Raw genomic sequence first — 288,358 nt, 5'->3', positions numbered from 1 at the left:
GGGAGGGAGCAGCGCCCGTGGGTCACATATGATTAGTTCCCCAGCTTGTGGGGCGGGGGTGGGGTGGGGGGGGGGGTATACCGTTAAATACAGTGGAACCGCCATAACTCACAAAAATACTGTGATATGCATTTTTGGTCATACCGCCCAGCACTAGCCATAATCAACTTTTATTGCCGCGACTAAAGGGTTAATACCAGATATCAGCCCGATCGGCGATGTCTGGTTTTAACCGGGACCCCACAGATACGAAGCGCGCTCAGCTTCTGAGTGCGCTTCACAGATCGGGAGCCGGCCACAGATGTAAATATACGTCCGTGGTCGTTAAGGGATTAAAAAACCAATCAATACTACAATGGTACAGATTAAAACTATTGATCAGGCGCAAAAAAATAGCCTTCTTAGAACCCGGTAACCAAAAAAATAAATAAGTTATAGTGGTCAGAAAATGGCACATAAAAATAAAAAATTTCTAAAAAGTTTAGAATTTTTTTAAAATTAGTTAAACATAAGGCAAAAAATACAAATTGGGTATTGTTTTCATGGTGCTGACCTAAAGTATCAAGATTACATGTTAGTTTGACCGCACGGTTAATGTCGTAAAAAAGAAAAAAATGTGCTTTTTTTCCAATTTAACCTCACAAATAGTTTTTCTTTCCGTTTAGGAGAACATTTTATGGAAAAAATGAATGAAGACATCACAAAGTACAATTGGTCTTGCAAAAAATAAGCCCTTATATGGGTGTGTAGATGAAAAAATAAGAGTTATGGCTATTAAAGGGCAAGGAGGAAAAAATGAAAGTGCAACAATGAAATTGGCCTGGTACTTAAGAGGTTAATAGTTTGGACATTTCTGCATGTCGCGATACCACTTGTTTATATTTTTGTTTACATTATTTTATTTAAAAATAGGAAAAGGGGGGTGATTCAAACTTTTATTCTGGAAGGGGCTTATTCACATTTATTCGCTATTTTTTAGCCCCAACATTACATGTGATCTTTTGATTGCAAACACTGAACAATGCTCTGCCATAGCACAATATTGATCAGTTATTGGCAGTGCTCTGCTTCTTCAGTTCCTGTGATGCAGCTTCCCCAAATAAACTACAACTCCCAGCATGTTGCACTATATAGTAGTATAGGTTATGGTGCAGCATGCTTGGAGTTGTAGTTTTGGGCTTGCTGCAGAGCCATAGGCTGTGTCAATGGATGCTGAGAGTTGTAGTTACTGACTACAACACACAACATGCCCTGATACAGCCTATGGCTCTGCAGCAAGCCCAGCATGTTCCACCATAACCGATACTACTATATAGTGGAACATGTTGGGAGTTGTAGGTTTGGTCCAGCTGCAAAACCAAAGGCTGTGTCAAGGAATACTGGGAGTTGAAGTTATTAACTACAACACCCAGCATGTCTGGATACAGCCTATGGCTCTGCAGCTGACCAAACTAAAACTAAAACTACAACTACCAACATGTTGCACCAGTATAGTAAAGGTAAAGGTGCAACATGATGAGAGTTGTAGTTTTTAGGTCAGCTGCAGAGGTATAGTCTGTATGAGGGCATGCTAGGTGTTGTAGTTAGTAACTGCAACTCCCAGCATGCCCTGACAACCTATGGCTCTGCAGCTGACCCAAAACTACAACTCCCAGCATGTTGCACCATAACCTATACTATACCATTATATAGTGCAATCTGCTGGGACTTGTAGTTTTGGGTCAGCTGAAGAGCCATAGGCTTTGTCAGGGCATGCTAGGAGTTGCAGTTACTAACTATAACTCCCAGCATGCCCTGAATACATCCTATGGCTCTGCAGCTGACTAAAAATGTTCCCGCACGTCTGCTTCCAGGAGCACATGAAGAGCCCCAGGGCATCTGTTCAAGGGCTTTGTCAGCATATGCGAGTAAGTGACCTGGCCGGGGGGATGGGGGTTTTAGGGGGTTATAGGGCTGTTGGGGGTTCGGGAGGGGGAAGTTGTTGGAGAGGCCCCTGTGAGTCTGCCCCTGTTCCATTTACTGCTCCTCCAGTCCGTGACCTATGGGCAATAGCAGAAGGTCCCTGGACTTAAATGGGCACTGGCAAATACATAAACTTGTGATATGTTGTAAAGCATGCAAAACCAATAGCTTTTTCAATTGCTTTCATTAGAAAATTTTCAGTATTTCATACTGAAAAAGCCAAACAACTGCCCCCCCCTGCCTGCTAATGCTAGGGGAGATGTTACCAGACAGTATACTGAGGGAGGGGGCGGAGTCCTGCACAGTGAGGCCACCCCCCCTCCCTTTGGGATGAATTCAGACTAGTGAGCTAAATTAAAAGTGTAATAAAAAAAAAAAATAAAGGTGCTAGACACATACAAATTAGATGTACATGGTCAGGATTAGGTACTTAGTGATATATTTAAAAAAAAAAATGTTGTTGGATCTGACGGGTACGCTTTAAGGAGCAGTGGTCGGAGCACTGAAGGCAGCGTGCTGTGCCAGACCCGGTATAATTACCTGCTAAGCCTCAGCTGCCCGTCTTCTTCCTTCACTGTGCTCCTCTGCTCCTAAGGTCCGGTCTCAGGCACGTCAGTGATGTGCCTGCATGCGCCGCCTCCCTCCAGCAGACATGTGTGTCTGCGCAGGGCACGTGACACCTGCTCCCAGAAGCCAGTGGAGCTGTTAGCCAAGGTAAATGGAAGGTGGGGTGTCGGGTCACAGTAGCGCCGCCGCCCAGTACACACAGGAGTGGGGATTCATGTCCCCCCCCCCTGTACAGTACTGGTGGTGCAATGTACATGTGCATCTCCATTCACTTGATCTTCCGGGCTGGGGGTGGATTTTTCCACTGCTGGGGGCCCCTACCTAGACGGTCACAATCCCCCCCCCCCTCGCACTGTGGGGGCCTCCGCTGTGCCACTGCTGAGGGCCCGCAAAAGCACACTTTTTACCCTGGCCCTTTTGTTTACACAGGGTCTAAAACAGATATGACAGATGCAAAGTATCCAATTGCCGGACTAGTCGTAATCCATTTTCTCCAATTAATTTATAATGTACTGCCACATTGCCAGAATCTTTTATTCACTGGTAACTGAATAGAATTGCATAGATTGCATAGCATGTTGGGCTGTGTTGACCATTAAAAAGAAAATATTTCTAAGTGTTTAAACAGGGTGTAACGCATGCACCACCACTTCACAGCTTGTTATAGAGACAAGTACTGGTTGCAGGCAGTTGTCATATCATCACCTATTGACTTATGATTCATCTCCTATATCTATCTATCTATCTATCTATCTATATATATATATATATATATATATATATATATATAAAATGTCAATTCTTTCAGACAAAATCTTTAGACTTTTAGGCCTTCTAGAGACATTCTGTAAGTGCCACAATTTAATATAAATGCTGGCACCACTTTGTCGGGCATATTCAAAAAAAGCATTCACAGTTTTATTACCAGGTCCATATTATTTAAATGAATTGCTCATTCAAGGTCACAATCATTAAATATCGCGTATGAGAGTCTACATCATGCAAAGCAATGATATATTCCAGCTGATTCTCATTAATGGTCGATTGTGGCTTTTTCTGGGCCCTGACAGGTGTCCCTGTGGAGTGATATGCTTTCACATATATTACATACCGTAGCTGCAGAAGTACACATTTTAATAAAAAGCACACAAAGCCTTAATATATTCAGCTGCAAGCTTTTACCCTGGTCCACAAAAGCAAAAAAGATTTATAAGAAGTTACATTTTTTCGTTTTATAGTGGTAAACTTAAATTTATGAGACTTCAACTTTAATAAGAACAATGTTTTAAAATCACATTGTAAATCTAGAAACACCGCAAACAAATATGAGAAAACGTATTTGGAGTGACAATTTTTTTTTTTTAAATCAACTGGTACCAGAAAGTTAAACAGATTTGTAAATGACTTCTATTAAAAATTCTTAATCCTTTCAGTACTTGTTAACGGCTGTATACTACAAAGGAAATTCTTTTCTTTTGGGATTTCTTTTCTGTCACGACCACACTGCTCTCTGCTGACACCTCTGTCCATCTTAAGAACTGTTCAGAGCAGCATATGTTTGCTATGGGGATTTTCTCCTGCTCTGGACAGTTCCTGAAATGGACAGAGGTGTCAGCAGAGAGCACTGTGGTCATGAGTCGTGACAGAAAAGAAATCCCAAAAGAAAAGAATGTCCTCTGTAGTAGACAGCTGATAATAAGTACTGGAAGGATTAAGATTTTTTTTAATAGAAGTAATTTACAAATCTGTTTATTTAAGTTGATAAAAAAAAAAAGTTTTTCACCGGAGTACCCCTTTAAGTAAACCCTTGCCAGTGTACCATCGTGCCACATTTATCATGAAGCACACGCTGAAGGAGGCACATTCCTTTTCAGAAAAGTGGAGTTGGCAGTGTAAAAAGAAAACACATACTTTTGAACAAAACGTGGCTTGCACAATGCCAGGCAACTGGCATACAGCCTACAGCCTTCATAAATTCCCCTTCAACTTTATTGGTTCACCATGTAGCCTAATAACCCAATGATCTTATTCTGTGGGTCAGAAACATTATAATGACACAGGATTTCCCTTCTATTGCATGACAAAAACCCTTGAAAACTAGTTTGTTTTTACATCTCCATATTACATTTTTGGGAAGTGAAATGAGCAAGAAAAGGAATTTTGAAATTGTACATTTCCTTTAATTACGGCATTCTTCTGAGATACAAATATAGACCCTGAGTGGAAACAGGGAAAGGTGTGGGGGGGGGGGGGTTTACTGGGGAAACCTACCAACCTAATGGAGGAAAATGCCTACCTGCTGGGAGAACCTGTTTACCTACTGGGTAGACTTTTCTACCTAATGGTGGAACCTTCCTATTGGGGAAACCAGCCTACGTACAGGGGGACCTACCTTTATGGGTGAAAGTACCTATGTAATTTGAAAAACTACCTACATAATGTACATACTGGGGGTCCTGTCTACCATCTGGGGGTGCCTACTTTTTTGGGGGACTTGTCTACTTATTTAGGGGACCTACCTACCTAACATGGAAACTACTTACCTACTAGAAGAAGAAACCTACATAATAAGTAAAATTACCTACCTAATTAGGATCATCATCTCTGGTGCATATTAGGATATTCCAACACAACACATTCTTGTGTTTGGTTAGCTTGTTAAAAAAAAACAATGGCTATAATTATTGGTTCTGGGGGAACCTATTGGAGAGGACCTACGAATTAGGTCCCTGTCATACTGCCCTTGTGACCCAGCAGTGCAGCGGGCATTATGAAATGAAGGGAGAATAGCAGGAGAAAAATTATTGCATGTGCCGTCTTTTTCTCCCACTACTCCCGCTAAAAAACAACGGCGCCCGATGGACCCCTTTATAGTCAATGGGATCCATCGGGACCCATTGTTGCCCATTGTGCCCTGTCCTGATAACGTCTGTCAAAGGCATAAAAAAAAAAAAAATGAACAGCAGTGTGAATGAAGCCTTGAAGAGGTTGGCCACATCTTGGGTCTTTTGATGATAGGTATACAGTAGTAGTAATACATGACTTACATACTGTCACTTCACTTGTGCCCTGTTGCAGGATTTTGAAGCTCCTTCCCCTCGATCTCTCATCCTCCTTTGCCATCCAGATGTCTGCTTATTAAGGAGCATGTGACCAATGTCCCTCTGTAAGATAGGAGATAACAAGTTGATCAATGGGATCAACCTAACCTGCGAATGGAGGAAAATTGTCCCCAGAAAAAAATGGGACACAATGCGGCCAGTATTTATTCTCTAAGGGGCTTTCAAAGATTTGCAGAAGCCCCACAAAGAATAAATGGATTACATGTACATGCACACATGCTGCACTCCATATATTTGGGGGAGGGGGGGTTATGTTTTCTGGGTTAGTGGGGATCCCTGGTGGTTGAACCCCCACTGATTATTTCAATAGGCCTGTGCCTGCAGTACAAGGCAAAGCTGCTACAAAATGTACAGAGCTGCGTCTGGTAAACAATGAAGAGAAACAGTAGTCACCTGGGCACCATGGCCCCTTCAATCAGATCATGCCAAAAGCCTACCACCAACCTGACATTTAATATTAAGGTCCAGGAAACCCCCTATATTTTTTATCTACCAGTCTACAAAATGTTCCATAATGCTGAATCATCAAATATCCCTACTCTCATCTCTGTTATCCGACCCACATGTGCTGTTTGCTTAGCCAATAATTTTCATCCTTCCTGCTTACATCCCCTCACATTTACGGGACTTTTCCCATGCTGTTCCCATTCTGTGGAACTCACTGCCCCAGATCATTAGGCTTGCTCTTAACATTCCCATTCTGAGTACCATAAGTATGCCTTGAAAAGGTACTTCTTTAAAGGGGTACTTCAGTGGAAATTTTTTTTTTTTTCAAATCAACTGGTACCAGAAACTTATACAGATTTTTAAATTACTTCTATTAAAAAATCTTAATCTTTCCTGCTCTATGCGCCACAGGAAGTTATTTTCTCATTAAATTTATTTTCTGTCTGACCACAGTGCTCTCTGATGACACCACTGTAGGTGTCAAGAACGGTCCAGAGCAGGAACAAATCCCCACAGCAAACCTATCCTGATCTGGACAGTTCCTGACATGGACAGAGGTGTCAGCAGAGAGCACTGTGGTCAGACAGAAAATAAATTCAAAAAGAAAACAACTTCCTGTGGAGCATACAGCAGCTGATATTTACTGGAAGGGTTAAGATTTTTTTTAAATTGAAATAATTTACAAATATGCTTAAATGGGCACTGTCACCAACCTTTTTTTAATATGTTGTAGTACTTATGTACTACAACATATCTCTAATATATATCCATTATTTTAAATTTTTTTTAAAAATATTTAATTTTACAATTGAAAACTGGCCACTAGGGGTCTCCCTATTAGTGGCCGTCTGTAGTCTGACGTGACATCACGACTGAATTAGGGCCTATGCCGGCAGGGCAATCGGTCCTAATTCAGTCAGCCTGCACTCGCTCTCTGCCTGTCAATCAGACAGGCGGGAGCGAGTGCTGTGAACGCTGGGGCTGCAGGCATTAGCTCACTGGCCTCACGTGCAGCCCGTCCCTGCCCCCGGCAGGGATATCTTGCATGGCAGGTCGGCGATGCTCCTATACTTCTCCTCTTTGGGTAGCACATGATCTGCAAAACAGGGAGGAGGAGACCCCGGAGCAGCCTGCCGTGCTATTGGCCGCTCATCTATGCACGCTCCAGACAGGAGCACAGCATAGATTAGGTGAGGGCGGAAGTCATCACCTAGCAGGTGTCAGTGATGTTGCGCCTGCTGGGGAAGTCAGCTTTCGGCAGAGCAAGAGCAAAACAGCAGAAGAGAAGAACTTTATAAGGCAGGAAACAATTTTTAAAAGGCAGGGAGGGGGTTAGGGATAGATTAGCAATAGGTAGGGATAGAAAAAAAAATTAAGATGGTGGGAGCTACTCTTTAACTTTCTGGAGCAAGTTGGTATGAAAAAAATTGTTTTCCCCCGGAGTACCCCTTTAAGGAGGCCTATGTCGCATAACCATAGTCCACGACCCACACGCTACCTAACCTGATCAAAGATGAGAGTTATTGGTTCCTGCAGCTTTATTTTTCTCTCATGTAAATATAAGGGGGTGATTCCTCTTGACAAAAATAGCAATATATACTTGTTGTGTTTTAATATATGCATACTAGCCAATGGTGATCCTTTGATTTTGTATCGACAGCATTACATTTTTTGGAATTTCTTTTATTTCTAGTGAGACAAATACAGTGGGGCAAAAAAATATTTACCGTATTTATCGGGGTATACCACGCACCGGCCTATAACACGCACCCTCATTTTACCAAGGATATTTGGGTAAAAAAAGTTTTTTACCCAAATATCCATGGTAAAATGAGGGTGCGTGTATACCCCGATATACCCCCAGGAAAGGTAGGGTGAGAGAGGCCGTCGCTGCCCGCTTCTCTCCCCCTGCCTTTCCTGGGGTCTAGAGCCCTGCTGCCGGCCCTTTCACCCCCTGGTTATCAGCGCCGCTGCCCGTTCTGTCCCCCTGACTATCGGTACTGGCGCCCCATTGCCGGCGCCGATAGCCAGGGGGAGAAAAGCGGCGCCTACAGCCAGGGGGAGAGAAGAGGCAGCGGCACCCATTGCCGGCGCCGCTGCCCCGTTGCCTCCCCCCATCCCCGGTGGCATAATTACCTGGGTCGGGTCCGCGCTGCTCCAGGCCTCCGGCGTGCGTCCCCTGCGTCGTTGCTATGCACGGCGCGGCGCACTGACGTCATGCGCCGCGCCGTGCAGCGCATAGCAACGACGAAGGGGACGCACGCCGGAGGCCTACAGCAGCGCGGACCCGACCCAGGTAATTATGCCACCGGGGATGGGGGGAGGCAACGGGGCAGCGGCGCCGGCAATGGGTGCCGCTGCCCCTTCTCTCCCCCTGGCTATCGGCGCCGGTACCGATAGTCAGGGGGACAGAACGGGCAGCGGCGCCGATAACCAGGGGGTGAGAAGGGCCGGCAGCAGGGCTCTAGACCCCAGGGAAGGCAGGGGGAGAGAAGCGGGCAGCGACGGCCTCTCTCCCCCTGCCTTTCCTGGGGAGGTATCGGCGTATAACACGCACATAGACTTTAGGCTAAAAAATTTAGCCTAAAAAGTGCGTGTTATACGCCGATAAATACGGTAGTCAGTCACCAATTGTGCAAGTTCTCCCACTTTAAAAGATGAGAGAGGCCTGTAATTTTCATCATAGGTATACCTCAACTATGAGAGACATAATGAGAAAAAAAAACATAAAATCACAATGTCTAATTTTTAAATATTTTTTTTTTACAAATGGTGGAAAATAAGTATTTGGTCACCTACAAACAAGCAAGATTTCTAGCTCTCACTTACCTGTAACTTCTTCTTGAAGAGTCTCCTCTGCCCTCCACTCCTTACCTGTATTAATGGAACCTGTTTGAACTGATCAGTATAAAAGACACCTGTCCACAACCTCAAACAGTCACACTCTAAATTACACTATGACCAAGACCAAAGAGCAGTCGAAGGACACCGGAAACAAAATTGTAGACCTGCACGCAGCTTGGTGTGAAGTAATCAACTGTGGGATCAATTATTAGAAAATGGAAGAATACAAGACCACTGATAATCTCCCTCGATCTGGGGCTCCATGCAAGATCTCACCCCGTGATGTTAAAATGATCACAAGGACAGTGAGCAAAAATACCACAACCCCACAAGGGGACCTAGTGAATGACCTAGAGAGCTGGGACCAAAGTAACAAAGGCTACCATAAGTAACACACTACACCACCAGGGACTCAAATCATGCAGAGCCAGACGTGTCCCCCTGCTTAAGCCAGTACATGTCCGGGCCCGTCGGAAGTTTGCTAGAGAACATTTGGATGATCTAAAAGAGTATTGTGAGAATGTCATATGGTCAGATGAAATCAAAGTATAACATTTTGGTAAAAACTCAACTTGTCATGTTTGGAGGAGAAAGAATTCCGAGTTGCCACCAAAGAACACCATTCCTACTGTGAAGCATGGGGGTGGAAACATCATGCTTTGGGGATGTTTTGCTGCTAAGAGACCAGGGCAACTGATATGTGTAAGGTAAAGAATGAATAGGACTATGTACTGTGTTATTATGAATGAAAACCTCCTTTTATCAGAAAGGGCATTGAAGATGAAAGGTGGCTGGGTCTTTCAGCATGACAATGATCCCAAACACACCGCCCCAGGCAACAAAGGAGTGGCTTCGTAAGAAGCATTTCAAGCTCCTGGTGTGGCCTAGCCAGTTTCCAGATTTCAACCCCATTGGAGGCAGTTGAAAATTCGTGTTGCCCAGTCCTAAAACATCACTGCTCTAGAGGAGATCTGCAGGGAGGAATGGGCCAAAATTCCAGCAACAGTGAGTGAAAACATTGCGAAGACTTACAGAAAACATTTGACCTCTGTCATTGCCAACAAAGAGTATATAACAAAGTATTAAGATGAACTTTTGTTATTGACCAAATACTTATTTTCCACCATAATTTGAAAAAATAATTCTTTAAAAATCAGATAATGTGACTTTATGGATTTTTTTTCTCATTCTGTCTCTCATAGTTGAGGTATACCTATGATGAAAATTACAGGCCTCTCATCTTTTTAAGTGGAAGAACTTGCACAATTGGTGGCTGACTAAATACTTTCTTGCCTCACTGTATATTGTAGCTGCTTGAATAGTGTAACACATTCTTACCGATTTTTCTATAATTTCAGTACTAAACTAGTGCCTTCTTTTTTTTTTTTTTTATTATGGAAAGAAAGATCTAGCAGCTATTAGACAATGGAAAATTGTGCCTTAACATAAAATCTTTTTTTTTTCTGCAACAGGAAAAGCTAATATCCATGCATCCATGGAGATAACAGTCATCTCCTAGCACGTCATGCTGATAATACTATGTAGGGAGCATAGACTCTAGACACCTATTCAATCCAAGCTATTTCTTCCATTAATAACCGCTGTCTTGTTACAAATAAAAGCTTCCACGGTGTTAGGAAATGTATCTTATTCCTGAGAGACATGTCAAAGGCATTGCTGGACCACCAATAAAGCTCTCAACCTTAAGTAAATTAGAAGAAACCATACATTGAAATGTTCTGGGACTTTTATGGCCATCTGGAAATGTTTTTATTAAAAAGTATGTGTCAGCCTGGTGGGTGGTGGTGTGTTTTTATCTGCTGACCTTGGCCTGGAACTTTGTACAGATGCATCTGAACTCTTCCCTCAAGTTTTAGTTCTGTAAAGTTACTCTAAATGCATATTTTGTTGGTAACTATTTTCTGTGTTGAAAGATGGTTTATTGTATACCTTTGCCTTTCCCAACTTACAAATTCTCCTATGCCTGAAGATGGGAATTCACTTGATCTGGTCTTCTGGCTTTTCTCATTTTCTGAATTGATTACATATACCCTCCCACTCTCTCACCATAACCTTCTTACTTTTTCTGTCGAAAATATTTGCCCTACTTTATTTGTTTGTTGTTTCTCTAATTGCACAATCCTAAATAATATTTTGCTGCTATATAAATAAATAAATATTAATATTAGAATTAGTTCATATTATTATTAGAATTATTATTAGATTAATTGAGCAGTACACACACAGTCATGGCCGTAAATGTTGGCACCCCTGAAATTTTTCAAGAAAATGAAGTATTTCTCACCGAAAAGGATTGCAGTAACACATGTCCTGCTATACACATGTTTATTCCCTTGGACATAATGTCACACCAAACTCCAAAAATGGTCTGGACAAAATTATTGGCACCCTTTCAAAATTGTGGAAAAATAAGATTGTTTCAAGCATGTGTTCGAGCTTTTTTGTAAAAGCACATTATTTTACTGTTTACTGAAAACGGAATGAGGCCTACAAAGAAAAGAACACAGTACCTACAGGGAAATATGGTGGAGGTTCAATGATGTTTTGGGGTTGTTTTGCATCATGAAATCTGAGGATTACCAACGGAAAGCTGAGTTTGCATTCAAGATCTTGGGTCTTCCAGCAGGACAATCACCCCAAACATACGGCAAAAATCACCCAGAAATGGATGGCAACAAAGCGCTGGAGAGTTCTGAAGTGACCAGCAATGCGTCTAGATCTAAATCCCATTGAACACCTGTGGAGAGATCTTAAAATTGCTGTTGGGAAAAGGCGCCTTCCAATAAGAGAGACCTGGAGCAGTTTGCAAAGGAAGAGTGGTCCAACATTCCGGCTGAGAGGTGTAAGAAGCTTATTGATGGTTATAGGAAGCAACTGATTTCAGTTATTTTTTCCAAAAGGTGTGCAACCAAATATTAAGTTAAGGGTGCCAATAATTTTGTCCAGCCCATTTTTGGAGTTTGGTGTGACATTATGTTCAATTAGTTTTTTTCCCTCCCTTTTTTGGTTTAGTTCCAATACACACAAAGGGAATAAATGTGTGTATAGCAAAACATGTGTTACTGCAATCCTTTTCTGTGAGAAATACTTCATTTTCATTTTCAAATTTCAGAGGTGCCAACATTTTCGGACTACTGAAGAAAGGGTCAGAGATGACTAAGCACCCTGAAACGCATCTAGTTTTATATTTATTTATGCTATCTATGCCACTCATTGCTTAAAGAACTTTTACTGCCAAGACTCTGGACAGCCGTACTCTGAATAATATCTGTAGCTCTGAATGAGCAATCCACCTCCAGGACTTACCTGCATATCAGTTTCAGCTTCCATAGTCCGCATGAACTCTGACATCAGACGCTGAAAACACGAGGCTCTGCAGTCACTTCCTCGATTCCACCGGGCGGAATCATCTGCGCCCTGCACTGTCAGGACCAGCCACCACGAGGCTCTGCATCCATCTCCTCGATTTCATCGGGCGGTATCACCCGGGCCCTGCGCCGTCAGGACCAGCTGCCATTTGTGCATGCCAGCACATATTCCTGCAAGCATATCTGCAGCTCAGCGAGTAATTGCCGACTATACAGAACTGGTAATAGATCACCATTTATTATAACATCTGTTACAACTTAACCAGAGACATTATAATAACATTATAGCAATTATTGCTACAATACAAAGGACAGTTACATTTAATAGATATCTTGGTGTCCATGAATTTAACTCTGCAAATAATATAGCAATTGAGTGACATATTGATTATATTGTTTTTTATTTGTATTTTAAATATATTTCTTCTCCCACAAGGGCCCTGTGAGAGTAGAATTTAAATATATATGATACATTTTAATAAAATATTAGAATAATTGAAGCACGGTCTTATTGCAATATCTTTATAATTATTACAAACACGAACCTTGAGGTGGGGGAAACCATTTTTCTTCTTTATTGATATTTCAAACACACCGTGGTATAGGTGTGTACCCCAGTTCACCTCGGTAAGTGTATAGTTGTGAGCTGCACCTACAATTTCCCTTTTTCCTGTAGATTTGTAAATTACTTTTATTTAAAAATCTTAATCGTTCCAGTACTTAGCAACTGCTGTATACTACAGAGGAAGTTATTTTCTTTTTGAATTTCCTTTCTGTCTGACCACAGTGCTCTCTGCTGACATCTCTGTCCATTTTAGGAACTGTCCATAGTAGTAGCAAATCCCATAGCAAACCTATCCTGCTCTGGACAGTTCCTAAAATGGACAGAGGTGTCAGCAGAAAGCACTATGCTCAGACAGAAAGGAAATTCAAAAAGAAAATAACTTCATCTATAGTATACAGCAGCTGATAAGTACTGGAAGGATTAAGATTTTTTAATAGAAGTAATTTACAAATCTGTTTAACTTTCTGGCACCAGTTTATTTAATGAAACATTTTTTTAACAGGGGTTACTCTGGTGGAAAAAAAAAATTCTAATCAATTGGTATTTGTAAAGTACTTCTATCTAAAAATCTTATAGTGGTTCTCCACTCTCTGGCGACAGTTGATTTGAAAACATTTGTTTTCCACCGGAGGGGGCATGATTTTCCACCGGAGGGGGCCCTCCCGTAGGCTTGCATTGCGGGGCGGAGGCGTGACGTCACATGCAGCCAGCCTGGTGACCGCCGTAATCAGACCCGGAACGAACACGCTCCGGGGACTGATAACAAACGGGGTGCCGCGTGCATGACCACGGGCGTCCCCAGCGGCGGGACTACCACGATCAGGCATCTTATCCCCTATCCTTTGGATAGGGGATAAGATGTGTAAGCACCGGAGAACCCCTTTAAATGGAGTCTTGCTCTAGAGTGATGATGATTCTTTTCATAACTAAAAGACAGACGTCTGCAATGAATCTCTCCTAGGAAGACAATATGGTTAATTTAACCTGATTTAATAGCTTTATGGAGTATAAATGTTACTAGTAGACTTAATCACTTAGAGATGGACACTATTAATAAATAGGTCCAGAAATATTCTCGCACTTAGGAAGATTACACCCCAAATCAAATCCATATGTGGCTAAAACGCATTTGAGGACAGATCAATACCAATTGATAATTTTAACTTATTCTGACTCTACTCCTGTAGGTGAAAATAACCTAAAATAAAATAAATTGAGGATTTATCTAAAATATTGTAGATTTGTCCTTTTTGTCATGAGAACACCATCGTAGCTGATGACCCTGAGTTATCTATGAATATAGATACAAGACAAAAGTTACAAGAACCTTTGAAAGAAAAACATTTGGCTCCTTCCAGTTTACGCATGTCTTCTTTAAATTCTTCATCTAGTTTAGAACCCTTTTCGGAATACAGCCCTAGAGCTAAATTTCAACTAGCAAAGGTTCTTAATACACACTATATTAAACAAACTTCTTGTTTATGTCTTGTGCTTACCTATTTTAGCTGATGTGTAAGGCACTGGTTTTCAACCACACTAATTTAAAAAAAAAAAGATTTATTTTATTGCTGCTTCATTTCCCACAAAGCCTCTGGTTTTGCAGAGAGAGGAAGTGAATCTCCAGGACTGGACCACCAATCGGGTGAGTTATACCTCTTTTTATTCAGACTCATCCACACTATAACCCTGTTTATTGTGTTTAGTGCTGGTGAACAAGGTATCAGTTTCCCTTTAAAGAAAAAAATATTTTATATTGCCAAAATTGCAGCCTGTTAAAGGGGTACTACGGATAACTAAAACGTATCCCCTATTCATATGAACAGGCCCGGGACTTACTCGTACTCGGAGCAGAGCGGCTCCCACCCGCAGAGATCTGCAGGAGTGACAACCTGCTCAGCCAGTCACCAGCTGAGATGGAGGTCCAATCACAGTAGTGATTGGCTGAGCAGGCCATTTCTCCTGCCCATCTCTGAGGATGGGGACAAGGATAGGTAAGTAGCTGGGCCCAGTTCCAGAGATTCCGGGATCAAACACTTATTTCCTATCTTGTGGATCGGGAATAAGTTTCAGCTATCCAGAGTAACCTTTTTAAACAACAGTCAAATAACACAATTTTCAACTTCTGTGAACAACAACGCTTTGATCCAGAAACCCATGTACTTAAATAAGATGTAAAGCACTTTTCACAGAAACTTGTTTTAAGATGAAAGCCAATGTATTCGGTGGCTGGGAGGATACACAGAAGCTTTTCTTTCAAGCTTTTCACATTGTTACATGGTAATTAAAGTGTTTTTTTCTGCAGAAGCGTATGCATCACTTTATCAGTTATGGTTTCTTTCTGTTTTCATTCCGAGGATAACCAGCAATTTTCCACCACTTGAATATTCTCCATGCCCAGTAATACAACTTGGCTGCTTCTTTCTTATGACTCACTGTTTGGCTTAAATGAACAATATGTCTCACTTTAACTAAAAAGTCATGTTGTTTTATAGATATTGAGTTGATATTGGAAAGAATACATTCAAGTTTGACTTGTCGCTCAAGAAAAGATAAAAAGACGTTGTTTGTATTTTAGATATGTTCTTGTCAGCGGATGTGCTCTGTGTCATCGTCACCATGAAGTAACAAATAACAATGGCTCTGCTTAAATAGGAAAATGCAAGGGTATTAGGATCATAAGGTGCATGTATATGCCGATCAGCCATAACATTACAGCCATTAGTAGATTAAGTGAATAATATTAATTATCTCATTACAATACAGTGATCCCACATAAAAGCTTCCATTGAACAAACAGCTAACACAATTAATGCTGGACACCTTTAGAGGACTTGTGGAGTCTAGGCCTTGGTAGGTTGGAGCTGTTTAAGTGGCATGAGTAGGGCACCAGCTTGACACATTCCTACACAAAAAGACAACTGTGTGCCAAGTTTATATTAGATGATTACACAACATGATGAACAGGTAAATTGTTTGGATGATGTGGATTCATGGGATGTTTCAACAGTCTGGATGTGCACATGCTGTGATGCCAGCCATTTACCCTCTTAGATGCTGTGGTCAGTATTACCAAACATGGTCACAGGGTGCCCCTTGGTTGCTTTTTATGCTCTGCTAGGGGCAATACTGACAGGTAGACAATAATACGGTAACACTCATATTTCAGAAGACAGGAAAACCAGTGGATGTGGATCCGCTGGACCTGTGTGGCAGATGACTCAGACCGTACCAGGGAGTGGAGTCTAAGGTGCCGCTGGTTTTCACCAGAGTCTGCCGCAAAGTGGGATGGACTTGCTACGGCAAGTGGCACCCAGGTCACTACCCCTGGCACGGCATAACCACACAGGTGGCTGAGGAGATGCGAGGCACAGTTGGGATAAGGCAGCACGTAGTCAGGATAGCAGAAGGTCAGGGCAGGTGGCATAGTAGAGTAATCAGGATGTAGCAAGAGGTCAGTAGGCAGGCGGCAGAGGAGCAAGGTCAGGTCACAGAGCAAAGGATCAGATACACGGCAAGGCAACTCTCAGGAATCCTTTCTCTCAGGGACAAGGCAACAAAGATCCGGCAGGGAAGTGTGGGAGGAGGAGGAATTCATCAATGAGCCACCGGTGTACTACACTAATGGGCGCACTGGCCCTTTAAATCTTAAAGCTCCGGCACGCACGCCCTAGGGGACGGGGACACACACGCCAGAGCAGAGAGGCAGAGGCGGGGGTAGGAGAAGCACCCAGTGAGTGACGGACTGGGATTCGCATGCAGGCGCATCCCGCAATGCGAATCCCAGCCCTGCCAGAAGCAGCAGGTAACAGGACCATGCGCTCACGGCCAGAGCACATAACGTAACAAATACACTGTGCTACATAAGTAGATCAGTGTATCATGTAAGCAACCACAGAATCATACATTCAACTGCAAATGTGGGGTAATAAATATAGTAAAAAAATTTAAAAAATTGTGTAAAAAAGCATAAAAATCGCTGTTTGACTAATAACATGGTTACAAAAAAAATACATAAATTGAAGTCAATGTGTCTGTACTATAAGACTAACACATTTTTTTTAGAGGGGTATTCCGGGCAAAAACATCTTATCCCCTATCGAAAGGATAGGGGATAAAATGTATGATCGCGGTGGGCCCGCCACTGGGACCCCCCGCGATCTCCCTGCAGCAGCCCCCATTCTATGCGTAGCTGCATCTGCAGTTTCGGAAACTGCTGGGCTTCTGAGACGGGGACATGACGTCACGTCACGCCCCCTCCATTCATGTCTATAGGAGGGGGCGTAACGGCCGCAACGCCCCCTCCCATAGACATGAATGGAGTGGCCGTGGTGTGACGTCATGTCCCCGTCTCGGCAGCCCGGCGGTTTCCGAAACTGCAGACGCAGCTATGCATAGAATGCGGGCTGCTGCAGGGAGATCGCGCGGGGTCCCAGCGGCGGGGCCCCCGCGATCAGACAACTTATCCCCTTTCCTTTCCATAGGGGATAAGATGTTTTTGCCCGGAATACCCCTTTAAATCCCACACAGCAAATGCTATGGAAAGCATAAAAAAATAATGTCAGAATCCCACCTCAAAAAAAATGTAATCTAAAGACAGAAAAGTCATTTCCCTAAACTGAAACTATTGAAGACTACAGCTTGTCCCGCACAGCTCTGTCAGTGAAAGTAAGTATAGTAAGTATAGTTCTCAGAATATGGCAACATAACTTTTAACTGATTATATTGTCCGAATGTAGTGGAAAATAATAAAAAGTTCTCAATTTGGAATTGCCTCAATCAATCACCAGAATATATAATAAAAATAGAGAAAAAACCCAGCCACACATCCACAATTTGTATTTTTATCTACTTGCTTCTCAGCATATATTCAAACTCTAAAGGTTGTTAGTATACATTTTGATCAAAAAATATAAGCCCACTCGCCACATCAAGGTCACCTATTTAGAGTGGGTCCCTAATCCAATATTACCGTAGCGCCGGGCGGTGGCCACCATCACCGCAGCACCATGCCCACAGGGGGAACGACCCAGTGGCCAGGCAGCCCCACTGCTGCCTGACCAAGCCCCGACCGGTCACTGTTGCTGTGATGCTTTGTCTGTGGGGTGGTGTCAGGCAGCAATGGGGCTGCCTGGCCACTGGGTCGCTCCCCCTGTGGGCATGGTGTTGCGGTGGTGGTGGCCGCCGCCCCGAACCACGCTAATGTTGGATTAGGGACCCACTCTAAATAGGTGGCCTTGACGTGGCAAGTGGGCTTGTACTTTTTGATCAAAATGTATACTAACAACCTGTTAGTATTTGAATTTTTGCTGAGAAGCAAATAGATCAAAATGCAAATTATGGATGTGCGGCTGGGTTTCTTTTTCTCTATTTTTGTTTTACAATCACCAAAATATATTTAGGGTATGTTCACACGTCCAGGATCTGCTGCATATTTTTGTTGCATATTTTGTGCAGCTGATTTTGCTTGCCATTACAGTTAATGGGTAGCAAAAATCCGATGCACAAAATATGCAGCAAAGATATGCAGCTGATCCTGTACGTGTGAACGTACCCTTAGTTAATGTGGATTTTCAAACACAATGAATGCTATAAAATCAAATTTAAAGCCTTAATAATAAAAATGGAATAAAGAATGATCCAAAACGTTGTATATATACAAAAATGATAACTACTACAGCTTGTTCCCACAAAAAAAAAAACATTTATACAACAAAAATAAAAAAAGAGGGTGCCTAAGCCGGGTTCCGTGAAGATGATTTTAGGGGACCCCAGTGGTAGGACCCAAAGCTGTCAGATAGGGGATAGAGGATAAGTTTTATTTTCCCGAAGTACCCCTTTAAAATGTATAAAAACAATGGTAGAAGTGTTTATTTTTTTCCTCCATTGCTTTACAGTGAGACTTAAAGATTACCTGTCATCAAACCATATTTTCTAATCTAACTCAGATTATATTCCCTAACTACTCCTTAAAAAAAATTCAGAGCTTTAAAAAGCTCTGTATCATACCTTTTGCCTTGCTCACATTGTATGTGCTCGCGGCAGAAGAAAGTGGGCGTTCCCCAGCAGGCATGACATCACTGATGCCTGTGAGAGCTGTGCCTCGCCATGCCCTGCACACACTTCCAAAGTTTGGCCTCCTGCCAGGCTGGGAGGAGACCAAACTAACTGTTTCAATAAACAAATCTCCCGGAAGGTCCCAGGGTACTAAACTATCAAAAATAAACCTAAGGGGAACCCCCTTAGGGATAGCCCCAAACTAAAGACCCCCCCATAAAAACAATAGTATTTATTGAAATAGATGTATGCTACTCAATAGAAAATTAAAATCACAGAGTGACTCTAATATTGTGCTTAAAACACTATTGTGCACCATAAAATTTTACAGATCTCACTTCCACAAAGTGGTATATTTACTGTGCCAATGCACTATATCTTGGGGCTACCACTTTGTGGTTGTTTGCTACAATAGTGTTAGAGTGCACTGCTGCTGAGTAAAAGACGCACTATAGTCTCCCCGACATTTCGCCAATGAATCGGCTTTGTCAAGGGCTCAGAGGCTAATGCCGATAGTGGCGTGTTCTCTCTCTTCTATAACTTTGGTCTAACATCATATCCTGCTCCTCTTCTGTCCAATAAGGGTCCTTCTACTATTCATTCAAAGTCCCGTGTAATCCCGTGCATGCCTTAGGACTTAGAGCACATTCAGGAGTTTCCCGTCAGCTGCGTATGTCATCATACTTACCCGCTGACCGGGTTCTGTCTATAGCGCATGTCACAGTATTATGTGCGCCTGCACTGTTCACTGCGCATGACATTTAACTTAGTCTCAGGAGCTTGACCCCCGTACTTAATACGCATGTCCCAACATTTAGGTTTGTATTGAAGAAATGTTCACAGGCCAATTCTGCATAAATATATATATATACTTAACACCCGATTGGAATATTTACAACATAGTTGTTATCTATTTTTTGTGAATAAAGATATTTTATAATCTATACTTGTCTCTTGTTTGTAACTATTTATTTTACTGATTTAGTGATGTATCTATTTATAAGGAGAAATAGGGATGGTTATATATTTATAGTTAAACATATTATCACCTTGTGAATAATTGTTGGCTAAATATGGTTAAGTACATCCTATCACATTGTATGTATAATATCTCCCATCATGTTACCAGCCATATATGATGACAATTGGCTGGATTTACCTAACATATAATTAATGTATGTACCAACATATTCCCAAATGTTATCATGGTGGGCCCTTTGTCAATATAGATTGTAAAATATCTTTACCAAGTGGGTGTTAAGCATATATATTTATGCATAATTATCATGTGAACATTTCTTCAATACAAACCTAAATGTTGGGACATGCGTAACAAGTACAGGATCCTGAGACTAAGTTAAATGTCATGTGCAGTAAACAGTGCAGGCGCACGTAATACTGTGACATGCGCTACAGACCGAACCCGGTCAGTGGGTAAGTATTATGACATGCGCAGCTAACAGGAAAATCCCGAATGCGGTCTAAATCCTAAGGCATGCACGGAATTACATGGGACCTATGAATAGTAGAAGGACCCTTATTGGACAGAAGAGGAGCAGGATATGACGTTATACCAAAGTTATAGAAGAGAGAACACGCCACTATCGGCATTAGCCTCTGAGCCCTTGACAAAGCAGATTCATCAGCAAAACATCAGGGAGGCTATAGTGCGTCTTTTAATCAGCAGCAGTGCACTCTAACACTACTGCAGCAAACAACCACAAAGTGGTAGCCCGAGAGGGAGCTTTCCTAAATGGTCACACATATAGTGCATTGGCACAGTAAATATACTACTTTGCTTTGTAGAAGTGAGATCTGCTCAATTGTATGGTGCCCAATAGTGCTTGAAGCACAATATTAGAGTCACGCTGTGATTTCAATTTTCTATTGGGTAGCATACACTCTACGAAGTCCAATAAATACTATTGTTTTTAGGGGAGGTCTTTAGTTTGGGGTTATCTTTAAAGGAGTAGTCCAGTGGTGATTCAGCGGTGAGCAACTTATCCCCTATCCTAAGGATAGGGGATAAGTTGCAGATCGCGGGGGGTCCGACCGCTGGGGCCCCCTGCGATCTCCTGTACGGAGCCCCGACAGCCCGCGGGAAGGGGGCGTGTCGACCTCCGCACGAGGCGGCGGCCGACACGCCCCCTCAATACAACTCTATGGCAGAGCCGAAGCGCTGCCTTCGGCAATCTCCGGCTCTGCCATAGAGATGTATTGAGGGGGCGTGTCGGCCGCCGCCTCGTGCGGGGGTCGACACCCGCTACCTCGGCGGAGAGCCGGGGCCCCCGTACAGAGAGATCGCAGGGGGCCCCAGCGGTCGGACCCCCCGCGATCTCAAACTTATCCCCTATCCTTAGGATAGGGGATAAGTTTTTCACCGCTGGACTACCCCTTTAAGGAGGTTCTCCTTAGGTTTGTTTTTGACAAACTAACTGTTTGACTTACATAGGGAACAGAACAGAGCCACCTAGTGGCCGTTTTCTCAATCACAATAAAAAAAACATAAAACTTTGAGAATATTAACAGCAAGTAAATAGCAAAGTGTCTTATAATTACATAAGGAACAATACATTAAAAGTTTAGTTTGGTGACAGGTACTCTTTAACCTCTTCAGGACACAGGGCGTATGGATACGCCCTGCATTCCGAGTCCTTAAGGACGCAGGGTGTATCCATACGCCCATGGGAAATCCGGTCCCCACCGCTAGCCGGTTGGGGACCGGAGCCGGATGCCTGCTGAAATCGTTCAGCAGGCATTGCGGCATATAGCCCAGGGGGGTCATTATGTCCCCCCATGTCGGCGATGGCCGCAGATCGCTGGACAATTCAGCCCAGCAATCTGCGGCGGATTCCGGGTCAATCGGGTCTCCAGTGACTCGGTGACCCGGAATTACAGGCTGTTCGGGGCCGTCTCTGACGGCCCCGAACAGCCATAGCAATCAGGGATGAGGTGGCACTGGTGCCACCTCACGATCGCCCTGATTCGTCGGCCGGTTTACCGGCCAACCAATCAGGGCACCTGCTGCGGGTGTCACTCCCGCAACCCGCTCCGCCCCTCTTCCGGAGGACGTGAGCAGGTCCGAGACGCGGACCCAGGCAGCTGGGGTCCCCGATCCCCGGCATCAATGTTGGGATCGGGGCCCCAGGAGCGGCGGCGGCGAGGGACTGACATGTATCTGGCGGCTTGCAGCAGTTGGAGATTAGTGACAGCCTCCTGCTGTTGCTTAGCAACAGCTCCCAGCATGCAAAAAGGGCATGCTGGGAGCTGTAGTTATGCAACAGCAGGAGGCAGACCACCACAATTCCAAGCATTCCCTTATGGGCATGCTGGGACTTATTGTTTTGCAACAGCTGGAGGCACATTTTTTGTATGGAAAAGTGTACCTTCAGCTGTAGTGGTGCATCTGCTGGTTGCATAACTACAACTCCCGGCATGCCCGTTGGCTGTCGGTGACTGCTGAGAGTTGTAGTTTTGCAACAGCTGAAGGCACACTGGTTGTGAAAAACACTGAGTTTTTTTTTTACCTAACTCAGTGTTTCACAACCGGCGTGCCTCCAGCTGTTGCAAACTACAACTCCCAGCATGCACCATACATGCTGATAATTGTAGTTTTGCAACAGCTGGAGGCACACTGGTTGTGAAACACTGAGTTAGGTCACAAACTCAGTGATACACAACCAGTGTGCCTACAGCTGTTGCAAAACTAAAACTCTCAGCATGTACAGTCTGTCAGCGCATGCTGGGAGTTGTAGTTTTGCAACAGCTGGATGTTCCCCCCTCCCCAATGTGAATGTACAGGGTACACTCACATGGGCGGAGGTTTACAGTAAGTATCTGGCTGCAAGTTTGAGCTGCGCCAAATTTTCTGCCGCAGCTCAAACTGCCAGCGAGAAACTACTGTGAACCCCCGCCCGTGCGACTGTACCCTAAAAACACTACACTACACTAACACACAATAAAATAAAAAGTAAAAAACACTACATATACACATACCCCTACACAGCCTCCCTCCCCTCCCCAATAAAAATAAAAAACATGTGATATGCCACTGTTTCCAAAACAGAGCCTACAGCTGTTGCAAAACAACTACTCCCAGTATTACCAGACAGCCACTGACTGTCCAGGCATGCTGGGAGTTTTACAACAGCTGGAGGCACCCTGTTTGGGAATCACTGGCGTAGAATACCCCTATGTCCACCCCTATGCAAGTCCCTAATTTAGGCCTCAAATGCGCATGGCGCTCTCTCTTTGGAGCCCTGTCGTATTTCAAGGCAACAGTTTAGGGTCACATATGGGGTATCGCCGTACTCGGGAGAAATTGTGTTACAAATTTTTGGGGGTATTTTCTGCTTTACCCTTTTTAAAAATGTAAAATTTTTGAGAAAACAAGCATTTTAGGTAAAAAAAAATATTTTTTTTTACATATGCAAAAGTCGCGAAACACCTGTGGGGTATAAAGGTTCAATTAACCCCTTGTTATGTTCCCCGAGGGGTCTAGTTTCCAAAATAGTATGCCATGTGGATTTTTTTTTTTGCTGTCCTGGCACCATCGGAGCTTCCTAAATGCGGCATGCCCCCAGAGCAAAATTTGCTTCCAAAAAGCCAAACGTGACTACCCCTCTTCCGAGACCTGTAGTGCGCCAGCAGAGCACTTTTCACCCCCATATGGGGTGTTTTCTGAATCGGGAGAAATTGGGCTTCAAATTTTGGGGGGTATTTTCTGCTATTACCCTTTTTTAAATGTAACATTTTTGGGAAAACAAGCATTTTAGGTCAAATTATTATTATTTTTTTACATTTGCAAAAGTCATGAAACATCTGTGGGGTATTAGGGCTCACTTTATCCCATGTTACATTCCCCGAGGGGTCTAGTTTCCAAAATGGTTTGCCATGTGTTTTTTTTTTTTTTTGCTGTTTTGACACCCTAGGGGCTTCCTAAAGGTGACATGCCCCCCAAAAACCATTTCAGAAAAATGTTCTCTCCAAAATCCCCTTGTCGCTCCTTCCCTTCTGAGCCCTCTACTGCGCCCGCCGAACACTTTACATAGACATATGATCTACAAGAACATGTGAGTGTAAAAAATTAAGATTTTTAATTTTCTCCTTCACTTTGCTGCTATTCCTGTGAAACACCTAAAGGGTTAAAACACTGCCTGAATGTCATTTTGAATACTTTGGGGGGTGTAGTTTTTATAATGGGGTCATTTGTGGGGTATTTCTAATATCAAGACCCTTCAAATCAACTTCAAAACTGAACTGGTCCCTGAAAAATATCGAGTTTGAAAATTTTGTGAAAAATTTGAAAATTGCTGCTGAACTTTGAAGCCCTCTGATGTCTTCCAAAAGTAAAAACTCATCAATTTTATGATGCAAACATAAAGTAGACATATTGTATATGTGAATAAAAAAATATATATATTTGTAATATACATTTTCCTTACAAGCAGAAAGCTTCAAAGTTAAAAAAAAAAAAAAAAAAGAATAAATAAATGTTCATATTTCTACCTTAAAAAAGTAAAGTTATGGCACTCAGAAGGCAGAGATGAAAAAAAATGTGTGTGCACATACAGGTGAAAGCAGAACTCGCCTGCCTGGAGACCTAGTGTAAGTTTACTGATCCCCATTAATGAGCGAGTCTGAGCCAGACCCAGGCTACTGGTGCAAGTCCTGCAGCTTTAGCCTTTTTAGCCCCCCAACAAACCAACCCCCCCTTTCCTGTCTGGTGGTGCTTTGCAATGGAGGAGTTGTTAGTTTCTGCTTCTTCCAAGATATAGAGATGAAATGCTGTGGAGCCACACTGGATGTTACTTGGCTTAAAGAGAAGCGAAAGAAGAAGTGATCAGATGACAAGACTAAACCTAAAGAAAACTAACTGGGTAATGCTTATGACATAAGGCTATGATAATGATCACTGGTTGATGGGTTCTCTATTTCTTTTAATGACCTTATATTAAAGTATATTTACATAATTTACCCTACAATCAAGGCCAATCATAAAGGCAATATTATTGCTGTAACCCTAGCCCAGAACACTAGTGAGGTGTAGACCAGTCCCGTTCACTGTTATTATACCATTGTGAATTTGGAAGAAGAGATCAAAGATGTTAACAAAATCAGTGGTGCCAGAAACTTATAGAGTTTTTTTTTTTTTAAATAGAAGTAATTAAAAAATTTGTATAACTTTCTGACACCTGTTGATTTGCAAACAATCAAGAGTACCCCTTTAACGTATTGAAAGATACACAATGGACAAAAAAGCAAAGGCAGCGCTAATCCAAATAAATCAAGTTTATAGAAGGAAAAAAATGTGGTTCAGACTCACCTGGTGCAAGTTAAGGGTTTACCGGATTAAACCGGCACCACTCCACTAACTCCCCAGAGCCAAAATAGCGTATCCAATAGAGAATATTCACTCCAGATGATCTACACCCTAGGACCACTAGAGAGCGCAGTCCAAAGCCCCAGATCTTCTTCTCAGTACATCTAGGCATGAAATATAATATACTGTACACAAAATGCAAAAAAAGACCATTGGTCAGAATGCAATAAAAACAATGAAGAATGAATGCAACACTTAAAGAGGATGGTAACTCAATCCACAGTGTGTGTGTGTGTGGGGGGGGGGGGGGGTGCTCAACTGTATACTCCAGCACCCCCCTCCAAGTCGGCATCCATACAATCACTCTCGTGTCTTCCAATCATGAAAGGAGCATTCCCAAAGCATGTAGAAACAGGATTTATTACTTAAAAAACAATAAAATGCCAGTAGCAACACATTTCTGGGGATGTGGTGCAGTTCCTCTTCTTCAGGCTGAGATATCAGTAACAAAGCAGCACATAAATAGACTTATAATATATCCATGCTCCGCCCATCCATCGAGAATGGTGACTTCCGGGGACACCAGAGTATCAAAATTTGCATCCTTCCGGAATATCGCATCCGGTTTGCTGCTGATGCGATACCTTCCTGTGTTCTCAGGCGCTCACACTTCCGGTTCAGAGATGTCAAAGAGGGTTCTTCCGGTCTAAAGGAGTAACAGGTTATACCTTCCTTCCTAAAACCATGGCACTCATGGTGCGACTCACCGACTGGAAGTTCAAATAATAACAGGAAGTATAGCTGCAGAGAACAGGAGGAGACAATTTGAAAGTGCACAAACTTCTGTAACTTAGTTGGAATGCAACATGTGTTCCAGACAACAATTTAAATGGCATATGATCTAAAAAATATTACTATTAAAAAGTATATATATAAAAATAAATAAATAAAAAAACAAAAATAGTAATCAATATATGGGCTGGAATATGGACTATATTATATAATCCATAATAACAATATAAAAAAAAAATCCACTAAAAACTGACTCTAAACATTCATTAAGGCCATGGGGGATCAGTGTGTTAAAACAGAAGATCCAATACATCTCCCTATGGCACAACCGAATGTGGTTAACCACAGGCACTACGTCTAGGGGAAACACCATCAACCCGCTGGGGTCTCCATTAACATATTAGCTATCAATTAATAGGTTGGTATAAAAACCCCAAATTATTTCTCTCATGCTTCATACTTACTTGAACAGGAATGTGTGTCGTGTACCAGTGAATTCACTGGAAAGGGTCATTGATTTCTGGCAGGCTCTTTCCAAAGGAGCTGGAAGTAGGATAAATCAGATTTAAAATGATATTACAAGATTTAAATAAAACATTAACACTAATCTGTAGAATTGGATGCTATATAAGAAGCTGACTTTAGTACTGTTAATACCAGGGGTATTTTAAAATTATTTGTTGCAAAATATTGCAAAGATAAATTGTGCAATACTTTGAACCCTGACCATCATAAAGTGGGAAAACACAGGTATAGACTTTTTGCATAGAAAGAGCCTCAACAGGCACAGTTTTTCATGTCTGGGGCACCTCCACTTCTACCATAGTGTAAACTACTGGTAACACTCCATGCAATAAATTATAAGTTATATAAATCATATAATGTACTGACCTTTTTAAAGGGGTACTTCGGTGCTAAGACATCTTATCCCCTATCCAAAGGATAAGATGCCTGATCGCGGGAGTCCCGCCGCTGGGGACCCCCGTGATCTTGCACGCAGCACCCCGTTAGAGCATTGTGATGTCACAGCCCCGCCCCTGTGTGATGACATGCTCCGCCCCCTCAATGCAAGCCTATGTGAGGGGGCACAAAGGAGACTGCTATAACAACCTAAAGGGGCTCACTAAGGGCACTGCTATTATCACCTTAAAGGGGGGCACAAAGGAGACTGCTATTACTACCTAAAGGAGGTCCCTAAGGGGACTGCTATTACTACCTAAAGGGGGTTTACTAAGGTGACTGCTATTACTACCTAAAGGGAGTCACTGAAGGGACTGCTATTACTACCTAAAGTGGGTCACTAAGGGGACTGCTATTACTACCTAAAGGGGTTATAAAAGGGGACTGCTATTACTAACTTGAGGAAGTTATTAATAGTACCTGTCATCAAACCATATGTTCTAAACTAACTACTCTAACACCCTCCCTTAAATTTTATTTTCTGAGCTTTAAAAAGCTCTATCATACCTTTCCCCTTGCTTACATTGTGTGAGCTCCTGGCAGAAGAAAGTGGGCATTCCCCAGCAGGTGCAACATTACTGAAGCCTGCTAGAGCTGTGCCTTGCCATGCCCTGCCTGCACTTCCTGAGTTTGGTCTCCTGCCAGGCCGGGAGAAGACCAAACTAACTGTTTGACTCGTGCAAGGAACAGAGCCATGTAGTAGCCGTTTTTTTCAATCCCATTGAAAACATATATGTGTTAAGAAGTATAACAGCAAGTAAATAGCAAAAGTGTTTTATAATTACATAAGGAACAATATGTTAAAAGTTTAGTTTGTTGACAGGTACTCTTTAAAGGTAGCTGATATTACTACTTAAAAGGAGTTACTACTACTACCTAAAGGTGGCTGCTGCTGCTAGTGCCTAAATGGGGGCTGCTACTAAAATATGTGGTGGGCTGGAACCATATACAGGGAACTGCAAATTTATACAGAGGGCAACTATGTACAAGTGTGCCTACGTACAGGAAGTAACCCCTACTTATAGGAGGCTGCTACTACCTACAGGGGGCAGCTATCTACAGAGAATAACTACCTACAAGTGGCACCTGTGTAATGGGGGAAACAATGTGAAAGGACCTGTCTATCTACTGAAGCTACCTAACTACCTAATGAGGGGGGGGGGGGGCCAACCTACTTTTCCCCAACCAACTTATCTACCCACTTTACTGTGTGTGTGACACTAAGGGGATTATTATTATTATTACTGTTTGGAACACTATAGATGCTGGAAAAATGCAGAGTCTAAAATGTTTGTCTGTCAGGTTCTGTGGAGACGAGTTGTGGCTGGAAGATATTGTCATGATGGTCTGGGCCGGATAGAGAACAAAAAGTAAAGTGAACGACTCCGATCAGAGAAGATGTCACCTGTGAGTCACTGTATGTCTGCAGAGCCTGTGTAGGGCCGGGGTCACTACTGTCTGTGTACAGTGGTGTTATCCAGTCACTATATAGTGGTAATGTGTAGTCATTGTGTGATGCAATTATTTATCCCTTGTATAGTGGTGTTATTGGTGATACTGGTCTGTGTATAGTAGTTTTATTTAGTACCAACATGGTGGTATTATACATTCACTATATAGTGGTAATGTGTAATCATTGTGTGGCGGAATTATTTGTCCATTGTATAGTGATGTTATTGGCTATACTGGACTGTGTATAGTGATTTTATTAAGTATCATTATGGTAATGGTGTGGTAAAATTATTTGTCCCTAATATAGTGGTGTTTTTCTTCCTTCTGGCAATGTATTGTTTGTGCCAAAGGGCTGTGTCACTAAAGTCTGATAGTGCTCAATTATTGTTGACAATATCAGACTTTTTAAGGATACATCCTATAGACAAGGGAAATGGTAACATCCCCAATTGTCAATCGGGCCTTGGCTAATGCTGATGGGGGCCAAAAGCACTCCCCCTGCTTTTTCCATTGATCATTTATTCTTAATTAACTTAAAAATACAAAGAAGTCTATGTAAAGGAGAGGGAGAGGAGAAGGAGTGAGCAGCTGGAGAGAGGCAGAAGAAGACCCAGAGACATGGCTGCACTGTATGGTAAGTCTTCTATTTCACCGCACAGCTGGATCCATAGATACACTGCTCATTGGTCCTCTATGATGGTCTCCATGTACCTGCTTCTGTGTGTGCTGCAAAGAGGTAGGGAAGCCAAATCTTATATTTTCAGTACGCTGTCAATAGTAGACACCATAGCACCTATCCTTGAGCCACATTAGAACAAAGCTCAAGGATAATTGACCAGAAAACTGGTGACAAATACCAGATAGAAGTCATATAATGTCAAGAAATACTGTTATTGCTCATGTAGACTTATCTGAAAGTGCAGGTATGCTTTAAATGGGCACTGTCACTATAAAATAAAACTTTTGACATGTTGTAGTGCAGTGTTTTTCAACCAATGTGCCTCCATGCACGTCTCTCCCCACTCGTTCTCAGACCCTGACCCTGAACTCAGACCCTGCTCTATCAAAACTTTTTACATGTCTCTAGGAAATAAAGTCACATGTTTTTTCAAGTGACAATTACACTTTAACCAAAGGACGCAGCCGTTTTTTCTGACCACTGTCACTTTAACCTGTTGGGGACGGAGGGCATACCTGTACGCCCTCCACCTACTCCCTGTCTATAACGTGGGGCCATGCTGTGTGTCGGGCTCGGCACCTAGAAATGGCCGGGGTCCGTGGCTAATAGCGCGCGGCACTGATCTGCACTGCACTATTAACCCTTTAGACGCGACGTTTACAGTTGAATGCCGTGTCTAAAGTGAAAGTAAAACGCTGCCGGTTAGCTCAGGGGGCTGTTCGGGATAGCTACGGCGAAATGGCGTCATCCCAAACAGCTCTAGGACAGCAGGAGTGTCCATTACCTTGCCTCCTGTTGTCCGATCGCCGAATGACGGCTCAGTGCCTGAGATCCAGGCATGAGCAGTCAAGTGGCAGAATCATTGATCAATGGTTCCCTATGAGAAACCATTGATCAATGTAAAAGATCAGTGTGTGCAATGGTATAGCACCCTATTGGAGCTATAACACTGCAACAAAAAAAAGTGAAAAAAAGTGAATAAAGAAAGTTTGAATCACCCCCCTTTTCCAAAAAAAAAAGGGTAAATAAAAATAAACATATGTGGTATCGCCGCGTATGGGAATGTCAGAATTATAAAAATATATCTTTAATTAAACCACACGGTCAATGGAGTACGCACAAAAAAATTCCAAAGTTCAAAATAGCTTATTTTTGTTCACTTTTTATATCATGAAAAAATGAATAAAAAGCAATCAAAAAGTCCAATCAATACAAAAATGGCACAAAAAATTAGCCCTCAAACCGCCCAGTACATGGAAAAATAAACAAGTTATAGGGGTCAGAAGATGACAATTTTAAAAGTATAAATTTTCCTGCATGTAGTTATGACCAAAATCAAACCTATATAAGTAGGGTATCATTTTAATCGTATGGACCTACAGAATAAAGATAAGGTGTTTCCAAAATGTACTGCGTAGAGACGGAAGCCCCCAAAAGTTACAAAATGGCGTTTTTTCTTAAATTTTGTCTCACAATGATTTTTTTTCCCCGTTTTCCTGTAGATTTTTGGGTAAAATGACTGATGTCATTACAAAGTAGAATTGGTGGCACAAAAAATAAGCCATCATATTAATTTTTAGGTGCAAAATTGAAAGGGTTATGATTTTTAAAAGGTAAGGAGGAAAAAACGAAAGTGCAAAAACGGAAAAACCCTCTGTCCCGAAGGGGTTAAGCATTAATAACTCTGGTATGCTTTAACTTATGAATTTGATTCCGAGATAGTTTTTTCGTGACATATTCTACTTTATGTTATTGGTACATTTTCCTTGATACTGCTCTGTGGGTGCACTAGAGGGCTCAGAAGGGAAGAAGCGACGATAAGATTTTGGAGAGTGAATTTTGGGGGGCATGTCTCATTTAGAAAGCCCCCATGGTGCCAGAACAAAAAAAAAAAAAAAAAACACATGGCATACTATTTGGAAACTATACCCCTCAAGGAATGTAACAAGGGGTACAGTGAGCCTGAACACCCCACAGGTGTTTGACAAATTTTCACCAAAGGTGAACGTGAAAATAAAAAATTAGATTTTTCATTTTTACATGGGGTAATTGGAGAAAAAGCCCCCCAAAATTTGTAACACTATTTCTTCGGAGTATGGAAATACCCCATATGTGGATGTAAAGTGCTCTGCGGGCTAACTACAATGCTCAGAAGAGAGGGAGCGCCATTGGGCTTTTGGAGAGAGAATTTGGTTGGAATGGAAGTCGGGGGCCATGTGCGTTTACAAAGTCCCCATGCTACCAGAACAGTGGACCCTCCCACATGTGACACCATTTTGGAAACTACACCCCTCACAGAATTGAATAAGGGGTGCAGTGAGCATTTACACCCCACTGGCTTTTGACAGTTCTTTGGAACAGTGGGCTGTGCAAATGAAAATTTACATTTTTCATTTTCACGGACCACTGTTCAAAAAAACATTCAGACACCTGTGAGGTGTAAATGCTCACTGCATCCCTTGTTACATTCCGTAAGGGGTGTAGTTTCCAAAAATGAGGTTACATGTGGGAGGGGTTCTACTGTTCTTGCACTGTTCTGGGGCTTTGTAAACGCACATGGCTTTCAATTCCAGCCAAATTCTCTCTCCTAAAGTCTCCTAAATTTTCTCTCCAATGGCGCTCCTTCTCTTCCTAGCATTGTAGTTCGCCCGCAGAGCACTTTACATCCACAAATGGGGTATTTCCGTACTCAGCAGAAATTGTGTTTCAAATTTTGGGGGGCTTTTTTTCCTTTTACCTCTTATGAAAACAAAAAGTATGGGGAAACAACAGCATGTTAGTGTAAAAAAAAAAAAAAAAAATTTACACTAACTTGCTGGTGTAGACCCCAACTTTACCTTTTCATAAGGGGTAAAAGGAGAAAAAGCCCCCCCCCAAATGTGTTGCGCAATTTCTCCCGAGTACGGAAATACCCCATATGTGGCCCTAAGCTGTTACCTTGAAATTAACAGGGCTCCGGAGTGAGAGAGCGCCATGCGCGTTTGAGGCCTAAATTAGGGATTTGCATAGGGGTGAACCTGGATGCAAGCATGGCACTTGCCTCTGCTGCCAAAATACCCTACAGCAGTGTTCCCCAAACAGGGTGCCTCCAGCATGTCTGGACAGTCAATGGCTGTCCGGCAATACTGGGAGTACTTTTGCAACAGCTGGAGCCTCCATTTTGGAAACAGTGCCGTACAAGAAGTTTTTTATTTTTATTGGGGGGGGGGGGGGGAGTAACTGTGTAGGGGTATATGTATATGTAGTGTTTTACTCTTTATTATGTGTTAGTGTAGTGTTTTTTGTGTAGAGTCACACGAGTGGGGGTTTACAGCAAGTTTCCCTCTAGGAGTTTGAGCTGCGGCGATAAAATTGCCACAGCTCGAACTTAAAGCGGGAAACTCGCTGTAAACCCCTGCCCGTGTGAATGTACCCTGTACATTCACATTGTGGGGGGGGGGGGGGGGGGGGGGCTAACCTCCACCTCCTCCTATCCCTTGCAATTGGCTGATCAGGACTGACCGGCCAATGGCAGTTGGGGGCGGGGGGGGGGGGGTTAAAGTTGAGATCCTTGCTCGACCACCCCTGGAAGTCCTGGCAGAGCGGGGTAAAGATGGTTACCGGCGGCAAACAGCGGGGGGACAGCGGCAGAAAGCGGGGGGCCAGCGACGGGGAAGACCGGCGGCAGGAGAATGCAGGGACAGAAGCAACAGTGAAGATCTGGTAAGTTATCTTCACTGATGCCTTGTAGTTTCACAACTACAACTCCCAGCATGCCCAGACAGCCAAAGGCTGTTTGGGCATGCTGGGAGTTGTAGTTTTATAACATCTGGAGGGCTACAGTGTGGAATAGTTGCAAAACTACAACTCAGCATGCCCAGACAGCCCAGCCATGCTGAGTGTTGTAGTTCGGCAACATCTGAAGGGCCAGATGTTGCAAAACTACCACTCCCAGCATGCCCTTCGGCTGCCCGGGCATGCTGAAGGCACACAACTCGAGGCACACTGGTTGGGAAACACTGTCTGCTTCCTAACTCAGTGTTTCCCAACCCGTGTGCCTCCAGCTGTTGCAAAACTACAACTTCCAACAGCTGACGGACCGTGCATGCTGGGAGTTGTAGTTATGCAACAGCTGAGGCACACTGGTTAGGAAACACTAAGTTAGGTAACAGACTATCGCAGTGTTTCTGTACCATTGTACCTCCAGCTTGTGCAAACCTACAACTCCCAGCATGCATGATCATGCTGGGAGTTATAGTTTTGCAACAGCTGGAGGCACATGGGTTGGGAAACACTGAGTCAGGAAACAGACAGTGTTTCCAAACCAGTATGCCTCCAGTTGTTGCAAAAGTACAACTCCCAGCATGCCCGGACAGATGAAGGGCATGCTGGGAGTTGTAGTTTTGCAACATCTGGCCCTTCAGATGTTGCCGAACTACAGCACTCAGCATGCCTGGACTGTCTGGGCATGTTGAGAGTTGTAGTTTTGCAACATCTGGAAGTGCAGTTTAGAGACCACTATACTGTGGTCTCCAAACTGTACACCTTCAGATGTTGCAAAACTACAACGGGCATGCTGGGAGTTGTAGTTGTGAAACTACAAGGCAACAGTGAAGATAACTTACCAGATCTTCACTGTTGCCTCTGTCTCTGCCACCGCCTGCATCTCCCTGCCGCTGGTCCCCCGCTGTCTGCCGCCGGCTCCCCGCTGTCTGCCGCCGGTAACCATCTTTACCCCGCTCTGCCCGGAGTTCCAGGGGTGGGCAGAGCAGGGATCTAATCTTTAACCCCCCCCCCCCTCCGAACCCAACTGCCATTGGCCTGTCGGTCCTGATCGGCCAATCGCAGGGGATAGGAGGAGGTGGCACCCCAGCTCCGATCATCCCTATTTTCCAGGCGATCGGGTCACCAAAGACCCGATCAGTCCGGGAAATCCGTGATTCACCAGTCAGAATTAACTGGCGATTCACGGCGATTGCCGACAAGGGGTGGGTGGGTTTCTCGGGACCCCCCCCAGGCGATGTCCTGAGATGGTTGCTGATAGATATCAGTGAGGTGTCCCGTTACCCAGGCCCGTCACTACAGGACAGGCAAACCAAGCAATTGCTTGGGGCCCCGAGCTGGCTGGGGGCCCCCGAGCACACCCAGTGCTTCCCCGTCCTGTAGTGATTAACAATCCTGCTCTTGGAGTTTGTGCTCCGGGCCCCAGGCACCCAAACAAGAGGGGCCCCGAATGTCTGACAATTTTTAAAATAAACTAATTTGCAGCTTTGGTGTTCTTCTCACCACAATCACGCTCCCCCCACCCCTGCTGCACTTGGTATCATCCCTCAGCCCGGACTCTTCTCTCAGCGTTCAGCCGTCTGAGCAGGAGGAGGGGGAGGAGGGAGGAGAGAGAGGAGAGAACTGTGAGGAAAGGAGACCGCAGAGGCTGTTCAACATGGGGCCTAACTACAGTAGGTGTCCCTGCATGTATTTGTGTATAAGCGTGTGTGTGTGGATATATATATGTGTGTACATATGTGTATGTCTGTGTACTGTGCCTGTGTGTGTTACTACTGTGGATGACTATATGTAAACTATACCAGTGTTTCCCAACCAGGGTGCCTCCAGTTGTTGCAAAACTACAACTCCCAGCATTCCCAGATAGCCAAAGGCTGTCTGGGCATGCTGGGAGTTGTAGTTTTGCAACCTCTGTAGGTATCCTGGTTGGGAAACACTGATCTATTCTATCTGTGTGTGTATGAAGCATGGACAGTATGTAATGTGTACAGTGTGTGTGTGTGTGTGTGTGTGTATGATGCATGTACAGTATGTAATGTGTATAGTGTGTGTGTATGATGCATGTACAGTATGTAATGTGTACAGTGTGAGTGTATGATGCATGTACAGTATGTAATGTGTACAGTATGTGTGTGTATGAAGCATGTATAGTATGTAATGTGTGCAGTGTGTGTATGATGCATGTACAGTATGTAATGTGTACAGTATGTGTGTGTATGATGCATGTATAGTATGTAATGTGTACAGTGTGTGTGTGTATGATGCATGTACAGTATGTAATGTGTACAGTATGTGTGTGTATGATGCATGTACAGTATGTAATGTGTACAGGATGTGTGTGTATGAAGCATGTACAGTATGTAATGTGTACAGTGTGTGTGTATGATGCATGTACAGTATGTAATGTGTATAGTGTGTGTGTATGATGCATGTATAGTATGTAATGTGTACAGTGTGTGTGTGTGTGGATGATGCATGTACAGCATGTAATGTGTACAGTGTGTGTGTATGATGCATTTACAGTATGTAATGTGTACAGTGTGTGTGTGTATGATGCATGTACAGTATGTAATGTGTACAGTGTGTGTGTGTGTGTGTGTGTGTATGATGCATGTACAGTATGGAATGTGTACAGTGTGTGTATGATGCATGTACAGTATGTTATGTGTACAGTGTGTGTACATGATGCATGTACAGTATGTAATGTGTACAGTGTGTGTGTATGATGCATGTACAGTATGTAATGTGTACAGTGTGTGTGTATGATGCATGTACAGTATGTAATGTGTACAGTCTGTGCGTACGATGCATGTACAGTATGTAATGTGTACAGTGTGTGTGTGTATGATGCATGTACAGTATGTAATGTGTGCAGTGTGTTGTGTGTGTATGAAGCATGCATGTACAGTATGTAATGTGTACAGTGTGTTGTGTTTGTATGAAGCATGCACATGTACAGTATGTAATGTGTACAGTGTGTTGTGTGTGCATGAAGCATGCATGTACAGTATGTACTGTGTACAGTATCTGTGTGTGTATGAAGCATGCATGTACAGTATGTAATGTATACAGTGTGTTGTGTGTGTATATAATGCATGCAGTGGCAGATCCAGGGGGGGGCATTGGAAAGCAATGTGGAGGAGCGGAGCAGCGAACAGGACATGCGCTGGCCAGCATGGTAAGTGACCAGCGGCACATCAGCTTCAGTGCTCCGACCACCTCTCCTCCAGTCCCGGGACCTACTGCTATGGTGGCCGGACAAAAGAAGCAGTGGTCAGAACACTGAAGTAGGGCAGTAAACAGGCATACAGACTGTATGTCTGTGGGGGAACATACTACACCCAATGTGGGGGGACTATACTGCACCTCATGTGGGGTAAGCTATACTGCCAACCTAATGTGGAGAACTATAGTGCACCTAATGTGGAGAACTATACTGCACATAATATGGGGTAAACTATACTGCCAACCTAATGTGGAGAACTATACTGCACCTAATGTGGGGTAAACTATACTGCCAACCTAATGTGGAGAACTATACTGCACCTAATGTGGAGAACTATACTGCACCTAATGTGGAGAACTATACTGCACCTAATGTGGGGAACTATACTGCACCTAATGTGGGGGACTATACTGCACCTAATGTGGGGAACTATACTGCACCTAATGTGGGGGACCATACTAATGTGGAGAACTATACTGCACCTAATGTGGGGAACTATACTGCACCTAATGTGGGGAACTATACTGCACCTAATGTGGGGAACTATACTGCACCTAATGTGGAGAACTATACTGCACCTAATGTGGAGAACTATACTGCACTTAATGTGGGGAACTATACTGCCTAATGTGGGGTAACTATACTGCACCTAATGTGGGGAACTATACTGCACCTAATGTGGGGAACTATACTGCACCTAATGTGGGGAACTATACTGCCTAATGTGGGGGAACTATACTGCACCTAATGTGGGGAACTATACTGCACCTAATGTGGGGAACTATACTGCACCTAAGGTGGGGAACTATACTGCCTAATGTGGGGGAACTATACTGCACCTAATGTGGGGAACTATACTGCACCTAATGTGGGGAACTATACTGCACCTAATGTGGGGAACTATACTGCCTAATGTGGGGGAACTATACTGCACCTAATGTGGGGAACTATACTGCACCTAATGTGGGGAACTATACTGCACCTAATGTGGGGGAACACTGCTAGCCTAATGTGGGGGAAACTCTGCTGCACCTAATGTGGGGGAACTCTGCTGCACCTAATGTGGGGGGAACTCTGCCGCACCTAATGTGCGGGGAACTGTGCCGCACCTAACGTGGGGGGGGGGGGGGGGGGACTGTGCCGCACCTAACGTGGGGGGGGGGGGGTAACTGTGCCGCACCTAATGTGGGGGCCTTGTATAGACGTTCGCTCACGTCGCGCTCCCAGCATTCAAGGGCCGGCGTTACTACGTCCTGACGCTGGCCCTAGAGCATGACGTGCATGAACATCAAGGGGGGGGGGGGCTCCATGTCCATTTTGCTTGGGGCCCCCAAATTCCTTCAAACAGCCCTGCCGGTACCCTATTGCATACCGTACCTAGTGTAGAGGACCCCAAAGTCAGAGTAACTACGTGCAGGTAGGGTTCCTCAGGTGGGACAGCCCCTAGTCGCCTCTCCTCAAGTCTAATTCCCTAATGATAATATATGTATATATTTAATAATAGTATATATTTTATGATAATGTATAGTGCTTACCTTGTTTAACGTTGAAGGACCTTCGGTCATGTGACCATTCTGATAACCTCTATGGTATGTTGGAGGAGCTTTGGAGGTTCTTGGGTCATGTGTTACCCACAAGTCTTTGTAATGGTGATTGACATCAGTATGGACCAATTAGCATTAGTCCAGCACCTGCCCATATAAGGGAGCTGCGTCCAATTATCGCTCTCTTGGGTTGCTGCTCTCATGGATGCCGGATTAACAGGACGGTTCTGCGCAACTTTCAAAGACACGCTAGGGCTGAAAAACCTGCCGGCCTCAGCTGAACCAAAACCGTGAGTTCAAATCTAAATCCCCGCTAATGCTAGCATGACTACTGGACCACAACTAAACCCCTAAATCCAGTGGAACAGCGCACAATACTAAAAGACTCCAAATGATAAAGTCCCAACCTTTGTCAATCTCCAAGGAAAGCAGTTGTTATGCTTAGAGACTGTTCTGTTATTGAAGCTTGCAGAAATTCTTCAGTAAAAGTTAATCCTGTTTCAGAAAACTCTCCGGTTGTGGACAATTATTTTATACCTCTCTATCGCTCTTGGGAAGGGTGGCGGTAGGAGGAGCGTTATCGAGGAGCCCTAAACCTGGCGTCACGAATAGCAAGGGTTAATAAACACTCTTTAATTACAGCACAGCTACGCTCCCCATACCATACATCCCCCAGGCTATCACATCAGCAGTCATCCCGTTCCGATCACCACGTCCAGAGTCGATCAAGGAACGCAGTGCTGTAAATGTACGGTCCTGTGCGCAAAGTGACACTTCACAGCGCCGTACATTTACGGTGCTCGTGGTTAAGGGGGTACTCCATTGGAAAACAATGTTTTTCATATATACTGGCTCTAGAAAGTAAATTACTTCTATTAAAAAATCTTCTAGTACTGACACCTCTCTCCATGTCAGGAATTGTCCAGAGCAGGAGCAAATCCCCATAGCAAACCTCTCCTGCTCTGGACAGTTCCTGACATGGAGAGAGGTGTCAGCAGAGAGCACTGTGGTCAGACAGAAAAGAGCAGCTTAACTTCCTCCATAGTATACAACAGCTGATAAGTACTGTAAGGATTAAGATTTTTTAATAGAAGTAATTTACAAATCTGTTTAACTTTCTGGCACCAATTGATTTAAAAAAATGTTTTTCCACCGGAAAACCCCTTTAAGGATTGATATCTATTTCTTACAAGTATCTGAGTGTCTCTACTGTTTTTTAACATGTATGTAAATATTGAAATGCTTAAATGAAAAATCTTAACTTGAACTGCTGCTGCAGATGTTTTACATATGCTTGTATAATTTTAAGGACAAATTGAGAACCTGAGAAGTATCCAACATTCTTAGTAACATAGTAATGGGATGTCCCGGTACGGGATTTGCATCCCACAGTCCTGTCAGCTTGAGTCCCTGCAGGTCCCCAGGGCTCTACTGAAGTGTACCCCCATAATGTAATTTGTTGTACATTGAATGTAAAGAACCTTTGATATGGTCACATGGTTATTAGTCACATGATAATGGTTGGCACATGTTAAGGTCACATGTTTTGTTACCCAGAGAGCACCAGGTGACAAGATGGCCCGCAGCTAGCCTATGGGCTCCTTGCTCAGCCCCCTTTATAAGAGGGGGAGGTACTATAATCTCACACTTTGATCATTCATTGTTCTTAGATCCTGAGGTCAAGTCCAGTCCAGATGTCTCAGAGCCAGTGTCCAGCACATCTGGAGGCCTCAAGCCTAAATTGCAGCCACATGTCAGTAAGTCAAGTCATCTCTGTCTGCTGTAACTATCTTCAGTCAAGTCAAGTCTATTATAGTCAGCATGGCTGTCCTAAAGTCTGTCAAAGTCACTGCAAGTCCCAGCAAGCTGCGAGGTCCCCTGTGTTACTGGTCATCTCTCTGGGATCCTGGTCTAGCTGTAAAGACTGTACCATCTGTCTACCACGGTAAAGCTACCATTATCCCTGACCTGGCCCTGAACTCTTATTTTCCCTTCCTAACTAGGACTTGCGGTGCTACCGTTTGGGTGGTTCTCGGTTAAAACCACGCCCTGGCGTCATGAACATTTAGGGGTTACCACCATCTGCCCCTGGGCTACAACATCTGCCCCATACACTTACTGAAAAAAGACATGAGTCCACCAAGTTCAACCTATATCCCTAATGAGTCCCTACTGAGTTGATCCCTAGGAAGGCAAAAAAAAACTCATACTAGACGTAAAAATTCCTTCCCGACTCCAAATATGGCAGTCAGAATAAATCCCTGGATCAACGTTCTGTCCCTATAAATCTAGTATACATAACCAGCAATGTTATTATTCTCCAAAAATGCATCCAGGCCCCATTTTGAACTCTTTTACAGAGTTCACCATGACCATCTCCTCTGGCAGAGAGTTCCACAGTCTCACTGCTCTTACAGTAAAGAACCCCGGTCTGTACTGGTGTAGAAACCTTCTTTCCTCTAGACGTAGAGGATGCCCCCTTGTTATAGATACAGTCCTGGGTATAAATATATAATGGGAGAGATCTCTGTACGATCCACTGACATATTTATACATAGTTATTAGGTCAACCCTAAGCCTTCTTTTTTCTAAACTAAATAACCCCAATTTTGATAATCTTTCTGGGTACTGTAGTCCTCCTAGTCCTCGTATTACCCTGTTTGCCCCTCTTTGAACCCTCTCCAGCTCCACTATATCTTTCTTGTACACTGGTGCCCAGTATTGTACACAGTATTCTATGTGTGGTCTGACTAGTGATTTGTACAGAAGTAGAATTATTTCCTTGTCGTGGGCATCTATGCCCCCAATGATGCACCCCATGATTTTATTTGCCTTGGCAGCAGCTGCCCGACACTGGTCTCTACAGCTAAATTTACTATTAACTAAGACTCCCAGGACCTTTTTCATGTCAGTTGTCCCAAGTGTGCTCCCTTTTAATACATAATCCCAGCCCGAATTTTTTCTCCCCATGTGCATTACCTTACATTTATCAGTGTTGAACCTTATCTGCCACTTCCCAGCCCAAACCTCTAACCTATCCAGATCCATTTGTAACAGTGCACTGTCCTCTATTGTGTTGACCACTTTACAGAGTTTAGTATCATCTGCAAAGATTGCTACTTTACTATTCAACCCTTCTACAAGGTCATTAATGAATATATTAAATAGAACAGGACCCAAGACGGACCCCTGTGGTACCCCACTAGTAACAGTCACCCAATCAGAATAAGTACCATTAATAACCACCCTCTGTTTCCTATCACTGAGCCAATTACTTACACACATTCTCCCCCAGCCCAATCCTTCTCATTTTATGTACCAGTCTTTTATGTGGGGTTATACATTTATTTTACTCCAAAATAGCATCTTTTAGAAAACCCTCAAACAATTTACATACAATGGAAGTTAAACTAACTATAATTCCGGGGGTAATCTTTTGACCCCTTTTTAAATATTGGCACCAAATTTGCTATGCGCCAGTCCTGGGCAACCTTCCCTGTCACTATAGAGTCCTTGAATATTAAAAATAGGGGTCTGTCCATTACATTACTTAATTCCTTTAGAACATGGGGGTGAATGCCATCTGGAACTGGTGATTTGTCTATTTAGATTTTTTGTATGCGGCACTGTACTTCTTCCTGGGTTAGACAGGTGACCTGTATTGGGAAGTTAACTTTTTCTCGCTGTATTTCACCTGGCATTTCCTTTTCCTCGGTGAATACAGTGGAGAAGAATTTTTTAATATATTTGCTTTTTCCTGATCTCTGTCTATACCGTATTTCTCGGGGTGTAACACGCACCGGCCTATAACTCGCACCCTCATTTTACCAAGAATATTTGGGTGAAAAAAGTTTTTTACCCAAACATCCTTGGTAAAATGAGGGTGCGTGGGTGTGCATGTGTATACCCCGATACACTGTTTCTGACCCCGCAGAAACCCCCAGGAAAGGCAGGGGGAGAGAGGCCATCCCTGCCCGCTTCTCTCCCCCTGCCTTACCTGCGGTTTAGAGCCCGGCTGCCACCGCTTCTCTCCCGCTAGCTGTCTGCGCCGCTGCCCGTTCTCTCCCCCTGACTATCGGTGCCGGCACCCCATTGCCGGAGCCGATAGCCAGGGGGAGAGAAGCGGCGCCGGCAATGGGGTAGCGGCGCCGATAGCCAGGGGAAGAGAAGCGCCGGCAATGGGTGCCGCTGCCCAGTTGCCTCCCCCATCCCCGGTTGTATAATTACCTGTTGCCAGGGTTAGGACCGCGCTGCTTCAGGCCTCCGGTGTGTGTCCCCTGCGTCGTTGCTATGCACTGCACAGCGCATTGACGAGTGACGTCATTGCATCTTGCAGCGCATAGTAACGACGCAGGGGACGCACACCGGAGGCCTGAAGCAGCGCAGATCCGACCCCGGCAACAGGTAATTATACAACCGGGGATGGGGGAGGCAACAGGGCAGCAGCGCCGGCAATGGGTGCCGCTGCCCGTTCTCTCCCCCTGTCTGTTGGCGCCGCTGCCCCATTGCCGGCGCCGCTTCTCTCCCTCTGGCTATCAGCGCCGATAATGGGGCAGCGGCACCGATAGCCAGGGGGAGAGAATGGGCAGCGGCACCGATAGCCAGAGGGAGAGAACGGGCAGCGGCACCAATAGCCAGGGGGAGAGAAGGGCCGGCAGCAGGGCTCTAGACCCCAGGACAGGCAGAGGCAGAGAAGCCGGCAGCGGTGGCGGGCTCTGGACCTGCAAAGCCGCTGCAGTTCATTGATTTAAAGAGCCCGCTTTAAATCATTGAACTGCAGCGGCTTATCGGCGTATAACGCAGCTGCCCGTTCTCTCCCCCTGTCTGTCGGCGCCGCTGCCCCATTGCCGGCGCCGCTTCTCTCCCCCTGGCTATCGGCGTCGGCAATGGGGCAGCGGCACCGATAGCCAGGGGGAGAGAATGGGCAGCGGCACCAATAGCCAGGGGGAGAGAACGGGCAGCGGCACCGATAGCCAGGGGGAGAGAAGGGCCGGCAGCAGGGCTCTAGACCCCAGGACAGGCAGGGGCAGAGAAGCCGGCAGCGGTGGCGGTCTCTGGACCTGCAAAGCCACTGCAGTTCATTGATTTAAAGGGCCCGCTTTAAATCATTGAACTGCAGCGGCTTATCGGCGTATAACACGCAGATAGACTTTAGGCTAAAAATTTTAGCCTAAAAAGTGCGTGTTATACGGCGATAAATACGGTAATTTCTTCCTCATGATTTTTTAAAGGGCCTACACTTTCATTTTTGACTTTTTTGACATTTATATAGTTAAAGAACATTTTGGGGTTAGTTTTACTCTCTTTGGCAATGAGTCTTTCTGTCTCTTTTTTTGTGGCTTTTATCTGGTTTTTACATAATTTACATTTTTCTCTATAGCTTTTTAACGCTTCTTCACTGCTGTACTGTTTTAGTAGCTTAACCTCTTAATGACCAAGGACGTATATTTACGTCCTTGGCCGGCTCCCGCGATATAACGCAGGGTCACGCGGTGACCCCGCGTCATATCGGGTCGGTCCCAGCATGTATCTGATGCCGGGACCTGGGGCTAATAGCATGCGGCACCGCGATTGCTACCGCGCGCTATTAACCCTTTAGATGCGGCATTCAAAGTTGAACGCCGCGTCTAAACCGAAAGTGAAAACTTCCCGGCTGCTCAGCGGGGCTGATCGGGACTACCGCAGTGAAAATGCGGTGTCCCGATCAGCTGGGACACGAGCGGAGGTCCTCTTACCTGCCTCCGGCATGTCGCCTCGGCGATTGATTGCTCCAAGCCTGAGATTCAGGCTTGAGCAATCGACCGCCGATAACGCTGATCATTGCAAAGCTATGGCTCTGCAGTGAACAGTGCTGGCAATCAGTGTGTGCAGTGTTATAGCTCCCTATGGGAGCTATAACAGTGCAAAAAAAGTGTAAAAAAAAGTTAATAAGTCATTTAACCCTTTCCTTAATAAAGGTTCAAATCACCCCCCCTTTTCCCATAAAAAAAAACACCATATAAATAAAAATAAATATAAACATACGTGGTATCGCTGCGTGCGTAAATGTCTGAACTATAAAAATATATCATTAATTAAACCACACGGTCAATGGCGTACGCGTAAAAAAATTCCAAAGTCCAAAATAACGTATTTTTGGTCGCTTTTTGTATCATGAAAAAATGAATAAAAAGCAATCAAAAAATCCGATCAATACAAAAATGGTACTGATAAAAACTTCAGATCACGGCGCAAAAAATGAGCCCTCACACCGCCCCATATGCGGAAGAATAAAAAAGTTATAGGGGTCAGAAGATGACAATGTTAAACGTATACATTTTTCTGCATGTAGTTAAGATTTTTTACAGAAGTACAACAAAATCAAACCTATATAAGTAGGGTATCATTTTAACCATATGGACCTACAGAATAAAGATAAGGTGTCATTTTTACTGAAAAATGTACTGCGTAGAAACGGAAGCCCCTAAAAGTTACAAAATTGTGTTTTTTCTTCAATTTCGTCGCACAATGTTTTTTTTTCTGTTTCGCTGTAGATTATTGGGTAAAATGACTAATATCACTGCAAAGTAGAATTGGTGGCGCAAACAATAAGCCATCATATGGATTTTTAGGTGCAAAATTGAAAGGGCTATGATTTTTAAAAGGTGAGGAGGAAAAAAAGAAAGAGCAAAAACGGAAAAACCTGTGGTCCTTAAGGGGTTAAATGCTTTATTTTTGTCCCTCTGTTTTGTCCCTCTGTATGTACCTCTTACAGTGAGAATCTAAAATATTCTTAAAAGTCTCCCATTTAGTGTCAGTATTCTTGTCTTTGAGGACATTTTCCCATTTTATATTGTCAAGGGCTTCTCTGAGTTGGTCAAACTTTGCCTTCCTAAAGTTCATTGTTTTTGTGGCCCCCCAAGAGATTCCCTTATTGAAGAACAAGCTATAATGTATTATATTATGATCACTATTTCCTAGGTGTCCTTCTACCTGCACATTAGTTACTCTGTCAGGTCTGTTGGTTTATATCAGGATAGTTAAAGTCCCCCATTATTATCACCTCATTCTGATTTGCGGCCTTGTTTATTTGCCTCAGAAATTGATCTTCTGGCTCTTCCATTATGTTTGGTGGCTTATATCAAACCCCTATCAGATTTTTTTACATTTTTATCTCCATATATTTCTACCCATAATGACTCCACATTATCGTTTCCCTTACGTATATCCTCCCGCAGTGCGGCCTTCAGACTGGACTTTACATAAAGAAAAACTCCTCCCCCTTTCTGTTTTGGCCGATTCTTCCTGAATAGACTATAATCCTGTATGTTAACCGCCCAGTCACAGCTATCGTCCAACCAAGTCTCTGTTATACCCACTATGTCAAAATCCTATGTCAACTCCAGTTCATCAGTTTTATTTTACAGACTTCTGGCATTAGTCAACATGCAATTCAATGGTGTACGTTTTTTTTTCTCTATGAAGCCTAAACCTATTAACTATTCTAACCCCTCCCTCCACTCCACCCCAGGTACATTAATAAGTTCCCCTCTCTATCTATACTATCTTCCCTGTCTATGTTGTAGGTTCCCTCCGGCCAGTCCCTAGTTTAACCCCTTAACAACAATGGACGTAAATGTACGTCATGGTACTGTGGTACTTAACACACCATGGCGTACATTTACTCTCCATCATGACCGCGAGCACCGGACTGGTGCTTGCATCATGCGCAGTAGGTCCCAGCTGCTATCAGCAGCCAGGGACCCGCCGGAAATGGCGGACATCCGCCATCGCGCCGATGTCCGCTAATAACCCCTCAGATGCCGTAATCAATACAGATCCGCGGGGATCCGATCATCCAACATGGCAGCGGGAGGTCCCCTCACCTGGCTCCGGCCATCTCCCAGGGTCTTCTGCTCTGGTTTGAGATCGAGCAGACCAGAGCAGAAGATCACCGATAACACTGATCAGTGCTATGCCCTATGCATAGCACTGAACAGTATTAGCAATCAAAGGCTTGTCATACATAGTCAAAAAAAAAAAAAGTTAAAAAAAATTGAAAAATCCCCTCCCCCAATAAAAATGCAAAAAGTCCTTTTTTGCCATTTTACCTCCAGAAAGTGAAAAAAAAAATGTATACACATATTTGGTATCGACACATGTGTTAATGTCCAAACTATTAAAATATAATGTTACTGATCCCGTACGGTGATGAACCAAAAAAATAAAAATAATAAAAATAATTATAAATGTTTTATATACACAAATGTGGTATCAATAAAAAGTACAGATCATGGCGCAAAAAATGAGCCCTCATGCCGCCGCTTATACGGAAAAATGAAAAAGTTATAGGTCATCAAAGTAGAAGGATATTAAACATACTAATTTGGTTAAAAAGTTAGTGATTTCTTTTAAGCGCAACAATAATAGAAAATAATCATGGGTATCATTTTAATCATATTGACCCACAGAATAAAGAACACATGTCATTTTTACCGCAAATTGTACGGCGTGAAAACGAAACCTTCCAAAATTTGCAAAATTGTGGTTTTCTTTTTAATTTCCCCACACAAATAGTATTTTTTTGGTTGCGCCATACATTTCATGGTAAAATAAGTGATGTCATTACGCAGGACAACTTCATACTAGTCTGTGTATGAAAATATAAAAAAGAGTTAAGATTTTTAGAAGATGAGGAGGAAAAACAAAAATGCAAAAATAAAATTGGCCTGGTCCTTAAGAGGTTAAACACTCCTCCACTCTTCTAGTATTCGCTGGATAACAAAAAAATCTAAAGGTCACTCAATACATATATGGATCTAATCTATTTAATACTTCAAACAGTGGTTAACCTGCTTGCATCGCTCATTTACATTTGCCTTTCCTTTCACTTTGCTGCTTGGCGGTGTAAGGATTCAGCTGTTGAAAATAATTTCACATGGTTTAGTGGTCTGGAAAAATGTGTTAGAGGAAAGAATTCTAAGTTAGTAAGCAAGTAGATTTTCATTCCACAATAATTCCCCGTCATAGTGATTAACACATTTTTATTGAGCCTACTATTTGGCTTTGAAAATGTTTTCAGGTCTCATATTTTGTGCTTCTGAATCTATCCAGACGTATCCCAGCCTACTGTGACTTCTAACAAAATTCCTAATTATTTTTGGTGTTGCTATGTTTATCAGAACATTCCGGGAGATGATCGCTGAATGAAGACTTGCAGCTGATCTGAAACATGGTTGGCCTCTTAAAGGTTCCATGTCATGTCACAGAGACCAAAGTCTCCAGATGAAAGTTTTGATCAGTCAGGGTCTGGATATTCAGAGTGGAAGAAGCAGATGGCTGACCACTCTTCTCCCCATGATGCTGCTATCCCTGTTTAACTTCAGAAGACCAGCTCCATAGACTCACTATAGAATCTGTCTCCTACAACAAGACAGAGAGGAGCACTCTCCCCCTCTCATTCTAACGATGGTGAGGGTCTAAACATCCAGACCCCTGCCAATCAGAATTTTCCATATGTTGTTGTTACATGTCACTATTGATATCATGTATAGCTCCTGTTAGGAACAATTCCTGGGTTGGCAGACCTGCTTTAGAGAGGAAGATACGGTGTACCACTCACCAGTCCTTGTAGGGATGGCCGATGCAGAGTCTTGCTCCTTTCATCAAAGACTGTTACATGCACCCCAAAGTTAGCCCTTTATTACCTCACTTTACTGCAACCATGCCACTATAACAATCCTAACATGAGAAACATACACCAATGAGGTAGATGATGTAGTAAAACTTAGGCTTTACTTCAATGTCACATAAAAATAAATAACATATACAAATGTGTGGGACAAAATCATAAATTGTACACACCACCATGGGAGGGGAAAGGGTACAGGGAAATACCTAAATCTGACCCTACCTATAATTGGGCCCTTCCTATTACTAAGTGTGGATGGGGAAAGGGAATGTTAAAATGAAAAAATGTGGTATACTTCTCTTACCAACGCGTTTCGCCCTGCAATATGGAGGGCTCATCAGGGATTAGACAAGACACCACAGAGTGAACCATGGGGTGTCACATGATAAAGATATTTTAATACTTTATAGATGATAATCAATATGTCCTGTATACAGTTAATAACTTAGATATACAATAGATAATAATGAGTGGATTAATAACTGTCAACACAATCAAGAGAGTGAGAGTCAGTCAAAGTGGGAAGGAACAGTCAGAGTTAGTCCGTGACCCAAGTTAAGTCGTTGACCATGATATTAAAACGCCAAAAAGACAATCAGTTACGTTGAATAATATCAGATAGTTGCATCTGAACAAAGATGGTACTAAATTGTGCTAAGTATGACCACTCTGTCTTTGTCAAACACAGTGTTACGCATCATGTCCAATATGTGTAATTATAGCCAATATTGCTTTAAAAATCAAGCAAGAGAATATAGTATCAAAAAAGGGTGCGTAAAAATGGATATTGAGTGAAAGTACAAACATATAAAGAAGAAGAAGACCATATCCCATTAGCCATGATTCCATACATACTGTAGGTCACTGGCCAGACTGATATATACTATTAACACGATAAAGTAGTGAATAAATAAACCATGTTTTTTATATATAGGGTCCAGAGATAAGCCTAACAGAAAATGAAAAGAAACCAGCACAAGGACGCTTACCTATTAGTAAAGCCCTGATAGGTAGTCCCAAAGTTCCAAGATAAGTCATGATACAAATGAATGGAACTGTGGAGATAAGAAATGCCCGCAGAAAGATGTCAGACCGGTAAATAGTAGCCGTTATAAAGTTCTATAAAGCAGAATACGAAGCAGAGTATTAAGTCACAACCAACCTCCAGATGCTGGCAATGATAGTACGCGAGTGCTGTTCTTCCGTGCTGAGGACTCTCTGAACAGATGGAGCAGAGCGATGACGCGACCCGTCAATCAAGCAGAGGGGGCGTCGCTGCCGGCCAAAGTAACGGGAGTAACGGCCAAAGTGAGAGGAGCTCTCCGCCCAGGGGACTACTTACAGGGCCGGTGGGGATTAGTTTATAAGTTCATATCTTCACTATCCCTGGGGGCAGGAGCTTACCTTGGGGATGGTGAGGATAAAAATGTTACCCTATATAATGCTTTACCAAGCGTTATATAGAGTCAAATCTGATGATTGGTTCCCTTTAAGGACACTCGCTGTTAAAAGCGACATGGACATTTGCCTTAGTAGCATCTAGAGGTTTTGTAGAAAGCCAAAGCTCTTCCAAATTGTGTACTATGCTTTCTAGAACAATTTAATGCTGAATGTTCTTTATTCTATATAGTTTTTTTTTTCCAGACCATCCTTAAGCCAATTGTCTTTTTTTAAGTGGGGGAGTTTGTCCCACATCAGAATTGCAAAGTTGAATCTTGGATGTTCTGTTACTTTTATCGTATTTTATGTGAATTATGCTGGTTTGCTCCCTGGTTTAGATGCGCTGGTCAAATTCTGAAAGGATCACCACCCACATTTGCATACATGTAAGGCCCCTTTCACACTGCCATCGTGACCTGGCAGGCAGCGGACAGAAAAGGAGGGGGGAATAGCAAGAGAAAAATTAGTGCTTGCAACCTCTTTTTCTCCCTCTACAAAAACAACGGTGCCCGACGGACTTCATTATAGTCAATGGGATCTATCAGGACCTGTTGTTGTGTGCCCGTTCTGTTAACGGACATTACAATAAAAAAAAATAAAGAGCCTAATAGCCATTTTCAGACGGGGCACCACGGCTGTGTGAAAGTAGCCTTACCAAAGTGCTGCAGAGTCTCACCCAACACAGTGCACAATGCCATCTTGTGGCCAAAATCAGCCTATCTAAGCAATTTTCAGTTTTCACTTTGCAGGGGTCGGGAATTTATCAAGTGTGAAAATTGCACGTAAGCAAAAAAAAAAAAAAGTTGCAAACCCCCTTCAAAAAGTCGCAAGTGTAAGCCAGGTCAGGCCTGGCTTACAGACTTGCTTTTGACAGCATTTTCAAAAAGTTGCACAAAAAGTCCCAGTTGCGACTTTTTGTGCGACTCCGCTCCCTAACCATCCGCTCACATCTACCACCCGCCCGCAAGCTGTTGGGACTACAACTCACAGCCAGAGCCAGTTTTAGACTTAATGTGGTCCTGGGCTAAATTAATAGTGGGGCCCCAAAAGCCAAAATATTGCACTAACAAGTCAGTCACATTTAGTTAATTCAGGATGCAGTTAGCAAGTTTATTAAACGATCAGGAGCACAAGTCACAAGGCGCATGTCCCTCTAGACACACAATATTTGTTAGACACAATACCGCTATATTGTTCCTAAATAAAATCCACTATACATAGACCAATATTCTACATACAGTACACATGCAGTGTTCATATAGTCGTAGATACCACATACAGTGATCATATAGTTGTAGATACCAGCTATACGCTGGCATCCTGCAGACCGTATAAGTTACATATATATAAGTTATAAACAGTGCAGTTACATGCAGTGATCTTGGTCAAAATTTGCGCACTTTTTCATCAAAATGTGTCCTCCATCCACCTCGCAGAGGTGGCTTTATTTTGGATGGGACCCTAACACTCATTCCACTCTGCTGGGCATATAGCCTCTGACTAGGTGACATGCAGGATCCAGTATCAATTTAAAAAACCTCCTGTGAATAGGGAGGGTGCACCACTGCAGAGGGTGCCACTCCCCCTAACTTGCATAGCAAAAACAAAAAGAAAAATAGCCAGCACAACTACCTAATACACGGGTGCACACTGCTGTGTCAAATAAAGAGAATACAAGCAGACTCTTTGTAAAGCTCTGCTCCACGGTCACTTCCCGCATGTACCACCCACCTGCTAGCTATTGCAGGACTACAACTCCCATTATGCCCTTACAGTGAGGACATGCTGGGAGTTGTAGTCGCAACAGCTTGCGGGTGGGTGGCCGGGAAGCGTAGCCGGCAGACAGGTATATGAAATTAGAGCACTGTAATTTCATATTTCCCAGGCAGACCTCTGATTGGCCTGGACCTCCTCGCCAATCACAGCGGCCAGAGGGAAATATGAAGAGACAGTGCCGTAACTTCTTTTTCCCCACTGGGAAGCCAGGGAGTGGAGCGAAATGCTGTCCGCTTCCCTGGCTTCCTTGCCACCCACCCATGCAGCACGACTGCAACTCTCAGCATGCTCTTACAGTAAGGACATGCTGGGAGTTGTAGTCGTGCGGTGTGGTGCAAAAGATGTGCGGGTGGGTGACAAGCTTCCCTGGCTTGCTTGTCACCCGCCTGCACTTCTCCAGCCAGCCTGCCAACTCTCAGCATTCCCTTGAGGTGGCAGGAGGGAGATGTGCAGGTGGGTGACAATAAATGTACTAACCTATTTTCCATATTTTTTTCTTCTCATTTCAGAACCGTGTATCCTGCAGACTACTTCGGATTCGATGGACCACGTCGATGACCAGCGTTTTTTTTTGTTTGTTTAATGTTAATAAGATGGTTAACGAGGGCTTTTGGGGGGGAATGCTTTTTGGAATAAAAGTTTTTTAAACATTTTGTGCCTTTTTAATTTACTTTACAGGCTTAGTAGTGTAAGCCGGTCTTATAGACGGAGTCCATTACTAAACCGGGGCTTAGAATTAGCCCCAAAAACAGCTAGCACTAACCCCCAATTATTACCCCGGTACCAACCACCACAGGGGGGCCGGGAAGAGCCGGTACCAATAGGCCTGGAGCATCAAAAATCGTGCTCCAGGGCCTATGTGGTAACAGGCAAGTGTTATTTTGGCTGGGGAGGGCCAGAAACAATGGTCCTCGCCCACCCTGGTAATGTCAGGATGCTGCTGCTTGGTTGGTATTTGGCTGAGAATAAAAATATGGGGAACCCTATGAATTTTTTTTATATATATAATAATTATTTATGCAAAAAATGTTTGGAGGTTCTTCATATTTTCATTCCCAGCCAGATACCAACCAAGCAGCAACAGCCTGATGTTACCAGGGTGGGCGAGGACCATTGTTATTGGTCCTCCCCAGCCTAAATAACGCCAGTCTGTCCTCACCTAGGCCCAGGAGCGCCAGATTTGATGCTCCGGGCCTGTTGGTACCGGCTCTTCCTGGCACCCCTGTGGCGGTGGGTACCGGGGTAATAATCAGGGGTTAGCGCTTGCTGCTTTTGAGGCTAATGCTAAGCCCTGGCTTAGTAATGGACTCCGTCTATAAGACAGCTTCCACTACTAAGCCTGTAAAGTAAAACCTCAACATGTTTATGAAACTTTTATTTAAAAAAAACACCCCCCACAAGCCCTTGTTAACCATTTTGTTAATAGAAAAAAAGAGAAAAAAGAGAGAAAAAAGAGAGATTGGGGGCTCACACTATATATATATATATATATATGCCGGGGTACTTGTGTTGCACGTACCCTACGTGCCAAAAAATAGTAGTATAGAGTAGAAAAAAGAAGACAGACCTCAACGTATATATGTGTGTAAAGATGAACAAGCTAGTTAGATATGCATAAACAATTTATTAGTGAAATACAATTAAAAGTATGTCCAAACAGGGCCCTTGCTGTGGACTGTATACTTATTGGTATTCAAAATTCATACATGAACAAAAATTAACTGTTAAAATAATCTAAAATCATATAAAATTACTTGAAAGTCATAGGAGATATATATGTTGTAGAATATAAGTTCAATATATTTGTCACGATGCCGGCTGGCAGGTAGTGGATCCTCTATGCCAGAGAGGGATTGGCGTGGACCGTGCTAGTGGATCGGTTCTAAGTCACTACTGGTTTTCACCAGAGCCCGCCGCAAAGCGGGATGGTCTTGCTGCGGCGGTAGTGACCAGGTCGTATCCACTAGCAACGGCTCAACCTCTCTGGCTGCTGAAGATAGGCGCGGTACAAGGGAGTAGACAGAAGCTAGGTCGGACGTAGCAGAAGGTCGGGGCAGGCAGCAAGGATCGTAGTCAGGGGCAACGGCAGGAGGTCTGGAACACAGGCTAGGAACACACAAGGAAACGCTTTCACTGGCACGATGGCAACAAGATCCGGCAAGGAAGTGCAGGGGAAGTGAGGTGATATAGGGAAGTGCACAGGTGATAACACTAATTGGAACCACTGCGCCAATCAGCGGCGCAGTGGCCCTTTAAATCGCAAAGACCCGGCGCGCGCGCGCCCTAGGGAGCGGGGCCGCGCGCGCCGGGACAGGACTGACGGAGAGCGAGTAAGGTACGGGAGCCGGGGTGCGCATCGCGAGCGGGCGCTACCCGCATCGCGAATCGCATCCCGGCTGGAGGCGGTATCGCAGCGCCCCGGGTCAGTGGATCTGACCGGAGCGCTGCAGTGAGGAGAGTGTAGCGAGCGCTCCGGGGAGGAGCGGGGACCCGGAGCGCTCGGCGTAACAATATTGATATTGTATCCGTTGCATTTAGTAGCAAAGTGATAGTTTGTAATAAGAGGCTGGTGCATTACAACTATCACTATCACTTTCGGCAAAAAAACGCTGTGGCCAGATGTTAGCTGTAAATCAATGAGAAATCGCTAAATTCTTTTTCCACTTGGCGTTTTTCAGTTTGGCATTTTTTTTATATCCTTTTGGCGTTTTTTCACTCTTTATTGGCGTTTTTCAGCTCCTTTTCAGTTGAGCCTATGGCGTTTTTTCCCTGAAATCGTGGCGTTTTTCTCACATAGAAGTCTATGGGAGTGAAAAAACGCCAAGAAAAACGCCATGTGGATTTTAACTTTGGCGTTTTTTCAGGCATTTTTTATTCTCTTTTGGACTTTAGCGATCCAAAAAAGTGATGGAGATACCTTTTTTAATAAAATTTCGTAGGGTACCATTAAAAAATACCATCAAAAAATAATAGTAAAAAAGATACAGTAGTGAAGGAAAAAATTGTGTTTAATGAAATGTATCTTTTTTTTATAACAAAATTGTTATTAATTTTTAAACAGGGATCAATTTATGTGGGCGGGCAGGGCACTAAAAATATAGCCGGAAATAATAAAAATTTAGTGTGTGTGTTTTTTTCCTTTTTTTTAAGGTAGTACTACTACTCCCAGCATGGATCACACTGTTCCATGATGGGAGTAGTAGTGCCTGTGCTAATTGACAGATCGCCCATTGCGATCTTTCTGTATAATGTATATTATGATCCTCCTGTATAATGTATAGATGCGGCTGGCCGCTCTTCTATGGTCCCCTCCACTGCTGTATATATACACCTATTCATATTTCCTGCAGAGAGCTGTGATTGGCCAGATGGTTCCAGCCAATCACAACTCTCTGCGGGAAATATGAATAGGTGTATATATACGGCAGTGCAGGGGACCATAGAAGAGCGGCCGCCCGCATCTATACATTATACAGGAGGATCACAGCGGGTGTCAGGAGTGACATCCGCTGTGATCTTTCCTTAATTGCAGGTACTACTACTCCCAACATGGAGTGCACTCTGCTCAATACTGGGAGCTGTAGTACCTGCATTAATAGACAGAAAGCAACAGGTGTCAGAAGTTACACACTTGCTGCGATCTGTCTATTAATGAAGGTACTACAGCTCCCAGCATGGAGCAGAGTGTGCTCCATAATGGGAGTAGTAGTACCTGCAGTTAAGGACAGATCACAGTGGGTATCAATCCTGACACCCGCTGTGATTGTCCTTTCTATTGCAGAGATGGAGCGGCTTTCTCCTGCGCTCGCATCTCTGCACTATACTCCGGCCAGTTATATGAATAGAACATCACTGATTCATATTTCCCTCAGAGCTGTGATTGGCTGCAACCATCCGGCCAATCCCCACTCTGGGCGGAAAATATGAATGAGTGATGCTCTATTCACATCACTGGCCAGAGTACAGAGCAGAGATGCGAGCGCTGTATAGAGCTGCTCTGCATTTCTGCTATATTATGGACGATCACATCAGTGGTGACACCCGATTATCTATTAGTACAGGTACTACTACTCCCACCATGGAAAAGTCTGTTCCATGCCGGGAGTAGTAGTACTACTTAAAAAATATTTTAAAAAATTGAGAAAAAAAGTGAAACACACATACACACTTTATTAAAAATGAATTAAAAGTTCAGTATAAAAATTAAAAATGTCCTTAAATATTTGCCATGTATTCAGATCTTGAGCACTAGTTATATTTGTTATTTACATACAGTATATATCACACTTTTTTTTTTCAAAGCTGCGACTTGAGGTGTCATACATAAGCAAAACCAAAGCAAAAAAAAAAAACGCTACAGAATTCGCTTATCCAAGCAACAATGATAAATGTCCCTATATATTCCTACCAAATTATCATCACCTGTCAAATTGCAGCACTCCTCCCTTACACACACGAAAGTTACCCCTTCAGTATCATCCGTTGGGAGGTCAAGAAATGACTTCCATATGCCACCCGTTTACTTACAACATAGAGTGCAGACACTTCATTGTGGCCTCTGCTGCACTATATTAAAAAGAACACTAAAAGGCTGGTGTTACCCCAGATTTTTCATTTTCACAAGTGGTAAAAGCAGAAAAAGCCCCCAAAAATGTATATGCTATTATAATACTATTATGTGGCCCCTAAATAGTTGCCTTGAAATATGATAGGGCTCAGGAGTCATAGAGCTCTGTTCAAACATGAGGACTAGGTTTCTTCCAAATATAGAAGAAGCTGACAGTTACAAACTTTCAGAGGAAAAAGGCGGCAGTGTCCCACTGATCTGAAACATCTGCAACATTTCCGTAGAAGATCTTTCTGGTGCGGGTATCCCAATTACGGAGTCCACAGAAAGAATAGACATTGCCGTCTATGAGAAGGCGCATATCTGACATCGCCCCTGTGAACATAGCCTAAGGATGTCCAGAATAAAGTTATACTCGGCCCCACCCGGTAACAGATAGCTGCAGGTGTGGAGATTCAAGGTAAAGCAAACAAACGGCCCCTAGAAGTAAAGTTATGCCTGCAGCCTGACTGGTGCTGACACGTGAAATGACTGAATAGGTTCAAATTCATAAATGTATGAAAGAAGAGTACGGAGCACTCACCAGGGTTTTCTGCTTCAACATCTTTATTGTTCAGATGAACATGTGAGGTAAGTCAGGCGAGGGAGCAGGTGGACAAGACATATACCTGGCCTGACAAAGCACTTTGGTGTGCAACGGTCCGTCGCCAGCTCTGTACCCCCGCGTCTTGTCCACCTGCTTCCCTGCCTGATTTACCCTGCATGTTCATCTGAATAATAAAGAAATGGAAGCAAGAAAACCCTGGTGAGTGCTCCGTATTCTTCTTTCACACATAGCCTAAGAATGCTGCTATCTCGATTTTAACCTGGAAACTTGCTTTCATCAACAACCGCCTCTTGTTGTCCACAAGAGGGAGACAACAACCTGCAAAGTAGAAACTAAGCATCCATAACTATTACTGACAACAATTACATTTTTTTCTGTCATGTGATGCATTGAAATAACCTGAGGGATTGTCCTGGACAGTGGCGTAGCTATAGAGGTCGCAAAGGTGGCCATTACGACCGGGCCCCTTAGCACAGGGGGCCCGTAGGGCCCCCCTGCCACTATACATTTCTACGGCCGCAGGTCGGGCCCCCAGGCACAGCCCCAGGTCCTGGGCCTGAAGGGGAGGCTTGTCGCCACAGACGCTGCGGCAGCGGAGCTGCCAGTACCAGGCCCGGCGCTAGCCTCAAACCCCCTTCCCCTCCCCTCCCCCGCCGTGGTCCCGGGCCTGAAGGGCAGACTTGTGGCAGCGGCGCGAGCCTCAACCCCCCCCCCCTTCTATTACAACCCCTAAGCACACACCATAATGTTGCCGAGACGTACAGGCACTGCAGACACACTCCTAATGCCTGCAGCAACGGACTAGCAGTGAGCGCAGAGGAGGGACAGGATCACCAGCAGGTCTCCTTGCTGAACATCATGGCGGCCGCAGGTGAGTGAGGAGGGGTTAATGGATGAGCGGCGGGGGGCTTAATTCGGGGTCCGGAGGAGCGGCAGGGGTGGGCAGGTGGTCGGGTTGCTGGGGCTTAATTTTGGGTCCGGAGGGGGTGGGGTTAATTTCGGGTCTGGAAGGGGGGTGTGGGGGTTGTTAATTTCGGGTCCAGAGGGGGAGGTTATATTTAGGGCCCAGAGGCAGAGTGTGTATGTATGATGTTGTCTGTGTATGTACTGTATGTATGGTGTATGTATGATGTGTATATGTACTGTATGTATGGTGTATGTATGATGTGTGTATATGTACTGTATGTATGGTGTATGTATGATGTGTGTATATGTACTGTATGTATGGTGTATGTATGATGTGTATATGTACTGTATGTATGGTGTATCTATGATGTGTGTGTATGTACTGTATGTATGATGTATCTATGATGTGTGTGTATGTACTGTATGTATGATGTGCATATATACTGTATGTATGGTGTATGTATGATGTGTGTATATGTACTGTATGTATGGTGTGTATATGTACTGTATGTATGGTGTATCTATGATGTGTGTGTATGTACTGTATGTATGATGTGCATATATACTGTATGTATGGTGTATGTATGATGTGTGTATATGTACTGTATGTATGGTGTATGTATGATGTGTGTATGTACTGTATGTATGGTGTATGTATGATGTGTGTGTATGTACTGTATGTATGGTGTATGTATAATGTGCGTATATGTACTGTATGTATGGTGTATGTATGATGTGCATATATGTACTGTATGTATGATGTGCATATATGTACTGTATGTATGGTGTATGTATGATGTGTGTATATGTACTGTATGTATGATGTGTATATGTACTGTATGTATGGTGTATCTATGATGTGTGTGTATGTACTGTATGTATGATGTGCATATATACTGTATGTATGGTGTATGTATGATGTGTGTATATGTACTGTATGTATGGTGTATGTATGATGTGTATATGTACTGTATGTATGGTGTATCTATGATGTGTGTGTATGTACTGTATGTATGATGTGCATATATACTGTATGTATGGTGTATGTATGATGTGTGTATATGTACTGTATGTATGGTGTATGTATGATGTGTGCGTATGTACTGCATGTATGGTGTATGTATGATGTGTGTATGTACTGTATGTATGGTGTATGTATGATGTGTGTATGTACTGTATGTATGGTGTATGTATGATGTGCGTGTGTATATACTATATGTATGGTGTATGTATGATGTGCGTATATGTACTGTATGTATGGTGTATGTATGATGTACATATATGTACTGTATGTATGGTGTATGTATGATGTGCATATATTTACTGTATGTATGGTGTATGTATGATGTGTGTATATGTACTGTATGTATGGTGTATGTATGATGTGTGTATATGTACTGTATGTATGGTGTATGTATGATGTGTGTATGTACTGTATGTATGGTGTATGTATGATGTGTGTGTATGTACTGTATGTATGGTGTATGTATAATGTGCGTATATGTACTGTATGTATGGTGTATGTATGATGTGCATATATGTACTGTATGTATGATGTGCATATATGTACTGTATGTATGGTGTATGTATGATGTGTGTATATGTACTGTATGTATGATGTGTATATGTACTGTATGTATGGTGTATCTATGATGTGTGTGTATGTACTGTATGTATGATGTGCATATATACTGTATGTATGGTGTATGTATGATGTGTGTATACGTACTGTATGTATGGTGTATGTATGATGTGTGTGTATGTACTGCATGTATGGTGTATGTATGATGTGTGTATGTACTGTATGTATGGTGTATGTATGATGTGTGTATGTACTGTATGTATGATGTATGTATGATGTGTGTATGTACTGTATGTATGGTGTATGTATGATGTGTGTGTATGTACTGTATGTATGGTGTATGTATGATGTGCGTGTATGTACTGTATGTATGGTGTATGTATGATGTGTGTATATGTACTGTATGTATGGTGTATGTATGATGTGTGTATATGTACTGTATGTATGGTGTATGTATGATGTGTGCGTATGTACTGCATGTATGGTGTATGTATGATGTGTGTATGTACTGTATGTATGGTGTATGTATGATGTGTGTATGTACTGTATGTATGGTGTATGTATGATGTGCGTGTGTATATACTATATGTATGGTGTATGTATGATGTGCGTATATGTACTATATGTATGGTGTATGTATGATGTGCGTATATGTACTGTATGTATGGTGTATGTATGATGTACATATATGTACTGTATGTATGGTGTATGTATGATGTGCATATATTTACTGTATGTATGGTGTATGTATGATGTGGGTATATGTACTGTATATATGGTGTATGCATGGTGTATGTATGATGTGTGTATGTACTGTATGTATGGTGTATGCATGATGTGTGTGTATGTACTGTATGTATGATGTGCATATATGTACTGTATGTATGGTGTATGTATGATGTGTGCATATGTACTGTATGTATGGTGTATGTATGATGTGTGTATATGTACTGTATGTATGGTGTATGTATGATGTGTGTATATGTACTGTATGTATGATGTGTGTATGTACTGTATGTATGGTGTATGTATGATGTGTGTATGTACTGTATGTATGGTGTATGTATGATGTGTGTATATGTACTGTATGTATGGTGTATGTATGATGTGTGTATATGTACTGTATGTATGGTGTATGTATGATGTGCATATATGTACTGTATGTATGGTGTATGTATGATGTACGTATATGCACTGTATGTATGGTGTATGTATGATGTGTGTATATGTACTGTATGTATGGTGTATGTATGATGTGTGTATATGTACTGTATGTATGGTGTATGTATGATGTGCATATATGTACTGTATGTATGGTGTATGTATGATGTACGTATATGCACTGTATGTATGGTGTATGTATGATGTGTGTATATGTACTGTATGTATGGTGTATGTATGTGTGTATATGTACTGTATGTATGGTGTATGTATGATACGTGTATGTACTGTGTATATGGTGTATGTATGATGAGTGTATGTACTGTATGTATGGTGTGTGTATGTACTGTATGTATGGTGTATGTATGATGTGTGTATGGTGTATGAATGATGTGTGTAAGAATGATGTGTATATGATGTGTTTGTGTATAATGTGTGTGTATGTATGCATTATGCATGTGGGGGGAGGCGGCGTGTATATGTATGATGTGTGTATGTACTGTATGTAAGATGTATGAATGATGTGTGTGTATGAATGGTGTGTGTATGAATGATAGATGTGTGTAAGCAAGATGTATGATGTGCATATATGTACTGTATGTATGGTGTATGTATGATGTGCATATATGCACTGTATGTATGGTGTATGTATGATGTGTGTACTGTATGTATGATGTGTGTATGTACTGTATGTATGGTGTATGTATGATGTGTGTGTATGTACTGTATGTATGATGTGCATATATGTACTGTATGTATGGTGTATGTATGATGTGTGTATATGTACTGTATGTATGGTGTATATATGATGTGTGTATATGTACTGTATGTATGGTGTATGTATGATGTATGTACTGTATGTATGATGTGTGTATGTACTGTATGTATGGTGTATGTATGATGTGTGTGTATGTACTGTATGTATGGTGTATATATGATGTGTGTATATGTACTGTATGTATGGTGTATGTATGATGTGTGTATATGTACTGTATGTATGGTGTATGTATGATGTGTGTATGTACTGTATGTATGGTGTATGGATGATGTTTGTGTATGTACTGTATGTATGGTGTATGTATGATGTGTGTATATGTACTGTATGTATGGTTTATGTATGATGTGTGTATATGTACTGTATGTATGGTGTATGTATGTGTGTATATGTACTGTATGTATGTTGTATGTATGATGTGTGTATATGTACTGTTGTGGTGGCCATGGGTGAGGTCCGCAGCCACCGCTACGTTTGGGGTTAGCTACTTGGTTCTTGGGGGGTTATGAACCCAGGGGCGGATGGTATTAACCCTTAATGTCACGTGACGCCACTGTAGTCTTGGTATCTCCCGGGGTACTACAGGTCCGGGGAACTCCGTCTCCCCACAGGCTAGCAAGGAAAGAATTGACTCCACACTAGGTTGCAGTTTAACGGAGGCTTTGCTGACTTGATGATAGGTGGTACAAGCTCCACAGCGCTCAACCAAAGTCTCCCAAAGGTTTAACAGACAGTCTCTAGAGGACCACACAGCTTGCAGTGCCTGGACTTGATATTGCATATATGCTTGGCTCTTACGGCCGGACTAGGAGTTTTAGGTATGCGCTATATTAGGCTTGAGATTAAAGTCACTTACTGAAGTGTCGGTAGATTTGTGGTTTTTCGCCGGAAGATAATGAATTGTCCTTTAGGAATTCTCTGATCAAGGCTGAAGTAAAGGCTTGCTATTAGTTCGGGTTACTTCATGCTTTTCTTATCTCCCTCTCATCTTTGCTCTCACTCCTCTGCGGATTCTCTCTGCTACTCCGGAGCTTCACCTCCACTGTACTTGCTCGGACCTCCACTCGGTACTCTGAACTCCACACAACTCCTCTCAACTCCTCTACTACTACTACTCTCCTACTCCCCTTCACACAGGAAATGCCACCCCTTATAAGGGAAGGCTAAACTAAAGCCCATTGGCCAGGCAGCTGTGGATCATAGAATTGTCTGTATCCCCTTTAGGATTTACAATAAAGTTACATACAAGTAATTTCAAATTATAACACCTTACACAAAAGTTTAGTCTAGCCCTCAGTCCTCCACTCTCACGTACCCTGACTAAGCATGAGGTTGCTAGGTAACATACTTAAAGCTACAGACACCTAATAACGGATTGCTAAGTTATAACAGTGCAAGTACACATTAGAAATGGTTGAGTCCCTGCAGGGGAGCCCCCAGGACACTGGAGGTCTCAATCTGACAGGGCCTAAAATACCTTGACACAATGTACCTGTACTGGGACACCGCACTGTATGTATGGTGTATGCATGATGTGTGTATATGTACTGCATGTATGGTGTATGTATGATGTGTGTATATGTACTGTATGTATGGTGTATGTATGATGCGTGTATGTACTGTATATATGATGTATGTATGAAGAGTGTATGTACTGTATGTATGGTGTGTGTATGTACTGTATGTATGGTGTATGTATGATGTGTGTATGGTGTATGAATGATGTGTGTAAGCAACATGTATGTATGTATGATGTGTGGAGATATGTGTAAGCTAGAAGGATGTATATATGATGTTTGGAGATGTATTATGCGGGGGGGATCTGGAGGCGGCGGGTGTGTATATGATGTGTTTGTGTATGATGTGTGTGTATGTATGCATTATGCATGTGGGGGGAGGCGGCGTGTGTATGTAAGATGTGTGCATGTACTGTATGTATGATGTATGAATGATGTGTGTATATACTGTATGTATGATGTATGAATGATGTGTGTATGTACTGTATGTAAGATGTATGAATGATGTGTGTGTATGAATGGTGTGTGTATGAATGATAGATGTGTGTAAGCAAGATGTATGTATGATGTGTGGAGATGTATTATGCAGGGAGATCTGGAGGCGGCAGGTGTATGTATGATATGTGTTTATGTATAATGTATGTGTGTGTATGATGTGCCTGTATATGTATGTATTATGCATGTGTGTGTGGGAGGGGCGGAGGGAGGGGGGGTGTAGGAGGCGCCGGGCGTGTGTTTGTATGATGTGTGTATGTTTCATTGATGTGTGTAAGCTAGATGTGTGCGTGTATGTGTGTGTATTTATGATGTGTGTATGTATGATAGATGTGTGTAAGCTAGATGGATGTATCTATGATGTGTGGATGTATGAGGTATGTGAATGCATGATGGATGTGTGGATGATAGATGTATGTATGAATGATAGGTGTGTATATGTATGATAGATGGGTGTATGCTGTGTATATGTATCATACATCTATCATACACGCAAATATCATAACCATACATCTACCATACATACACCAGTCTCATACACATCCATCATACATAAATACATATACTGTTCATTAATGTGGGGGGACAGGAGGTGATTGGGTATGGGTCAGACTTTGGGGCCTGGAGAGTTTGGCAGGGGAGCCTAGAACAGAATTCTGGGGTCTGGGGAGGGGGCAGAGATGCCTGGAGAGGACTTAGTGGTCTAGGGAGGGGGGAAGAGGAGCACGTAGGAGGACTTATGGGTCTGGGAGGAAAGGGGGGTTGGAACAGAGCCAGGAGGAGGACAGAGGGGTATGGAAGAGGACAGGTGTGATTCAGCTATACTGAGAAGAAACAGTGTGTAACAGTATCAGTATTATTATTATGGAGGGATTATTATATTTGGAAGGTAGTGTGTGGCAGAGCTATATTCAGAGGGTACAGCGGATAGCATGGTTTATATTCAGGGGTACAGTGGGTGGCAGTATTACGTTCATGGGCACCGTGTGGCAGTATTATATTCAGAGGGTATGGTGTGTGGTAGTATTATATTCAGAGAGCACAGTGTGTGTCAGGGGTAACAGTAGATGGCAATATTTTATTCAGGGGGAACAGGAGGTGGCAATATTATATTCAGGGGGTACAGTGGGTGGCAGTATTATATGTAGGGGGTACAGTGTGTGGCAGTATTATATTCAGGGGGTACAGTAGGTGGCAGTATTATATTCAGGGGGTACAGTGTGTGGCAGTATTATATTCAGGGGGTACAGTAGTTGGCAGTATTATATTCAGGGGGTACAGTGTGTGCCAGTATTATATTCAGGGGTACAGTAGTTGGCAGTATTATATTCAGGGGGTACAGTGTGGCAGGATTATATTCAGGGGATGCAGTGTGTGGCAGTATTATATTCAGGGGATACAATGTGTGGCAGTATTACATTCAGGGGGTACTGTAGATGGCAGTATTATATTCAGGGGTACAGTGTGGCAGGATTATATTCAGGGGATGCAGTGTGTGGCAGTATTATATTCAGGGGATACAATGTGTGGCAGTATTATATTCAGGGGGTACAGTAGATGGCAGTATTCAGGGGATACAGTGGTTGGCAGTATTATATTTGGGGGTACAGTGGGTGGTAGTATATGCAGGAGGTACAGTGTGTGGCAGTATTATATTCAGGGGCAGGGACGTGCAGAGACATTTTGAAGGGCAGGGGCTCAAGCAAAAAAAAAAGAGGGCACTTTTCATAATTAAAAAAACATCTGCCAGACTTAATGGGCAGATGTGCTGCGGCCCAGGGACACAGTGGACTCCCGCCAGTTGGTGTTTTTGTAAAATCGAGTCAAGAACAGTTTCTCTGAGATCTGCCATGTGTATATACACTTTGGCTGTCCTGTCAGTCTTATTTACAGAAAACATGTGACAGCTGCCCTATAATATACTGTATTATAGAGGAGATTTATAAAAACCTGTGCAGAGAAAGAGCGGTGCAGTCGCCCATAGCAACCGATCAGATCGTTTTGCAGAAGGCTTTTCCTCTGCAAAGGTTTTAATAAATCTCCCTCTATATGCCCCCACCTGAGCTCTATATGACAGAACCCAGCACCCATCACCAATCACCCATCAACAATCACCCATCACCCAGCACCCAGCACCCACCTTATGCAGGAATCTCAACACAGCTCTGGTTCTTGCACTGAAGAGATGGACACCACACTAATATAATCTTACATGCTACAATATACAAGAGTTGGAGAAAAAAGAATTATAAATATAGAAAGACGGCCGGGCATAGCACAGCATACAGGATAGAGGCAGGGAAGCTCCGCCTCCATTGCGCACAAGACTGACTTCGCATACTAGCAATGTGGGGCAATACCTAGAAAATGGAAAGACCAATTTTTGTATACATGCACTGTAACCTAGTGTATTGGGTTTAGTGCGAGTAAACAGCCTGTCAGTTTCCCTTTAATTATATACCGTACCCCCCTTAATTCCGTATATACTGTGCCACCATTCATCTATTATTTCCCTATTTACTGTGCCACCATTAATTAACTATATACTGTGCCACCATTCATCTATTAATTCCCTATATACTGTGCCACCATTAATGAACTATATACTGTGCCACCATTAATGAACTATATACTGTGCCACCATTAATGAACTATATACTGTGCCACCATTAATGAACTATATACTGTGCCACCATTAATGAACTATATACTGTGCCACTATTATTTAACTATACTGTGCCACCACTAAGGGTGCGTTCACATGGGGGTATTTTCTGCTGCAGATCTGCTGCAGATTTGCTTTAACAGATTTCTCTTCCCACTGTCAATGGGAAGCAAAATCTGCAGCAGATCTGCAGCAAAAATAGGCATGTGTGAACGCACCCTAAGGATCTATACACAGTGCCAGCATACATAAAAAATATAATGTTCCAATATAATGAAATATATACTGTGCTTCCATAAATTCACTATATACTGTGCTTACATTCCTCTAATTATTTCCTAATAATGTGCTTCATACAATAAATACAAGCACATAACATAAAGACACATACAGTACATAAGAAATATACACACATACATAGAGACACTTTGACACATACATACAGGTACAAATATACATTAAGAAACATAAATACACAGACACACATATAACATGGAATATATACTAAAAGATATAGCCAATAAGCACATCATACATACAGGTACACACATACAATCACTCACAGATATATACACACACATACATAGATTCACTTGCTCATATATATATATACACACATACATATATACATACATACATACACACATACATAGATTCACTTGCTCATATATATATACACACATACATACATACATACATACACACACACATACATACATAGATTCACTTGCTCATATATATACACATATACATAGATTCACTTGCCCATATATATATATATATATATATATTTACTAACTGAGTACCCGGCGTTGCCCGGTTTTTCCTTCCTAATCCTTGTTGGGGAGCAAAATAAACACAGGAGGAAGCTTTTGACTTCATATCCCGTCCTCATATATTGTTGTCATATCCCAACCCCACATCCCGACCTCCTATATCGACCTCCTATCCCGTCCTCCTATCCCGTCCTCCTCCGGGATAGGATAACCCTAAATAGGTATTACCTTCCAACAATTATCCCGTCCTTCTATCCCGTCCTCCTATATCGACCTCCTATCCCGTCCTCCTATCCCGTCCTCCTATCCAGTCCTCCTATCCAGTCCTCCTATCTCAACCTCCTATCCCGTCCTCCTATCTCGACCTCCTATCCCAACCTCCTATCCTGTCCTCCTATCCCGTCCTCCTATCCCGAACTCCTATGCCGACCTCCTATCCCGACATACTATCTCGTCTTCATATCCCGTCCTCCTATCCCGACCTCCTATCTCGACGACCTATCCCGACCTCCCATCCCGTCCTCATATCCCGACCTGTAATATGTGTACCAGGTATAGAAATAGCTCCAGCCGTATGGAAATTATATGGGAACATACATTTCCCACTGATTTGCATGGGACTTTAAACAAAAACCCTGACCCTCACAAATGGGGGTAGTTAAGGGTTAAATTAACTGTCCTATATTTTATGTGGACATATAAGTAATATGTGACCAAGTATTATCGAAATATCTCAAGCCGTTTGGAAGTTATGCGGTAACATATATTTACCATTGACTTGCATGGGACTTTAAACATAAGCCCCGCCCCTGGCAAATGGGGGTGAGTAAGGGTTAAATCACCTATCCTATGTTTGTTGTTGACATATAAGTAACATGTGCGCCAAGTTTCATGTTAATATCTTTAGCCGTTTGAAAGTTTTTGTGGAACATACACACATACATACACACGCGTTGAGTTTTATATATATAGACTAGCTGAGTACCCGGCGTTGCCCTGTTTTTCCTTCCAAATCCTTTTTGGGGAGGAAAATAAACAAAGGAGGAAGCTTTTGACTTTGTATGCAGTCCTCATATATTGTTGTAGAAGTATAGGAGAGAAAAAACTGCGTTGGCGCTCCCAAGGAAGTAACCCAAGTCGTGGGTATTGATGCAAAATAATTTATTCTTACAGCATAAGAAATCAAAGAAAATAATAAATATAAAGCAAGACGCGTTTCGGGAATCACAGCTCCCTTTTTCAATTACAGGTGGTTGCTGCAATTGAAAAAGGGAGCTGTGACTCCCGAAACGAATAAATTATTTTGCATCAATACCCACGACTTGGGTTACTTCCTTGGGAGCGCCAACGCAGCTTTTTCTCTCCAATACTTCTACATTACTCTACGGACTCTCCTCTGGGCTCCGTCCTCACGCTGCTGGCCTGCATACCAAGCTACCATCACCGGCAAGGAACACGCTACCCCCACCTGGGTACCTACATATACCGGATAAAGACCTACACCACTCCGGTGCTACCTCCGCTTTTTTCCTCCATTTTATTGCTCCTCATATATTGTTGTCATATCCCAACCCCACATCCCGACTTCCTATCCCGTCCTCCTATCTCGACCTCCTGTCCCGACCTCCTATACCGTCCTCCTATCCCGACCTCCTATCCCGACCTCCTATCCCGTCCTCCTATCCCGTCCTCCTATCCCGTCCTCCTATCCCGTCCTCCTATCCCAACCTCCTGTCCCGTCCTCCTATCCCGTCCTCCTATCCCATCCTCCTATCCCGTCCTCCTATCCCGTCCTCCAATCCAGTCCTCCTATCTCGACCTCCTATCCCGACCTCCTATCCCGTCCTCCAATCTGGACCTCCTATCCCAACCTACTATCCCGTCCTCATATCTCGACCTCCTATCTCGACCTCCTATCCCATCCTCCTATCCCATCCTCGTATCCCGACCTCCTATCCCGACCTCCTATCCAGATCTCCTATCCCGTCCTCATATCTCGACCTCCTATCTTGACCTCCTATCCCATCCTCCTATCTCGACCTCCTATCCCAACCTCCTATCCAGACCTCCTATCCCGACCTCCTTTCCCGTCCTCATATCTCGACCTCCTATCTTGACCTCCTATCCCATCCTCCTATCTCAACCTCCTATCCCAACCTCCTATCCAGACCTCCCATCCCGTCCTCATATCCCGTCCTCCTATCCCGTCCTCCTACCCGACCTCCTATTCCGACCTCATATCTCATCCTCATATCCCGTCCTCCTATCCCGACCTCCTATCTCGACCTCCTATCCCGACCTCCCATCCCGTCCTCATATCCCGACTCGTAATATGTGTACCAGGTATTGAAATAGCTCCAGCCGTACGGAAATGATATGGGAACATACATTTCCCATTGATTTGCATGGGACTTTAAACAAAAACCCTGACCCTCACAAATAGAGATAGTTATGGGTTAAATTAAGTATCCTATATTTTAAGTCGACATATAAGTAACATGTGACCAAGTATTATCGAAATATCTCCAGCCGTTTGGAAGTTATGCAGTAACACATATTTCCCATTGACTTGCATGAGACTTTAAACATAAGCCCCGCCCCTGGAAAATGGGGGTGAGTAAGGGTTAAATTACCTATCCTATGTTTGTTGTTGACATATAAGTAACATGTGTGCCAAGTTTCATGTTAATATCTTTAGCCGTTTGAAAGTTTTTGTGGAACATACATACCTACATACATACATACACACATACATACACACACACGTTGAGTTTTATATATATATATATATATATATATACACACACACACACATACATAGATTCACTTGCTCGCATATATAGGCACATACATAGAGATAGACACACACAAACACATATAGTATACCTCACACTGACATACAGTCACTCAATATTTACACAGTCACTTACACTAAGGCCCCAGCCATCCCTCTCTGCACAGGCACATACATAGAGATACACACACACACACACACACATATGTATACATACACACACACTGACATACAATCACTCACATATATTTACAGTTACTTACAGTAAGGGCTGCATAGACTGAAGTTTGTGGCCGGACATGCTGTGGGCGGGGCTTCTCTCTGCCTCCTCTGATCCTGTCTCCTCCGTGTGGAGAGAAGCAGAGAAATAGCTGATAATGACAGGGTAAGTGACGCCACCTTCCTGCAGGGAGGGCACAGCACCCTCCATTAAACCACATACAAATCTCCCCAGCAATGGATCCTTTTTACTTCACCTGTCACCCTGAGTCTGCAGCTCCTTTTGTGAGGGCACTAGAGGGGCAGGTGATGAAAAGGGCACATGCTCCAGCCCCCTTTTACCCCTATGTGTGCACGTCCCTGTTCAGGGGGTACAGTGTGTGGCAGTATTATGTTCAGGGGATACAGTATGTGGCAGTATTATATTCAAGGGATACAGTGTGTGGCAGTATTATCTTTATTATATTCAGGGAGTACAGTAGGTGGCAGTATTATATGCAGGAGGTACAGTGGATGATAGTTTTATATTCAGGGGATACAGTGGGTGGCATTATTATATTCAGGGGGTACAGTATTTAGCAGAATAATAATGATTATTTTCTTCATACAGAGGATGAGGATCTACTGACAAAGTGAGGAGCCTATGATGTCCGGGTGTCAGACTCTGCAGAGAAGATGGAGCTGTAAGACATCCTGACGTCTGGACCAGATGAAGAAGAAAAGGAAAGAAAATAGAGAAGACGTCACTCAGGTCATTCATATCATTGTGTTTTCTCCTGACTGTCCTATCAGCTGTAGTCACTTGTAAGTTCTGCAGTGATGATAGGTGATGAAGTACCCTAATCTGTGGCTCTCCATCTGTAGCAAAACTACAACTCCCATAATGCCTGAGGCTCTCCAGACATGATGGGAGTTATAGCTTTCCAACAGCTGGAGAGCAACTGGAACCAAGGTGATAGGCTGCTTATTCTTAAAAGTCAGTCAGTAATATCGTTGTGTATTCTCCTGACTGTGTCTCATCAGTGTTGTAGTCACTGATATCTTTGAGCAGCCGAGTAAGGGGTTGCCCGGGATTGGGGAAGTGGGTTGTCAGGTGATAGGGGGGCCCTGGGCAAATTTTTGTATCGGGGCCCTGTGGTTTCTAGCTACGCCCCTGGTCCTGGAAGATTGCATATAATAAGTAACATTGGGGGAGATTATTTTAAGGTGTAGCACCATGTTTTTGTTGCATTTTGAGCACCAAATTTGGTCAAAAGAGGCACATTTTGTTTATAAAGAAAATGGAAAAGTCCAGCTCACCTGCTAACTTCCGTGGTCGGATCTGCACTCAGACTCCGTGTGTCCAACAATGAAAGAAGAAGAAATGATCCAGCACTTGGAAAAACAGCAGCTTTATTTTCAAATCCTCTTTAAAACAGCATGACGCTAATACACGTTCACAGCATCTGAAGGATCTTGACGTGTTTCGAGCGCATGCGCTCGAAACGCATCAAGATCCTTCAGATGCTGTGAACGTGTATTAGCTTCATGCTGTTTTAAAGAGGATTTGAATATAAAGCTGCTGTTTTTCCAAGTGCTGAATCATTTCTTCTTCTTTCACATTTTGTTTACACAACATTTTGAAATAATTAACACTCACGTTTTGCTATGTTTGCACCATGCTGTGCAATTGCCCAAAAAAGAGCTTAACCTATTCTTATGCATATTCTGCACCATATTTTCAAAGCTCACTTGTCACTTTTTGGGACACAGAGGTGTTGCATTTCATTCCACAGTACATGTTGTGTAAACAATGCTGAATTACAACCGAGGGTTTGTGGCACATCCATTTTTTTTTTGATGGTGCATAAATGAAACCTCTCCTTGTCAAGTTTTTAAAATTGATTTTATGAAGAAATTCACCCAGAGCTTCCCAGAATGCAAGATCTGACCTCATTGTCTGTGGTTTGTACCTTAGTAGTTTCATATGGCCACATGAAGAATAGAGTCTTTTTCTCTACACTTGTAGTGTCCCCTGGCATACAGGCATGATTTTCGTAGCAAAATGGGGTTACACATCGACCCTGTATCAGTCTTTATTTCTTGCTCTGGGATGAGGAATATGAAGACTCTTCACACTTAGAGTCTAAGATCTAAAGCCGCATGATTATTTTCTTTAAAATGTCCAATGTATACAAACCCACAAGGGCACTTTAAAAAATAAATCACATTGGTTCTGTTGCAGGTGTGGTACCCTCTGATGGAAATGTTGTTGCCTTTTGTAGGGTGTAGAATGTCACTACCCTTAATAATGCCATTACACTGGGTGCAAGATAAACATGAAAATTTACCTTTTTACCTCGCTGCAATAAATGTTTGTCTGTCAACTTTCTTTCATGATGTCACTGCGTATCAATTTATTACCAATAGTCATACCTTTTCTGAAGGTAAACATAGGTGGTTCCTTAAATAATGCTCCATATTTTTTGTCAGTGGACAGTAATTTCCAATATTTTTTAATCGTGCGTTGAACAATATGAGAACGCTTGTCATATTTACTTATGTACATCACCTGATTGTTCTTTTGTTTCTTTTCATTCCATTTTCTTGTTTTTCTCATTGACTCTCGATCTATTTCACCAACTTCTGCTCCTATTTTTTAAACCATATTTTTATTGTACCCTTTTTGCACAAACTTATGAACTATTTTAGTTTTATTTTTTAAATATTCATTATCATTACTGGAAATCCTCCTCGCTCTCACAAATTGACTTTTGGGAAGACCCATAAAAACAGTAGGGGCATGATAGCTATTACGATGTAACATATTGTTTCTATCGGTGGGCTTCGTAAAAAGTGTGGTTTCAAACCCTTTCTCTGTTTTCCTAATTTCCATATCCAGGAAACAGATTTTTTGTGAATCATATAATAATGTAAACTTAATAGTTTCATGACAGCCTTGATCAAGGTAGCCTTGATACTTTTATGAGGGTAGTTTCTACTGAATTGGAAGAGAAATGGTCAAGTGCTTTGTTTTTCCAAATTTAACTTTACTAATGAGGAGCGTGCTGTTCTCGATTGGCTCGCTGATGACTCCCTCCTTGTTATTAAGAAAGCTGACGGGGGGGGGGCATTGTCGTGATGATTCACGATCAGTATATGGAGGAGGCTTACCGTCAGCTGAATGACACCCATGTATACATCAGATTAAGAGGAGATCCCACAGTGATGTTTAAGAACGAAATTGATAGTTATATTACAGAAAGCATACAGGAAGGGATAATCTCAGAGAGGTTGGGGAAAACATTGCTCACAGACCATCCACGGGTCACCGTTTTTTTTTATATGCTTCCCAAGATCCACAAGAATCTAGAACAGCCACCGGGATGCCTGATTGTGTCCAGCACGGGCTCCCTTTTACAGCCGCTCTCGATGCTTGTGGATAGCTATGTTCAGCCACAGATCAAAAAGCTTGAGAGATGTCTGGTTGACACTAATGACTTCTTGGATAGATTGGAAAAATGCGACAGTAGAGAGGTCACCTTTTTGTGTACACTTGATGTACAAAGTCTGTACACTAATATACCACAGAATGAAGGAATGCAGTGTGTTAGAGAATTATTGTCCAAAGATGTACATTTAAATAATAGAAAAATTCATTTTCTTATGACACTGTTGGAGTATGCACTATCTAAAAATTATTTTAGGTTTGACACTGATTTTTTCCTTCAAAAGTACCGAGTTTCCATGGGGTCATCCGCAGCACCTGGATTGGCTAATGCCTTTATGGCCAACTTTTAGGAGGTGTATATATTCGGATTCCTTGGCCTGGAGACATCATTCATGTGACTGTGCTATGTAGATAATGTCTTCATGCTATGGAAGGGATCTGAACGGACACTGTTATCGTCCGTTGAGCAATTGAACGCTTGTCATGAAACTATTGAGTTTACATTATCATATGAAAAAATCTGTTTCCTGGATGTGGAAATTAGGAAAACAGAGAAAGGGTTTGAAACCACACTTTTTACGAAGCCCACCGATAGAAACAATATGTTACATCATAATAGCTATCATGCCCCTACTCTGTTTAAGGGTCTTCCGAAAAGTCAATTTGTGAGAGCGAGGAGGATTTCCAGTAATGATAATGAATATTTAAAAAATAAAAATAAAATAGTTCATAAGTTTGTGCAAAAAGGGTACAATAAAAATATGGTGGAAAAAATAGGAGCAGAAGTTGGTGAAATAGATCGAGAGTCATTGAGAAAAACAAGAAATTGGAATTAAAAGAAACAAAAGAACAATCAGGTGATGTACATAAGTAAATATGACAAGCGTTCTCATATTGTTCAACGCACGATTAAAAAATATTGGAAATTACTGTCCACTGACAAAAAATATGGAGCATTATTTAAGGAACCACCTATGTTTACCTTCAGAAAAGGTATGACTATTGGTAATAAATTGATACGCAGTGACATCATGAAAGAAAGTTGACAGACAAACATTTATTGCAGTGAGGAAAAAAGGTAAATTTTCATGTTTATCTTGCACCCAGTGTAATGGCATTATTAAGGGTAGTGACATTCTACAACCTACAAAAGGCAACACAATTCCAGTCAGAGGGTACCATTTAAAGTGCCCTTGTGGGTTTGTATACATAGGACAGACATCCCGTGCTATCAAAACAAGAATAAGTGAACATAAATCAGCTATTAGACATTATACACATGTGGAAGCATGTACTGGTGCAGTACCGCAGTATGGCGAGATGATCGTATTTTTTAAGAAAATGGTCATGTGGCTTCAGATCTTAGATGGCAGGTAATTGAAGAAGAACTGGTAAACAGTAACGTGGATGTGAATAGGCGAAACTTATTGAAAAGGTAAACATTTTGGATCATAGAACTAGAATCGTTGGAACCTAAAGGTCTAAGTGAGAACTGTAATTTGAAAGTGTTTTTGTTAATATTTATGCACAGGTGCGTTTTCTGTGTGAACAGTGTGCTAAGTATAATGGTATAATGGAAGTACCTTAGTACGTGAATGGTTAATCCTCTCTTCCACCTCCACTGCTCACACATTTAAACTTACCTGAGCCACGATCCCATGCACGTGCCCCTGAAACGAAGCGCGGCAGGTTTGTACTTGTGTCTCTCTCCATCTGACCGAGGTATGTGCTTTTTTCATCTTGCTATATGGAATTATCTACATTCTACACCATGAAGCATTGTAAATGAAGTTTAACCCCTTAAGGACTCAGCCCTTTTTCACCTTAAAGGGGTACTCCAATGGAAAACTTTTTTTTTTTTTTTTTAAATCAACTGGTGCCAGAAAGTTAAACAGATTGGTAAATTACTTCTATTAACCCATTGGGGACGTAGCCCATTATAACCCTAAGGACGGGAGCATTTTTTACAAATCCGACCTCTATCACTTTATGCATTAATAACTCTGGGATGCTTTTACTTATAAATTTGATTCCGAGATGGTTTATTCGTGACATATTTTACTTTATGTTAGTGGTAAATTTTTGTCGATATTTGCATCATTTCTTGGTGAAAAATTCCAAAATTTCTGGAAAAATTAGAAAAAAATTTCTAACTTTGAAGCTCTCTGCTTGTAAGGAAAAGGGACATGTCAAATAAATTACATATTTATTCACATATACAATATGTTAACAGTTACGATTCGGCAGGCTGGATGTGGATCCTCTGTGTCAGCGAGGGATTGGCGTGGACCGTGTCGGTGGACCGGTTCTAGGTTGCTACTGGTATTCACCAGAGCCCGCCGCAAAGCGTCCAGGTCGTATCCACCGGCAACGGCTCAACCTCGCTGACTGCTGAGAAGGCGTGGGACAGAAGGACTAGACAGAGGCGAGGTCAAACGTAGCAGAAGGCCGGGGCAGGCGGCAAGGTTCGTAGTCAATGGAGATAGCAAGAGGTCAGGAACACTGGTAAGGCAAACACTGTAAACGCTTTCTCTAGGCACAAGGGCAACAAGATCCGGCAAGGAAGGGAAGGGGAAGTGAGGTGATATGGACGTGGAGCAGGTGGAAGCTAATAGACAGATTGGGCCAGACACCAATCATTGGTGCACTGGCCCTTTAAATCTTAGAGAGCTGGCGCGCGCGCGCCCTAAGGAGTGGAGTCGCACGCACCAGGACGTGACAGCCGGGGACCGGGACAGGTGAGTAACTTGGGATGCGATTCGCGAGCGGGCGCGTCCCGCTATGCGAATCGCATCCCCGCCGGCAGTGTCAGTGCAGCGCTCCCGGTCAGCGGGTCTGACCGGGGCACTGCATAGAGAGGAACGCCGCGAGCGCTCCAGGGAGGAGCAGGGACCCGGAGCGCTGGGCGTAACATTAACTTTATGTTTGCATCATAAAGTTGACATGTTTTTACTTTTGGACCCCATTATGAAAACTGCACCCCTCAAAGTATTCAAAATGACATTCAAAAAGTTTGCTAAAGGGGTTATCCACCATAAGGTGATTTTAGTACATACCTGGCAGGCAGTAATGGACATGCTTAGGAAGGATCTGCGCTTGTCTTGGGGCTAAACATATAATGATGTGAGATTACCATAACACTGTGGCTAGCTTTTTGTGAACTTGTATTTCCTGTTTGACTTTTCTTTTTTTGACTACAAATCCCATAATTCCATCTTCCTCCCTCCCACACATCAGCCACCCCACCCATTGAAACATAAATGAGCTGCATCCATTCAAATCAGTGTGGTTTTATATCAGGTTGCCTACAGCTGTTGCAGATTGATCTCTCTCCCACCAAGCGATCCCTTCACCCATTGAAGCAGACAAGCTCCCTGTCATCAGCTAACTAGTGAGTCAGGTCTCGGCCGCATTGCAAACTGGGAAAAATCTGAGACAACAGTCATTTTGTATGCTGGCAAAAATAAATATTGGAGTCAAAATCACAGAAATATTGTGAGAAAACCGTCACACACAGGTACAGACACTATATTATGAACTACACTAACTTTACAACCCCTGTTGCATAGTCAAATAAAAAAAATTCCTGGAATACCCCTTTAACCCTTAGGTGTTTCACAGGAATAGCAGAAAAATGGAGGAGAAAAATCAAAATCTCAATTTTTTATAATAACATGTTATTGTAGCCGCATTGTTTTCATTTTTACAAGGGGTAAAAGGTAAAAAGGCCCCCCAAAATTTTTACCATATATCCTGGCGTATAAGACGACTTTTTAACCCCAAATTTTCTTCTGAAAAGTAGGGGGTCGTCTTATATGCCGGGTATTGAGATCCGGGATAGGAAAACTTCTGATTATCTGCCCAGGCCGACTCCCGTGTGTGGCTGCAGGGGGGGGGGCCGGCCAGAGCAAGTAAAAACTAATACTGTATACTAAAGACCAGGGTGCCTCCAGCTGTTGTGAAACTACAACTCCCAGCACGGCAAAGGCTGTCCGGACATGCTGGGAGTTGTAGTTTTACAACAGCTGGAGGCCCCCTGGTTTTTAGTATACAGTATTAGTTTTTACCTGCTCTGGCCGGCCCCCGCCTGCAGCCACACACGGGAGCCGGCCCGGTTAGATAATCATAGGTATTCCTATGCTGGACATCCCAGTGTCCCGAAAAATCTTTTCAGGACATAAGGATGTCCGTCGGTCACTTACTATTCCCCGGCGGCGCGTGTCCTCCTGCGATCCTCCTTCGGTCCTCCTGCAGTCCGGTCCTCCGTCTCTATGGTTGTACGCACGGGACGTCAGTGACGTCCCGTGCCTACAACCATAGAGGCAGAGGAGCGCAGGACCAGGAGGACCGCAGGAGGACGTGCGCCGACCGGGGCCTGGTGCGTGACCGGCCGGGCTATCTTAAGTGATCCGGTCCCCGGTCCCGGCACCTACTGCTATGGTCCATAGGCCATAGCAGTAGATGGTGACCTGGGCCGGAGGAGCGGTGATCGGAACACTGTGGGGGCAGACCAGTAAAGACATACAGCCTGCAGCCATACACTGTATATGGCTGGAAGCTGTATGTCTGTTGGGGGGAGCTGCCAATCTAATGTGGGGGGAGCTGCCTACTATTGTGGGGGAACTGCTGACCTAATGTGGGGGGAGCTGCCTACAAATGTGGGGGGAGCTGCCTACAAATGTGGGGGGAGCTGCCTACAAATGTGGGGGAGCTGCCTACTATTGTGGGGGAGCTGCCAACTATTGTGGGGGAAATGCTGACCTAATGTGGGGGAATTGCCTACAAATGTGGGGGGGGGGGCTGCCTACTATTGTGGGGGAACTGCTGACCTAATGTGGGGGGAGCTGCCTACAAATGTGGGGGGAGCTGCCTACAAATGTGGGGGAGCTGCCTACTATTGTGGTGGAACTGCTACTAATGTGGGGGAGCTGCCTACTAATGTGGGTTAACTGCTGACCTAATGTGGGGTAACTCCCGACCTATTGTGGGGGAGCTGCCTACTATTGTGGGAAAGAACTAATGTCCAATCTTGGACAGAGGTGCCTTGTTAAAACATAGCTTTTACTAGAAATGATTAAAAATAGATGAAAAAACAACAAATAATGGTGCACAAAAGTGGTAGAAAACAAAAATTACTATCTGTTATGTAGCAGTAAGTACAGCCGTGTGTTCACACAGATGGTATATGATAAATAAATATGCTCCTACTTGTCATCACAGTGAAGTATTGATTTAATAGAGTACACCATACTCCACTGACTATTCAAAGACAGTGCTCGCTAGTCACAAACACGCTCTATTAAGTCCCTATTCCCAACGCGTTTCCATGCGGGCAATCGATGTAAATTGCTATTCCCCGCACTTCATCAGGGGATATAGAATATAGCATAAAGATATTGGAGCAATAGCCAAGAAATGATAAAATTAGAGGGAGCGGCCCATCATCATATCAACAAGGTATATAGTCGCATATGGATACATCAATGGGCAGATTAAATCACCCTCAAAGAAACTGATCCCCAAGTAAAACTTATCTATCCAGCCATCTGATATAGTAACCCCATGCTTCTGGGTAAAACAGACGGACTGCTGGATAGGTAGAAGAGACCCAGGGGAACCGAATACGTGTCGGCGAATAAAGCAATAAGCTGTCCCTGCAGTGGCAGGGGGTCCCGGAACGGTGTCCAGGTTGTGAGCGTGTTAGGTGAACACGCCGGCGTGTTGTGGGGGGAACTGCCGACCTAATGTGGGGGAACTGCCGACCTAATGTAGGGGAACTGCCGACCTAATGTGGGGGAACTGGCAACCTAATGTTGGGGAACTGGGAACCTAATGCGGGGAAACTGGCAACTTAATGTGGGGGAACTATACTGCCTACCTAATGTGGGGGAACTATACTGCCTACCTAATGTGGGGGAACATGATGCCTACCTAATGTGGGGGGAACTACAAGGTACCGTACATCGCGGTAGGAGGGGTAGTCTTATATGGCGAGTATATCCCAAACTCTATATTTTAACTGTAAAGGTTGGGGGTCATCTTCTACGCCAAGTCGTCTTATACGCCGGCATATACAGTAAATAGTTTTCTCTCGAGTAAGGAAATACCTCATTTGTGGATGTAAAGTGCTCTATAGGTGCACTAGAGGGCTTAGAAGGGAAGGAGCGACATTGGGCTTTTGGTGAGAGAATTTTGCTGAAATGGTTTTTGGGGGGCATGTCGCATTTAGGAAGCCCCCATGATGTCAGAAGAGTAAAAAAAGAAAAAAAACACATGGCATACTATTTTGGAAACTACACCCCTCAAGGAATAAAAGGAAAAATAGCCAGCACAACAATCTAATACACAGGTGCCCGCTGCTGTGGCAAATACAAAATGTACAAAAGAAAGTTGCAACAGCACTCTAGGTCAAAAAATGGAGGCTCTTAGCGCACTTTTTGATCAAAATGTATCCCCCCCATCCACCATGCGGAGGTGGCCTCATATCGGATGGGACCCTAACATGATAACTCACCTCTGCTGTGCATATAGCCTCTGACTGTGTGACATGTTGGATCAGCCATTGACTAAACCACCTCCAGTCTGAGAGGGGTGGGGTGCACGGCTAAAGAGGGTGCCACACCCCCAACTTACAGAGTAAAAACAAAAGGAAAAATAGCCAGCACAACAACCTAATACACAGGTGCCCGCTGCTATGGCAAATACAAAATGTACAAAAGAAAGTTGCAACAGCACTTTAGGTCAAAAAATGGAGGCTCTCAGCGCACTTTTTGATCAAAATGTGTCCCCCCTATCCACCACGCGGAGGTGGCCTTGTATCGGATGGGACCCTAACATGATAACTCACCTCTGCTCTGCATATAGCCTCTGACTATATACCCCTCAAGGAATGTAACAAGGGGTAAATTGAGTCGTTATACCCCACAGGTGATTGACGAACTTTCGTTAAAGTCGGACGTGAAAATGAAAAATTTGATTTTTAAAACTAAAATGCTGGTGTTACACCAAACTTTTCATTTTCACAAGGAGTAATAGGAGAAAATGCCCCCCAAAATTTGTAACCCCATTTCTCTCGAGTAGGGAAATACCTCATATGTGGATGTAAAGTGCTCTGTGGGTGAACTGGAGGGCTCAGAAGGGAAGGATCGACAATGAGATTTTGGAGAGCGAATTTTGCTGAAATTGTTTTTGGGGGCATGTTGCATTTAGGAAGCCCCCATGATGCCAGAACAGTAAAAAAAAAAAAAAAACATGGCATACTATTTTGGAAACTACACCCCTAAAGGAAGGTAATAAGGGGTAAAGTGAGCCTTAACACCCCACAGGTGATTGACGAACTTTCGTTAAAATGGGACATAAAATTTAAAAAAAAAAATTTTTCAATAAAATGTTGGTGTTACCCCCAATTTTTCATTTTCACAAGGGGTAATAGGAGAAAAAGACCGCAATAAATGTGTAACTCCATTTCTTGTGTGCATGGAATTACCCCATATGTGGAGGTAAAGTGCTCTGCAGGCACACTACAATGCTCAGAAGAAAAGGAGCTTTTGTTGAGAGAATTTGGTTGGAATGGAAGTCGGGGGCCATGTGAATTTACAAAGCCCCCATGATGCCAAAACAGTGGACCCCCCCACCACATGTGACCCCATTGTGGAAACTACACCCCTCATGGAATGTAATAAGGGGTGCAGTGAGCATTTACAAACCACTGGGTTTGACAGATCTTTGGAACAGTGGGCTGTGCAAATGAAAAATTACATTTTTCATTTTCACGGACCACTGTTCCAAAAATCTGTCAGACACCTGTGGGGTGTAAATGCTCACTGCACCCCTTATTACATAATATGGGGGGTGCAGTTTCCAAAATGGGGTAACATGTGGGGGGGTCCATTGTTCTAGCAGCATGGGGGCTTTGTAAACGCACATGGCCTTTAATTCCAGCCTAATTCTTTCTCCAAAAGCCCAATGGCGCTCATTCTCTTCTGAGCCTTGTAGTTCACCTGCAGAGCACTTTACATCCAAATATGGGGTATTTCCATAATGGGGTTACAAATTTTGGGAAGCTTTTTTCCTATTAGCCCTTGTGAAAATGAAAAATTTGGGGTAACACCAGCATTTCAGGGGAAAAAACACATTTTAAATCTTCACGTCCAAATTTAACGAAAATTCGTCAAACACCTGTTGGGTGTTAAGGCTCCCTATACCCCTTGTTACCTTCCGTGAGGGGTGTAGTTTCCAAAATGGGGTCACATGTGCGTATTTTTTCTTTTGTGTTTATGTCAGATCCGCTGTAACCAGCAGCCACCCCTGTGCAAATCACCAATTTAGACCTCAAATGTACATGGCGTTCTCTCACTCCTGAGCCTTGTGTCCGCATGTGTGTCCGCAGAGCACTTTGTATCCACATATGGGGTATTTCTGTACTCAGGAGAAATTGCGTTACAAATTTTGGGGGTCTTTTTCTCTTTTACCTCTTGTGAAAATGAAAGGTATGGGGCAACACCAGCATGTTAGTGTAAAAAATTGTATTTTTTACACTAACATGCTGGTGTAGCCCCTAACTTTTTCTTTAAAAAAAGGGGTAAAAGGAGAAAAATTCCCTCAAAATATGTAACGCAATTTCTCTCGAGTACGGAAATACCCCATATGTGGCCCTGAACTGTTGCCTTGAAATACAACAGGGCTCTCAAGTGAGAGAGCGCCATGCGCATTTGAGCCTAAAATTAGGACTTTGCAATAGGGGCGGACCCGGATACAAGGATGGGGCTGGTCTCCACCAAAACCCTACGGCAGTGTTTCCCAAACAGGGTGCCTCCAGCTGTTGCAAGTCTATGGCTGTCCGGCAATACTGGGAGTTGTTGTTTTGCAACAGCTGGAGGTTCCATTTAGGAAACACTGCCGTATGAGACATTTTTCATTTTTATCTGGGGGGGGGGAGAGGGGGGGTGGACATGTAAGGGGGTGTATATGTAGTGTTTTACTTTTTATTATTTGTTAGTGTAGTGTAGTGTTTTTAGGGTACATTCACACAGGCGGGGGTTCACAGTGAGTTTTCCGCTGGAAGTTCGAGCTGCAGTGGAAAATTTGCCGCAGCTCAAACTTGTAGAAGGAAACCCACTGTAAACCCGCCCGTATGATTGTACCCTGTACCCTGTACATTCACATGTGGGGGCTGGCACCCCAAACCTTCAGCTGTGGCAAAACTACAACTCCCAGAATGCACTGACAGACCATACATGCTGGGAGTTGTAATTTTGCAACAGCTGTAGGCACACTGGTGGGGAACCACTGAGTTAAGAAACAGACTCTAGCTCAGTGATTCCAACCCGTGTGCCTCCAGCTGTTGTAAAACTACAACTCCCAGTATGTAGGGTCCGTCAGTGCATTCTGGGAGTTGTAGTTTTGCAACAGCTGGAGGCACACGGGTTGGAATCACTGAGTTAGGAAACAGACTCTAGCTCAATGTTTCCCAACCAGTGTGCCTACAGCTGTTGCACCCTTCAGATGTTGTAGAACTACAAATCCCAGCATTCCAGGACAGTCTTGGCATGCTAGGAGTTGTAGTTATTCAACAACTGGGGAAGAACAGTTTGGAGACCGCTACGTAGTGGTCTCCAAACTGTAGCCCTCCAGATGTTGCAAAACTACAACTCCAAGCATGCCCAGACTGTCCAGGCATGCTGAGAGTTGTAGTTCTTTAACATATGAAGGGCCAGATATTGCAGATCTACAGCCCAGCATCCCTGACTGTCTGGGTATGCTGAGAATTGTAGTTTTGCAACATCTGGAGGGCTACAGTTTGGGGACCACAGTATAGTGGTCTCCAAACTGTACCACTTCAGATGTTGCAAAACTACAACTCCCAGCATGCCCAGACAGTCAGTGCATGCTGAAAGTTGTAGTTTTGCAGCATCTGGAGGACCACAGTTTAGAGGCCACTACACAGTGGTCTCCAAACTGTGGCCCTCCAGATGTTGCAAAACTACAACTTCCAGCATGCCCAGACAGCCAAAGGCTGTCTGGGCATGCTGGGAGTTGTAGTTTTGCAACTTTTAGAAGGCCACAGTGAAGATCACCTACCGGCGATCTTCACTGCAGCCTCCTCCACCGCCTCACTTTCCGGCCACACTCCTCCTGCTGCCGCCGATGCCGCCGCTGGTCCAGGATGCCGCCGCTGGTCCGGGTTAGCCGGCCATGCTACCCCCCCTCGCCGCTCGCGTTTCCCCCCCGCTCTGCCTGGACTTCGATCAGTGGACAAAGCGAGGGAAATGAACTCTAACCCCCCGCCCCCAACTGCCATTTGTGATCTTACTGACCGACCAATGGCAGGGGATAGGAGGAGGTGGCAACACTGCCACCTCGCTCCTATCCTTTAGGATGGTCGGGGCTGTCTCTGACAGCTCCGATCATTCTTATTTTCTAATCGCCGGTCTGATATGGACCCCCCTAGGCATTGCCACGGGATGCCTGCTGATAGATATCAGCAGTCATCCCGGTCCGATCACCGCCCAGCGAGCGGTGGTGATCGGAAATGCGGAGGGCGTACAGATACGCCCTCCGTCCTTAAGTACCAGGACTCGAGGGCGTATCCAAATGCCCTCCGTCCCCAACAGGTTAAAAAATCTTCATCCTTCAAGTACTTATTAGCTGCTGAATACTACAGAGGAAATTCTATTCTTTTTGGAACACAGAGCTCTCTGCTGAAATCACGAGCACAGTGCTCTCTGCTGATACCTCTGTCCATTTTAGGAACTGTCCAGAGCAGCATATGTTTGCTATGGGGATTTTCTCCTACTCGGGACAGTTCTTAAAATGGAAAGAGATGTCAGCAAAGAGCACTGTGGTAATGATGTCAGCAGACAGCTCTGTGTTCCAAAAAGAAAATCATTTCCTCTGTAGTATTCAGCAGCTAATAAGTACTGGAAGGATTAAGATTTTTTTAATAGAAGTAATTTACTAATCTGTTTAACTTTCTGGCACCAGTTGATTAAAAAAAAAAGTTTTCCACCTTTAACCCCTTAAGGATCAAGCCCATTTTAACCTTAAAGGATAGCTCCCACCATCACTTTTTTTCTTTTTTCTGTCCCTGCCTATTACCCATTTATCCCTAACCCCCTCCCTACCTTTACATTTTTTTTTTACATATTAAAAATGCCTTTTTGTCTGCTTGGTAGTGTGCTCACTATCAGGCAGACTTCCCCAGCAGGCACGACATCACTGATGCCTGCTGGGGCTGACACTTCCGCCCGTAGTTCACCTATACAGGGCGCCTCCAGCTGTTTCCCCACTGCAACTCCCAGCTTGCCCTGACATCTATTGGCTGTCAGGGCATGCTGGGAGTTGTAGTGGGGAAACAACTGGAGGCACCCTGTATAGGTGAACACCGGATCTGTGATGGCCGCACGTACCGTTCCCCGCCACGCAGCCCGCAACCCCCCTGGCCCCATCGCGCCGCTCAACTCATTCCCCCTCCCCCTTAGTTCACCCATTCAGAGTACCCCCTCCCTGCTGGGCAGCCCGCAATCCCCCAGCCCGCCGCTCTGCTCAACCCACTCCCCCTCCCCACCCCCCTTAGTTCACCTATTCAGTGTCCCTCCAGCTGTTTCCCCACTACAACTCCCAGCTTGCCCTGACATCTATTGGCTGTCAGGGCATGCTGGGAGTTGTAGTGGGGAAACTGGAGGCATACTGTATAGGTGAACACGCAACACCCCCCCCCCCCCCCGGCATAATACTTAACCTTGTCCCCGGAAGCCTGCGCGGATTCACTTCCTTCAAAGCGCTCGCTCCTGCCTGTCTGATTGGCGGGAGCGAGCACCGCAGTGACTGAATTTCGACTCGTTGCCAAGCTTAAATGAGTCGAAATTCTGTAGTGACGTCACTGCAGAATGCATTCGGACACTAGGAGGGTGACCCCTAGTGGCCGAATTTAAAAGTGATTTTAAACTGGTTTAAAATCACTTTTTTTAATTAAAGTATATTAGCGATATGTTGTAGTACATAAGTACTACAACATATCAATTTTTTGATTTCATGACAGTGCCCATTTAACCCCTTCATGACCCAGCCCATTTTCACCTTCAGGACCTGGGCATTTTTTGAAAATCTGACCACTGTCACTTTAAACATTAATAACTCTGGAATGCTTTTACTTATCATTCTGATTTCGAGATTGTTTTTTCGTGACATATTCTACTTTATGTTATTGGTAAAATTTCACTGATATTTGCATCCTTTCTTGGTAAAAAATCTTAAAAATGTCATGAAAATTTTGAAAATTTTGCATTTTTCTAACTTTGAAAGTCTCTGCTTGAAAGGAAAATGGATATTCTAACTAAATTACATATTGATTCACATATACAGTATGTCTACTTTATGTTTGCATCAAAAAATTGACAAGTTTTTATTTTTGGAAGACACCAGAGGGCTTCAAAGTTCCGCAGCAATTTTCCAATTTTTCTCAAGATTTTCAAAATCGTAATTTTTCAGGGCCCAGTTCAGGTTGGAAGTGGATTTTAAAGGTCTTCATATTAGAAATACCCCATAAATGACCCCATTATAAAAACTGCACCCCCCAAAGTATTCAAAATGACATTCAGTAAGTGTTTTAACCCTTTAGGTGTTTCACAGGAATAGCAGCAAAGTGAAGGAGAAAATTCTATATCTCCATTTTTTACACTCGCATGTTCTTGTAGACCCAATTTTTGAATTTTTACAAGGGGTAAAAGGAGAGAAATCACCCTAAAATTTGTAACCCAATTTCTCTCGAGTAAGGAAATATCTCATATGCGTATGTAAATTGTTCAGCGGGCGCAGTAAAGGGCTCAGAAGGGAAGGAGCGACAATGGGATTTTGGAGAGTGAGTTTTTCTGAAAGGGTTTTTGGGGGGCATGTCCCATTTAGGAAGCCCCTATGGTGCCAGAACAGTGGACCCCTCCACATGTGACCCCATTTTGGAAACTACACCCCTCATGGAATTTAATAAGGGGTGCAGTGAGCATTTACACCCCACTGGCGTTTGACAGATATTTGAAACAGTGGACTGTGCAAATTAAAAATTTTATTTTTCATTTTCACAGACCACTGTTCCAAAAATCTGTCATACGCCAGTGGGGTGTAAATTCTCACTGCACCCCTTATTACATTCCGTGAGGGGTGTAGTTTCCAAAATGGGGTCACATATGGATATTTATTGTTTTGCGTTTGTCAGAACTGCTGTAACAATCAGCCACCCCTGTGCAAATCACCTCAAATGTACATGGCGCACTCTCCCTTCTGGGCCTTGTTGTGCACCCCCAGAGCACTTTGCGCCCACATATGTGGTATCTCCGTACTCGGGAGAAATTGCAATTACAAATTTAGAGGGTCTATTTTCCCTTTTACCTCTTGTGAAAATGAAAAGTATAGGGCAACACCAGCATGTCAGTGTAAAAAATTTATTTTTTTACACTAACATGCTGGTGTAGACCCCAACTTCACCTTTTCATAAGGGGTTAAAGAAGAAAAATCCCCCCAAAATTTGTAAGACAATTTCTCCCGAGTACGGCGATACCCCATATGTGTTCCAAAACTGTTGCCCTGAAATACGACAGGGCTCCGAAGTGAGAGAGCGCCATGCGCATGTGAGGCCTAAATTAGGGATTTGCATAGGGGTGGACATAGGGGTATTCTATTACAATGATTCCCAAACAGGGTGCCTCCAGCTGTTGCAAAACTGCCAGCATGCCTGGACAGTCAATGGCTGTCCAGCAATACTGGGAGTTGTTATTTTGCAACAGCTGGAGGCTCCGTTTTGGAAACAGTAGCGTACCAGACGTTTTTCATTTTTTTGGGGGAGGTTGGCTGCGTAGGGGTATGTGTATATGTAATGTTTTTTACTTTTTATTTTAGGTTAGTGTAGTGTAGTGTTTTTAGGGTACAGTCACATGGGCAGAGGTTCACAGCAAGTTTGCCGCTGGAAGTTTGAGCTGCAGCGCAAAATTTGCGCCATCTCAAACTTGCAGCACTCACTGTAAACCTCCGCCCATGTGAGTGTACCCTGTACATTCACATTGGGGGGAGTGGGCAAACATCCAGCTGTTGCAAACTCCGAGCATGCCCTTTGGCTGTCCGTGCATGCTGGGAGTTGTAGTTTTGCAACAGCTGGAGGCACACTGGTTTGGAAATACTAAGTTAAGTAATAAACTTTCAAGTGTTTTGCAACCAAACTTAGTGTTTCCAAACCAGTGTGCATCCAGCTGTTGCAAAACTACAACTTCCAGCATGCATGGTCTGTCAGTGCATGCTGGGAATTATAGTTTTGCAACAATTGCAACAGCGGGAGGCACTGAGGTAGGAAACGGACAATGTTTCCCAACTAGTGTGTCTCCAGTTGTTGCAAAACTACAACTCCCAGCATGCCCAGACTGCCCAGGCATGCTGGAAGTTGTAGTTAGGCAATATCTGAAGGATCAGATGTTGCCGAACTACAACTTCCAGCATGCTTGGGCAGTCTGGGCATGCTGGGAGTTGTAGTTTTGCAACATCTGGAAGAGCACAGATTGGAGACCATTATACAGTGGTCTCCAAACTATGGACTTCCAGATGTTGCAAAACTACAACTCCCAGCATGCCCAGAAAGCCAAAGGTTGTCTGGGCATGCTGGGAGTTGCAGCTTTGAAATTCCCAGAGGCAGCAGTGAGATCACTTTACGGCGATCTCACTGCTGCCAATGAAGATGCCGCACTGCTGCCGGAAACTCACCGCCGGGACGCAGCGCCGCCGGGACCGCCTGGAGGACGCCGCTCGCGCCGGGATTGCTCGGGACACCGCATGGCCGGGTAAGTGACTCAGGGGGACGGGTAAGGGAGTCGGTGTGTGTCCCAATCCCCGTGATCGGGACTGTGATAGCGAAACGCTGCTATCAGCTAGTCAGATTTGACAAGCTGATAGCAGCGATCGCTGGGGGGGTGGGGGATGAAACCCCCCGTGGTCGCATGGTAAGATGGCTGGTTATCAGTGATAGCCACCATCTTACCGGGCGCTGCGGGATGCCGCGAGTAGCTGCAAAAATGTTCATGACGTACCTGTATGTCATGGGTCGGGAACACCTTCCCACTCATGACGTACAGGTATTTCATAGGTCGGGAAGGGGTTAAGGACCAGGCCAATTTATTTTTGCGTTTTAGTTTTTTCCTCCTCGCCTTCTAAATTCCATAACTCTTTTATATTTCCATCTACAGACCCATATGAGGGCTTGTTTTTTTGCGTGACCAATTGTACTTTGTAATGAAACCTCTCATTTTACCATAAAATGTACAGTGAACCCAAATAAAATATTTTTTCAGGGAGGAAATTTAAATGAAAACCCCAATTTTGCACATTTTGGAGGGTTCGTTTTCACACTGTACACTTTATGGTAAAAATGACGTGTTCTTTATTCTGTGGGTCAATACAAATAAAATTATACCCATGGCTAGATACTTTTATATTTTTTTACCACTTAAAAATTATCTAAAACTTTTTATACAAAATCAGTAATCTAAAATTGCCCTATTTTGACCACCTATAACTTTTTCATTTTTCCGTATATAGGGCGGTATGAGGGCTAATTTTATGCGCCGTCATCTGTACTTTTTATCGATACCCCATTTGCATATATAAAACTTTTAGATCATTTTTTATAAAAATGTTTTCAAATAGAATGTGACCAAGAAGCATCATTTTTTGACTTTTTACATTTTTTTATGTTTACGCCGTTCCCCGCGCGGGATCATTAACAATATATTTTGATAGTTCGGACATTTACGCACACAGCAATACCAAATATTAAAATTGGAAAAACTGACAATTTTCATTTTTAGTGGAGGAGGGGATTCGACTATTTTATTTTTAAATTTTTCAACTTTTTTTTTACACTTTTTATGTCCCCATAGGGGACTATCTATAGCAATTATTTGATTGCTAATACTGCTCAGTGCTATGCATAGAGCATAGCACTAATCAGTATTATCGGTCATCTTCTGCTCTGGTCTGCTCTGAGAGCTGCGGATGATCCGATCATCTATTTTAACATGCGCATTGCCACAGATGCCATGATCTGTACTGATCACAGCATCTGAGGGGTCAATGGCGGACATCCGCCCGATCGCGGATGTCGGCCATTACCGGCAGGTCTCCGGCTGCTGATAAAAGTCGGAACCTGCCGTGTATGACGCGAGCACTGCTCCGATGCTCGCGGTCATACACAGGACGTAGATGTACGTCCTGGGGCGTGAAGTACCGCCAAGCCAGGACGTACATTTACGTCCGTGGTCGTTAAGGGGTTAAGGACTGAGCCCTATTTTTTGCAATTCTGACCACTGTCACTTTATGCATTAATAACTCTGAGATGCTTTTACCATTTATTTTGATTCCGAGTTTTTTCGTGACATATTCTATTTTAACATAGTCGTAAATTGTTGTCGTTACTTGCATGATTTCTTGGTGAAAAATCCCCAAATTTCACAAAAATATTGAAAAATTTCATTTTTCGAACTATGAAACTCTGCTTGTAAGGTAAATAGACATTCCCCAAAAAATTATATTGATTCACATATACAATATGTCTACTTTATGTTTGCATCAGAAAGTTGACATGTTTTCACTTTTTGAAGACAGTAGAGAGAGTGGATTTGAGGGGCCTTTCTGTGAGAAATACTCCATAAATGACCCCATAATAGAAACTACACCCCTCAAAGTATTCAAAATGACATTCAGAAAGTTTGTTAACCCTTTAGGTGTTTCACAAGAATAGCAACAAAGTGGAGGAAAAAAATCAGAATCTGCATTTTTTACACTAACACGTTCTTGTAGCCCCATCTTTTTCATTTTTAAAAGTAGTATAAGGAGAAAAAGCCCCCCCAAAATGTGTAGCCCAATTTATATGGAAATACCTCATGTGCGGGCTCACAACATGATTCAAGAGGGAAAGAGAAACTGTGGGTTTTTGAAAACGAATTTTGCTGCCATGGTTTTTTCATTTTTAAAAGTGGTACAAGGAGCAAAAGCCCCCAAAATTTGAAGCCCAATTTCTCCTGATTAAGAAAACGCCCCATACGTGGACATTAAGTGCTCTGCTGGCGCACTACGATGCACTACGATTCATTTTGGAGACTACACCCCTCAAGAAACTTAACAAGGGATATAGTGAAGCCTTAACACTCCACAGTTGTTTGACGACTTTGTGTTGAAGTTGGACGTGAAAATGGAAAATTTTTATTTTTAACACTAAAATGATGGTGTTACCCCATTTTTTTCTTTTTCACAAGGGGTGATAGGAGAAAATGGACCCCAAAATTTGATGCCCAATTTTGTCCCGATTAAGAAAACGCCCCATATGTGGACGTTAAGTGCTCTGCTGGTGCACTTCAGGTCTCAGAACAGAAGGAAATTGAAGTCAGGGGCCATGTGCCTTTACAAAACCTCCCATGGTGCCAGAACAGCAGAAACCCCCCACATGTGACACCATTTTGGAAACTACACCCCTCCAGGAACGTAACAGGGGTTACAGTGAGTACTTACACCTCACAGTTTTTTTTTGAACAGTGGGCCGTAAAAGGGAAAAATTGGATTTTTAACACTAAAATGATGGTGTTACTCCAAATTTTTCATTTTCACTTGGTGTAATTGGAGAAAATGGACCCCAAAATTTTAAGCCCAATTTCTTTCTATTAAGAAAACGCCCCATATGTGGATGTTAAAGGGGTTCTCCGGTGAAAACCTTTTTTCTTTTCAATCAACTGGTGGCAGAAAGTTAAACATATTTGTAAATGACTTCTATTAAAAAATCTTAATCCTTCCTGTACTTATTAACTGCTGAATACTACAGAGGAAATTCTTTTCTTTTTGGAATGCTCTCTCATGACATCACGAGCACAGTTCTCTCTGCTGACGTTATTATAATAAAGCTTTATTTATTGTTGTCCTTAGTGGGATTTGAACCCAAGTCCCCAGCACTGCAAGGCAGCAGTGCTAACCACTGAGCCACCATGCTGCCCTTAGCATACATCTACTATGCATGGTTGCTAAAATGGACAGAGATGTCAGCAGAGAGCACTGTGCTCGTGATGTCATCAGTGTTCCAAAAAGAAAGGAATCTCCTCTGTAGCATTCAGCAGCTAATAAGTACTGGAAGGATTAAGATTTTTTAATAGACAAATATGTTATAATTTACAAATATGTTTATGTTTCTGCCACCAGTTGATTTAAAAGAAAAAAGGTTTTCACCGGAGTACCCCTTTAAGTGCTCTGTTGGTATACTACAGGTCTCAGAATAGACTGTTCTGGACTTTTGGAGAGCAAATTTTGCTGAAATTGAAGTCGGGGGCCATGTGCATTTTCAAACCTCCCATGATGCCAGAACAGCAGAAACCCCCCACATGTGACACCATTATGGAAACTACACCCCTCCAGGAATGAAACAAGAGTTACAGTGAGGACTTACACCTTACAGTTTTTTTGAATAGTGGGCTGTAAAAGTGAAAAATATGATTTTTAATACTAAATTGCTGGTATTAACCAAATTTTTTTTTGTTTCACATGTAGTAAGAGAAAAAAAAGCTCCACAAAATGTGAAGCCCAATTTCTCCAGAATAAGGATATACCCCATATATGGCAGTAAAGCACTATGCGGGTGCAAAACAGGGCTTAGGAGTGAGACAGCACCAATGAGATTTGAGGCCTAAAGTGGTGCTTCGCACTGCAATGGTTGAGGTTCTGACATAAAATCTAAAAACAAATAACCCCGGCAAGTGACCACAATTTTGAAACTACACCCCTCAAGGAAGTTAACAAGGGGTACAGTGAGTAGTTACACCTCACAGGTTTTTTGAACAGTAGGCCGTAAATTGAAAAATTATATTTTTACACTAAAATGCTGGGGTTACCTAATTTTGAACATTTTCACAAGGAGTAATGGGAGAAATTGGGTTAAAAATTTGTATTTGAGGCCTATGACATATCAGTAGCTGAAGGTTACATTAAGAGGAAAGTACAAAAATGAAACACCCACATGTGACACCATTACAGAAAGTACCCACCCTGAGGAATGGGTATAGGTTAAAGAGGACATTTTGAACGCACGGATGTTTCCTACATTTATTTTCCAGGAATGGATGAAGGGTAACTTTTGAAAATTGCAATTTTCAACCTATACTCTGCTTCATCTTTCTGGGAACAACTAATATGTGACTCCGAATTGTCGCCTGGAAATACGACAGAGCTCATGAGTGAGAACTCTTCGCATTTGAGGAGGATGTTTGTTACGGACCTAACAGTTACATACATTCAGAGGAAAATACAAGAAAGGAACACCCACAAGTGAGAATATTACAAACAGTACACCCCCTAGGGAAAGTAAATAGGGGGGAAGTTTAGATTTAGAACAGACGGGTGTTCCCTAAATTTATTTTCCAGGAATGGATGAAATGTACTATGGGGGGGGGGGGGGGATGAAAATTGCAATTTTAATACTGATATGCCAATTATTTCCCAGAATGATGACCCAGAGTATAGCCGAAAGTAAAAATGATGCCCGCCCCAAACCCTATGCTCTGAATCATCATTCCAGGAATGTGATGTGTGTGGCCATCCCTAACCTGTTTCCTCAAATGCCTACCCTGCTCAGGTGGGGAGTGAGCCCTGTGCATTTGAGGCAACTGCAAGCCCCCAATGCTGTTGACTCTGTGTCCCATAACCCATTTTGGGGTGGGGGAGGGGGGGGGAAGATATTATCAGGTGTATTGGGAAAGAGTTTTTTTTTTTTTTTTGGGGGGGGGGGGGGTTGTTAAATTTGGAAGACAGTGCACTCTGGACTAGTACATTGGAGTATATCCGGCGAACCACAGGTGCTCTGACCCGCTCTCTGGCGGTCACCAAAGATGAGAGCCTTTAGAACTTCCTCTTGAAACTGCAGGAATGTCCCTGTGTTGCCAGCATGCTGGATCAGTACAAAAGAGTTGTACATGGCAACCTGTACCAAGTAGACCGTAACTTTTTTGTACCATGTCGTGTTTTCCACATGGCATCATATGGCTTGAAGACTTGATCAGAAAGATCAACTCCCCCCATATACTGATTGTAGTCCAAAATACAGTCAGGCTTGAGGACCGATCCCACGGTATCTTGCACAGGGACAGGGGTGCTGCCGTTCCCATGAATTGTGGTGAGCATAAGGACATCCCTCTTGTCCTTATACCTGACCAGCAACAGGTTTTCATGGGAAAAGGCAAGGGACTCACCCCAGGGGATAGGAGCATGTAGGGGATGGGGTGGAAGGCCTCTTTGATTCTTCCAGACTGTCCCACAAGCGACCGTGGTCTGGTGGCGAGGGATGTGAAGAGAGGGATACTAGTATAAAAGTTATCCATGTAAAGGTGGTAACCTTTATCTAGTAATGGATGCAAAAGGCCCCAAACTATTTTCCCGCTAACACCCAGAGTGGGGGGATATTCTGGGGGTTCAATACGGGAATCTCGTCATACACCATAAATTTGCATGTGTACCTCCTTCTCCTCTCCTCTTCTTCCTCTCCCCCTCTCGCACTTTCTTTCCCTCTTCTACACTTCTTCACTCCCCCCCTTCTTCCTCCCCCCCCCTCACCCCCAAATTTATGGGTTATTGTTCCTGCAGTTTTTATACTTTACATGCCTATGTTTGCTGCAGGTCCCGGAAGGGGATCTGTAGTAGTTAGATATTGGTTATACTAGTGCCTTACGTAGTTTCAGAACCACAGACGTTAATACCTGCTATCCTTCCGAACGTTAACAAGAGTCATGATATGGTATACTGCTCTGATTGCCGTTCCTGCTTGTCAGGGACCTCTGTAGGCATACTTCATTCATAATGTGTTATGAGGAACTTACCTATCTACCTTGCAAGTCATATTATATTTGCATTTTGTTTGCCTAACCTGTATTGGCTCCCACTCCTGGATGACTTGTTTATCTTTATCTTAGCTTGTCTTATTTATCTTGTAAACTTCAATAAAATCTTTAATACAAAAAAATATAAAATTTTGCATGTGTACCCTGAGGCCCAGGGACATAGGCCTTCCAGAATTTGGCCCCAAAGTGATTGATGACCGGACTAATTTTATTCAGGCGGTCATATGCGGGATCACTTCGGGGGGGACATGCCACATTATCAACATAATGCAAACATTTCCGAATGGCCTCGAATCGGGGACGTGTCATGGCCATACTGTAGAGCGGGGTCTGGTAGAGGATGTCCCCACTCCAGTATTGCCTGACACTGGGTTTTTTAACTAAACCCTGATTTCGGCTGCTTTGACTGGGTACCATTCATTGGGTCTAGCTAAAAATGAGCCCGGGTTTGCAGCGACGAACTGTTGGGTGTACAGGTTCGTCTGGTCAACCATCAGATTGACAAAGCCGTTACTGGAAAGAAAACTGAAATAGTCCATTTCAGATAACCTGACGATGTCAATCTTGATTCCTGAGGCACCAATGAACTTGGCTGGGGGGCTTGACTAGTATGAGCGCCAGGGGGACTCATACTAGCATGGGGCACAGGGTCAGGAGCAGATGAGGTTTGCGGCCCCACACGGCGGTGTCTCTGCCGCCTTGGTTGCTCATCATCAGAAGATGATGAGGAGGACGAGGAAATAAGGAAAGTGGGGTCTTCCTCGTCCTCTGTGGCGCTTTTAGAGTCAGAGGCAAGTATGGCATATGCCCTGCAGGCCATTTCCCTACTCTAATGGGGGATGAAAAGCATATATGGAGGGGGGACTTTTTTGGTGTATGTGCTGGGTGTGGCGTGGTGCAAGACTTCCTACCCTAACCCACCCTAAACTAATAACTAACCCGCCCTAAGAGCAAAAATATAAAATAAAACTAAACTAAAAGAAACAGAAAATTCAATGTTTTTTTTTTTTTAAGACTTCTGGTGCAAAAAACCCTGCACAAAAAAAAGCATTTACCTAATCAGTGGTGTGCACACTGATTAGCGCTTGGTGGCGGCAGGGGGCGCAGAAGTCAGTGGGGGGGGGGTCTCGACACTCAGCCAAGAACAGTGGCTGGGGGCACGTACACAGACCCCCACACAAAAAAAAAATGAAAAAATAAAATAAAAAAATGATTTAAACCAGAAAAAAAGCATTGTCCTGAACCCCCAAAAAATGCTGATCAGTGATAAATCCCTGACAGCGGTGGGGCAGGCCACACACACATGTACAGTCCGTCCACACAGCACAGGTGTCAGGATCCGGAGTGGTATGCAGGGAAGACACAGGTAGTGGATCCTCTATGTCAGTGAGGTGATGGCGTGGGCCATACCAGGGGAACAGAATCTAAGGGGTTACTGGTTTCACCAGAGCCCACCGCAAAGCGGGATGGACTTGCTGCGGCAGGTAACCCCCAGGTCGTTCCACCCAATAGCGACTCAACCTCACTGACTGCTGAGTTAGGCTCAGTACAGAAGGACTAGGCAAAAGGCAAGGTCAGACGTAGCAGAAGGTCAGGGCAGTCAGCAATGGTTTGTAGTCAAGGGTAACGGCAAGGGTCTAGATACACTGGCAAAGGACACACGGGAACGCTTTCACTGGCACAAGGCAACAAGATCCGGCAAGGACAGGAAGGGGAAGTGGATTTTTATAATGTGGAAGTGTTTGGTACTGATTGGGCCAGGCACCAATTAATGGTGCACTGGCCCTTTAAATTTCAGAGAGCCGGCACGCGCGGGCCCTAGAGAGCGGGGCCACGCGCGCCGGGACAGGACAGCAGGAGGACGGGGCAGGTGAGGTGATTGGGATGTGACCCGCGAGCGGGCGCGTCGCGCTACGCGGATCGCATCCCCGCCGGCGATAACAGTGCAGCGCTCCTGGTCAGCGGGTCTGACCGGGGCGCTGCACGCAGAAGAACACTGCAAGCGCTCCGGGGAGGAGCAGGGACCCGGAGCGCTCGGCGTAACAGTACCCCCCCCCCCCTTTGGTCTCCCCCTCTTTTTGGAGCCCAGGAATCTGCGGACAAGCTCTTTGTCCAAAATGTTGGCCTCAGGTTCCCAGGACCTCTCTTCTGGACCACAATTCTCCCAATCAATTTTCTCCCAAAATATTTTACCTCTGACGATCTTGGAGGCGAGGAGCTCTTTGACAGAGAAGTCATCAGAGGAGCCAGAAACAGGACCAGGAACAGTGACCTTGGGAGAATAACATTTAAGTATAAGAGGTTTGATAAGAGATACATGGAAAGAGTTAGGAATACGAAGAGAAGAAGGAAGGTGGAGTTTGTAGGAGACAGAATTGATTCGGTTTTTTATTTTAAATGGCCTGAGGTAACGAGGACCCAACTTGTAGCTAGGGCCAAGAAACCGTATGTATTTGGCAGAGAGCCACACTTTGTCACCAGGGGCAAAGACAGGAGGAGTTCTCCTCTTTTTATCCGCATGTCTCTTCATACTAGAAGAGGCCAGTAAGAGCGACTTTTGAGTCTCCTTCCAGATAGCGGAGAAGTCCCGGGTTACTTCATCCACGGCAGGAACTCCAGAAGAAGTGGAAATGGGGAGGGGGGGCAGCGGGTGACGGCCGTACACCACAAAAAATGGAGATTTGGCGGAAGATTCAGAATTTTTGAAATTGTATGAGAATTCAGCCTAGGGCAGAAGGTTGACTCAATCATCTTGGCAGGAGGAGATAAAATGTCGCAAGTAGTCACCAAGAATCTGGTTCACTCTTTCCACTTGTCCATTGGATTGGGGGTGATAGGAGGAAGAGAAATTAAATTTGATCTTTAATTGATTACAGAGAGCTCTCCAAAATTTTGACACAAATTGAACGCCTCTATCCGAGACGATATGCGTGGGAAGCCCGTGAAGATGAAAAATCTGCAGACAAAATTGCTTCGCCAACTGTGGCGCAGAAGGAAGGCCAGGAAGCGGAATAAAATTAGCCATTTTGGAAAAACGATCAACGACCACCCAGATGACAGTGTTGCTATGGGATAAAGGAAGATCAGTGATGAAGTCCATGGCAATGTGGGACCAAGGTTGTTCAGGCACCGGCAGAGGAAGGAGAAGACCTGCAGGCTTCTGGCGTGGGGTCTTGTCACGTGCACACACTGTACAGGCTCGTACGAAATCAGTCACATCCTTTTCCAGGGAGGACCACCAATAGTGTCTGGCAATCAACTGTATAGATTTTTTGATTCCAGCGTGACCAGCCAGAAGGGAGGAATGGCCCCATTTGAGGATCCGGAGGCGAAGACGTGGAGGAACATAAGTTTTTCCTGGAGGGATAGGCACCAGCCGCAGGAGCAGAAGAGATCAGACAGTCCGGAGGGATGATGTGCTTAGGAAGGGTCTCGGCTTCAGAGGCATCGGTGGTACGAGATAGAGCATCAGCCCTGACATTCTTGTCTGCGGGACGAAAATGGATTTGAAAGTTGAAACAGGCAAAAAACAACGAACACCTAGCCTGGCGAGGATTTAGCCACTGGGCGGATTGAAGATCAGACAAATTTTTGTGATCTGTATAGATGGTGATGGGATGAAGGGATCCTTCCAGAAGATGTCTCCACTCCTCAAGTGCCAACTTAATAGCCAATAGTTCACGGTCTCAAATGGAATAGTTTTTTCAGGAGGAGAAAAGGTTTTGGAGAAAAATCCGCAAGTGACATTTTTTCCTTTAGCGGATTTTTGTAGGAGAACAGCTCCGGCTCCAACTCAGGAGGCGTCAACCTCGAGGAAGAAGGGCTTCAGAGGATCTGGTCTGGACAAGACCGGAGCAGAGGAGTAGGCGGCTTTGAGGTGGTTAAAGGCTTCTTCCGCCTGTGGCGATTTTGGATTAGCATTTTTCTTAGTCAGTGCTACAATAGGAGCAATGATGGTGGAGAAGTGGGGAATAAATTGACGATAATAATTTGCAAATCCGAGAAATCTTTAGATAGCTCGTAGGCCAGAGGGACGAGGCCAATCAAGTACCGCAGATAGCTTATCAGGGTCCATTTGAAGACCTTGACCAGACACAATGTATCCCAGGAAGGGAAGACTGCTGCGTTCAAATAGACATTTCTCAATTTTGGCGTAAAGTTGATTTCGGCGTAGTCGCTGAAGTACTTGACGGACATGAAGGCAGTGTTCCTCTAGGTTGGAGAAAAAATGAGGATGTCATCAAGATAGACTACCACACAGGAATACAGCATGTCTCGAAAAATCTCATTAACAAAGTCCTGAAAGACTGCTGGGGCGTTGCAAAGTCCAAAGGGCATGACTAGGTATTTAAAGTGACCATCTCTAGTATTGAAGACGGTTTTCCATTCATCACCTGCTCGAATACGGATGAGGTTATATGCGCCCCTTAGATCAAGTTTGGTGAAAATCTTAGCTCCACGCAGTCTATCAAAGAGTTCGGAGATGAGAGGCAGAGGATAACGATTTTTTACAGTAATCTTATTAAGATCGCGGTAGTCAATACAGGGGCGTAGAGATCCATCTTTTTTAGCAACAAAGAAAAATCCGGCTCCGGCTGGAGAAGAAGATTTCCGGATAAAACCTCTTTTGAGGTTTTCCTGGATGTACTCTGTCATGGCTTGTATTTCCGGGGCAGAAAGCGGGTAAATCCTACCACGGGGCGGTGTGGTACTAGGGAGCAGGTCGATAGGGCAGTCATAGGGTCTATGTGGAGGTAAGACCTCTGCTTGTTTTTTACAAAAGACGTCCGAAAAGTCCTGATAAGCCTTAAGAAGACCTGGCAATGGAGTAGCCATGGAGACTTGGCAGGAAGGAACTGGGTGGAGACATCGCTTGTGGCAAGAAGTTCCCCAACTCTTAATGTCCCCGGTGGCCCAGTCGAGGGTAGGCGAATGACATTGGAGCCAGGGCAAGCCCAGAAGAATTTCAGAAGTGCAGTTGGGTAGCACAAAAAATTCAATATGTTCATGATGGTGAACTCCAACACTCATGAGAACGGTGCAGACCAGTCTCTCTCCATTGACGGATGAAATGAAGAGAGGTTTGACAAGACGGGTAACTGGAATATTGAATCTGTTGATTAGGGAGGCTTCAATGAAACTTCCTGCTGAACCAGAGTCCAAGAAGGCCACAGCGGGGAAGGAAGTATTAGTATTAGCGGATATGGCAATCCGCACACGTATAGTCAGTCGTGGAGAGGAAGAATTCACACCTAGCAACGCCTCTCCTACGTTAACTAGGTGCGAGCGTTTCTCTGACGCGGAGGATGAATGGGACAGTCCTTTAGGAAATGTTCAGTTCTAGCACAGTACAGGCACAGGTTTTCGTTCCTACGGCAAGTCCTCTCTTGTTGGGTCAGGCGAGACCGATCCACTTGCATAGCCTCCTCGGCGGAAGGCACAGGAACAGATTGCAAAGGACGCTGGAAGAGAGGTGCCAGGGGAGGAAACCGCCTGGTGCGAACAAGATCGTTTTCCTGACGAAGCTCCTGGCGTCTTTCAGTGAAACGCATGTCGATGCGGGTGGCCAAAAGGATGAGTTCAGACAGGGTAGCAGGAATTTCTCATGCGGCCAGAACATCTCTGATGTGACTGGATAAGCCTTTTTTGAAAGTCGCACAGAGGGTCTCATTATTCCAGGATAGCTCAGAGGCAAGGGTGCGGAACTGAATGGCGTATTCGCCCACTGAAGAACTCCCTTGGACAAGATTCAATAGGGTTGTCTCGGCTGAGGAAGCCCGGGCTGGCTCCTCAAAGACACAGCGTACTTCTGAGAAGAAGGACTGGATAGTAGCAGTGGCAGGATTGTTGCGATCCCAAAGCGCTGTGGCCCAGGACAAGGCCTTTCCAGACAGCAGGCTGACCATGAACGCCACCTTAGACCGTTCTGTGGGAAATTGGTCTGACATCATCTCCAGGTGTAGAGAACACTGGGACAGGAACCCACGGCACAGTTTAGAGTCCCCATCAAACTTGTCCGGTAGGGTCAGGCGGAATCTGGGAGCGGCCACTCGCTGCGGAGGAGATGCAGGAGCTGGCGGAGGAGATGGTTGCTGTTGTTGAGGCAGAAGCTGTTGCAGCATAGCGGTCAACTGAGTCAGCTGTTGTCCTTGTAGCGCGATCTGCTGTGATTGCTGGGCGACCATGGAGGTTAGGTCAGCGACACTGGGCAGTGGGACCTCAGCGGGATCCATGGCCGGATCTACTGTCAGGATCCGGAGTGTTATGCAGGGAAGACACAGGTAGTGGATCCTCTATGTTAGTGAGGTGATGGCGTGGGCCGTACCAGGGGAACGGAATCTAAGGGGTTACTGGTTTTCACCAGAGCCCGCCGCAAAGCGGGATGGACTTGCAGGTAACTCCCAGGTCGTTCCACCCAATAGCGACTCAACCTCACTGACTGATAAGTCAGGCGCGGTACAGAAGGACTAGGCAAAAGGCAAGGTCAGACGTAGCAGAAGGTCAGGGCAGGCAGCAACGGTTCGTAGTCAAGGGCAACGGCAAGGGTCTGGATACACTGGCAAAGAACACACGGGAATGCTTTCACTGGCACAAGGCAACAAGATCCAGCAAGGACAGGAAGGGGAAGTGGATTTTATAATGTGGAAGTGTTTGGTACTGATTGGGCCAGGCACCAATTAATGGTGCACTGGCCCTTTAAATTTCAGAGAGTCGGCGTGCGCGCGCCCTAGAGCAGGGGGCCGCGCGTGTAGGGACAGGACAGCAGGAGGACGGGGCAGGTGAGGTGATTGGGATGCTACCCGCGAGCGGGCGCATCCCGCTACGCGGATCGCATCCCCGCCGGTAATAACAGTGCAGTGCTCCCGGTCAGCGGGTCTGACCGGGGCGCTGCACGCAAAAGAACGCCGCAAGCGCTCCGGGGAGGAGCAGGGACCCGGAGCGCTCGGCGTAACAACAGGCCTGCTACTGGTGGCACGGACCGCCTATAGGTGCAAAAAATAAAATAAAAAAGACACTTTAATCCTGAAAAAGCGCCTTCACCACAAAAAACACTGATCAGTACTATGGGACTGATCAGCGGCAGGTGGGCTTTAGCTAATGGTTTGGACCGTTCTTTTATAGCATAGAGAGCCTGGCCACATGTTTAGCAAAAAAAGGTCTGCACCCCCAAAAAAACACTGGGGGCAGACCTCATGCAGCTAAAGGTGCTACAGACCCATGGACACCTATAGACGGTACGCCAAAAAAATATATATATATTATTTCTACTTTTTTACCACCTAAAAACTCTCCCTGCCTAACCTAAAGCTGTCCCTAATTGCTAAAAGTGCCAGATGGCACTGAAATAGTGCTGAGGGTGGTAGATGGCAGCACGGGGCTCCGTCCTCAGGGCCGGATCATCATTGGCGCTCATGGAGCACCTGCACCGGGCCCTGTGCCCGCAGGGGGCCCCGTCACATTCGGGACATCCCTGCGGGCTGCTTAGTAGCGGATCGGTGGCCCCCGATAGCCCGGCCGCGGCCACTTTAAAACAGTGACCAGCGGCGGCTCCTGTGGGCCCGCCCCGGACTCCTCCTGCTTTTTTTATATTTCATATTTCCTTACCTGGCCGCGCTCGGCAGGCTCAGGTGATGCGTCGGGTCATGTGGGCTGTGACGAGTGACGTCCCTGACACTGTGCAGAGGAGCCGCAGGAGCCATCACTCGTCACAGCCCACATAACCCGATGCATCAACTGAGCCTGCCGAGCGCGGCCAGGTAAGGAAATATGAAATATATTCCAGCAGCCGCGCCGCTACAAGGCTCAGTTTTCTTCATTACACCCCAGCGCTGCAGGAAATGACGAGTGACGTCGTGCAGATGAGCCGCAGGAGACGTAACTCGTCACAGCCCCGAGACCCGACGCTACCTGAGCCTGCCGAGCGCTGCCAGGTAAGTAAATATGAAAAATAGAAAAAGCAGGAGGAGGGGGGAGCAATGTGCAGGGGAAGAAGATAAGGCAGAGGGGGTAATGACGAGCAGGGGGGTAATGAGGAGCAGGGGGGGGAATGAGGAGCAGGGGGGGAATGATGAGCGGGGGGGGAATGATGAGCGGGGGAGGGGTAATGATGAGCGGGGGAGGGGTAATGATGAGCGGGGGGGTATTGATGAGCAGGGGGGAATGTTGAGCAGGGGGGGGAATGATGAGAAGGGGGGAATGATGAGCAGGGGGTAATGATGAGCAGGGGGGAATGATGAGCAGGGGGGGAATGATGAGCAGGGGGGAATGATGAGCAGGGGGGTAAAGATGAGCAGGGGGGGTAATGATGAGCAGGGGGGTAAAGATGAGCAGGGGGGTAATTATGAGCAGGGGGGTAATGATGAGGGGGGGGAATGATGAGGGGGGGGTAATGATGAGGGGAGAATGATGAGCAGGGGGGGTAATGATGAGGGGGGAATGATGAGCAGGGGGGGAATGATGAGCAGGGGGGGTAATGATGAGCAGGGGGGTAATGATGAGCAGGGGGGAATGATGAGCAGGGGGGGGAATGATGAGCAGGGGAGAATGATGAGCAGGGGGGTAATGATGAGCAGGGGGGAATGATGAGCAGGGGGGGGAATGATGAGCAGGGGGGGTAATGATGAGCAGGGGGGTAATGAGGAGCCGGGGGAATGATGAGCAGGGGGGGAATGATGAGCAGGGGGGAATGATGAGTAGGGGGGGAATGATGAGCAGGAGGGGAATGATGAGCGGAGGGGGATGATGAGCAGGGGGGGGGAATGATGAGCAGGGAGGGGATGATGAGCAAGGGGAAAACACAGTCTCTTGAAGGGTTATAATGATTGTTGTCTTTATACAGAGGAGGAGGAGCGGCTGGCAGAGTGAGGAACCAATGATGTCCAGGCGTCAAACTTTACAGAGGAAGATGGAGCTGGAAGAAGACATGGCGTCCGGACCAGATGAAGAAGAAAAGGAAAGACAACAGAGAAGACGTCTCCTGTGAGTCATTTTATGTTTGTGTATTCCCCTGACTGTCCCATTAGATCTCTCGTCACTTCTAATTTTTGCAGTAATAATGGATGACATTGTATATGAGGCTCCAGCTGTTACAAAACTACAACTCCTATAACGCCTGAAGCTCTCCAGACATAATGGGGGCTGTAGCTTTGCAACAGCTGCAAAGAGTGACCTGAACTAAAGTGATTTTAGACCATGCATCCCGTTTTATTTTAATGGGGGCCCGACTCCTGTTGCACTCAGTGGAAGGGGAGGGGGACTGTCGGGGGGAGGGGACTGTCGGGGGGGGGGGGGCATCATAATGAAGTGCTTCGTCTTCCAGGCAGCCTTAATCTGGCCCTGTTCATCCTGCACACCAGATCACTGAAGAATGGTGGGCAGGACAAAGCAACATGCTCCTTCACCCACCTCCCCATAATGCTGGGATTGGTGCGGTCACTACGGCTGCCCAATCACAGCTCTACTGAGGGTTGGCAACACTGCCACTTTCCAGTACTGTACGGATGTATATTACACCACTGATCATCATCCTTATCCGGGTCATCGGGTTACACATGACCCAGATGACCCGGAATCGCTGTTAGTATTTACGGTATTAACGATATGGGGGGTTCCCCTCAGGATCCCCCTCGGCACTGTGCCGGGATGCCTGCTGAATGATTTCAGCAGGCATCTGGCTCGGATCCCCGCCCGGCGAGGGCGGGGAACAGAATCGCAGCAAATCGCCGGTCTAAATTGACGGTTAGTATTTACTGTCGGTCTGGGGGGACATCAAGACTTACCTGGGCGATATGCCCGGATGCCTGCTGAACGATCTCAGCAGGCATCTCGGTCCGGTCCCTGCCCGGCGAGCAGCAGGGACCGGAGAAATGCAGGGCGTATCTGTACACCCTCAGTCCTTAAGGACTCAGGAACATGGGCGTACTGGTATGCCCTGTGTCCTTAAGGGGTTAAAGAATAAATAGAATTTACCTGAGTTTTCTCCAGTTGACTGGTGTGAGAAGATTTTTCCATATATCCTACCTGCCTGCTGATGTTGCAACTTGATATTGTGTTGGAAGTTTATGCTGTGGGGTCCGTAGAGCCCGGCTATCAAGGACATTGCTTTTCTTGTGGTGAAGCAAGTGTGCGCAAATGGTAACCATTGTGGACGTTATAATGCTGGGAGTTGTAGTTTTGCAACAGCTGGAGGCACCCCTGGTTGGGAAACACTTACCTATACTATATACTCCAACATGCTGGGAGTTGTAGTTTTCTTTTGGGGCAGCTGCTGAGCCACAGGCTGTATCAGGGCATGCTGGGAGTTGTAGTTAGTAACTAACTGCAACTCCCAAATATAATAAAGAAAAGCAATCCAAAAGTCACATCGAAACAAAGATCGTACTGTTAAAAACTACAGATCGGGGGCGCAAAAAATTAGCCCTCATACAGGCCCTGTATAAGGATAAATACAAAAGTTATAGGGGTCAGAATAGGACAAAATGTCCCCATATGTGTATCCTGTGATGTCACGCATATATAATTATTATGCAAATGAGCATGGCCGGTAGCTTGTTTTTTTTTTTTTTTTTTTGCAAGAAATGTGGCAACTCTATTCCCACTATGACTGAAAAAAGAAAAAGTAGGTGGAAGGATGACAGTTTCTCAGTAGCCTAGAGATGCAGAGAAGGAGCATGACTAAGATGTTGGTGGACATTACCAGAACAGCCCCTCCTTACATCTGCTCTGCAACCTCTTAGGCACTGCTATATTTTGTCATTTCTATAAATCATCGCCCAAACATTATGCCCTCATTTATCATTGCAGTGCAAGTGAAGCATTTTTTTACACCTTTTTTTGTTTTTGTTTGCTGATAATGTGTAGGAGCACCAAATTTATTAAAATGTAAAAGAGCTTTGATAAATTTTGTGCAGGTCCACATTTTCTGAAATCTGTGTCTACACATACACCAAAAAGCTACACCATGTCTGGGCTGGTGTAGTTTTAGAGACTTTTCAGTGGCGTTGCGCCTTTCTTTTGCTCCTTTTTACAAAAAGGGGCAATGATAAATCCCTTCTATATAATGTCTGTTGCCAAAATAAGTGGATTGCAACTCAAAATCAGCAGAAATGTGTAAACAAAAAGGGGCAAAAAAAGGCGCAAAAAACCCTGCTTGCGCCTTTTTTGCCCCTTTTTTAGACACAAAAAACTGTCTAAAGACAATGATAAATGTGGGCCTATATCTTTTCTATCTGGAAAGTGAAGATCTCTCTTGTCCTGAGAACCACTAACAAGCAAAACAGATCTGGGAAGTTTGAAATCTCTACATTTTCATCTTTTCCTCTTCTTTTTATTAGGATCCAACAACAATATAACATAAAAAAAAACATTGCCAGCTCTTCTGATCCAGGACTATGCTGTGTAAAGGTTGACTGACCCAGTTTCACACCCAAGAAGAATTTGTGGCAGAGGGAATGCAATGGAATTCAAGTGGAAGATCTATGGGACGGCAGAAGCTTGTAGTCCTCATGCTGGTCATGGGCTTGGTTTCTATGGCCACAGTGGGTAGAAGGCCTCCACAGGAACTCCTTAAACCCCACTAGGCAACACAGTGACATGGGGATGCGCTGGAAATGGTAGTATCTGTAGTTCGGCAGGTGATGGATCCTCTGGGCCTGTGTGGATGATGATGGGAGCCATGCCAGAGAGCGGAGTCTAAGGTGCCGCTGGGTTTCACCAGAGCCCCCCGCAAAGCGGGATGGTCTTGCTGAGGCAGGCGGCACCCAGGTCGCTACCCCTAGCACGACTCATCCACACAGGTAGCTGGGATGAAGTGTGGTACAGAAGGATAAGGCAAGACGTGGTCAGGATGGCTGAAGGTCAGGGCAGGCGGCACAGTAGCAGGGTCAGGACGCGGAACAAGGATCAGGTACACGGATAATCAGGAACACAGGAAACACAGTAGCTTTCTCTCAGGCACCAGGGCAACAAAGATCCGGTCCAGGGCAAGGGGAGGTGCATACACTTATAGGGAAGGAACAGGTGAAGACACAAATAAGGGCGCACTGGCCCTTTAAATCACAGAGCTCCGGCGGGCGCATGCTGAGAACTGAGAACAGAGATGACGAGGGAGGTGAGTGACGGGCTGGAACTTGCATGCGGACGCATCCTGCAATGCAAATGCCAGCCCCGCCGGCAGTGGGGACATGGGAGGAGAGTGCTCACGGCCAGCGTTTCTGGCCGGAGCACTGACGTTACAGTACCCCTCACCCCCTTTGGTCTCCCCCTCTTCTTGGAGGGTTTAAGGAGTGGGCAAAGACTGTAAGTGGTCTGCAGGTTTCTGTAGAATAGTTTTGTTAAGGGCACAGGTAATGCAGGAACGAAAAAAATCTGCGACATCACGTTCAAGGTGCGGCCACCAGTAATGCCGGGAGATCAGTTGAATAGTCTTCCATTTTCCGGGATGAATAGGCAGCAAAGAAGAATGTCCCCAATTCAAGACTTTACGTCTCAGTTTAGCAGGTCCAAAATATTTTCCAGGTGTAACTTGCTGAAGATAGACCGGAGCTAAAGGAATCAATCGCTCATGAGGGATACTATGCCTTGGCGTGGAGCAGAACCTGCAACATCAAAGGACCTGGAAAGTGCGTCAGCTCTGAAGTTTTTCTTAGCAGGCCTAGGAGGAGGATCGGCACAAGACAATGATTTTGGCAGAATTGTCCACAACATGTGATTTCACCAGATCTCCAGTCTAGTTGAGGAGAATGACGTTGAAGCCAAGGAAGACCAAGAAGGAGCTCCGAAGTACAATGTGGTAGCACATAGAACTCACTGTTTTCTTTATGCAAATCTCCTACTTGCATGATGATAGGTTCAGTGCGGTATAGCACCTTACAGTTCAGATTTTATCCATTAACAGAGGAAATGTACAAGGGCTGTTACGTTATGCACTCCAGTCGTACACGCCGGTGAGCGCATGGTCCCGTTACCTGCTGCTGCTGGTGGGACTGGGATTCGCATCACAAGACACGCCCATATGCGAATCCCAGTCCGTCACTCACCAGGTTCCTCTCCTGCCTACGCCTCTGCCTCTCTGCTCTGGTGCGCGTGTCCCCGTCCACTAGGGCGCGCACGCCAGAGCTTTAAGATTTAAAGGGCTAGTGCGCCCATTAGTGTAGTACACCTGTGGCTCATTCATAAATTCCTCCTCCTCACACACTTCCCTGCCAGATCTTTGTTGCCTTGTGCCTGAGAAAAAGCATACCTGAGAGTTGCCTTGCCGTGTATCTGATCCTTTGCTCTGTGACCTGAGCTTACTCCTCTGCCGCCTGCCTACTGACCTCCTGCTACGTCCTGACTACGCTACTGGGCCACCTGCCCTGACCTTGTGCTATCCTGACTATGAGCTTCCTTATCCCTCCTGTGCATCGCATCTCCTCAGCCGCCTGTGTGGTCAAGCCGTGCCAGGGGTAGCGACCTGGGTGCCGCCTACCGCAGCATGTCCATCCCGCATTGCGGCGGGCTCTGGTGAAAACCAGCGGCACCTTAGACTCTGCTCCCTGATACAGTCCGAGTCATCTGCCACACAGGTCCAGCAGATCCACATCCACCGTTGTGCCTGTTTTCTGAAACGTGAGTGTTACAAGGGCTTGGCAAGACGAGTCACAGGAAGACGAAGTTTCTGGATCAGGGAGGCACCAATGACGTCGCCAGCGGAACCAGAGTCCAAAAATGCAGAAGCGTTGAAAGACATCTTGGCAGGAGTAAAGACCTGAACTGGAATGGTCAAATGAGGAGAGATAATATTCACATCTAGGGACGCCACTCTTACTTGTCAAAGATGCAAGCTTTCTATATGTCTTGGACGCGTAGGACGTATAGAACAGTCTTTGAGAAAGTGCTCTGGACTGGCCCAATATAGGCACAAGTTCTCGATGGGATCTTTCCTGATGTGTTAGGCGAAAGCAATCCACCTCCATAGCTTCTTCGGCAGGAGTCAAAGAAGATGGTAGAGGTGGCTGTTGGAACACAGGAGCTAGACGGGGTAATCGTTGTGTTAGGGCAGGTTCTTTTTCCAAATGAAGTTCTTCCTGCCTCTCAGTATAACGCACATCAATACGGGTGGCCAAATGGATAAGTTCGCTCAGGTTAGTCGGAGGATCTCGAGCAGAGAGAGCACCCTTGATTCTACTGGAGAGTCCATTTTTAAAGGTGGCACACAAAGCTTCGTCGTTCCAAGCCAGTTCAGAAGCCAGTGTGCGGAATTGAACAGCGTAGTCGCCCACAGAGGAGTTACCTTGACAAAGAGTCAGAAGAGCTGTCTCGGCAGAGGAGGCTTGTGCGGGTTCTTCCTCTGCAAGGAAGGCCAGTAGATTTGAGGAGACCGGATCATTATGATCCCAGAGAGGAGTAGGCCAGGGCTTTACCTGACAGTAGACTGACCACAAATGCCACTTTAGCATGCTCCGTCGGGAACTGATTGGCAATGAGTTCTAGATGCATAGAACACTGTGTCACAAAGCCTCTACACAGCTTGGGATCTCCGTCAAACTTTGAGGGCAAGGATAAGTAAAGCTTGGACCCGGAAGAAACAGCTGACACAGGAGGAGGCTCAGGCACAGGTTGCTGCTGCTGTTGTTGCTGCTGAACGGTAAGAAGCTGTTGCACCATAGCAAAAAGTTGATTCAGCTGTTGTGCTTGATGAGCTAACTGCTCTGACTGCTGATCCACAACGGTGGAGAGATCCGAAATGTCTGGCAAAGGCACCCCAGCGGGATCCATGGCAGGATCTTACTGCAAGGGTCACGGCAGGTGGTGGATCCTCTGGGCCTGTGTGAATGATGATTTGAGCCATACCAGGGGGAGCAAAGTCTAAGGTGCAGCTGGTTTTCACCAGAGCCCACCGCAAAGCAGGATGGTCTTGCTGCTGCAGGCGGCACCCAGGTCACTACACCTGGCACAACTCGTCCACCCAGGTAGCTGGGATGAAGCATGGTACAGAACGATAAGACAAGACATGGTAAGGATAGCTGAAGGCCAGGGCAGGCGGCACAGTAGCAGGGTCATGTAACAGAACAAGGATCATGTACACGGATAATCAGGAACACAGGAAACACAGTAGCTTTCTCTCAGGCACTAGGGCAACAAAGATCCGGCCCAGGGCAGGGAGGAGGTGCAAACACTTATAGGGAAGGAACAGGTGAAGATATCAATTAGGGCGCACTGGCCCTTTGAATCACAGAGCTCCCCTAGGAGGCGGGCGCATGCGTGCTGGGACTGAGAACACGGATGACGAGGGAGGTGAGTGACGGGCTGGAACTTACATGCGGGCATGTCCCGCAATGTGAATCCCAGCCCCGCCGGCAGTGGGGACATGGGAGTAGAGCACTCACGGCCAGTGTGTCTGGCCGGAGCGTTGACATTAAATGCATCCTGGCCAGTGATGTTTTGGGATGCCCTTCGTGGTCATGTGTAAAAAAGAAAGCCAGACAGAAGTGTAATTTGAACAACTCACAGTTCACTTTACTGGAGCATCACCTTTTGTTTTTCGGACATAATTTTGCATTGCAGAAAAAAAGTTTCCATGGCCTCATATTAAGTTTCCAGGACCTCATATTTAGTTCCCAGATTGTGCCAAGTATTGCAGCTCAGGCATATTTGCATACAAAATACAGTCACAATACACTCGGTCTGTGGTGTAAATAATTATAGGAATGTATTGGTTGCTGCTGACCTGCTTGTGCCCATGGTTTAGACCTGCAATGTCACACATTATGGTCCTGGGAAATGCCAGTCTCCTGTGAATTTTCTTCAGTGTCATTTTGCTTCCTTTCCAGCAGAGGACAGCAAAGTTCAGGTTTAAACTGTAGTTACTTGTCCCAGCAGAGGAAGATATTTCGAAAGACTACAATCCATCTAAACAAAAACAACGCAAGTTAAATTATGAATTCTCAGCTTAGTTCTCAATGTTCCCTAAGCATTATTTCCCTTCTATGCTACTGATATATTTCATACATCAGTCAATCCAACATACCTGCCGTATGAGAGCATTATATAATAAGCAGAATGTACTACTGGTTTTGAAATATCTAAGCAGCACAGAACTCTGAATGGATGCTGGCTGAGTATAAGAAGAAAGACAATAATAGGCTATACACTGCAAAAACTAAAGTGTCATGCAACGTACATATAGTATATAGCAGTGTTTCTCAAGCGCGGTCCTCAAGACCCCGCAATACAGGTCATGTTTTCAGAATTTCCTTAGTCTTTCACAGGTGATATAATTATGGTCAGTAAATCAGGCATCATCACAGTTATATCACCAGAGAAAGACTGAAAAGCTTGACTCTACAAAATTCTGTTAGTCCAATAAAAAAGGTATTACAGATATGTGTTGATTTTTCATATATATATATATATATATATATATATACATATACATATATGTTTATATATATATATATACACTGCTATACTTTGCACATAGTACAGGTAAAGCACTATTGAAATTAAAGTTTGGGGTATGTCATTTGTATACATTGGGATACCAGGTAAAAAATATATTTTGATGTATACTTGCATAGCCACAGTGGGCCCATTGACTTCAATATACCAAGGGTAGTGTTCTTTTCATCTATTTCTTGAAAGTGCAGTTTTAACTGCAGGAAACAAAAGCAAAGTTTACCACTGCTTTGAGTCCAGAAAAATAAAAAAAAGTATACATTCAGAAACTATATACCAAACAGTCACTAGTAGGCTACCTACGATCTATTAAAGGACATCTGCAGTAAAAAACAACTTATCCCCTATTCACAGGATAGGGGATAAGTGTCTGATCACAGGGGTCTGACCGCTGGGACCCCCCACGATCTTTTGCACGGGGCCACGGCTCTGCTGCGGCTCTCCCGTGCAGGAGGCGTGTCGGCCACAGCATGACGTCGCTGCCGACATGCCTTCTCCTTGTATCTCTATGGGAGTGGCGGGGAGGCAGCATTCGTGCCTCCCCGCTTCTCCCGTAGAACTGTATGGGGAGGGGGCATGGATGGGAGTGTACCTTCGATCTCAGAATGGTCGATGCTATGCACATTAGCCGCTCACATAGAGTGGCAATGCAAGGGCCCCATTTGGGAGATCACGGGGGGTCCCAGCGGTCGGACCCCCTCGCGATCAGACACTTATCCCTTATCCTGTAGATAGGGGATACGTTGTCTTTTGCTGCAGACGTTCTTTAAAAGTACAGCGCTATTGTTAAAGAATACACTGTAGCAGAGAAACACAGGGGAGAGCACACCTCAATAGACAAGAATGATCCAGAGCCAACAAAAAGGGAAGTGTCAGCCGTCACAACCAAGGATCCAGCAGTAACTGTGACACCTGCGGGGTGCATGCAATCCAGATATAGGATCAATAAGTAAACAACACAATAACAATAGTATGCACTCACCACTAAGACTGTGTCTAGAAGTCCGAAGGGTCACGGGACAGCATACCGCGATGTGCTGATGCCCTCAGAGGCAACGACTGTCGTTTCACACAACTATGTGCCAACTTGGACTTCTAGACACAGTCTTAGCGGTGAGTGCATGCTAACGTTCTTGTGTTGTTTACCTATTCTTAAATAATACCTGATCCAGAGTGTCAGAAGATTTGCATACTAAGAAGACAATTACCCTAAGCACACAGCCAAGACACCGCAGGAGTTACTTAGGGACAACTCTGTAAATGTCCTTGAGTAGCCCAGTCAGAGTCTTGACTTGAACCTGATGGAACAAATCTGGAGAGACCTGCAAATGGCTTTCACCATAAGTCCCCCTCTAACTTGACAGAATCTGCAGAGAAGACCCCCAGGACGAAGGTATCGCCGAAACGATCGTTGGGGTGGCGTCACTTCTGCTTGGGTCTGCTGCTGCATTGTTTGTTTATAGTTTCTTGGTATGTATGCTGACTTTTAGACATGATTACGCACTCTATGGAAGCCCCTATTATGCACCTTATATCTGTCTACCAGTGATGCACCTTATATATTTTTGTGTTAATGTATTATGCGCAAGCAGGTAGTGTCGCCCCTTTTGTCTAGTCTCCCCCAGTAGTTGCAATCCTCCCCTTCCCCTATGTTTTATGAATTACATGTTTTTAATATAATCAATAAAATTATATATTTTATATTCTACCTAAATGACTCTTGTATTTGTGGTATAATTAACTTTATGGAGATCATATATGAAGCCGCAGTCACTTTAGTGCCGCTACTTTTTAGAGATTTGTGATATCCTAATTATATAGCACAGGCACTATTGTTTGCATGCTGCTGATTGCATTTTTATAGAGAAGAATTACAGAAAATCCCAAAATCCAGGTGTGCAAACTTTGTGATATTATCCCCAGGAAGACTGGAGGCTGTACTCATTGCCAAAGATGCTCCAACTACAGTAAGTACTGAGTAAATGCTCTGAATAAGTATGTCAATGTAATATTGTTTTTAATAAATAAGCAAAAAAAAAAAAAAAACGGCATATGGAGAGTGTTATTGGTTGGCACAAGGGGGGCGTAAATAAGTTCAAAAGCAAATTTCACTTTCTATCCAGTTCCAGCCAGGGCAAAGATCATGGGTAATTTCCAGGGCCTAGTGTTTAACCAATGTAAGGTTCTGCATGACACAAATCCACATGATGTACAAGGATCTTATCTGTCTAGCAAACAGATATAAGCTCTCAAGTGTCACAGGATGACAGTATTGTCATCAGGAGTTCAAACAAAGGCACTGTTGTATTGTTGGATAGAAGCATGTACGTGTAACAAATGGAGAGCTTACTAGAAGATGTATTACTTATTGCAAATTGAAGTATAATCCAGCACAAAGTTTTCTGATGGCAATTCATAAGTTACTAAAAATATTTAAAATATTTGGAATAACATCACAAATATACTTATCATTCAGGTTATGGGGGAAACATATCCATATGAATGACACACATCGACTGGCATGGATCCAAATTGTATACAAAAAATAATAATAATAAAATGTAACCACATGATGGCCGCATTTAGGTCCATTGTCCTTAAGGGGTTAACCAGTTTGGATAATGTGCGCTATCAAAACTCAAAAAACTATTTACGTCTACTTGTTTGAAATAAGTAATGTAAAATGTAACCCCCATGTATTGTGGTTTAAAAAATTAACAAACTCTTCCGCCTCCAATTGAGTGCCTGTCCAAATAAAGAACAGATCATCTATAAATCTCCTAAGTAATAAAATATGCTGAGAAAATAACGGAGACTGTGCCATATATTGGGACTCGAATCGTCCCATGAACCAGACTTAAAAGAAGAACAATCCTCATTCTTATTAAATTCCATTAAATTCATTTTAGAGCACAATATTTTTACTTTCAATAGCATTATTTACAGGCAGACCAGAGGCTGTGCCATGGGGACTCTGTTGTATCAATAGAATTTTGGGATTTGGAAATTAGGAAAACTAATAAGTAGATGTCAAAAGTTTTTTGAGTTTTGATAGCGCACATTATCCAAACTGGTTAAAGAATGTGCCCTATGGGCAATATGTTCGTATTAAGAAAAACTGTACTAGTGATACGGATATTAAAATGCTATCTGTGTTATTGAAAAAACGCTTCCAAGATAAGGGATACCCGAAAAAATTATTATGCACAGCCTATAATAAGGTGAAAACAAACAAAACAATCTGATTTTTTGTGACAAAAAAATAAGACGAAAAAATACAGGTCCAAGTAAGGAATGAAATATGGAAAATAAATTTAAATATAATTTCATCACTAATTTTAATAATAGTGCAACAGAAATCAAAAAAATTATTAGGAAGAATTGGCCAATTATTCTTGCGGACCCTGAATTAAAACAGGTAGTCTCTGTAATGTTACATTTAGATGTGCAAAAAATGTAAAAAATCTATTGGCAACAAGTAGATTTAAAAATGACCACCTCCCTGAAAACAGTGGTGGAGTAGTGGAGAGGGGGAGTGTCCCTTGCAAGAAAAATCATTGCCTTTTTTTGTAATATGATTCAGAGCACCAGGATTGAGAGTTTTGAATCTTTTCAAACAAAGAAAAAGTTTATAATCAAAGATCTGGTCGATTGCGGCACACAATGGCCCTCATTTACTATTGCAAACCCGACATGTTATGTCGGGTCGTGCGCCATTTTCGGGCGCATTGCGCCTGAAATTCTGTCTGCGCCAGAATTTGCGCCTGGAATTCTGTCTGCGCCTGAAATTGCACCTGAAATTGCGCCTGAAATGAAAAAACCCAACTAACTCTCCATTTTGCAAAGAAAACCTGAAAAAGGTGCGTGACCGTCGGGAAAAGGGGGCATGGTCACGGAAAAGGGGCGTGTTCCCGACATTTTAACAAAATCCCAACATGTTTACTAAAGTTTCCACAGAAAATGTGGTGGATTTCAGCTGGAGAAAACCCTACAGATCAGAGCATATGTAAAAAAAGCAAAGTGTAGGGAAAGTGGAAACTGTAGGGAAACCTTAGTAAATACCGTGGAAAATAAATTGTAGGGAATTAAAACCCACAAAGAAACCTACGCTCCACTCTTAGTAAATAAGGGCCAATATGCGATCTATCTCTTGGCATGCAGCTGCAGTATGCAATATGTGGGACGCACCATGCAGACAGTGCATTTCCACATGTGCAAGCATAAATCAAATATAAAAAATGATTTTTTGTTACATAGTGTCTCACGACACTTCTCTATTGTACATAAAGGTGAAATAAATTCTTTAAGTTTAATTATACTTGAACAAATCCCAGAAGATTATCCCAATCAATTCCAACGTCTAATTAATCGAGAATCCTTTTGGATTCACAAATTGGCCACGTTGATCCCTCAGTGATTAAATTAGATGATCGAAAATGTGCGCTGAACCCCAATCCTGGTTCTCTATTCATATGTTCTTCGCTGCTCTTGCTGCTTCCTGGTGTTGGGACGTCTCAGAGCCTTCAGCCTATCACCGGCCGCAGTGATGTCCCGCCTCTGCCGATGATAGGCTGAGCCCACTGTCATGTAAGGAGCCGGCCGGCTTCTTACATGACAGTGGGCTCAGCCTATCATCGGCAAAGGCGGGACATCGCTGCGGCTGGTGATAGGCTGAAGGCTCTGAGATGTCCCAACACCAGGAAGCAGCAAGAACAGCGTAGGGACCATAAGGCTGGTTCCTTAGCAACAGGGGAACGGAGGACGAAGGTAAGTTAAAGTTTGTTTTTTTATATTTGCAGCCTGGGCACAGGAATACAAAGTACAACGCAGCGGCTGATAATTATTTGGCAGGGGGGGGGGAGAAGCAGTGCTCGCGGGTGACATACGGTACAATTAGTCCCCCGATGTGGGGTGCAGCGCTGGGCTGATAAACCGGTGGGGGTGGGAACGGACGTTGGGGGCAATGTATTTTGTTCAATGTACATATTGTAAATAAATAAGCCCTACCCCAAAAATAAGCCCTAGTGTGTTTTTTGTGACTAAAATTAATATAAGACCAGGTCTTATTTTCGGAGAAACATGGTAGCAGTGATATGGCCATACACATTGCTGTTATTGTATTAATTTTTTATATGCAGTTACATTTTATCTATTTTTTTTTCTTTTAACTTTCTTTATTTTCCAATATATAAATTTACATTTTCCAGATTAATTCACAGTATTAAAATACAACAATTTACCCCCCATCCTCCCCCCCTTCCCCCTCTACATATATTTTCCAGACGGGTAGGAAGCAGGGGGACACCCAACCTTTCCCAAGCTCACAAATCTCTTCTCAATATTATTATTATTCTTTATGTTAATTATTATTATTTAATCTTTTCTATTTTCCTTTAGGTGTCCCCCTAGTTTCCTCCCCTCTTGCATAAAAAAAAAAAATATTATAGTTTATATTTTCTAGAACCTCTCCCGTCATCTCCCTCCACTCCTCTTACCCTGGAACCTTTGGTGATAACTATCTCCTAATTATCAATAATCTAGCATAAAAATGCATCGCCAACAATCTTCTTCTTTCCTTTCCTGTTTGATTCACTCTACTATCATCTCCTAAGATTCTAAGTATTATATTATCTTCTATTTTGTATTTTTTATAATTTTTTTCCAATATTCCTGAATCTTCTCACAATCCCCTCACAATCCCATATTATATGCACAAATCCTGCGTTTTCCTCATTATGTCTTCGGCAATTACTAATCTCCCTTTTCCTGATCTTAAATAAAAAATTTTGGTGTGTAATAAATTCTATAATTATGTTCCACTGTATCAATTGGTGATCTAAACTTGGAGAAATTTCTTTTATATTTCTTAATACATTTATCCAATTACATTTATTTGTCTCCCCTATTTCCTGCTGCCATTGTTGAAAACATTTATGTTTCAGGTTATTACTTTTTTTATTTTTCCTTATTTCTTTATATATTTTTGCCATCACTCTTTTTCCTATTTTCCCCTCTTCTGTTTTATTGATTATTTCCGTTCCTTTTGTTATCTGTATTTTCCCGTCTCTGAGTGATCTAGTGAGGGATGTCCTTAAGCTCTCAAATTCTAGCCATTCACCTTTTCACAACGTGAACTCCTCCCTCACCTCACTCCACATCTTCATCTTACCATTTTCCCAAACATCTTTGATTTTTTTTAAAACCACTCCTATACAGATTATCTATTCCCATTTTAGCCATTTCCTTTAGGTTTAAATTATACCAGTTACTTTTTATTATTATTATTATTATTATTCTTTTTTTGTATACAATTTAAGTATATTTGTGATGTTATTCCAAATATTTTAAATATTTTTAAGACACAACAAAAGTCATGAAAGAGTTAATATAATTTATTATATAAGATCCTCCCTTACCTTGCTTGTCATACCTGATGAAATCGCACAAGCACGATGAAATGCGTTGCATTGTTCTAAATAAACCCACCGCCTCTTGGAAGTCTACACCTGATATTGCTTTAATGGAGCAGTGGCTGCTTGGAGCACACTTGCTACAAACAGGTCATGTCTGCTAGAAAACATCGAGCAGTGATGTAGGCCAACGGCAACATCCTTCTCCCTGCTTGTCAAAAAGGAATGAAACAGCCGTTGCTGTGGAGTTGAACTTTGGTGGTAACTAACTTTGGTTAGAGCCTACTTTTATTTTGGTACTATAAAGGGGGCTGGTAATTCCTACAGGAGGAGGTATTAATAATGACTGGGGTACTAAAGGTGCTGTAAAAGTACAGAGCCTACAATGTTTGTTTGGCAGGTTTGGAATAGGTGAGTTGTGGCTGGAAGATATAGTCCTGATGGTCTGAGCTGGATAGAAAAGAAAAAGGAAAGTAAACTACTATGATCAGAGAACATCACCTGTAAGTCCCCGGATGTAACTGTAAGCACTATGGTCTGTACAGCTAATATCTAACACTATATGGTCACTGTATGGGGGAAGGGCAGCCCTCCTGTAGCTAGTGTACCAGCAGTTAAAGTCATGGACAAGCAATAAATATCACTAAGGAGACAGGAGCAGCCAGAGGAGGAATAAGGGAAGGTACAGTATGTGTCCTATATAGGGGGACTGTTCACAACATAATTTAACCTTACGCTCAAGGTATACAGTACAAACAATGCAATTCACCATATATATGAGTTCTATGAAGTAGTGGTAGAAGTAACTTTTGCAATATACCATATTTTCTGGCGTATGAGGCTCCTTTCACACTATGAGTATTCATCCGTTATTAAACATCCATTTTCTGTGTAAAAACGAATGTATAACAACAGTTGAAATAATGGGTGCTAATGGCTGAATAAATATTCATCCGTTAAGACCTGTTATAACATCCTCATGTATTGCCGTTTTAACACCTCTGCCTACAGACTCCCACAGCTGGGACTACTACAACTCCCATCATGGAACATACTTCTTTCCATGATGGGAGTAGTAGTTCCCTGGCTGCGGGAGTCTGCCGGTGGCTGGGGAGGCTACATTAGTGTTTGTACTATTTCCCCCATCATGGAACAGACTCTGTTCCATGATGGGAGTTGTAGTACAGGGGCTGAGGGATTGATCACACTTCTATAATCATATGCCTCCGCAGCGCTATGAATGAAAAGTATTCTACAGCAGCACATCTGGCCAGCACAATGTGCTGCTGAAAGAATACTTGTCATTCATAGCGCTGCAGCAGCATCTGTATATAGCACTGCACAAGGGGCTTTCCCTGTGTAAAGTTATTGGGGGAGATTTATCAAAACCTGTACAGAGGCAAAGTTGTCCAGTTGTCCATAGCAACCAATCAGCTTGCTTCTTACATTCTTAACAAGGCCTGTGAAAAATGAAAGAAGCAAGCTGATTGGTTGCTATGGGCAACTGGACAACTTTGCCTCTGCACATGTCTTGATAGATCTCCCCCATCATGTTCTCCTAGTGCTTCGCCTGTTGGATATATTACTCTTAAAGGGGTACTCCGGTGGAAAACTATTTTTTTTTTTATTTAAATCAACTGGAGCCAGAAAGTTAAACAGATTTGTAAATTATTTCTCTTAAAAAATCTTAACCCTTCCAGTACTTATCAGATGCTGAATACTACAGAGAAAGTTCTTTTCTTTTTTGAATTTCTTTTCTGTCTGTCCACAGTGCTCTCTGCTGACACCTCTGTCCGGACCAGGAACTGTCAAGAGCAGGAGCAAATCCCCATAGCAAACCTCTCCTGCTCTGGTCAGTTCCTGAAATGGATAGAAGTGTCAGCAGAGAGCACTGTGGTCAGACAGAAAAGACAGACAAAAAGAAAAGAACTTCCCGTGGAGCATACAGCAGATGATAAGTACTGGAAGGATTAAGATTGTTAAATAGAAGTAATTTACAAATCTGTTCAACTTTCTGGCACCAGTTGATTTAAAAAAAAAATTCACTGGAGTACCCCTTTAAATAAACTGGGTGAAAGCATACAGCGCTGTTCTTTTTTGCCCCGTATTTTTCAACCATTTTCTAAGATGGTTTCCTGGAATCCTGGATAGGGTCTTGATGCTCTTGATCTCTGTGTACTTTTTGTTAACATTAGTGGAAAAACCAAGAAATCTTGGGACATCAGATCTAGATTTTTGTCCTCATATAAATATGCTGATCTATGTTTAGATTTAACTTTGGTCCTTGCTTGTGTAGGATGTGCTAACTATTGTCTAAAATCTATGTCCAACATGAGTTATCTGTGTAATATAAGTTACTGAGGAAGGACCCCATTCATTTTCTTTCCCATGGCCCCTACTAACCTTGGTACAGTCTTGTTTGCAAGTGTCCCCACCTTTCTTAGGCTGGGTTCACACCACGTTTTTCAAATATGGTAACCGTATACTGTTTTCCGCAAAAAAACGTATATGACCGTATCCGAAACCGTATGCATAGAGAATGCATTGTAAACCGTATTCCAAATGTTGTGTACGGTTGCATCCGTTTTGCCTCGGATACAGTTTTGCCGATTTTTCAACCGTAGGCAAAAACGCTGTCGACCACGTTTTTGCCTCCGGTTGGAAAACCGTATGCGAACCGTATGCGGTTCTTTTAACATTGCTGTCTATGAGAACCGTACACAGAATTTCAGAATACGGTTGTATACGGTTTTTCTAATCCGTTTTTGGAGTTGACATTTGCGCAGATTGGAATTTCAATAGAACAATAGTAACTTTATTAAATTGCTGGAAAACTGATTCCAACAAGATAGCAAAACCGCGCGCAAAAACTGATGCAAACGGATAGAACCGTACGGGGAAAAACCGTATACGTTTTAATTTGGTGTCATACGGTTGTATAAGGTTGCATACGGTTTTTGCCATACGTTTTTTAGCGGAAAACCGTATACGGTAACCGTATTTGAAAAACGTGGTGTGAACCCAGCCTTATACTGTTCATATTGAGGGCAAGCATAAACCAACAGCTGTCAACCCTGTGTATCCCCTTGCAAAAGTTGGATTTGTGCTTGTACATGAAAGTAAGAAATTCTCTTAGCTTTAATTTCTGATTGGTTGCAAATTGGAAACATTTTTCCTCTTTTTTCATATTGAATGACAATAGCTTTGTGTGAAAAATACTTTCTAGTTTTATGTAGTGCATTTAATGTTTTAATAAGTTCTTTTTTCATTGACTTCATTTTTTATATTATACACTTTTAGATTAGAACCCTATTCTTTTTCTGTTTTGGCAGTATTAAACAATTTTCATATGTTGAATTTGGCTGTATTTGAACTTTGCTGGAATGTACTTGTAGAGCCTGTTCCAACATGTTATGTAACATCCACTTTTTCCCTTAAGACGTTTTGCTATAAATCTGGCCAGGACAGTTTTAAAGACAAAAGCAATAAGTGCATTAGGACATGTGAAACTGGAGGGAATCCTGAGTCTTTTATCTTGTCTACTGTGTTTAAGTTACAGATGTTAGGAACAATAACAGATATCCCATGACTGGCTATCTGCACAGTACAAGAACCTTTAACTAGAAATATATTCCACAATATCAATTGCATCTCTTCCATAGTATTAAAGAAGAGCTGAGACTTCATGATGGCCCTTACATTTATACTTCAAAGGGGAAATCAAAATTAGCTATGTAAGTGCTATTAACACCTAACCTTTATTAATTAAAGGGGTACTCCGGCCCTGAAACATATTATCCCCTATCCAAAGGATAGGGGATAAGATGTCTCACCGCGGGGGTACTCCAATCTTGTATTCACCACCCACCTGTTGGAGCTGCATGCCGCGGTGCCAGCTCACAATCAGCTGGGTGGCGACCACGGGGCCGGAGTATTGTGACGTCACGACTCCGCCCCCGTGTGACATCACCCCCGCTATGCAAGTCTATGGGAGCGGGCGTGGCGGCCTTCACGCCCCCTCCCATAGACTTGCATAGCGGGGTACAGGGGGTGACGTTATACGGGCGTAGTCGTGACACCACCCGGCTGTGCAGATCAAACAGGTGGGTGGTGAATACAAGATTTTGGGGGTCCCCAGCGGCGGTACCCCCGCGGTGAGACATCTTATCCCCTATCCTTTGGATAGGGGATAAGATATCTCAGGGCCGGAGTACTCCTTTAAGTCTTGGGAGCCAAGGGTTGGATCAGGTGCCAAGGCGTTGTATTGTGGCACCAAGATAGTCTGTATATTATCAGAGAGTATGATACAGGCACTTGGTTGACCTATAAGCTATATATCTGCCTGGTTATATTGGTAATTGGAATTAGATTACCTATTGTATATAGATAATTGATAATTTGTGATTGGGTTCACGTAATGGTATATTTTAATAATGATAGGGTAAAGTTGTAAAAACACTTCCATAGGTTATTTTGGTTTGAACGCTGGAAGATTTATTAGTATCTGGTCTTGCATTGCACCATTGAGTCATATATTCTTAAAGTGACCTTTCTTCATTTTAGAAGTTGTTGTCCAGTAAAAGACAGTGGATCCTCTATCTACAGGAAAAGGAATAGGTGACTGATTTCAGGGGGTTGGACCGCTAAGACCCCCCTAATCTCCAAAATGGTACCCCAGCACTCTGGGAGCAGTGTGTGCTACAGACAGCATGTTCTTCATTCATTTCTATGGGAGCGCCGGAAATGCCCGAGTACAGCACTTTGGTCTCTTCAGGCTGTTGAAGCTGTACCATCTACTACATCGAACTTGGTGACTAGAGAAAATGAAAGGTTTGCTGGACAGTAAAGTGTGTATTTCATGTGCTAAAGGCCTGTATAAATGTGTTTTCTCCATTGCATATGTATTTTCCTGTCATAACATGCACATGCTGAGTTATTCCAGGGGTATTCCAGGATTTTTTTTATTTGACTAAGCTTCAGGGGCTGTAAAGTTAGTGTAGTTCATAATATACTGTCTGTACCTGTGTGTGACAGTTTTCTTATGTGATTTTCACCCCAATATTTATTTTCACCAGCATTCAAAATGACTGTTGTCTCAGATTTTTCCTAGCTTGCAATGCGGCCGAGATCTGACTCACTAGTCAGCTGATGACAGGGAGCATGTCTGCTTCAATGGGGGAGTGATTGCTTGGTGGGAGAGAGATCAATCTGCAACTAATGCAACAGCTGTAGGCACCCTGATTGAAAACCACAGGTCTTTTCAATGGATGCAGCTCATTTATCTTTCAATGGGTGGGGTGGCTAATGTGTATGCGGGAGGACAATGGAATTAGGGTATTGTGGTAGCCCTTGGGGGGATATAATACAGTGGGGGTGTTGCTTCAGTATTTGAGGGGTTCATTTAACCCCTGTCACTCATGACGCCAGGGTGAGGGTTAATACGCTGAGGTAAATCTTCGGCCTATCGCCACCCTTCCCGGAAATGATAGGTGTGTGCTTAAATGAATGAAGGTCCACAATAGGGATGAACTTGAACTTGCATAAACTTTACTGAAGTACTTGCGGTACATCCATTGAACAGCAAAAGTCTTAGTAATACAGTCTCTATACAGCTCAGCAATGAATGACAGATGCTGTGGATCACTGACTTATCCAAGGATTAATAGAATTAGGATTTTTGCAGAGATCCGTCCGGTTTTAGGGGTCTGTTTAGGTCCGGTGATCTTGTGAAGTTAACTGGGATTCAGATAACTCACAGTGTTGTATGAATGGCCATTGCCGCAAGGCTTGGACCTAGTCACTGCGGAAGACAGCTGCGCAGATCCGTCCTCATTAGCAGCGCAGGAACAAGAGAACGATTAATGGGCGCCGCTCCCTTATATGGGGAGGGGCACGGCCGTTTTGGATTGGTCCGTGTCAGCTGTCACTCACCGTTACAAGGCATGGTGGGTGAACACGTCACTGGGACCTCCTAAGGTCCTAAAGCAAAATCAGGCAGTGGGGGAAGATTGCAGGCCTCCTCTTCGTCTAATGACAACCGCGGGCCTTCTTTGCGCGCTTTTCCAGCAGCAGTTCAGCTCCGCTTGTGCTGACCGGACCAGAGGATCGCAGCATGAATTCGTTGCATAGTTTACACATCCTAGTTACAGATAAATTTTCGCCTCCCCCCTTACTTTTCTCGTGGCCCCCTTGTATGGCGCACCACGGACACTGCTCCTGTACACAACAACACGGTTCACAGCACATGAATAAAGTTTGTTACACTTTCACTAGTGGCAACTGTAGTAGGCACACACCCGAATCCTGTTCGTGTGATGCCAAAAAGGCTTTGTGGTAGCCCTTGGGGGGATATAATACAGTGGGGGTGTTGCTTCGGTATTTGAGGTGTTAATTTAACCCCTGTCACTCATGATGCCAGGGTGAGGGTTAATACGCTGAGGTAAATCTTCGGCCTATCGCCACCCTTCCCAGAAACGATAGGTGCGTGCTTAAATGAATGAAGGTCCACAATAGGGATGAACTTGAACTTGCATAAACTTTACTGAAGTACTTGCGGTACATCCAATTAACAGCAACAGTCTTAGTAATACAGTCTCTATACAGCTCAGCAATGATTGACAGATGCTGCGGACCATTGACTTATCCAAGGATTAATAGAATTAGGATTTGTGCAGAGATCCGTCCGGATTTAGGGGTCTGTTTAGGTCCGGTGATCTTGCGAAGTTAACAGGGATTGAGATAACTCACAGTTTTGTATGAATGGCCGTTGCCGCAAGGCTTGGGCCTAGTCACTGTGGAAGACAACTGCGCAGATCCGTCCTCATCAGCAGCGCAGGAATAAGAGAACGATTAATGGCCGCCGCTCCCTTATATGGGCAGGGCTGTTTTGGATTGGTCCGTGTCAGCTGTCACTCACCGTTACAAGGCATGGTGGGTGAACACGTCACTGGGACCTCCTAAGGTGCTAAAGCAAAACCCTAGAGTTTTCCACCTGATCACATGACTCGCAGGTCCTGTTACGCTACAAACAGGTAGACAATTCAATATATACACTTTTTATACTTAGAACTGTATAAATATCAGATAGAACTACTATACATTTAGTGGCTAAGTGAGAGGTGACAAGGGAAAGACTATAAAAGAGGGGCCCCAACGTCCTAGGGACTCTGACTATGGGGACCTCTACATAGGTAACGTATAAAATATGGTACCGGGACACCACAGTATTTGTAGTCAAAAAAAGAAAAGTCCAACAGGAAATACCAGTTCACAAAAAGCTTGCCACAGTGTTATGGTAATCTTGCAACATAGCCATTTAGCCCCAAGACAAGCGCAGATCCTTCCTAAGCATGTCCATTACTGCCTGCCAGGTACATACTAAAATCACTTTATGGTGGATAACTCCTTTAAGTCTTGCTAAAGCTTGTCTCACAATAAATTTGCAAAGGTCTTTTCTTTGTACATCAGAAAAGAGAATCTATTTAGACTCATAGAAACATAGAATGTGTCAGCAGATAAGAACCATTTTGCCCATCTAGTCTGCCCAATAAGACTCCAAGCTAAAAGCTGCAATAGTCCCAACTCTGCCCCTCTTGCCCGGGAGAAGAGGTGGACCTTAATCTCTAGTTAGTTTAGTCAGAGCCTGTCACAATTCACATTCCTGAGAAGGCTCATTTCTGTCAGCCTAGGCATAGCTAATGTCAGGCATTCCTCCAACAACTAAAGTTGCATACAGTAATGTTACAGGGACTAGAGTCTGCTTCTCCTGAGTTTAAAGGGTACCTTTCATCAAAAAAACTTTTGATATATTATAGATTAATGTATGCAGAATAACTTTCCAATGGCATGTTATAAAAAAAATATGCTTCTTTCTATTTAATTTTACACTTTGAAAAAATGACCACTAGGGGTCTCCCTACCAGTCCTCTTTTATAGATTTCAGACTCATGCTGGAGTCCTAAATCTCAGACTGCAGCCGGGAAACAGAGAATCTCTGCACTGCTCACTGCCAGAGAGCAGTGCTGAGCTTGTCTGTGTCCTGGCTGCAGTCTGAGATTTAGGACTCCAGCATGAGTCTGAAATCTATAAAAAAAAAAGGCTTGCGGTCAGGACTGGTAGGGAGACCCCTAGTGGTCATTTTTCCAAAATGCAAAATTAAATAGAAACAAGCATATTTTTTAATAACATGCTATTGGAAAGTTATTCAGCATACATTAATCTATAATATATCAAAAGTTTTTTGATGAAAGGTACCCTTTAAGGTTGTACTATAAAGCTGTACTTTACTAAGCAACATTCCAAGCATTTGTACTGTATTGAACTGTATTGAGTTAAGTAAAATTACAGTTGTTCACCAAAACCCTGGCTGTCTGAAGTCTTGGGGCTTGTTCACATGGCCGTTTGTCTCCGTCATTTCATGTCTGTTCTTAAATCCATTCAAGCCTTTTGCAAACGGTTGTAAATGGATCCGATTGATGTCAATTGGCTTGTTTTACAATCCTTTGTCATCCATTCTCACCTGTTTTGTTTCTATCCCATTTTTTTTACAAGAAAAAAGACAGCGCATGCAGTATTTATTTCCCCATCAAAAAAAAAACGGAGAGGAACGGATATAATAAATTTAACATTGAAGTAAATGGAAAACGTCTTTAATGTCATCCGTTTTCATCAGTTTTTTCCATTAAATTTTTAATTTGTAATTAGTTCTGAGCATTCTCAGAAAAGGAGTGAGCAACCAGGGGGTATGTCTGACAAAAATAAAAACGGACAATAAAGGATACAAACGGATGAAAAACTGATGCAAAAGGATGCTACTTAAATGGCATTCCTATGCATCAGTTTGCATCCATTTGTTAGTATGGTCCATTTAGCAGCAATAATGGGAGAATAGCGGGACAGGAGAGAATGAGCATTGGAACCTAGCCTTGTTTGTGGACTTTATGTAAGGAAACAGCTTAATTAGAAAAAGGATATTGTGGGGTTCCTAAAGGGACCCTAGATCATCCCACTCATCATCCCACCAGTGATTAACCACACAAGGGAAAGCTGACAATATAGCCTCTCCCTTCTTCCCCCAATAAGCTCAGTACATTATGTCTATGGTTATAACCACTGGAGTAATGGTTTGTACAATATATTGTGCAGGATGATACTGAGTCAGGAATGTAAGTGATTTACCTCCATAATGTATGACTTCACTGCAGATGTTGACTATATCAAATTTAGAACAGAGAAGCCAAACTTTGTTCCATTATTCACTCCATTCCTACTTAATACACACAGAGCTACACATACCTTCTTACCAGATGTGCTCTGGTTTAGTCTTCCTTGACAGTATTTACTACCTCACTTATATCTGTCTGCTATGATTGAATTTACAGTGCTGCAGGTCTATGGGCCCCATGTTTAGGGATTGTATCAGAGCCACTCTGTGGAGTATACAAAGGGCAACCACTCAAATTTTACATTTTGTGATCTGGAAAAATACCGTACCTATTGGACACACATATGGTCCTGCCTGGATCACAGCAACACAGGTGCTTTCTTGCTGGTGAGTATGCCTACTGCACTACAACAAAGAGGTCATAACTATCAGTGAAGCACTGTGCTCATGCCTCTTTGTTTTAGCACCGAGCCCCCCAACAATCAAAACTCCTGACATGTCACTATGACATGACAAATGTTACCTAAACTGCCTTTGAAGCTTTAAACTTATTTTGATGTCAATGGGAAGATCAACCCTGTTTTTGCACTTATTCTACATAGCTTATATCATCGCTAAAATCTAGACCCTACATATACAACATAGGCCTATTTTGCCTCACTCAGAAGACCCCCAAATATAAGGACAGTAATAGAATAAATATAAGCGCACTCACCACATTAGTTGCTTCATCTGTGCAGCTTTATTGGAACATCCAGGAACAGAAATATGAGTGCAGGGGGACGACAGGAGGAGGAGGTATTCTTGGGCTACGGAACCGTCTCGCGCTACTTGCGCTCTTTACCTAGGTAGGGGCCTTAAGAAGCGCAAGTAATGCGAGACGGTTCTGTAGCCCAAGAATACCTCCTCCTCCTGTCCCCCAGCACTTCTATTTCTGTTCCTGGATGTTTCCAATAAAGCTGCACAGATGAAGCAACTAATGTGGTGAGTGCGCTTATATTTGTTCTATTACTGTCCTTATATGCACTGTGCCTGCATCTCCTGCAAGCTAGCACTGCCACCACCTGCACAGGACAGAATCACTTCTTGAATGTGTTATTTGAAGAGGCTACTATTGCATTGAATACCACACAGCAGTGCCGGGTTCATTTTCTCTTATACATTTTTGAGACCCCCAAATATGTTGCCCCGTACCACGTTAAGTTTACAATAAGATCCTGGCCGCTGAAATGGGGAGAATTAGAAATAGTTGTGCATTATATAAGGGGCTGTCAGGGGCTTATTAACAGCAGTAAGAGCCTTAAAGAGTACCTGTCACCAAATAAAACTTTAAATATAGTGTTCCTTGTGTAATTAGCAGACACTTTACCATTCACTTGCATTTAAAATTATCAACATAAATATGTTTAAAATGTAATATAAAAAACGGCCACTAGGTGGTGCCGTTCTCTTCCTTGCCACAATTAATACAGTGAATTTGGTCTCCTCCTGGCCTGGCAGGAGTCCAAATTCAGGAAGTGTTTTGCTGCACTGAGCTTTATTGACAGCTGCACAGAAAGTGAAAGCTCCACAGATTATCACAGAAAGCTGCACAGACTGAAAGCTGCAGGAGAGCCTCACTGATAGCAACACAGACTGAAACATGCACAGAGCCTTAGGTCTTCTATTCATCACAATGCTGCAACCATGTGAGGGCAGAAGTGCTTCCCCAGCAGGCTTCAGTGATGTCTTTCCTGCTGGGAAATGCCCACTTTCTCCTGCTGGGAAATTGCACTAAGTGAGCAAGAATAAAGGTAAGATACAGAGGTTTTTTTTTAAGGGCTGGGGGGGGGGGATGTTAGGAGTAGTTAGGGAACATAGCCTGAGTTAGTTTAGAACAGTTTATTTGGTGACAGGTGCTTTTTAAAAATCACCTTATCATCACTCTGAAGGATTAATCTAACAAAACAATACAGGTGTTAAAAGAATCTTAGGGCCATTGGAGGCTTGGCTAACAAGACACTCTTATGGTCTACCCCATCCTCCTAATGTGCCACTCTGTGTGATGGGTCAACCCCATCCCCTCAACTTGCCTTTACTTTCTCACTCCCTGGATCATCTCTCTGAACCGTATCACCTCATACTCATCGTATAACCTAATATTCTTGTCATATTTCTTCTCTTTTTAATAATCCAGACTTCCCTCCTACCTTGGTTTCTGGTGAGTTCCAGTGGTGGTTAGACAATTGTCACTTTCGCATAGCTGACTTTGTGGATCATGCGGGCATTAAGTTGCAGGAACACTTTAAACTCCTTATAAAGTGGTATATTGTTATTACTTTTACAGCTGTGGTGTCCCTGATACTCTGAGATACACCCAAAAGTTAATTTAGTTTATGTTCTTGGCTACCAGAATCACAGTAGCAGGTGCGTGGAAGTCCCCCCACCATTAACTTAGATCATTTGAAATTCAAGATCTCTTGAATTATGGGGAATGAGAAGCTTGCCAGTATTCTCAAAGACAAAGCCAAAGTGTTTGAGAAGATCTAGTCCCCGTATGTGACACATTAGAATATTTTCCTCCCCTATTTAGTTAAATATATGCTGCTCTGGAGTGGAGATGTTGGCATACATGGCATCTTATCACATCTTTTCCTTCTTCCCTTCCCTTTTCTGCCCCCCCCCCTCCTTTTTTTTTTTCTTGAAATGCATATATACTTGTCCTTCTTGTTTAAGGAAATCTGTCTTCAGTGTTACCTGCACTAACCTGTCGGTACTTACCTTGTCCCGTTCAGTGCTGTCGTTCTCTGGCAATCCTCTTCCGTATCTTCAGCTCCGGGCCTGACTTGAAGCATGGGCGGAGCTTAGTGACACTGCCACTAAGCTCCATCCATGCTCCAAGTCGGGCCCGGAGCTGAAGATACGGAAGAGGATAGCTCGAGAACAACAGCACGGAATGGGACAAGGTAAGTACTGGTGTTATCAGTGTCACATGCACTACCTGATTGTACTGACAGGTTGGTGCAGGTGACAATGATGACAGATTTACTCTAGTTTTTATTGATCTTCTGGTAAATATGCTGTTTACTGTTCATTGTTTGTGATGTCATGTCTTAATTTTGATTTCCGATGCAACTTGTCTCTTTTATTTTTCTTAATAATAAACTATATAAAAATAAAAAGAGAGAGACGTAGAATCTTGACATCGGCTTTGGGTTTAGCGGGAAACATTTTGTGATCATTTAATTTTAAAGGGGATCCCTTAACAAGTAGGGGCTTATACAAAGCATTGAACCCCTTTAAACATGCAGGGTTGAGGTTGAGGATTGGAGGTTGAGGATTAACATGCATAAAGAAATCTGTGCAATTTCTGGAAAACAAGTGTTTGGTGAACTGTAGTATTACTATATACTGACTGCAATTTAAAGCTAAAAACTGAATGTCTGTATTTTCAAGGCAGAAATTCAGGGTTTCTGGACCTTCACAGAAATTGATGTGATCCAAGGTTGATACAAGGTGCCCAACCCCAAGTGCAGTTGTGCACCTACGTTGGAGTGGAGGACCCGCACCTATGGATCACAATGTGGTTTCACTGCTGTGGTTAATGTAAACAATGACATTAGCTATACCTCAAAACTGATGTAAAATTGAGACATTAGCCAGTATATCCTTATATGAAGGACACACTTGAGCCCGCATACCACGCCAAGGTTTCTCAAGTGATGCGGGTCCTATCAACTAACCTACCTGGCCAGATAAATAAAACCAGGAACCGATATACGGCAGCCATAGGCCTGACTTGCAGATTGCTCCTCAGTCACCTCCAGTATGAATCTAAGCACACATACAATGGGAGGGAGTAGACAAACTACAAGCCCCACCCCTGGTTGGTTCATTTGTAGCAGGCCTCACAGGTGAAACCCTAATGCTACCCAGCAAGATAATTTTCAAGGCAGAAATTCAGGGTTTGGTAAGGGAAACCTCAAAATGCTAAGTAAGAAACTGCATACAGAGTAAAAGATAAAGCAGAAGTTTGTGCAAAACTCTAGAAGGGGAGTCCAGGCTATGGCGTTTGAGAATATGTGGCACAAAATGTGTAGTGTTTGATGATGGCAACAATAAAAAAAAAACACGCCAAAGAAGAGATATCACAACTATGCTTTTAAAAGTGAGGCAGATCAGATTTCATGTTGCACCGAAATATTATAATAAAGTGTGCATATTTTGGTGAAAGTAGAAGGATATAGAATACTAGAAGACTACATTTAATGGGTTGATTGATATCTTTCTGTGAACGTGCTAACTTCAGGAAAAACTACTGTTCAAAATGAGTGCCTTGAAGATTGATTACTGTTCATCCTGGACCATATGCAAGAAAAAGAAATATACTGACTGCTTGTAAACAGAAAAGATTTATATGGGTGTGCTACAAGGCCAGAGACAGCATCTGCAGACCGCATGTCCTGTGGACTACCTCTAATGGACAGCTTTTTCACTATGCTCAGTAATATGAAGATGGCGATCAATCAGCAGCTGGAGGGCGCCTGCCACTCATAAGCATTGATTGAGGTCAATTTTGAGTCACGTCAGTCAAAAAGGCCCTCACTATGGGGTTACTTGCTAAATCCTCAATATTGTGCTGATAGTTAGGACATAAAGGAAATGATAATTTCTTATGTTTTCCCTTAGTCCTAACAGCAGCACAAGACTCCCGCACTAGCTAGGTTATTTCTTTATAAAAAATAAACAAAAAATAAATAAAAAATAAGCAGTATGGGGGGCCTAGACATTGTTTTATTGGGTTGGAGGCATTAGTTAATTTATATTTATTTTATTACATTCCATTAATCCATTAGTTCTACTATTCCATTAGTTCTTCTAGTTCACAGAGGCAGAATTACAATAATATTACCATATCATTGTTATGCTGTTAGGACTAAGGGAAAACAGTGGCTCTAACAAAGTAGACAGATCACAGTTCAGACCATTTTAAACCAATTTAATACATTATTTTATCCAGAAATCTAGAATAGGAGCTAGCTATTGATTCTTTTGGTAATAAAAGAATTACTCAATTACATAGTAACATAATCCATTAGGTTAAAAAAAAGATAAGAGCCCATCAAGTTCAACCTATATCCCTATTGTGTCCCTACTGTGTTGATCCAGAAGATGGCAAAAAACACTCATGGCCTCATCAGAACAAACCCTGAATCAATATTCTGTCTCTATAAATCTAATTTCCATAGCCTGCAATATTATTACTGTCCAGAAATGTAGCTAGACCCCTTTTGAACTCTTTTATTGAGTTCACCATGACCACTTCCTCTGGGAGAGAGTTCCATAGTCTCACTGCTCTTACAGTAAAGAACCCCCGTCTGTGTTGGTGTAGAAACATTTTTTCCTCTAGACATAGAGGATGCCCCTTTTTAGGAATACAGTCCTGGGTATAAATAGGTCATGGGATAATATAGAAATTAGGCGCCTAAGCCTTCTTTTTTCTAAGCTAAATAATTCTTATTTTGCTCTTTCTGGGTACTGTAATCTTCCCATTCCCCTTATTACTCTGGTTGCCTGTCTTTGAACCCTCCCCAGCTCCACTATATCTTTCTTGTACACCGGTGCCCAGTACTGTACATAGTATTCTATGTGTGGTCTGACTAGTGATATGTACAGTGGTAGAATTATTTCCTTGTTGTGGGCATCTATTCCCCTTTTGATGCACACCATGGTTTTATTTGCCTTGGCAGCAGCTGCCCGACACTGGTCACTACAGCTAAATTTACCATTAATTAAGAGTCCTAAGTCCTTTTCCATGTCAGTCGTCCCAAGTATTTTACCATTTAATAAAAAAACCCAGCCTCACTATAACCTTACATTTATCAGTGTTGAACCTCATCTGCCACTTCTCAGCCCAAACCTCCAACCTATTCATATTCATTTGCAACAGTGCACTGTTCTCTATTGTGTTAACCACTTTACAGAGTTTAGAATTATCTTCAAAGATTGATACTTTACTATACAATCCCTTGACAAGGTAATTTATAAATATATGGGACCAAAACTGACCACTAGTACCAGTCACCCATTTAGAGTATATACCATTAATAACCCTCTGTTTCCTTTCACTGTGCCAGTTGCTTCTCAAACTTTCTGATGACTTCACTCTGAACCTACAGATCTCAAGACCATAGGATAGACCTAGAGAGTGGAGATTGAGAGAACAGAACACTGGAAGGAGATGACCTGTTATTCAAAGAAGGAACTTTAGGAGTGACATTTGTTAGTAGCATTAGCAAATCACTGTCAAGGGGGTTTACAAAGTAAAGATTCACTGAAGTCGAGATTTGGAGCTCCCTTACAATCTTGGTGGATATTAAAGCCATAATGTATAGGTAATTGTGTAGGACTCAAAGAAAGCTGAGCATAGAACTCAGAGAGCTAAGGCTATGACAGGTCTGAGGTTAGTAGGTGTCCTTGTAGTAGATTTCCTTGGAATTTGTCCACCAAGAATTTCTGTGTTAACAAAAACTTTAGACTGAAGAACTTGGACTGCACAAAGTTTGAACCTTCAAACTTAGTGTACATGCCTCCATGTCATGTGACATGAGTTTTAAAACCTCCTAAAAAAGGTCAACCCAAATGTGTGGATAAGACTGAAATCTGGATATTTAAGATCAATGGACAAGTGTTTTATTCAGAAAGACTAGAAGCCTGCCCGTTTGTGGGACTATTTATTCTGTTCAACACTATCGTGTTCTCAGGAGACTCAGACATGTTCTGTGACAACAGGGTCCACTGAGGCTGGACTGTGTACTTGCCAAAGTCCTGCATTGGAGGAATTCTCCAATAACACCCTTGACACACCTGAATGAAACTTTGATTTTCATTTAACACCTTTGCAAGCATTCATGTTAGAATTAGACCTTGACTGTAAACCAGTCTTCTTGAGTGTAATAATGCCCACTAGATTCTACCAGGGGCTGATTGTGTTGATATGGTTAATCGTCAGGTTGCTGTGAATGATTGCCTTATTTCCCATATGGAAAGCATTGATAGTCAACAAGCACCAGCAAGGCTGGACCGTGAACTTGACAGGGTTCAACTAATCTGAATGAGTTGGGAAACCTTGAATTTCATTCAACATTTGGGCAAACATTCTTGTTGGAATAACACCTGAATGCAACTGAGAGCCCAACAGATCCTACTAAGGGCTGGTCGGTTTTCATTTTAAATCTTGTCTGCACTCAACAGGGTCCAGCAAGGCTGGACAGTGGACTTTTCAACATTCTACACTGGGAAAGAGTTGTGTTACGCCTAGCGCTCCGGGTCCCCGCTCCTCCCCGGAGCGCTCACGGCGTCTCTCTCCCTGCAGCGCCCTGGTCAGTCCCGCTGACCGGGAGCGCTGCACTGACATGGCCGTCGGGGATGCGATTCGCACAGCGTGACGCGCCCGCTCGCGAGTCGCATCCCAGGTCACTTACCCGTCCCGGTCCCCTGCTGTCATGTGCTGGCGCGCGCGGCTCCGCTCTCTAGGGCGCGCGCGCGCCAGCTCTCTGAGACTTAAAGGGCCAGTGCACCAATGATTGGTGCCTGGCCCAAATAGCTTAATTGGCTTCCATCTGCTCCCAGACTATATCTGCTCACTGCCCCTGCACTCCCTTGCCGGATCTTGTTGCCTTGTGCCAGTGAAAGCGTTTAGTGTTGTCCAAGCCTGTGTTACCTGAACCCTTGCTATCCATCTTGACTACGAACCTTGCCGCCTGCCCCGACCTTCTGCTACGTCTGACCTTGCCTCTGCCTAGTCCTTCTGTACCACGCCTTCTCAGCAGTCAGCGAGGTTGAGCCGTTGCTAGTGGATACGACCTGGTTGCTACTGCCGCAGCAAGACCATCCCGCTTTGCGGCGGGCTCTGGTGAACACCAGTAGCCTCTTAGAACCGGTCCACCAGCACGGTCCACGCCAATCCCTCGCTGACACAGAGGATCCACTACCTGTGAGCCGAGACGTGACAGTAGATCCGGCCATGGATCCCGCTGAGGTGCCGCTGCCAAGTCTCGCTGACCTTCCCACGGTGGTCTCTCAGCAATCGCAGCAGATTGCCCAACAAGGACAGCAGCTGTCGCAGTTGACCGCCATGTTACAGCAACTTCTGCCTCTGCTACAGCAGCAACCATCTCCTCCGCCAGCTCCTGCACCTCCTCCGCAGCGAGTGGCCGCTCCTAGCCTCCGCTTGTCCCTGCCGGACAAATTTGATGGGGACTCTAGACTCTGCCGTGGATTTCTGTCTCAGTGTTCCCTGCATATGGAGATGTTGTCGGACTTGTTTCCTACAGAAAGGTCTAAGGTGGCGTTCGTAGTGAGCCTTCTTTCAGGAAAGGCCTTGTCTTGGGCCACACCGCTCTGGGACCGCAATGATCCTGCCACAGCCACAGTCCAGTCCTTCTTCGCTGAGGTCCGTAGTGTCTTCGAGGAGCCAGCCCGAGCTTCTTCTGCCGAGACTGCCCTGCTGAACTTGGTCCAGGGTAATTCTTCAGTGGGCGAGTACGCCATCCAATTTCGTACTCTTGCTTCCGAATTATCATGGAATAACGAGGCTCTCTGCGCGACCTTTAAAAAAGGCCTATCCAGTCGCATCAAGGATGTGCTGGCCGCACGAGAGATTCCTGCCAACCTGCAAGAACTTATCCATTTGGCCACCCGCATTGACATGCGTTTTTCTGAGAGACATCAAGAGCTCCGCCAGGAAAAAGACGTAGATCTCTGGGCACCTCTCCCACAGTATCCGTTGCAATCTACGCCTGGGCCTCCCGCCGAGGAGGCCATGCAAGTGGATCGGTCTCGCCTGACCCAGGAAGAGAGGAATCGCCGTAGGGAAGAAAATCTTTGTCTGTACTGTGCCAGTACCGAGCACTTCTTGGTGGATTGCCCTATTCGTCCTCCACGTCTGGGAAACGCACGCACGCACCCAGCTCACGTGGGTGTGGCGTCTCTTGGTTCTAAGTCAGCTTCTCCACGTCTCACGGTGCCCGTGCGGATTTCTCCTTCAGCCAACTCCTCCCTCTCAGCCGTGGCCTGCTTGGACTCTGGTGCCTCTGGGAATTTTATTCTGGATTCTTTTGTGAATAAATTTCGCATCCCGGTGACCCGTCTCGTCAAGCCGCTCTACATTTCCGCGGTCAACGGAGTCAGATTGGATTGCACCGTGCGTTACCGCACAGAACCCCTCTTGATGTGCATTGGACCCCACCACGAAAGGATTGAGTTCTTCGTCCTTCCCAACTGTACCTCTGAGGTCCTCCTCGGTCTGCCATGGCTCCGGCTTCATTCTCCCACCCTTGACTGGACCACCGGGGAGATCAAGAACTTGGACACTGCCTGCCATAGGAAGTGCCTCTCCCCCCCTCCCAGTCCCGTCAGGCAAGCCTCTGTGCCTCCTCATGGCCCCCGTCCTTGTGTCACCCTGCCCCGTGCCAAGCTTCACCCTCTGCCCTCCCTCCCCATTCCCACTCCTGCTGTACTCCCTGCCTTTGAGGAAACCCTCCATTCACTCCCAGTGTCCTCGTCCCAGGTAAAGCACTTGTCGGACAAAAAAAGGGGGAGACCTAAGGGGGGGGTACTGTTACGCCTAGCGCTCCGGGTCCCCGCTCCTCCCCGGAGCGCTCACGGCGTCTCTCTCCCTGCAGCGCCCCGGTCAGTCCCGCTGACCGGGAGCGCTGCACTGACATGGCCGTCGGGGATGCGATTCGCACAGCGGGACGCGCCCGCTCGCGAGTCGCATCCCAGGTCACTTACCCGTCCCGGTCCCCTGCTGTCATGTGCTGGCGCGCGCGGCTCCGCTCTCTAGGGCGCGCGCGCGCGCCAGCTCTCTGAGACTTAAAGGGCCAGTGCACCAATGATTGGTGCCTGGCCCAATTAGCTTAATTGGCTTCCATCTGCTCCCAGACTATATCTGCTCACTGCCCCTGCACTCCCTTGCCGGATCTTGTTGCCTTGTGCCAGTGAAAGCGTTTAGTGTTGTCCAAGCCTGTGTTACCTGAACCCTTGCTATCCATCTTGACTACGAACCTTGCCGCCTGCCCCGACCTTCTGCTACGTCTGACCTTGCCTCTGCCTAGTCCTTCTGTACCACGCCTTCTCAGCAGTCAGCGAGGTTGAGCCGTTGCTAGTGGATACGACCTGGTTGCTACTGCCGCAGCAAGACCATCCCGCTTTGCGGCGGGCTCTGGTGAACACCAGTAGCCTCTTAGAACCGGTCCACCAGCACGGTCCACGCCAATCCCTCGCTGACACAGAGGATCCACTACCAGTAAGCCGAATCGTGACAAGTTGGGAATAATACAAAGACTTCTTTGGCTAAAACAGTATCATGGAAACTGGAAGGAATACATAGGTCAGCCTTGGATAAGACATGGAGGGAGATTGTGCAGAGGAAGAGTGGTGCAGTTGCCCATACCAATCAATCAGATTGCTTCTTTCATTTTTAAAGAGGCCTGGGAAAAATGAAAGAAGAAATCTTATTTCTATGGGCAACTGCACCACTCTTCTTCTAGATAGGTTTTCATAAATCTCCTCCATAGTCCCTATTGCCAAAAGATTGTCCTAACAAAATGCTTCCACCTTGGTGTTGAACCCAGTTGCCATGAGATCAATCTCTCGCTCTTCAAGCATTCTGGTAGTTTGCCTGAAGTTTTCCTATTCAGCCCAATACATCAGTAGTCAACTGGGTCCAGAAAGGCTGAACCATAGACCTGCCATAATCAGAAATACAGTAAGGTTATGTTCACATGCCAGCATTTCCGCATGGATTTCTCCATGGAAATTCCGCATTACAGCCTTATTAACTTTAATGAGATTCCGCAGATCCATTCACATAGCAAAATCTTTGCTGCGAACGTTACGCAGCTACAATTCTGCATTCTGTGTTCTGCAAAAATGTAAGTCACTTTTGTGGAATTCAGCTGCAGAAGCCCATTAACGTTAATGGGGCTTTTTTTCTCCCCAAAATGCAGATCTCATGCAAAATTGGTGCAGAATTCGCATGGAAGTCTTGCGGTTTCCATATGAAACTTAACACAAAAGTGTTCTGCATGAATTCTGCATAGATGTGGAATTCCACAGCTGCATTACTTTGGGCAGTGTGTGCACATACCCTAAGGCCATGTTCAAACGTCCGGTATTCCGTGGCAGAATTCCGCATTTGAATTTCACCGGAGATTCTGGAGCAGCAGAGTCAAGTTGATTTCAACGCACTGTGCACATGTCTGGAAATTTCGTTTTCCATGTCCACAGAAAGAATGAACGTGTTCATTTTTTCTGCGGACACTGCACGGAATGCACAGCCCTCTATAAGACAGCGCATTTCAGTGTGGTCCTAGTGCCGGCATATTATGCCGGTGCCCACACTCTCCGGAACGTGGAATGTAAGATTTTCCGCGAAGACTAATTCTCCTATTTCTTTTTCAAATCTTTGTGGGAGGCATGAATAGCCTGATGAAACACCGCAAGGGTGTGAAACGGCCATCGTTGTCCAGGTGAGGCATCCCTGCTAGTCCTGCTCAGCACTTTACACACAGGACTTTACACACAGGGATTTACTGGATTTTTTACTGTGATGTTCATAACATCTGATGAATAAACATGAGAATGTAGTGAGAATAATTTTTTTTGCAAGTTGCAAGAATCCCCCGCTAAAACATGCAGTCTGAAGAAAAACAACTGTATTCAGCCAGCAATGTTCACCAGCCTCTGCAGTATCAAGGAGTCCAGTTACAACACAAGGAATGCCCTGAATCAGTGGGCAACAATCCAATACATGCAAACACCTTCTAACACTTATATCAGCTGCCATAGACATAATCTGCCATAGACATATGCACCAACCCATTGACAAACACCACTTCTCTGGAGGATGTGTGAACTAAACTGTGGAATTCCCATTGAAATCAATGGGAGGCTGGTGCCACCAAAATCCACAAGGAAATTCTGCACCGAATCTCTGTAGAGTGAATGAGGCCTACTTCTGTAAATTTCAGCTTATGCGAGCTCTCTACTGTAAATTATAGTAAATCTGGCCTTTTGGAAAACCAAATCCCCTTTGTTTCTACTTGGCAAACAAACACTGAGTAATGTTGAAAAAGTTGTATATTTTTGATCCTTTTTCACATCTAGCACAATTGTTTTACTATTATTATTATGATTAAAGGGGTATTCCAGGCCAAAACTTTTTTTATATATCAACTGGCTCCGGAAAGTTAAACAGATTTGTAAATTACTTCTATTAAACATTTTTAATCCTTCCAATAGTTATTAGCTTCTGAAGTTGAGTTGTTGTTTTCTGTCTAACTGCTCTCTGATGACTCACGTCCTGGGAGCTGAGTAGGTCCTATGGGGATATTCTCTCATCATGCACAGCTCCCGGGACGTGACATCATCATTGAGCAGTTAGACAGAAAACTTCAGAAGCTAATAACTATTGGAAGGATTAAGATCTTTTAATAGAAGTAATTTACAAATCTGTTTAACTTTCCGGAGCCAGTTGATATATATAAAAAAAGGTTTTGCCTGGAATACCCCTTTAACCCCTTAAGGACACTGCCTGTTTTTACCTTAATGACTGGGCCCAATTTTTGTGTCTTTTTAAGGCTACTTTCACACTGCCGTTATGACATGGCAGTGTGACGGGCGTCAGGGGAGTCGGGGAGAACAGCAGGAGAAAAATTACTGTAAGAGCTGTATTTTTTCTCCCATTATTCCCGTAAAAAAGCAACAAGTCCCGGTGGCATCCATAATAGTATATGGGAGCCGCCGTGACCCGTTGTTGCCCATTGCTCCCCGTCACGAGAACAGCCGTTAAAGTCACACAAAAAAAAAAGAATTTAACGACCGTTCTCGACAGGGAGCACGGCAGTGTGAGAGGGGCCTTAGTTGTAAGAACTTTGACATGCTATTACTGAGTGAAGAGATTCTGTTTGTGACATATTGTACTTTTTATTAGTGGTAAATGTTTGTTGATAAATGCAGCATTTTTGTGAAAAACTTAAAAAAAGAGTGTATTTTTTTTCCCGGTATTTTTTTATGACGTTCACTGTGCGGTAAAATTTGTTATGTCTGAAAATCGGCCAATGTATAAGAGGCAGAGATCAATTGAACAATGAGCAAACTCTTGTTTGTCAGCTGTTTGGATCTTTTGTGAGGCCAATTAAAGGGGTTATCAAGGAATAGAAAAACAGAGCGAATTTCTTTCTTCCAAGTTGTAATACCACACCTACCTGGAGAATTTGTGAAATCTGAAAAATCCTCTATTTAGTAAGAAACTTGTTGCCCAGTACTGACTTAGCCCTACCCCCCCCCCCCCCCTCCTAAATATTAATGTGTGGTGGCTTAGTACAGAAGTGGTACTTCTAGACTAGTGGTCCTATCAGGTCTCAGTCCCCTGACCTACACACTCCTCAGGACTCTCCTCACCCAATCTGTCATGTAAAGAGTTAATGTATTTTATTCATGTTAATGTGCCTTTAAGTGTTGTTGCTAAGACTGTGTAACAAGGGAAGGTGCCAGTGACCAGATGACTTGTTGGTGACCTATAGGACTCCTCCAAATTGCTCCCTTAGGGTATGTTCACACTACGGAATCCCCACGGAATTCCGTGAGTAAAAGTCTGCACAGTGAACATTACCATCAGTGTGAATGGCTCTTCCGTGAGACCCGTTCACACTGCGGAATTTCAGCGGCGGGCAATTCCGCCGCTGAAATTGTTCAGCGCAAAGAAAGAACATGTTCATTCTTTGCGCGGAAGTCCGCGAGTACTGCATAGCTGTCAATGGTGACGGCTCAGTGCCGCGCAGTCCTACCTCCGCCGTCGGCTGCCAGGCTGAATCTCCGCTCTCGGAATTCTGAGAGCGGAGATTCCGTTCACACTCCGTAGTGTGAACATACCCTTATATAGCAGGGAGGAGCTAGCTAGTTCAGTTCTGTTCTGAGTGCAGTTGCAGTGAAGTGAAGACCTGAGAGTGTCTGGTGTTCCTGAGGGAGACCAAGGCCAAGTCACGAAGCCAGGCAACCACTATCTGTGAAGCCCCCTACAGGTAAAATTCAAAGCCTGGTAAGCCTAAATACAGGGGAGAAGTCTAGTCAGCATAGTCAAGTCTTGTAGAGGGGTTGAATAGTAAAGTACCAATCTTCGCAAATGATACTAAACTCTGTAAAGCGGTAAACATTATAGAGGACAGTGCACTGATATAAATGGATCTGGATAGGTTGGAGGTTTGGGCTGAAAAGTGGCAGATGAGGTACAACACTGATAAATGTAAGGTAATGCACATGGGGAAGAAAAATCCGGGCTGGGATTATGTATTAAATGAGAGAACACTTGGGACGACTGAAATGGAAAAGGATTTAGGAGTCTTAGTTAATAGTAAATTTAGCTGTAGTGACCAGTATCGGGCAGCTGCTGCTAAGGCAAATAAAATCATGGGGTGCATCAATAGGGGCATAGATGCCCACGACAAGGAAATAATTCTACCGCTGTACAAATCACTAGTCAGACCACACATAGAATACTGTGTACAGTACTGGGCACCAGTGTACAAGAAAGATATAGTGGAGCTGGCAAGGGTTCAAAGAAGGGCAACCAGAGTAACATGGGGAAAGGGAGGACTACAGAATTGGGGTTATTTAGTTTAGAAAAAAGAAGGCTTAGGGGAGACCTAATAACTATGTATAAATATATCAGGGGACAGTACAGAGATCTCTCCCATGATCTATTTATACCCAGGACTGTATCTATAACAAGGGGGCATCCTCTACGTTTAGAAAAAAGAAGGTTTCTACACCAGCACAGATAGGGGTTCTTTATTGTAAGGCTCCTTTCACACTACTGATTTCTCCGTTATTGAAGTTCCGTCGCATGTTCCGTCATGATTTTCGGCAAAAACCTGCCGTTACAAAACCCCTGACGGCCGAGACTACATCGCATACTGCATGCAGTAATTTTTCTGCCACGATGTCCCGTCACTGTATAACTTCCGTAATTAATTATGGGCATATACGGGAGCAAACGGGCAGTTACAAAATCCCATAGGCTGCAATGCGATTTAGTCTTGTCCGTCAGAGGTTTTGTAACAGCCGGTTTTTGCCGAAAATCGTGATGGAACATGCGACGGAACTTCAATAACGGAGAAATCACTAGTGTGAAAGGAGCCTAAGAGCAGTGAGACTGTGGAATTCTCTGCCTGAGGAGGTGGTCATGGTGAACTCTGTAAAAGAGTTCAAAAGGGGTCTGGATTCATTTTTGGAGAATACTAACATCGCTGGTTATGGGTTTACTAGATTTATAGGGACAGAACGTTGATCCAGGGATTTATTCTGACTGCCATATTTGGAGTCAGGAAGGAATTTTTACCTCTAGCATGAGGGTTTTTTGCTTTCCTCTGGATCAACTCAGTAGGGACTCATTAGGGTTATAGGTTGAACTTGATGAACTCTGGTCTTTTTTCAACCTTATGAACTAAGTTACTATGTTACTAAGTCTAAAGTCAGCGCGAGACTGCAAAATTGAGTCCAAGTACACCACAAGTCTCCTAAAGTCCACTGGTCACCTCCTCGGGCCTAAACTGAGCTGTAAAGACTTTAACATCTGTCTGCCTCAGTAAAACTGCCGTTGTTCCGTAACCTTGCATTGGAGTGATTATTTGCCCTGTGCCAGGCCCAGGAACCAGCGGCCATTCCTCGGGTGGTGCAGAGGACAACCACACCCTGGTGTCATGAATACCAAGGATTAATAACATCTGCCCTAAGGGTTACAACATCTGCCCTTCATCACACTGTCTGTATTGCCGAAAATTTGCACGTCCATGTGAAAAGAAATTGCGCCAAAATTGTACGGGACTTTGTCTGCGGAAATTTTTATGTCGAGAGGCGCTTGTGAAATAAAGGGGGAGGTAAAGAAACGTTTATTGTCTGCCATTGTGAATAGTGTTGAAGTTATGCCTGCCATGTGTAAGATCCGTACTGAAGCTATGCTATGTTGTAAATGCTTGATGTACCTGAAGGGTTTAAAGCTGTAGAAGAAAAACACGTGAAAAAGTCCCGCGCAGGTCAGCGCCCCACCCATGGGCGTGGAAGTCAAGTTGCAGTCTCGAACCCGAAGTAGAATCAGAAAGGTCCGCCCCTTTTTGCCGGGGGAGCGGAAGTTGCCAAAGCCCAATATAAAAGGAGCAGCGCCGCTGGACCTCTTCAGTCTGCAGGAAGTTGGAGAGCAGAGCAAGATGGCGTAAGAACAGTAGAGCATGAGGTCTGTGAGTCCTAAGATGGCACCCAGCGCCCGCAAAGTAGCAGCGGCCGCGGCTCAAGTGTTCCAAGAGGTGGCAGACCGGCTGCAGAAGTTATCGATCGGGGTCGAAGAGGTATGCTTAAAAGTCCCACTGCCGGAAGATGATGAACAGTAGCCAGTGACTCCTGAGTGCGGAATGACCGCGTCATCCAGAGGAGTGTCGGCAGTGAGACAGTCTCCACACCATCAATCCTGGGGGTCCTGGGCCAAGATACCTACGGAGGAGTCTGATATGAATACTTTGGCGGAAGCCGCATTTTCTACCCCTTCCAGCCAGCCCAGCCCAGAGTCCACCCCCCAGGCCCAGAAGTCTACTGTACGCTCCAGATCACCCCCTCTCCCAGAGTGGGTGTTCGGCGATGAGCCGCAACTCATAAGGTACATGCACCAGTACCTACTCCCTCTGCCTGGCAAAGAGCATCCCCCTATCCCCGCAGCTGCTACGGAGAGGGCCAGGCAGGAGGCCCAGATAGCTGCAATCATAGAAGTGATGAGGGCGCAGAGGAGGCATGAATACAGCCCCAAAAGAGATGCCATATGAGGTGCGACAAGTGCAGCAATCAGACACCAAAAATTTGTATATTCGCATGTTGGACCACCCCAGAGCAGGAGAACCACCCTTTGAGAGGTGAAGAGCCACACTAATTACATTTGACAGAGTCCGGGGGTTTGGAACCTTAATGGACTGCTATCATGGGGGCACCATCCTTGTGAACCGTCGGGCACTTAAGAGAGACTTCCTCCCTACACATTTACACTCCTTGGAGAGCAGGGAGATAGTGGAGTCCGCAGTGCAAGAGGAGAATGGGTGGCAGTTGTGACAAGACCCAAGAACCCCATACAGCTCCACTTTGTCTGCTTCGGAGGATTGGGAGTCGGATCCCTTAGGCCTACGACCTCCACAAGTCAAAGGTCAAGTCATGGAGGAAGAGTTCCTGCCAGAAGTTCCCGTCATGGCACCTAAGTAACGTCCAGAAACAAAGAAGAGGTCCTCTACAGATGTTACCAGGCCTACTCGTGGCCTTGAGGAGGTTTGGCCAGCCCAACAGGCACCAACACTTTGTCCCCCAGTGGCGCAATCTGCTGCGGTGCAGATGGTGGTAACAGTGAGCCCCACCATCACTAACACCCGAGTCAGTCCCTTGGAGGGGGCACAGTTACGTGGTCCCCGCTACATGTCTCAGCCTAGAAAGGACCCTGATAGGCGAGGCTAAGATGGAAAGTTTCCAGGATGAGCTCACCTGTTCTATTATTGCTACTTCCATTTTTCCTACTATTCAGTCGTGAGACTGACATTGTTTTGTGAAGTACCACTATTGTTTTGCAGGTTTTATTGGAGTGGCTGGCGAACTAGCCAAGAACTACCTGTAACCAAAATGCGTAAGCTTATGTTCCCAGCTTAAGCCGTGATTCTTTACTACAGACTCTTGAGTACCAGAACTGTAGAGGGCTTGTTACAAGTGGCTCCACGGACATGCTGGCCATGGGCGCACTTCTACCCCGCCGCCCCGTGCGGTCTCTGCCACTGGCGGCACTGCTGTCACCTTACCGGGCTCTGCCCGCAGCCTCCCGGCCGGCTCCCAGCTACGTTCCCGACTCCACTACTCAGCTCCTGTGGCTTTCGTCGGTCCCAAGCTACACTTATCCCTGCAAAAATTGTGCAGGGGGTTCGTGACCCAGTGTTCCATGCAAATGGAACTCATGGCCAACCAGTTCTCCACTGAGCGTGCCAAGGTGGCTTTGGTGGTAAGTCTCCTCTCCGGCAAGGCCCTGGCTTGGGCAACACCTCTTTGGGACAGAAGTGATCCTATGACTACCAATTTGCAAGTCTTCCTCTGGGAGTTCGGCAGTGTCTTCGAAGAGCCTGCATGGGCCTCCTTGGAAACTCCCTCTCCTCAGTTGGCCATGCCGGTTCAACTTTCCACCTCTACCAGAGTTCCCTTCCACGCTACTGCCTTTGTAGACTCCAGTTCTGCTGGGAACTTTATTAATGCCTCTCTGGTCCATAAGTACCATCTCCCAGTCACGCAACTCGTCAAGCCTTTATTCATCTCATCTGTCAATGGGGATGAGTCATGCAGTGCAATTTCTCACTGAACCACTAATGTTGCAAGTGGGAGTATTACACAAGGAGATGATACAGTTCTATGTGCTTCCCCACTGTACTTCTTTGGTTCTTCTCGGTCTACCTTGGCTGCAACTTCACGCCCCGACTGGCAAACTGGCGAAGTTTCTTGCTGGGGACATGACTGCCTGAATCACTGTCTGGCGGCACCAAAACCGAAGTGTTCCATACCTCCTCCTTCCTTGCCGGGCCTGCCTCCTCCTTACCAAGACTTTGCAGATGTGTTCAGTGAGAAACAAGCTGAAAGCCTTCCTCCACATCGGCCCTATGATTGTCTGATCGACCTTCAACCTGGAACTACACCTCCTCGAGGAAGAATCTATCCATGGCCCTATATGTCAAGGAGAATCTCCAGAAGGGATTTATCCAAAAGTCCTCCTCTCCTGCCGGTGCTGATTTCTTTGTGGAGAAGAAAGACGGGTCTCTCTGCCCATGTATTGATTATCGGGGACTCAATAATATCACCATCAAGAACCGATACCCCTACCGCTGATTTCTGAACTTTTTGATTGCCTGCGGAATGCCAAAGTCTTCTCCAAGTTGGATCTTCGAGGAACATACAATCTAATTAGAATATGAGAAGGAGACAAATGGAAGACGGCCTTCAATACCCATGATGGACATTTCGAGTACTTAGTGATGCCTTTTGGTCTCTGTAACGCCCCAGCCGTCTTCCAGTAATTCGTCAATGATATCTTCCAGGACCTCCTCTATACTTGTGTCGTGATGTATTTGGACAACATACTGATCTTTTCGCCTAACTTGGAAGTCCATCGCTCTCATGTGAGACAGGTTAGGCGATGCCTCCGGAGCAACTGACTCTACGCTAAACTCAAGAAATGCCTCTTTGAGAAGACGACTCTGCCGTTCCTTGGTTATATTGTCTGCAACCAAGGCCTCCAGATGGACCCAGACAAGCTGTCTCTGTTTTAAACTGGCCACGACCTACTGGCCTGCGGGCTATACGATGTTTTCTTGGATTTGCTTATTATCGACAGTTCATACCGCACTTTTCCACGTTGGTTGCACTGATTGTGGCACTAACTAAGAAAAAAGGTAACCCCAAATTCTGGCCTCATGAGGCTGAAGAAGCCTTCTCCCGATTGAAATCGGCCTTTGCTTCCTGTAACGGAGCTGGACGTGGATCCTCTAACTTGTGTGGCTGATGACACGGACTGCATCGGGGAGTGGAGTCTAAGGTGCCGCTATTCTTCACCAGAGCCCGCCGCAAGGCAGGATGGGCTTGCTGCAGCAGGTGACACCCAGGTCGCTGTCCCCGACACGGCTTGACCACACAGGTAGCTGGGCAAAGCGAGGTATCGGAGGATAAGGCAGCAGCATAGTCAGACATAGCAGAAGGTCAAGGCAGACGGCAAAGGTGCGAAGTCTATAATGTAGCAAGAAGGTTTGGATACACGGATAAGGCAAACAGGCAATAGGGAATGCTTAATCTCAGGCTAGAGGCACTGAAGATCCGGCAGGGAAGTGGGGGAGGTGCAGGAACTTTATAATGACTGTATTGCCGCCAGAGGAAGGAAGGTCGGTAATAAAGTCCATGGCAATATTGGTCCAAGGTCGCTCAGAAACTGGCAAAGTTTGTAGAAGTCCTGCATGTGTGGAGCGGGGGGTCTTGTCCCAGGCACAGACCGAACAGGAACAGACAAGTCAACGACGTCCTGTTTTAAAGTTGGCCACCTATACTGTTGGCATATGAGTTGTAAGGTTTTTTACGGATACCGGCATGACCAGCCAACAATGAGGAATGACCCCATTTCAAGACTCGAAGTCTGAGACGGGGAGTTACGAAAGTCTTTCCAGGAGGCAGGTGCTGAAGAGTTGCCGGTGCTGCAGAAATGAGACAATTAGGAGGAATAATATGTTGAGGATGGGATTCTTGGTCTTGTACATCGGAGGATCTAGACAGAGCCTGACGAGGGTTGAGACGATGAGCAGTCTGTGGATAGAGCAAGTTCTTGCGATCTGTATAAATAGTAATTGGGTGTACAGAGCCCTCCAACAGATGACGCCATTCTTCCAAGGCCAACTTTATAGCCAAGAGCTCATGATCTCCTATGGTATAATTTCTCTCCGCAGAGGATTTTTGTGTCAAAACTGCACCTGCACCTACTGAAGATGCATCCACTTCCAGAATAAAAAGCTTGCCTGGATCGGGTCTTGATAACACAGGAATAGAAGTGAAGGCGGACTTTAATTGTTTGAAAACTTCTTCAGCCTCAGGAGTCCAGACTGAAACAATGGGAGCTACTAGAGTTGTAACACTTGGCGGAGGTGAGAGTGATGAGACTGCACATTGGGAGAGTAGATGAGTATGTCATCCAAATAGACAACGACACAGGAGTACAGGAGGTCACGGAATGGCATCACTAGGACACTAGATGTCCATCACGGGTCTAAAACGCAGTCTTTCATTAATCCCTTTCACGTATGCGAATTAAATTATAGGCACCACGAAGGTCTAGTTTAGAGAAAATCCTGGAACCTGACAGACGATCAAATAACTCTGAGATTAAAGGAAGTGGGTAGCAGTTCTTTACTGTAATTTTATTCAAGCCTCGGTAGTCAATGCAAGGTCGCAAGGACCCGTCTTTTTTTTCCACGAAGAAGAACCCAGCTCTGGCAGGGGAAGAGGACTTCCTGATAAACCCTTTCTTAAGGTTCTCCTGGATATATTTAGACATGGCCAGAGTTTCAGGGACCGACAAAGGGTAAAATCTGCCCTTGGGAGGAGTGGTGCCGGGCATTAAGTCAATAGGACAATCATAGGGATGATGTGGTGGTAACACTTCAGCTTGTTTTTCACTCAAGACATCAACAAAATCCTGGAGCAACAAAGGCAAACCGGACAGAGGACAAGAAGATGATGGTTCCAACTTAGACAAATGTATATGAATACAGTGGCTGTTGCAATAGGGACCCAAGCAAAGAACTTCTCCAGTCTTCCAATCCAGCTGTGGGCATGGAGCTGCAACCATGGTAGACCAAGCAAGAGAGGAGAAGTACAATGGTGTGGTACATAGAAGGACAAGTTCTCCTTATGCGAGACTCCAACATGCATTGACAAAGGTTCTGGACGATATAGCACTCTACAGTCCAGTTTTCTCCGTTGACTGTCGAGATGTACAGAGACTTTAACAGGCGGGACACAGGCAGATGATACCTCTGAACTAGGAAGGCATCAATAAAGATTCCCGCCGAGCCAGAGTCCAGAAACGCAAGAACAGAGATGATCTCTTTGGAGGGTAGAAAAAGCTGGACCGTCATATTTAAGCGTAGGTGCGAGCATTTCCCTGTGACTGTGGACGCAGAGGACAATCCTTGAGGAAGTGATCAGCACTGGCGTATAGGCATAGATTCTCTTTCCTGCAGAGTCAGGCGAGACTGATCCACTTGCATAGCCTCCACTGCGGGAGGCAACGTAGAAGTATGCAAGGGTTGCTGGAAGACAGGTGCCAGACGAGGAAGGCGCCAAGGTCGTGCAGACTCGCTTTCTTGGCATAGGTCCTCACGTCGCTCAGAGAAACGGATATCAATCCGGGATGCCAAGTGTATAAGTTCATTCAGGTTAGATGGCGATTCCCAGGCAGCGAGGACATCCTTGATTTGACTTGATAATCCTCTCTTGAAGGTAGCGCAAAGAGCTTCATTATTCCATGACAACTCCGAAGCCAGAGTACAAAATCGTATGGCATACTCGCCTACACAGGAGTTGCCTTGAGATAGACTCAGTAATGCCGACTCAGCGGAGGAAGCTCGGACTGGTTCTTCGAAGACACCTCGAAATTCCGACAGGATTGCCTGGAGATTAGTAGTGAGAGCATCACTGCGATCCCAAAGCGGAGTTGCCCAGGCCAAAGCCCTTCCAGTTAAGAGACTGATGACTAAGTCCACCTTTGCTCGTTCCATAGAGAACTGTTCCGCCATGAGTTCTATGTGCATAGAGCACTGAGTCACGAAACCACAACAGGATTTGGGATCCCCCTCATATCTCTCTGGAAGAGACAAGCAGAGTTTAGTTCCGGAGATGGGAGGCAAAACCGGAGCAGGAGGAGGCTGTGGCGGTTGTTGCTGTGCAGTGAGTAACTGCTGCAATATGGTGGACAACTGTCTCAACTGCTGTGCCTGCTGGGCCAACTGCTGTGACTGGAGCGCCATGATGGAAGCGAGATCCGGATTATCTGGCATAGGAATCCCAGCGGGATCCATGGCCGGATCTTGCTGTAACAGAGCTGGACGTGGATCCTCTAACCTGTGTGGCTGATGACGCGAACTGTATCGGGGAGCGGAGTCTAAGATGCCGCTGGTCTTCACCAGAGTCCGCTGCAAGGCAGGATGGGCTTGTGGCAGCAGGCAACACCCAAGTCGCTACCCCCGACACGGCTCGACCACACAGGTAGCTGGGCAAGGCGACGTACCGGAGGATAAGGCAGTAGCGTAGTCAGACATAGCAGAAGGTCAAGGCAGGCGGCAAAGGTGCAAAGTCTATAACATAGCGGGAAGGTCTGGATACACGGATAAGGCAAATAGGCAATAGGGAATGCTTAATCTCAGGCTAGGGGCACTGAAGATCCAGCAGGGAAGTGGGGGGGGGGGTGCAGGAACTTTATAATTTAGTGACGGGAAGACGGGGACGCGTCCGCCGGAGCTGAGACATAGGGGAGGAGTCAGCAGTGGAGCATGGTGAGTGACGGGCTGAGATTCGCACGCGGGCGTGTACCACGATGCGAATCCCAGCCCCGCCAGCAGACGGGGACACAGGGATTCTGTGCTCACGGCCAGTGCTTGCAGCCGGAGCGCAGAGTGTAACACTTCCGCACCAGTTCTGATAAGACCCAACCCTGGAAAACCGTTCTTCCTCGAGGTGGACGCCTCTTCTGTAGGGGCTGGTGCGGTCTTGCTCCAAAAGACCCTCAGGGGCAAAACAGTGACTTGTGGCTTCTTCTCCAAAACGTTTTCACCAGCAGAGAGGAACTATTCCATTGGAAACCGGGAACTTACTGGAAGGGTCTCCTCATCCTGTCAATATTTACATGGACCATAAAAATCTCTTGTATTTACAGTCCGCACAGCGATTGAATCACCAGCAGCCCTGATGGTCTCTTTTCTTTTCCAGATTTAATCTTCTTATCCATTTTCGGCCAGCGGACAAGAATGTCAAAGCTGATGCTCTCTCTAGGGCCTCCGATGTTGTGGGCCTCGATTTCTCCTCTCGGCATATTGTACCACCTGAGCGTTTGATTTTGACTGCGCCAGTCGACCTTCAGCGAGTTCCCCCTGGGAAGTCTATTGTTCCTACACGCCTTAAAGTTAAGGTTGAACTGGTGACATTCTTCTTTACTGGCCGGGCATCCTGGAGTACGGAAGTCCATTCTGCTCATCTCCCGACATTACTGGTGGCCGGACCTGGAGCGAGATGTTTCTGATTTTGTTCGTTCCTGTGCAACGTTTGCCCGTAACAAGACTCCACGTCTTAAGCCTACAGGTCTTTTACAAACTTTGCTCCGAGCTCTGCCCGTAGCAGACACACTCCCCGATGCATTCTCAGCTCCACTAATCGCTCTCAATGCCGGCGCACGTACCCACTTCCTAGGGCGCACGCACGCCAGCTCTCTGAGATTTAAAGGGCCAGCGCACCAATAATTGGACACTAACCTTATAGGTAATTCTCACTTCCCCTTAACCCCCGCTGGATCTTTGTGCCTCCCAGCTTTAGAGAAAGGGTTCCCAGATGTGTCTGTCTTACCGTGCACCAGTACTTTTTTGCTATGTTTCTTGACCACTGAACCTTGCCGCCTACCCTGACCTACCTGCCAGTCCCCTTACGAATCTTTACCTCGCCACATCTCAGCAGCCACTGTGGGCAAGTCAGCCATGGGTAGCGACCTGGGTGTTTGCCTGCCGCAGCAAGTCCATCCCGCTTTGCAGCGGGCTCTGGTGAAAACCAGCAGCTCCATAGACTCCCCTCCCTTGTGCAGCTTTGATCATCGTCCACATTGGTACAGCGGTCTTATACACTCGAAGAACCGCTCTTTTGTGTGTAGTAAGCTAAATTGTATCATAACTTAGTTTAGATAGTAAGGGTCTATGGGGGTTTATAAAGCTTAATCCAGGATTCCCATGAGGCTGTACACTCATCTCTTTTTCCCTTTTGACCAAAAAATATTAGCTCATAGTTATAATGAGATAGCAGTGTATTTATTAATTCGTTAATGTGTGGAATCTCTTTTGATTTCCATTTGGAGGCTAGTAACATTTTATATGACAAACATATGTGTACAATCGGAGTTTGTATGTTTTTTGGGAGATTGTTATTTTCTTGCTCTCAAATTTCAATTAAGGTCCCTTTGGACCTGATAGATCCTTTGTGAATATGCATGACACTGTTTGGATGAACAATTATGCTCCACCAGTCAAGGTTGTTATGCATGTTCATATGTAAACTCTGACACATCTGATGTCATAATATGTTATATGTTACATTTCTTATGTTTATAAAATTCAATAAAAACATTGTGAAACACATTGGTACAGCGGATCCACTACCCCATCCGTGACAGCGGTACTATAATTTACCTAAAAAGAGTAATATATTGTTTTCTGTTGTCGCACCAGTGTATGCAATACTAAATATAGATGTAGTTTATTTACTAGGACCACATTGTAATAAAGTGTATATAAGATGTTCGCACAATTGTCTATAGTGTCTAATGTTTTCTTCTAGCCATGGCAGCTGTACAGGAGGTATCCTGAACCCATCAGGAGAAGCATATCTATTTACCTCATTGCCATGAAATACACTAAGTCGGTGTAAATACTACCAATATCTAAATACTACCAATATCTAATAGTCAATAGTCAAAAACATACTATTATTGTCTAGTCTTCAACAAATGTTGTCCATTATAGTTTTGTGTACAGATCGAGAGTCAGTATATACGTACACTAGTGAGTGATGTAAATATTGCATTTAAAGGGGTTGTCTACCATAAGGTGATTTTAGTACGTACTGTATGTAAGGAACCGAAGGGTTAACTTGCACTTAGAGCTTATGTTTGGTCTTGTTGCTTTGGTTACGCCTGTCTGCTGGGACTGGTCTACTGACCTTGATTGCAGCACCTGTTCTGGCTCCATATAAGCTGGCAGTCTACTCTCAGTCAGTGCTTGCTATAGGGTTCTGTTGGTTCCCTAGCTAGCTGTCTTCGGTATTGGTTATATCTGGCTTTTTGAACCTTTGGCTCCTCTCTTTGACTATTCTCTCTATTAGCGATTTTGTACTGTGATATCTCCTGGCTTCTGATGCGGATAGTTGACATTGGACCTATTGTGTGAGTGTTTAGTCTTCTTTGTTAGTTTGTCTGTTATTACAGTCCCTGCACTTTAGACTGTGTCATTGTAGTTTATTTTGACAAATATGCCACTCACGTATATAGGAAAGGACTGTCTTCGTGGTTGTGGACCTGTTATTTAGGACAGGTACGCAAGTAGGTAGGGACCAGGGGAGTGGGCGAGAATAGTGTGCACTCCGTCCCTGCCCATATGTGACAACGTACCTGTCAGACAGTAATGGACATGCTTAGGATCTGTGCTTGTCTTGGGGCTCAATGGCTATGTTGTGAGATTACCATAACACTGTGGCTAGCTTTTTATGAACTGGTATTTCCTGTTTCAGTTTTCTTTTTTTGACTACAAAGCCCACAATTCCATTTTCCTCCTTCCCACACATCAGCCACCCCACCCATTGAAACATAAATGAGCTGCATCAATTCCAAAAACCCGTGGTTTTCAATCAGGGTGCCTAAAGCTGTTGCAGTTGATCTCTCTCCCAGCAAGCAATCTCTCCACCCATTGAAGCAGACAGGCTCCCTGTCATCAGCTGACTAGTGAGTCAGGTCTCGGCCGCATTGCAACCTGAGACAACAGTCATTTTGTATGCTGTTAAAAATAAATATTGGGGTGAAAATCACAGAAATGTGAGAAAACCGTCACATACAGGTAGAGACACTATATTATGAACTACATTAACTTTACAGCCCCTGTAACATAGTCAAATAAAAAAAAAAATACCCCTTTAATGTACAGAAGATAGTCATGTACAATACTCAGTTAGGACTGTAGCCTTATAGTCAGTGTATGCTCAGTCCATATTAGTCTATAAAAATGTGTCTAATGTCGTCATATTCCTGTCTACTGTGCACAGGGTTCTCTTGTGGAGAGAGAGAACACCTGGAGAGTGTAAGTAGCACATAAAAGTGGCAGAGCTATTGTGTATATATAAATTGTCGTCATGTATTGTAAAAAAAGAAACAAATCAATATAACTGCTAGTCAATTGCTGCAGGGATAAGTAGCTGTCAGGATCCGGACTGGTATGCAGCGAGGACACTGGAGGTGGATCCTCTGTGTCAGTGGGGTGATGGCGTGGGCCGTACCAGGGGAACGGAGTCTAAGGGGTTCCTGGTTTTCACCAGAGCTCGCCGCAAAGAGGGATGGACTTGCAGCGGCAGGTAACCCCCAGGTCGTTCCACCCGATAGCGACTCAACCCCAACTGACAGCTGAGACAGGCGCGGTACACAGGGACAAGGCAAGAGCAAGGTCGGACGTAGCAGAAGGTCAGGGCAGGCAGCAAGAGTCGTAGTCAGGGGCAACAGCAGAAGGTCTCGGTACACAGGCTTGGGAACACACTAAACGCTTTCACAGGGCACTAAGGCAACAAGATCCGGCAAGGACAGGAAGGGGAAGTGGGTTTTTATTCATATGGAGCAGGTGGGAGCTAATTAGGAAGATTGGGCCAGGCATCAATTAGCGGTGCGCTGGCCCTTTAAATCTGAGAGCCCCGGCACGCGCGCGCCCTAGAGAGCGGGGCCGCGTGCACCAGGACCCAGCAGGAGATCGGGACAGGTGAGTGGAACGGGGTGCGATCCGCAAGCGGGCACGTACCGCTAGGCGGATCGCATCCCCGCGGGGCACAACAGAGCAGCGTCTCCAGTCAGCACTGCCGACCAGAGCGCTGCAGGGCAGAAGACGCCACGAGCGCTCCGGAGGAGGAGCCGGAGCGCTCGGCGTAACAGTAGCACTTGCCGATGGGCCCCATGAGAACAGGCATTAGGGCAGAGAGCCTCAGGCAGCCCGATCCACGCTAACCTCCACTAAAGCAGTTGTAAAGTCGAAAGATCTTACTCAGATTATTGTTGATTTCACCTCAGTTTCAATACCCTGGTTATCCGAGTATGTATGGACGTTGTTTGAAATGCCACATGAACTCTTTTCCCTAGTTATTAGCCCTGTGAAGGACATTGGTGCAATGCCCCAGGAACTGTTCACCCTCATCTTGGGCCAGTGGCCTTGTTCCTTGTCTGCCCTCAAGGACTGTACACCAAGGACGGCTTTATTTAAAAGCTGGAGTTTGTGCTTACCCAGTACAGAAGTGGCTCTTCTGTACACTATTGGTCCTATCAGGTAGACTCAGTCCCAGTCCCCTGGCCTCCACACTCCTCAGGACTCTCCTCACCCAGTCTGTTATATAAAGAGTTAATGTATTATATTCATGTTAATGTGCCTTTAAGTATTGTTGCTAAGCCTGTATAATCAGGGAAGGTGCCAGTGACCAGGTGACTTGTTGGTGACCTATGGGATTCCTCCAAATTGCTCCCTTATATAGCAGGGAGGAGCTAGCTAGTTCAGTTCTGCTCTGAGTGCAGTTGCAGTGAAGTGAAGACCTGAGAGTGTCTGGTGTTCCTGAGTGAGACCAAGGCCTAACCACGCAGCCACACAACCACTATCCGTGGAACCCCCTACAGGTGAAAGTCAAACCAGGTAAGCTTAAATACAGGGGAGAAGTCTAGTCAGCATAGTCAAGTCTAAAGTCAGAGTGGGACTGCATAATTGAGTCCAAGTCGACCACAAGTCCCAGCGAGCCCGCAAGTCTCCTAAAGTCGACTGGTCTCCTCCTTGGGCTTAACTGAGCTGTAAAGACTATAACATCTGTCTGCCTCAGTAAAGCTGCCGTTGATCTGTAACCTTGCATCGGAGTGACTATTTGCCCTGCACCTGGCCCAGGAACCAGCAGCCATACCTCGGGTGGTGTAGAGCAGTGCTCCCCAACCTTTTTATCGGCGCGGACCGGTAAACGTTTGATAAATTTTCCGTGGCCCGCTTGTTTTGATTTAATAATTTTAATTTAATTGTAACATCACAGGTCTCCCCCTTTGCAGCCCCTAACATCACAGGTCTCCCCCTCTGCAGCCCCTAACATCACAGGTCTCCCCCTCTGCAGCCCCCACATAACAGGTCTCCTCCTCTGCAGCCCACACATAACAGGTCTCCCCCTCTGCAGCCTCCACATAACAGGTCTCCCCCTTACCAGACCCCCCCCCCCCACACACACACCACATAACAGGACTCCCACCCTTTCCCTTACATTGTGATAACATTAGGTCCCTTTTCCTCTCACCCAGTATAGTAGATCTTCCCCCAAGCAGCTGAAGTCACTGTGCCACCAGGAGGAGGGGCCAGTAGCAGTGAGGAGACAGAGAGTAGACGGGAGTGTACTGTCTGTACAGCTCCCATTACAGACTCTGTACCCCAGACCTTCGGACCTCCGCTCGCTGTTTCAGCCTGTCAGGAGCCTCAGGACCTGTGTGTGATGCTGCAGCTTCGGAGAAAACAGGTCCTGACACTGCTGACAGACTGACACAGTGACTTGTCGGGACTCAGGCAGCCTGCGCTCCAGCCACTGCCGGCCCACAGGGCAGTGGTATCCCGGTAGGCCAGTCCAGCCCTGCACTTACCTCACGGCAGCTTCTCTTCAGTCCCCGCGTCTCCGACCTCGAGTCCTCCCGCGGGGCCTCCTCCTCGGCCAATGGTGTGAGGTTTGCATTTCGGCCAATCAGGAAGTCGGAGGACCCGCTCCCTGATTGGCCAGGAGGAGGATCAGTGTAACAATAGAGAATTTTCATTCGCTATTGTCACACAATGGGCGGGCTCAGGAGCCTCGGCTGTTAAATTATTTAAAGTTTCCTGAGCGGCCCGGTACCGTTTGATCCACGGACCGGTACCGGTCCACGGCCCGGGGGTTGGGGAACACTGGTGTAGAGCATAACCACACCCTGGCGTCACCAATACCAAGGGTTAATAACATCTGCCCTAAGGGTTACAACATCTGCCCTTCATCACACCCCTCAACACAAATGATTTTGTTTCACCTGTTTTATAGTTTGCCTTGAGAGGGGTGTCTACAAAAAGTGTAAAGCATTAAAAAAAAATTCACTTCTGTTTGGCCCTTGGATTAGAGGATACCAATAGGGAGGCTTACAGTCCTAATGTGTGCTGTTTACCTTTTACTATCCACCTCATCCCTTTTCTATCTCTCTCTCTCTACTTTTGAGGGTCTAGCTTCAAGGACTGGGTGGAGTAGAGTTGGATTGTTATTTTGTATATTTTGAACGTATGTCTTTATACTTATCTTTAGTGCTGGGAAGTACCTATATTGTCTAAAGATATTTCCTTTTCTTGCATGGCAGGATATTTGGTGTATTGTGGTAGTGATGAGCGGCATTGCCCATAATCAAATTCGCGATATTTCGCGAATATATAGATGAATATTCAACCTATATTTGCAAATTTCGCGTATTCGTTATATTCGCATATGTGAATATTCGCATATTGGATAAAGAAAACAGTGAGGGGGTGGGCAACTTTACTATTGGTTACTAGGGATGTTGTTGATAACCTCTGACAAGTGTATTTGCATCATTCTAATTGGCCTACAAGTGAAAAGAAGGAATATGCGAATATTCACATATGCAAATAATCACATACGCGAATATTCGCACATGCGAATATTCACATATGTGATTATGCGCATATGCGAATGTTCACATATGCATTTATGCACATATGTGGAAAAAAGCGAATATTCACAATTTCGAATATATAGCGAATATATTTGCAATATTCGTGAATTTGCGATATTCGCGATAAAAATTTGAAATGCGAATATTCGCACCCAACACTATTGTGGGGGTGGGAGGCAACTGTTCTTCTATGTTTGAATGCAAAATGTTACAAATGTTAATAAGAAAATACCTGATTAAAAAAAAATCTAGTTATAGGCCGCCCATTGTCCTGTATAAATGGGATGTGCAGCCAAGAATGATGAATTGAACTGGCTGAATGATTAATCAGATTAGCGCTAGTTTCTTCCTGCCCATTGGCTCATCTAAAATGGTCCCTAGAATTTTTTTTAGTCTAAAGATTACAATGTCTAAGAATTTAAATGATCTCCTTTACTGTATGTGTTAGATTTTCTCTGGCCTGTTCACACTTTAGGCTAGTCATTATACAATGTAAACTATTTTATTTAATCTATGCCTGCACAGATGACTGGCATGTGATTTGTACTAAAGTAGAATTGTCATATGTCAGCATCTTTCTTTATTTGTTGTCCCAATAAACTTTATGGGAAACCCATGGGAATTTTTAATTGTCTGTGGGAATCAAGGTCTGTTTACCCCCGTTGCCTGTGTGTGTACGCCTGTTCTTCCCTCACATTTATTAAAGGGGTACTCCGGTGGAAAACTTTTTTTTTCAACTAGTTCCAGAAAGTTAAACAGATTTGTAAATGACATCTATTAAATCTATTAAAAATCTATTTAAAAAAATCTATAAAAAAGCTTAATCCTTCCAGTACTTATTAGCTGCAGAATACTACAGAGGAAATTATTTTCTTTTTTTAACACCGAGCTCTCTGCTGACATCATGACCACAGTGCTCTCTTAATAGAAGTAATTTACAAATCTGTTTAACTTTCTGGAACCAGTTGACTTAAAAAAAATAAAAAAAAACATTTTTTCCACGAGTACCCCTTTAAGAGGTGAACATTCTTTAGAAACAGCAAAGTAGCTCAAATGTACACAGGTTTCTATGTGGGGTCATGGCTGGTGTGAGGTTGCACAAACACTCAATTTTTGCAACAATTTTGACTCACTGAACAAAATTTTTATACAGGGTAAAACAAATGATAACCCCCCTCCCTCCATATGGGGGAACAGTTGCCCATAGCGGATTGGTTGCTTTGGGCAACACCACCACTCTTCCTCTATACAGGTTTTGATAAACCTCCCCCAGTATCTTTATTTTGTGGGTTAATACAACTATGACAATGCCCATATTTGCATAGTTTTTGAATTAAATATTTTAAGAAAAGTCAAAATTTTTGTAACAAAATAGGTATGCTTAAAATTGTCTATGGGGTTGTATGTCATTTTTTGTGTTGTGATTTGCAGTTTTTACTGGTACAATTTTGGTTTACATGGGACTTTAAATTGTTAAAATACCCCTGTAAATGACCATTTTATGGTTCCAAAAACAGGCCAAAAAACTGCTGAGCTCTATTTGACTCAGTAGTAAAATGGATGTGCACATAAGTGTACCAGGGACGTGCACAGGCTGACTAGAAAGGGGGCTTGAGCCCCAGCCCTTTTGCCTTTACTCCTTAAAGTGCCCTGGGCAGTGCTGGGCAGTCTGGCATCATTATGTGGACAGTTATATAAATAATTATGGGAAGTGCCCTTTCATTTTCAGTTCAGCCCCTGCCCTCCCCCCCCTTCCAAAATGTCTGTGCACGTCCTTGATGTGAACATTCTGTTCCCTGATGTCTGTCAAAGTCACCCCCTAGCCCGGCGTCTGACAGCTGGCTTGTCGGAACTGCTAGCCCGCCAGCTTTTACCATACAGGCTGGTGGAGTCTGAGGCCTTTAAAAAATTTGGAGCCATTGGGACACCGCAGTGGAAGGTACCCGGACAAAATTTTTTTGCACAAAAGGCAATCCCCAACCTTTACTCCATTGTGCAAAAGGAAATTATGGCATGTCTGGCACACAGTGTAGGGGCAAGGGTCCATCTGACCACTGATACCTGGTCTGCAAAGCATGGTCAGGGCAGGTATATCACCTACACTGCACATTGGGTAAACCTGGTGACGGCTGCCAAGCATGGAATGCGTGGCTCTGCAGAGGAGTTGGTGACACCGCCACAACTTGCAGGCAGGCCTGCTGCCACCTACTCTCCTCCTCCTACTCCATCCTCTTCCATAACATCCTCGGCCGAGTCCTCTTCAACTGCTGCATCTTGCTCCACATCACCGGCACCCCCCCAGCTCCCCAGGTGCTATTCCACATCCCGGATACGGCAGTGTCACGCCATCTTGGGGTTGACTTGCCTCAAAGCGGAGAGTCACACCGCACCAGCGCTCCTGTCGGCCCTGAACGCACAGGTGGACCAGTGGCTGACTCCGCACCAACTGAAGATCGGCAAGGTGGTTTGTGACAACGGAACAAATTTGTTGGCTGCATTGAGGTTGGGTAAGTTGACACATGTGCCGTGCATGGCACATGTGTGTAATCTGATTATACAACGCTTTGTGCTCAAGTACCCAGGCTTACAGGATGTCCTGAAGCAGTCCAGGAAGGTGTGTGGCCATTTCAGGCGTTCCTACACGGCCATGGCGCTCTTGTCAGATATCCAGCTGCGAAACAACATGCCAGTGAGGAGCTTGATTTGCGACAGCCCGACACGTTGGAATTCAACACTCCTAATGTCTGACCGCCTGCTCCAACAAGAAAAAGCCGCCAACGAATATTTGTATGACCGGGTTGCTAGGACATCATCTGCGGAGCTGGGAATTTTTTTGCCACGTTACTGTAGGCTCATGCGTCCTTTTGAGGAGGTGACAAACCTGGTCAGTCGCACTGAAGGCACCATCAGCGACATCATGCCGTTTGTTTTCTTCCTGGAGCGTGCCCTGCGAAGAGTGCTGGATCAGGCAGTAGATGAGCGTGAAGAGGAAGAGTTGTGGACACCATCACCACCAGAAACAGCCTTATCAGCATCGCTTGCTGGACCTGCGGCAACGCTGGAAGAGGATTGTGAGGAAGAGGAGTCAGAGGAGGAATGTGGCTTTGAAGAGGAGGAGGAAGACCAACCACAGCAGGCATCCCAGGGTGCTCCTTGTCACCTATCTGGTTCCCGTGGTGTTGTACGTGGCTGGGGGGGGGGGAAGAAAATACCTTACCTGACATCACTGAGGACGAGGAACAGGACATGAGTAGCTCGGCATCCGTCCTTGTGCAAATGGGGTCTTTCATGCTGTCGTGCCTGTTGAGGGACCCTCATATAAAAAGGATAAAGGAGAACGACCTGTACTGGGTGTCCACGCTACTAGACCCCCGGTATAAACATAAAGTGCCTGACATGTTACCGCATTACTGCAAGGCGGAAAGGATGCAGCAGGTCCAAAATAAATTAAGAAGTATGCTGTACACAGCATATAAGGATCATGTCACAGCACAACAGGGATCTAACAGGGGAAGAGGTGAAAGTAATCCTCCTCCTCCTCCCACGAACACGCCGGCAAGGTCAGGATGCTGTACAGACATGCTGTTGATGGAGAACATGCGGAGCTTTTTAAGTCCTACGCATCGCCACAGCCCTTCGGGGTCCACCATCAGAGAACGACGTGACCCACAGGTAGCAGACTACCTGGCCTTAACCACAGATATCGACACTCTGAGGAGCAATGAACCCCTTGACTACTGGGTGTGCCGGTTTGACCTGTGGCCTGAGCTATCCCAATTTCGAACTTCTGGCCTGTCCCGCTTCAAGTGTCCTGTCAGAAAGGACCTTCAGTGCAGCAGGAGGTATTGTCACTGAGAAGAGGAGTCGCCTTGGTCAAAAAAGTCTGGATTACCTCACCTTTCTTAAGATGAATCAGGGATGCATCCCGAAGGGATTGACACTGGGCGATACATTTGACTGAACAAGGCCTGATCAGATGAGCTGCCTTGGCCTAAAAATGGTCCACACGCTGCTGTAATTGAACTCTGAATGCCGGATGACTTGCGTGACTTATACACCACCAACTAGGGTTCAAGCCGCAATGTTTTAGGGCACTTTCTGCCTGGCGAAACAAACAGAAATTTTTCTGGCCGCTGCTACACCAGCGGCTGCGACAATACCAAATTTTTCAGCCAGGTGTACATGCCTAATTTTTCTGGCCTCTGCTGCTGCACTTGTTATGGTACTGCAATTTTTATGGCCGCTGCTACAGCTGTGACAATACCAAATTTTCCAGCCAGGTGTACATGCCTAATTTTTCTGGCCTCGGCTGCTGCACTTGTTATGGTGCTGCAATTTTTCTGGCTGCTGCTACAGATGCGGCTGCGACAATACCAAATTTTTCATCCATGTGTACATGCCTAATTTTTCTGGTACTCTCTGCTGTCCATTTTAGCAACCGTGGATATTAGATGTATGCTAAGGGTAGCATGGTGGCTCAGAGGTTAGCACTGCTGCCTTGCAGCACTGGGGCCTTGGGTTCAAATCCCACTATGTGCTGCCTCAAGGGGGGCTCTAACTATGTGCTGCCTAATATGGGGGAATCTATGAGCTGTCTAAATGGGGGATCTAACTATGTGATGCCTAAAGGGGGCTAAAGCACATTATTCCAAATGTTTGGTGATTTATGCCCTTTATGGAGTAAAACCAGACTCTGCCTCAACTATGTAATTTTCCATGGGAGTTTTGCCATGGATCCCCCTCCGTCACACCACAGTCCAGGTGTTAGTCCCCTTGAAACAACTTTTAAATCACTATTGTGATTTTAAAATTCGCCTGCCCATTGAAGTCAATGGTGGTTTGCCGGTTCGCGAACTTTTGCGGAAGTTCGCGTTCGCAAACCGAAAATGTTATGTTCGCGACATCACTTTCGACAGCCACATGTGCATAGAGCAGAGTCAACTCTCCATGCATTCTCTATGGAAGCGCTGGTGGATAGGGGACAAGTTGTGAAATGCTGGATAAGGAAGATCCACTATGCCAGCATAAATTGGTGAATTTGTACGACCAGTCCGGGGTCTGTACCACCTAGTCAATAGCTTGAAAGACTTTTCTTGTATTCTCAGGCATCTAGAGAAACCCATTGGGAGGGGGGGGGGGGTGATTTTATGAATAATGGCTGTGGTATGTGGTTGTTTTTTTTTTTTTACTCCTCTTTTTCATGGGTGGCTTTTTAACTCACTACACCAAATTTACAAAAAGGCGCAAGTCGGGCTATTTCAAAAATGACATATGTGCAGTCCTGCAGGAACATGTGGGAACTGAGTTCCTGCACTTTTTTTCACAGCAGGACCACCGTTCCCATAGCTGGAGTCCTGCAGGATCAGCCTTGATCCTAGGTAAGTTCCCACACTTTTTTTTCCCCAGGACTTGACCCCTGCATATGTGTGTTATCTGTGTGAATTTACCCACCTTACAGGTGAGTGTTACAGGAAGCTGTTTCAGAGGTGATTCCTTGTGTGTTAAACATAAAGGAGTAGTCCAGTGCTGAAATACATATCCCCTATCCAAAGGATAGGGGATAAGTTTCAGATCGCGGGGGATCCGACCGCTGACCCCCCCCCGCGCGATCTCCAGTACGGGGCCCCGGCAGCCCGCGGAAAAGGAAATATATATATATATATATATATATATATATATATATAAATATATATATATATTTCATTAACAAGGTGGTCTGCTTATATTAATGGGTAATTTCAACTAATTTTTGTACTGTGTGTTTTCTATGCCATTTTTTTTATGGAGGTGATTTGCACCTTTTTAAAGGGTTTGCGCCAAATTTTGCACCTTTTTAAGAAGTCGCATTTTCATAAACTCCTGACCACTGCAAAAAACCCGACTGAAAGCACACATACCGCCGCCAAGGAAAGGAATGTGCGTAAATGAAAAGGCGCAAACAACGCACTGCGCCAAATTAACCCCCAAAACAAGGGTAAAGAGTTTCATAAATACCCCTTCCCATTGAGTTCAGGAGGATGTTATGGTTATTTAGGGGTCAGTATAGCAATCAGAGAACAGTGATGTCATCTCGTAGTGGCAATGATGAACATTTACTACATGCACCGGACACTGTTCAGACTTTATGACAGTATCATATTCCCAACCATTCATCTGTATGTGACTCCAGCTACTAGCATTGACTTCAAGGATGTAACCTGGCCAAGTGCCAGCTCAGCAGCTCTGTGTATAGCACTGGCGGTATATGAAGGAGACAGATAGGGGGGTTGGGGGAGCCATGCTGGCACTACTACACAGACACGGCCCCCCCCGCCCCCATACACATCTGCACACACACACTGTAACGACACGTATGAGCAGTACAGCAGCACCGTGAGCCCCTGCACGACCCGCACTAGGGGAGGCGGGGCCGGATGACACGTGACGGGGGCGGGGCCCCGGGGAGGAGGCGGGATCCCTTGTACACAGAGGCTGTGCACACTGAGCTGCCTGTCACCGGGATCTGCGGAGGGGTCTGCGCTGCGCTCCCTGCGGTAAGTGCGCGGACACTGGAGGGTGGAGGTCATAGTCCTGGAACATAGTCCTGGAAAGTTCTAGTGACATGTACGGGGTGTCCGGGCTGGGCTCCTCACAGGTCCCCATCACCGCTGTACAGTCCTGTATGCACGTACAGGACTTTATAGTGAGTGTTCACACTGGACGTCTAGAACATGCGGGTGTAGCAGAGCTGACTGGGTGCTATTGTATGTACTGTCATCTCTGTGTACATACTGTTTACTGGGGGTTATATACAGGTGTCACATAAGGTAGGTAGGGGTGTCACCTGTTGTTGGTAGGGACAGGACCTCCTGTATTGGGGATATGCCCTGTGATGTTCTCAGATTGGCATGTGACCCCCATTGGCATAGTAGTGCCTAAGAGGAGGTTTTCCATGGACATGGGGATGTTGTATAGATTCAGTGGTGGCATAATAGGAGTTGTAGTTTAGCCACAGGTTGGGCACCACTGGTCTGGAGGGTTCATTGTGCCCAGCTCACAACCCCCTGTGGGGCTCACCAGAGCAGTCCTGAGTTACATGATCATAGGGCAGTGTCTCCCAACCAGGGTGCCTCCGGCTGTGGCCAAACTACAACTCCCAGCATGCCCGGACAGCCTTTGGCTGTCCGGGCATGCTGGGAGTTGTAGTTTGGCCACAGCTGGAGGCACCATCGTAGGGAATAGGTTTGGTGTATCCTAACCACAGAACAGTGCCGGACTGGATGGTATAGTAGCAGAAATACATATTTACACTATATATAAATATTTTGGCTTTCTTTTTTTGACTGTCTACATATAAAACCTTGTTTCCGAGTTGTCCCTCACGGATAGGACGTCTGTCAGGACACTTTTGCCTTCTAATCCCCAGACTAGACCCATTTTTCCTCCACTTTCAGGATTGGGGTCCCTGTGGTCGGACCCCCCATTTATCAGATACTTAGATGGCCGATAAAATCTGATCTTCGCACACAGCCCCTTGTACCTATCACTTCAACAAATGTCTGACACAGCATAGTGACACGTCCGAAGTTTACATCTGTGGGGGTCCGGTGCTGAGACCCCCACCAATCGAAGAAGCACACTGTTCAGCCCAGCTCCTCTACCCCCTAAGTTTTGTGGCACCTGGTCCCCCACATGCCAGATCTTTGATGTCAATATGATGGCAGAAGTTTGCTGAAATGATAGGTACGCTTTAAGCTGCAGTCCAGCACTTTGTGGATTAGAAGTCTCCCTACAGACTACCTTTAGAGTTGGTTCCCAAATGATTAGGGACATCTGCTCTAAATCTAGAAACGATGATTCCCTGGAGGTCCTGGTTGGGGACAACTTTCTCTGTAGCTTCAAAAAGGTGCCCATTCATCTCAGACTAAAGTCGTCCGAACCCAGTGCCTTGGAAGGATTGGACAGTCTGTCTAAGGTATAATTGTGTCCATCAACAGATGATGTAGGTTGAGAAAAGGGTCGTCGTGTTCGAATTTTTTTCTACTCAACTCCATTGTTTTAGGAGGGATAACCCAGCATCAGCACTATCTGGCTGCAGCTTACCTCTCCCCATAGTGGAAACATGATGCGTATGGTGAGGTCAAGAGAGATAATTGTTGGCCAAGCTGTTCAACTAACAGTTATTGAAAATGTAAGGCCATCTCAATAGATAGAAATGTTAGTATACAAGGGAACCAGTGGGCTGTATCGGTTTTGGGTTTCATGTAACCGGTTGGGCACCCTCATACTAGGGTCACACCTAGTAAATATGTAGTGTATTCTCCTATGACAAGACACACAGGGTTATCGGTGGCAGCCCTGTGTGAGGTAAGGTTTGGAGGCAGGTCGAGTGCGCCCACGTGACTGTGCCGTGTAGGCCCTCCGCCACAGGGAAGCTCTGTATGTATGCCCATAGGACAATGTGCAGCATATTTTCTGTTGTGCAGCAGATTTTGCGCAGCGTGGAATACGCCATGCTGGACCATACCCTTAGGGTGTACCCTCACATACAGTATCTTGCGCCTATTTGATACACAATATTTGAAGCTGCAGTTTTGATGCTGTGTTCAGTCATCTAGTTTACATTAAAGGGGTACTCCACTGGAAAACATTTTTTTTCTTAAGTCAACTGGTGCCATAAAGTTAAACAGATTTGTAAATGACTTCTATTAAAAAATCTCAATCCTTCCCGTACTTAGCAGCTGCTTTATGATCCACGTGAAGTTCTTTTCTTTTTGAATTTCCTTTCTAGTCTGACCACAGTGCTCTCTGCTGACACCACTGTCCATGTCAGGAACTGTCCAGAGCAGGAGAGGTTTGCTATGGGAATTTGCTTTTATTCTGGACAGTTCCTGACATGGACAGAGGTGTCAGCAGAACGCACTGTGGTCAGACAGAAAGGAAATTCAAAAAGAAAAGAACTTCCTGTGGAGCATATAACAGCTGATAAGTACTGGAAGGATTAAGATTTTTAAATAGAAGTAGTTTACATATCTGTTTAACTTACTGGCAACAGTTAATTTAGAAAAAAAAATGTTTTACAGCAGAGTACCCCTTTAGAATCTGTAACATGAAATCTGCTGCTTCAAATCCTGCACATCGCATAGGCACAGGATACTGTACGTGTGAATACACTGACATTGTGGCATTTTTATAGAAATCACAGTCAGGCTGGTAGTTCTCTTGGTGCTTCCTGCCCCACTGGGCTTAAAGGAGAACTCAGGCAAAAATTAACTTGTCCCCTATCTACAGGAAAGCTGATTGCGTGGGGTCCGATCACTGGGACCCCTCGCGATCTCCAGGACCCTGGCTCAGTGAGAAAGTGTATGTCGTATACCAGTAGACGGCAAACACTCCTTCCATTTCTATGAGAGCGCCGATGATGCCCAAGTACCCTCGCTTCTCACTGAGCGCCGGGTCCCAGCCTGGAGATCGCAGGGGTCCCAGCACGCGATCAGCTGTCTATCCCCAATCCTGTGGATAGGGGATAAGTTAATTTTCGCAGGAGATCTCCTTTAACTGACAAGTCTCTCCCTATGCGTGCAAAGAACCATCAGTCAAATTCCAAGCCTACTGCAGTACAGTAGTAGTACTATTGCAAACACGACATGTTTTGTTAGGTTGTGCGCCAGATTCTGGCGCATTGCGCCAGAAATTCTGTCTGCACCAGAATTTGCACCAGAATTGAAAAAACCCTGACTAACTCTCAATTTTGCTAAGAAAACCCAAAAAAGGGGCGTGCCAGTCGGGGGGAAAAGGGGCACCGAAAAGGGGCGTGTTCCCGACATTTTCACAAAAACCCAACATATTTACTAAGGTTTCCACAGAAAATGTGATGGATTTGAACTGAGGAAAACCCTACAGATCAAAGCATGTGTAAAAAAAAAAAAAAAGGAAAATGTTGGGAAAGTGGAAAATGTAGGGAAACCTTAGTAAATACCGTGGAAAATAAATTGTAGGGAATTAAAACCCACAAAGAAACCTACACAACACTCTTAGTAAATAAGGGCCAGTGTGTACTCTTATCTTCAGTGTTAAGCCGGTATACACCGCACATACTAGAAACACTGTAGTGTGGTTGGAAGCAGCAGAAAGTTTCTCTGCTGATACAGAATGTCTGCCGGCATTACCATCACTTGGCCAAGACCTATCAGCTGTGACTCCTCCAAGGAATGTGCATGTTATTTCAGTGGAGAGGGGGAGATAAGTGGCTGCCAGGCACCTCCGACCAGCTACATCCTGAAAGAAACAAAAGGAAAAAAAATCTATCCACACTTATACATTTTATAAATGTTATATTTTATTTTTCAGCCAAATGTTAAGGGGTTTGAGCTGCCTTAGCCTGGAAGTTTTTTTTTTTTTTTTTGCTTGCCCTCACCTCACAGCCTCTCCTTTACTGACATACAGGGCTCTTCACATTAGTCAAGGAGGGGCTTGGAGGGGAAGGCAAACGAGGATGTGGCACTTGAGCTGCTTGGCTCCACCTCCTTGACATTTGGCAGAGAAACAAAAACATGATTTTATACATTATCCATCACCTCCAGGAAAGGTGCATTGTGCATTTATACCGTAAAATACAGCTATCAGTGTCTGCAGCTTTTAGCAGCAAATGGAACTGACAGATTCCCTTTATACATCAAGACCTTGCAACTAAAGATTCTTCACCCAGGGTTTTAGCCCTTCACCCTGCCCCCACCCTGTCTCAGAAAATGTCATAGCCCATCAATATGCCATGACTTTATAACTTTAAGAGACGGAGATTAATCACAGTTTTCAGGAATCTGACCTGCAAACGATATTTGTTCTCGGAGTAAGGGCAGCCACCTAGCAGCAGCTTGACACCTTAGCATTTTTTGGAAAGTGTGGCAGCTAACCAGACCCCTAGTGATGGGCATAGAGAATGGGAAAGAAAAGGTTGCCTAACAGTATTATTAGATGAACAAAATGTTTTGAGGTAATCTTAAATGAAAAGTAATGGTATATGCACACGGCAGAATGTCTGCATGCAGTTTCCACGTCAAATTAAAGCCCAATAAATTTCAATGGGATTCCACACTTCATAATTTCAGCATGCGCATTCCGCATGGATTCCGTACAAGCTGGAAGCCACCCAAATGAATGCTGACGCGGAACAGGAGCAGATGTGCGGAAATTCTGCCGTGTGAATATACCTTAACATGTCACTTAACCCTTAGTCTACTTTAGTTCATCATCAATAAAATAACAGAAAGCTATCGAGCTTGTAAACCGAACGCAGCCTGAGAAGGAATTGTGCAAAAAAAAGTATAACTTTTTATAACTTTCTGCTGCGGTAGAAAATGTATATTTTTCTAAATTAATTTAGCGCGATATAACTTTGCCTACTTCTTGGATTTAGCTGTTGTATGTTGTCATTGCTTCTGGTTCATGGTTTGTCCTAGAAAAACAAAGACACTACCAACAGGAATAATTAAAAGGGGTGGTATACTTGGGTGGGGGCCATAGCATGTCATAGATTCCTGCCTTATATTTCCTTCACGGAGGCAGCCACCTGGTAACAACTAGTGGGTAGAGTAGCACACATGGTGGTAGCTCTCCGGAACTCCAACCTTTCTACCTCAGAAGTGCACCAATAGTGTCTGATAAACGTTCTTTCAGAAGACTATGCAGCTGTCCTAACCCCTTTAAGACTGGGAACATTTTTGATTTTGCACGTTTATTCTTTCATCCTTGCCTTTTGCTAAGCCATAACAATTATTTTTTTTTTTTTTTGGGGGGGGGGGGGGGGGGGGGCCTTCTTTTTCATGCTGTTCACTGTGCAGCAAACTGACATGTTGGGCCTCATGTTAAGCTGAAACCAACCAGTTTTTGTCTGGTTCTTTCGGTGCAAAGTGTCTGCGACATTGTGCGCCAGGAAAATCTGACAAACCCGACAATTCTGGTGTTTTTTTTTTAAACATTTACACCATTCTTCGTGTAGGACATTTCCGCACACAATACCACAGATGTTCGTTATAATAAAAAAAAAAAAAAAAAATGTATTATGGAAGGGGTTAATTTATATAGGGGTTAACACAATTTTTTTTCCCCTACCCTTTTTGCTTCCCATAGGGGACCTGTATGAGTCAATAGTGCTGTGTCCAAGAGATCTGACCCACTACTCCACCACCAAGACGACCTCTAACAAACATTTAAAGGGGTACTCCGCACCCCTAGACATCTTATCCCCTATCCAAAGGATAGGGGATAAGATGTCAGATCGCCGGGGTCCCGCTGCTAGGGACCCACGGGATCTCGGCTGCTGCACCCGCCTTTACGGCTTGCACCTCACACCGGCAACGCTGGAGGCTTCGGATCCCGACCACAATGGCGGACAAGCTTGACGTCACGACTCCGCCCCATGTGACGTCACGCCCCACCCCCTCAATGCAAGTCTATGGGAGGGGGCGTGACGGACCTCCCATAGACTTGCATTGAGGGGGCGGTGTGACGTCACGCTCGTTGCGAGGTGGAAGCCGTACAGGTGGGTGCAGCAGCCGAGGTCCCGGGGGTCCCCACCAGCGGGACCCCGGCGATCTGACATCTTATCTCCTATCCTTTTGGATAGGGGATAAGATGTCTAGGGGTGCGGAGTACCCCTTTAAATGCTGGCTTCAACGCCGGTCCCAAGCTACTAAAATCAGCTGGGGGGGTGGGCAGGGTAGGGAGTGGGGTTGAGTCGCTCATACAACCATAGCACATTAGGCTACTTTCACACTATATGTACCTCTGTTTTAAAGACTCGTTACAATGACCCGTCATGAAAACCCTTAAAATGGCAGTTTTAGCTGTTATTAATAACGGACGTTATTTGAGACTGGAGAAAAACTAGTGCATGTAACGTTTTTTTCTCCCATCAAAAATGACATCCGTTATTCATAACAGCTAAAACAGGTGATAACGGATAATCAAAAAATCCCATAGACTTGAATGGGATTTTGTAATGGCCGTTTTTTAAGGGTTTTCTTAATGGGACATTGTAAGGGGTCTTTAAACGGAGGAACATATAGTGTGAAAACAGCCTTATGTGTAGTGGGATGCTGCTGTTCTATTCACGCGTTACAAAGACATGTTAAAGACATGCGCAAACAACATGCAGGGTTTTTTTTTTCTTTCAATTTACCTCATATTGCAGGTAAAAACACAGTATAACAAAATGGGAGCAGAGGGGACTTGTTTGGGTACCATTTGCACCCTTAGTCATGGTATGACATTATAATAGTGGCCATAGATGTATAAACAGATCTTACTCTGTGTAAGGGCAGATTATAGCACTGGTTCTAGTATGGATTTTGTGTGAAAAGTAGGAGGTCTCTTTTGATACAGAACTTTTTAGAGTAATTGATAAGCCGTTTCTTAAGACCTATCAGTCCGAACAAAAACATTCCTATATTTCTAAAAATTGTCTGGATGGAATCTGTAATTGGGGACTCAGCCTGTGGTGGTCTTTTGAAGCAAAATTTGGATAATGCCCTTCTGTTAGGGTTCGGGGCCCAGAGAATGTTTATCTGGCCTTTCCATGGAAATCTTGGGTCTGCCCTTGGAACTCATATGAGCGACCCTCTTAGGCCATATTCTCACAGCAAAATTTCCCTGCGAAATTCCGCACAGTAATTCTGCTGCAGCAGAGTCTCATTAAATTCAATGGCATTCTGTTGCGCTGTGCACAAGGCGAAATTTCTGTGCCTGATGTTTCTGGCACGGAAATTCTGCAGTCCGAAGAAAGAATGAACATGTCTATTCTTTCTGAGGACTCCGCACGGAATGCATTGTCGTCTATGAGATGGCACATTCCCGTGATGTCCTAGTGCCGGCATGTTATGCTGGCGCCCGCAGTTTGCAGAATGTCCGCATAGAGAATATCCGTCCGGACAGTCTGCTGTGTGAACCTGCCCTAATGCTTTGCAAAAGATTTTTCTAGCTTTACATTGACCCTTAACCTCTGGAATGAAGTCTGGGCCAAAAAACTTTCAAGTCTACCCTAACTTTAGTCACATAGTTAAAAGATTGACCAATCATAAGTACTACTTTGTTGGCTGCTTCAAGTAAGGCTAATTTGGATGATAATAGGGACCATATATTAAGGGTTTGGAGACAACATTCTTTGTTTTGCTTTTGTCACCATAAATAAAAGTGGACCCATCGTATCTGCCAGTAATGGATAAAGTGATGGGCCCATCTCAAGGACTAGTAAAGCCAGGAGGTCAGGAATCCCAATACATTTTCTAAGCACCAGCTCATCCTCCTTAATGGGAATGTGCAGTCTACTTTTTTCTTCATGATTAGAGCTAGATACTGAAACATTTTTATTTATTTATTTATTTATTTTATCTAATCTGTTTCTGTTCGTAAAAAAAAAATGTTCTCTTCTTTTTTGTGCATTTATACAGTGGCTGCCATCTTGCATGAGCTTTTTTTTTTTTTCTTCAGCATATAATGGTATGCTTTACAGAAGGAAACATAGACAGCAATAGACTGAGAAAGGACTGTCCCATTCACATAAATTGGAGACCAAGGAGGAATGCTGATTTCTCTTGTGAATGGTGGTGGATCCAGTGTTATCTCTCTACTGGTGTCACATATTACTGTGCTCTTCAGAAAAAAGACATTACTGGGAAATGATCTGTACAGAACAGGAAGTGTTAGCTTAGTTATAGATATAGTGGCCAGAATGGAAACTGCAAGATTTCAGGATTATTATAAAAAAACTAAAATGGATGGTAAAATGCTAAATTCTTAACCAAAAATATATGGTTAACATATAATTCTGATTTAAAACAGTCATTTTCTGAAGACACATTCCCTTAAACCAGGGGTCTCAAACTGGTGGCCCTCCAGATGTTGCAAATCTTCAACTCCAAGCATGCCCGGCTGCCATTAGCTGCAGCCAATGGCTGTTTGGGCATTTCCAGGCATGCTGGGAGTTGAAGTTTTGCAACATCTGGAGGGCCACCAGTTTGAGACCCCTTCCTTAAACTAAAGTGGAGTGAAACCTGATCTGATGAGTCCTAAATGGCTTGTCTCTGAGAGTAAGGCCTCGTTGATGTTGATGTTTCGCATCCGACCCGTTAAGGCTCTTTTTTTTGTTGTTGAGCCAATTGAACCCTAATATGGGTCTGATGCAAACGGCTGCTATAGGCTCCCGACGGACCCCATTTACTTGCATGGGGTCCATTGGTGATTCAGTTATTTTACAGGAATTGCTGACAGAAAGGAAGAGTATGGCTGGCTAGTCCTACTCTGAGCATCAGGTGTTCCTCTTTCAGCCCCTCTCTGAGGATGCAGTTGAGAAGGTAATAAATTCAGATTCCCAATCTACCTCCACTGGCAAATTAATAAGGTCTTGATTAAACCTATTTAAGAAGCCAAGACTCTTGCTGGGGGATTCTGAGGTAAGCTTCTTCTCCTCTGTCCGTTTCGTGTGAATTGGAGACCAATGACCCTCATGAGATTTGAAGGTAAACACCTTAAAGGAGTAGTCCAGTGGTGACCCAGTGGTGAACAACTTATCCCCTATCCTAAGGATAGGGGATAAGTTTGAGATTGCGGGTGTCCGACCGCTGGGGCCCCCTGCGATCTCCTGTATGGGGCCCCAGTAGCCTGTGGGAAGGGGGCGTGTCGACCTCCGCACAACTTTCAATACAACTCTATGGCAAAGCCGAAGCGCTGCCTTCGGCAATCTCCGGCTCTGCCATAGAGATGTATTGAGGGGGCGTGTCGGCCGCCGCTTCGTGCAGAGGTCGACACCCGCTATCTGGCCGGAGAGCCTGGCCCCCGTACAGAGAGATCACAGGGGGCCCCAGCGGTTGGACCCCCCGCGATCTCAAACTTATCCCCTTTCCTTAGGATAGGGGATAAGTTTTTCACCACTGGACTACCCCTTTAAGGGCCCAGATTTATCAAACTCTGAGAGAATTTTTTTTTATTTTTTTTTCTCCCCACAGCAGCCTATCACCGCTCAGCTTTCACTTTACCAGAGCTCATTAGCTGCACTGTGATTGGTTGCTGTGGAAAAATCTCTCCACTTTTTCTCTCACACAGTTTGATAAATCTGGGCCAAGCTTGTGTTTAGCCTGAAATCCATATGGAAAGGTGTGAAGGGGTTTACTGTCATGTCTGTCTTGTTACCACTTTATTATACCTCACGCAAGGCTTTTTGATGGTGGCTCCCTCATATCTGTCATGGTCAGGGCTGGATTCAGGGGTTTGCAGAGCGTGGTCTCTGATAGCGCAAGAGCTGCCTCAGCCGGGATCATGTGACCACCGAGTCCCTGCAGGCGCACGACACTCAGTTTTCACTTTCCCGCTGAGATTGGGAGACAGACGCCTAAACCCACCAGCTATTGCTAGGGGGCTGCCCTTACCCCTACAACAAATACCCCATGGCCAAGGGCTTGATGAGAACTGCTTCAGGTTGATCTGATCAGCCGGAGGAAGCACTCGCATGAGCTTCTTGAACCATTTGTATTTGTTTCTCTTATCTCTGCTACCTGCCAGTGAATACATCTAATCTAGTTTGTATTCGTCCCGATCATGTAGAAGAATCAAATCTCTTTATGTACAGAACATCTGTGAACTCTATAGCCCCTTATTATTTATGAGCTCATTTAATTCCTTAAAGGCGGTGACTGAGTCAGATCTAGTCTTGTGGAAATAGGTTGGGGGGGGGGGGGGGGCTCGACTGTTTTGCCTCAGTCACTTTGCTTCATCTTGTTTCTTTGAAAACTTTCGGATTTGTCTGGCTGTGATTATTAGCAGAGATGAATGGCTCTTGGCGGGGAAATTGATGATGCAGGCAGTTTATGCCTCACAGATGGGATTTCTGGAGATAGGATTGTGAGCACATTACATGAGACATTAATAGACGGCTAGATGGACTTGTACTGCTGACTACCTTTCCATATTGGTAACACAGTAGTGTGTGGAGATCTTAGGGCAGATCTGTATCGTACATGGTGACGGTAGATGTCGATGGGTATTAGGCTGTGTTCACTCTGTAGCAATTCTGAAGCATTTTAGTGTTTTCGGAGGGGAACAATTTTAAAATTGTTAATATTGCTGCAGTTCCCATTTGAGGGATGTCTGTTTGGACTATAGAAGGGGGATGGGGGTATTATTTAACTTTTTGTAGCTCCAGATGATTTTTGTCACTTGCCAGCCGCACAGATCCGTGAGAGTTCCTCCCCTCAGCGATGGTTTATGTCTGAGCTGTCTGTTTACATGAACCGGATTCCAGGGCCTAGTTTATTAGAGAGAGCTATTCTACAGTTATAGGCCATGTTCACACACTGAGGGATCTGCATTTTTATTGAGTGGATACAATGTTAAAAAGGTGCAGGCTCCTGCTATTAAATGATAGGAGGGACATTCCGCATTCTGATCCGCTGGCCAATCGGCAGCAGAAAGCAGAGTTTTAGGTGCGGATTATGCAAAAAAGTCCACAGTGTACAGTGTGAACATGGCCTTACAGTGATAGATGATAAGTACTAGGACCCTGCCGAAAAGGTTACAGATAAGTCCCATGTGAGTAAAGGATTTTTGGCTCTTATAAACTTGTGCTGTTTCCACATAAAATTTAGAGCCAACCAGATGATTCAGCTATTAGCGATGGGTCCGAAAAACTGAAGGGGTTCAGATGTTTCCATTCTATGTTTTCCTTTTCCTGGTTTTGCTTAGAAATACAGTGGTCCCTCAAGTTACAATATTAATTGGTTCCAGGACGACCATTGTATGTTGAGACCATAACTCTATGGAAACCTGGTAATTGGTTCTAAAGGCACCAAAATGTCATCCAAAAATAGGAAAAAGTGAGGATTAAAGAAAAATAAGTAATAACTAATATAGATAAAGCAAGTCTATAAAAGCAAGAAAGATCTGCTGGGAGCTGTAATCACTGTCTGTCAGTGTTTCCCAAGCAGGGAGCCTCCAGCTGTTGCTAAACTACAACTCCCAGCATGCCCGGACAGCCAAAGGCTGTCCGGGCATGCTGGGAGTTGTAGTTTTGCAACAGCTGGGGGCACCCTGCTTGGGAAGCACTGGTCTATGTAGAGGACAGGAGCTTCTTCAGGGTCCTGTAGAGTACACAGTGTCCCAAAAAAGTAACATGGAGTCACTCTCACCTGGCGTCCAAAGGAGCAGCTACCCTGGCCCAGGTAAAGTGTACAGAACATGTAATACCTCCCTGTACTGTAGGGGGCACTACCAGACACCAGTCAGTGCATACACTTCAGTAATACAGGGGTTTTTACCAGTGAATGCCCATTCTGATTGGTCAGTTCTTCCAGCCATTGACACGTTTCCCAGATCTGGACTGTCTGTAGCATTGTATGTTGAGTCTGGTTTCAACTTACAATGGTCCAGAATAGACCATTGTATGTTGAAACTATTGTATGTTGAGGCCATTGTAAGTTGAGGGATCACTGTACTGATAAGAATACAACTGGGTGAATGTAGTTCTACTGTCATGTAAGTTGGGTTTGTTGTTTTAACAGCTGGGCAAAGCAAACTGGGCAAACAGGGTGGGTAAAACAATTAAAAAATAAATAAATAAATAAATAAAAATGACCACCCCCTAGAAACACACAAAAAAAAACCACAGTGTGTCCAGAGCAGGGCACGCTTCTCAGATGCTGGCCCATCAGATGTTCTGGTAGTGTGTATCCACAGTATATAATGGGGCACTTTTTTAGGACTTTGATGCTTAACACAGTGTATCTGAGGCTCAAAAATAACATATAGTGGTCCCTCAAGTTACAATATTAATTGGTTCCAGGACGACCATTGTATGTTGAGACCAGAACTCTATGGAAACCTGGTAATTGGTTCTGAAAGCCCAAAATGTCATAAAAAATAGGAAAAGGTGATGATTAAAGAAAAATAAGTAGATAACTAATATAGATAAAGCAAATCATTACATATAAAAGAAAGATCTGCTGGGAGCTGTAAATCACTGTCTGTCAGTGTTTTCCAACCAGGGTGCCTCCAGCTGTTGCAAAACTACAACTCCCAGCATGCCCGGACAGCCAACGGCTGTCCGGCCATGCTGGGAGTTGTAGTTTTGCAACAGCTGAAGGCACCCTGGTTGGAAAACAATGGTTTATGTAGAGGACAGGAGCTTCTTCAGGGTCCTATACAGTACACACAGTGTCCCAAATGGAGTCGCCCTTATTTGGTGTCCAAAGGAGCAGCTAACCCTGGCACAGGTAAGGAGTAGTACAGAACTTGTAGTTCCTCCCTGTACTGTAGGGGGCGCTACCAGACAGCCAGTCAGTGCATGCACTTCAGTAATATAGGTGATTTACCAGTAAAATGCCCATTCTGATTGGTCGGTTCCTCCAGTTGTGACATGTTTCGCAGATCTGGACTGTCTGTAGCATCATTGTATGTGGAGTCTGGTTTCAAGTTACAATGGTCCAGAAAAAAACATTGTAAGTTGAGGGATCACTGTACTTGTTTTACTAGCATGCGTTGTCTTCTTTTCAGAACATTTTCTGTTTTACAGTGTGTTGCATTGAGCTTCGTATTTGAGTCCATATTATGGGTTTTTATACAAGGACCCGTAAATGTGGTCCTGATGCAATTTGTTACATGAAGTGCCCACAATATGGTCACAAGTCGCACGCAACTACGACTTGCCTATAAATTTTCAGCGATTTGGCTTTTTTTTTTTTTTTTTTTTTTTTTTAACAGCTACCGGTAAGTTATAACTTGCAATAGCAAGTGGTCTTCAAATCACACGATTATTTTGATTGCGCAACTTACATGTAATTTGCTGTCATGTAACACATGTTGCCCTGTAGCCCTAGCATAGTACTGAGCTGCGGTAAGCTGCACTACCAGACACAGCAGCCTAAGGGGAGGCAGTCAATATTAAAGTACTAAAAAAACCTTAAAGGGGTGTTCCAGGAAAAAACTTTTTTATATATGTCAACTGGCTCCAGAAATTTAAACAGATTTGTAAATTACTTCTATTAAAAAAATCTTAATCCTTTCAGTACTTATGAGCTTCTGAAGTTAAGGTTGTTCTTTTCTGTCTAAATCCTCTCTGATGACGCCTGTCTCGGGAAAGTTTAGAAGAGGTTTGCTATGGGGATTTGCTTCTAAACTGGGCGGTTCCCGAGACAGGTGTCATCAGAGAGGATTTAGACAGAAAAGAACAACCTTAACTGCAGAAGCTCATAAGTACTGAAAGGATTAAGATTTTTTAATAGAAGTAATTTACAAATCTGTTTAACTTTCTGGAGCCAGTTGATATACATATAAAAAAGTTTTTTCCTGGAATACCCCTTTAAAGTTTGGTGGCATGTATAACTCGGCAAGAAATTGGAGATCTGCACGTCTTGCCAGCAGTGCCAGGTGGTTGCTTTACATGATTTAGTGTTCAATTCTATTACACAGTGATTGCCGCCATTAACAGTTTAAATACCGCACCAGTTATTGGTAAAGTCTTTGGGCAGTGACCGCTACATGTGCACTTGGCTGGAGGCTTTGACCTGAGGAAGTTCCTCTGTAGTGTCCTGATATGCTAACGACATCATGGAGAGGACTATGAGAACACTATCAAGCATCTCCCATATCTCATACTCCTGGACCTGTTTAACTATCTCAAGAATGAGTAAATCCAAACCTGTATGGAATTTTAAGGATAATGGGGGAGATTTATCAAAACCTGTCCAGAGGAAAAGTTGCCCTGTTGCCCATAGCAACCAATCAGATCACTTCTTTCATTTCTAACAAAGCCTCTGCAAAATGAAAGAAGCAATCTGATTGGTTGCTAGGGGCAACTGAGCAACCTTTCCTCTGCACAGGTTTTGATAAATCTCCCCCAATATATATCCTGACAAGGTCATAGGTAGGGGATGGAAAATACCATAAAATCTGTGAGCCACATTGACTCTTCCAAAAGTGAGTCTAAAGATATTTGTGTTCTGACAAATAAAAATCCTTAGAAGTTAGTAAACCCAAAAACTTAGGTACAGGTAGGTCCTTGACACTTGTCCATCTTTAATGCAAGGGTATGAGTTGTTTGGCAATTCTTAGAATATGTATAGGGTCTTTCAGTAGTCCTGTAATAAGCAGGCATTCTTGGTCTCCATCGATTTTACTTACAGTATTTTTATTTTTTTATTTATCTTTTTTTCTTATTTTCATCAGTACCATATTACTCTAGTTGTGGCAGTTTTTAACAGATGTGATCAGTAACGGTTGCTCTGCCAGCTCATAAACTTAATGTGATCTTTTCGATTTTTCTTATTCATGACTCTTTTATGATTAGAAAAACAGAGACTTGAAAAATCACGTAAGAACTGCATATTGCACAATCTGTCGGTGCCTTGAGTCATTTTTTGTTAGTAGATAGGAAGCCATCATTTATGCTGCTGTCCTTTTAGCTGGAGAAGATTTTGGTACTGTCAACTTGCTGCGAGGTAACAGCAAGACCAAAAGAAACCAATATGAAGTTAAAGGAAAACTGTCACTTGTTTTCTCCCGCACTATCCACAGGTACTGGTGGATAGTGCGGGAGACTCTGATGAAAATGAGCCCTACCTTGCCCGGATCTGCGCCGCCGTTCTCCCGCAATTGTAGCTTATTATCTGTTGAAATCTTCCTGTAACTGGCATGGGCGGGGCTTAGGCGCTTAACTGGCACTGACGTCAGCGCCGCTTATGAATATTCATCCCCCCACCCTCCAGTTCTCCCTCTCTTTGCAGCTCCTAACTGGGGGGTATGAATATTGATAAGCGGCACTGACGTTAGTGCCAGTTAAGCGCCAAAGCCCCACCCATGCCAGTTACAGGAAGATTTCAACAGATAATAAAACAACAATTGTGGGAGAACGGCGGCGCAGATCCGGGCAAAGTAGGGCTCATTTTAATCAGCGTCTCCCGCACTATCCACCAGTACCTGTGGATAGTGGGGGAGAAAACAAGTGACAGTTTTCCTTTAATTAAATGTTTAGTTAGTGCTTTTATGTAGGATAGAAAGCATCTGGGCTAACTACAATCCGTGAGCCTGTCTGCCACTACAGGTATGTAGTACTGTATGTACTCAGTGCTGCTTCCTTTAAACTCTCACCCTCCCTTTTTTAATCTGCAGGTTTATCCCCATCACCAGTTAAGTGCTTAGTGTAATATGTTCCTTGTTGTTCTGCAGCTGTTTCTTTTCTAATCACACACATTGCATCAATTACCCCTAACACCAGCCATCAATAGTAGTGTACTGTAAATCCTCCATCATCGCAGTGGCAGCTTGTTCTCTCCAGTGCATTTTTTTTTTATAGCATTATGTCATTATGACATAGCAGAAATGAGTAGGTGCTGTACTGTGATTGGCCGGACAACTTTGGGAGGAAGTCCTGTTTATGTACTACTGGCACATAACGGAGCTTTGGTTCCAACCCCTGAAAAGGTAAGAATGGAAAATAACTGTACATCATGAAGGCTCCCAGGGGCTTAACAACAGTGAGAGCCCAAATTTTACCTTATCATCACATTTGACTTTAACAAATGCATACAGGTTTTTAAAAATACATTTTACATAGGCAGGTACCCATTAACTAACACGATGGCCCCTTCATTCTAAACATTTATTCTACTGTTGGGCCATGACCATGTGATGCCATCATATACTATGGTAAGAAAAATCTTTTGAGCATTAAAGGGGTATTCCAGGCAAAACCTTTTTTTTTATATATCAACTGGCTCCGGAAAGTTAGACAGATTTGTAAATTACTTCTATTAAAAAATCTTAATCCTTCCAATAGTTATTAGCTTCTGAAGTTGAGTTGCTGTTTTCTGTCTAACTGCTTTCTGATGACTCGCGTCCCGGGAGCTGTCCAGCTCCTATGGGGATATTTTCCCATCATGCAAGGGATATTCTCCCATCATGCACAGCTCCCGGGACGTGACATCATCATTTTTTTTGCCTGGAATACCCCTTTAACCCCTTAAGGACCCAGCCATTTTACACCTTAGGACCCGGTCATTTTTTGCACATCTGACCACTGTCACTTTAAACATTAATAACTCTGGAATGCTTTTAGTTATCATTCTGATTCCGAGATTGTTTTTTCGTGACATATTCTACTTTAACTTAGTGGTAACATTTTTTGGTAACTTACATCCTTTCTTGGTGAAAAATCCCAAAATTTGATGAAAAATTTGAAAATTTTGCATTTTTCTAACTTTGAAGCTATCTGCTTGTAAGGAAAATGGATATTCCAAATATTATTTTATTTTATTCACATATACAATATGTCTACTTTATATTTGCATCATAAAGTTGACATGTTTTTACTTTTGGAAGACACCAGAGGGCTTCAAAGTTCAGCAGCAATTTTCCAATTTTTCACAAAATTTCCCAAATCACAATTTTTCAGGGACCAGTTCAGGTTTGAAGTGGATTTGAAGGGTCTTCATCTTAGAAATACCCCACAAATGACCCCATTATAAAAACTGCACCCCCCAAAATATTCAAAATGACATTCAGACAGCATTTTAACCCTTTAGGTGTTTCACAGGAATAGCAGCAAAGTGAAGGAGAAAATTCAATTTCCATTTTTTACACTCGCATGTTCTTGTAGACCCAATTTTTGAATTTTTACAAGGGGTAAAAGGAGAAAATGTATACTTCTATTTGTAGCCCAATTTCTCTCGACTAAGCACATACCTCATATGTCTATGTAAAGTGTTCGGCGGGCGCAGTAGAGGGCTCAGAAGGGAAGGAGCGACAAGGGGATTTTGGAGCGTACGTTTTTCTGAAATGGTTTTTTGGGGGCATGTTGCAATTAGGAAGCCCCTATGGTGCCAGAACAGCAAAAAAAAAAACACATGGCATACCATTTTGGAAACTAGACCCCTTGAGGAACGTAACAAGGAATAAAGTGAGCCTTAATACCCCACAGGTGTTTCACGACTTTTGCATATGTAAAAAATTAAAAAAAAAAATTCAATAAAATGTGTGCTTCCCCCCCAAATTTCACATTTTTGCAAGGGTTAATAGCAGAAAATAGCCCCCAAAATTTGTAACCCCATCTCTTCTGAGTATGGAGGTACCCCATAAATTGACATGAAGTGCACTATGGGCGAACTACAATGCTCAGAAGAGAAGGAGTCATATTTGGCTTTTTGAGAGCAAATTTTGCTCGTGGGCATGTCGCATTTAGGAAGCCCCTATGGTGCCAGGACAACAAAAAATACCCACATGGCATACCATTTTGGAAACTAGACCCCTTGAGGAACGTAACAAGGGGTACAGTGAGCATTTACCCCCCACTGGTGTCAAAATGTTTAATTTGCGCAGCCCACTGTTCCAAAGATCTGTCAGACACCAGTGGTGTGTAAATTCTCACTGCACCCCTCATTACATTCCGTGAGGGGTGTAGTTTCCGATATGGGGTCACATGTGTTTTTTTTTTTTTTTTTTTGCGTTTGTCAAAACCGCTGTAACAATCAGCCACCCCTGTGCAAATCACCTCAAATGTACATGGCGCACTCTCCCTTCTGAGCCTTGTTGTGTGCCCCCAGAGCACTTTGCGCCCACATATGGGGTATCTCCGTAGTCGGGAAAAGTTGCATTACAAATTTTGGGGGGCTTTTTTCCCTTTTACCTCTTGTCAAAATGAAAAGTATAGGACAACACCAGCATGTTAGTGTAAAAAATTTATTTTTTTACACTAACATGCTGGTGTAGACCACAATTTCACCTTTTCATAAGGGGTGAAAGGAGAAAAAGCCCCCCAAAATTTGTTAGGCAATTTCTGCCGAGTACGGCGATACCCCATATGTGACCCTAAACTGTTGCCTTGAAATACGACAGGGCTCCAAAGTGAGAGCGCCATGTGCATTTGAGGCCTGAATTAGGGATTTGCATAGGGGTGGACATAGGGGTATTCTACGCCAGTGATTCCCAAACAGGGTGCCTCCAGGTGTTGCAAAACTCCCAGCATGCTTGGACAGTCAACGGCTGTCCGGCAATACTGGGAGTTGTTGTTTTGCAACAGCTGGAGGCTCCATTTTGAAAACAGTGGCGTACCAGACGTTTTTCATTTTTATTGGGGAGGGGAGGGGGGCTGTGTAGGGGTATGTGTATATGTACTGTTTTTTACTTTTTATTTTTTGTGTTAGTGTAGTGTTTTTAGGGTACAGTCACACGGGCGGGGGGGGGGTTACAGCGATTTTCCCGCTGCGAGTTTGAGCTGCCGCGCAAAATTAACTGCATCGCAAACTGCAGCCTGATACTCGCTGTAAGCCCCCTGCCCATGTGAATGTACCCTGTACATTCACAAGGGGGGGACCTCCAGCTGTTGCAAAACTACAACTCCCAGCATGCACAGTCTATCAGTGCATGCTGGTAGTTATAGTTTTGCAACAGCTGGAGGCACACGGGTTGGGAAACACTGAGTTAGGAAACAGACAATGTTTCCCAACCAGTGTGCCTCCAGTTGTTGCAAAACCACAACTCCCAAACATTCTCAGGCATGCTGGGAGTATTAGTTCGGCAACATCTTTAGAGCCAGATGTTGCCGAACTACAACTGCCAGCATGCTTGGAGTTGTAGTTTGCAACATCTGGAGGACTACAGTTTGCAGACCACTAATACAGTGGTTCCCAATCTGTGCCCTTCCAGATGTTGCAAAACTACAACTCCCAGTATGCCAAAACTGTCCAGGCATGCTGGGAGTTGTAGTTCTGCAACATCTGAAGGGCCAGATGTTACAGAACTACAACTCCCAGCATGCCTGGACAGTAAGGGCATGCTGAGAATGTGTAGTTTTGCAACATCTGGAAGGGCACAGTGGTCTCCAAACTGTGGACCTCCAGATGTTGCAAAACTGCAACTCCCAGCATGCCCAGGCGCCAAGGGCTGTCTGGGCATGCTGGGAGTTGTAGTTTACAGGGTCCCATTACAGCAATGCATGTTGCTTTACGGCGACGTGCATTGCTGTAAAGGGCCCGACCGCGGCTGAAGATCTACTCACCTGTCGCCGCCGCCATCTTCATCGTCTGGATCCGGGTCTTCAGGGACGAGGTAAGTACCGGGGCCGGTCCCCAGCACTCCCCCGTCCCCCGCCGCGTCCTCTGGTCTTCCTCCTGTCCTCTCCGGACTTTCAGGGGCCGGGCAGGACGGGAGGAAGTAACCGCCCCCCCCCTCCTGCGATTGGTCGGTTAACTAACCGACAGATCGCAGGGAATAGGAGGAGGTGGCAGGCTTGCCACCTCGCTCCTATACGTTAGCATGGTCCTGGCTGTTTGTGACAGCCGGGATCATGCGAAATTACCGGGCGGTCGGGTCCCAGAGACCCGATCAGCCCGGTATCGCCGCAGATCGCAAGGGCGATTTCCCTTGCGATTTGCGGCGATCGCCGACATGGGGGGCATACATGGCCCCCCTCTGCGTTTGCCCTGGATCCCTGCTGAAGGATTTCAGCAGGGATCCGCTTCCGATCTCCGCCGGGTGAGCGGCGGAGACCAGGAAAAGACATGACGTATGCATACGTCATGGGTCCTGAAGAGGTTAAGGCTATGCATGCATGTGCCTGAAATCCACAGTGTATACAATACGTGTAAATATAACCAAATCATTTCTCAAGGGCGTGCAACAGAAAGAAAATCTCCATTAATGACTAAGGCATAGATTTATCAATCTGTCATAGACAAAAACTGTGATTTTTGCCCACAGCAACCAATCACAGCTCAGCTTAAATTTTTTGTTTTTGTGGACAAATCTCTCCTGTTTTGTCTAGGACAGATTGATAAACATGGCCCCTGTTCTATGTAAGTAGCCATTTATCTGTAGGAGCAAGCATACGACAAGCCTCCCTGGTGTATACATGTATTCTGTACAGATCACAATGTGGTCTCAGAGGATGACTTCAAAGATGTTAACCTTCCATTACACTGTCTGGAATAAAGCTGCAGTTCTCCAGTCACATTATAACTTATTTATAGTCTTTCTAGTCCTTACTGGCAGAAATATGTGTAGATAGGGGGAGGGGGTCTCTAGTCTAAAGTGTCTGTGTTCTGCTTGAACTTCACTAACCTCCTGGAAACTGAAGGAAACCATTTATGAATGAGACAAGGCACTATTATAGTGTACAGTACACGGCTATGCCACGTGCATGGAGGTATAAGCACCGTTTCCACCTACATGGCCTGCAATCTAATACCGAAACAGTAGAGTGAGTTGACATAGAATGGGTAAGGATTTCCTTTCTTTCTGTCTAACATTATTCCTTACAGGCGCATTTAGACGCTGACTTTAATGAGTTAAGTACTACTTGGAGATGCATTCATTGGGAATGAGATCACCAAGACCACTGACTTATGTTTGACTTATACCCAGGAGAATAGTAGGAGAAACAGAGCGAGTTTTCACCAGACTTAAGACTGAATATGTTAGAACTGTATTAAAATATATTATACAGTGCCTTTCAAAAGTATTATCCCCCTTTGACTTTTTCCGTATTTTGGTACATTACAGCCTTAAAGGGGTACTCCGACCCTAATACATCTTATCCCCTATCCAAAGGATAGGGGATAAGATGACTTAGAGCCTTAGTACCCCTTTAAGTTCAATGTTCTCTTAAAGGACATCTGCAGCGTTACAAACACTTATCCCCTATCCTCAAGATAGGGGATAAGTGTTTGATCGCGTGGGGTCCGAACGCTGGGGCCCCCGGCGATCTCCTGTACGGGGCCGCGGCTCTCACGTGCAGAGGGCGTGCCAGCCGCAGCATGACGTTGCAGCCGGCACGCCTCCTCCATACATCTCTATGGGAGAGGCGGGGAGGCACGAATGCTGCCTCCCCGCCTCTCCCATAGAGATGTATGGGGACTGGGAGGAGACGGGGCGTCACCGTCGACCTCTAGGTCGACGCTAGGCACCTTAGCGCTCACCATGAGCGTGTATGGCGGCGTCCCGTTAGGGAGATCGGGGGGGGTCCCAGCGGTCGGACCCCCCGCGATCAAACACTTATCCCATATCCTGTGGATAGGGGATAAGTGTAATGCCGCTGCAGTTGTCCTTTAATCTGAATTTTATGTGATGGATCAGAACACAATAATTTGAGTTGGTGAAGTGAAGAGAAAAATATATAAATAAAACTATTGTTTAGAAATAGAAAACAGAAAATTGACATGTGCGTATGTATTCGCCCCCTTTGTTAGGAAGCCCATAAAAAGCTCTGGTTCAATCAATTACCTTCAGAAGTCACAATTAGTGAAATGATGTCCACCTGTGTGCAATCTATATGTCACATGATCTGTCATTACATATACACACCTCAGAGCCTGCAACACCTAAGCAAGGGGCATCAGTAACCAAACACTGCCATGAAGACCAAGGAACTCTCCAAACAAGTAAGGGACAATATTGTTGAGAAGTACAAGTCAGGGTTGGGTTATTAAAAAAAAAAAGATCCCCCAGGAGCACCATCAAATCTATCATAACCAAATGGAAAGAACATGGCACAACAGCAAACCTGACAAGAGACGGCCGCCCACCAAAGCTTTATTAGTTCAACAAATAAAATGACAAATACATGTGTAAAAGATAATGAGTATGGCACAAACCATAGGCAGATACAGATGAATGGTGGAGCTTGTGTTGGATATATAAATAATAAAGCACACCTACAGAAATAGCACACCAGCTGGAGATGATTTGCAAATGGAAGTATTCCAAAATCAACATAAACCATAGGAGTATAAGGTCTGGAGCCTTATGAACTCTAGGTAAATAAAGATATATCAAGTAAGAATGAAGAATAGCAGACATAAACAGAAAAAGAAACAGGAATCACAGCCAGCATGTGTGTATGCAGTGCTCTCTGCTGACACCTCTGTCTGTGTCAGGAACTGTCCAGAGCAGGAGGGTTTTCTATGGGCATATGCTTCTAATCTGGACAGTTCCTGATACGGACAGAGGTGTCAGCAGAGAGCACTGTTGTCAGACAAAATAAATTGACAAATGTCTCTGTTTTATACAGCAGCTAATAAGTACTGGAAGGATTAGGTATTTTTAATAGAAGTCATTTACAAATCCGTTTAAACTTTCAGGCACCAGTTGATTTGAAAACATTTGTTTTCTACTTGTTTCCACCTGAGTTCCCCTTTAACCCCTTAACGTCGCAGGACGTATATTTACGCCGGCTCCCGCGATATGAAGCGGGATCGCGCCGCGATCCTGCATCATATCGCTTCGGTCCCGGTGCTCATCAACGGCCGGGACCCGCGGCTAATACCACACATCGCCGATCGCGGCGATGTGCGCTATTAACCCTTTAGAAGCGGCGGTCAAAGCTGACCGCCGCTTCTAAAGTGAAACTGAAAGTGACCCGGCTGTTCGGGACCGCCGCGGTGAAATCGCGGCGTCCCGAACAGCTGATCGGACACCGGGAGGGCCCTTACCTGCCTCCTCGGTGTCCGATCGACGAATGACTGCTCCGTGCCTGAGATCCAGGCAGGAGCAGTCAAGCGCCAATAATGCTGATCACAGGCGTGTTAATACACGCCAGTGATCAGCATAGGAGATCAGTGTGTGCAGTGTTATAGGTCCCTATGGGACCTCTAACACTGCAAAAAAAAAATGTAAAAAAAAAGTGTTAATAAAGGTCATTTAACCCCTTCCCTAATAAAAGTTTGAATCACCCCCCTTTTCCCATAAAAAAAAATTAAACAGTGTAAAAAAAATAAAATAAATAAACATATGTGGTATCGCCGCGTGCGTAAATGTCCGAACTATAAAAATATATCATTAATTAAACCGCACGGTCAATGGTGTACGCGCAAAAAAATTCCAAAGTCCAAAAAAGCGTATTTTGGTCACTTTTTATACCATTAAAAAAATGAATAAAAAGTGATCAAAAAGTCCGATCAAAACAAAAATCATACCGATAAAAACTTCAGATCACGGCGCAAAAAATGAGTCCTCATACCGCCCCGTACGTGGAAAAATAAAAAGTTATAGGGGTCAGAAGATGACATTTTTAAACGTATACATTTTCCTGCATGTAGTTATGATTTTTTCCAGAAGTGCGACAAAATCAAACCTATATAAGTAGGGTATCATTTTAACCCTATGGACCTACAGAATAATAAGGTGTAATTTTTACTGAAATATGCACTGCGTAGAAACGGAAGCCCCCAAAAGTTACAAAATGGCGTTTTTTTTTCCGATTTTGTCGCACAATGATTTTTTTTTTCCGTTTCGCCGTGCATTTTTGAGTAAAATGACTAATGTCACTGCAAAGTAGAATTGGCGACGCAAAAAATAAACCATAATATGGATTTTTAGGTGGAAAATTGAAAGGGTTATGATTTTTAAAAGGTAAGGAGGAAAAAACGAAAGTGCAAAAACGGAAAAAACCCTGAGTCCTTAAGGGGTTAAAGATTGCTGTTCACAAGTGCAAACCATCCAACTTAAAGGAGCTGGAGCAGTTTTGCAACGAGGAATGGGCAAAAATCCCAGTGGTCAGATGTGGCCAGCTCATAGAGAATTATCCAAAGCGACTTGGAGCTGTGATTGACGCAAAAGGTGGCTCTACAAAGTATTTACTTTAGGGGAGTGAATCGTTATGCACATTGACTTTTTCTGTTATTTTGTCATATTTGTGGTTTGCTTCACAATAAATAAAAAAATTAAAACTTCAAATTTGTGGGTGTGTTTTGTAAATTAAATTATCAAAATCCTCAAACAATCCATGTTAATTCCAGGTTGTGAGGCACCAAAATACGAAAAAAAGTCAAGGGGGGTGAATACTTTTGCAAGGCACTGTATGCCCCTTCCTATTAATCTTCTCCACCCTATAGTTACTGAACATTTCTATTTCTGGATTAAAATGGAATTGTCCTTATGATCATGTTCACTTGGTAAATGGTTCTAGAAGTTTCTCTAAGACCCTTTTAAAGGAACTTTTTTACTGGATTTTTTTGAGTGCATTCAGAGACAGTATCCAGTTGCTTGCCCCCATCTGTTGCATAAAGGGTGTAAGTCCTGCCGACTGCCAATTTTCTACTAGCTATCGGGGCAAATGATGGAGAGTTATCAAAACCTGTAGTGCAGTTGCCAATAGCAACCAATCAAATCTTTCATTTTTCAGTGGACTTTTTAAAAATGATAGCATTGTGATTGGTTGCTATGGGCAACTGCCCTACACTTCCTCTACACAGGTTTTCGTTAATCTTCCTCAGTGAGTGTATTTTGTCCATGCTGGGTAATGCATATGAATCGTGACATAATGAATCTCCTTAGCAATGCAGCAGGTGCTAGGTATAAACATGGACTTGATGAATTATGGATAGAAGAAAGTATATTATATAACTAGACAATTGACCCAGTACAGTGATAAAAATTTGGTAACATTTATTTTAACAACTTTGCTATTAAAACCATTGTCATTCTACCATCTCCAAGCATACATGTGCCTGAAAGGAAACCTGTCAGCGGTTTTATGCTGCCTGAATGGAGTAAGTGGTCTTGACTTTCTATTATTTACTGTGAAAGGTTCGGTTGTTGTTTCAGAGGAACCATAGTTTTAAAAAGCAGATTGGAACGATGTAAGTAGTCATTAGGATGGTCCCCGGTGGCTGTTCTCCTCCCCAATGACTGGAGTACTTCTACAATACCCAGCGGTTTCTTAAAACTATCATTACTCTTAAATACCTGAATGTTTCAGATGAATTCTACTGTGTTAGGATCACTTTCCCTACTGATCGGGCAGCATAAAACCATTGACGGGTGCCCTGTAAGGAACTTTTACCCTTTTACTGGTACAACGCACTCTGAGTAAGGGCACACATGATCTTGAAACGTGCCAGGGAGGAGATGGTAGCACAAGGATGGGTTTTATTGACAGGTGTATGTTACTATAAAGATCACTGGGGTTTATGACAGTGCTGGATCAAGAGCCGTCTTTAGAAGATATTGGTAGGGCATTTGGTTCGCGTAAATGCTTGCACATGAGGATCTACAGATGTAGGGAAACTGGGTTTTCTAGTTTTAGTATAGAAGAAAGTATAGTATACATAGCGCTAGTGTGCTTAATTCCATTGCCACGTGTTGGAATATCTTCCTGTGCTCCATATCTAGCTTGGATCTATTGTCTTGTCTTATGCCCTTCCCTTTTCTATTCAGTTAATGGTGTGCTCTGCAATGACATTTTCGATGTATACTGTGCATTGTGCCTGCTCTTCTGGAGAAGCTGAAGTGGTCACCATTGGTGTGATAAAGGGTCTCTGTGTCTTCCAGAGGAGAGAGTGCTGGATGTGCTGTGCTGGCCAGACTCCCGCTTAGTCCTCTGCTGCACAGGATAGATTTGTTCTGACAAGTTATTGTCAAGTCTGATTGAGAGAGAATGTGTCTCCTGGGGCAAGCAATATTCCATGATGCATCACTCCTCTGTGTGACTGTAGATACAGCTAATAAATTCTCAGCGTCTGCATCTTTATATACACAGAAGATCGGATTAATGTGTCATCGTGAAGACAAGTTACCTGAAGCTCCGGAGAGCACCTTGTTCACTGAACTAAGCTCAGGTAGCGGAAGGGCGTATTGTGGGCATTTGTCTGTCAACCTGTGTTAAGATAAGCTGACAGATATAAAGTGATGTCTTGTAATATTCTAGTCTTCCTTTTATAAGTTGCTCTCCTTCAGTGACTGTAGTTATCCAGGTTTCCACAGATCATAAATACAGTATTAAAGATCTGCACTGGTATTCAGAGTATTTTCCATTTTCCCTGCTAACTCTTGTAGTTGTCATTTTTTTTTCTATTCCACAATGAAGAGAATGGTATATAGTACGTCGTAAAATGCAGTATGTGTCTTTGCAAGGTGTTAAGCCCTTTACTGGTCCATGGATGATGCAGGTGGACTGGTTCTGTTTCTTGGGTCTTTCCCTGTCACCAAGCTGCTTGGTAACCGAGCTGTTGTGCTTATAGTGTGAATGAACAGCTCTAAAAAAAGGGTTACTTACATTAATCTGTGTAGTACAGTGATCTTTCAACTTACAATAGCCTCAACATACAATAGTTTCAACATACAATGGTCTTTTCTGGACCATTGTAACTTGAAACCAGACTCAACATACAATGTACAGACAGTCCAGATCTGTGAAACATGTCAATGGCTGGAAGAACTGACCAATCAGAATGGACATTTACTGATAAAACCCCTGTATTACTGAAGTGCATGCACTGACTGGGGTCTGGTAGCGCCTCCCTACAGTACAGGGAGGTATTACATGTTCTGTACTCTTTACCTGTACCAGGGTTAGCTGCTCCTTTGGACACCAGGTGAGGGAGGCTCCATGTTACTTTTTTAGGACACTGTACTGTACAGGACCCTGAAGAAGCTCCTGTCCTCTACATAGACCAGGGTTTCCCAACCAGGGTGCCTCCAGCTGTTGCAAAACTACAACTCCCAGCATACCCAGACAGCATTTGGCTGTCCGGGCATGCTGGGATATGGAAGTAGTTTTGCAACAGCTGGAGGCACCCTGGTTGGGATACGCTGACAGTGATTTACAGCTCCCAGCAGATCTTTCTTACTTTTATATGTAATGATTTGCTTTATCTGTATTATTTATCTACTTATTTTTCTTTAATTCTCACTTTTTCCTATTTTTGGATGACTTTTTGGGGCTTCAGAACCAATTACCAGGTTTCCATAGAGTTATTGGCTCAACATACAATGGTTTCAACATACAATGGTTGTCCTGGAACCAATTCATATTGTAACTTGAGGGACTACTGTAGTTACAGAGTTATGGCCGTTTTGTCTTCTGTTGCACTGCTGTGCGCAATGGAGGCAGGGAGTCAGCTGGCTGAGCTCCCCTACCTCTTTAATGTTCCCTACCCAGCTCACCCCCAAGATGAATATTTAAATGTCTTCACTCACTCGTCACTAGGACATGAGAACTTGCCAGTGGGAGTGAGCACTCAGAAGGCAGCGGTGCCTGCACTTTTCTATCGTCCTTACGGGGGCAGGCCTGGTAGGAAAGCTCTGTGAGCCGGCTCCCCTTACCTGATGATGCCATGTAAGCCTACAGTGTTCTTATTTTACTCTTATTAGAAGTTTATTTTTCATATTTTCCACACATTTGCCTGACTCCACTTTTTGTTTTCTCTTTATACAGACATCCTCTTGTCATCTATAAAGATGAAGAGCCTCCTTGGCATCTTGATGCTCCTCACCAACATCTTGTACCAATGGCAGGTACATGCAGAATTTTTCACTTCAATCGGTATGTATGTTTACTTAGTGTTGCATTTCAAGCTGCACTAAAGTAATACTGAAAAGTGTCTAACAGGCACACCATTTTTCTAGTAAAGATTGCCACTGTAATCTGAAGATCATTATGGGTCACTTGGTGCAACCACGTTTTATGTGCATAATAAAAACTATACTTGATTCTGTTGAGTTTCACCGGTAAGGAGCTGTGTTTTGTAAGGGAGTTGTCTTTGATGGACATCCCCTTTAAGGCTATGTGCACTCATAGTATTTTGAGCCTTATTTTGATCAGTATTTTTAACCAGGAGTGGGCTCATAACATAGAAAAATCTTTTCAATTTAGTTTTTCTCGTGTTTGTTCCCCTTCTGTTTTTGACTAAAATTAGGTGCAAAATACTGCATTAGAATAATGTCTTTATGTGTATCTGTCATTGTCTTTTTCTAACTATATTAGTTTCACTTTGCATACACTCAAAAAGTACTACTTGGAAGGTGGTTTGTACTTAACCAAGAGACAGACTTTGGGGGAGATTTATCAAAACCTGTCCGGAGGAAAAGTTGCTGAGTTGCCCATAGCAACCAATCAGATTGCTGCTTTCATTTTTCAGAGGTCTTTGCAAAAATGAAAGAAATGATCTGATTGCTTGCGATGGGCAACTCAGCAACTTAACCTCTGGACAGGTTTTTATAAATCTCCCCCTTTGTGCTTAACCAGGAGACGTGAAGCTTGGACATGTGTAAGGCTGCATTCACACCACATTTTGTACATACGGGTGCTGGATCCGGCAGGGGTGGGAGAGGGGGGGGGGCGAGGGAAGGGCAAACCGGGCGTTCCCGTACCCCAGACGAATCAGCCCGTGACTCCATTTACTTTATTGAGCCGACCGGAGTGAAACGGTGACTCCGGTCTGCTCAGTTTTGACCAGTATGCGGTTTTGGACCGTAGTATCCGGTCACAAAACCGCATACGGGTCAAAACTGAGCAGACTGGATTCACCGTTTGACTCAGGTCGGCTCATTAAAGTAAATGGAGTCACGGGATGATTCGGCTGGGGTACGGGAGCACCCGGTTTGCCCCTCCCCCCGCCGGATCCGGCACCCGTATGTACAAAACGTGGTGTGAATGCAGCCTTACACAATTGACCATGTAATGCTACACTATGAAATGTGAAATCAGATTTTGCTCTCCCTCACAATAGCAGCTAAGACACGGATAAACTTGGTGAAGAACACCCCCCCATCCCCCAAAAAAATTATGGAAACTTTACACTTGGCTATGACCTAAGAATCCTCCTGCAGCAGTCATAGATTGGGGCTAGAGATGAGCGAACTTACAGTAAATTTGATTCATCACGAACTTCTCGGCTCAGCAGTTGATGACTTAACCTGCATAAATTAGTTCAGCTTTCAGGTGCTTCGGTGGGCTGGAAAAGGTGGATACAGTCCTAGGAGACTCTTTCCTAGGACTGTATCCACCTTTTCCAGCCCACTAATTTATGCAGGATAAGTCCTCAACTGCCGAGCCGAGAAGTTCGTGATGAATCGAATTTTACTGTAAGTTTGCTCTTCTCTAATTGGGGCAGTAGAGCTAGTGGAGCTGTGGCATGGTTTGAGATATAGCCAAGAGATGTCGCCTGATCAGAATGTTGGGCACACCTTTCTTGGCACTTAGCTGTGATCATGTTGCTCATGTATTCAGCTGATTTATCCAGTTAACAATTAACAGCTGCCCTTGTGGAAGGCAAGGCATTTCACATTTAGCAGTGACCTTATAATTAGCCTGGCATTTGCTGCCCTCTCTTGCATGCCATGGGCACATAATTGGCAGTATGTAAATGAAGGCCCTTCCGTTTCCTTGCCACATTTCTTTTCTAGTTCTTAAATGCATTTTTGAGATTTGTTAGAACTGTCTTCTTCTCATCAAGGCTCTAAAAATAAACATCGATCTGTTCTTTTTGATGTAATAAATTATAGGTCTTGACATTTACAGGGATCAAGCTTAGAAGCCACTGTATTCCTTGCTTATTTAAAGTTTTCTTGAGCAATGCATATTCAGTTCTGTGGTGTGTGTATGTACTGTAATTACTACTGCCTGTGTACTACACAATCTGCACACCCGGCTCGTACATTGCCTGAATTTCATCCATTAAAGTAAACCTTATAGTTTGTCTTCAGACTACTAGTATTAGGAATTTTTAAAATTTTATTTTTAACAATGTTAAATAGTTTTATAGTTACTTAACCCCTTAAGGACGCAGCCCATTTGGGCCTTAAGGACGCAGACAATTACATTTTTACGTTTTTAGTTTTTTTCCTCCTCGCCTTCAAAAAATCATAACTTTTATATTTTCATCCACAGACTAGTGTGAGTGCTTGTTTTTTGCATGACCAGTTGTCCATTGTAATGCCATCACTCACTTTTACCATAAAATGTATGGCGCAACCAAAAAAATACTATTTGTGTGGTGAAATTAAAAAGAAAACCACAATTTTGCTAATTTTGGAAGGTTTTGTTTTGACGCCATACAATTTACGGTAAAAATGACGTGTGTTATTTATTCTTTGGGTCAATACGATTAAAATGATACCCATGATAACATACTTTTCTATTACTGTTGTGCTTCAAAAAAAAAAAAAAAATCACAAACTTTTTAACCAAATTAGTATGTTTAAAATCCCCCGATTTTGAAGACCTATAACTTTTTCATTTTTCCGTATAAGCGGCGATATGAGGGCGGTATGCGCCGTGATCTGTACTTTTTATTGATAACATATTTGCTTATATAGTCCCATAGGGGACTATTTATAGCAATCACTCGATTGCTAATACTGTTCAGTGCTATGTATAGGACATGGCACTGATCAGCATTATCGGTCATCTTCTGCTCTGGACTGATCAGCATTATCGGTCATCTTCTGCTCTGGTCTGCGGGAAGGCAGATCAGAGCAGAAGACGCCGTGAAGGCAGCGGAGCCAGGTGAGGGGACCTCTGTCTTCCGTGCTGGATGATCGAATCGCCGCGGCAGTGCTGCAGGCGATCCGATCATCCATTTTAGTGACCGCGATGCTGCAGATGCCGATCTGTATTGATCATGGCATCTGAGGGGTTAATGTCAGACATCCGCAGGATCACGGGTGTCCGCCATTACGGGCGGGTCCCTGGCTGCGATCATCAGCAGGGACCTGCCGCGCATGATCCGGGCATCGCTTCGATCCTCGCAGTTATGCTTAGGACGTAGATGTACGTCCTGGTGCGTTAAGTACCACCTCACCAGGACGTACATTTACGTCCTGCGTTGTTAAGGGGTTAAAGTATTACAGTCCTTTAAATTACCTTCTGACATGTCATTACTGAGACCCCCTCCGAATGATAGTTAGATTAGGTAAAGATACATAAGCGTGAGGTAGTACACTTCACTGCCCCACTCGGCACTCCAGACTATAATGGAGCCTGTCTCCTGTAAAAAGTAGTACTGTGTGCAGAGACTATAAGTGATGTATGCTACCATGTGCTTCCCCCGACAATAACTTATCATCAGAGGGGTCTCTGGCAACCAGTCCCCCTCTGTGTTAACAGTCCTCCCAAGTATGTAGAGAAGCCTGGAGTGATAGATAGAGATATAGATATAGATAATCATGGCCATAAATGTTGGCACCCCTGACATGAAAATGAAGTATTTCTCACAGAAAAGGATTGCAGTAACACATGTTTGGCTATACACATGTTTATTCCCTTTGTGTGTATTGGAACTAAACCAACAAAAAGGAGGGGGAAAAAAGCAAATTGGACATAATGTCACACCAAACTCCAAAAATGGGCTGGACAAAATTATTGGCACCCTTTCAAAATTATGGAAAAATAAGATTGTTTCAAGCTTGTGATGTTCCTTTAAACTCACCTGGGGCAAGTAACAGGTGTGGACAATATAAAAATAACACATGAAAGCAGATAAAAAGGACAGAAGTTCACTTAGTCTTTGCATTATGTGTCTGTGTGCCACACTAAGCATGGACAACACAAAGAGGAGAAGAGAACTGTCTGAGCACTTGAGAATGAAAATTGTGGAAAAATATCTACAATCTCAAGGTGACAAGTTCATCTCCAGAGATCTAGATTTGCCTTTGTCCACAGTGCTCAACATTATCAAGAAGTTTGCAACCCATGGCACTGTAGCTAATCTCCCTGGACGTGGAATGAAGGGAACAATTGATGAAAGGTGTCAACGCAGGATAGTCCGGATGGTGGATAAGCAGCCCCAAACAAGTTCTAAAGATATTAAGGCTGTCCTGTCGGCTCAGGGAGCAACAGTGTCGGCACAAACTGTCGACATTTAAAGGAAATGAAACACTATGGCAGGAGACTCAGGAGGACCCCACTGCTGACATAGAGACATAAAAAAAGCAAGACTACATTTTGCCAAAATGAACTTGAGTAAGCCAAAATCCTTCTGGAAAAACGTCTTGTGGACAGAGAAGACCAAGATAGAGCTTTTTGGTAAAGCACATCATTCTACTGTTTACTGAAAACGGAATGAGGCCTACAAAGAAAAGAACACAGTACCTACAGTGAAATATGGTTCAATTATGTTTTGGGGTTGTTTTGCTGCCTCTGGTGCCTTGAATGTGTGCAAGGCATCATGAAATCTGAGGATTACCAATGGATTTTGGGTCACACTGTACAACCCAGTGTCAGAAAGCTGGGTTTGTGTCCGAGATCTTGGGTCTTCCAGCAGGACAATGACCCCAAACATACGTCAAAAAGCACCCAGACATGGATGGCAACAAAGCGCTGGAGAGTTCTGAAGTGGCCAGGAATGAGTCCAGATCTAAATCCCATTGAACACCTGTGGAGGGATCTTAAAATTGCTGTTGGGAAAAGGCGCCCTTAAAATAAGAGAGACCTGGAGCAGTTTGCAAAGAAGAAGTGGTCCAACATTCTGGCTGAGAGGTGTACGAAGCTTATTGATGGTTATAGGAAGCGACTGATTTCAGTTATTTATTTATTTTTACAAAGGGTGTGTAATCAAACATTAAGTTAAGGGTGCCAATCATTTTTTTTCCAGACCATTTTTGGAGTCTGGTGTGACATTATGTCCAATTAGCTTTTTTTCCTCCCTTTTTTGGTTTAGTTCCAATACACACAAAGGGAATAAACATGTGTATAGCAAAACATGTGTTACTGCAATCCTTTTCTGTGAGAAATACTTCATTTTCTTGAAAAATTTCAGGGGTGCCAACATTTATGGCCATGACTGTACTTTGTAGACTTTGTGCCCAGCCCAACTAAATGCGGAATGGCTGACGGGATGTAGCTTCTGCTTATATAAGAAACTGAACAGGAAAAGTCCTGAGAACAAGGGGTGTTATGAGAACACTACTCACTTTTTTTCCTCCCTATTTATAGGCCAAATGACAGACCTTATTTACAAGGAAAGAGACCTGTTACAATCTCTAAAAGAGTACATTCGCGAGGAGGAACATCGCCTTTCAAAGATTAAAAGGTATTTGGATGTATACAGTGTTTTAATTTGTATTCTGATACAACATCAGTCTGTTTGACCATGGTAATGCTTTTTAACTCCAGCATTGGTGCTGCAGGGCTTCATCTCTAATTTTCAGTTGTTTCTGAGCTAGTATGCAGAGCCTAACCATTCATCTCATATGTCCTATATTCTGCATACACACAAAATATGGCATCCTGTTCCTCTTTATCACTATACCACACCCTCAGAAGCAGCAGCAGACATAATAGAGCAGTACGGAGTAGTGTAAGCTGGGGTGAGATATAACAATTTCTGCAAGCTACTGCAGCCTCTGTCTGTGTCTTAATTTGCAGTTTACTGCTCCCACCATATAGATATCTATAGGCAGCATGTGACAGATGTATTAAAAAGGCAGATGTTTTATACAGTTTTTCTTCTATTCACTAGTTATGTGAATATATGCTAGGTTAGTAGAAAATTGTGCTGATCATTTAGGACCTTTTTATCTTATCAATGTTGACCATACTGTTACACATGCTTTACTAAAATGTAGTTTTTAAATCTAATGGAAAAAATGAATACATGTAATAAAGGAATAAATGAATATTTTAACTTTTGAGCAGTCCCAACCAACTCTACCTCTTAGCATTGTATTTATCTGATTGCCGCATTTTCAGAGATTACATATACCTGAGAAAGACAGAGATATCAGCATGACAACCAAACAGCACTGCCAAACGCTATGTGGCAGATAACTTATTCTTATATAGAGATGATTCTTGAGTTATATAAATGTCCTTATGTTTTCAGCTGGGCCTCTCAAGTAGAAGAGCTTACAAGTAGATCTACCTCTGATCCAGAGGGTTACCTTGCTCATCCGGTCAATGCATACAAGCTGGTAAAGAGACTGAATACAGACTGGCTTTCACTTGAGAACTTGGTGCTTCAGGATTCAACTAAGGGTAAGTATAGACCTTATAGAAGTAAGAATTATCTTCAGCGAGACGTGATCCTGGACTTATGACTAAACATACATATGCAAAGCTGTTATTCTGCTGACTTTAGGAATTAGTCATCTTTTTTGTCTTTTTATGGAATGTAAATTTAAACCATATTGATAGCATCATGGGGCAGTCGAGGAGGATTTGTACTTTGTTTAGATAGAACTTCATCTATAGACCTTGAATGGCTTGGTATTACTATGGGCAAGTCATTTTATAGGTCCAAAAATAGTATATTTTGTTAACTTCATGTGAAACAAGCAGGTTTTACTTTTATATTTTATGTACTCACGATGTCCTGCTCTAGCCAATACATAAACGGTCAGCCTCTGTTTCTCCACGAGCAGGAGGTATCAACCGGATGTGAGCCACCATCTGCCAAGTTAAACAATAGGAATACAGATGCCTACCCACACACTCCTCCAACATTTCCATCTTTTCAGGACATTTTTAAGCTCAGCCCCTGATCCTCCATTTTATGGCATATTTGTGTAAGCCTCACCTACTTAAAAGATCTGTTTTAATGGATGGTTGGGGGAATTTTTTTAAAATAATTACTGAAAACTGGTTGTCACAGACTCCTGGGGATTGCTATCTCCTGGGTCTGAGATGGTTGGCACACCAGAATACAACAGATCCACTGGCGCTGCCTTTTTTTTTTTTTTAATCCCCATTATTTTGCTTTAGTGACATTGGAGAGCAATGAAAAATTGAAATGCTGGTGTGAACCAATTCTAACCTAAAACTTATCTTTGCAATGAACAGAAACTTTGAAATATGAATAGCTGAGGAAAAGGCTGTGAGTGACCTAAAATGCTAAAGAGGCTTTTTTAATAATGTTTAGTTAACCGCATTGTCATTTCGAGGGTTCAGAGCGAAATCCCGCACCAGCCTCAATATAACTCAAAATTGGATTGGATAAGCATTTTACTGGGAGCGGGTGGGATTGGACACAAATGTTGCGGGAGTGGAGCAAACATCCTACGGGAGCGATCGGGATTGGTCAAAAAAATCTGGAGCAGGCAGGAGCGGGATTGAAAAACCAGTCCTGTGCAGGACTCCAGTTCAGAGGAACAGAAGACAGATGTAGCTTTCCATTTATAGATAAATCTTTTAGTTCCTTTCTTCCAATACTTTACTCAGAATTTATGTCTAATATTGTTATGCTTTATATATTGTCACTATTGTAATTTATCATGGCAAGAGAATGGTTTCATTCTACTGGATAATAAAACTTTCTGCAAGTGGTGAAGGTGGGCAACAAGACTTTGACCATTATATATTTAGAAATTGCACCTAAAAGTGATAACTCTTGGAAGGTCACTCTAGTTATTTTTATTTTCAGTTTTTACTATTGGCACTTTAATATGTGAAGATGAGATGTCTGTCTCTCTCTCGACCTACCAGGAGCATTACATTGCAACAATAATTTAAAGGGGTACTCCGGTGGAATTATTTTTTTTTTAAATGAACTGGTGCCAGAAAATTAAACAGATTTGTGAATTACTTCTATTAAAAAAAGCTTAATCCTTTTAGTACTTTTTAGTAGCTGTATGCTATAGAGGAAATTCTTTTACTTTTTGAATTTCTTTTTTCTGTTGTCCACAGTGCTCTCTGCTGACACCTGAACTGCCCAGAGTAGCATAGGTTTGCTATGGGGATTTTCTCCTGCTCTGGACAGTTCCTAATACGGGCATCAGGTGTCAGCAGAGAGCACTGTGGACAAAACAAAAAAGAAATAAAAAAAATAGATTTTCCTCAGTAGCAAACAGCTGCTAAAAAGTACTGAAAGGATTAAGATTTTTAATAGAAGTCATTTACAAATCTGTTTAACTTTCTGGCACCAGTTCATTTAAAAAAAAAAAAAAAAAAAAAGTTTTCCACCGTAGTCCCCCTTTAACCCCTTCATGACCCAGCCCATTTTCACCTTCATGACCTGGGCATTTTTTTAAAATCTGACCACTGTCACTTTAAACATTAATAACTTTGGAATGCTTTTACTTATCATTCTGATTCCGAGATTGTTTTTTCGTGACGTATTCTACTTTATTTTATCGGTAAAATTTCACTGATATTTGTATCCTTTCTTGGTAAAAAATCAAAAAATGTCATGAAAATTTTGAAAATTTAGCATTTTTCTAACTTTGAAAGTCTCTGCTTGAAAGGAAAATGGATATTCCAAATAAATTACATATTGATTCACATATACAATATGTCTACTTTGTGTTTGCATTAAAAAATTGACAAGTTTTTACTTTTGGAAGACATCAGAGGGCTTCAAAGTTCCGCAGCAATTTTCCAATTTTTCTCAAGATTTTCAAAATCGTAATTTTTCAGGGCCCAGTTCAGGTTGGAAGTGGATTTTAAGGATCTTCATATTAGAAATACCCCATAAATGACCCCATTATAAAAACTGCACCCCCCAAAGTATTCAAAATGACATTCAGTAAGTGTCTTAACCCTTTAGGTGTTTCACAGGAATAGCAGCAAAGTGAAGGAGAAAATTCTAAATCTTCATTTTTTACACTCGCATTTTCTTGTAGACCCAATTTTTTAATTTTTACAAGGGGTAAAAGGAGAGAAATCACCCTAAAATTTGTAACCCAATTTCTCTCGAGTAAGGAAATACCTCATATGCGTATGTAAAATGTTCGGTGGGCACAGTAGAGGGCTCAGAAGGGAAGGAGCGACAATGGGATTTTGGAGAGTGAGTTTTTCTGAAAGGGTTTTTGGGGGGCATGTCCCATTTAGGAAGCCCCTATGGTGCCAGAACAGTGGACCCCCCCACATGTGACCCCATTTTGGAAACTATACCCCTCATGGAATGTAATAAGGGGTGCAGTGAGTATTTACACCCCACTGGCGTTTGACAGATATTTGAAACGGTGGACTGTGCAAATCAAAAATTTTATTTTTCATTTTCACAGACCACTGTTCCAAAAATCTGTCATACACCAGTGGGGTGTAAATGCTCACTGCACCCCTTATTACATTCCGTGAGGGGTGTAGTTTCCAAAATGGGGTCACATATGGATATTTATTGTTTTGCGTTTGTCATAACTGCTGTAACAATCAGCCACCCCTGTGCAAATCGCCTCAAATGTACATGGTGCACTCTCCCTTCTGGGCCTTGTTGTGCGCCCCCAGAGCAGTTTGCGTCCACATATGGGGTATCTCCGTACTCAGGAGAAATTGCGTTACAAATTTAGAGGGTCTTTTTTCCCTTTTACCTCTTGTGAAAATGAAAAGTATGGGGCAACACCAGCATGTCAGTGTAAAAAATTTATTTTTTTACACTAACATGCTGGTGTAGACCCCAACTTCACCTTTTCATAAGGGGTTAAAGAAGAAAAAGCCCCCCAAAATTTGTAAGGCAATTTCTCCCGAGTACGGCGATACCCCATATGTGTCCCAAAACTTTTGCCCTGAAATACGACAGGGCTCCAAAGTGAGAGAGCGCCATGCGCATTTGAGGCCTGAATTAGGGATTTGCATAGGGGTGGACATAGGGGTATTCTATGCCAATGATTCCCAAACAGGGTGCCTCCAGCTGTTGCAAAACTCCCAGCATGCCTGGACAGTCAATGGCTGTCCGGCAATACTGGGAGTTATTATTTTGCAACAGCTGGAGGCTCCGTTTTGGAAACAGTAGCGTACCAGACGTTTTTCATTTTTTGGGGGGAGGGGGGCTGTGTAGGGGTATGTGTATATGTAGTGTTTTTACTTTTTATTTTAGTGTCAGTGTAGTGTAGTGTTTTTAGGGTACAGTCACATGGGCAGAGGTTCACAGCAAGTTTGCCGCCATCTCAAACTTGCAGCACTCACTGTAAACCTCCGCCCATGTGAGTGTACCCTGTACATTCACATTGGGGGGAGGGGGCAAACATCCAGCTGTTGCAAACTCCGAGCATGCCCTTTGGCTGTCCGTGCATGCTGGGAGTTGTAGTTTTGCAACAGCTGGAGGAACACTGGTTTGGAAACACTAAGTTAAGTAATAAACTTTCAAGTGTTTTGCAACCAAACTTAGTGTTTCCAAACCAGTGTGCCTCCAGCTGTTGCAAAACTACAACTCCCAGCATGCATGGTCTGTCAGTGCATGCTGGGAGTTATAGTTTTGCAACAATTGCAACAGCTGGAGGCACTGAGGTAGGAAACGGACAATGTTTCCCAACTAGTGTGCCTCCAGATGTTGCAAAACTACAACTCCCAGCATGCCCAGACTGCCAAGGCATGCTGGAAGTTGTAGTTCGGCAATATCTGAAGGATCAGATGTTGCCGAACTACAACTTCCAGCATGCTTGGGCAGTCTGGGCATGCTGGGAGTTGTAGTTTTGCAACATCTGGAGGTCCACAGTTTGGAGACCACTGTATAATGGTCTCCAATCTGTGCTCTTCCAGATGTTAGAGAACTACAACTCCCAGCATGCCTGGACAGACTGAGCATGCTGAGATTTGTAGTTTTGCAACATCTGGAAGAGCACAGATTGGAGACCATTATACAGTGGTCTCCAAACTGTGGACCTCCAGATGTTGCAAAACTACAACTCCCAGCATGCCCAGAAAGCCAAAGGCTGTCTGGGCATGCTGGGAGTTGCAGTTTTGAAACTCTCAGAGGCAGCAGTGAGATCGCTTTACGGCGATCTCACTGCTGCCAATGAAGATGCTGCACTGCTGCCGGAAACTCACCTCCGGGACGCAGCGCCGCCGGGACCGCCTGGAGGACGTCGGGACCGCACGGAGGACGCCGGGACCGCTCGGGACACCGCTCCGACGGGTAAGTGACGCCGGGGGACGGGTCAGGGACACTTAGCAGGGTGGTGTGTGTCCCGATCCCCGTGATCGGGACTCACACACCGCGCTGCTATCAGCTAGTCAGATTTGACCAGCTGATAGCAGCGATCGCTGGGGGGGGTGGGGGACGAAACCCCCCGCGGTCGCACGGTAAGATGGCTGGCTATCAGTGATAGCCACCATCTTTCCGGGCGCTGCGGGATGCCGCGAGTAGCGGCAGTAATGTCCATGACGTACCTGTATGTCATGGGTCGGGAACACCTTGCCACCCATGACGTACAGGTATGTCATAGGTCGGGAAGGGGTTAAGGTGTCCATTCACATTAAATCAATATTGGCTGAATTGACCAGTTCCAGTCAGATTGGCTAACTAATGTGTAAGGGGATATCCCGCTTTTATCCTGACAGCATATGTTGGAAGAAGGGTTGTGTATGTTGGATTTTAACATGCCCAATTCTTTGTTGTTTTGGAGAATAAGCCCCACAGGTATTTGGTTGCATCTTATTCCCCTCTTCACATTCATGCCTGGTTGTGTATTGTAGGATCACCAGGAGAATACCTGCCAGCTATCTCAATATCCATCCGTGTAGTAAAGTTCACAAATTCTGGTGTAAAACTTCTGAGGGATGAACCAAGGCTGCCAAGGTAATCTGTATAATCCACAGAGGAAGAAGCACTCCAGGATTAAACAATCCACTGTGCTTTATTTAGACAACATGGCAATACAACCATTCAGTTTAAAAGACTCTATTTCTGTGTTTTGCCATGTTGGGTAAATTAAACACAGTGGATTGTTTAATCCTAGAGTGCTGCTTCTCTCTGGATTATCCAAACACAGTGGATTGTTTAATCCTAGAGTGCTGCTTCTCTCTGGATTATCCAAACACAGTTGATTGTTTAATCTTAGAGTGCTGCTTCTCTCTGGATTATCCAAACACAGTGGATTGTTTAATCCGAGAGTGCTGCTTCTCTCTGGATTATCCAAACACAGTGGATTGTTTAATCCTAGAGTGCTGCTTCTCTCTGGATTATCCAAACACAGTGGATTGTTTAATCCTAGAGTGCTGCTTCTCTCTGGATTATCCAAACACAGTGGATTGTTTAATCCTAGAGTGCTGCTTCTCTCTGGATTATCCAAACACAGTGGATTGTTTAATCCTAGAGTGCTGCTTCTCTCTGGATTATCCAAACACAGTGGATTGTTTAATCCTAGAGTGCTGTTTCTTCTCTGGATTATGCCAGCGTCTTTTAGGTGTCTATTTAAATAGGGATCAACTGTATGGCTCATACAATCTTATTTCCATATAGGAGAGCACAAGGAAGAGGTTTTATTAGACCTCTACAATGCTTCAGGATCCTGGATTTTTTTTTTGTTTTTATTTTTTGCGGTTTTAAAGAACATTTCCCCAGGGGTTTTCTGCTAGACAAGAATGCATGTTCCATCTCCTCTTGGCTGGGATCGCATGTACGAGAGTGCGAGTCTGCAGCGAGACAGTCCAGTAATGACTTTCACATAGACTGAAGTCATGTTTTCTCTGCAGCCCCAGCTCGCTTTACTTGTTAGATTCCCAGGGTGTTGTTATAAGCCAAAAGTTAGCTCATGTTCTGGAGAGACTTGGCTGGAATATTCCTTCCCCTGCCATCCTTTACCACATGGATAATTCCTGACCTTCAGATCCTGCTTTTATTTTGCCGCCAGTATATTGAAAGCAGCTTTCTAAACTTGGAACTATTGTATCCGGCTTTAAATGCACTTAGTTTCCAGGGCTAATTTAATCCAGGAATAATGTAAATTGATGTATTTTACTAACTTGACAGTCGTGCTGTGTAAAAATATTTTTTTTTTATGGATTGGACTGTATACTTTATAGGCATAAGGAATGGAAACACTTGTACAGTTAACAGGCCAGGTGTCACTTTTATAGCTGAAGTAGTGTAAACCTTTGTCAGAATAATACTTTGGAAACTGGAAGTGGCCAATGATGGTCAGAACTCGGAACTTTGCAGATTAATAGTCTGTTCACACCACCATCATGGCTTTCTTTATAACTGAAACCGTGACAGCAATGCCATATGCATCAGATGATTGACACCACCTATATACAATGGATTACAGTGACTTATAATGGGGTCTGTCGTTTTGAAGGGAAGAATAGTGCAGTATGCTGTGCTTTGTCTTCCTGTTATATATATGAGGCAACTACTTTGAACAGAGTCTATAGTGGTAGTGTGGACCGGGCCTTATTAGATAATTTTGTATTGTAGTTTATAATAATAAACACAGCTGCAGTGTAAAGCATGGCAAGGAAGCAGAATAGCAAAGTACTGGTAAATTATGAGGTAAATGCAAGTATATACGCATACAGTCTATTGCTCCACCTTGAAAAATCCACAATGACATGCAAGGAAAAAATTCTTGGGGTTGCTTCTGTCTTTTTTTTTGTGTATTTTACACTTTTGACAATGTATTTTTTTTGCGGTTTTTGGATGTGTATTACCTCTTTTTAATAAAGCTAATCCACGTCCTGGATTTCTGACATGGTTTTTTGTGCAGAGAATGTGGTGTGTTGCTTCATCTGTTGTATTTGAAATATGTGCTGGACAGTTTTAATATTGCTGTTCAGAGTAAATTATGACACATTGAAAACAATTAGATACATATTTTGAAATATAAGGGTATGTTCATACATTGTATTTTTAAGGCTTAAAGGGTTTATCCAACATAAGGTGACTTTAGAACTTACCTGCCAGACAGTAATGGACATGCTTAGGAGGGATCTGTACTGGGCTTGGGCTAAATGGCTGTGTTGTGAGTCCACCATAACGCTGCTGCTTTCTGTTTGTGAAATGGCTATTTCCTGTTGGAGTTCCCTCCCTCCAACTACAACTCCCAGGATCCCTTGTTTGTAAGTGTGAGTTCACTTATCTCCCTCCCACAAATTAGTCACCCTACCCATTGCTGCACAGCTAGGCTCTCTTCCATGCGTGCTCTGCTTGAAACTATAATTCCTTGTAGCCCTGTAGAGAATTATCTCCCTCCCACCCAGCAGTTGCTCCACCCATTGAAGCAGACATGCACCTTTAAAACCCTGACTAGTGATGTAATGTCTCGGCCTACACTGCAACCTGGGCAATCCTGAGTTGACACACATTTTGTATGCTGCTAAAAATGAACATCAGGTCAAAGATCACATAAGAATTGCGAGGTCAGCCATCAAACACAGTTACAGACACTATATTATGAACTACAAATAGCTTGGAAGAGACACGGTTACCCGCACTCACCGCTAGGCTTCAGTCGTCCGACTCCGTTGCAACTGCTCACACGGACATCACTGGTTCCAGACCTGATGCAGGTTGCTCAGTCCTCTGAGCACCCTTCATCGGGTCTGGAACCGGTGATGTTCGTGTGAGGCTAGGTTTACATATGTCAGTTGTGTCAGGCTCACTTTTTTTACTTAACGGTTCACAAATGATGGCACGACTGATGCTCAAAAAGTGCATAAATTGTCTTCAGTCAAAACAATCAGTTGCCATCATTTTGAGCAATCACTGCTTTTTTTTTTTTTTTCTTCAAGTAATGTACCACTAGCCCAACAGGATTGATGATGCCTACCTTGAAAATAAAGCCGTGGGGAAAGGTAGGCATAGTCAATCCTGGTGGGCTAGTGGTACAAAACCTGAAGAAAAAAAACTGTATTTGCTCAAACAAGGGTGCCTATAGCATTAGACAGGGTGCCTCCAGCACTAGAACTCCCAGCATGCCCGTTGGGAGCTGCAGGGAGTTGTAGTTTTGCAACTGCAGGAGGCACCCTGGTTGTGTAGTATTTTGTGTACCAGTCCTCGTGATGGCGTGCCAGAGGCAAAAGCCGATGTTTGCAATATGCTTTCAGTTCTGTCAGGCAATGCCTCTGGTGCTCCATAGACAAACACAGGGCCCGACACCTGAAGCCGCCTGACAGGTATGCAGCATGGACGGGGGAACACAGCAAGATGCGTTCCCCTGTCTTTGCCGGTCCGACGAATCAAATCATCCGACTGTGAATGGTCCCATTCAAATGAATGGGGTCGGTTCTGGTTTCATTTTCACTCCGGCACAGCTTCTGCAGTGCTGGAGGGAATTGACAATGGATGCCGCATATATGTAAAGGGGGCCTTAGCGGTTTAAAGTGAAGCCTAGCGGTGAGTGCGTATAACTGTGTCTCTTCTATGCTATTTATATTTAGTGACTTAGTGCTTTCTGGTTCCCAGCACCGCCAGACCCGCACACTCAGGACTTCAGTCTCCTGCTGTGATAGAGGTACGGCAGCCCAGTGACCCTGACTATTTTATAACAATAGTGCCACTATACCTTTTGAAGTTATATTATGAACTACCCTAACATTACAACCCCTGTAGCACAGTCAAATGAAGAAAAAAATCCTGGAATACCCCTTTAAAAGTACGTGTTTTTGGATTGTTTTTATGCATGTTATTTTTGTTTTTTTACTAGCATTTTTACATGTTTGTTCAAATCAGGTCTTTGCTTGCAGTTTTCAAAATTATTTAGACCTGCTTACATGCAAAATCTTGGTCCTGAAGGGGAACTAGTAGCCTGCCCTGGAATAAACTGATGGCAGGTCTACACCCCCCTCTACATTTCTAAGTGTACAATCTTATCTCTGGTGTCAATGTTTCTGGCCAAAAAAGAGATGTTGATCTAGTGCCATGAAAGCTAAAACATCTTTCCTACCAAAATTAAACTGCTTCTGTTATATATATTTAGACTGAATCTGCAGATCTGCAGGTTACTAGCATTCTGTAATCACTAAAGCCTTGATGTTATGATGAATCTGTTGTCCAGTTGACCCATTGTCTTTACTAGAGATCATTGGGGTTCTATGCTTTGGGACAACTAGAGAAGTGCAACATGCCTCATTATTCTTGCCTTCAAATGTGACAGAAAACTCAGAGACCAATAATATACATTTTTCTTAATTTGAAGTGACTTGCACAACCATTACATTAGAAAAAGGCTGCTTTAAAAACCTACTAGGTCCTATATGGTAGTGACACCATTTTATTCTGCAGATGACCATAAATAATGTTAGATGAAGACATCTTTATGAGTGACATCCTCTGCAGAAATCTCTTGACTATTTCCTGAAGTATATTATTGATGCTTGCTGAAGTTGCTGTCACACACCTTTTTATCCACTGGCTATAAAAGCGGTTACTCAGGTGTCGGCTTATGTTTACTCGGGGTTCGCTGTGAAGTTCATGACAAGATCAGACATGGACTTTTGCCTTCTCACGCTTCATTGCTTTTAAAGCGTACCTGTCATATCACAAGAAAAAGAAATGCTTATGTTACTGAATAGGTCACATAGATGCTTTACATGTCTCTTTATATGTCTAGCATCTGTATTTGGCTAACAAATCCCTCTGTTCTGCTACTCGCTCATTCTGACATCCACTGCTCAGGAAGGGGAGTGTTCAAGGCAAGCACTGACTTTGCCCTCACTCACCATGCATTCACTTACTCCCTGAGTCTGCTGTGCAGTGCTGGGTCTTTTCATCTGATCACTGCCGGCTGCTTTGGAGGGAGGAGAAAACAGGGAAAAGGTGTGGGGCGCGTTCTGGCATAGTACGTTGGTTCTTTGATGGTTAAAAGACAAGAGAGGAAGGGGAAAACCCACCACCACACCTTATGTGGTGGTACTGACCTCTAGGAGCTGTGCGTCGGATAGGGCACGACTCTGTCAGGGGGTCACAAATTGTGGTGGGCTGTTACAGCTTGCTGCTTGGTGCCCCCTTTTCTGTCGCCCCCAAAAGAGGGGTTACGGAAAAGACAATAAAGGAAGTGGAAGCAGTGAAAATGCGGGGGTTCTGTCTTCCAAGCGCTACTGTGGTTGTGAAAATTTGTCAAGATGCCAATAGGTACACAGGATTTTTATTTGTACATAAAATGTACAACTGGACAACGCATTTCGGTGTGTTCTCATGCCTTTCTCAGGTCCACAACAACTTTAAAAATACATATAAACATATATGCAACTTGAAGGTAAAAATATACACACATATGCCCTGAAGTGGAGAGAAAAGAAGTCTTTTTAAAATGATGTGGGGTACATTAAAAAATCATGTTTATATCATGTAAACATAGATGGAATATGAAGATTAAAATGATCACATAGTGATAGAAAAAGCAATACTTTCAGGAAGCGACTACTAGTTACGGTGAGTGATCATATGGCTTGATGGCACAGAGTACAGTTCATTACTGAATCATCATGAAGCGTTGGTGGTAATAGTGTGTGTTACATGTAAGTAAAAAATTGTGCTGGTATTTGTGGATTTATGTAGTGTGAAATCCTGTAGGTAAACAATATGCTGACATGTGTGGCCTTGGAATAATTAGGTAGGATGGTTGGATATAGGTATATCAGGGATGGGGGCTAGCCAAGGTGGTGGTACATATTTGTAGTAATCTGGATCCAGAGAGAGACTGAAAGGAATGGTTACCTTACTTTTAGAGTATCCTGTTGTTAAGCTCCTGTGTGTTGGCGGCAACTAGATGTAATGGCATGCCGCTAACACACGGGAGCTCAAGAACGGGACACTCTAAAAGTAACCATTCCTTTCAGTATCTCTCTATGGATCCAGATTACTACAAATATGTACCCCCGCCTCAGCTAGTCCCCATCCCTGATATACCTATATCCAGCCACCCTACCTAATGATTCCTAGGCCACACGTGTCAGCATATTGTTTACAGGATTTCACACTACAGAAATCCACATATACCAGCACAATTTTTTACTTACATGTAACACACACTATTACCACCAACACTTCATGATGATTCAGTAATGAACTGTACTCTGTGCCATCAAGCCATATGATCACTCATCGTAACTAGTAGTCGCTTCCTGAAAGAATTGCTTTTTCTATCACTGTGATCATTTTAATCTTCATATTCCATCTATGTTTACATGATATAAACATGATTTTTTATGTACCCCACATCATTTTAAAGACTTCTTTTCTCTCCACTTTGTGGCATTTGTATATTTTTACCTGCAAGTTACATATATGTTTATATGTATTTTTACAGTTGTTGTTGTGGACCTGAGGAAGGCGTGAGAACATGCCGAAACGCGTTGTCCAGTTGTACCTTTTAATGTACAAATAAAAGAATCCTGTGTACCTATTGGCATCTTGACTCATTTTTACAACCACAGTAGAGCTTGGAAAACGGAACCCCCGCATTTTCTGTGCTTCCACTTCCTTAATTGCAAGCTGCTTTGTAACCCCTTTCTCTCTTTGTTCAGACACTAGTCTGATAGACAAGACAGGAGTGAGAACAGATTGCTAGTCCTGCCCTCTAGTCCTGGGGACCACAAGTGTTTTTTTTTTTTTTTTTCTTTTTAAATATGGTAAGCCATAATTTCTATAAAAGGTAGGTAACATTTTCTTATGAAGTATATTAAAAAGGTTAATGTTTTACCAAGATGTACAACGTGTACAAAATGTTTTTTATTCTGACAGTGCACATTTAACCACTTCTAAAGGGAATTCACTAATACAAAACCGTTCTGTCCTTTCTTTAGAGTTAATGGAAAGACTGGGCTCTGTTTTTACATTGTGAATCTTAAACATCTTCAGCTTCTTTATTCCTCATAACTTTGCTCCAGCCTACTTATTTTTTTCTTTAAATATAACAGATTATTTCCTTCTTAGTGCACATCCCAGAAAAGTGTTTTACAGTGAAATCTGTTAATGATATGTGGGAGACTGCGGTCTGTAGAACTGAATGTTTCCCCCTTATGTCATGGCTTCCTAGTCTAGTGCTTCTACTACTGTATATTACTTATGCCACACAGCCCTATTGACTCATCATTGTGTTTCTTCTCTGGTTTAGGCTTTATTGCAAATCTCACCTTACAGAGGGAGTTCTTTCCAAATGAAGAAGATGAGACTGGAGCAGCCAAAGCATTAATGCGCCTCCAGGACACCTACAGGCTGGATCCAGATGTCATAGCAAAAGGAGTGTTGCCAGGTTTGTTCTACAAATGAGTTCTCGCATGGCCTGAGCTCTTTACTGGATGAATGTTACTTTCATTAGTGGTTAAATCTTTCCAAAACATGGAATTCCCTTTTTTCACTTTCCCATGGGATTCGCCATCCTTATGAAGAATACATTTCTCAAAGATTCTAAATTTCACAGAATAACATTATTAGTACTTTTATTATACGCTGACCAACCGTAACATTAAAACCAGGTGATGTTAATAATTTGAATTATCTTTGGCAAGGGTCATCCTACACTTCCTGCTGGCTTTCACCATAACTTGCTTCAAGTTTCTGTTCTCTTTATTTTCCTCTGCATTAGGATAGTTTTGTAGTGTGCTTATGGCTAAAATTTTAAAAATAAAGAATATATATATTTTATTTATTTTGTTACAACGGCTTTTGACAAGCGTTGAGGTTTCAAAAGGGCCCAATAATGAGGACTGAATCAAAGCATCATCGAAACAGCAGGTCTGTGGGGTATTCGCAGTATGCATTGTTTGGCACCTCCCTAACAAGGTCATGTCATGTCAGTGTTGTGTGTGAGGAATGAAGACTAGCCTGTCTGGTTTCATTCTACAAGAGTTACTGTAGCACAGATTAAAAAAGGTAATACAGACCAAGTCCATCTCATCATGCCAACAGTGTAAATTTATGGCAGTATAATGCCTATCCATCCTTGCAGAATTATATAGGAATAATTTAAAGAATAAGACTGCTGTTTAAGGTGTTTACTTGGCCTCCAAATTCCCCACATTTCCAACCCAAAATCTGTGGAGTGTGCTAGAAACACAGATCCAATCCATGGAGGCTGCATCCTAAAACTTTAAGAGGATCTACTGCTAGCATCCCTATGCCGTTTTCCATAGGACACCTTTTGTAGGTCTATGCCTCAATAGTTTGTTGCAGTTTTGTTGGGGACCTGCAAAATGTTAGGCAGAGGTGGTTTTGATGTTCTGATCAATATACACTGCTCAAAAAATAAAGGGACCACTAAGATAACACATCCTAGATCTGATTGAATGAACTAATTGTAAGAAATACTTTCGTCTTTACATAGTTGAATGTGTTGACAACAAAATCACACAAAAATTATCAATAGAAATCAAATTTATCAACCTATGGAGGTCTGGATATGGAGTCACACTCAAAATCAAAGTGGAAAACCACACTACAGGCTGATCCAACTTTGATGTAATGTCCTTTCAACAAGTCAAAATGAAACTCAGAAGTGTGTGTGGCCTCCACGTGCCCGTATGACCTCCCTACAATGTCTGGGCATGCTCCTGATGAGGTGGTGGATGGTCTCTTGAGGGATGTCCTGCCAGACCTGGACTAAAGCATCTGCCAACTCCTGCACAGTCTGTGATGCAACGTGGCGTTGGTGGTTGGAGCGATACATGATGTCCCAGATGTGCTGGTCTGGGGAACGGGCGGACCAGTCTATAGCATCAATGCCTACCTCTTTCAGGAACTGCTGACACACTCCAGCCACATAAGGTCTGGCATTATCTTGCATTAGGAGGAACCCAGGGCCAACCGCACCAGCATATGGTCTCATATCTCGGTACCTAATGGCAGTCAGGTAACCTCTGGCAAGCACTTGGATGGCTGTGTGGCCCCCCAAAGAAATGCCACAGCCAAACTGGTCATGCTGGAAGATGTTGCAGGCAGCAGAACATTCTCCACAGTATCTCCAGACTCTCGCACGTCTGTCAGATGTGCACAGGGCGCCAGTGGCAAATTTGCCAATCTTGGTGTTCTCTGGCAAATGCCAAACGTCCTGCATGGTGTTGGGCTGTAAGCACAACCCCCACCTGTGGATGTCGAGCCCTCATAGTGTGTTTCTGACTGTTTGAGTGGACACATGCACATTTATGGCCTGCTGTAGGTCATTTTGCAGGGCTCTAACAGTGCTCCTATCCTTGCACAAAGGCGGAGGTACCTGCTGCTGGGTTGTTGCCCTCCTAAGGCCTCCTCCACGTCTCCTAATGTACTGGCCTGTCTCCTGGTAACGCCTCCTTGCTCTGGACACTACACAGCAAACCTTCTTGCCACTGCCAGCATTAAAAAGTGACCAAAACATCAGCCAGGAAGCAGAACCACTCTTTTATTGGGGGTGACTTGCTTTTTTAAATTTTTTTATTTAAATTTTAATACATACAAAATCCATTATTACTTACAGCATTATCAACCCCCCCCCCCCCCCCCTTTTCCCTCCCTCCCCTTAAGACAGCCTGCCCGGAATCCATTATCTTCCTTCCTTTCCCTACTTCTCTCTTACTCTTTTCTCCTTTTCACTATCTCCTTTCTCCCAGGGTAGCCATTTATTCTCATTTTTTTTATTTCTTTCACTGTCCTTAAACAGCAACAACTCATAAGTTCTAACCTTATTTGTACCTCCTAACCATTCTTCCCTTGATGGAACCGCTGGGGCCAACCATTTCCTGAGAATCAAATTCTTTGCCACTCCTAATACTCCAAGTATAAGATCAGTATGCTTAGTTCCCGCTATCTCTAGTCCATAAATTGCGACCTTAGGTTCAAAGAGCAATGCCACACCTATTCTATCTTTAATAGTTTCAAACACCACACTCCAAAATTTTTGCAACTTCGTGCAATTCCATATCATGTGTAACCAATTAACTCCCTCAAACCCACACTTGGGGCATTGTGCATTTTCCCTAACATTAATTTTATAGAGAAATTGCGGTGAGTACTGTTCCCGATTTACTTACATCAAGAAAGACACCCTATTATTTGCATTAATTGTTGTTCTTCTAATATTCTTTAACACCAGTTTCCACTCTTCTTCTGAAATTCCACCTATATCAAGTGGCTGTCCTAACCGTTTTACTACGTCCTCCCAACCCTTCTGACCTAACATTTTATATAGTGTACTCATTATTTTCTTTTTTTCCCCTGTGCATTTTTTATATATTCTGTAATGTGATAACACTTTACCTTTAATTTTTCTTTCGGTTCTTCTTGTCCCAAGGCATCCTTTAACTGTACATAACCAAAATAATTACTATTTTTTAAATTAAAGCGTTCACTCAGACACTCTCAATCTATTATCTTCCCATTTGTGCAAACCTGCTCTACCAACCTAATTCCTTTATCTTCCCAATTCAAATATTCAGCGATTTTCTTTATTTCTGGGAAGTTCTCATTTTCCCATAAGGGGGTACACCACACACTACTTGTTATCCCTATTGCTGACTTCATACTGTCCCATACTTGTACCAATAATTCTTTAGCTATGTTCTCCTCTTCTGCGTCCTTCTTCAAACTCCCACTCTCCAACCACTCCCATATGGACCCGTATTTCTTACGCCCCCTTTCCAAATAATCCAACAATGTTTGTTGCCCTTGGATAACCAATGTTAGTTGGGATGCTATGAAATATTGATGGAAGTTAGGGAGACCCAGCCCTCCTTCCTCTAAGGGATGGTACAGATATTGACTCTTGATCCTAACTCTTTTTCCTCCCCATATAAGATTATTTAATATGCTTTCCAATTTTTTAAACCAAGTGTTTTTAATCCATATGGGAGAAGCTCTCAAATAATGCGTTATCATGGGGAGTAATACCATTCTCAGCAGTCCTATTCTATCTGCCATTCCTAATCTATTTTCCTTTTGTGAGTTCTTCCTGAGCTTTCTCAATGCTCTGTAGTTTACCGTCCATCTGGGGCACCATGTTCTCTATTTTTTCCCACTCTTTCTTTTACCTTTTTTTATATTTTCACAGATAAAGCTCACGTCTGAGCGGAGACTGCCCACTTGTACTGTTAAATCTTCTAGTGCTTTATTACTTTTTTCCACACCACTTAATATAGAAGTTAGTATAGAATTATTAACGTCTTCACTCTCTCTCCTCTGTTACTCCTTCCTCCTGAAGGGCTACGTATCTAGAGCCATACATGCTGTCCCCATGTCTTTGTGTTCTAGTTTTTATTGTTTCTTTAGGTGATTTTAGAAATGTATCCAGTTTACCTTCTTCTCCTGTAACATTCCCGTCTGATCTCCTAGGCTGGATCTTGGGAGCCATATTAATTTGTTTTGGCTTTTATATGTTATACCCAAGGAAAATACCTGCACAGAGAAGAAGCAACAAAAGTCCATGGTATTTTCTTACCATTCCCACCCTTGAGGCCTGAAAGTTCTACACATTAATTTAAAAAGTAATAGACTTACAGTTCCGTTGTTCAATTCTCTTCAGGCTCTAAGCTGTAAATCTTAATGCAAACGTCCTGCAAAAAATCATACACCATTCATTAACAGAGAGTTACTTCTCATCTTTCTTCAGTGGGTTATTTTATAGATTCAGACTGAGCAGTTCTTTTCAATATTCACCTCCTCCTCTCTACCGATGCCTTCAATTAACACGTTTTAGTTTAACCTTGTGGGTGGCTGAAAGTTCTTTCCCCCTCCGTCCCCTGTAAATCCATATACAGACATCATTTAGCGGCTTTTTTTAAATTTTTTTTTATATCCGACATCAGATATGATTATATAATTGGTCATGCAGTCTGCAGATCATATTCACATATACTCCTAGCGACATTATCCATATAGACTATAGAGGAGGGGTAGCTGGAGGATTTTAAGGGATATTGGGGGGGGGGGGGTGTCACTTGTTAGTTCCATATCTGTGACAACTCCAATACACCTCTTGCCCCCCCCCCAGCGCTCTCAATACAGTAGCTCATCCAGATTTCTCATTAAGTCCTCGCATGCTTATCCTGGCATCTGTAGCCAGAGAGGGTAAGTATACACGAATAAGGTTTTCATAAACTGCCATCGCCAGCCTTCATTCAGAAAGAACGTTACTGCAAAAGACCTCAGTAAAGAGGAGTGGATTCAAGCTCACCGCCTCGTGGTCTCTTCCCACCACGCTGATCCCGGCGACTGGTTCCCGGGCTCCCGGAGCGGCTAGCATCTTCCGTCTCGCTGTAAGCCCGCTCACGTGATCCCCCAAGCTGCTTTGCACCGCTCGCGCTTGCTTCCTGCCACTCCGCCGCCTCCTCTTCTTCCTGCCGGATCTCTTTTCTGAAGCCTGGGTGCCTCTCAACCCGTGCACCTCCGCCACTGTCCACCACAGCGAAACCGCCACACTTCTTCCCGTGTCGGGGGAGGGAGAGAGCCCTGGAGCGGACGGAGCTGACGAGATCACATCCTCTCGTCACGTGATCACCAGTGAATGCCCGGGGGGTGTCTTGCTAATTGCATATAATTTCCACCTGTTGTCTGTTCTATTTGCACAACAGCATGTGAAATTGATTGTCAATCAGTGTTGCTTCCTGAGTGGACAGTGGGATTTCACAGAAGTGTGATTGACTTGGAGTTACGTTGTGTTGTTTAAGTGTTCCCTTAATTTTTTTGGGCAGACTCACTGTTGACTTTAAAAGTCCAGGAACACAGCCAGGCCCTCCAGAGAAAAGACCGGGATGGTGTATTACTGTTGCTGCCGTCCTGATTGCTGTATACATATCTCTCAATGAACCATATGACTTCCTGCTTACCGGACAGTTATTGGCACAAGCTGCTGGATGCTAGCCGATCCAGCTTACATTTGCAGGGAGTGTCAGGGCGCTTTATTTCCCTCTGTAACTAAGGGTAACAGGTCACTCCCAGTTATAATAAAAATGTATTTCAATGGGAAAATGCCAAACCCAAGGTTTTGTGACCTGCTTAGGGGCACATATTAAATAAAGAAAAAGTTGGGGGAGGGGGATTAAGTATGCTTCTATGCCTATGGTTTGTGCAAAAATTTGTGACTTTTTCTATTTATTTTTTGCCAGCTACCTAGCAAGTAGGTGAGGCTTAGTCTAAAAGGAGACATGACCTCTGTGCTTGCCAAATTTACTACAATATAGGGTAAAAAGATAGTGTATCTGAAGTGTTTCATTAGTGTAATCGCAGAGAAGAGGGATTAGAGCTATAAAGGAAATAGGATAGATGTGTTCTGAAATACATGACCAAATCTTCTATAACCACTGTTTTTGGGGGTGTCCAAGCTATATCCACATATTTGAACAAAGGCAGGAATAGTAAGAATGTATTGACTCTGTCTGTAGTGTCTGTTGGGCATTTGCCAGGAAAGATCATGGCATAAACATCAAGTAGGATCCCACCCGGATGTTCCCATCCAAGTAAATGGTGTCTCCCTCAAGTCTCCATCAGACTGATATAAATAGGTATACCCCATATCGCCTGTATGGAATAGCAGTCTGATGCGCTGTTTCATACAGAGGCATACAATAGAAAAAATTTCCTCCATGGGACAAGTATTCATTTTTTTCCCTTCTTTTTCTCTCCCATCTGTTTGCCTATGGGACAACGGTGTCATATGTATACAGTAGTATAATTTATTTACATCTTACTTCGGTCTACACTACACAGCTGGTGTATGTAGAACCCGGTGTGTATTTATGGTATATTTTTTGTAACTTGGTTGATCCCGCAGCCCTTGGTTGCTTTTTAATTATTTTCTGCTATTTTTATATTTTAGGCACCAAGTATGTCTCGTCTTTATCTGCAGCGGATTGCTTTGGCATGGGAAAGATTGCATACCATGATGGGGACTATTACCATACTGTTCTGTGGATGCAGGAAGCGCTCAAGCTGCTAGATGAAGGGGAAGAGTCTACCATATCTAAAGTGGATGTTCTTGACTACCTCAGTTACACTGTTTTCCAGTTGGGAGACATTGATCGGGCGGTAGAGCTCACAAGAAGACTGCTAGTATTAGGTAAGGAAAGGCACACAATAATCTGTATCTACCAGTATGCATGTGTTATCACTTTAGCTCTACCTATTTTCTCTTTTCTCTACCTATTTTCTCTATGGACTAGTGTCAGGAGCTACAAGACTTTTGCTGCTCCCATAGCAACCAGACAGCTCTAATTTTTTTAGAACATTTTTTTTTTTTTTTTACTATTGTCATGGGACAAAAGTTTTCACACAGCCTTATTTTGATAAAGGACTCACAAACCGACTGTGAAAGTCTCTGTGTGTCCTTTATCAGGCTAAGGCTGCACGAAAAGTCTTGTCCCATGACTGGTTTGGGAATAGACGTGAAAAAGCATGCTGTTGGGACTCTGTTACATAGTATGTGCAGTTAATTTGTTAAGATGGCAATAAAAGTAATGCCTATCAAATTTATCTGGAGGCTAACAATGAACTCTGTCTGTAGCATCCTTAATTTTAACAAAATGAGCAAGTAATGAAATGATGTAATATTCTTATCTTGTATATAACTATTTTATCTGAATGGTCACTATTGTCTAAATAAACTATGTATTGCACAGTGCCAGATACAATATTTCTATGGTACCTAATGTCTTCTCATCTGAAGCAAAAAAAAAAAATGTAAAAAAACACAGGGCATTTTTGTTTATGACCTCCTTTATACAGTCATGGCCTCAAATGTTGGCACCCCTGAAATTTTTCTAGAAAACAAAGTATTTCTCACAGAAAAGGATTGTAGTAACACGTTTTGCTATACACCTGTTTATTCCCTCTGTGTGTATTGGAACTAAACCAAAGAAGGGAGGAAAAAAAGCAAATTGGACATAATGTCGCACCAAACTCCAAAAATGGGCTTGACAAAATTATTGGCACCCTTTCAAAATTATGGAAAAATAAGATTGTTTCAAGCATGTGATTCTCCTTTAAACTCACCTGGGGCAAGTAACAGGTGTGGGCAATAAAAAAAAAAAAAAGCAAACCTGAAAGGAGAGAAGTTCATTTTTGCATTATTTGTCTGTTTGTGCCATACTAAGCATGGACAACAGAAAGAGAAGAGAACTGTCTGAGGACTTGAGAACCAGAATTTTGGAAAAATATCAACAATCTCAAGGTTACAAGTCCATCTCCAGAGATCTAGATTTGCCTTTGTCCACAGTGCGCAACATTATCGAGAAGCTTGCAACCCATGGCACTGTAGCGAATCTCCCTGGGTGTAGACGTAAAAGAATATTGATGAAAGGTGCCAATGCAGGATAGTCCGGATGGTGGCTAAGCAGCCCCAAACAAGTTCCAAAGATATTCAAGCTGTCCTACAGGCTCAGGGAGCATCAGTGTCAGCGCGAACTATCCGTCAACATTCGAATTAGATGAAATGCTATGGCAGAAGACCCAGGAGGACCCCACTGCTGACACAGAGACATAAAAAATCAAGACTTTTTATGAACTTGAGTAAGTCTTGAGTAAGCCAAAATCCTTCTGGGAAAACATCTTGTGGACAGATGAGGCCAAGATAGAGCTTTTGGTAAAGCACATCATTCTATAGTTTACCGAAAATGGAATGAGGCCAACAAAGAAAAGAACACAGTACCTATACTTAAATATAGTGGAGGTTCAATGATTATTTGGGGTTGTTTTGCCTCTGGCACTGGGTGCCTTGAAGGCATCATGAAATCTGAGGATTACCAATGGATTTTGGGTCGCACTGTACAGCCCTGTGTCAGAAAGCTGGGTTTGCGTCTTCCAGCAGGACATTGACCCCAAACATACGACAAAAATCGTCCAGAAAGGGATGGCAACAAAGCACTGGAGAGTTCTGAAGTGGCCAGCAATGAGTCCAGATCTAAATCCCATTGAACACCTGTGGAGAGATCTTAAAATTTCTGTTGGTTATAGGAAGCGACTGATTTCAGTTATTTTTTCCAAAGGGTGTGCAACCAAATATTAATGTTAAGGGTGCCAATAATTTTGGCCAGCACATTTTTGGAGTTTGGTGTGACATTATGTCCAATTTGTTTAGTTTTTTTTCCTCCCTTTTTTTGGTTTAGTTCCAATACACACAAAGGGAATAAACGTGTATAGCAAAACATATGTCACTTCAATCCATTTCTGTGAGAAATACTTCATCTTCTTGAAAATTTTCGGGGGTGCCAACATTTACAGCCATGACTGTATGTTAGTAGATCTACTGCAATATTATTCAAAACAACACTATTTGATACCCAAACCACCCAGGGAGACCTCACTCATCTGATAAAGGGAAGACTGTCAAAGTGTCTACTGCACCTGCAGAGGGAGCTCCGCATTGGGGTTTGGGTAGCAGTAAAGTCTGATCAGGCATTGTGCCGTGTACACATCGAATAATTCTCCCTTCAGCCAGGCACACAGAGCAGCATCCGTAGCTCACGCCAGCTGGTGGGTGGAGGCTACGGGACAGGCATCCAGGAACTCCAGGGTGAGCTGCAGGCAGTGGAAGGAAGAACAGAAGGTGCCAATACCAGCAGCCACTGCTCACTATTCTTGAATTGGTAGAGGATGTCACAGCCCCTTTAGGATCAGGGTCGGGGCCATTTTAAAAGCAGCGACCAGTCTCTGTCATCCTGTTCAGCCCAGTTCACTTTCACCAGCTTTATGTGATGGCATAGCAGTAAGGCGTAGGTTTTGGCCAAACAAGAGAAAATAAGGAAGGGCATTTTGAGTGTACTGCTGGCAACCAGCTCAGCTGTGTCCCACCACCTGAAATAGCTGTGCACCTGGATGGAGCACTCATAGGCTCTGAAACAGGGAGAGCACTAAAACCACTGCCTCAAAGGTTAATCTAACAAAACAAAGCAGGTTTTTAAAAATCTTTTGAATTGGCAAGTATGTCGTAAAGGTTTTTTTTTTTTTTTTTTCATTGTAGCAATAAAATAGAAGTTACCACTGCACTGCGATAAAGCAGTAACTTTTCAGGCTATTGAGCTGGAAGGGTAGAACATGGTAGAACACAGAGTTTTCTTATTAACTGAAAATGTTCTTTGTGTGTTTTTATATAAATTGTAAAAGATAAACTGTTTTATAACAAGGCTATAAGTATGTCTAGGAAGTTCAGCAGTATTCATTCTTTAATTCTGTAGATTCCAGTCATGATCGTGCAGGAACAAATCTGAGATATTTTGAAAAACTACTGGAGAAACAGAGATTTGAGGTGAAAGTTAACAAGACTGCAGACAAGGAACCTCCCACCGCAAATTCTGGTGTCTACTCCAGACCCCTGGACTACTTGCCAGAGCGGGACACTTATGAAGCCTTGTGCCGTGGAGAAGGATTAAAAATGGTAATTTGATAACAGAATGGCCCTGGCCATGAAGTGTTAAAGGGGTACTCCGGTGGAAAACCTTTTATTTTATTTTATTTTTTTAAATCAACTGGTGCCAAAAAGTTAAACCGTTTTGTAAATGACGTCTATTAAAAAATATTAATCCTTCCAGTACTTATTAGCTGCTGTATACTAGAGAGGAAATTATTTTCTTTTTGGATTTCTTTTCTGCCTGGCCACAGTGTTGTCTGCTGACACCTCTGTTCATTTTAGGAACGGTCAAGAGCAGGAAAGGTTTGCTATGGGGATTTTCCCCATCTCTGGACAGTTCCTGACATGGACAGAGGTGTTAGCAGAGAGCACTGTGGACAGAAAGAAAGGAAATCCAAAAAGAAAAGAATTTCCTCTCTAGTATAGAGCAGTTAAGTACTGGAAGGATTAATATTTTTTATAGAAGTAATTTACAAATCTGTTTAACTTTTTGGCACCAGTTGATTTAAAAAAATAAAATTAAAGGTTTTCCACCGGAGTACCCCTTTAAACCAGTGCCTGGATTCTTCACAAACTCTGCGCATATGAGCGTATGTTAACACAGCTTGTTTTTCTAGGTGGGGAGATAGGGTGTGCAGTACATGGCAGAAATGCCTAAGGTAGTGTCTGATTTCTGCTGTGTTTTTTGACCTGTGCAGAGAAATAAGTTGACCGTTTGCCCATAGCAACCAATTAGAATTCTTCATTTATTTTTGATAAAGGCCTCTGAATAATGATAAAAGTGATCTGATTGGTTGCTGTAGGCAACTTTTCTTTTTTCCCCATGGCACAGTACAGTTCATATATCTTTCTGTGCTTCCATAATGTGGAAAAAAATATTTTAATCTCTGGTGCCATGTCTCAAAGAGGAGCTCCCAAGCCCCTGAACTGCTGAGAACTGGAACGCCTCTTCGGTCCTACTCCTATCCCTGTTCCGACAGACGGGGTTCAGCTTCCAGTACTGAGCCTTGTTTCCAAATCTTGTTCCTACTCTGTGCACACAAATTGTACACAGGTGTGAGATTTGGAAACAGGACTCTGCTTCCAGCTGATTGTCAATCAAGGGACGGGGATGGGAGGTGGGGCAAGGAGGCGTTCCAGGCTTCAGCACTCCAGGGTCTTGGGGGCACCTCTTTGATCCTTGGCATTAGATAATAAAAGTATTTTCTATGTTCTAGAAGCACAGATATATAAAAGGTACCATGCATCTCCTGATCTTAACAGCTATCTAAGGGTATGTTCACAGAGTGTGAACGGAATCTCCGCTCGCTGAATTCAGCGAGCGGAGATTCAGACTGGCAGCCGGCGGTAGGACCGCGCGGCACTGCGCCGTCACCATTGACGGCTATGCAGTGCTCGCGGACAATGAACATGTTCTTTCTTTGCGCAGAACAATTTCAGCGGCGGAATTGTCCGCCGCTGAAATTCCACAGTGTGAACGGGTCTCGCGGAGACCCATTCACACTAATGTTCAGTTCTCACTGCTGAATTCCATGGGGAATTCCGTAGTGTGAACATACCCTAACAGTGTCAGAAGTTTGGAAGGTGAATTCCCTTTTAAGGGCAGTGTTTTCAACTAGATTTCCTGGAATCTGAGCAGGGGTTCACCAAAGCACATCAGCAGCTGAAGCAGCCATCTTTCAGTTCGTCCATTGCTTATCTGATGTACAGGGGATAGTGGTTTTATTTGAAATCTGAATACTTTCTGTGTGTCCCCAGAGCTCATTGCTATCTCAGCGTACAGTAAAGTTTTTAGTCATCTACAAAACATTCAATATTCACAGAACACATAGGGGGAGATTTATCAAAACCTGTGCAGAGGAAAAGTTGACCAGTTGCCCATAGCAACCAATCATCTTGCTGCTTTCATTTTTAAAAAAGGCCTCTGAAAATTGAAAGAAGCAATCTGATTGGTTGCCATGGGCAACTGGTCAAATTTTCCTCTGGACAGGTTTTGATAAATCTCCCCCATAGATTGCAGCCACAACCATTCTAGGTATAGCAGAAAAAGCTGTATTTGACGATTGCATTTCTTTCACGTATTTCCACAGACACAAGTCCCACAACTAGAAAGCTAAGAAAATCTTTTTCTCTCCTCTTCTACTTAATATGTTTTCCTGCCATGGAAAGTGTTTGCCAGCTACAATGTTATTTTCTATTTATATTTGTAATATTTGTTACATTTTTTTACTTGTTAATTTAGGCCATTGTTTCCCAAGCATTGACGCTCCAGCTGTTGCAAAACTAGCATGCCTTGAAAACTTTTGACTGGCATGCTGGGAGTTGTACCTTTGCAACAGCTGAGGCTCCCTGTTTGGGAAAAACTTTTTTTTTTTTCTTATGACATTTTTAATGTCGTCGTCGCCCCCCCCCCCCCCCCCCCAAAAAAAAAACAAAAAAAACCTGTAAATACTGCAGGCACACTCACATCTGTATATGGGGAGCTTCATAAATGTTGGGATACTTTAACACATTTTTGCATTCTGCTGTAATGTCCTGTTTCAAGGTTAGAAAAAATAGTACCTATTTTGGGAGGCAAAATTTACATTAAAAGAGGATACAACAGGATGCCTATTCTGTTGCCATTGACTTTTTGATAAGACAAATTCCTGTTGCATCCTGTTTAAAGAGTATTTGTCACCAAACTTAACTTTTAATATATTAATCCTTATGCAATTATTAGACCCTTTTCTATTTTACTTGCTGTTAAAATTCTCAACCTTTTGTTTTAATTGTGATTGAAAAAAATGGCTCTGTTCTGTTCCCTGCACAAGTCAAACAGTTAGTTTGGTCTCCTCCCAGCCTGGCAGGAGACCAAACTCATGAAGTGTGTGAGGAGCATGTTGAGGCACAGCTCTTGCAGGCTTCAATGACATTGCACCTGCTGGGGAACACCCACTTTCTCCTGCCAGGAGCTGACACAATGTAAGCAAGGGAAAAGGTAGGACACAGAGACTTTTGAAGTTCGGAATTTTATTTATTTATTTAATTTTTTTTTTTAAAGAGGAACGGGTGTTAGGACTAGTTAGGGAATATAATCTAATTTATGTTTAAAATCTATACTGTGAACATATACTGAACGTACTGGCTGCTTGTGAAATCTAGAACTTTCTAAACGAACATACTAACCCATATTAAGTGTATTAGGTTGTCTGGAGCATGGAACTAATGGAAGCATCATAACTAACATTATAATACATTATATGTGTGGATTAAGATTAAAATTGAGCAACAATCCTTTATCTTCAGAAAAGGACAGAGTAATATCTGGACTCTAGTTGATAAAGTTATGTTTATTGGAAAAATGTAATGCATTATGGTGGTTTGCTGGAAATTTGAATAGTGGAAAAGGTTGTTGGCCATCGTTGTTAAGATGCCCCCTAGAAGGAAATCAACTAGCCCGGTAAAAGATAATAAAAATGTGGGGAGAATGGATAGATATATGACATCACCAGTAATATCCCATAAAAATAAGTATGGTAAACAAAATGTACAGGAAAATGTAGGAGAGGAAGAGGAAGGTCCAGCAGTTACAATGCAAGTGATATTGGAGGCAATAGGTAAATGTAATACATCTATAGAAGGGTTAGCGGGACAAATAGGAAATATAGGTTCTGACGTCTCATTCATCCGGGAGGACATGAAAAAAACTGAGAGAAAGATGTAAAGAAATGGAGGAGAGAGTGTCAGAGTTAGAGGACAATGAAAAAAAGTGGAAAAAGTGCAGGAAGATGCAAAAAAGTAAGATATGGAGGACAGATCTAGGAAAGGGAACCTGAGATTGATGGGGTTCCCAGAGGGGACCGAGGGAAAGGACCCCGTGCGCTTTATACAAAACTGGATAATTGAGGAATGTGGGAAGGAAAAACTGTCCCCCACTTTTGGAGTGGAGAGTGCACACTGGGTCCCGATGCGTTCGCCTCCACCAGGTAGTTACCCCAACAATATTGGTAAGATGGGGCTTTGTATAATAGTAACAAGATAATGGTATTCCCTGATTACTCACTCGAGACACACAAAAAAACACTTGGCTTTCAAAGAGTTAAAAAAGAGGATGCATTTTAATGGCGTAAAATTGTCCTTAGTATTCCCAGCTAAGCCACGGATGGTATATAGAGAGACAACTTACTTTTTTCAAAATCCGGAAGAAGCTGTAAAATTAATAGCCAAGGTTTAAAAATGGGATAAATTGAGGGGAATACGGAGGATGGGAGGGGGATAGAAAGGTTAAAAGTGGTGGGGAGGTAAGGTACATGCTAGGTTAGGGATTTGTCAGTCATTGGGACAAATCAACTGGGACAATGTTGTGTGTTTTTTTTTTTTTTTTCTCTTCTTTTCTCTCGCTCTCCATGGTTTGTTGTATTAAATAATAGAATATAGGATGTGTGTGAACATAATGTTATGGAATATAAGAGGTTTAGGGGATAAACACAAAAGGATAGCTATACATGATGTTTATAAAAAAAAATGTAACAGGTATAGTGTGTTTAATTGAAACCCATTTAGTGAAAGAAACTGCACATAGATTAAAAAAATAATAATATCTCACATTATTATCACTCGTTTTTTACCTCCTGTTCGAGAGGGGTCACAGTTATGATACACAAAAAAGTTAATTGGGTGTTATACAATAAATTAATAGACGCAGAGGGAAGATTTATTATATTATATGGGAAACTGGAAAAATGAATATGCCCTTTGGCATTCGTATACGTACCTCCACCATACACATCCGATGTTCTTAAAATTATACTCAGGTTTTAGCACTGCGCCAAAGAATGTCCCCTTTTTATTCAAGGGGATGTAAACTGTGTATTGAATGAAAATATAGATAGGCGTAGATTGTTAAACACAAAAAAAAAAAAGTAGAGTCAAACCCCACAGAAATTTTTTTGCTGAAGTGGGTCTATTAGATAAATCTCCCTCAATATGACTCTATTGTCTCCATTTCCTATAATAAATTACATAGTGTCTTTTAAAAGTAATGTAGTCATGTCGCTTGTCTGATGGTGCCATATTGTATTTTGTAAGTCATTTTTAGTATTCCACAACTTTTTGCTTTTTACTATGTTTGTGTGACATTAGCTTTGGGATTTTTGGCTAAAATATACGGTACTTTGCCCTCTTGGTGAAAGACTATTACTTTGGTTTGATTTTTAGACTCCACGAAGACAGAAGAAACTTTTCTGCCGGTATCATGATGGAAACCAGAATCCTCTTCTGATTCTGAGTCCTATTAAGGAAGAAGATGAGTGGGATAGTCCACGCATTGTCCGCTACCTGGATGTTTTGTCCAACTTTGAAATCGAGAAAATTAAAGAGCTGGCTAAGCCAAAGGTAAGCAAATGCTGCAAACTGTAATATCTGTAGATAAGGCAGGCAGCACAGGACAAGAGACGAGCTTGCTTTTTAAAGGGCTCTTGTAAAATTAAACTCATATCTGTTCTTTACATTAACATGAAGCCCACCAAACAGCCCAGCATGGACCTTCTCCTTTCCATGCCCAAACTGAAGAATGATCAAAATTGAAAACACAGAGTAGAGAATTAGATTCAGCACAAGTGTATGTGCTTAACCTCTTGGGGACGCAGGGCGTGTGCATATGCCCTGCATCTCCGATCCTTAAGGATTCAGGGCATACCTGTATGCCCTGAGCATTTCAGGTCCCCACTGCTCACCTTACGGGGACCGGACCGGGATGCCTGCTGAAATCATTAAGCAGGCGTTCCCGTGAAGACAAGCATTTTTGTGCCTCCAGCTGTTGCATAACTACAATCCCCAGCATGCACGGACAGCCAAAGGGCATGCTGGGAGTTGCAGTAGTGTGCCCCCAGCTGTTGCATGACTACAAGTCCCAGCATGTAAGTGCATGTTGAGAGTTGTAGTTTTGCAACAGCTGAAGACACACTGGTTGCAAAACACTGAGTTTGTTACTCAGTGTTTCACAACCAGTGTGCCTCCAGCTGTTGCAAACTACAACTCCCAGCATGCACTGATAGACCATACATGCTGGGAGTTGTAGTTTTGCAATAGCTGGAGGCACACTCGTTGCAAAACACTGAGTAAAGTAACAAACTCTGTGTTTTGCAACCAGTGTGCCTCCAGTTGTTGCATAACTACAACCCCCAGCATGCACGACAGCCAAAGGCCATGCTGGGAGTTTTAGTTTTGCAACAGCTGGGGGTACATTCACTCGGGCGGGGGTTTACAGTGAGTTTGAATGCTGCAAGTTTGAGATGCAGCAAATTTTCTGCTGCAGCTCAAACTCCCAGCTGGAAACCCGCTGCAAACCTCCGCCTGTGTGAATGTACCATAAAAGCACTACACTACACTACAAAATAAAAAGTAAAACACTACATATACACATACCCCTACACAGTTACGTCCCCCCAATAAAAATGAAAAACGTCTGGTACGGCACTGTTTACAAAACGGAGCCTACAGTTGTTGCAAAACTCCCAGGATGCCTGGACAGTCAATGGCTGTTCGGCAATACTGGGAGTTGTTTTGCAACAACTGGAGGCACCCTGTTTGTGAAACACTGCCGTAGGGTAATTTGTAAATTTGAGGCCTAAATTGGTGATTTGCACAGGGGTGGCTGATTTTACAGCGGTTCTGACGTAAATGCAAAAAAATAAATACCCACATGTGACCCCATTTTGGAAACTACACTTTTCACGGAATGTAACAAGGGGTATAGTGAGCCTTAACACCCCACAGGTGTTTTGACAATTTTTTAAAGTCGGATGGTTACCCTAAATTTTTCATTTTCCCAAGGGAAAATAGGGGGGAAAAAAACAAAATGTGTATCATCATGTCTTCTCAGTATATAAATACCCCATATGGTGCACTACAATGCTTAGAAGAGAGAGCACCATTGGGCTTTTGGAGACAAAATTTGTCTGGAATTGAAGGCCACATGTGTATACAAAGCCCCAATAGTGCCAGAAAAATGCCCACACATGTGACCCCATTTTGGAAACTACACCCCTCACAGAACATAATAAGGGGTGCAGTGAGCATTTACGCCCCAAAGGTGTCTGACGAATTTTTGTAACAGTGGTCCATGAAAATGCTAAATTAATTTTTTCATGTGCACAGCCTACTGTTCCAAAGAGCTGTCAAAGGCCAGTGGGGTGTAAATGCTCATTGCACCCCTTATTAAATTCTGTGATGGGTGTAGTTTCCAAAATGGGGTCTCATGTGGGAGGGGTTCACTGTTCTGGCACCACATGGGGCTTTGTAAACGCACATGGCCCCCAACTTCTATTCCATACAAATTCTCTCTCCAAAAGCTCAATGGTGCTCCTTCTCTTCTGAGCATTGTAGTTCGCCTGTAGAGCACTTTACATCCACACATAGGGTATTTCCATACTCAGAAGAGATGGGGTTACAAATTTTGGGGGGCATTTTCTCCTATTACCCCTTGTAAAAATTTGGGGGAAAACCAGCATTTTAGGGAAAAAAATTAATTTCCATCTACACATCTGACTTTAACGAGAAGTGGTCAAACACCTGTGGAGTATTAAGGCTCGCTGTACCCCTTGTTAGGTTCCTTTTAGGTGTGTAGTTTCCTCCATAAGGGCTTCCTAAATGCAGCATGCCCCCAAAAACCATTTCAGCAAAATTTGCTCTCCAACTGGGACTCCTTCTCTTCTGAGCATTGTAGTGCATCAGCAGAGCACATGATGTCCACATATGGGGTATTTCGATACTCCATAGAAATAAGGTTACAAATTTTGTTGGGAATCTTCTATTACCGCCCCCCCTTTTTTTTTTTTTTTTTTTTTTTTTTATCATTTGCACATCTGACTTTAACAAAAAGTGGTCAAACACCTGTGGGGTGTCAAGGCTCACTGTACCCCTTGTTACGTTCCTTGAGGGGTGTAGTTTCCAAATTAGTATGCCATGTCAGGGTTTTTTTCCTGTTATGGCACCATAGGGGCTTCCTAAATGCGACAAGCCCCCCAAAAACCATTTCAACAAAATTCACTCTCCAAAATTCCAATGTCGCTCCTTCCCTTCTGAGCCCTCTAGTGCACCCACAGAGCACTTTACGTGTGAGGTATTTCCTTACTCGAGAGAAATTGGGTTACAAATTTTGGGGGGATTTCTCTCCTTTTATCCCTTGTAAAAATTCAAAAAAGGGCTCTACAAGAACATACGAGTGTAAAAAAAAATAAAAAAATCTCCTTCACTTTGCTGCTATTCCTGTGAAACACCTAAAGAGTTAACAAACTTTCTGAATGTCATTTTTAATGCTTTGATGGGTGCAATTTTTATAATGGGGTATTTCTCACAGAAAAGCCCTTCAGATCCACTTCAAACTTAACTGGTCCCTGAAAAATACAGATTTAGAATTTTTTGTGAAAATTGCTTCTATACTTTTGAAGCCCTCTGATGTCTTCAAAAAGTAAAAACATGTCAACTTTATGATGCCAACATAAAGTAGACATATTGTTTTTGTGAATCCTATATATAATTTATTTGGAATGTCCATTTTCCTTACAAGCAGAAAGTTTCTAAGTTGATTTTTCTAAGGTGATTTTTCACCAAGAAAGGATGCAAGTAACGACAAAAATTTACCAGTATGTTAAAGTAGAATATGTCACGGAAAAACTTTCTCTGAATCAGAATAAAAGGTAAAAGCATCTCTAGAGTTATTAATGCATAAATTGAGAGTGGTCAGAATTGCAAAAAAGAGCGGAGTCCTTAAGGTGAAAATGGGCTGGGTCCCTAACGGGTTAAATAAGATCACAAGTTAGTCTATATCTACGATGGAGATAAAGGTAAACACAGGAGATAAGAGGCAAACTAGAGATTAGTAAGGTAAAGTATCAAAGCATGGTAGGATACCGAAACGCATGTAGGGGCTAGCTAGGAAGAATGTCTTAACACAAGGTATATATACTCACCGAAATGCTGCATAAATGAAGGAGGAAGAGAAGTGTATGTGACCTGTAGTAGGTGCCAGTGTGCCCATGTGGAAACATATGAAAATTAAAGGGGTACTCCGGTGGAAAACAAGTTTTTTTCCAATCAACTGGTGCTAGAAAGTTAAACAGATTTGTGAATTAGTTCTATTAAAAAATGTTATCCTTCCAGTACTTATTATCTGCTGTATATTCCAGAGCAAGTTCTTTTCTTTTTGAATTTCCTTTCTGTCTTACCACAGTGCTCTCTACTGACACCTCTGTCCATGTCAGGAACTGTCCAAAGCAGGAGCAAATCCCCACTGCAAACCTCTCCTTCTCAGCACCGTTCCTGAACATGGACAGATGTGTCAGCAGAGAGCACTTTGGTCAGATAGAAAGGAATTACTCAAATTCCTCTGTAGTATACAGCAGCTGATAAGTACTGGAAGTACTGTGAACACAAGTAATTTACAAATCTGTTTAACCTTCTGGAACCAGTTGATTTGAGAAAAAAAAAAGTTTTCCACTGGAGTATCCCTTTAGAGGGTGTCAGTGACATCACTTCCTGTGAAGAACAGGAAGTAGTAGAAGGCAAGAAATGAGCAAAGAGAAAAGGGAGCTGGAAGAAGAAGAGAAATGAATGAACTTTCTGTATTAAAAGGCAATGTCCACTTTGGACACTGTTATAAGACCTTAATTTGTTTTTCTTCCATGTTGAATTTTATTTATTTTTGTTTATTCTGACAGTCCACATAGGATACCTTACCAAAGGTATAGACTGTGCGGCTAACCAGATATACCTAGTTGTAGCATTTTCTTTTAGTATTTCTTAAAAGAAGCTTTACTGCGGCAAACCTTCTATTTTAAGATTATGAAAATAAAAGCCAGAAAATGCAGCTGTAAGAAAGACTTACAATATGGAAAGAATAAAAGTAAATTGTGAAGACACTCTCCCAATTAAAAACCTCACAAGATCAGACATTTAAAGTCTCGAAACAGTAAAATGACCTACTGTCAGCTCATCTGATTCCATGTAGAAGTTGTATAATAGATATCCGCTGCCTACAAATATTCATTTATATATCCAGGGCTAGAAAGATCATATAAAAATGTAACAACCATTTGGCCTAAAAATGTCAGCACTAAAAATTTGTAATATGTCTAGCAAAATGCAGTGAAGGTGGCTGTAACCTGGAGAAACCACAAACATCCTGGTCTGGATGCCTAGTACTACCGATATCTGTGAACATATGTACAATGTAGGAAAACACCTTCAACATAAGAAAATCATGGTATGAGTAGTCACTGGGGCAAACAATTCTAAGTCCAGTCAGCGAACACAATGGCGGTGTGACCATCTCCTGGTTTGAATGGATTTACTGTATGGAACTAAATATGTAAAATAAGACTTGTGGAGCTGAGAAGGTTGTGCACATTAGAGTGAAGCAGTGTTTCTTGTCCACATCTGCTTTTTTTTGGAGTACAAAATGATGAAATTGCCAAACGCCCCGAGTATATATTTATTCACCATGACAACTGACCCACATGATAAAAACTGCATGTAGAGCCAAATTCCACAATGATCCAAGTGATGATTTGGCAATAAAAATGATATGATTAAACAATAGCTGAGTGCCAGACTGGAGACAAAGGACTGACTTAGTATGGTGCTAAAAATTAGCCTTTTTATTTTGGTTTAGTCCGTAATTGGATTTTATATGTTTTGGCAAACTAGATATCTGAAGAGCTGGGCTTGTTCACACTTGGCGGTAGTGGTACTGCTACAACTACACCCACGGATGTTGTGACATATAAAAATTGGGGGAGGGGGGGGGGGGGAGTTACAAAGTCACACATATAGTTTGATTCAAAAGGATCTAATTCCACTCCTGCACATCTAATATTTATTTCTGGAGGGAAAAAATAATGCAGCCGGGTCCTCATGAAATGCACGATAAATGTTACCTCCTTTTGCCTGTTTCACGTATTATATGTAAACTGCTATATGTAGTAGGTGCTTGATTCTTCTCTTGTCAGCTATTGAGCAAGCAAAAAAAAAAAATTCTCTCTTCTATACAGGTTTCACAGTTCTATTTGAAAAACATAAGAAAACCTCTGCTGAAAGGGGTTGTCCATGGAAAGCTTTTTAAATTGAAATATGGCCAGGCTAGGGTAAAAACAAAACAAAAAAGTGTACTCACGTATATAATAAATAGCATACAAAAATACAACCTCAATAGTCCTAAAAAAGTCATGGTATGAACTGTATCATACTTTGCAATGGAAGAAATAGAAAAACTGAGCACACACCTGTGATTTCCTTCTGCCACAGCTTTATTCACAGTTCATGTAGAACATCGGGATGACATCTTCCCCACAGACACGAGCAAGAGGTACGAGGCAGGAGCGTTCACCTGGACGACAGACATTGTTTCACGCTTCCTCAGGTGACGTTCAGTGTCTGTCGTCTAGGTGAACGCTCCTGCCTTGTACCTCTTGCTCGTGTCTGTGGGGAAGATGTCATGCCGATGTTCTACATGAACTGTGAATAAAGCTGTGGCTGAAGGAAATCACAGGTGTGTGCTCCGTTTTTCTATTTCTTTCATTGTGAAGTGATATTTTGTACCCAGTTCCACGTGAAGCACCCCTGTCACCCTGGTGTGCAAGGACTCATACCCCACTATTTTTCCAGCTATTTTAGTAGTATTTTTCAGTAGTGCCCAGCCATTCTGTCTTTTGGACTTGTATCATACTTTGTCTGATAGAAAATGTATAGTAAATATATGTAAATAACCAACTAAATGGAATGACAACACAAGTTATCACGTTATGAATACCATATTCAGTGCGATCGTTACCATGTTTCAGAGCCTTTTTAAGTATAATAAAGGAAACTTGAAAACAAAAACTTCACAATCCTATCAAATGAAATATTAAATAATAATCTTGCCTGCTTGTCTGTGTCCGTTTTCCATCTCCAAAAGGCAGTACTTCTTCATGGAGTTCTGTTTAAAACAGAGTTCTGGAAAAAGTCATTTGTCCTCCTAGAATAATTTTACAGCTTTAAGAGTCGGGCCTTTTTATTCAGCTATATTTATATGCCTAATACTACAAAATATGTCTCAGATTGAAAAGGCCTTAAAAATGTGAACCAAGCCTGAATGTGTTACAGATGACCTGCTATATTATACTTGGTTTTATTTATTAGCGTGCTTTTTTTTTTTTTCCAGTTGGCAAGAGCTACAGTTCGGGACCCTAAAACTGGTGTTCTAACCACAGCCAATTACAGGGTATCTAAAAGGTGAGGAATAACACATGAACTTCTTTTGAATTCCAAGGGGAATCAATTTGCAGAATCCCCAATATGTAAAATCCAATTAAAGGGGTTGTCACGATTATTTCAACCTTTATAGCCTGCTATTGTTAAAAAAATAAGAATACAGTATACTCGCCTGTTTTTATTCTCTCTGCATTCAGCACCGCCACTCTGGTCCTCAGCACTAGCTCTGTTTACTTCTCTGCTGCAATGATATGGCTGTACACAATCTCAGTCGTCTTGTGCCATCTATTTCAGAGTGCCTCAGTAGGCCATCATGGTAGTAGTACAGTGGTCCCTCAACATACGATGGTAATCCGTTCCAATCGGACCATCGTTTGTTGAAACCATTGCATGTTGAGGGATACGTACAATGTAAAGTATAGGACAGTGGTCTACATCCTGCGGACCTCCAGATGTTGCAAAACTACAACACCCAGCATGCCCGGACAGCCGTTGGCTGTCCGGGCATGCTGGGTGTTGTAGTTTTGCAACATCTGGAGGTCCGCAGGTTGAAGACCACTGTTAGAGGAAGTTGTACTCACCTTTCCCCGCCGCTCCAGACCGTCGCCGCTGCCCAGGATGTCGCCATCCATCGCTGTCGCCACGTCCCCCGGAGTGTCCCCGACGCTCCGGCAAGGCCTCTGCTTGCCCGGCATCCGCGCGCTCCGTCGCCGCCATCACATTGTTACGCACGCCGCTCCTATTGGATGACGGGAAGGCATGTGCAGCGATGTGATGACGTCGATGGAGAGCGCCGATGATGTAGGGGATCTGAAGAGGACGCGCCGGAGCCCCGAGGACAGGTAAGAGACATCACTGGAGCTCACGGGGCACCGTAAACGGCTATCCGGCGGGAGCTGAAGCAGTCAGCGCTGCCGGATAGCCGTTTATGCGATGGCCCCGACATAAAAAAGCATCGTATGTTGATGCTGCCTTCAACATGCGATGGCCTCTGAGAGGCCATCACATGTTGAAATTATCGTGTGTCGGGGGCCATCGTAGGTCGAGGGGTCACTGTACTTGAAGCATGGCATGCTGGGATGTAAGCAAAGGCAGCAGGAGGTATCAGAGTGGCAGTGTGGGTATTGTGTATGTTGCAGTGGTTTTTATATATGTTGTACTAGTATCCTGTATTTCACTTTACTTTACATTTGCTTATTATATAGAACATTTGCCTTTAGATTAATGTGCAGTACACAGCAATTCTTTTTATGAGACATTAGAAGACCATTTCTTCCTATATTCCTATATAGATTTCTTTTTAAAGATGCTGATCTTTACAATTTTGGTTTGTTTGATATTTAGTTTCTGTAAATGATTTATCAATGTTCCTTACACTTTAAGCCAGACATTACAAGGTTAAAATTAAAGGGTTTCTCCCTTCCTAGCTTGTTATCCACTATTTACAATATATGAGGATAATATGGAGATTGGAGTGGGGTTGACTGCTGACCCCGCTGATCTCAAAATGAACAGGCCAAAGGGTAGTGTTTGACATACTAAAAATCTATATGATGGCTGTGTACCAAAGAAACAGATGTTTAGCATTGTGATTGCATTGAAATTTTTTGCACCATAATCTAACTCTGCATTACAAGGGTCATTTCAGACAATTTAAAGCTGCTTAACAATCCCTATGGGCTGTGTCCTTGCTGCCATTTATGGTTATGGTTATTTTTAACTTTATTATTTCTTTAATTTTTTAGCATATGTGTCTTGAAAATTGAATAATAAAATAGTAAAAATAAAATAGCCCATCCAACTACATAGCTTGAGAAAGTCACTGCCTCTAAACACCTCTGTAGTTTTAGTGGTACTCTGTATAAACTACACGTTCCTTCTACAAGCAATCTATGGCTGTCCTCAGCGGCAAGACCGCATACGCATCTGAAAATTCTTTTGAAGAAGAAAACCATACTACTCACCAATATTACTATCAATCTTCTTCAGTCACAAAATGTAGAACATTGCCTATGGCCATTTCACATGAAAGGAGGCCTTGACAAAGCGCGTGGAACGCATGAAACAGCCGCTGAATAAAGGTTAATAAAGGAGGTTTGAGTGTGTTTGAGAGAATGTGCAACTTCTTAGTTTGCTCACAAGTTATGCATAGGGGACATACATATATTAAAAAGCAGTTCTTGGTGGAGGATAGACTTTTTTTGGTTCATATCTTTACTTTTTATTATTTATTTGTTTAACATGCTTGGGATGACAGGCAAGAACATTGTAGGAAACCTCATGCATTTAAAGGGGTACTCCGCCCCTAGACATCTTATCCCCTATCCAAAGGATAGGGGATAAGATGTCTAATCACGGGTTCCCTGCCACTGGGACATTCATGATCTCTGTGCAGCACTTGGCGTTCGTTTAGAATGTCGGGTGCAGGCGGCTGGGGTCGTGATGTAGCGGCCACGCCCCCTCGTAACGTCCCACCATGCCACCTCAATGCAAGTCTATGGGAGGGGGCGTGGCAGCCGCCACGCCCCCTCCCATAAACTTGCATTGAGGGGGCGTGGTGTAACATAACGAGGGGGCGTGGCCATGAAGTCACGACCTCCCGCCACCCACTCAAAGCGTTCGGAACAAAATGTTCCGAATGCTGGGCAGTGGAGCACCCCTTTAATGATCAGGCTTGATGCAGCCTTTGTGGAGACCCTGTGATCGTGCAGCCCCTAGTCATTAGTCATACCATAGCAGCACGTTTGAATGTACCTATCTATTACAGCAACCTTTTCTGTTACAGCAGACAAAGTATTCTTGGGACTAAATGTTCATGCCGTGAGGTCAGTTACCTCAGCTTAGTAAGTGCGAGGTGCTCAGTGGAAATTTGTTATAGTTGTAGCAGTTGTATATAAACTTCTTACTTTCCAATCCCTTTTATAGCCAATAAATGTCCACTGTTTCTGGTTGTTAACATGGATAAAATGTGTGTGTAGCCCAGATGCAGCATTGAATTGGGCTGTGTTATGTGTAAGGTAGGTCTTGCTTCCTGTCTTTTTTTGTGTAAATAAAAAGAGGTATTCCCACGATTTCATTCTGGTCTTATATGCTGTAGAATCATTTACACCGTAGATAGTAATTGTTAAAAATGCACCATTCTTCTGAAACACCTTTTAAAAATACCCCTTATTCTTTGGTTGTCAGTACCTGCCATTAGTTCATATCATCTCCCCAGTATCTTTCTATCTCTGAGCTCTCTTAATGGGCCAGTGCAGTCAAGACCGGGCACGTGTGGTTGCACTTTCCTCATTGCGCAGGGTGAGTCTATACAGTGCACACTAGCGCTGTGTGTGAATATGACAGTACAGCAGACCGTGTATAGGTGAATGACCTCACGACAGTGACTTCACAAAGGTATTGGAACAGCACTTATTAAATAGGGCGCTACAAAGAGCTGCTGGGAAATGTAGTTTTAGGGAGTGTTCACACACACCAGATCCACTGCAGATTTGAAGCTGTAAAATCCTCAGTTGCAGATCTGCAAATGTGAATTTTACAAGGCACGGGTTTCGTTTGCCATGTAAAATACACAACATCAAATCTGCAGTGGATCTGGCGTGTAAATAGACACATAGACACTTAGATACTCCGGTAAAAAAAAAAAAAAAAAAAAACTTTTTTTCATATCAACTGGCTCCAAAAAGTTGAACAGATTTGTAAAATACTTCTATTAAAAAATATTAACCATTCCTGTACTTATCAGCTGCTGTATGCTCCAGAAGAATTTATTTTTCTTTTCTGTCTGACTACAGTGCTCTCTGCTGACACCTCTGTCCATTTCAGGAACTGTCTAGAGCAGGAGAGGTTTGCTGTGGGGATTTGCTCCTGCCCTGGACAGTTCTTGACACGGACGGTGGTGTCATCAGAGAGCACTGTGATCAAACAGAAAAAAAATTCAAAAAGAAAAGAACTTTTTCTGACCCATACATCAGCTAAGTACTGGAAGGGTTAAGATTTTTCAATAGAAGTAATTTACAAATCTGTATAACTTTTTGGAGCCAGTTGATGTAAAAAAAGGGTTTTCCATCGGAGTCCCCTTTAAAAGTGTACATTAACAAAAACTTTTTATATAATGTACAGTCATGGCCGTAAATTTTGGCACCCCTGAAATTTTTCCTAGAAAATGAAGTATTTCTCACAGAAAAGGATTGCAGTAACATGTTTTGCTATACACATGTTTATTCCCTTTTGTGTGTATTGGAACTAAACAGAAAAAGGGAGGGAAAAAAAACAAATTGGACATATCACACCAAACTCCAAAAATGGATTTCATGATGCCTTGCACACATTGAAGGCACCCAGTGCCAGAGGCAGCAAAACAACCCTAAAACATCATTGAACCTTCACCATATTTCACTATAGGCACTGTTTTCTTTTCCTTGTATATCTCATTCTGTTTTTGGTAAACAGTAGAAAGATGTGCTTTACCAAAAAGCTCTATCTTGGTCTCATCTGTCCACAAGACTTTTTCCCAGAAGGATTTTAGCTTACCCAAGTTCATTAAGGCAAAATGTAGTCTTGCTTTTTTATGTCTCTGTGTTAGCAGTGGGGTCCTCCTGAGTCTCCTGCCATAGCGTTTCATTTCATTTAAATGTCGAGGGATAGTTCGCGCTGACACTGATGCTCCCTGAGCCTGCAGGACAGCCTTAATATCTTTGGAACTTGTTTGGGGCTGCTTTTCCACCATCTGGACTATCCTACATTGACACATTTCATCAATTTTTCTCTTCCGTCCACGCCGAGGGAGCTTAGCTACTGTTACGCCGAGCGCTCCGGGTCCCCGCTCCTCCCCGGAGCGCTCGCAGCGTTCTCTCATTCACAGCGCCCCGGTCAGACCTGCTGACCGGGTGCGCTGCGATATTACTCCCAGCCGGGATGCGATTCGCGATGCGGGACGCGCCCGCTCGCGATGCGCATCTCGGCTCCCGTACCTGACCCGTTCCCCGTCTGTGTTGTCCCGGCGCGCGCGGCCCCGCTCCTTAGGGCGCGCGTGCGCCGGGTCTCTGCCATTTAAAGGGCCGCTGCGCCTAATCAGTATTCTCACCTGTGCACTCCCTATTTATACCTCACTTCCCTGCACTCCCTCGCCGGATCTTGTTGCCATTGTGCCAGTGAAAGCGTTTCCCTGTGTGTTTCTAGCCTGTGTTCCAGACCTCCTGCCGTTGCCCCTGACTACGATCCTTGCTGCCTGCCCTGACCTTCTGCTACGTCCGACCTTGCTCTTGTCTACTCCCTTGTACCGCGCCTATCTTCAGCAGTCAGAGAGGTTGAGCCGTTGCTGGTGGATACGACCTGGTTGCTACCGCCGCTGCAAGACCATCCCGCTTTGCGGCGGGCTCTGGTGAATACCAGTAGCAACTTAGAACCGGTCCACCAGCACGGTCCACGCCAATCCCTCTCTGGCACAGAGGATCCACCTCCAGCCAGCCGAGTCGTGACAGCTACAGTGCCATGGGTTGCAAACTTCTTGATAATGTTGTGCACTGTGAACAAAGGCAAATCTAGATCTCTGGAGATGAACTTGTAACCTTGTGATTGTTGATACTTTTCCACAATTTTGGTTCTCAAGTCCTTAGACAGTTCTCTTCTCCTCTTTCTGTTGTCCATGCTTAGTGTGGCACACACACAGACACACAATGTAAAGACTAAGTGAACTTCTCTGCTTTTTATCTGCTTTCAGGTGGGATTTTTATATTGCCCACACATGTTAAAAGGGTGCCAATAATTTTGTCCAGCCCATTTTTGGAGTTTGGTGTGACATTATGTCCATTTTGCTTTTTTCCTCCCTTTTCTTGGTTTAGCAAAACATGTGTTACTGCAATCCTTTTCTGTGAGAAATACTTCATTTTCTTGAAAAAATTCAGGGGTGCCAACATTTACGGCCATGACTGTAAGAAAGTGTGTATATTTTTGTCCCTGCAGCTATTGCCTGTGTATCACTGTGAGGAGTCCAAATACAGGAAGTGAGGGTGGACAGGCAGGGCTCTGTGCACTGAGGACAAGCAGGGCTTTGTGCAGTGAGACTTTGACACACCCCCGGCTCACACATCAGGATGATTGACAATCCAGCAGCCTGCACAAAGCCCTGCTTGTCCTGTCCTTACTTCCTGTATTTGGACTCCTCATAGAGACACAAAGGCAATAGCTGCAGGGACAGTATATTTTTTTCACCCAAAAATATACACTTTTTTTAATCGATGTATATTACAAATATACATATAATAGTATTATCCACATTATATCAAAAGTTTTTTTTAACATGCATACTTTTAATAGTCAGGCAGGAGGCCACGCTGGACCACCCAACTTCCCTGTAAATGCTGAGGACAACTGGGACGTGGTGAACTCTTATGCAGAAATACAGTATCACATCCCTTCCCCCTTCATCCAACCATACCCCTTCCCTTTAATTCCTTGGTTGAACTCGATGGACATATGTCTTTTTTTCAACTGTACTAACGAACATAAAATCCACAATAATGTAACATTGAGTGTAATGTAATATTTTCATATCAGCACTTGTGTCAGTGAGTATCCTAAAGTGTTTCAGGAATTGTCCGTCATGGAGGCTGGTTATTGTTCAGCTTTTACCCCATCACTTTTTGTTTCTTTTTGTCTAATTCAGGTAACTGGCTTCTGTCATACTTGGCTATACCATATATATATTATATCTCATACAGAGTTGTAAATATGCAACTTGTTACATTTTCTTTTATAGTGCCTGGTTGGAAGAATATGATGATCCTGTCGTTGCTCAGGTGAATCGTCGCATGCAAGCCATCACTGGCCTAACAGCTGACACAGCTGAACTGCTGCAGGTACGATAAATCTGATGTAAACAATGGGGGAGATTTATCACAACCTGTTCAGAGGAAAAGTTGCTGAGCTGCCCATAGCAACCAATCAGATCACTTCTTTCACTTTTGAAAAGGCCTCTGAAAAATGAAAGAAGCGATCTGATTGGTTGCTATGGGCAACTCGGAAACTATTCATCTGGACAGGTTTTGATAAGTCTTCCCCCATAACTATAGTGCAGTGGTCTCAAATTGCAGCCCTCCAGATGTTGCCAATCTTTAACTCCCAGCATGCCCGGATGTGGCTCATCACAACCTCTTTAACATTTGATTCCTGAACATTATATGGAGCTTACAGATTTTCTATGAAGATTGTTCAAGAATCTTTTTGGTCCAGTGCTTAAGCCCTAGCATTTTATTAAACAATTTTGCATAACCTAAAAGAAGCAGGACTGAGGTGTGATGTATACGCTGGGGCTGTAGGAAAGCAATGGCACAGAACCAGAGCAGAATTTTGAGTACATTTATACATGTTTTTTCCACCTCTCCCTCCCCGGCATGATTGATGTACAGGATTTGGCCTCCAGCACTGAGCCTTGTACATCGGTCATGTAGGTAAGAGAGATGCCTATCTGATTATTAAGAAAAGCTGTATAGCCTCCATTATTACTATTTCATAAGTTAGTATACATATATACCATACTTGTGTATATATGCAAAGTGATAACTGCAGCATTCCATGGCATATAACCAAATCACTAGACGATCATATTCCATCATGTACCAGACAGTAAAAAAAAATTGCAATGTTTCTGTGTACTCACACCCTTGTCAATGAGAGGTCAGAAATGTAAAAAAATGTTTGTACTTTGTGGCATTTGAATTAAACACATCCAGTTATTTCACTATATTCTTGGAGTGCTGTAGTTATTCATTTGTTAATTGAGGTTGGTCCCTGATCCAGGTCCAGGAATGTGGGCCATATCCATTGATTCTGCTGTAGTTGTGTTTGTCATTTTAAACACGACCTTGGCTAACTTTAAGATTTAATAATAATGTTACTTTCCATTTTGATTCAATAAAATAATGTAGTAATTTAATTCTGTTTTTACATTTCCTACTGGCAGGTTGCAAACTATGGCATGGGAGGTCAGTATGAGCCACATTTTGATTTTTCCAGGGTAAGTCTTTGAAGGAATCAACCCTCTTCATCTAACACTTGTTTTATTATTTATTCATTTGTTATTGATTTTCTGCATTCTCATGGGTGTCAGTGCACCTGCAAAATTAAGGGGAAGAGTGGGGCAGTAACACGCAAAACAAAGATTCTGCCAGTTTACTCCCTCATTGCTGTGATCAGATGTGATTTCTGCAAAAGGGAGGAAACCCCCTTGTATTAGAAGTTACTATGGTGGCAGCGTACGTGTATGTCTATAGTTTATATATTCAATTACAAGTGACACAAAAAAAATCCCCACATATTTAGTATCCCCATGTGCTTAATAACCACTTCTACCCTTAAATGTAATCTTATAGTCATACCATATACCACTGTTTCATTTAGCTGTTTTAACCCCAAATTAAAGGTAATCCTGATTGGCCATCAAATTACATCTAGACTGCTAGGATGTCTTGCTAGAATGTTGGGTTGCAACATTCCAGTGGGGAAGATGGTGATAGGATGCCCTGGAGGAAGAGACTCTTTTGACCAAGGGCATTCCTAAGCCACAGTTGAGTTAGCATGTCATGTCTGCAGCTGGGAGCGTCTCTTTTTCGGGAGGCCATCCTGTGAAAATAGAGAAGCTTCCGGCCTCTAGTGGCTGCAGAAAGAAGCTATCTATGGCCTTGAGGCAGGAGCTGAAGACAACAGTGACTATGGGTTAGCCAAAAAGGCATCATATAAAGGGTGAGGTCTTTTAATGTTTGACCAAATACAGCAGTTAATTTTAGTTGATAACTTTGTGAGGTCCACAAATGATCCTAAACAATATACACCCATCATCTAGACAGATGATATACTTAGAGTACCTGTCATGACGTGCCGGGGGCAAGATATGTGTAAACTGGCCATCGGTGTCGTAGCCTAAGGCTTGGCCTGACATCGACTTTGCATGGAACTTCTGCCAAGTCAAGGGTTATGAGAATGTCAGCCAGTTCACACATGTCCTGCGGCCACATACGGACTCTTCAACTTTGTTTTTCACTGCCAAGCCTATAGCTGTTTTATTGAAGACCTATAGCAGCTCAACAGCACCACCCTATGGCTTGTATAATTTTTATCCTGTAACTTAGAGAGATTGAATTTGCTACAATTTAATTTAACAAGCATATGTCTTTACAATTGTAATATTGTTGATATACTGGACTGTTTAAGAACCTCTTCCTGATATGACCTGATCATTCACCATCCACCATAAAAAAGTTAAATTGTGCAGAAATATTAGAAAGAGAAACCTCTCTGTAACATGCTATAATGTGGAAAAAATAAAATCCAGACAAGCACACGTAATTGGTATCACTCCAATAATCCTAATTATAAAAGTAATAGATTATACTGTATATTCTGAATGTTGAACACAGAAGAAAAGACAAACAAGCAAAAAATAAATAAATGATTTGAATTGAATTTAAAATGATTTGATGTGCAAAAGTACTATAATTATGTTTTGTCATGGTACTACTTATCTGCATGGCTCAGAACACAGTAACAATAAATAAATAAATGTAATTAATTAAATTGTAGTACCCTTAGGGGTTAGAATGGTTGTTATAGAGTCATAAATAAGATTTCAATATGATTTACTTCTCAATCTTTACCACTAGAGGGAGTGCTGTAATAACGCTTGTAATTATGATGTTAAAGGGGTTATCCCCAAGAAAAACATTTATTTTATCTACATGGCAAAGGATATATGTATCCTTCGAATCACTAATCACAATCAAGTGGTGGTGTCTCTGTAGTAATAGAGGTCACTCACCTATCAAAATGGAACAGACAAATATAGCTGTTTACAGCACTATCTCATTTACTTATTACCAATTCTGTGGATGGGTCTAAAATGGTTTTCATGGAATAACTCAGCCTGGATAAGTCTGGATAAAAAAATTGTTTATCAATCACTACCTTTTTTTTTTTTTTTTTAGATCAATGTCACAAAGTCTATTTATCTGCAATATTGTTTTGTCTATCTACAGTTTTGTGTTAATGTATCATCAGGTTCAAAGGTCTTAAAGGGGTACTCCACTGGGCAGCGTTTGGAACTAAATGTTCTGAATGCTGTTTTCGCGCTGCGGGGGGTCGGCCACACCCCTCGTGATATCACGACCATGCCCCTCAATGTCACGCTGCCCAGTGGAGTTCCCCATTTAACCCCTTAAGGACACAGGGCATATGGGTACGCCCCCGTTCCCGAGTTCTTAAGGACTCGGCGTACCTGTATGTCCTGTGTCCCACTAACGGGGTTTAAACCATTCTCACAAGCCGAGAACGGGTTAAACCCCGTGGGTCCCAGTTGCTACGGGCAGCCAGGACCCACGGCTAATGCCGAGCACTGCCGATCGGGGCGATGCTATGCATTAACCCTTTAGACGCCGCGATCAAAGTTGATTGCGGCGTCTAAACTGAAAGTAAAACTATCCTGGCAGCTCAGCGGAGCTGATCGGGACTATCGCGACAGAATCACGATGTCCCAATCAGCTTACTGGACGACAGGAGGGTCCTCACCTGCCTCCTCGTTGTCCGATTGATGATCTACTGCTCCATGCCTGTAAAAAGTGGTAAAAAAATAAGAGAATACATGTGTATAAGCGCCCCCCCCCCCCCCAATAAGTTCAAATCGCCCCCCTTTTCCTATTTTTTAAATAAAACAATGTAATAAAAAAATCATGTGGTACCGCCGCGTGCGCAAATGTCCGAACTATTAAAAATATAAGGTTAGCTAAACCGCACGGTCAATGGCATACACGTCAAAAAATACCAAAGTCCTAAATAGGGAATTTTTGTTCACTTTATATTCCATAAAAATATTAATAAAAAGCAACGAAAAAGTCCCATCAAAACAAAAATGGTACCGTTGAAAACTACAGACCACAGCACAAAAAACAAGCCCTCATATAGCCCCATACGCGCAAAAATTTAAAAGTTATAGAGGTCAGAAGTTGACAATTTTAAACATTCTAATTTGGTGCATGTAGTTTTTTAAAGTAGTAAAATAAATAAAACCTACATAAATTGGGTATCCCTGTAACAGTATGGACCTACAGAATAAAGATAATGTGTCATTTTTACCGAAAAGTGCACTGCGCAGAACCGGAAGCCCTAAAAAGCTGCAAAATGTCGTTTTTTTTTTTCTTCATTTCACCCCACAAATGTTTTTGTTTTGCCGCAGATTATTTATAATATAAGTAATGTCATCACAAAGTACAATTGGTGACGCAAAAAACAAGCCCTTATATGGGTCTGTAGGTGCAAAATTTAACGCGTTATGATTTTTAAAAGATGAGGAAAAAACGAAAATGCAAAAACGAAGATTGTTTTGAGTCCTTAAAGGAGTACTCTAGTCCAGAGTATTCCTGCTCCGTTCTGCCCGGGCTGCAAAATAAATGAAAATAAACCATCACTCACCTCCCTGGGTTCCCGCGGAGCGCCACTACAGCTGATCGGTCCTCCGGTCCATCCTCTTCATACTCCGGGTGTAACGAAGCGTCACATGGCGCTCAGCCTATCGCCGGCCGCCGCGATGTTCAGCCTCGGCCGGCGATAGGCTGAGCGCCATGTGACGCTTCGTTACACCCGGAAGTATGAAGGAGATGCACCGGAGGACCGAACAGCTGTAGTGGCGCTCCGCGGGAACCCAGGGAGGTGAGTGAGGGTTCATTTTGCAGCCCGGGCAGAACGGAGCAGGAATAGTCTGGACTAGAGTACTCCTTTAAGCTGAAAATGGGTTGAGTCCTTAAAGGGGTACTCCGCCCCTGGCATCTTATCCCCTATGGCACCCCCCCATCATTACTGCACAGAGCGAGTTCGCTCTGTGCGTAATGACGGGCGATACAGGGGCCGGAGCAGCGTGACATCATGGCTCCGCCCCTCGTGATATCACGGCCTGTCCCCTTAATGCAAGTCTATGGCAGGAGGCTTGACGACACCACGCCCCCTCCCATAGACTTGTATTGACGGGGCGGGCCGTGACATCACGAGGGGCGGAGCCGTGACGTAACAATGCTCCGGCCCCTGTATTGGCCGTCATTACGTGCAGAGCGAACTCGCTCTGCGCAGTAATTATAGCGGGGTGCTGCAGCAGCGATCCCCGGGGTCCCCAGCAGCGGGACCCCAGCGATCTGACATCTTATCCCCTATCCTTTGGATAGGGGATAAGATGTCTAGGGGCGGAGTACCCCTTTAAGAGGTTAAAGGGGTGTCCCAGGGAAAGTTTATTTATGACCTCCCCTCAGGATAGGTCAGCGATATCAATTCACATCACCCAGAACCCCTGCCGATAAGGTGTTTGAAAGAGCTGTGATTCTTACAGTGCCAGTGAAACGGCGTAGGAAGCTTCTGGGTCTGATAATTGTGTACTGCTCGTGCTCTGTTACTGCTGTTCAGCTTCCACTAAAAACAATAACTGAGCAGCAGTAACCCAGAACGGCCACTACACAGTTTATAGAGCAGTGATGGCGAACCTTTTTAAGCCCGAGTTCCCAAACCGTAATGCACGCCAACTTTTTTTCCCTCAAAGTGCCAGCACAGCAATTAAATCAGAATACTAAGGTTTAAGTTTAGAAAAAACAACTCCTACAGTTGCCATAACGAATTAACATCTTTTGTTTTAACTAATAAACATCGTTTGAGGGGTGCTGTGTGTGTGAGGTGCTGTGTTTGAGGGGTGCTGTGTGTTTGTCTGAGGGGTGCTGTGTCTTATGGTGCTGTGTGTGTGAGAGGTGCTGTGTGTTTGAGGGGTGCTGTGTGTGTGTGTTTGAGGGGTTCTGTTTGTGGGGGGTGCTATGGGTGCTGTGTTTATGTGGGGGAAGGGGTGCTGTGTGGGGTAGGTGCTGTGTTTGTGTGGGGGTAGGGGTGCTATTTGTGTGTGTGTGTGTGTGTGTGTGGGAGGGGGGGCGAGGGGGTTACTTGTGCGGCAGATTATCTTTTCAGATCCCTCCTCCTGCCTTTCCGGTGGAAAGCAGAGTATGCTGTGTGGGGCAGCGACGCAGGAGGACAGATCTTTTCTGATTCTTCCTCCAGTCTTCCAGGTAGCATAGTGGAAGTCCGGCACCGGTGTGAGGTGGAAACTTGCGACCGCTCCTCCCCTCAGCTCTCCGAAGGTTTCCGAAGCTAGAGCTGGGTGGAGCGAAGGCAGAGCAGGGGACGCAGGTCTGCACGGGAGAAGGAAGGCAGAGCAGGGGAGAGAGGACGTACAGGGCTTTTCATCTCCCCTCTCCCTGCTCTGCCTTCGGAGGATGCAAGTTTCCATGGGGAAAAGAAGGCAGAAGAGCAGGGGAGAGAGGACGTACACTGCTCCTCATATCCCCTCCCTAATGATTTCTATGTGTGAAGTGGGACATACTGCACAGGTGGGGGGGAGGCACATCACCGCCTGTGCAGTATGCCCCCCTTCACACATAGAAATCATCCCAGCCCGTGCAGTATGTTCCCCTTCACACATAGAAATCATCCCCAGTCTGTGATGTCCCACCCTCCCTCCTTATCCCCAGCCCGTGCAGTATGTTCCCCTTCACACATAGAAATCATCCCCACTCTGTGATGACCCCCCCCCCCCCCCTTATCCCCAGCCCATGCAGTATATCCCCCTTCACACATAGAAATGATTAAGCAGGGGAGATGAGGAGCCATGTACGTCCTCTCTCACCTGCTCTGCCTTCTTTCTCCCATGCATACCTGCATCCTCCGGGAGGGGGAGATGGGGGGGGGGGCGTGGCTTCTTTCTCCCGTGCAGACCTGCGTCCTCTGCTTTGCCTTCGCTCCCCCCAGCTCTAGCTTCGGAGAGCTGAGGGGAGGAGCGGTCGCAAGTCTGCTAGGGTCGCAAGTTTCCACCTCACACCTCACGCTTGGCGTGCCATAGGTTCGCCATCACTGCTATAGAGCCATCTGCTTCCTACGCTTTCATTGTGTATGTGGGAACCACAGCTGTGATAAAGTAAATGTTGCAATTTCTGGACATTTTATGCTTCCTCTTTTGGAGTATTGACTGAACAGAGGAGCTGCAGTTATTTGCTGACACCACCAAGAGCGCCTCTTCTTTTGGGCATGAAAACTGTGTCTCTTACCTTATTAATTCCTATATAAAGGGAGCTGTTAGGTTTATAGATGCTAACCTATCCTGATCTGCTAGCAAACCTGTCATGTCTGTTTTAGTTTTACTGCTCCTAATATGAGGATACTATAAAAAAAATACCTTGCTTCTATTTTCATGCTGTGCATGCAAGTACTATAGATGTTGTTACAAGATGTTTTTTGATTATTAAAACTCCTGATTCTTACCATTCATAAGTCAATGTATGTTCATCCACATGATCTGTGTAGATGTAGATTATCTGGTGTTCATGCTGCTAAAATTCTTTGTTATGATGTTTGTGCTAACATTAAAATATATTGCAAGCTGTGTAAAGCAACAATTTTCAATAACCCAAAAAATAATCTGCAAAATCAAAGGGACTCTGTATCAGGACCAAAGATGGGCCTAGCCATTGTGTACTACACAGTGCAGTCATTTCTGAGATTACCCCTCTTGTGCTGCCCTTTGGTCATTGTGAACACCTGTGCCAAAATGTTTCTTTATTTGCTTATTTTTGGTGGTGGGTGACGCAAGGTGCGGTTTTGCTTTGCGCCTTGTCTGGCTTTAAAGTCCTTATTAGAAATTGATCTTTGGGTTCCAGTGAACCGATTCCAAATTTTACTACACTGGAAACTTGCACAGACAACCAAATTGTGTGATGCCAAGTGCTTGAATCGCTTCATGCTGGAAAACACCTGCACATTGCCATGGCTTAAAAAATGCCCTTTTTTTTTAGTAAAAATGGCTTGCTTATGCCTAGCTTGCTTGGCTGCTGTTTTGTGAGAGCTGAAAAATGTTTGCATTTAGCTTTTGTACACTCTGCTTTCTGGCATGACGCTGTAAAATGATAAAGTTGCTGCTTTTGCACTGAAGCCTTGCTGGTCTATCATGGTGAGTTTTCACAGAAAAGAAGATCCACGCACATTCAAAACCTTCAAAAAACACATTCAAAACCTATGTATACATATTCAAAACTCATGTATACATATTCATTGCTGCGACAATATGTACGTGAATGCATCATTTATGCTGCCCTATCTGAGAACATTTGTTTTTAGGTTTATGTCAGTTGAGCAGGATTTCTAAGTAATAAATACTCCTGTTTACTCCACCCACACAGGCTGACTGACACTCTCCTTACACCCACTGCTATAGGGTGTCAACCCGTTCATATCTGGGTTGGAGCTCCGTTCAGGGAGGTCAGTTTGTGGATTCCATAAAATTATGGGATATGAGCAGAGAAACAATGACTACAAGCCACTGGGACACGATGGTGTCTGTTATGCAACAGACCTACCTGCCCCATTATTTGTGTATGGAGTGTAATCTGAAACAGAGCTGAACGGAGCACTGACGCAGATGTGAACTCAGCTTAAGCAGGACTCTTTCTGTCTCTGCTAGGAGTCCTGCCAGGATTTACTAGTTTTTTTTTACTCCGAATTCCTGCTCTAAATTCCATAAACTTATATGTCACACAACTTAGCTTCTCTCCCTCATAACCTGCACTCTAAGTAAATCATCTGACAACGTTCACTTTTATAGGGGTTGCCACATTGTTAAAAAGTATGTTAGAGCATGTAGAACATAAGTTTTCATTTGCAGTCCTTTACACTAAATGCTCCCGGATCTGGATGTTGCTGTTACATCATTGACATGGTGCCTTCTGTGGTTCTTTGCTGGAACTATGAAGCAGTTTCTAGTGAGCTGTGAACATAGCGCAGTCTAGTGAGTACCCACTTGTGTACGAGAGGATGTGGGTGGTCTAACTGAACTACTGATTTTGTTTGACCACCAGTATTGCATATGTCAGGTGGATATTCTCAGAGGCAATCAAAATACCACAAGGGTGTGCTGTAACAAGAATGTAACAGTGATATCTGGACACAATAACAAAATAAATGATTTCACCTGATCTTATATAGAAATGTAATATTAAATAGTGGCGTGGACCACTTAAAGGGAGTCTTTCCACAAACCATGAAATCCAGAGAAAACCAATTCTAAAAACAAATTCTAAACCAGACAGACAGGTGCCATAATGGGCGGTCCCCAACAGCTTATTCTGTCCCGGCTTAGGCTGGGTTCACATCACGTTTTCTCCCATACGGGAGCGCATACGGCAAATCCTCGCGCTCCCGTATGCCTTCGTATGCGCTCCCGTATGTAATTCATTTCAATGAGCCAGCCCGAGTGAAACGTTCAGTCCGGTCGGCTCATTTTTGCGCTGTACACGCTTTTCCCCGGACCTAAAACTGTGGTCAACCACGGTTTTAAGTCCGGTTGTAAAAGCGCATACGGCGCAAAAATGAGCCAACCGGACTGAACGTTTCACTCCGGCAGGCTTATTGAAATGAATTACATACGGGAGCGCGAGGTTTTAGCTTCTCCCTGCCGTATGCGCTCCCGTATGGGAGAAAACGTAATGTGAACCCAGCCTAAGCCGGGACAGAATAAGCTGTTGGGGACCGCCCATTATGGCACCTGTCTGTCTGGTTTAGAATTTGTTTTTAGAATTTGTTTTCTCTGGATTTCATTGTTTGTGGAAAGACTCAGCTTGAATGACAGGTCTCTCCACAAATAAGAAAAAACATATCAATCACGCCAAGTGTGAACAAGCCATGGAGACCCCCAAGTGGCACTGAACCCGCTGCCATGGCTTGGTTTTATAAAGCCTTCTCTAAAACACAGCATCAGTTCAGAGTAATAGTAGTTCTGGGGATTTCACATTGTCTGTGGTTCAGACATCATAAATTCCCAGACAGAATCCTTTATTAAAATAGATTAGACTAGATGGCCCTTTTATAGGAAACCATATAGCAAGTTTGCAGCCCTCAAACTTGGGTTGTTTAGTTGACACTTTTATAGACCTTGTTATGCTATGGTCTCCATGTATAGAGTTGAGTAAAACATTGTAGTCATATATCTGTTAACCTTCTGCATGGAGGAAACTTCATGGGGAATGTAATAGCAGTACAATTATTACATACTGCAAACAATAATGTAGATACAAAAGGAAAGAACCCTTAAAATCATCTGTCAAACAATTCAACTAAACTGTGTTTCTGACATATAGACATAAATCATTATAGAAATGTGAAAATATGACATGGGGGTCTCATACCACAGATAAAGGGGCTATAGTAACCTGTTGGCCAGTGTTCCTCATTGATTTATGGTGCTTGCGTACAGCAGAGACATCGGCGGCATTATTTACCATGCAATTCCTTACTTTAGCATATTACCTGCATGTACACAGCCTTTTAAAGAGGTTTTCCATAGTCTATATAATGTGGCTTATTTTGGAAATAGGCCATTGATGTCTGATTGGTGTTTGGGACTCCCACCGATCAGCAGAATGAAGGTCTTGTGGCTCAGAGCATGCCCTTTATTGTTGAGGCACATTGTCATACATAAAGGTGCTGCTTTGCCTCTGAGAGCATTTGATGAGGCAGTCACAGTAGCCAAATGATAGGCTATTGATATTTAAGTTCTGGAAAATTTCTTTTTCAGCTCTTTTTTTAGTTTTGAAGGTGCCGTGGACCTCAATCAAACCCTTTTCTGTTAGACCATGTAGAGATCATAGTAATGCCATGACTTTCATATTCTTGCTGTGCATCTCTGCCCTTGTTTAAGACGTGTAATCTCACAAATTTGGTATGCTGTGCCCTCAGTAAATGAGAATATTCTCTCTTATTACCTTTTTTATTGGCTGGACTTCTACGCAAAGTACAATTGTATTTTGTGTGTGAGATTCAAAACAAATGGTTATGATAATTTTTCTTTCTGAATCTGGGTTAAAGTTATTATCTGTTGCAGCGTCCCTTTGACCCCAATCTCAAAACGGATGGAAATAGGCTTGCAACATATCTTAACTATGTAAGTACCTTATTGCATGTCCTGTGACCTCTTCAGGTCTGCAGTTTATTCTCATGTTTAATTTTATAGAAAGAGGAACCTGATGTTTTCAAGCGTTTAGGGACTGGCAATCGTGTGGCTACCTTTTTGAACTACGTAAGTATGGCAGCTCCAATAAAACTGGAATGTTGTACTCAACAAAGCTGGAATAAAGCAGTACAGTAGGATGGCTGCCAGTTGACCGGGAATAACGTTCGATTAACATTATTGTCTATTGCACAATTTTAATCCTTGGCACAGAATATACTGCTCTTGCCCATGATGCCTGTTTAAAGAGGCTATGTTTGCCCTTCTGGCATTTTGGTTTTAGTACGTGTATTCCTCTTGAATTCTAGGAGCATCTTTTCCTAGGGCCCTGCATTGTACTGTTCCTCTATTATTACTCATGGAAATGTACTGTATTAATAAATGGTCAATTGGGTGTTACAGTTCCTCTTGTCAAAGGGGTGTACGTTTACACAGTCTAAGGGTGGGTCACACCACGTTTTTGCAATACAGTTCCTGTATCAGGTTTTTGATAAAAAAAATTGATTCCTCAAAGACTAAACTGTATCAAAACGTGTATACACGTTTTTATCTGTATATGGTTGAAAAAAGCTTATGTTTTTAACTTTTCAGTCCACAAGTTTTACTTGTTTGATTGAAATTCCAAGAAAAAAAACTGAGCAAAGCCAAAAACCGTATGGTGAAGACCGGATGGAACCATACGCACATACGGTTTTGTACGGTTCCCATTGACTCCCATGTTAAAAAAAAAGTATACAGTTTAATACAGTTTTTCACCTGGACCAAAAACCCTGGTAGGCCATGGTTTTCTGTCCGGGAAAAAAAAAAAAAAAGTAAAAAACCGTATGGTTTGAAAAACTGAGACAACCGTATACATTATAGTGCATACAGTTTTGAAGGCGAAGTCTATGGGCACGGTTTTCTGTACGGTGGCATACGTTTTTTTTTTTTAATGAAACCGTATGCCGAAACCGTATAGTAAAATCGTGGTGTGAACCCACCCTTAGGCTGTGCTTTTACACAGTATTTGTGTCAGTATTTGTAAACAAAACCAGGAGTGGGTCAAAAACATAGTAAAAGGTGTCGGTTCCACTTTATTTGGTTTTGGTAAAAATTTAAAAACCGCTTCCTACCATATCCCTGTTGTACCCCATTCAAGTCATTGATCCGACTGGAGTTCGCTAGTGACAAATTTAATTGAATGGGGTCCGACAGGGAAGCAGCAGGAGGGGTTTTGAAATTTTCCGGCTGCACAAAAAAACACTGTTCAATGACAGCTAATAGTGCCAGGATGCTTAGTAAAAAGAGTAATAGAAAAGCATAGTTGTGCAGTTATACAACAAGGCAAAGAAATGCTCAGATCAGTTATTTCAAGTTATTCCAAAAAAATTGTGGGGTTTACGAGTAGTTACAAAAACTAGCATGTCTTGTCCTCTTAAAGTTTATGATCGTATAAAACCTAATTGCCCTATTCACTTGTGCTCTGTGCTGTCACCCAAACCATCTGTGTTTTAAACTGCATGAAAACAAATGTCCCATCTTTTACTGCTTGCATATAGTCTTTTATGAAGCAGTAATGATATGCACAAGCAAGTATTGTATGCTGGGTGTTCTTGACTTTTCCATAAATTAAATGTATTTAGGAAATTCTAATCTAAATGCAACCATCACATTAAGTCTCGAGTGTGTGTGTGTTTGGATATATACAGTCATGGCTGTAAATGTTGGCACCCCTGAATTTTTTCAAGAAAATGAAGTATTTATCACAGAAAAGGATTGCAGTAACACATCTTGCTATACACATGTTCATTCCCTTTGTATTAGAACTAAACCAAAAAAGGAGGAAAAAAGAAAATTGGACATAATGTCACGCCAAACTCCAAAAATGGTCTGGACAAAATTATTGGCACCCTTTCAAATATGTGGAAAAATAAGATTGTTTCAAGCATGTGATGCTCCTTTAAATTCACCTGTCTGTGTGTGCCACACTAAGCATGAACAACAGAAAGAGGAGAAGAGAACTGTCTGAGGACTTGAGAACCAAAATTGTAGAAAAATATCAACAATCTCAAGGTTACAAGTCCATCTCCAGAGATGTAGATTTGTCTTTGTCCACAGTGCACAACACTCTCAGGAAGTTTGCAACCTATGGCACTGTAGCTAATCTCCCTGGGCGTGGACGGACGGAAGAGAATAATTGATGAAAGGTGTCAACGCAGGATAGTCCGGATGGTGGGTAAGCAGCCCCAAACAAGTTCCAAAGATATTCAAGCTGTCCTGCAGGCACAGGGACCACCAGCGTCAGCGCAAACTATCCGTCAACATTTAAATGAAATTAAATGCCAAGGCAGGAGACCCAGGAGGACCCCACTGCTGACACAGAGACATAAAAAAGCAAGAATACATTTCGCCAAAATGAACTTGAATAAGCCAAAATCCTTCTGGGAAAACGTCTTGTGGACAGATGAGACCAAGATGGAGCTTTTTTGGTAAAGCACATCATTCTACTGTTTACCGAAAACGGAATGAGGCCTACAAAGAAAAGAACACAGTACCTACAGTGAAATATGGTGGAGGTTCAATGATGTTTTGGGGTTGTTTTGCGGCCTCTGGCACTAGGTGCCTTTAGTTTGTGCAAGGCATCATGAAATCTGAGAATTACCAATGGATTTTGGGTGGCACTGTACAGCCCAGTGTCAGAAAGCTGGGTTTGCGTCCGAGATCTTGGGTCTTCCAGCAGGACAATGACCCCAAACATACGTCAAAAAGCACCCAGAAAGGGATGGCAGTAAAGCGCTGGAGAGTTCTGAGGTGGCCAACAAGTCCAGAAGTCCAGAAGAGAGACCTGGGGCAGTTTGCAAAGGAAGAGTGGTCCAACATTCCGGCTGAGAGGTGTAAGAAGCTTATTGATGGTTATAGGATGCGACTGATTTCAGTTATTTTTTCCAAAGGATGTACAACCAACTATTAAGTTAAGGGTGCCAATAATTTTTACACACACACACACACACAAATATATTGGTCAAGTTACAATATTAATTGATTCCAGGATGACCACCTTTTTTTTTTTTTTCTCTTAAAGGAGAACTCCAGTGAAAGTAGACTTATCCCATATCCACAGGATAGGGGATAAGTAACTGAACGTGGGGGGGGGACGGGCGGGGTCTGAGACTCTCTAGCACGCCCTCCATTCATTTCTATGAGAGTGCCGATGATTACCAAGTGCTGTATTCGGGTGTTTTAGGCTCTCACATAGAAATGTATGGAGCGCGTGCTGCCTGCACCACACACTTCTCACTTAGCGCTGGATCCCGTACCGGTTTTTGTGGGGGTCCCAGTGCACAGACCCCCCCCCCCCCCCCATGATCGGCTATCTTATATCTTATCCCCTCTCCTGTAGATAGGGGATAAGTTTATTTTTGTTGGAAATCTCCTTTAAAGCTAACACCTAAATGCAAACTTCCCATTAAAATACTATTCTAGTGCATTGCTAGTCCCATGCATTGGTGGTGTGAAGCAACGTTACATAGATGCTAATAGTATTTGTATATACAGTCATGGCCGTAAATGTTTGGAACCCCTGAAATTTTTCAAGAAAATGAAGTTTCTCTATCTGCTCCATTGGGGGACACAGAACCTTGGGTATATGCTGCTGTCTCTAGGAGGTCTGACACTATGGTAACCAAAAAGCCGTCTCCTCCCAGCAGGATATACCCGCCTCCAGGCCACTGAGCAATTCATTTTTAGCTTAGTGTCTAAGGAGGTAGACACGGTCTGGAGTTCTCTCCAGACCAGGTCTCATATTTTTTTATTTTCCTAGTTAGGGAATGTGTTAGTTCTTTTATTCCTTTTTCTTTCCGTTTTCAGGTGGGGACTCAGGAACTACGGTTCACTGTTTCCCCTTTGCGAGAGGTGGCAGGCATCTTGGATGTGCTGTTAACCCCCTCTCGCCAATGGTCAGCGCTTGGGGTTGTACCTCATGGGTCCGGGTCTCCCTACCTCCCTGTTCGCCTCGCTATGAGCTTGGCTTGCTGCAGGTGAAAATGCTGACTGAAGACTCCATGACTGAAGACTCCATGACTGAAGACTCCATGACTGAAGACTCCATGACTGAAGACTCCATGACTGAAGACTCCATGACTGAAGACTCCATGACTGAAGACTCCATGACTGAAGACTCCATGACTGAAGACTCCATGACGCAAGTTCTTCAGACAAGGGGAGTATATCTCTCTCTCTCTACAGGTCCTGGATGAGCCCTTGCAACCTCTGGAGACCCTGACTTGTGACCACTCTTATACTATTTTTCTGGGGTCTGCCTGGAGGGTATTGTTCCCTCCTTATTCTCTATATGGAGCCCCCCTTTTTATATGGAAAGGGACTCTCTTTATTCATGTGGGGAATGTACAGTGGTGCTTCTGTGTGGCCGCCGTCAGCCGGGAATCTGCCGGCGGGTTTTCTCCGTCCGCTCCCGACCTTCGCACATGCGGTTCGCAGGTGCGCTCGGGGACTGGAGCGGGCGCCATTACAGTGGCTTCACAGTAGTGCGATAGCTCCGCCCACCGCCTTGCACTTTTCTCCCGCGCGAAAACTCTCTCCTACAAGCGCTTTGCCCTTATTCTAGCCCAGCCCCCCTCCCCTGCTCATTGGTCCAAGTTCCAGCTAGCTCACAGGAGTTCTTCCAGCAGCTGCCTGGTTAAGGGACCAGACTTGGGTGAGGCTGTTTTCTTTTTACACTTTTAAGGCTTTTACCCTAAAATGTCTGGTTCTGCAGAACCCACTTGCTCTGCCTGCACCACTGCTCCCCCTGACCCCCTGGTCGTTTTTGTTCCGGATGTCCCATCCAGACCCTGTGGTTTCGGCTGTCCCTCCATCCTGGGTTCCTCACCGGCCCTCCAGAGGGACCCATTCCTCTCCCCCCTATGCTGACCGCGCGTTCGTAAGCATCATCGGGGTCTTTCTTCAGGGTCTTCCCCTGATTCTTCTGGCAGGCATGGACGCTCCTCTCTGAATAATCACTCCCCTGCTCCGCAGGTTGCAGGCGTCTCTCTTCCAGAGGACACTCTCATGGTCGCCGCTCTGGCTCCCCAGACCCGCATACCAGGTCAGTCTCTCCCTCATCCAGGGCCGCCTCAACTCGCTCCCATTCTCCTGGAGAATTTGCGGATGAAGTCTGATTCGGCATCTGATTCAGAGGACCGTTCGGATATGGCTGACACGGTGAACTCATTGGTTTTTGCCATAAGAGACACCTTCCATCTAGAGGACCCAGGATCTTCGGACGTAGTTCCTGAATTATCCTTTCATCGTGCCCGTCCAGCACCCAAGATGTTGGATGCTGGAATCCGCCTGGAGGCATCCTGACAAGAGGTTCCAGGAAGCAAGAAGGTTCTGGTGCAGTTGCCTTTCGCCAAGGACCTCATCTCAACGTGGACTTATCCTCCTTCGGCGGACCCGCCAGTCTCACGCCTATCTAGGGCTACGATGCTGCCGCTGGCAAATGCGGCTGCCTTCAAGATCCGGCAGACAAATAGGGTAGAGACCTTGTCAAAGTTTGCATTCGAAGCGGCGGGCTCCTCTCTGCTTCCCGCCTTTGCTTCTGCCTGAGTGTCGGAAGGCAATTTCAGTTGGTCCTCCCAACTCCGTCAAGGTGTTCTTTCTAGATCTCTGGAGGAACTGTCTGACCTAGTGCTCCAGTGCACCAGGGCTTGAGACTTTCTATGTTCTGCTCCCATGCAGTCAGTCCGCTGTGTTGCCCTTGCCACTGGTTTCCTAGTGGCCCTCCATCGCTCCAGGTGGCTTAAGGCATGGGACGCGGATGCCGCTTCTGAGAAGTCTCTTACTGAGCTTCCATTTGTCGGCTCCCGACTTTTTGGCAAGCGACTTGATGAGCTCTCTCTATCTATCTCTCTATCTACCTCTCTATCGATCTCTCTATCTATCTCTCTATCTCTCTACCTATCTCTCTATCTCTCTACCTATCTCTATCTCTACCTATCTCTATCTCTACCTATCGGCCGTGGCGTACATCAATCGGCAGGGCGGCACTCGCAGCTCAGCAGCCATGTCCGAGGCGACAAAGATCCTCCTTTGGGCGGAACACGAAGTTCCGGCCATTTCGGCTATTCTCATTCCGGGAGTGCTCAACTGGGAAGCGGATTTCCTCAGTCGGTCCTCAGCCGACCCCAGAGAATGGTCTCTTCTTCTGGAGGTGTTCGCACAGATCTGCGACCTCTGGGGGACCCCGGACGTGGATCTCTTCGCGTCTCGACACAACCGGAAGATTCTGACGTTTGTGTCTTGTGTCAAAGTCCAGGGACTCCCCTGACTGCCATGGATGCCTTAGTAATTCCGTGGTCTGGTTTTTTTCCTGCCCTATCTGTTCCCTCCCCTCCCCCTTCTTCCAGGGTTCGGAGGAAGCTCAAGGTGGAAGGAGTTTCCGCCATTCTGGTGGCTCCAGACTGGCCCCGAAGGGCATGGTACGCCGAAGTGGTCTGGCTTCTGGACGACGTTCCGTCTCCCACTTCTTCCAGACCTACTGTCACAGGATCCACTTTGTCTCTATTTACAATCGCTGCATTTGACGGTGTGGCGGTCGAGACCGCGGTTCTAAGGGGCCGCGGCTTCTCTTCCCAGGTCATTCGCACCATGCTCAGGGTTCGCAAGTCCTCCTCTGCAAAGATTTATCACCGTACCTGGCTGGCTTACTTTCGTTGGTGCGAAACTCAGACCTTTTTTTCTCCAGTTACCTTTTCCGTTTCCCGTCTCCTCTCCTTTTTGCAGTCGGGGTTGGAACAAGGGCTGACTCTCAGCTCCCTTAAGGGTCAGGTTTCGGCCCTTTCCATTTTCTTCATCGTCCTCTGGCTTCCAATTTGCATGTCCGGACCTTCCTTCAGGGCGTGGCACACGTTGTCCCCCCCCTTTACCGGTCCCCTTCTCCCTCTCGGGACTTGAACTTAGTCCTAGGCGTTCTCCAGGATGCACCTTTTGAGCCTCTTAGGGAGGTTCCCCTTCGCCTCCAATTCTGGGAGGTTGCTTTTCTATGGCTATTGCTTCCATTAGGAGAGTATCTGAACTGGCAGCTCTTTCCTGCCGTTCTCCTTTCCTGATAGTTCATCAGGACAAGGTTGTTTTCCGGCCAGATCAGTCCTTCTTACCTAAGGTCGTTTCGCCTTTTCATCTCAACAAGGACATCATCTTCCGTCCTTTTGTCCCGCTACTTCTCATCCCAGGGAGCGCTTACTCCACAAATTAGATGTGGTACGGGCTGTTCGGACTTATCTTTCTGTCACCTCTTCCCTTCGCCAGTGCGATTCTTTTTTCGTCCTTACGGAATGTCGTCGGAAGGGACAGCCTGCTTCCAAGGCCACCATTTCTAGGTGGATCCGATGTGCTATTTCGGAAGCTTACTGCTGCATGGAGAAGGTCCTGCCCTTCAGGCTTTTTGGCTCATTTCACCCGCTCTGTGGGAGCATCCTGGGCTCTCCGAAACGAGGCCTCGCAGATCTGTAAAGCGGCCACCTGCTCGTCTTTGCACACTTTTCAAGCTTTTACCAGGTTCATACCTTCGCATCGGCTGATGCTCGTCTGGGCCATAAAGTGTTGCAGGTGGAGGTGGTACAGCCGACTGCCTGACCTTTTTTCTCTGTCCACCCAAGGGACGGCTTTGGTATGTCCCAAGGTTCTGTGTCACCCAATGGAGCCGATAGAGAAAAGGAGATTTTTTAAGACTTACCGTAAAATCTCTTTCTCGAAGGATCCATTGGGGGACACAGCTCCCGCCCTTTTCTGGGGTTCCTTTTCGGTTATCTGTCCGAGGGAGTGTTCAGTTGATTTTTCTTCTGGTACAGTTCGTGTTTTTTTTCCTTTAACCTGTCGGTCTCCTCCTATTGCTCTGGGACTAAAACTGAATTGCTCAGTGGCCTGGAGGTGGGTATGTCCTGCTGGGAGGAGCCGACTTTTTGGTTACCATAGTGTCAGACCTCCTAGAGACACGTTTTGCTATACACGTTTATTCCCTTTGTGTGTATTTGAACTAAACCAAAAAGGAGGGGAAAAAAGCAAATTGGACATAATGTCACACCACCTCCAAAAATGGGCTGGACACAATTATTGGCACCCTTAACTTAATATTTGTAATAAATAACTGAAATCATTCACTTCCTATAACCATCAATACACCTCTCAACCGGAATGTTGGACCACTCTTCCTTTGCAAACTGCTCCAAGTCTCTCTTATTGGAGGGCGCCTTTTCCCAACAGCAATTTTAGGATCTCTCCACACGTGTTCAATGGGATTTAGATGTGGACTCATTGCTGGCCACTTCAGAACGCTCCAGTGCTTTGTTGCCATCCATTTTTTAGTGATCATTGTCCTGCTGGAAGACCCAAGATCTCGGACGCAAACCCAGCTTTCTGACACTAGGCTGTACAGTGCGACCCAAAATCCGTTTGTAATCCTCAGATTTCATGATGCCTTGTACACATTCAAGGCACCCAGTGCCAGAGGCAGCAAAACAACCCCAAAACATAATTGAACCTCCACCATATTTCACTTTAGGTACTGTGTTCTTTTCTTTGTAGGCCTCATTCCGTTTTTGGTAAACAGTAGAATGATGTGCTTTACCAAAAAGCTCTGTCTTGGTCTTATCTGTCCACAAGATATTTTCCCAGAAGGATTTTGTCTTACTCAAGTTCATTTTGGCAAAATGTAGTCTGGCTTTTTTATGTCTCTGTCAGCAGTGGGTCCTCCTGGGTCTCCTACCATAGCATTTCATTTAAATGTCGACTGATAGTTAGCACTGACACATCAATTTTTCTCTTCCGTCCAGGGATATTAGCTACAGTGCCATGGGTTGCAAACTTCTTGATAATGTTGCGCACTGGGGACAAAGGCAAATCTAGATCTCTGGAAATGGACTTGTATCCTTGAGATTGTTGATAGTTTTCCACAATTTTGGTTCTCAAGTCCTCAGACAGTTCTCTTCTCCTCTTACTGTTGTCCATGCTTAGTGTGGCACACACAGACACACAATGCAAAGACTAAGTGAACTTCTCTCCTTTTTATCTGCTTTCAGGTGTGATTATTATATTGCCCACACCTGTTACTTGCCCCAGGTGAGTTTTAAGGAGCATCACATGCTTAAAACAATCTTATTTTTCCACAATTTTTTTTTTTTTTTTATATATAACTTTTTTTATTAAAGAATTTTTCTTTAAAACAGATATTTGAGAATAAGAAAATAAAAGTACACAGAATCATAAACAGAGTCATTACATATTAAAAAGATCAGGTTACAATATGATAACATAGATCCGGCTGTAAAGATGTTGTTAAGTCCAGATTATTTCAGGTCGGCTCTGTGAGTATCCGGGGAAGACCCCACATCAGAGATTTTCCACAATTTTGAAAGGATGCCAATAATTTTGTCCAGCCCATTTTTGGAGTTTGGTGTGACATTATGTCCAATTTGCTTTTTTTCCTCCCTTTTTTGGGTTTAGTTACAATACACAAATGGAATAAACATGTGTATAGCAAAACATGTGTATAGCAAAACATGTGTTACTGCAATCCTTTTCTGTGAGAAATACTTCATTATCTTAGAAAATTTCAGGGGTGTCAACATTTACGGCCATGACTGTAGATGAGGAAGAAAGAAAATGGCAACTCAGAGCAGGCGGGGGGTTGGGGGGCAAATCAGCGTCAGCTGTTTCTCACATCAATGCGTGTTTCGTCTGACAAAACACGCATTGCCTCCCCCGCCTGCTGTGAGCAGCTCCCCGTTTGTATGTTTGTACTGCAAGCTTTGGAATAAAGACCGAAGATTACACTACAGTCAGTGAGTTGCCATTTTCTTTCTTCTTCATCTATATGCATTGGATTGGACATTACCCTATGAACGTGCACCACCTATGCTGTATGCAGCTTTTGTAGTCTTGCTTGACACTCCAATTGGCATAATTGTATAAGACCTGACCAACTCAGTGCCATACGGATCAATATCCTCTTGTTCAATGCTAATAGTATTTGACTGATGCACTATTCAACTTTCATGTTGAGTTAGCCACTTTCAGTCAATGTGCATTCTTAGCCACAGTCACCATCTCAACACAATACAGTTGAAACTGAACTTTTCATTTGTCCTTTATCTTTGCTGCTGTGGTTGTGTAATTATTCATTTAGAACTTTGGTTTTGTTCCTTTTGGTGTTTAATTTTTGTTTTCTGCATTCTGCATTTCTGCATTCGTTTAAAATATTTCACTGTAAAGTTTAGTCTACAAACTTGATTAAACGTTATCAATGAAAAAGGTCCAATAAAACCCCTTTTTTTCATCTGTTGGGGACGAAGGGTGGGGACCAGACCGGGATGACTGCTGATATCTATCGCCAGGCATTCCATGGCAATGCCTAGACCAACACTTGACTGTTTCCTAACTCAGTGGTTCCCCACCAGCGTGCCTACAGCTGTTGCGTAACTACAACTCCCAGCATGTACAGTCTGTCTTTGTGCAATCTGGGAGTTTTGCCACAGCTGAAAGTTTGCCCCTGCCCCCCCATGTGAATGTACAGGGTACATTCACACAGGCGGGTTTACAGTGGGTTTCCTTCTACAAGTTTGAGCTGCGGCAAATTTTCTGCTGCAGCTCAAACTCCCAGCGAAAAATTCACTGTGAACCCCTGCCCGTGTGATTGTACCCTAAAAACACTACACTACACTGACACAAAATAAAAAGTAAAACCCTACATATACACTTTCCTACACAGTCCCCCCGCCCCCCCCCCCCCCCCAATAAAAATGAAAAACGTCTCATACGGCAGTGTTTCTAAAACGGAGCCTCCAGCTGTTGCAAAACAACAACTCCCAGTATTGACAGACAGCCATTGACTGTCCTGGCAGGCTGGGAGTTTTGCAACAGCTGGAGGCATCCTGTTTGGGAAACACTGCTGTAGGGTTTTGGTGGAGACAAGCCCAATCCGTATCTGGGTCCGCCCCTATTGCAAATTCCTAATTTAGGCCTCAAATGCGCATGGCGCTCTCTCACTTCAGAGCCCTGTCGTATTTCAAGGCAAGAGTTTAGGGCCACATATGGGGCATTTCTGTACTCGAGAGAAATTGTGTTAAAAATTTTGGGGGAATTTTTCTCCTTTTACCCCTAATGAAAAGGTAAAGTTGGGGGCTACACCAGCATGTTAGTATAAAAATTACAATTTTTACACTAACATGCTGGTGTTTCCCCATACTTTTCATTTTCACGAGGTAAAAGAAGAAAAAAAATATATAATTGTAACGCAAATTCTCCTGAGTACAGAAATACCCCATATGTGGGCGTAATAGGCTGTGCGGGTGCACAACATGGCTCAGGAGTGAGAGAGCGCCATGTACATTTAAGGCCTAAATTGGTGATTTGCACAGGGGTGGCTGAAAGTTACAGCAGGTCTGACATGATTTCAAACAAAAAAACACCCACATGTGACCCCATTTTGGAAACTACACCCCTCTGGGAATGTAACAAGGTCTTTGATGAATTTTCATTAAAGTTGGACGTGAAAATGTAAATTTTTTGTTTTTTTTCCCCCCTGAAATGCTGGTGTTACCCCAAATATTTCATTTTCACAAGGGGTAATAGAAAAAAGCCCCCCAAAATGTCTAACCCCATTTCTTCTGAGTATGGAAATACCCCATATATGGATGTAAAGTGATCTGCTGATGTACTACAAGGCTCAGAAGAGAATGAGCGCCATTGGGCTTTTGGAGAGAGAATTAGGCTGGAATTGAAGGCCATGTGTGTTTACAAAGCCCCCATGCCAGAACAATGGACCCCTCCACATGTGACCCCTTTTTACAAAGCCCCCATGGTGCCAGAACAGTAGACCCCCCCCCCCCCCACATGTGACCCCATTTTGGAAACTACACCCCTCACGGGCTGTAACAAGGGGTGCAGTGAGCATTTACACCCCACAGGTATATGACAGAATTTTTGGTACAGTGGTCCGTGAAAATGGAAATTTAAATTTTTCATTTGCACAGCCCACTGTTCTAAAGATCTGTCAAACGCCAGTGGGGTGTAAATGCTCACTGCACCCCTTGTTACAGCCCGTGAGGGGTGTAGTTTCCAAAATGGGGTCACATGTGGGGGGGGGGTGTCTATTGTTCTGTTACCATGGGGGCTTTGTACACGCACATGGCCCCTGACTTCCATTCCCACCAAATTCTCTCTTCAGAAGCGCTCCTTCGCTTTTGAGCATTGTAGTGCACCCTCAGAGCACTTTACATCCACATATGGGGTATTTCCATACTCAGAAGAAATGGGGTAACAAATTTTTGGGGGCTTTTTCTCCTATTACCCCAAATTTATCATTTTCACAAGGAGTAACACCAAATTTTTTTTTTATTATTATTTTTTTTTACGCCCCATTTTAACAAAAGTTCGTCAACCACCTGTGGGGTGTTAAGGCTCACTTTACCCCTTGTTACCTTCCTTGAGGGGTGTAGTTTCCAAAATAGTATGCCATGTGAGTTTTTTTTTTCACTGTCCTGCCATCGTGGGGTCTTCCTAAATGTGACATGCCCCCCAAAAACCATTTCAGAAAAAGTCGCTCTCCAAAAGCCAAATGTCGCTCCTTTCCTTCTGAGACCTCTAGTGCACCCACAGAGCACTTTACATCCACATATGAAGTATTTCCTGACTTGAGAGAAATGGGGTTACAAATATTGGGGGGCATTTTCTCCTCCTTGTGAAAATGAAAAGTTTGGGGTAACACCAGCAGTTGTGTTAAAAATCTAATTTTTAATTTTCACGTCCCACTTTAACGAAAGCTCGTCAATCACCTTTGGGGTATAAATACTCAATTTACCCCTTGTTACGTTCCTTGAGGGGTGTAGCTTCCAAAATAGTATGCCATGTTGTTTTTTTTTTTTTTTTTTTACTGTTCTGACATCATGAGGGGCTTTCCTAAATGTGACATACCCCAAAAACCATTTCAGCAAAATTCGCTCTCCAAAATCCCATTGCCGCTCCTTCCCTTCTGAGCCCTCTAGTGCACCCACAGAGTACTTAACATCCAAATATGAGGTATTTCCTTACTCGAGAGAAAATGAATTACAAGTTTTGGGGGGCCTTTTTACCTTTTACCCCTTGTAAAAATAAAAACAATCAAGCTACAATAACATGTTAGTGTAAAAAAAAGGGAGATTTTAATTCCTGTGAAACACCTAAAGGGTTGGCAAACTTTTTGAATGTCATTTTGAATACTTTGAGGAGTGCAGTTTTCATAATGGGGTCCATCATAGGGGATTTCCAACATAAAGACCCTCAAATTCCCTTCTAAACTTAACTGGTCCCTGAAAAATTCTAATTTTGAAATTTTTGTGAAAAATTGGAAAATTGCTGCTATACTCTGAAGCCCTCTGATGTCTTCAAAAAGTAAAAACATGTCAATTTTATGATGCAAACATAAAGTTAACATATTGTCAAATAAATTGCATATTGATTCACAAATGCATGTCCCTTTTCCTTTCAAGCAGAGAGCTTCAAAGTTAGAAAAATGCAAAATCTTCGAATTTGTCCTGAAATTTTGGAATTTTTCACCAAGAAATGATGCAATTATCGACGAAAATTTACCACTAACATAAAGTAGAATATGTCGTGAAAAAACAATCTCTGAATCAAATTTATAAGTAAAAGCATCCCAGAGTTATTAATGGATAAAGCGATTGAGGTCAGATGTGCTAAAAATGCTCCCGTCCTATTGGTCATAATGGGCTCCGTCCCCATGGGGTTGTCCGGTGAAATTTGTTATTTTACTGTTGTCCCCAAACTGCTGAAATAAACAACAAAAACTTTAGCCCCTGGTATCAGGACATGATGTCACAACACTAATCAGCCAATCACTGCCTACAGCGGTGTCCTGCCAGTGATTGGTGACCGGCACTCAGTTCCTCCAGTTGCAGACACTACAGTCTGCTGCTGTGGGGAAAGAAAAGTCAGCATCCTGATACTATAGCCTATGAGGGAGCGAAGAAAGGCGAGTTAAAGTTTTTATTGTTTTATTAGGCAGGCTGGGAACAATAGTAAACAAAAGAAATTTCACAGAACAACCCCGTTAACTTGAATTACTAAAAAAAACTACTAATCATTTTTTATATCATTAGGCCACGTTCGCAAGCTGAAAATAGTCCTTTTTTCTGAAAAAGCGGTCATGAAGCAGTGTATGAAAAAAGCCTGCGATTAGTCCATGCTCTGTTACGTGCCCTGGACGGACTTGCAATGAAGGTCTGCAGAGCTGTTCAGGTCTCGTAGACACAGCATGGAATGTGGCGTGCTCCTCTCGGTCTACTCATTTTTGTCATTGGGGGCTGAACATTCAGACTCTGATCGATAAAAACTTTTGACATGTGTCTAGTACACGTAAATAGGTTTTTAATTGACTGGTACACTTTACAGGGGTTTTCCTTTCTTATGACTAGTATGCATGTTGTTCCTTAGAATGAAGGAGTTGAAGCAATGTTTTAGTGTAAAGTTTTTCCTTTTGCTATTTTCAGAGCTATACAAGGGACTACTTAATTCATTTGCATGGGAAGAACTGAATCCGTACAGATGGGAAAATAATGTAGCAGTATGCCATGACTTGAGATGGGGAACCCCCTTTAAGAGAACTAATGATAAGAATTGAATTTACAAGTATATGAAACCTCTTGTGTTCAGTGATTTATGGAAACATATGCCTAATGGTTTTATATATTCACAGAGAATTCTGTGGTTAGGAAACAGCATAGATGAAAGGGTAACATGGTTATCACTGGGCAGTAAAACAAACCTATTATGAGAGTGTGAGAAATACTACATGATGGCAGTATTACTTACACCAGTGCTTGCCTGCGTATATACGGTACACACATTGACAAAAAATAAAGTGCACCAAGGAGTTTCGGAATTAAATGAAACTTTGTGTGAATGAAATGATGATATATCTTAGTTATTACAATATTACAGTGAAAGGATACATTTATTTGGGAAAACCTGTACAACTGAAAGGAGGCTATAGTACCCTGTTAGGCCACCTCTTGCCTAGGTACGATATGAGATACAGTTTACCATGGAGGCATACAAGGTGCTCTTTGGCATACTGCAGCTCATTTGTTCACAGATGTTGTAGCTGGGCCTGTACAGTCATGGCCGTAAATGTTGGCACCCCTGAAAATTTTCTAGAAAATGAAGTATTTCTCACAGAAAAGGATTGTAGTAACACATGCTCTTCTATACACATGTTTATTACCTTTGTGTGTTTTGGAACTAAGGCAAAAAAGGGAGGAAATGGGTTGGACACAATTATTGGCACCCTTAACTTAAAGGGGTTATCCAGGAAAAAAACTTTTTATATATATCAACTGGCTCCAGAAAGTTAAACAGATTTGTAAATTACTTCTATTAAAAAAATCTTAATCCTTTCAGTACTTATGAGCTTCTGAAGAGGTTTACTATGGGGATTTGCTTCTAAACTGGGCGGTTCCTGAGACACATGTCATCAGAGAGCACTTAGACAGAAAAGAACAACTTTAACTTCAGAAGCTCATAAGTACTGAAAAGTTTAAGATTTTTTAATAGAAGTAATTTTCAAATCTGTTTAACTTTCTGGAGCCAGTTGATATATATATTTAAAAAAAAAAAGTTTTTTCCTGGATAACCCCTTTAGGACCCAGCCATTTTACACCTTAGGACCCGGCCATTTTTTGCACATCTGACCACTGTCACTTTAAACATTAATAACTCTGGAATGCTTTTAGTTATCATTCTGATTCCGAGATTGTTTTTTCGTGACATATTCTACTTTAACATAGTTGTAAATTTTTGTGGTAACTTGCATCCTTTCTTGGTTAAAAATCCCAAAATTTGATGAAAAATTTGAAAATTTTGCATTTTTCTAACTTTGAAGCTCTCTGCTTGTAAGGAAAATGGAAAATCCAAATAATTTTTTTTATTCACATATACAATATGTCTACTTTATGTTTGCATCATAAAATTTATGAGTTTTTACTTTTGGAAAACACCAGAGGGCTTCAAAGTTCAGCAGCAATTTTCCAATTTTTCGCAAAACGTCCAAAATCACAATTTTTCAGGGACCAGTTCAGGTTTACAGTGAATTTGAAGGGTCTTCATCTTAGAAATACCCCACAAATGACCCCATTATAAAAACTGCACCCCCCAAAGTATTCAAAATTACATTCAGTCAGCATTTTAACCCTTTAGGTGTTTCACAGGAATAGCAGCAAAGTGAAGGAGAAAATTCACAATATTCATTTTTTACACTCGCATGTTCTTGTAGAACAAATTTTTGAATTTTTACAAGGGGTAAAAGGAGAAAATGGATTGTTATTTTTGTAGCCCAATTTCTCTCGAGTAAGGACATACCTCATATGTCTATGTAAACTGTTCGGCGGGCGCAGTAGAGGGCTCAGAAGCGAAGGAGCGACAAGGGGATTTTGGAGAGTGCGTTTTTCTGAAATGGTTTTTGGAGGGCATGTTGCATTTAGGAAGCCCCTATGGTGCCAGAACAGAAACCCCCCCCCCCACATGGCATACCATTTTGGAAACTAGACCCCTTGAGGAACGTAACAAGGAATAAAGTGAGCCTTAATACCCCACAGGTGTTTCACAACTTTTGCATATGTAAAAAAATATATAATTTTTTTCACTAAAATGTGTGTTTCCCCCCAAATTTCACATTTTTGCAAGGGTTAATAGCAGAAAATACCCCCCAAAATTTGTAACCCCATCTCTTCTGAGTATGGAGATACCCCATAAGTGGACCTGAAGTGCACTACGGGTGAACTACAATGCTCAGAAGAGAAGGAGTCATATTTGGCTTTTTGAGAGCAAATTTTGCTCGGGGGCATGTCGCATTTAGGAAGCCCCTATGGTGCCAGAACAGCAAAATAACCCCCACATGGCATACCATTTTGGAAACGAGACCCCTTGAAGAACGTAACAAGGGGTACAGTGAGCATTTACAACCCACTGGTGTCTGTCAGATCTTTGAAACAGTGGGCTGTACAAAATGTTTTATTTGCACGGCCCACTGTTCCAAAGCTCTGTCAGACACCAGTGGGGTGTAAATTCTCACTGCACCCCTCATTACATTCCGTGAGGGGTGTAGTTTCCGAAATGGGCTCACATGTGGGGTATTTTATTTTTTTGCGTTTGTCAAAACCGCTGTAACAATCAGCCATCCCTGTGCAAATCACCTCAAATGTACATGGTGCACTCTCCCTTCTGGGCATTGTTGTGCGCCCCCAGAGGACTTTACGCCCACATATGGGGTATCTCCGTAGTCGGGAGAAATTGCATTACAAGTTTTGGGGGGCTTTTTTCCCTTTTACCTCTTGTCAAAATGAAAAGTATAGGGCAACACCAGCATTTTAGTGTAAAAAATTTAACTTTTTTACACTAACATGCTGGTGTAGACCCCAACTTCACCTTTTCATAAGGGATGAAGGGAGAAATTGCCTAACAAATTTTGGGGGGCTTTTTCTCCTGAGTACTGTGGCCCTAAACTGTTGCCTTGAAATACGACAGGGCTCCAAAGTGAGAGCACCATGCGCATTTGAGGCCTGAATTAGGGATTTGCAAAGGGGTGGACATAGGGGTATTCTATGCCAGTGATTCCCAAACAGTGTGCCTCCAGCTGTTGCAAAACTCCCAGCATGCTTGTACAGTCAACGGCTGTCCGGCAATACTGGGAGTTGTTGTTTTGCAACAGCTGGAGGCTCCATTTTGGAAACAGTGGCGTACCAGACGCTTTCATTTTTATTGGGATGGGGAGGGGGGCTGCGTAGGGGTATGTGTATATGTAGTGTTTTTTACTTTTTATTTTATTTTGTGTTAGTGTAGTGTAGTATTTTTAGGGTACAGTCACATGGGCAGGGGGTTACAGCGAGTTTCCCGCTGCGAGTTTGAGCTGCGGCGCAAAATTTGCTGCATCGCAAACTTGCAGCCTAATTCTCACTGTAAGCCCCCTGCCCATGTGAATGTACCCTGTACATTCACGGGGGGGGGTGAGAACCTCCAGCTGTTGCAAAACTACAACTCCCAGCATGCACAGTCTATCAGTGCATGCTGGTAGTTATAGTTTTGCAACAGCTGGAGGCACATGGGTTGGGAAACACTGAGTTAGGAAACAGACAATGTTTCCCAACCAGTGTGCCTCCAGTTGTTGCAAAACCACAACTCCCAAACATTCTCAGGCATGCTGGGAGTAGTAGTTCGGCAACATCTTTAGAGCCAGATGTTGCCGAACTACAACTCCCAGCATGCTTGGAGTTGTAGTTTTGCAACATCTGGAGGACTACAGTTTGCAGACCACTAATACAGTGGTTCCCAATCTGTGCCCTTCCAGATGTTGCAAAACTACAACTCCCAGTATGCCAAAACTGTCCAGGCATGCTGGGAGTTGTAGTTCTGCAACATCTGAAGGGCCAGATGTTACAGAACAACAACTCCCAGCATGCCTGCACAGTAAGGGCATGCTGAGGATGTGTAGTTTTGCAACATCTGGAAGGGCACAGTGGTCCAAAAACTGTGGACCTCCAGATGTTGCAAAACTGCAACTCCCAGCATGCCCAGATGCCAAGGGCTGTCTGGGCATGCTGGGAGTTGTAGTATACAGGGTCCCATTACAGCAATGCATGTCGATTTACGGCGACGTGCATTGCTGTAAAGGGTCCGACCGCGGCTGAAGATCTACTCACCTGTCGCCGCCGCCATCTTCATCGCCGGGATCCGGGTCTTCAGGGACGAGGTAAGTACCGGGGCCGGTCCCCAGCACTCCCCCGTCCCCCGCTTCGTCCTCCGGTCTTCCTCCTGTCCTCTCCGGACTTCCAGGGACCGGGCAGGACGGGAGGAAGTAACCGCCCCCCCCCCCCCCCCCCCCCTGCGATTGGTCGGTTAACTAACCAACGGATCGCAGGGGATCGGAGGAGGTGGCCGGCTTGCCACCTCGCTCCTAGGCTCCAGCATGGTCCTGGCTGTCTGTGACAGCCGGGATCATGCAAAATTACCGGGTGGTCGGGTCTCAGAGACCCGATCAGCCCGGTATCGCCGCAGATCGCAAGGGCGATTTCCCTTGCGATTTGCGGCGATCGCCGACATGGGGGGGCCTACATGGCCCCCCTCAGCGTTTGCCCTGGATGCCTGCTGAAGCATTTCAGCAGGCATCCGCCTCCGAACTCTGCCCGGCGTGTGGCAGGGACCGGAAACCGCCGGGGCATAAGTTTACGCCCTGGGTCCTTAAGTACCAGGGCGCCGGGGCGTAAAATTATGCCCTGGGTCCTGAACAGGTTAAAGGGGTTCTCCAGTGCTTACACATCTTATCCCCTATCCAAAAGATAGGGGATAAGATGCCTGAATTTGGGAGTCCCGCCACTGGGGACGCCCACGATCATGCACGCGGCACCCCGTTTGTAATCAGTCCCCGGAGCGTGTTCACTCCGGGTCTGATTACGGGTGACTACAGGGCCGGTGGCGTGTGACGTCACGCCTCCGCCCCCGTGTGACGTCACGCTCCGCCCCTCAACGCAAGCCGATGGGAGGGGGCGTGATAGCTAGTGGTTGCACACCCTTTGGAAAAAATTACTGAAATCAGTCGCTTTCTATAACCATCAATAAGCTTCTTACACCTCTCAGCCGGAATGTTGGACCACTTTTGCTTTGAAAAACTCCTCCAGGTCTCTCTTATTGGAAGGGCGCCTTTTCCTAACAGCAATTTTAAGATCTCTCCACAGATGTTCAATGGGATTTAGATCTGGACTCTTTGCTGGCCACTTCAGAACTCTCCAGCGCTTTGTTGCCATCCGCTTCTGGGTGCTTTTTGAGGTATGTTTGGGGTCATTGTCCTGCTGGAAGACCCAAGATCTCGGCTGCAAATCCAGCTTTCTGACACTGGGCTGTACAGTGCGACCCAAAACCCGTTGGTAATCCTCAGATTTCATGATGCCTTGCACACATTCAAGGCACCCAGTGCCAGAGGCAGCAACACAACCCCAAAACATCATTGAACCTCCACCATATTCCACTGTAGGTACTGTGTTCTTTTCTTTGTAGGCCTCATTTTGTTTTCGGTAAACAGTAGAATGATGTGCTTTACCAAAAAGCTCAACCTTTGTCTCATCTGTCCACAAGATATTTTCCCAGAAGGATTTTGGCTTACTCAAGTTCATTTTGCCAAAATGTATTCTTGCTTTTTTATGTAACTGTGTCAGCAATGGGGTCCTCCTGGGTCTCCTGCCATGGCGTTTAATTTCATTTAAATGTCGATTGATAGTTTGCGCTGACACTGAGGCTCCCTGAGCCTGCAGAACAGCTTGAATATCTTTGGAACTTGTACGAGGCTGCTTATCCACCATCCGGACTATCCTGCGTTGACACCTTTCATCAATTTTTCTCTTCCGTCCACGCCCATGGAGATTAGCTACAGTGCCATGGGTCGCAAACTTCTTGATAATGTTGTGCACTGTGGACAAAAGCAAATCTAGATCTCTGGAGATGTCTTGAGATTGTAGATATTTTTCCACAATTTTGGTTGTCAAGTCCTCAGACAGTTCTCTTCTCCTCTTTCAGTTGTCCATGCTTAGTGTGGCACGCAGACACACAATGCAAAGACTAAGTGAACCTCTCTCCTTTTTTTTATCTGCTTTCAGGTGTGATTTTTATATTGCCCACTCCTGTTACTTGCCCCAGATGAGTTTAAAGGAGCGTCACATACTTGAAACGATCTTATTTTTCCACAATTTTGAAAGGGTGCCATTGAACATCTGTGGAGAGATCTTAAAATTGCTGTTGGGAAAAGGCGCCCTTCCAATAAGAGAGACCTGGAGTGGTCCAACATTCCGGCTGAGAGGTGTAAGAAGCTGATTTCAGTTATTTTTTCCAAAAGATGTGCAACCAAATATTAAGTTAAGAGTGCCATTAATTTTGTCCAGCCCATTTTTGGAGTTTGGTGTAACATTATGTCCAATTTGCTTTTTTCCCTCCCTTTTTTGGTTTAGTTCGAATACACACAAAGGGAATAAACGTGTATAGCAAAACATGTGTTACTTTTCTCTGAGAAATACTTCAATTTCTAGAGAAAGTTCAGGGGTGACAACATTTATGGCCATGACTGTATATCCTGCCCACTCATAGGTTGCTGAAGCTAAGTGGCAACACATATACCTTTCACTGTTAATGTGCACCTCATATTACTACAAGGGTTGACTGTCATATGCAATTGTTTCCTAGAACATCACACCACCAAGTAGTGTGTCACTCCACAGCAAAAGCATGAGTGAACAGTCAACACAAATCCTCCTTACTTAAAGGGGTACTCCTGTGAAAAACTTTTTTTTAATCAACTGGTGCCAGAAAGTTAAACAGATTTGTAAATTACTTCTATTAAAAAATCTTATTCCTTCCAGTACTTTTAAGGGGCTGTATACTTCAGAGGAAATGTTTTTCTTATTGGATTTCTCTTATGTCACAACCACAGTGCTCTCTGCTGACATCTGCTTTCCATTGTCCAGAACCGCATATGTTTGTTATGGGGATTTTCTCCTGCTCTGGACAGTTCCTAAAATGGTCAGCAGAGAGCACCGTGGTAGTGACATAAGAGAAATCCAAAAAGAAAAACATTTTGTCTGTAGTATACAGCCCCTAAAAAGTACTGGAAGGGATAAAGATTTTTTAATAGAAGTAATTTACAAATCTGTTTAACATTCTGGCACCAGTTGATCTTAAAAAAGAAAAAAAAAAAAGTTTTCCACGCGAGTACCCCTTTAACTGACTGGAACCTTCTCATCTTTAGCAACTTATCCAGGTACAGAGATCTGACAACAGTCTGTAGCAGTCCACATTTCCTTCTGCTAAGCATCTGGCAGACACGGGTGTGTAATGAAGGTGCTACCTGATGCTTGAATGGTGGACAAGAAAAATGTGGGAGCTGCACGTTCTTGTTGGCAGATCAAACCACCCTCTCTACTTTTGGTTGATTTGGGCCTTTTTGAGCCTGTTCTCTGTACATGCATGCCCTCACTGGCTTGTACTATACTTGGGGAGGATATGGCACCAAGATACACTATGGGATGGTCTGGGAAACCTTCACCTGGGAACGTTCTACCTACCTAAACATTTTTACAGAACAAAACCTAGCCTAGTTTGCCCTGCATACAGAGTAATTGTTCACTGTTCTTTGTAGAATAATTTGATCCAGGACCATTGCCGGCTTTCCATCTGTGAATATTACATGCCCTACCAGCTACTTTTTTTTTCATATAAAGGAGTCATCCCAACTTAACAGCCATTCACTGCCCCAGCAACTGAAAGTTTACTATGGTTTTACCTTCCAAATCACCTTGTTAACGTTGGGGAAAGCTGCAGGTAGCCACTCATTTGCCCTGATTTATCAATTAGCCTGAAACCCTAAGGCTAGGTTCAGACTAAGGAATCTCCGGGCAGAAAATTTCCGCCCGGATATTCCGAGTGCGGCCAGCGCTGACTGAATCAGTCGGCACTAGGGCCGTGCGGACACTACAGTCTCCAATAGACTGCAATGTGTTCCGCAAGTATTTCCGCCTGAAGAAAGAGTAACCCCATTCTTCAGGCGGAAATTTCCAAGCGGATTTTCCGTTCACAAATTCCGCTTCACAAATTCCGAAGTGTGAATTTGTGAACGGAAAATCATTCACTATACTATACATTTTAGCAAGCGGAATTTCCGCCTGCAGTTTCAAAGAGGAATTTCAGGCGGAAATTCCGTAGTCTGAACCTAGCCTTATTGTCTGGTTTTGCCCATAACAAACAATCACAGCTCAACTTTCATTTCCTAACAAGCTATTGTAAAGTGAAAGCTGAGCTGTGATTGTTTTTTTATGGGGAAAACCAGATAATTAGGGTTTCAGGCTGATTGATAAATTAGGGCCATTGTGGGGAAGTTTGGGATTTATACAGGTCACTGAATTTGTTCCTTAACAAGAGGCAGTTTGAGTGTTGTGTGTAACAAGCCTGTTTTGACTCTAGAAAGACAAAATTTTAAGTAATATATTACTCAGAATGTCTTCTGGACTACTTATTGTATTGCTAATGTTTACCTATGGAAATTACGTGGTAGTGTAATTGTTTTTATGTATCTGCCAGAAAAGGATGGCCATTGACATTTTCAAACATACCTAGTAAGGGTACGTTCACACGTACAGGATCCTGCGCACATTTGATGCGCAAGATTTGTAACTGCAGATTAGAAGCTGTGCTCAGTCATTTAGTTTACATTGAAATCTGCAGCAGAAAATACTGTGCATCAAATGAACGTACCCTAAAAGGGTTTTAATGAAAAAAGTACATTCTGTGCATGCAAGTGATTACTTATTGACCCCTATAAATTCCAAGGTTTTTAGATTACAAACTGTCCGACTAAGGGTGGGTTTACACTACGATTTGACAATACAGTCACCGGATGAGCCGACCAGAGTCACTATCTGACTCCGGTCGGCTCATTCAAATGAATGAGATACGGGCCGGGTCCAACTGGGATACAGGAGCGCCCAGTTTTCACTCCCCACAGCCGGATCCGTTAACCGTATTGTCAAATCGTAGTGTGCACTCACCCTAACTGTTCAATTGCAGAGACCAGCCACACAAGAAACTATCAAAACCTACAATCCAGCTTACACTTTAACCACTGTCTATCAAAGCTTACTACATATAAAACCTACAAAACACTGACACTGAAAAACTATCCATAAGATGTTTTATTAATCACAAAAAGAGCCCTCCCATTCTAAATTGACCCATCCTTTAAAAACACCAACCCCAAAAACTCAAGATGGGTCACACACACTGGAATATCCCCAGCTACAACTGTCAACCAACGGTGTTACATCATCTACCTCAAAGTACATGCTGTTATGCCTTGTGAATTACACACAGTATTAAAGGGGTACTCTGCCCCTAGACATCTTATCCCCTATCCAAAGTATAGGGGATAAGATGTCTGATCGCGGGGGTCCCGCCACTGGGGACCCCCGCATTCTACCATGTGGCACCCACCTGTAATGGCTTCAGCTTTCATGCCCCCTCCCATAGACTTGCATTGAGGGGGCGGGTGTGGCGTCACACGGGGGCGGAGTCATGACGTCACGATCTTGCGTCCCCGTGGTTGGGAGGGTATTAGCCTGAGGGCTTCCAGCGGTTTCGGAAGCCGTTACAGGTGGGTGCCGTAAGGTAGAATGGGGACCCCCGCGATCAGACATCTTATCCCCTATCCTTTGGATAGGGGATAAGATGTCTAGGGGTGGAGTACCCCTTCAATGACATATTTGGGGGGATGCCAAGGACTCAGTGCACCACCACCAACCCCTTTTGAAGGAAATGATGTGGTGATGTTGGTTGACAGTTGTTGCTGGGGATATTCCAGTATTTGTGCGCCATCTTGTGTTTTTGGGGTTGGTGGATTTTTTAAGGGTGGGGAGGACTCATTTTTGTGATTAAAGGGGTATTCCATGAATTTTTTTTATTTGACTATGCTACAGTTAAAGTTAGTGTAGTTCATAATATAGTGTCTATACCTGTGTGTGACGGTTTTCTCACAATTCTTATGTGATTTTCACCCCACTATTTATTTTTATCAGCATGCAAAATGACTCATGTCGACAAATGTCGTCTCAGATTTTTCCCAGGTTGCAATGCGGCCGAGACCTGACTCACTAGTCAGCTGATGACAGGGAGCCTGTCTGCTTCAATGGGGGGAACGATCGCTTGTGGGAGAGAGTTCAAACTGCAATTAAAGCAACAGCTGTAGGCACCCTGTTTGAAAACCACAGGTCTTTTGAATGGATGCAGCTCATTTATGTTTCAATGGGTGGGGTGGCGATGTGTGGGAGGGAGGAAAATGGAATTATGGGATTTGTAGTCAAAAATGAAAACTCAAAAAGGAAATACTGGTTCACAAAAAGCTAGCCACAGTGTTATGGTAATCTCATGACATAGCCATTTATTCCCAAGACAAGCGCAGATCCTTCCTAAGCATGTCCATTACTGTCTGCCAGGTATGTACTAAATCACCTTATGGTGGATAACCCCTTTTAATAAAGCATTTTGTAGCTATTTTTTCAGTGTCAGTCTTTTGTAGGTTATATATCACAAGGAATTATGTTTAGTAACCTACATCTTCAGGCAGGCAGCCGGATAACATCCCCTAATCTGATGTCTGAGGTGGGGGGTTTTAGAAGCAACCATCTATCCTCTTGCACTTTGCAGCATTCTGTAAACATAGCCTTTTGTACCCTGGATCAGTGACAAGTACATTTTACTTTGTTATATGCATGTTTTGCAGCCTGCAGTAGTTTAATGGAAAAAAATAAATTGTTGGTCGCCAGGAAATGTATTAAAGTTGTTCTCTATATGAATAAAAAAAAGAGTGGTTAACCACAAATATACAGGAAATTGAGACATGCACAATACATGTAAGAAAGTGCAGCAATAGTCACATATTTCTTATTACTTTTAGAAAGTGGATTTTAAACTTTGTGACCAAACCATTTAAAAAAATATATAACCTGCGTAGAAAGGAAATACCTTAACAGTGGATGAGATTTCCATATGTACAAAGTTCTTAGAAAATGTGTTAAGCCCCTACCACATCTGCTTGTGCACTGTACTAGCTACTAACCACACAATATCATCATGCTTAGACATATCTCTTGACAGAGCAGCCCAAATTTTTTTTTTAAATCACTGTGTATATGTGTTGTGTGTGTGTTTGTGTGTGTGTAGATATGTGTTTGTGTGTAGTGCCACTACAATGAGCTGTTTCCGTGGGCACTGTGTAATAAACTATCTACCCCACAGCAAGTACCGGCTACCCGCAGTTTCCCCCAGCAATTAATATTGTAGAGGAGTCATCTTCTTTAACTCATTTTGATTGATTATTCTTTAATCTGGTGCCAAAAAAAAGGGGGGGGGGGGCAGAGTTAATGAAGTCTGCTATTATTCCCCTGTTTACTCTTATTTCACCTATGATACATACGGTACATATTTTTTCATTTAACAAAGATGAATGGTAAAAATGACTATCTGAGTATCTGTCACATAAAACAGGCTTGTGAACCACAGTGCAGTAAAGCATTACAAGCTACTGCAGCCATATCTTTGATTATAATCTGGGGTGCAGTATATCGATAAACAGTTTAGTAAACCCTCCAGAAGTTGACCAGGCCGGGAGGCAGGTTCCGCGGTTGACTAAGCTGAGGCTGCAACATCCTTATCCGCTTACATCACAGCCTCTTATTGACAGTGCATTGGTGGTATCGATCGAGAGAAGGGTGTGATGTAGGCATGATGTAGTCGGAGAGGTGTTGCAGCCTCGGAGCATAGTTTACCATGAACCCTGCCTCCCAGACAATTAAGGAAGACTCTTGGAGGGTTAACTAAATAAATAGTTTTTTTTTATTGATATACTGCATCCCAGGTTATCATCAAAGGTCTGGCTGGAGTAGGCTTGTGTAGCCCTACTGCACTGTGTGTGCAGCTTCACAAGCCTGTTTTATGTCACAGATGATCATTAAAGGGGTACTCTACCCCTTGACATCTTATCCCCTATCCTTTGGATAGGGGTAAGATGTCTGATCGCGGGTGTCCCACCGCTGGGGACCCCCGTGATCTACCTGCTGCACCTGGCATTCGTTTAGAGGGTCGGGTGCAGAGCCGGAGGCTCGAGACGTCATGGCTGCGCTCCGCTCATGATGTCACGGCCAATCCCCCTCAATGCAAGTCTATGTGACCTATCAATCAAGCTGGGCAGGGTGAAGCCAAATAGACAACTTCCTAGATGCTTCATTCAATGCCACATGCTTCCCGCCGTTAGAAAGGTACTCCGGTGGGAAAAAAAATCTGTTTAACTTTCTGGCACCAGTGGATTTAAAAAAAAAAATATTTTTTACACCCGGATTACCCCTTTAAGGCAGTATACAATAGATCTTAGGAAAAAAGCAGTAGTGAATGGAGCTTTTGCTGATTCTCTGCCAGTCTGTTGGTTAGTTATTAGTTATCTCTGCTTCAAAAAGCCTCTACGTTTTTGCAGTGATACCTCAGCATAATCCACCCGTGTGGCTAATGGATTGTGCTGAGGATTTCGCTCTTATACATTTGACAGTGAAATCTTCAGCATTTCCTCATAGAATGGGATATCCCCACCCTGCCAATTTTTTCATGTTTCTATGCTATGTGTGGAAGACATCCCCATGCACTGAACTGTAATTCACACTGGAAATCCACAAACAGTACCGCACTGACAATCATGTGAATATACAGCGATCCCTAATGTTACACTGGCTCCAGGTTGGAATATTTTTACCATACAGTGGTTTTTCCTGGTACAAATAGACAAACAGATTCAGCTCACCCGATGTAGCCTGACCACAGCATGGATAGTGTAGGACTACACCCAGAAACAGCAGTAGAAATAAATATTCCATTGTGGCAATGTGATATGAAAACGTGGATTTATTATAGAACCTGAACACGATATGACAGGGTAAGACAGCAAGTGATGCATTTCAGGTGTAGCTCAGCTTTTCTGCATCACTGTAGCTTGAACATGCAATGCTACATATGGTTTGAATATGAGGCACGTAAAATGGCTAGAATATCTGACAGATTTATTTATTTTTATTGGTAAAACACCTGTATTACTGTAGTACATGCACTGACTGGCTGTCTAGAAAAGCCATTGTTCTGTACTGCACTTTACCTGTGCCAGAGTGGCTCTAGAGATGAGCGAACTTACAGTAAATTTGATTCATCATGAACTTCTCAGCTCGGTGGTTGCTGACTTTTCCTGCATAAATTAGTTCAGCTTTCCGGTGCTCCGGTGGGCTGGAAAAGGTGGATACAGTCCTAGGAAAGAGTCTCCTAGGACTGTATTCAACTTTTCCAGTCCACGGGAGCACCTGAAAGCTGAACTAATTTATGCAGGAAAAGTCAGCAACCGCCGAGCCGAGAAGTTCGTGACGAATCGAATTTACTGTAAGTTCGCTCATCTCTAAGTGGCTCCTTTGGACACAAGGTAAGGATGTCCCCATTTTATTTTTCTGAGGCACTGTGTACACGGCCCTGAAGAAGCTCCTGTCCTTAAAGGGTACCTCTCATCAAAAAAACTTTGGATATATTATAGATTAATGTATGCAGAGTAACTTTACAATTGCATGTTATTAAAAAATATGCTTCTTTCTATTTAATTTTCCACTTTGAAGAAATGACCACTAGGGGTCTCCCTACCAGTCCTGGCAGCAAGCATTTCAGACTCATGCTGGAGTCCTAAACACTACGAGCTGCCAGTCTGCTTTGTTCACAAAGGAGAACACTCAGAGCTGCCAACCTGCTTTGTTCACAGCCTGTTTGGCTGTGAACAAAGCAGGCTGGCAGCTGAGTGTTTAGGACTCCAGCATGAGTCAGAAATGCTTGCTGACAGGACTCATCGGGAAAAATACAATAGAAAGAAGCATATTTTTCATTAACATGCTATTGGAAAGTTATTCAACATTCATTAATCTAAAATATCTAAAAAGTTTATTTGATGAGAGATACCCTTTAAGGGCCCTGAAGAAGCTGCTTATTTACAATTTCTAGTAGATATTTTAGACTTCTGTATGTAAAAACTTGCTGTATCATTGTTATTGATCTACTTATTTTCCTTTTTAATCTTCCTTTTTTTTACACTTTGAGGGCTCTACAACCATAGGGTCTGGGTTTTAAGATGAATGTTTGACTTCATTTCATCCCAGAACCAGTTAATATTTACACATGAGGGATTACTGTACCTTTTATGCTACTTCTGCTTTTACTATCATTTTTAAGCTGGATTCAAAGGATGCAGTTTATTCACATTTTTTTTTGTTATATATATATTTTATTTTGAATTCCTTGAACATTTTAGTACAGCGCACGTACTCTGTTTCACCAAAGATAATCAGCTTTTCTTATTATTAGACATTATTCACATTATCTGGTTATTTGATCAGAAAACAGCAAGAAGTTGGGTTTGTTTTTATGTATATTTTTGTATAAAATAAAATCACACTCGCCCACGTATATTTGCTGACTCTCTTTATGACCCAAGTTTCAGTACTGTTTTTCTCAATCATTCATAAAGCAACTGACACATGTTGTGGTCTCTGAAATCTGTGTTCTAGTAACTTGCACATAAGTGCTGAATAACATGAATAAAAGCTGTCACATGAATATGGGTGTTATTTAGCATTTATGTAAATGATATGGAGTTTACTGTAATTTGCAGAACTCTGTGATCACGTCTGTGATACGTTTTGCACATCTTTAGACTGTCTTGTTTTAGGTACCGTATTTTTCGCCCTATAGGACGCACCGGCGTATAAGATGCACCCAATCTATAGGTGCAAAATCAAAAAAAATAAAGATTTTGAACCCAATAGTGGTCTTCAACCTGCGGACATCCAGATGTTGCAAAACTATAACTCCCAGCATGCCCGGACAGCCGTTGGCTGTCCGGGCATGCTGGGAGTTGTAGTTTTGCAACATCTGGAGGTCCGCAGATTGAAGACCACTGCATAGGAGGTAAAACTCACGTGTCCCCGTCGCTCCGGACCCGTCACCGCTGCCCTGGATGTCGCTCCATCGCTGTCGCCGTGTCCCCGTTGCTCCGGAACGTCTCTGCTGCCGGACGGGTATCCTCGCTCTCTGTCGCCGCCATCATGTCGTTACGCACGCCGACGCACGTACGCGACGACGTGATGACGAGGAAGGAGAGCGCCGGCCATGCAGGGGATCCCGGCATGGAGCAGACACCGGGGAGGCAGGTAAGCCTGTAAGCACTAACCCGGCTATTCAGTCGGGCTGTTCGGGACCGCCGCGGTGAAATCGCGCCGGTCCCGAACAGCCCGACTGAACAGCCGGGTTCGTGTCACTTTCCCTTCAGACGCGGCGGTCAGCTTTGATCGCCGCGTCTGAAGGGTTAATACAGGGCATCACCGCGATCGGTGATGTCCTGTATTAGCCGTGGGTCCCGGCCGTTGATGGCCGCAGGGACCGCCGCGATAGGTGTGTATTCGCCGTATAAGACGCACCGACTTTTTCCCCCCAGTTTTGAAAAGTGCGTCTTATACGGCGAAAAATATGGTAATTCTGACTATTAATTGGCTTACTTAACTCAAACTGTTGCACACTTTTGCTTCCGCTCAAAATCTGCATGTGTCACATGGCGATTGTGCTGTGGACTTCACCCTCTACAATGAAGTGGTAAAATCTGGTGGAATAATCCAAGGCATTTTGCTACATAGTTGGCATACTGCAGGTCTGAAATGAAACAATATGATAGTTTGTCTGCACAGAACACGGAGTGTGAATGAGGTTTTCAGAAATCCCGTCCACATGTAATATTCTGTAAGCTGTTACTGTGGTGTAGGATCCCCATGGCCTTTTTTTTTGACAATGCGGCAGTCATATTACATATAGTTTTGTTAGCATTTTGTTAAATAATTGTCACATGGTCTTCCTCAGATGAGTGATGTACAAGCTGGAGGTGCCACAGTGTTCCCAGATTTTGGAGCAGCAATTTGGCCAAGAAAGGTAAGTAATCCGCAAACGGATATTAGTAAAGCTAATCTTGTAGTTGTTTGTCCGTGCTCAGGTATACAGTCCAACATTAACCATGCCGTTTACGTTTGCAATGTAGACTGCCCAAAAAAAAAAAAAAAGTAGCAAAATAACAAATGAGAATTTTTGTCATACTATTTGCTTGCTAAATTTTGGAAGTGACAAGAAAAGGGCCATGTTCTCTAAGCAAATGTATCATAGTTTAGATCACATTCACAAACACAAATAGGTGAAAATCGCACAGATCTAAGCTCATAGTAGATTTTTCGGAATTTTGGAGTCTTGTGGCAAGTTAATAGATTGTGGCAAGTTAATAGATTGAGTGTAAAGCTTTTAAAAATATGGCACATCACCCTAAATCTTTCCTAACTAAAACTGATGTAAGATATGCCAGTGTTCTTAAAGGGGTACAACAGTGGCAAACTTTTTTTTATTTTATTTTTTTAAATAAACTGATGCCAGAAAGTTAAACAGATTTGTAAATTACTTTGATTAAAAAAAAAATCTCAATAATTCCTGTACTTATCGGCTTTATACTACAGAGGAAATTATTTTCTTTTTGGATTTATTTTCTGTCACGACCAGACACCTCTGTCCATGTCAGGAACTGTCCAGAGCAGGAGAAAATCCCCATAGCAAACATATGCTGCTCTGGACAGTTTCTACAATGGACAGAGGTGTCAGCAGAGAGCACAGTGGTCGTGACAGAAAAGAAATCCCAAAAGAAAAGAATTTCCTCTGTAGTATACAGCCGCTAATAAGTACTGGAAGGATTAAGATTTTTTTAATAGAAGTAATTTGCAAATCTGTTTAACTTTTTGACACCAGTTGATTAAAAAAAAAGTTTTCAACCAGAGTACCCCTTTAAATGTGTTGCAAAAAAGGAAAACTTTGATTTCCTAACTCCCAAAAATTACAGGAAGGCCATGTATTTAAGCCAAATAGGCTGCCTATCAGTTTTATACGATGGACAGCATGATGAAACCCGATAGACCCCTTTATAAATAAGTGGGGTCTGTCAGTTGTTGTTGTTTTCTTTAGTGTCTTTTATGCAGCAGACCCTGTGCTCCAGTTTAAATTAAAGGGGTATTCCAGGCCAAAACTTTTTTTTATTTTTATATATATATATATATATATATATATATATATATATATATATCAACTGGCTCCGGAAAGTTAAACAGATTTGTTAAATACTTCTATTAAAAAATCTTAATCCTTCCAATAGTTATTAGCTTCTGAAGTTTTCTGTCTAACTGCTCAATGATGATGTCACGTCCCAGAGCTGTGCATGATGGGAGAATATCCCCATAGGAACTGCAGAGCTCCCGGGACGTTAGACAGAAAACAACAACTCAACTTCAGAAACTAATAACTATTGGAAGGATTAAGATTTTTTTAATAGAAGTAATTTACAAATCTGTTTGACTTTTCAGAGCCAGTTGATATATAAAAAAAAAGTTTTGGCCTGGAATACCCCTTTAATGACAAAAAACAGATCAGACCAGCCAAGATGGCAGACTGACGTTATCTCGCCTGCCTCCACCCCTCTCCCGGTGTCTTCCAGCTGACCAGAGCAGAGCTGACCAGAGCAGAAGATCGCCAATAATACTGATCAGTGCTATACCTATGCACTGAACAGTATTTGCAATCTAATGATTGCTATAGATAGTCCCACACAACCTTTTTATGGTAAAAAATTTGTGATGTCATTACAAAGTATAATTGGTCACGTAAAAAACAAGCCCTCATATGGGTCTCTGGATGGAAATATAAGAGTTATGGATTTTAGAAGGCAAGGAGAAAAAAAACGAAAACGCAAAAATAAGATTGGCCTGGTCCTTAAAGGGGTACTCCGGTGGAATTTTTTTTTTTTTTAAATCAACTGGTGTCAGAAAGTTAAACAAATGTTGTAAATAACTTCTATTTAAAAATTCTTCCAGTACTTATCAGCTGCTGTATGATCCACAGGAAGTTCTTTTCTTTTTGAATTTCTTTTCTGTCTGACCACAGTGCTCTCTGTTGACACCTCTGCCCATGTCAGGAACTGTCCAGAGCAGGATAGATTTGCTATGAGGATTAGCTCCCTTTCTGGGCAGTTCCTGACATAAACAGAGATGTCAGCAGAGAGCACTGTGGTTAGACAGAAAAGAACTATACAACTTCCTCTGTAGAATACAGCAGCTGATACTAGTACTGGAAGGATTAAGATGTTTAAAGAGAAGTAATTTACAAATGTGTTTAATTTTCTGGCACCAGTTGATTTAAAAAAAAAATTGTTTTCCAGCAGAGTAGCCCCTTTAAGGCCAAAATGGGTTTGGTCCTTAAGGGGTTAAACATTGTTAAATGGGTTATCCAGCCCTCATAATGTGATGGCCTGTCCTTAGAATAAGCCACCAATAATAAATGAGCTGGGGGTTGTGACTCCGGGAACCCCTCCCGATCAGCTGTTCAAAGGTGACTCAAAGGTGACTAATGTTCACATGTGCTCACAATGTTGTACTATTTGTAGCCCAAAACAGCAGAAACTTTTACTGCTACTACATATAGCACATATGAGATTGCATGTATGTACGGTGCCCATTTTAGGACATAGTCAGCCATAACTCCGTCCTCAGTCTGGTGAAATGGCGTCCCTCCTCCTCCCTCGGACCAATTGCAGTCAGTCGTCAGCCGCAACTCCGTCCTCCATCAGGTGAAACGGCGTCCCGCCTCCTCCCTCACACCAATCGCCATCATCATTCAGCCACAACTCCATCCTCCCTCATCTGAAACTCCCTCATCCCAAACGCTGTCATGCCTCAGACTATTTTCCCTCAGACGCAACTTTCTGCCGCATAGCAGAGCCGACTCTGCACAGCATGTATAGCAGAGTCGAAACTGTGAAACTTTCACGTGTACTACAGACACTGCATGTGCTGCAGAGTGTGTATAGCAGAGCCGACATTGAATAGCGTGTACAGCAGAACCCCTATAGCAGAGAGCTGACACTGACTCTGCTCTGCTACACGACAGGAAAGTTTTTCGTCTGAGGGATGACAGAGTTTTAAGATGAGTGACTAGGATGACAAAGGAGGGAGTTGCAGCTGACGCCTGATGGAGATTGGCCCGAAGGAGGAGGTGGGACACCGTTTCACCTGACGGAGGACGGAGTTATGGCTGACGACTGACGATGTCCAAAAATGGACACCGTATGTATGAACACATGTAAACATTGAAGATGTTGAAGTACCTACAGCGCCAATGAGGCATCTTTGATCAGCTGGAACCTGGCAGTCAGATCCATCTAATATTGGTGATCTAATATTGTTGGCCTATCCTTAGGGCAGGCTAGATAATCTCTCTTAACCTTGGTTCAGTGTTAGTATTATGGCCCATCAAAGTCCCACTCCCATGTGTCCCCTAGTTTCTACCAGAATATAGTTGGCTGACTACAGGATTTTAGGAACTCTATGTGAAAGCATGTATCTTCTTCTTGTCATTGCAGGGCACTGCAGTTTTCTGGTACAATCTTTTCAGAAGTGGAGAGGGTGACTATAGAACAAGACACGCAGCTTGTCCTGTATTAGTAGGCAGTAAGTGGGGTAAGTAATATTGGGTAATTTTTATTTATTTATTTATTTCATAACATTTGCATTTAAATCTGTGTGTCTGTAAACAAAAAGACAAAACTGTAGAACAGTTCTTAAAAAGTCAGTTTATCACTCACCTATAGTTCTACTAGTCAACAGTTAAAGAGGTATTCTGGGCAAAAACATCTTATCCCCTATCCAAAGGATAGGGGCTAAGATTTCTGATTGCGGGGGGCCGGCCCCTGGGACCCCCCGCGATCACCCTGCAGCACCCGCAGGAAGGGGCTGTCAAGCCCCCTCCCATAGGCTTGCATTAAGGGGCGGAGCGTGACGTCACACGGGGGAAGAGGTGTGATGTCACACCCCGCCTGCCCCGTGGTCGCCGGTAATTAGATCCGGAGCAAACATGCTCCGGGGACTGTTTTTAACTGGGGTGCTGCGTGCAAGATCACGGGGGTTCCCAGCTGCGGGACCCCTGCTATCAGGCATCTTATCCCCTATCCTTTGGATAGGGGATAAAATGTCTAATCGCCGGAGTACCCCTTTAAGCATCTTTAGGGCATCCTCAAACAGAAGGTGGGGGGGGCACAAGGTCTCTACCAGCCTCCAGCTCCGTAATGTCATAATTGAGGAGTGGGAGAGGACTCTAGTGGCAACCTGTGAAGCTCTGGTGAAGGCAGTGCTGGAAAATAAAATTTACGCTTTGGACACAATTTGGACATTTCCACTTAGGAGTGTACTCACTATTGTTGCCAAGGTTTAGACATTAATGACCGTGTTATTTTTTAGGTGACGCAACATTAAACACTGTAATACAGGCTGTGCACTCACTATTTTACATTTTAACTTCATTAGTGTTGTCCCATGAAAAGATATAATACAATATTTACAAAAATGTAAGGGGTGTACTCATTTGTGAGATATTGTATGTGAATTACTGTATATATTAAAATGTTCCAGCATAACTTTCAAATGGCTGGAGATATTTTGATGAAACTTGGTAAATGTTACCAAGGCTGGGTTCACATCACGTTTTTCCCCATACGGGAGCGCATACGGCAGGGGAGAGCTAAAAACTTGAGCTGCCGTATCCTGCTGAATGCGGTCCCGTATGTAATTAATTTCAATGAGCCAACCGGAGTGAACCGGTTGGCTAATTTTTCCCCGTATGCTGTTCTACCGGACCTAAAACCATGGTTGACTACGGTTTTAGGTTCGGTAGAAAACCACATACGAGGAAAAATGAGCCGACCGGTTAGCTCTTCGCCGTATGCGCTCCAGTATGGGGAAAAACATGATGTGAACCCAGCCTTATATGTCAACTAAACCTCTGGCTGCAGAGATTTCCTAGGACTTTTAAAGATCCTGCCGGCTGTCCAGCATGCTGGTGCAGAGAATAGTTTGTGTGGAGGATGGAATACGAGGACAAGATATTAGGATTGCATATTTGCTTGACCATGTAGTTTGGCCATTAGTTTTCCAATAGGTGGCCCCCACTATCAGTACACAGAGGGCAGAGAGGTGCCTGATGCAGGACACTACTGGGAAATGTTTTCCAGTGGCCACATGATCTAAGCAGCTAGACTGCCCTGTTTTCTGTATGTAAAACACTGAACCAGCAGGAGCACAGAAAACCTTACTCTTAGCTCTTAAAGCATATACATGTATCGATCGAATTTCAGAAGTCAGGGAGGTCTTTGGCTTTTGGCAAAAAGGTTGTTGGGGAATAACACCATAAAAGCATAAGTCTTTTGACCGGTCATGCAGATATGTCCAAAGTTTTGATCATTTGGGGTCTCTAGATAAAGCCAGGCTCCATAGACTTATTAGAGCCCTTGTCCTGCTATCAAACAGACTGCGCATTAAGCTGGGGATTGCAGTGCCCGAGAGCCCTGTTATTCAAATGCAATTCTTAATGCACAAGGCCATATTATGGATCTAGGTTTTATAGATCCATAATACAATATCCATAACTTACTATGTGGTCAATATTTTTTTTTTCCTCTAACAGATTCCATATTAAATTGCAAGAGTAAAAAATTGTGGTTTGCTCCACCACATGCCATAATAGAGACATTCACGTAGAGGATCCATATACTGGCACACAACAGGGCACCGAACTTCCTGTCAAGCAGTAACCATTTCTAGTTCTATTTAGATAATTATTCCAAGGACCATATCCCCCATACAGCGATTACAAGTGGATAGGTTGACTCATTTGTAGTTATCTTTGACATTTTTTTATTCCATTCTTAGTGTTATTTTTACTTAACTGTGGCAAATTAAAACAGCAGTGTACATCTTGCTTGTTGGCATCACAGAAATGGCTTTACCTACATGGAATTTCTATGTTCATTGAAAATCTTTTACTGTAAAAATAAATAAATAAATAAGTTAAATGCACTTGTTTTGAAGACCCTAAGTCAGTCTGCGACTTGCATGATTGTTACAGTCAACACTGAATAGAGGAGTGTGTGCTCCAGAGTAGGGCATTATAGAGGGCACAGGAATAGTGTTTTGATTCTACCACTGCATGTTGATCACAGTAGTAGTAGCATGCTCAATAGCTGCCACTGACTAAAGGAGCTATTGGACCCGCCTCCTGCTTCAGGCCCCGCCTCCTGCTTCAGGCCCTGATTGGATTGGGAGAGACCAGTCATGTGCTCTCTGTATTAAACCATCCGGCTTAGCGCTGTGCACAGACAGTGAAAGAGATTTTACGGCATTGAGCCAGGATATTACAATAACAAGCTGGATGGGAGTGCAGCTGTGATGATCAGCTGCCGCATCCTCATTCACTAGGCAGGAACCTACCTGGCCTATAAGTGATGCTGGTCCTGCATGTGAATCCGACCTAAGAGCTTGCCAACACTGCTGAATTTGCTGCACCGTTCACACTGCGGATTTTCCACAGTGGAGATTTAGTAGTGTGGACTGGCCCTAAGGCAAGAGGTTCTAGGATACGGTCACACCTACTGTATACACTACGTAAATAAATAGAACACAGCATAAAACCTGCAACACACAAATGCTGTATAAAATCTTCAGCATATGAAGTACATGTGAATGTACCCTAAGGGTACGTTCCCACACGGCGTATTTTGCTGCGTATTTGCTGCGTATTTGGTGCTGTGTATTTTCCTACCCATTGACTTCAACAGAGAAAATAAAATCCGCAGCAGCAAATCCGCAGCAAATACGCCGTGTGGGAATGTACCCTAAATGTTACAGCTGATCGTGTACATATGCACGTTTTAAAATTATATCCCTGAGGCAGCCATTTTGCTGAGTCATGTAAAATGTAGCTATATATTGCACTGCTTCCATTTATGCTTTGTGTTTTTGTGTTTTCAACGTCTGTTTTGATCTGATTTTGTTTATTATTTTTTTCCCCCCTAGTTTCAAATAAATGGTTTCATGAACGAGGACAAGAATTTCTAAGGCCTTGTGGATTAACAGAAGTTGACTGACATCCAGTATTTTCAGCAATTTTTTTTTCTATTTTTTTTTTTTCTATTTTTTTCATTGTGTTTTTAGAACTTTTTACAATTTCTCTAAATCACTCCTGGTATCCAGTGTGGTGAAACCATGAAGATTCTGGAAATATAAAGCCATATAACAAGTTCTACAATTTGATACTAAGATACATTTTTGGCATAAAACATAAGTTTGCTGACACTCCCATACTCTCCGATTAATGTAACCTAACTGGGTTTTGTTGACTGCAACACAGCTATAGATCTATACATTGCAACAAAAATGTTTACTTCTCAGAGGGTACAGAGGCTACTGCGTGGACTTGGGTTGGACTTATTGTGGGAGGAAAAGCATGTATGAAAATTCTAGGAAGCTGTGGCATTAGTTTATTTCTTAGAATACCAGATTGTGATATGAGGTGAAGCTGCAGCCACCCATAACACACAATTTAGCAATTTGTATGTTAGCTGGCTGTAGCATCATCTGACATCCTAAACCAGTGTGCCAGCTGTTGCAAAACTACAACTCCTAGCATGCTCCTAAACATGCAAACCTGTATCCCTCATTTCCTAAATCGAAACTGTGCCCGGCGCACATGCCCTTCCAGCCTACCCCTTTCTAAACATATTATTCTTTTGGTTCTGAATAGAAGTGATATATTTATTATTCTTATCTTGGGTGCAGGCTGTAGATGCAGTACAGTGGTCCCTCAACATACGATGGTAATCCGTTCCAAACGGACCATCGTTTGTTGAAACCATCGCATGATGAGGGATCCGTGCTATGTAAAGTATAGGTCAGTGGTCTACAACCTGCGGACCTCCAGATGTTGCAAAACTACAACACCCAGCATGCCCGGACAGCCGTTGGCTGTCCGGGCATGCTGGGTGTTGTAGTTTTGCAACATCTGGAGGTCCGCAGGTTGAAGACCACTGTTAGAGGAAGTTGTACTCACCTGTCTCCGCCGCTCCGGACCGTCACCGCTGCCTGGGATGTCGCCGTCCATCGCTGTCGCCGCGTCCCCGGGGTGTCCCCGACGCTCCGGCAAGGCCTCTGCATCCCCGGCATCTGCGCGCTCGGTCACCGCCATCACGTTGTTACGCACGCCGCTCCTATTGGATGACGGGACGGCGTGCGCAGCAACGTGATGACGTCGATGGAGAGCACCGACGATGCAGGGGATCCCGAAGAGGACGCGCCGGAGCCCCGAGGACAGGTAAAAGACATCACCGGAGCTCACGGGGCACCGTAAACGGATATCAGTTTATGCGATGGCCCCGACATAAAAAAGCATCGTATGTTGATGCTGCCTTCAACATGCGATGGCCTCTGAGAGGCCATCGCATGTTGAAATTATCGTATGTCGGGGCCATCGTAGGTCGAGGGGGTCACTGTATAAGTATCTTTATACCACTCCCTGATACCCGATAGCATATAGAAATTATATTATGCTACCAA

At 43.7% G+C, this 288,358-nt stretch overlaps 2 protein-coding genes and 2 long non-coding RNA genes across 16 annotated transcripts; 1 reads left to right on the top strand and 3 right to left on the bottom strand.

The window, feature by feature from the left end:
• Positions 1–46,560: 46,560 nt before the first annotated feature.
• LOC130369612 (uncharacterized) lies at positions 46,561–55,844 on the bottom strand. 2 transcript variants are annotated; one of them, XR_008892839.1, is made up of 3 exons: positions 55,724–55,844; positions 48,347–48,412; positions 46,561–46,585 (listed from the first exon to the last, which is right to left on the bottom strand). It is a non-coding gene; the product is annotated as an uncharacterized LOC130369612 (long non-coding RNA). The 2 variants fall into 2 exon arrangements; XR_008892838.1 differs by lacking the exon at positions 46,561–46,585 and adding an exon at positions 47,291–47,407.
• Positions 55,845–56,108: 264 nt separating this feature from the next.
• Positions 56,109–287,726, top strand: P4HA2 (prolyl 4-hydroxylase subunit alpha 2). 11 transcript variants are annotated; one of them, XM_056575045.1, is made up of 17 exons: positions 56,109–56,618; positions 69,248–69,388; positions 189,456–189,563; positions 194,955–195,051; positions 195,844–195,995; positions 208,730–208,867; positions 215,396–215,635; positions 218,748–218,947; positions 224,120–224,296; positions 231,105–231,175; positions 237,915–238,014; positions 239,118–239,171; positions 249,096–249,155; positions 249,225–249,290; positions 279,756–279,824; positions 283,339–283,435; positions 286,823–287,726. In XM_056575045.1, exons 3-17 carry the CDS (start codon positions 189,479–189,481, stop codon positions 286,891–286,893), a joined length of 1,677 nt encoding a protein of 558 aa, XP_056431020.1. In that variant the 5' UTR covers positions 56,109–56,618; positions 69,248–69,388; positions 189,456–189,478; the 3' UTR covers positions 286,894–287,726. The 11 variants fall into 11 exon arrangements, with proteins under 11 accessions (XP_056431020.1, XP_056431025.1, XP_056431019.1 ...); XM_056575050.1 differs by lacking the exon at positions 56,109–56,618 and having other exon boundaries at positions 69,370–69,388; positions 189,456–189,535; XM_056575044.1 differs by lacking the exons at positions 56,109–56,618; positions 69,248–69,388 and adding an exon at positions 161,675–161,820.
• On the bottom strand, positions 73,423–171,576 carry LOC130367477 (uncharacterized). Its single transcript, XM_056569900.1, has 5 exons — positions 171,465–171,576; positions 165,436–165,544; positions 106,590–108,861; positions 73,711–73,810; positions 73,423–73,490 (listed from the first exon to the last, which is right to left on the bottom strand). The coding sequence occupies exons 3-5, from the start codon at positions 107,406–107,408 to the stop codon at positions 73,423–73,425; spliced, it is 987 nt and encodes a 328-aa protein (XP_056425875.1). The 5' UTR covers positions 107,409–108,861; positions 165,436–165,544; positions 171,465–171,576.
• Positions 205,871–213,138, bottom strand: LOC130369611 (uncharacterized). Of its 2 annotated transcripts, none has more exons than XR_008892836.1 (4): positions 213,079–213,138; positions 212,878–212,976; positions 211,843–211,887; positions 205,871–206,143 (listed from the first exon to the last, which is right to left on the bottom strand). It is a non-coding gene; the product is annotated as an uncharacterized LOC130369611 (long non-coding RNA). The 2 variants fall into 2 exon arrangements; XR_008892837.1 differs by lacking the exon at positions 205,871–206,143 and adding an exon at positions 208,874–209,022.
• Positions 287,727–288,358: the final 632 nt, after the last annotated feature.

This window comes from Hyla sarda, chromosome 4, assembly GCF_029499605.1.
Source record: "Hyla sarda isolate aHylSar1 chromosome 4, aHylSar1.hap1, whole genome shotgun sequence".
Classification (NCBI taxonomy): Eukaryota; Metazoa; Chordata; class Amphibia; order Anura; family Hylidae; genus Hyla; species Hyla sarda.
The sequence above is the reverse complement of the archived record's forward strand: the minus strand, read 5'-3'. Positions and strand labels throughout refer to the sequence as shown.

What these genes read in the sequence shown, in the direction of transcription:
- LOC130367477 (XM_056569900.1), bottom strand. Translation starts at nt 107,408, where the DNA reads ATGCTAAAGTGGCATTTGTGGTCAGTCTACTGTCAGGTAAAGCCCTGG. An exon ending in ACTCGTCTTGCCAAGCCCTT is followed by an intron (nt 73,811 to 106,589) that starts GTAACACTCACG and finishes AATTCCATATAG; the next exon opens with CAAGATGAAAAAAGCACATA. An exon ending in TGCATGGGATCGTGGCTCAG is followed by an intron (nt 73,491 to 73,710) that starts GTAAGTTTAAAT and finishes CTTTTCAATAAG; the next exon opens with TTTCGCCTATTCACATCCAC.
- P4HA2 (XM_056575039.1), top strand. Translation starts at nt 176,182, where the DNA reads ATGGAAAATACCATAAAATCTGTGAGCCACATTGACTCTTCCAAAA. An exon ending in CCACATTGACTCTTCCAAAA is followed by an intron (nt 176,228 to 189,455) that starts GTGAGTCTAAAG and finishes CTCTTTATACAG; the next exon opens with ACATCCTCTTGTCATCTATA. An exon ending in TGGCTACCTTTTTGAACTAC is followed by an intron (nt 249,291 to 279,755) that starts GTAAGTATGGCA and finishes GGTCTTCCTCAG; the next exon opens with ATGAGTGATGTACAAGCTGG.